At 43.5% G+C, this 270,526-nt stretch overlaps 1 protein-coding gene across 1 annotated transcript; it reads right to left on the bottom strand.

Moving 5' to 3' along the window:
- Positions 1-27,330: 27,330 nt before the first annotated feature.
- Positions 27,331-162,084, bottom strand: vwc2 (von Willebrand factor C domain containing 2). Its single transcript, XM_033049802.1, is given in 5 exon segments — positions 27,331-27,686; positions 108,821-108,950; positions 159,573-159,607; positions 159,610-160,034; positions 161,158-162,084. Coding segments are annotated over 4 exon segments (696 nt in total). The 5' UTR covers positions 159,989-160,034; positions 161,158-162,084; the 3' UTR covers positions 27,331-27,534.
- Between the last annotated feature and the right edge of the window lie 108,442 nt (positions 162,085-270,526).

Here is a 270,526-nt window from a genome sequence, read left to right as displayed (position 1 = left end):
TTTATAAACAAAGTACTTAGAGAATCATAGGAACAGAAAATAGGTTACATAATTTATATAATAAGTAACCACCATTCCTAAATCAAATAGTATCGAATCAAATGAGTTCAAAAGAGATGGACAAAGCTTGAAAATAATCAGAGGAAATTCCCTGAAACACTCAAATACATCAGTACCGGCAGTTGGTTCCCTAACTGTAGAATCTATGCGTTGACAGAGGAAAGTTCTACAAAAGAAAACGAGCTACTTTCTGGGGAATTCCTCCATCTTGGAAGGGCTTTGAAGAGTTTTTCCCACAATTAAACCAGCTTGTGCCAAATTACATTGGTATAACTCGTCAGACGCATTGTGGCAGCTGCGAACCCTCACAGTTTACATAAAGATAATAGCATCGATATTTGCCAAGGCAGCAACTTTGTTTATCTAAATGCCACTTTTAGTCTCCCGTTGATTTAATGAGTATTAGAAAAAAATAGGACAAAATCACAGGTACATATTCTCTAAACGCTGGTGGCAATTCTACCGAAACTTACCAGACGTTGGAAATAAACACTTCATTTAAAAAGACCTCTTGAAGGCTGCAGATTGCTGGTGAGACACTTTTGGAATGCTCTTTTATATATAAACAGCCTGGAAGCTCCGTAGAGATCGTGTGGGCAGAGAACGACCAGCATGTTCATTCCAGATTACTCACCTTCTGTCCCCTCTGTCCAGCTTCCGGGTTCACCGTTCACTGGAGTTCCCACGGTAAATGCAAGAGTTATTACGGATATCGCACTGGCCACTACGTCCATATAATGTTTCAATGTTCAACCACAAGTATACAAGTCACTCTTGGAGAAATTCAAGCTTGCTTGAATTTTCTCCCGAGTCAACAAGTTACACGAGTACCTGCCGTTAACGCCACGGTGGTCCACGGTGGTCCACGAATGCCGTACGGTTATCGTACGAGGTTCCCACGATGTTCAACTCTTGTTAGCTCTTGCGTCAAGTCGCCCCGTGAGAAAGGCCTATAAGGATATTGGCATCTATGAGATCCCAACCCGAAATATTAACCATTCCTTTCCCACCACAGATCCTGCCTAAGTTCCTCTAGCAATTTGTTTCTGCTATATAAATAATAAGATTCATAATAACAAGTTTGCAAAATAAAATAGTTGTGAATTATTATTTGCTATGAATTGAACTTCTTTCTGTATAATATACCTCATAAATAATGGGAATGTACAAGTCATGATTAGTAAGTTTGCAGATGACACTAAAGGGTGTGGTATTGTAGCTAGCTAAGATAGCAATCAAGGATTTCAGCATGATCTTGATAAGTTGGGCAAATGGGCTGAAGAATGGTTAATGGAATTCAATACTGATAAATACGAGGTGTAGCACTTGGGGGAGTCAAACCACGGCAGGACCGTCACGATAAATGGCAAGGCTCTGGGGAGTGTTGTACAACAGTGGGATCTAGGAGATCTACAAAGTTCCTTGAAAGTGGCATTACAGGTAGATAGGATGAACAAGAAGACGTTCAGCACATTGATCTTCATCAGTCAGGGTATTGAGTATAGAAGTTGGGATGTTATGTTAGAGTTGTACAAGCCAAGTTGAGGCCACTTTTAAAGTATTGTGTTCAGTTTTGGTCACTCTGCTATATAATATATGAAGAAGGGTCTCGACCTGAAATGTCACCCATTCCTTGTCTCCAGAGATGCTGCCTGACCTGCTGAGTTCCTCCAGCATTTTGTGTCTACATACAATATATGTTGTTAGGCTGGATAGAATACAAAGGAGATTTACGAGTGTTAACATAGAAACATAGAAAATATGTGCAGGAGGAGGCCATTCGGCCCTTCGAGCCAGCACCGCCATTCATTGTGATTATGGCTGATCGTCCCATATCAATAACCCGTGTCTGCCTTCCCCCCATATCCCTTGACTCCACTAGCCTCTAGAGCTCTATCTAACTCTCTCTTAAATCCATCCAGTGACTAGGCCTCCACTGCCCTCTGTGGCAGGGAATTTCATAAATTCACAACTCTTTGGGTGAAAAAGATTTTTCTCACCTCAGTCTTAAATGACCTCCCCTTTATTCTAAGACTGTGGCCCCTGGTTCTGGACTCGCCCAACATTGGGAACATTTTTCCTGCATCTAGCTTGTCCAGTCCTTTTATAATTTTATATGTTTCTATAAGATCCCACCTCATCCTTCTAAATTCCAGTGAATACAAGCCTAGTCTTTTCAATCTTTCCTCATATGACAGTCCCGCCATCCCAGGGATCAATCTCGTGAACCTACGCTGCACTGCTACAATTACAATGATGTCCTTCCTCAAATTAGGAGACCAAAACTGTACACAATACTCCAGATATGGTCTCACCAGAGCCCTATACAACTGCAGAGGAACCTCTTTACTCCTAAACTGAAATCCTCCTGTTATGAAGGCCAACATTTCATTAGCTTTCTTCACTGCCTGCTGTACCTGTAAGCCAACCTTCAGTGACCGGTGTACAAGGACACCCAGGTCTCGCTGCACCTCTCCCTCACCTAACCTAACCCCATTGAGATAACAATCTGCCCCCATGTTTTTGCCGCCAAAGTGGATAACCTCACATTTATCTATATTATACTGCATCTGCCACGCATCTGCCCACTCACTCAATCTGTCCAGGTCACCCTGCAACCTCCTAACATCCCCTTCACAGTTCACACTGCCACCCAGCTTTGTGTCATCCGCAAACTTGCTAGTGTTGCTCTTAATTCCCTCTTCCAAATCATTAATATATATGGTAAACAATTGCGGCCCCAACAACGAGCCTTGCGGCACTCCACTCGCCACTGCCTGCCATTCTGAAAAGGACCTGTTCACTCCTACTCTTTGCTTCCGGTCTGCCAACCAATTTTCTATCGATGTCAACACCCTACCCCCAATACCATGTGCTCTAATTTTAGTCACCAGTCTCCTGTGCGGGACCTTATCAAAGGCTTTCTGAAAGTCTAGATACACTACATCCACTGGCACCCCTTCATCCATTTTACTTGTCACAAACTCAAAAAATTCCAGAAGGTTAGTCAAGCATGATTTCTATGTTGACTTGGACTAATCTTTTTACTGCTATCCAAATACCCCATTATTACCTCTTTTATAATTGACTCCAGCATCTTTCCCACCACCGAAGTCTGGCTAACTGGTCTGTATTTCCCCGTTTTCTCTTTCGCTCCTTTCTTGAAAAGTGGGATAACATTAGCTATCCTCCAATCGACAGGAACTGATCCTGAATCTATTGAACATTGGAGGACTTGAGGGCCTGAGTTATAGGGAGAGGTTGGACAGGCTAGGACTTTGTTCCTTGGTGCGCAGAAGGATGAGGGATGACGATGCGTGTATATGATCATGAGTTGACTAGATAAAGTAGATGCACAGAGTCTTTTACCCAGAGTAGGAGAATCAACAGCCAGATGACATAGGTTTAAGGTGAGAGGGGAAAGATTTAACAGGAAACTGAGGGGCAACATTTTCCACACAGAGGGGTGGTGGGTATATGGAACAAGCTGCCAGATGAGGTAATTAAGGCAGTTACTATAACAACATTTAAAAGACATTTGGACAGGTACGTGGATAGGAAAGGTTTAGAGGGATATAGGGCTAATCCAAGCAGGTGGTACGAGTGTTCATGGGCCAGCTTGGTCAGCCTAGGCATGTCGGGCCAAAGGGCCTGTTTTCCCACTGTGTGACTCTAATTGTTGTTTTGCTTTCTTCGCCACATGTAGCAAGTTTACGTTAACCAGTTTTTTCAGCACTGCTTCCTGAAATGTGCGTCATTATCTTCTGAAATAGAGTGAGAATAACTTGGAGCATGTTAGCCACATCCTAAATCAATGCTCATCCTGTTCCACAATGACTATCAGCATGAAGTTGTTTATTCAATTAGAAATTAGGCATGGTACTTGAATAGAAAATGTTGCGAGGGATATGCACCACACACGGGCAGGTGGGACTAAATGTTGATTGGACATCTTCAGCCAAGCGGTTGTTTCCGTACTCTATGACTGTAAGTGGCTTAAAGTGTGATAAGGCCAGAAGCACTCCGTGTCCATTGGGTTTTGTCGTACGACTTGCTTGTGCATTTGCTCAGGAGCCTGTGTTACCAGTGATGCTTTTAAGCATTTCAATGAATTTGGTCTGAAGTAATGGCTGATACACATAGCCATCAATCATCTCAAACCATTATTAAATTATAAACTACTTTGTAGCTAAATACTCATATAATAATTGTTCCTGGGTAGACACAAAATGCTGGAGTAACTCAGTGGGACAGACAGCATCTCTGGAGAGAAGGAATGGGTGAAGTTTCTGGTCGAGACCCTTCTTCAGATAGTTCCTGCTACTTTCCACAGCAGAATAATGGTGTCACATTGACTGTCCTCCCAGACATCCATCAACAGAAAATATTTAACAACTACTGTTAGAGCACAAACAATCTCCTCCATTGATTGCTGAAACAGTCTGGGATACATCTAAACAAGCCATGATACCTTTTGATGGTAATTTGTTCTGGAATTTCACCACTTCCACCCTCCCTCTCCCACCTCTGAATTCTCCAGCTATAAAGTCCTGCTCAACAGTGAATTCAGATGAAAGGTATTTATTGAAGACCACAAAAATTGGTGGAGCTGACTTGAATATTGACGGAGTTGTGGATATTGAGGAAGGTTGTCAAAGAATACAACAGGAAACAGATCAGCTGGAAATCTGGGTGGAGAAATGGCAGTTGAAGTTTAGTCCGAACAAGTGTGAGATGTTGTACTTTGGGAGGTCAATTTAATTATTTTTTCCAGAATGGGGGTATAGCTTTAAGATGAGCTGGGCAAAGTGTAAAGGAGATGTGCAGTGCAAGTTTTTTTATGCAGTTGAGTGACTGGAATGCGCTGCTGGGGATTATGATAGAGGCAGATATGACAGTATCATTTAAGAGTTAACAGTTAACTAAGGGATGTTTAAGAAAGAACTGCAGATGCTGGAAAAATCGATGGTAGACAAAAATGCTGGAGAAACTTTAGTATCATGCAGAGATACCATTTCATGCCCCCTCTTCTACCACAATTGTTTAAGTCATCCCGACATGTTATTATCCTCAAATGTGCCGTGGAAACCTAGATAACATCGTATAGCACTTTCTAGAGTCCATATGTCATTTTATTTTCTCAATTAATTTAACATAATTATTTAGATATGCGTTTCTGAATTATGCTGGCTACATTTCAAAGATTATTAATGTATTAATACATTCAAATATTTTAAAAATAGTCACATTATTTTCCATAGAAAATGCATGTGCTTCCAATCCATTAGTTAAAAGGTTCCTTTGATTGTTTGGCATTTCTACAGAAATCTCCACAGTTTCTTTCTGCACTCTGGGATAAATGCCATCTTCCAATGCCAATTTGTGTTCGGTATCTTTAACCTGTGTAGCAAATCCATCTCATTTACATCAAAGCCATTAATTTTACTTTGATTACCTCTGGAGAGGGAATGCTGCATATTTTGTCTCTTGTGAATGTTGAAGGAACTATTTATTCAGAATTTTAACCCAATTCTTATCCCAATCCTCAATTTCAGTTCCATTTTTATCTTTGTGTTCTCCTTTTTTGCTCTTTTACTGCAAAATTCCAATCGAATGTTCAGCTATAATTAGAATCATTTTGAATCAGTTCTTGTAGTTTTAAAGAAGCTGGTTATAATAATAAATGTCCCTTGAGTTTATCAACAATTATAATCACAATGAAGTGCAATATTCATTAACTACAACAAAAGGATTCTCAAAATTCTTTGCATGTTTCACAAACCTCTCCAGGTTATATATTTCTGTATTTGTGCTTCATTTGCTGCTTTTGAATGGAAACAAATTGAACATTAATGGAAAGGAATATTTTAAAATATATTTTTCTTCCAGTTTAAGTGCATGCCCTTAATCAATCATCAAACTGTGAATACTTTAAAAATACATATTGTAGGTATTTGAAATAGTGGTGAGAATAAAATCACATCTTTCTGAACCCTCCTAAACTTTATTTTATTCCATATTTTGAAGCTGATATTTGTACAACCCACTAAATTTTCATTGAGTAATGTATTTTCAATGGTTCTTTGCACTAAAACCATCTGGAATTTGACCTATTTGAAGGACCAAAATAAAAATGCACACATTTTATTCATCTTTAACCATGAAAAAATTGTACTGCAATTGCACCTTGATGGCACAAATATTTCAGAAATTGTTTCATGTGACCAAACAAAATCCGAATCAGTGCCATGCCAAATAATAGCACAAATAATCTAAGTTTGGTCAAATACCAGATTTGATAAGGGAACTCAAGGTAAAGTAACCACTCGGAGGTAGCGACCACAATATAATGTTTTAATCTGTAATTTGAGAGGGAGAACATGCAATCGGTGGTGTCGGTATTGCAGCTGAGCAAATGGGACTATGGAGGTATGAGGGAGGAGCTGACCAAAGTTGACTGGAATGGGACCCGAGCAGGGATGACAGTGGAACAGCAATGGCAGGAATTTCAGGGAATAATTCGGAAGATACAGGACCCTTTCATTCCAAAGAGGAAGTAAGATTCTCGGGGGAGAAAGAGGCAACTGTGGCTGATAAGGGAAGTCAAGGACAGTATAAAACTAAAAGTGAAGTCACATAACATTGCAAAGATTAGCAGGAAGTCAGAGGATTGGGAAGCTTTTAAAGAACAACAGAAGGTAACAAAAAAGGCAATACGGTGAGAAAAGATGAACCACGAAGGTACGTTAGCTAATAATATAAACAAGGCCTGCAAGAGTTTCTTCAGTTATATAAAGAGTAAGAAAGAGACAAGAGTGGACGTAGGACCGCTGGATAATGAAGCAGGAGAAGTGATTTTGGGAATAAAGAAATGGCAGAGGTGTTGAATAATTTTTTTTGCATTAGTCTTCACGGTGGAAGACACCAGGAATGTGGCCGAAATCCAAGAGAGTCAGGGGGTGGAATTTAGTGAAGTAGCGTTTACTAAGGAGAAGGTGCTTTGGAAGTTGAAAGGGCTGAATGTGGATAAGTCACCTGGACCGGATGGACTGCACCCTAGTGTTCTGAAAGAGGTGGCTTTAGAGATTGTGGGAGCATTGATAGTGATACAGTATCTCAAGAATCACTTTAGGCGTTGTTCCATATGATTGGTGAATTGCCAATATTACCCCGCTGCACAAGGAGCAAAGCAGAATAGTGGGAACTATAGGCCGGTTAGTCTGACTTCAATGGTACACAAAATTGCTGGAGAAACTCAGCGGGTGCAGCAGCATCTGTGGAGCGAAGGAAATAGGCAACGTTTTGGGGCGAAACCCTTCTTCAGACTGACTTCAATGGTTGGTAAAATTTTAGAGTCCATTATAAAGGAGGAGATTACAGAGTGCTTAGAAGTTCGCGACGAAATAGGCCAAAGTCAACATGGCTTTGTGAAGGCGAGGTCGTGCCTGACAAATTTGCTGGAATTCTTTGAAGTAGATGTTGTTTACCTAGATTTTCAGAAAGCCTTTGCTAAGGTGTCACAAAGGAGGCTGCTAAGGAAGATGAGAACCATGGTACCAAAGGGCAGGTGCCAGCATGGATAGCAGGTTGGTTGTATGGCAGAAGGCAAAGAGTTGCAATAAAGGAGGGGGCTTTTTCTGGTTGGCTGCCGGAGTTCTGCAGGCTTCGGTGCTGGGGTCGCTGTTCTTCACCTTGTATATTAATGATTTGGATGAGGGGATTGAAGGCTGTGCGGCCATGTTTGCGGATGATACGAAAATAGATGGAGGGGCAGGTGGTGTTGAGAAAGCAGGGACTCTGCAGAATGGACTTGGACAGGTTGGGAGAATGGGCAGAGAAGGTGGAGGATGGAATATAGTGTAGCAAAATGTGGAGTCATGCATTTTGGTAGTAGGAATAAAGGAGTAGATTATTTTCTGAATGGGAAGAGAATCCAGAAATTGGAGGTGCAAAGGGACTTGGGAGTGCTGGTGCAGGATTCCCAAAAAGATAATCTGCAAGTTGAATTGGTAATAAAGAAAGCAAACGCAGTGTTAGCATTTACTGTATTTCGAGAGGACTTGTATACAAAACAGGGATGTGATGCTGAGGCTCTATCTGTCGCTGGTCAGGCCACAGTTGGAATATTGTGAGCAATTTTGGGCACCATATCTGAGGGAAGGATGTGCTGGTTAAGGTGGATGTGGAGAGGATGTTTCCACTAGTGGGAGAGTCTAGGACTAGAGGTCATAGCCTCAGAATTAAAGGCCGTTCTTTTAGGAAGGAGTTGAGGAGGAATTTCTTTAGTCAGAGGGTGGTGAATCTGTGGAAATCTTTGCCGCAGAAGTCAGTGGATATTTTTAAGGCAGAGATAGATAGATTCTTGATTAGTACGGGTGTCAGAGGTTGGAGAGATAATTCAACCGACTTGATGTGCCTAATGGCCTCAGTCTGTTCCTATAACTTATGATCTTATGAAATTGAATGAATGAATTTCCTTTATTGTCCTTCAAACCTAAGTTTGAACAAAATTTTGTACCATGCAGTCACGACAGAAAAAAGCAACAAAACACACAATGAACACAATTTAACACAAACATCCATCACAGGGTGGATCCATGATGGGCTTTAATAAGAGCTTAAAGAAAGAAAGAGAGGTAGAAAGGTTAGGAAATATAAAGGAATATCAGAATCAATATGCTTGGGAGCTGTACTCACAGCTACAGATAATAATAACTATAATAATAACTTTATTTATAAAGCACTTTAAACAACTGCAGTTGCCACAAAGTGCTGTACATGAGAACTCATGGACAAAAAGCTATTACAAACCATTAAAAACCGTAAAACGAAGGACTATAAAAAACACACTAAAAATTAAAAGACATTAAAAGCACTAAGAACAGGAGCAATGCCTCAGCCAATGTCGAAAGCCAAAGAATAAAAATGTGTTTTTAGGGAGGATTTGAAGATGGACAGTGAGGGGGCCTGTCTGATGTGCAGCGGCAGATAACGGAGTAGTTAAATTAGAAAATACTGCATGCATGTTCTAGAAGTGTAGAAATGTAGAAGATAGGAGCAGAAGGAGGCCATTCGACCTACTCAAGCCTGTTCCATTATTATACATGATCGTGGCTGATCATCCACTTCCGTACCCTATCCTGGACTTCTCCGATATCCGTTGATCATTTTACCATTAACAGATATCATCATTTCCTTCTCGATATATTTAATGACTTGAACTCAACCTTTGGTGATACAGAATTTCACAGGTTCGTCACCTTTTGGTTGAAGACATTTTAATGGTAATTTTTGGAAACAAACCGTAAATGCGTGCACTTCTTCCAGGGTAATTTCTCTGAGTGTCAGATGTTTAAAGGAGGCAGAAATGTTAGTGAAGGTGAATCCATGAAAGGGTTTGAGAACAAGGAAGACACATTTAGAGCTGTTTTTTAATGCAACTGGGAACTAAATTAGGTACATGACAACAGGGTCTGAAAGTGAACAGGATTTGGAGCAACTCAAGATATGGACAGCAGAGTTTGACTGGCATCTGGATTGAAGAGGATGAAACAAGGCCAGGTTATACTGGAAATTGACATAAAATGCTGGAGTAATTCAATACAATACAATACAATACAATACAATACAATTTTATTTGTCATTTGAACCTCGTTGAGGTCCAAATGAAATGTTGTTTCTGCAGTCATACATACAAGAAGAAAAAGACCCAAGACACAACACAATTTACACAGACATCCATCACAGCGCATCTCCTCCTCGGTGTGATGGAAGGCAAAAAACTTATCTCTCCCCTGCACTTCCCATTCCCCTCCCGATGTTAGAGTCAAAGCCCCCGGCGGGAGATGGTAATTGTCCCACGGCCATTAAAGCCACGCCGGGTGATGCAAGGCCACTCTCCGGGTCTTGTTGTTGGAGACCCCGGCGGGCGCTAGCAAAGTCCCGCAGCCATTCCAAGCCATGCGGGGCGGTGATGTAAGGCCCCGCTCCAGGTAATCTTCAACCCCGCAACTCGGGCGGGAGAAGTCGCCGTTGCGGAAGCCCTAAAAAGCGGTCTCCCAGCAGGGACCCGCGGGCTCCCGGTGTTCCTGTCTGCCAGACCTGCAGTTGGAGCCTCCGAATCTCCGGGGGTCGGGTCACAGCAGCGCGCCACCACCGCTCCACCCGCTCCGGACGCGGCCAGCTTCGTGATGGTACGTAAGTCCACAGCTCCGCGACTGGAGCCCCAGGTCGTTCCTGCTGGAGGCCGCTCCACATTGCAGCCCCAACGACAACGGAGACCCGACAAAGAAAAGGTCAGGTCTCCCGTGCAGGGGAAAGATTTTTAAGTTTCCCCACACCCCCCCCCTGCCCCCACACACATACCCCGTCAAAACAATAAAATAAAAACTACATTGAAACGAGACAGAAAATAATAAAAAGACAGACGGACTGCAGAGGCCGCTGCGACGTGACGTAACTCAGCGGGACAGGCATCATCTCTGGAGAGAAGGAATGAGTGACGTTTCGGGTGATGGTGCTTCAGACTGAGAGGGGAAGCCTCGAGATAGGGAATGGTAAAGTGTGAAAACAACAAATCATAGTCGAGTCCAGAGGTAATAAGAACATAGATGACAGTTCCAACAGCAGAGAAAGGGATTGGACACTCAATCTGAATGCAGATTTTGGACATGGAACAATCAGAGGGAAATAATCTGAAATTTTATGTATTCAGGAGAAGACACTATATTAAAATTCAAGTGCAGATTAAAAAATAGATTGAACAGTATTTTCAAAAGGAAGGGAATCCTGGAAGAAATAAATGAAGTTGGTGCCCTCTTCAACACATCGGCTCTCATTAACACTTGCCTGGAGTGCATGTACTCATTTGTATTTAAAATTGGAAGTTGTGTGAATCTAAAAAAAGCTTTATTATGCATAAATAATGACGTTATTTAACTGAGCCCTCTAGGGTTTCCAGTAGGATTGTATATGCTGTTAAAAAGACTATGAAAATCTATGTTCAGACAATAACCAAGCATGTGATTTAAAAAAATCCGACAAAATGCAAATTGGTTTGCAAAAATTCTGCAGAACCATAGCTGATGAAAGGCAGCTGTTGCTGCATGAAATCAATACTAGGAACATTGCTGTCTTTATACATACATTAGGCACCTTCACAAGGGAACAGCTTTACTGGATGTTAGGCAAAATTAAAGTGAAAGAATTACTGGGCCTTCAATGTCAGTAGCAGCATTATGCTTAAAGAACAGTTTGGCTATGGACGTACTTGTGCATACGCTAATCTAAAGGACACCATGACCTCACTTTCTGTGTAGGAGTGAGACATCTATCCTTGACTGATTTTTCTCTTTGAAAAATGAATGTCAAAAATCTTTTTTTTAACCTGGTAGATAAAATGCTTCACTTCAAATATAGTCCTTTGGAAATAAACAAGTCACTCTTTAAAATTGTGCTTTTTTTCTATTAAAACGTGCTTTTTGGTTCCTTCAAACAATAAACATGTAATTTCAGGAAAAAGCAGTTCAGAAATAATTTATCAATTCTCTAAGAAAACACTCCCTGAGGTCTAAAACGGTCGCTGTGGGAATAGAGTGCTCAAGGCTGTCAGATTCCCTTTCTTCATAAAAGCACCCATCATCACAGAATGTCAATGATAAACTGCTTTAGTTTCTGCGTTCAAGAATTCATTGTTCTACTTTAAATCAATAGATAAGCTTAACAGCAACATACAGATCAGAGCTGTAATCATCTCCAAGTGAAGAATAAAAGTGTCTGACAAATATATATATATATATTTTTTTTTTTGAGAAAATATCTGAAATTAATTTACTAAAAAGGTCACAACAATCCTAAAGATGTGAGGAATTATTGTTGTTAATGGTAATGCCTGCTGTCTGTCAATGTCTACATGGACCTTAGCAAGGCCTTTCACAAGGATGCCCATGAGATCTGGTCTGGAAGGTTAGATCACATGGGGCACAGGGTGAGCTAGCCAAATGAGTACAAAATTAACGTTGCTCGGAGCCAGAAGGTGGTGGTGTATTTATATTTTAGATTGGAGACTTGTGACCAGCAGTGCAGGAATCAGTCCTGGATCCATGTTTAAGAAAGAACTGCAGATGCTGGAAAAATCGAAGGTGGTTTAGCGGAGTCGAGACGGTTGGTTGATTTCCAAAGGAATTTATTACGAAAGTTAAACGAAAACAACGATGGTTTTAAGACAGCTAAATAACAGTGTCGCTACCACAACGGTGGTGAACAGAATGATGGATTTGCCCAGAAACGCGTGCGAAAACCCCTCCCCACAGTCACGTGTCCGAGGTAGCCGATCGAAGGGTTCGACTACCCCAAGGCACCAGCAGGTGGCACTACAGGACCCTCCCAAAACCCGAGGTACGGAACCGAGCGGGGACCCGGACGCAATGACTAGAACACGTGGTCAGCATAGGCGGGGCGGGCGTAACACTGAGGACCGGCGAAACAAGGCTGGGATCAGGTAACGGGGCGGAAATAACAGGAACTACAGGGTCGGGGGAAACAGGCACACTCGGTGCAGGCGGAATGGCCGGCGGACGACCTCTACGTCGGGGCAAGGGGACCACCACTGGGCTGTCCATTTCCACGTGGGTGGGCTTCGGATGGCCAACGGAGACAAACTCGTCCCAGCCTCCCACGTCCACAGTGAAAGTGCCGACACTGGAACGCAACACCCGGAATGGCCCCTCGTAAACTTGCTCTAAGGGTGAGCGGTGGGCGTCCCTCCTCATCCTTCTAAACTCCAGTGAATACAAGCCTAGTCTTTTCAATCTTTCCTCATATGACAGTCCCGCCATCCCAAGGATCAATCTCGTGAACCTACGCTGCACCGTTTCAATCACAAGGATGTCCTTCCTCAAATTAGGAGACCAAAACTATGCGCAATACTCCAGATGTCTTCTCACCAGAGCCCTATACAACTGCAGAAGAACCTCTCTACCCCTATACTGAAATCCTCTTGTTATGAAGGCCAACATTCCACTAGCTTTCTCCACTGCCTGCTGTACCTGTAAGCCAACTTTCAGTGACCGGTGTACAAGGACGCCCAGGTCTCGCTGCACCTCCCCCTTACCTAACCTAACCTCATTGAGATAATAATCTGCCCTCTTGTTTTTGCCACCAAAGTGGATAACCTCACATTTATCTATATTATATTGCATCTGCCACACATCTGCCCACTCACTCAACCTGTCCAGGTCACCCTGCAGCCTCCTAACATACTCTTCACAGTACACACTGCCACCCGGCTTTGTGTCATCCGCAAACTTGCTATTGTTACTCCTAATTCCCTCTTCCAAATTGCAAGAAGATACTCTGACAAGCATGAATTGAATTATGACAAAAGGAACTGCAAGTATTAGTTTACCCCCAAAAAAACACAAAATGTTGGAGTAACAGCAGTCTGGCAAGGTCTCTAGAGAACATGGATGTTGGATGTCTCGGGTCAGACTGTTTGTAGTAGGGGGAAGAAAGCTGGAATACGGGTGGGGATGGGACAAAGCCTGGCAAATGACAGATGAATACAGGTGAGGAGAGTTTGATTGAACTGAGTTGGGTTGGGTCCATAAATCTCTTACACTGACAATCACCTAAACTAGAGCATTAATGCTGCAGAGCAGGGCAAACCTTCTGTGTAATGTTAATGCTGTCGTGGCATGCCATTGCAGGTTGAGTGTGGTGTTTTCCCAGGCACCTCGGGTGGTTTTGGGTAAAGAATGCTGCCTTTATGCTGTTTATCTGCAAGACACAGTGATCAGTGGTTCAATGTCACGCCATTGCTGGCCAAGTGAACTCCAGCTCATAAAGAGCACCTAAATATTTTCATGATATTTGAAACATGCACTGCACTCTTTGCTCTACCAATTACACTTGGGCTCAGCTTGATTATATTTATGCACAGCATGGTCTAATGTGAATGGATAGCATGCAAAAGCTTTTAGCTGTAACTCAGTCTGCGTAACAATAAACCTAAACCTCTTTGTTAATCTATTGCGCAGACAGAAGCTTACGTTGTTACTTCAATCCTGTAAAGGGGAGGAAACCCAATCTCCCTTGGGACCTCTTTGGACCCAGACCTCATCATCCTAGTGTACAGGTGTGGGGGAAATTAGGAGGCATGTCTTATGTGCCAGACTTGGTAGGAGATGTCTCTGTACAGCGAAGGCAAGCCTGTTTTAGGAGGTGGCAGATTAGATAGTTTAATATATTTTAGAGAAGCAGCGTGGAAACAGACCTTTCAGTTCACTGAGTCCGCGGCGACCAATAATCACCCATCCCATGTTTCTATGTTATCCCACTTTCTCATTCTACACAACAGGGACAACGAAAAAGCCAATTAACCAGTCTGCATGTCTTTGGAATGTGGGAGGAAAGCAAAATACCCAGGGAAAACCCCTGCGGTCACAGGAAGAACATACAAACTTAGAAACATAGAAACATAGAAACATAGAAACATAGAAAATAGGTGCAGGAGTAGGCCATTCGGCCCTTCGAGCCTGCACCGCCATTCAATATGATCATGGCTGATCATCCAACTCAGTATCCTGTACCTGCCTTCTCTCCATACCCCTGATCCCTTTAGCCACAAGGGCTACATCTAACTCGCTCTTAAATATAGCCAATGAACTGGCCTCAACTACCTTCTGTGGCAGAGAATTCCAGAGATTCACCACTCTCTGTGTGAAAAATGTTTTCCTCATAACCATATAACCATATAACAATTACAGCACGGAAACAGGCCATCTCGACCCTTCTAGTCCATGCCGAACACGCATTCTCCCCTAGTCCCATATACCTGCGCTCAGACCATAACCCTCCATTCCTTTCCCGTCCATATAACTATCCAATTTATTTTTAAATGATAAAAACGACCCTGCCTCCACCACCTTCAATGGAAGCTCATTCCACACAGCCACCACTCTCTGAGTAAAGATGTTCCCCCTCATGTTACCCCTAAACTTCAGTCCCTTAATTCTCAAGTCATGTCCCCTTGTTTGAATCTTCCCTACTCTCAGTGGGAAAAGCTTATCCACGTCAACTCTGTCTATCCCTCTCATCATTTTAAAGACCTCTATCAAGTCCCCCCTTAACCTTCTGCGCTCCAAAGAATAAAGCCCTAACTTGTTCAACCTTTCTCTGTAACTTAGTTGCTGAAACCCAGGTAACATTCTAGTAAACCCAGGCAACATTCTCATCTCGGTCCTAAAAGATTTCCCCCTTATCCTTAAACTGTGACCCTTGTTCTGGACTTCCCCAACATCGGGAACAATCTTCCTGCATCTAGCCTGTCCAACCCCTTAAGAATTTTGTAAGTTTCTATAAGATCCCCCCTCAATCTTCTAAATTCTAGCGAGTACAAACCGAGTCTATCCAGTCTTTCTTCATATGAAAGTCCTGACATCCCAGTAATCAGTCTGGTGAACCTTCTCTGTACTCCCTCTATGGCAAGAATGTCCTTCCTCAGATTAGGAGACCAAAACTGTACACAATACTCCAGGTGTGGTCTCAGCAAGACCCTGTACAACTGCAGTAGAACCTCCCTGCTCCTATACTCAAATCCTTTTGCTATGAATGCTAACATACCATTCGCCTTCTTCACTGCCTGCTGCACCTGCATGCCTACTTTTAATGACTGGTGTACCATGACACCCAGGTCTCGTTGCATCTCCCCCTTTCCTAATCGGCCTCCATTCAGATAATAGTCTACTTTCCTGTTTTTGCCACCAAAGTGGACAACTTCACATTTATCCACATTATACTGCATCTGCCATGCAATTGCCCACTCACCCAGCCTATCCAAGTCACCTTGCAGCCTCCTAGCATCATCCACACAGCTAACACTGCCCCCCAGCTTCGTGTCATCCGCAAATTTGGAGATGTTGCATTCAATTCCCTCGTCCAAATCATTAATATATATCGTAAATAGCTGGGGTCCCAGCACTGAGCCTTGCGGTACCCCACTAGTCACTGCCTGCCATTGTAAAAAGGACCCGTTTACTCCTACTCTTTGCTTCCTGTCTGCCAGCCAGTTCTCTATCCACATCAATACTAAACCCCCAATATTGTATTGTATTGTATTGTATTGTATTGTATTCAAATTTATTGTCATTGTCTCAATTAGAGACAACAAAATGAATTTCCCTTTACAGTCAGTATCATAAAAATAAATAAATAATAAATAATAAAACATATTAAAAATAAAATTGAATTAAAAAAAAGAAAAGCACAAACACAGAAAGTCCACGACACAACATAACACAGTGGCACCAAGGTGAGGAAGGCACCATAGTCCAGCCAGCCTCCCCTCCGATCTTCCCAGATGTTCATCCGTGGTCTGGGCCTTCCGAGCACCCGCAGTCGCCGCACCGGGCGGCCCGATGTTCAGGCCCTCACGCCGGGCTGGTGGAACGCACAATACCGTGTGCTTTAAGTTTGTATACTAATCTCTTATGTGGGACCTTGTCGAAAGCCTTCTGAAAGTCCAGATATAACACATCCACTGGTTCTACCTTATCCACTCTACTAGTTACATCCTCGAAAAATTCTATAAGATTCGTCAGACATGATTTACCTTTCATAAATCCATGCTGACTTTGTCCAATGATTTCACCACTTTCCAAATGTGCTGCTATCCCATCTTTAATAACTGATTCTAGCAGTTTCCCCACTACCGACGTTAGACTAACTGGTCTGCAATTCTCCGTTTTCTCTCTCCCTCCCTTTTTAAAAAGTGGGGTTACATTAGCTACCCTCCAATCCTCAGGAGCTAACACAAACTTGTATAGACAGTCACAATAGAACACTGATCTCTGGCGCTGTAAGGCAGTAACTTTATTGCTGCCCCACTATTGCCGCCTATCTCACCATTCCTGGAGGAGATACAGTTAAAAGAGCAGTCAGTGTACGGTCGAACACGTGCGGAAGGTACTAGCATGTATGAAGGTAGACAAATCACCAGGACCTGATCAGATATATCGAAGGACATTGTGAGAAATCAGGGAAAAAATTGCCGGAGCCCTGGTTGAAATTTCCAAGTCGTCTTTAAATACAGGAGAAGTGCCGGAAGACTGGAGGGTGACAAATGCTGTGCCTTTATTCAAGAAGGGAAGTCTAACAACGGCAGGACCTACACAGCGAATGATAGGGCTCTGAGGAATGTTGTGGATCAGAGGGATCTAGGTGTACAGGTGCATGGTTCCTTGAAGGTCAAGTTGCAGGTAGTTGGGATGGTCAAAAAGGCGTTTGGCACATTGGCCTTCATCAGTCACAGTATTGAGTATAAGTTGGGAGTTCATGTTGCAGTTGTATAAGACGTTGGTGAGGCCACATTTAGAATATTGTGTTCAGTTCTGGGCACCATGTTATAGGAAAGATGTTGTCAAGCTGGAAAGGGTACAGAGAAGATTTACAAGGATGTTGCCAGGGCTAGAGGGTCTGAGCTAGAGAGAGCTATTGAGCTTGCCATGCTTTATCCTGCTTTCCCCTCCCCACCCCTCCAGTCTGAAGAAGGGTCACAAGCCGAAATGTAACCTATTCATGTTCTTCAGTGATGCTGCTAAATTACCAGCACTTTGTGATCTTTTTCACCAATTATTGTATTTTTTGCAACCTTACTATCCATCCTCTATACATTGATGTCCAGGTTGTTTTTTCTATCACAAAACAACATAGGTCCCAGCAGAGATCCCTGCAGAACACCATTTGTCATGCACCTCCAGCCATAAAAACACCCTTTCACTACTACCCTCGGTCTTCTCTGCAAACTACCAAGTCACTGTGGATCCCACTGTGCATCTTGATTACTACTTTGTTGTCCATGTAGACACACCCACTTCCATACCCTTATCAATCATCTTATCACCCCCTCAAAAAAACCAACTCATGTTTGTAAGTCGTGACCTGCACTGCACAAAGCCTAGTTGACTGTCCCTATTGACCCAATCTCTTCCAAATGAGATCCTATCCCTAAGAATTCACTCCAATAGCTTCCTAACATTGATGTGAGGTTCATCGGCCTATAATTCCTTGGATTATCCCGATTTCTCTTCTTAAACAAAGAAACAATGTTGGTTACTCTCTGGTCCTCTGGAACTTCACCTGAGGCTGGAGAGAATATAAAGGTCCTTGCCAAAACCCCAGAAATCTCTTATCTTACCTCTCTCAATGATTTGGGATAAATCCCATCAGGCTCTGGGTATTTATTCATCGTAATGCTTTTCAAAAGACCCCATACATCATCAACTTTGATCTCAAAATGCCCCAACATATTAGCGCACCCCAATAACTCACTATTCTCCACGTTCTTTTGCTTGGTGAATACCGATACAAAATATTTGTTTAGTACTTCACCATCATCCTCTGACTCCACTCTCTCCTTTATCTTTCAGTGGTCCCACCGTGAGGTACCGTCCTGTTTTTACTGTTGGTGGAAGGGCCTGTTCCTGTGATGTACTTTTCCATTTTCAATATTCTATGTATGCATAAAATATCTTAGGATTCTGTTTAATCCTACTTACCATGGGCATTTCATGCACCCTTTATTTTATCAGAGTGATTGCATCTTTCTTATTTTTGAGCTCTATCCATAATTGCCTTCATGGATATGTCCGTTGGGAGCCCCTTTGACATGCTCCTTGAGAAGGTTGCTCTGCTATTTAAGAATCAACCACATTGGCAGTCCTAGAGTCACAAATAGGTCAGATTTCCAGATGGGCTTTTATAGAAATCGTCTATTTTGTGGTCGACATCACTATTGATTTTTTATGTGCCTAAGACGTTTAGCAGAATGGGGGCCTGGATTGTTGGGTAATAGCTACAAGGAAAGATTGGACAAATTTGGATCGTTTTTTTCTGGAGCATTAGATGTTGAACGGAGACCAGATGGAAATATATAAAATGATGAGAGGCATAGATAGATAGTCAGAAATATTTTTTCCAGAGTGGAATTGTCAAGGATGAGGAGGCAAAGTTTTAAGGTGAGAGTAGCAACGTTTAAAGGAGGTATACGGTGTAAGATTTTTATGCAGAAATTGGTGAGTGCCTGGAACACGCTGCCGGGCATGGAGGCGTATATTAGTGGCATTTAAGAGGCTTTCAGATGGGCACATGGATATGCATAAAATGGAGGGATATGGAACGTGTGTAGACAGAGGAAATTAATTTAACGACATCATGTTAGACCTGGATATTGTGCAACGAAGTGTGTCTTCCTGTGCTACCTTTTGTTTAATTCCTGACAATGAACTGAATTTAAATTCTAAAGTTGCCTTGCTAATAGTTTAGTTTAGTTTAGTTTAGTTTATTTTAGAGGTACAGCACGGAAACAGGGCCTTCGGCCTTCCGAGTCTGCGCCGACCTGCGATGCCTGCACATTAACACTATCTTACAAACATGAGGGACAATTTACACATACACCAAGCCAATTAACCTACATTCTTGGGAGTGTGGGAGGAAACCGAAGATATCAGAGAAAACCCACGCGATCACAGGGAGAATGTACAAACCCCGTACAGACAGCTAGGCTACAAGCGCTGTAAGGCAGCAACTCTACCGCTGTGCCACCATGCCGCCCTTGAATGAATGATTCTGCATTGTTTGATTACAGATCAGATAATTTAACTGCTTACATCATACCATTTCCTATGCATAGCAATTTCTTTGGAGATTACAACCATTTGTCAGACATTCCAAAACATTATGCGACATATTGTTATTAGAAACTATTCAGCAGGCTGTATATGAATTAGTTGGGTCGCATCTGGAGATTTGTATGTGCAAATGCATAGCTGAAACGCAACTGGAAGTGAGTTTTAATAGGTCCACAATTCATCCGGAAAGGAGCAGATGGAACAATATTTTAAGGTAATTTGGAATGTGACTTTTTCAATATGAACATTTCATGGTTGAAAGTCCACAGGAATTGCCTCAGCAATCATATCCAGGACACTTTTAAAAGAAGTATCCTTGTAAATCTTAAAATAGGTGACTTCACAACTGACGTAAAATTAACACATTAACATGAACGCTGCTTGGCTGTAGGGAATCCTGTATTTTGCAAGAAAAACATGTTCAACTAGAATTGTGGTTTGGAGCTCCCACAGGGGATGAAATTACTTGACCTGAGTGGTTGCATACATGGCAAGTATGTGTTAATGTGTAGTCATTTGGCAATTTAGTATTAGCCTATTATTAACACATTTTTTATGCACGATTCCAAAATTCCTCCAGGGATCAAGCTGAATGAATGTACAGCAATGTGTAGAGTAGGCAGTAATTTTTTTCTTGACTTGTTAAGCATTTGTTAAGCACCAATTAAAGATGAAAATGCAAATGTATTCTTGATTACTTTCAAGCCTACATCAGGATCATGTTCCCCTGTTGCCCTGAAGAGATGCAATTTAATGGTCATGGTATGCTGCATACTACATCATGCGGCTATTGGTAGAAGTGTTTGTTGATTTAGGAAAATTAATAGCCAGGAGCCAGGGCTCAAGCGGAGAGGGACAAGGTGGAGAGTGATGACTTAGCTGGACGTAACTTCGTCTTTCCAAACTTTTATAACAATACTTTTATAACTTCTTTATTTGAAGTCTGCACTTCCTTTACACTGGGCCCAGAATTTCTTGCTGCAATTGGCACATGCTGCATAAAATCGAATGAGCCTACTCTTGGCTTGCAAGCTGGATGGCAATTTTCTTTTGCCATTTTCCCCCTTAAAATTAAAAATATCCACGTTCCTCACATCATGTGACTCTGTGATCTTCCCGATGTGTTTCCTTTCCATTTGTCTACTAAACCACCAGTTGCGACATTCATAATGAATGATGATTATAAAGCAAGTTTTTAACTTATTTCGGTAGAAAGTGCCACTTGCCATTGGTTGCTTTTCTCAATCGGATGTGTGATAGTTTATTTTGTTCTAAAACAAAATGTTTTGGAAATATATTTTATAACTATCGAGGTTATTACTTAGTCATAGAGCCATAGAGTCATACAGCGTGGAAACAGGCCCTTCGGCCCAACTTGCCCACTCTGACCAACATGTCATCCATGCCACGTCCCATGCACGCTAATCCCACCTGACTGCATTTGGCCCATATCCCGCTAAACTGTCCTATTCATGTACCTGTCTAATTGTTTCTTAAATCTTGCAATAGTCCCTCTCCCAACTACCTCCAGGTTGTTTCATACACCCACCACCCTATGTGTGAAAATGTTCTCCTCAGATTCCTACAACATCTTGAAGCCACGGGCTCCAGTAAGTAGGTGGCCGATTTGGGAGCTCCGGGCCACGGGGTGTGCGCGACCTGTCCCGACGTCGGCGTTCCGACCATCCCGACCAGATGGCTTGAATATCGGGCCATCCGTAGCAGCGACTACGGATGTTCAGGCCCCCGACCATGGGTGAACACGGGATGAGGAGGAGGAGGAGGAGGACTGTCTGAACTGTATTGCCTTCCACCACAGAAGAATACTGTGGTGGATGTCTGTGTTGAATTATGTTGTGTATTATGTCCTTTTCTAATTATAACACTGCATGGTAAATTCATTTCACTGCATCTTATGGTGCATGTGACAAATACATTTGAACCTTGAACCTATTGAATCTTTCCCCCTTCACCTTAAACTTATGTCCTTTAGTTCTCGATTCCCCTACTCTGGGAAAGAGACACAGTGTGTCTACCTGACGTATTCCTCTCATGATTTTATACACCTCTATAAGATCACCACTCATCCTCCTGCACTCCAAGGAATACAGTACCAGCCTGCTCACCCTCTTCTTATAGCTCAGATCCTCAAGTCCTAGCAACATCTTCGCAAATCTTGGCGATATCCTTTCTAGCTTGACAACATTTTTCATATAAAAAGATGCCCAGAATTGAACACAATACTTGAAATGCGGCCTCACCAATGTTGTATATAACTGTAACATGACCTCCCAACTTCTTTACTCAATACTCTGAAGGCCAATGTGCCAAAAGCACAGACTGATGAAAGCCAATGTGCCAAAAGCTTTTCATTGTACCTTGGCATACGTGACAATAAACTAAACTGAACTGATCACCCAATCTACCTGAGGTGCCACCTTCAAGGAACTATGTTCCTGCACTCATAGATCCCTCTGCTGTACAACACTTTGCAGAGCCCTATCATTCACTGTGTAGGTCCTGCCCATGTTAGGCTTTTCAAAATGCAACACCTCACATTTCTCTCTATTAAATTCCATTAACCATTCCTCAGCCCACCTGGCCAACCGATCAGGATCCTGCTGCAATTTTTGACATCCATTTTCACTATCTGAATACCACCCACTTTTGTATCATCTGCAAACCTGCTAATCTTGCCATGTGCGTACTCATCCAAATCATTGATGTAGATGACAAACAGTAATCGGCCCAGCACCGAACCTTAAAGTACAAAACTAGTCACAGGCCAGCAGTCTGAGAAGCAACATTCTACCATTACCCTCTGGGTCCTTCCATGAAGCCAATGTTCTATCTATTCAGCTATCTCTTCTTGGATACTTTATTGCATTTTTTGTTTATTATAAATTATCTTTGTGTAAATGTTACAGGCCAGTGATGTTGCTGCAAGAATTTCATTATGCTGTTGTCGGTACATGTGTCTATTAAACACTCTAGACTTGCCAAGACACAAAGTGCTGGAGAACACGGATAGGCAACGCTTCGGCACTTTCTTCAGACTGAAGAATACTCCAAAAACTGAAGAAGGGTCCCAACTCGAAACGTCACTTACCCATGTTCTCCAGAGATGCTGCTTGACCCACTGAGTTTCATTTATTATTTGTAACGTGTACTGAGGTACAGTGAAAAGCTTTTTGTTTTGCATGCTATTTAGTCTGTGAAAAGCCAACAGTGCATTCAGAAAGTATTCAAACCCCTTCACATTTTGTTACGTTACAGCCATATGCTAAAATTGGTTAAAATCATTTTTTTTAAATCATCATCAAAACCCCATAATAAAAAAGCAAAACAGGTGTTTAGAATTTTTTGCAAAGTAATCAAACTCCAGCAAAGGCATGATTGAGGAGTTCTCTGCTGGGAATGTGCTCTTTTGCATGAGGATAAAGGAACCCATGCCTGATGCTGTTTGGAAACATCTACCTCTACCCGTTGCCTCAATAGATGAAGTTGTAGATCATTACAGATGGCTATGAGAGATTGTGAAACATCATCAGAGGACATCATGGAGATTTTAAGGTGGGACACTACTAACCTGCTACCCAATCTCACCATTCAGCACGACCACTTACCCATAGCTAGTCCTTTAATGTCAAGGTCTCCTACTTTTTTTTACATTTGGTAGTCATTTGCACATTTTTAACTGGTCAGAAAGGAATGTTAAGAATTGACTGTCATTTATAGACAATAGACAATAAGTGCAGGAGTAGGCCATTCGGCCCTTTGAGCCAGCACCGCCATTCAATGTGATCATGGCTGATCACCCCTAATTAGTGCCCCATTCCTGCCTTCTTCCCATATCCCATGACTCCGCTATTTTAAAGAGCCCTATCTAGCTCTCTCTTGAAAGCATTTGAGGGAACAGGGTCCATGCATGCCACATGAACCCCGTTCTCTCGGGATTTTCTACCCCATTTCCCAGGAACTGCTTCCTTTAAGGCTGTTAATTTTCAGATAAAACATACATGGATATATCTGGATTCTTGGCATAAATTCTGGCAGTTGACATTAGTCAATATTCTTTCGTCTGTACCTTCCTTTCTGAAAGATATGTTTCACTTTCCTTAAGAGCAGTAACCTAATGAGGTAGAGTATTGCAGCTACTATGCTTACATGACATACAATTTAGAAGAATATTGCATGGTATCCAGTGGATTGACCTGGATGTTTTCCTGCCCCTGTAGCACCAATGCAAGAGGATTGATTCTCTTCCTTATCTACCGTGGCATTGATGGAAGAGTAGAAACAAGGAACTGCAGATGCTGCTTAATACAACAAAGGACACAACGTGCTGGAGTAATGCAACGGGCCAGGAAGCATCTCTGGAGAACATGAATAGATTACATTTCGGGTGGAGAGCCTTCAGCACTTTGTGTCCCATTAGTAGAAGATTTATAGAAACCCTGAAAGAAATGGGTTAGCACTGTTTGAACCATTCCACAAGCTAAGGTATTGTCTGGTTCACTACTCTATTGCAGACATTAGGCTGTGTTACTGGAACTAATGTGCTCCAATGCTGAGAACTATATTTTGCATTCTGTGTCTTTCGCTTGGCTCTATCTATTGTACTTGAGTTTGGGCTTATCATATTTATGTTGTATTTTCTGATATGATTGGATAGGCTGCAAAATAAAGCTTTATTATTGTCAGTACATGTGACAATAATAAACCTAAACCTAAATCTAAAGTTGTGGAAACTCTGGAAGAATGGGGTAACTACTGATTGAACCATTCATTCACAGTTTTGTAATTCTAAGGAGGACAGGTGAGCTTTGTTATACTTAATATTATGAGAAAACTCTCCTACCCACTCCCAATGCAACCAACATCCCAAAAAGAAAGTGTTTTATTATTCGCACTTGCTAGCTGGACACCCATCGATGAGTACACTTTTCTCATTTCTGATTGGATGTGTGAAATTTAAATTATTAATTCAGTTCCTTTAGCTCCTCACATTGTGACAAAGAATAGTCAAGGCTGAAGATGAGCAGGATATGAATTTGACTATTTTCTCCATAACACCAATAACTTTTTTCACACAGAGAGTGGTGAATCTCTGGAACTCTCTGCCACAGAGGGTAGTCGAGGCCAGTTCATTGGCTATATTTAAGAGGGAGTTAGATGTGGCCCTTGTGGCTAAAGGTATCAGGGGGTATGGAGAGAAGGCAGGTACGGGATACTGAGTTGGATGATCAGCCATGATCATATTGAATGGCGGTGCAGGCTCGAAGGGCCGAATGGCCTACTCCTGCACCTAATTTCTATGTTTCTATGTAACCGCTATAAACTGTGGCATCTCAGGAAGCTGAGGAAATGTGAAAGGCCTGGATAGAGTGAATGTGGAGAGGATGGGAGAGTCTAGGAGAGCCATAGCCTCCGAAGCCTCAGAATAAAAGGACGCACCTTTGGAAAGATGAGGAGAAATTTCTTTAGTCAGAGGCGGTTGAATCTGTGGAATTCATTGCCACAGACGGCTGTGGAGGCCAAGTCAATGGATATTTTTAAGGCAGAGATTGATCAGATTCTTGATTGATAAGGGTGTCTGGGGTTATGGGGAGAAGGCAGGAGAATGGGGTTGAGAGGGAAAGATAGATCAGCCATGATTGAACGGCAGAGTAGACGATGGGCAGAATGGCCTAATTCTGCTCCTATAACTTATGAACATGAAATATTGGAGCTGGTTCTTCCCTACCCAGCTGTTCATGTTTCTCGAGAGGCGCCATGGTGACAAACAGTGAGTACTGTAAGAGTGATAAAGGCCGAGGAAAGAACATAATAAATGATATTGAAAAAAACAACAACAAATGGGAAAACACCACATAAAATTGCTATGGGCTTAGTAGAAGCAAAGCTATTTAGATTCCAGATGTAGCCAACCACCACAAAACAATATAAATTCTTCAAAATCCATATAGCAGCTGTTGCTAATAGCCACAAAATATCCCTAAACGCTAATGTCTACACTTTATGTTTGTGTGTACTTTATTCAAATGTAAAATAGTTACAGTTATTGCACAACATTTACCATGTTTTCTTTTCTTTTAATATTTGCTAACCATCCCTGACCAACCTACATGTTAAATTGTATACAGTGCATTCAGAAAGTATTTAGACCTCTTTACTTTCTCCACATTTTGTTACGTTGTAGCCTTATTTTAAAATGGATTAAATTCTTTTTTTTATCATCAATTCACACACAATACCCCAGAATGAAGAAGCGAAAACAAGTGTTTAGACATTTTTGCAAAGTAATTAAAAAGAAATAACTGAAATATCACATTTACATAAGTATTCAGACCCTTTGCTATGACACTCAAAATTGAGCTTAGGTTCATCCTGTTTCCATTAATTATCCTTGAGATGTTTCTACAACTTGATTGGAGTCCACCAGTGGTAAATTAAATTGATTGGACATGATTTGGAAAGGCACACACTTGTCTATATAAGGTCACAAGGTTGACAATGCATGTCAGAGCAAAAACCTTCATTCTGAATGAAGACGAAGGAATTATCCGTAGACCTCCGAGACAGGATTGTGTCGAGACACAGATCTGGGGAAGGGTATAAAACAATTTCTGCAGCATTGCAGGTCCCGAAGAGCAGAGTGGCCTCTGTCATTCTTAAATGGAAAAACTTTGGAACCACCAGGACACTTCATAGAGCTGGCTGCCCGGCCAAACTGAGCAATCGGGGGAGAAGGTCCTTGGTCAGGGAGGTGACCAAGAACCAGTTGGTCATTCTGATAGAGCTGCAGAGTTCCTCTGTGGAGATAGGAGAACTTTCCTGAAGGACAACTATATCTGCAGCACTCCACCAATCAGGCCTTTATGGTAGAGTGGCCAGAGAAGCCACTCCTCAGTAAAAGGCACATGAGAGCCCACTTGCAGTTTGCCAAAAAGCACCTAAAGGATTCTCAGACAATGAGAAACAAGATTCTGTGGTCTGATGAAACCAAGATTGAACTCTTTGGCCTGACTGCCAATCGTCACATCTGGAGGAAACCAGGCACCGCTCATCATCTGGTCAATACCATAGTATTGTGAAGCATAGTGGTGGCAGCATCATGCTGTGGGGATGTTTTTCAGCGGCAGGAACTGGGAGACTAGTCAAGATCGAGGGAAAGATGAACGGAGCAAACTACAGAGATCCTTGATGAAAACCTGCTCTAGAGCGTTCTGGACCTCAGACTGGGGCAAAGGTTCACCTTCCAACAGGACACCAACCCTAAGCACACAGCCAAGACAACGCAGGAGTGGCTTTGTGCAAGTCTGTGAATGTCCTTGAGTGGCCCAGCCAGAGCCCGGACTTGAACCCAATCGAACATCTCTGGAGGGACCTTGAATAGCTGTGCATCGACGCTTCCCATCCAACCTGATAGAGCTTTGAGAGGAAAATGTGGAAAAAGTGAAGGGGTCTGAATACTTTCTGAATGCCTGTATATGAAATTGCTGAGGACAACGTCACTGGAAAAGTACTGACATAGTATTCTAAACCCACATTGTTGAAAATTAAAGAGCCAAATTGTGGATGCTTGAAATATACGAGTCACTTTTATTGCTCGAATTTTGTACAAATAATGTAACTAATTAAAGATACGTACGCTATGCAATACAGTATATACAAAAAACAGCATATGTATGGTATGCAATACAATATATACAAAACAGCATTCTTTCAGTCTCATTTCATATTCAACATAACAAACGTCTTTGTCTTTTACAGTACAATCTCTTGTCTAAGTTTCTTGGCAGTCATTCTTGATACAGGTTGCCTCATGGCCAACTCTCCAGGTGCCATCTTCATAGGAACAGTGGCACGTTGTGCATTCATCGATCTTCACCTCTCGTCCTGCTGGGATAATGGAAACTCCTGCAAAACAGTTGGGTCCTGAAACAAAACAACATTGTGGTTATTACATACGGTCTGTGTATATAGGGGTGCTCAATTTATGGCACATTTGGAAAGTAAATGCTTTTAAAATAAAATCTAAAATACAAATTGACAATCAAGAACTCAGAATAGCCATTGGTGATTAGTTATTTTGAATTCTAAAATGCTGAAATAAATGAACATATTTCCAGTGAGACTTTTAAATGGTCTACCGAGAGAAGAAAATGTGAAAATAAACAAGTATTTATTTACTTGAGTTGATAATTTTAATAATATTCTTAATAATAATAATAATAATAATAATAATAATAATAATAATAATAATAATAATAATAATAATTATAATAATAACATCATGTGAAAGAAAGTCATTTACGTATAATAATAATAATAATAATAATAATAATAACATCATGTGAAAGAAAGTCATTTTCAATTGTGGATTTCTCTAATATAAGCATAATATAAAATGGCGAATAAAGCTCTTTTGATACTTACGTATGTGAAATTATACAAATGTAGTGATATTGGAAAAGGTATAATTGTTTTAGGCAATTAAATTGTAAAGATGGATAATTTAGTTTACAAGGAGCCAAAATAAAAATAAAAATAAGATGGCATTAAATTGTGTTGTTTGCAACTGTATTCAGAATTGCATCAATCTCCTAGAGGCACGAGGCTGCAAATAGTGGAATCTTGAACAAAACACAATGTGCTGGAAGAATTCAATGGGTCAGGCAACATTTGGGGAGGGGGTGGATGGGCATGGTTTTGGGTTGAAGAATGGTCCCCGACCTAAAACATGGCCTGTCCTATCCCTCCCCAGAATTAGACTTTAGAGATGAAGCATGAAAACAGGCCCCTTGTCCCACTGATTCCGTGCTGACCAGCAATCACCACATACACTAGCACGATCCTACACACTCAGGACAGTTTACCTTTTACTGAAGCCAATTAACCTACAAAGCAGTTTGTTGGCGTGTGGGAGAAAACCGGTGCACCCGGGGAAAACCCAAGCGGTCACATGGAGAATGTACAACTTTGTACAGACAGCACTCATTGTCAGGATTAAACCCGGGTCTCTGGTACCGTAAGGCAGCGACTCTCATACTCCACTACTGCGCCAGCCAATAGTCAGATACTGGTTGACTCGCTCAGTTGCTCCAGCACTTTGTGTTTCGTATCAACCTCTTAAATGTTTTTATTAACTGCTTGCATCCTTGAAAAACACTCTTTAAATCTTATGATTAAAATAAACCTCGATATTTTAGAAAATTGTAAAAATGTACAAATGTACATTCATGGAAAATAGGAAAAAAAATCGAAAAACTGTTTCAATATTCTTTCTATTGATTTTCTTGCAGTTAACAGTAAAAAAAAACTGCCCTCACATTGTGCTGATGAACTAAAACAAAATGTGAGGCAATTCTTGGTGGTACTTATTAAAAGGAACAAGCTGTTCTACAGAATGCATATAGAGACATGAAATATTTAGTTTTTACAATCATGATAACATATTTTGTAGTTTATTTATATGGATCTTTATCAGTACTATGTTCAAAATATGCTCGCCTAGGAGACGAGCCAGGTGTATTATTCTTGCAGATTTGTACAGAGGAATTAACAATTCGTATTTTCATCAACCTCTCCTTGAAATATAGTCAAGATGAACAGTGTATTAACATAGTATTAACATATGAGTGTATTAACATAGATGGTGGTCCAGAAACAGTTCATGGTAATTTATTAATGTGATCCAAAATCAGTATTTCCCTTTCTAAACTACAAAGCTGCAGAGAGAGTGCTGTAGAATCTTAAACCCACAATATTAAAGTGATTTTAATTATGACAATTGAAAATAAGAATCCTTACAAAACCTTTGGAGTTTGGAAAAGAAATATTGCATGAGATGGTGTATCTCGGGAATTCTCTATCACTGGATAAATTTAAAGAGAAGATAGATCAAATTTTGAAAGACCAAGGAATTGAGGAGTATGTGAGCTGGCACAGAAGATAAGTTAAAGCCAGGAGCAGATCAGCCATATTGAATAGCGGGGCAGACTGAGTGCGGATTTCATACTCCGACTCTTATGTCCTTGTGTGTTCCTAATCAATTATACCGTTAACTTCTTAACGAAGATGTCTGTCTTTTTTTTTGTTTATTCAATTGAAATAGATTTTAAATGTGTCTGTTTGTGACAGTCAGCTCAGTATCCTAGCCTTGCCTTCCACCTAAAGCAACCAGGGAGGCTCTGGAGGTGAGGCCTCTGCGTTACAATAAACAATAGACAGTGGATGCAGGAGTAGGCCATTCGGCCCTTCGAGCCAGCACCGCCATTCAATGTGATCATGGCCGATCATCCCCAATCAGTACCCCGTTCCTGCCCTCTCCCTATATCCCCTGACTCCGCTATCTTTAAGAGCTCTATCTAGCTCTCTCTTGAAAGTATCCAGAAAACCGCCCTCTGAGGCAGAGAATTCCACACTCACAACTCTCTGAGAAAAAGTGTTTCCTCGTCTCAGTTCTAAAATGGCTTACCCCTTATTCTTAAAATAATCATAATAAGGGTAACACCATCTGCTGCCTAATTATTCATAGAACATTGGTGCCTGACTCGAGAGTGTGACTCTCCAGAGAAATATAAAGCCCCTGTCCCACTTACGTGTCCTTGGCATGCTAATTACGCGACCTCGTGGTCGCGTTGAGGCGCGACGGTCCCGCGAAGGTCGTGTGCGACTTCATGCGCCCGCACAGCCGTCTGGAGCACATGATGTCATTTGAAGATGGACACAAAATGCAGGAGTAACTCAGCGGGACCGGCAGCATCTCTGGAGAGAAGCAATGGGTGATGTTTCAGGTCGAGACCCTTCTTCAGTCTGAAAGAAGGGTCTTGACCCGAAACGTCATCCATTCCTTCTCTCCAGAGATGCTGCCGGTCCCGCTGAGTTACTCCTGCATTTTGTGTCTATCTTCAATTTTCTTGGCCCCGCTCTGGGAGTAGGAGTGGGGGCGGATCCGGACCGCAACGGCCGTGAGCCCCAGGCTGAGTACGACGATCGTTTGCCTGCTTCTGCTGCTGTTGGAGGTGAGACGTTGCGTCGTGCCAGGGTCTTGGGCCTGTCCCACTTTGGCCGTCAGTTACGCGACAGGCTGGTGGTGAGCGAAGATTTCGTTCGCTACAAAATTTCGGAGCGCAGTGCGATACTGCGCACAACTCCAAACCTCTCTGCGCTTCCCAGTGGGACCGGCCCCACGCGGCCACACGATGCCCGTGCGCTTCAATGCGGTGACGAGGTCGCGTAATTTGCGTGCCAAGGACACGTAAGTGGGACAGGGCCTATAGGCTTTCCATGTCTGATTCAGTTAAATGTGGGCATGCAGAGACTGCACCCTGCAGAGTGATCTTGTCCTGTGCAATTTCACCAAGTCAGCTTTTTTTTAATTTGCATCATAAATTCATAAGAGGGGCTGTGTTTCTTTAGTACAGAAAGAAAGTTCCATCTACAAATCCTGATTGCAAGTGCTGACAGCAGTAAAAAACCTGAAATAGCTGGGCTCTTTTAATTCCAATTCCCTAGGAGAAAGTCTCCATAATTGCCTGCAGTTTAGCACCAATTGTAAGTAATTGGGCCATGGATGGATAGTCTGATAAATGGAATTGTCACTCTGCAGGAATGTGGGAAGATTGCCTCCAGATATTGATCTTTAAAAAAAAGTTCTATAGGAAGAAAATAGATCACTTGGTTCTGGAATAAGAGAGATATTTCCATCACTAAATATTGTTATGACTTCATGTACAACGTGAAATTATGTGAACGATTTCATGAATGACCAGTGAAAAAAAGTGTTAAAACGTGCTAATCTTGATGCAATTCTTATTTCTAATTTACTCGTTATATTTTCATGAAGGAAACTTATTTTCTTGAAGTTAAACAATATGAACAATATGAAGAATATTAACTTTCACATTCAATGCGTTCACATTTATTGGTTACTGACAGATTGGTTAGTGAGTTTCACAAATTGGAATCAATGAGATGCAATTTTGATTATTACTTTTGATTAAGCCTTTTTTTAGTGGTGAAGTGGAGCCAGGTATCTGATGCAACACAACTTTGGACATAACTCTTTACGGGAGGCAACACTTGGAATGAATTGACGCAAGTTGAACGTGGGGAGGCATTTTCAAGGATGATAGTCAAGGATGGATTCTGGGGTAGTTGTGATGGCAACTTTCAATTAATTTTCAATTTCCCGAGAAAAGGAAACTATTTACATTATCTCACTATCTGTTAGCATGGAGGCTAGAGAGGCTGAATGTTTGGCATTTTGATAGGATGTAATGAAAATAACACAGTTCATGAATAGGACAATCATGGAGCTGAAAAGTTAGAGAATTGTTTTTAAAGTGTAGACAGAAAGCTGAGGGAATGGTTAAGAAAAGGCCAGACTTGTGACTGACAAAAGATAGACCCAAAATGCAGGAGAAACTCAGTGGGTCAGGCAGCATCTCTGGAGAAAAGGAATAGATGACGTTTTGGGTCGGAACCATTCTTCAGGGAATTACCAAACCTATATAATGCTTCATTTTATTGTGTGAAAGAAATAATTTGCAAGAGTAATCCTAATTCTTCAGCCATTCACTGGGGTGGGAGATTGCAACCTTCACGTGGTCCGCCCTGTTTCAACTAATGCAATCAACCTTGTGCACAATCAAAGAAGAAGAAGAAGAAGAAGAAGAAGAAGAAGAAGAAGAAGAAGAAGAAGAAGAAGAAGAAGAAGAAGAAGAAGAAGAAGAAGAAGAAGAAGAAGAAGGAGGAGGAGAAGAAGGAGAAGAAGAAGAAGAAGAAGAAGAAGAAGAAGAAGAAGAAGAAGCCATTCACTTTGTAGAATAATCAATCTATATGATTAGCGACGAAGACTCTAAGTGCTGGAGTAACTCGATGGGTCAGGCGGCATCTCTGACAGACATCACCCACTCAGCCCAAGTGGGAGGAGAGAAGTGAAAACAGTTTAAGTACAGGTCAAGGACAGGCAGACTTGACTCAGAACTGCTGTAGCTTTGGGAGCAGCAACAACAGCAGCAGCAGGAGGAGATTAGCAAGATATACGACTGATTGGCTCTAGCCCAAGTGGGAGGAGAGAAGTGAAAACAGTTGAAAACTGAGGAATTTGGTTTGTAAATTGGTAAATCAGGCAATTTATCAGTCAATTTAAGTAAGACTGCTCTTAGGGAGCGGCAGTGAGTGAAGTGCCCTGTGAGAAAAGTGTGAGTCTTTGGCTCGAGAGTCTTCGGAGAGGAGGCTGAGGAGAGGAGACTACGCAAAACACTGCAGAGGGAGAGATGAAAGAAGGAGATGTCAGGCAAGCTGATTCAGTGTGATGCTTGCAGTATGTGGGAGGTCAAGGACACCGCTGGTGCCTCTGGCTGCTACAAATGCGAGAGGTGCATCCAGGTAGAGCTCCTGAAGGGCCGTGTTGGGGAACTGGAGAAGCAAATGGATGACCTCCGGTTCGTCCGAGAAACGGAGTCGTTCCTCGACAAGTCCTACAGTACGATTGTTACACCTAAGGTACTGGAAGAGAGAAGGTGGGAGACAGTGAGAAAGGGAGGGAAGCATGGAATGCCAACTTCCCCGGGGGTTGTACCTCTTGTGAACAGGTTCACCCACTTAGAAGCTGTCGGGACAGAAGAGTTGTTTACACTGGGCGGCGGACTGGCTTGTGATGCGAATAGGGCTGTTGAGCCAAAACCAAAAAGGCCTAAGGCAGGCAACGCCATTGTAGTAGGAGACTCCATTGTGAGAGGTACGGACAGGGGTTTCTGCGGCAACAGACGGGATGCGAGGATGGTGTGCTGCCTTCCTGGTGCCAGGATCCAGGATGTCACGGACAGAGTGCACAAAATCCTCAAGGGCGAAGGTGAACATCCGGAAGTGGTAGTGCATGTCGGCACAAACGATGTCGGAAAGAAGGGGATGAACATTCTGCAGCGTGACTTTAGAGAGCTCGGAAAAATGCTGAAAAGCAGGACCTCCAGGGTTGTTATCTCCGGTTTGCTTCCAGTTCCTCGTGCTGGCGAGAGCAGGAACAGGGAGATACGGGACCTGAACGTGTGGCTGAGGAACTGGTGCACGGGGCAGGGATTTAGATTCTTAGATCACTGGGATCTGTTTTGGGGTAAGGGGGAACTGTACAAAAGGGACGGATTGCATCTTAACAGGTGTGGGACCAGCATTCTGGCAGGCAGGTTTGCCACTGCTACACGGGTGGTTTTAAACTGAATAAGGGGGGTGGGGTGTCGAATGGGCTAGTGGAGGATGGAGTTAAAGGGAAAGGGTTTCCTAAATGTGTGAGCGTAGAGACAGAGGGGTGTAAAATGAGGGTAGAAGCAATAGGTAGCAAGGTGAAAAGTAAAAGTGGCAGGCCGGAAAATCCAGGGCAAAAATCAAAAAGGGCCACATTTCAACAAAATTGTATAAGGGGTAAGAGTGTTGTAAAAACAAGCCTGAAGGCTTTGTGTCTCAATGCAAGGAGCATTCGTAATAAGGTGGATGAGTTGAATGTGCAGATAGCTATTAATGACTATGATATAGTTGGGATCACGGAGACATGGCTCCAGGGTGACCAAGGCTGGGAGCTGAACATCCAGGGATATTCAATATTCAGGAGGGATAGAGAGAAAGGAAAAGGAGGTGGGGTAGCGTTGCTGATTAGAGAGGAGATTAACGCAATGGAAAGGAAGGACATTAGTTTGCAGGATGTGGAATCGGTATGGGTACAGCTGCGAAACACTAAGGGGCAGAAAACGCTGGTGGGTGTTGTGTACAGGCCACCTAACAGTAGTAGTGAAGTTGGAGATGGTATCAAACAGGAAATTAGAAATGCGTGCGACAAAGGCAAAACCATTATAATGGGTGACTTCAATCTACATATAGATTGGGTGAATCAAATTGGCAGGGGTGCTGAGGAAGAGGATTTTTTGGAATGTATGCGGGATAGTTATCTAAATCAACATGTAGAGGAACCAACGAGAGAGCAGGCTATTTTAGACTGGGTATTGAGTAATGAGGAAGGGTTAGTTAGCAGTCTTGTTGTACGTGCCCCCTTGGGCAAGAGTGACCATAATATGGTTGAGTTCTTCATTAGGATGGAGAGTGACATTGTTAATTCAGAAACAATGGTTCTGAACTTAAAGAAAGGTAACTTTGAGGGTATGAGACGTGAATTGGCCAAGATTGACTGGCAATTAATTCTAAAAGGGTTGACGGTGGATATGCAATGGAAGACATTTAAAGACTGCATGGATGAACTACAAAAATTGTTCATCCCAGTTTGGCAAAAGAATAAATCAGGGAAGGTAGTGCATCCGTGGATAACAAGGGAAATCAGGGATAGTATCAAAGCGAAGGATGATGCGTACAAATTTGCCAGAAAAAGCAGCATACCGGAGGACTGGGAGAAATTCAGAGACCAGCAGAGGAGGACAAAGGGCTTAATTAGGAAAGGAAAAATAGATTATGAAAGAAAACTGGTAGGGAACATAAAAACTGACTGCAAAAGTTTTTATAGATATGTGAAAAGAAAGAGATTAGTTAAAACAAATGTAGGTCCCTTGCAGTCAGAAACGGGTGAGTTGATCATGGGGAACAAGGATATGGCGGACCAATTGAATAACTACTTTGGTTCCGTCTTCACTAAGGAAGACATAAATAATCTGCCGGAAATAGCAGGGGACCGCGGGTCAAAGGAGTTGGAGGAATTGAGTGAAATCCAGGTTAGCCGGGAAGTGGTGTTGGGTAAATTAAATGGATTAAAGGCCGATAAATCCCCAGGGCCAGATAGGCTGCATCCCAGAGTGCTTAAGGAAGTAGCTCCAGAAATAGTGGATGCATTAGTAATAATCTTTCTAAACTCTTTAGATTCTGGAGTAGTTCCTGAGGATTGGCGGGTAGCAAACGTAACCCCACTTTTTAAGAAGGGAGGGAGAGAGAAAACGGGGAATTACAGACCAGTTAGTCTAACATCGGTAGTGGGGAAACTGCTAGAGTCAGTTATTAAAGATGGGATAGCAGCACATTTGGAAAGTGGTGAAATCATTGGACAAAGTCAGCATGGATTTACAAAAGGTAAATCATGTCTGACGAATCTTATAGAATTTTTCGAGGATGTAACTAGTAGCGTGGATAGGGGAGAACCAGTGAATGTGGTGTATCTGGACTTCCAGAAGGCTTTCGACAAGGTCCCACATAAGAGATTAGTTTACAAACTTAAAGCACACGGCATTGGGGGTTCAGTATTGATGTGGATAGAGAACTGGCTGGCAAACAGGAAGCAAAGAGTAGGAGAAAACGGGTCCTTTTCACAATGGCAGGCAGTGACTAGTGGGGTACCGCAAGGCTCAGTGCTGGGACCCCAGCTATTTACAATATATATTAATGATCTGGATGAGGGAATTGAAGGCAATATCTCCAAGTTTGCGGATGACACTAAGCTGGGGGGCAGTGTTAGCTGTGAGGAGGATGCTAGGAGACTGCAAGGTGACTTGGATAGGCTGGGTGAGTGGGCAAATGTTTGGCAGATGCAGTATAATGTGGATAAATGTGAGGTTATCCATTTTGGTGGCAAAAACAGGAAAGCAGACTATTATCTAAATGGTGGCCGACTAGGAAAAGGGGAGATGCAGCGAGACCTGGGTGTCATGGTACACCAGTCATTGAAAGTGGGCATGCAGGTGCAGCAGGCAGTGAAGAAAGCGAATGGTATGTTAGCTTTCATAGCAAAAGGATTTGAGTATAGGAGCAGGGAGGTTCTACTGCAGTTGTACAGGGTCTTGGTGAGACCACACCTGGAGTATTGCGTACAGTTTTGGTCTCCAAATCTGAGGAAGGACATTATTGCCATAGAGGGAGTGCAGAGAAGGTTCACCAGACTGATTCCTGGGATGTCAGGACTGTCTTATGAAGAAAGACTGGATAGACTTGGTTTATACTCTCTAGAATTTAGGAGATTGAGAGGGGATCTTATAGAAACTTACAAAATTCTTAAGGGGTTGGACAGGCTAGATGCAGGGAGATTGCTCCCGATGTTGGGGAAGTCCAGGACAAGGGGTCACAACTTAAGGATAAGGGGGAAATCCTTTAAAACCGAGATGAGAAGAACATTTTTCACACAGAGAGTGGTGAATCTCTGGAACTCCCTGCCACAGAGGGTAGTCGAGGCCAGTTCATTGGCTATATTTAAGAGGGAGTTAGATGTGGCCCTTGTGGCTAAGGGGATCAGAGGGTATGGAGAGAAGGCAGGTACGGGATACTGAGTTGGATGATCAGCCATGATCATATTGAATGGCGGTGCAGGCTCGAAGGGCCGAATGGCCTACTCCTGCACCTAATTTCTATGTTTCTATGTTTCATGTTCGCCAGAGATGCTGACCGACCCACTGAGTTATTCCAGCACTTTGTATCTTTTCTCGTAACCAACACCTGCTGTTCTTTGTTTCTATATATTTATCATAACTGCTGGTGTATTCAGTAGATTCATATGGACTTATAAGCTTGCATTACTTCTCGATATTTTTGTAAATGTGATCAAATATGATTTTGCAATCTGCAAATGTATTTTCAAAACATGATACAATGCTCTTGAAATATTTAAATTCTACTTCAATGAGCAGCACTTTTGGATTACAATGTTATTTGCAGCAACATGAACTGAACCATTTAATTATCGTAACTCAAAAAACAGATACAGTCACATCTCAAATGCTGGGTTCGATGAAGACAGCTTGTTGCTTTAAATCTGACTATAAAATCAGAATTGTTATTTGTTAAAACATCAGCGTTTTTTCATTTACAAACAAAGCAACTTTAATTTGCTTTACCAGATGGAACAAATGTGTACTGAGGTCACTGACAATCTTATTCCCTTGATACATTCACTGTTGTACAATAAAAATGCGAATATACATAAATTAGTTGTCACTCACAGCCAAATTTTATTGCATGTTCCAATGTGATTGAAATAATGGTGTCAAACTTTAATCACAATGATTATAAAACCTGTTACAGTTCTGGTTTTAATACATAGATTCCTGTAGAACTTGTTTTACTTTTGAAGCACACAACAATGATAAAAAGCATTTGAAAAGGTGTCGTTCACATTGTTTGATGGGAAAACTGAAGAAGTGTAATCTTAAAAAAAAATGTCACAGCACTGATCAAATATGAATACGGAATATAAAGCAAGCAGGAAAGAACTCAAGGAGGAAATTAGAAGGCCCAAATGGGGGCTGCAAAAATGTAATTGGTAAATTGGGTTAAAGAAAATCCCAAGGATTGTGATACATTTATTAAAAAATAAGAGGGTAGCTCGAAATAATGTAGGGCCACTCAAGGATAATGGGGAGTATTGGTGCTTGGTGTCATAGGATATAGGCAAGTGATTGAATTAGTAATTTGCTTCTGTATTCACCAAGGAGAAGGGCATGTAGGATAGTGTGATCGGTGTAGGGTATACCAATATGCTAAGAGCATTTTACATCAGGAAGGAGGTCTGTTGGGTTTCTTGAGAAGCATAAAGGTGGATAAATCAACAGGGCTTGATGGAATCTATCCCAGATTATAGTGAGAGACAAGAGAGGAGATTGCAGAGGCCTTGACAAAAATCTTTGTATCCTCTCTAGCCTCAGGCAAAGTTCCAGGGGACTAGAGTCAGGAAAATATGTTCCTTTTTTTTAAAAGGGAAGTAGAGATAATCCAGGAAATTATAGGCCAGTGAGCATCATTTCACTGGTAGGAAACCTGGTAGGATTCTTAGGGATAGGATTTACTCCCATTTGAAAGAGAATGGGCTAATAGTTAGCAATTGCAGGTCAATGGGGCAGGTCATGTCTTACAAACATAACATTTTTTTTTGAGGATATGACAAAAGTATTTGATTAGGGTAGGGCAGTGAATGATGTCCACATGGATTTTAGTAAGGCATTTGACAAAGTTTCTCAGTAGGCCGATCCAGAATATTAAGATGCATGGGATGTAGATAACGATAGCTTACCCATCGAAGACAGAGGATAGTGGTGGAAAGGTGATATTGTGGCGGGCTTTGGTCTCCAACCGTCGTTTGTCGAACTTGAGCACTCGCGTGGACCTGGCGTGATCTGGGCTGACCAATCAACGCCGACCTGGGTGGTCAGCTGGGGGGGTGCAACGGACGACGGAGCTAGTCTTCACTTCACAGTCAATACATTGACACACACACCATGCCCTTTTGTACTAATTGTACTTTTATTTTTATACTGTCCCTGACACCCCTTGGAATCTTTCTTCCTCTTTGGAATGAACTGATCCTGCACCTTCTGAATTATTCCCAGAAATACCTACCATCATTGCTCCACTGTCATCCATGCTTGGGTATCTTTCCAGTCAACTTTGGCCAGCTCCTCCCTCATGGCTCCCCAGACCCCTTTATTCAACTGTAACACTGACACCTCCGATTTACCCTTCTCCCTCTCAAATTGTAGATTAAAACTTACCATATTATGGTTACTACCTCCCAATGGCTCCTTAACCTCAAGTTCCCTCATCAAATCCAGTTCATTACACAACACTAAATCCAGAATTGCCTTCTCCCTGTTAGGCTCCAACACAAGCTGCTCTAAGAATCCATCACGGAGGCACTTCACAATCTCCCTTTCTTGGGGTCCAGTACCAACCTGATTTTCCCAGTCTACCTGCATGTTGAAATCTCCCATAACAACCGTAGCATTACCTTTACGACTTGCCAATTTTAACTCCTGATTCAACTTGCACCCTATATCCAGGCTACTGTTTGGGGGCCTGTAGATAAGCCCCATTAGGGTATTTTTACCCTTACAATTCCTTAGTTCTATCTATTCTGACTCCACATCTCTTTTTCAATGTTACCCCTTGCAAGGGACTGAATTTCATTCCTCACCAACAGAGCTACCCCACCTCCTCTGCCCACCTGTCTGTTTTTTCGATAGGATGTATACCCTTGAATATTCAGTTCCCAGCCCTGGCCCTCTTGCAGCCATGTCTCTGTAATTCCCACAACATCATACTTGCCAATTTCTAACTGGGCCTCAAGCTCATCCACTTTATTTCTTATACTTCGCGCATTCATTAGAATCACAATCTGAATCAGAATCAGAATCACACCTTATTCGCCAAGTATGTTTTGCAACATACGGGAATTTATATACAACACTTTGACTTCGGTATTCACCTCCCCTCTCACTACGGTCCCTATTGGCCCTGACCTTACTCCGGCTACCCTCACTCCAGTAAAGACGCGATGGGGCAGGAAAGGGCGGACCGTCCCTGGGAGTGACATGGGAAGAGACTAATTCGCGCGGCGACGACTGGCAGAAGAACAGATAGCGCGTTTTAAAAGATTTTTTAACCTCGCTAACTTGCACGACAATCAACCGATTGGAACGAAACTTGGTGCAATCGCAGCGCAGCAGAACGGTGAGTGAACTGGTGAAAAATCGCAGCGCTATCGCGAACTGTTTTTGCGCAAATAGAAAGATCGCCAAACCGGAAAATAACAAGATCAGCGTTTTAGTTATGTATAGATGATACTAGGAAACAATGGTTAAAGTTGTGGGAAGATAGGAATTTAGTGATTTCTCAAAGTTCTGGTCAAAGGAATATATTTGCATTGAATCATTAATCTGACACCATTTCACAAATAAATTGCAGCACATTTTAAAATTTTAAGCATAATTTTGTTTGATATTTGTTTAGGTTAATTGAATAAATGATTAAAAGGAAATCAATACAGATATTTACAAATGTGTACATTGTCAACTATTGAATGTGACAACTATTTTGTCAGTCTCCCTACCTGCTTCCACTACCTGCAACCTCCGGCAACCACCTGCAACCACCTGCAACCTCCGGGAACCGCAGGGAAACCTTGGGTGGGGCGCAAAGTCTCCAGAGGTTTCCGTTCAGGTTTCCTAAGTGGGACAGGGGCATTACAGTAAACAGCTTTTCGTTGGCTCTCTACAGTTGGGAGGAAATCTATGCAGTCTTTTAAACTGCACCCAGGTCAAAATAAGAAGTAACTTTCTGAATGAATTGTAGTAGTACATGACTTGGAAAACAATGGCAGGACTCTCAAATGTCAGTTCTGGCAAAGCAAGAAAGTTAGTCAATAAGTGAAGGACGTGCAATAAAATATTTGGGCAGGTGTCTGACGAATGCTAAGTAAATTTAGGAGCAATGTAAAACCCAGTGTTGGTATCAATTTCCAAACTGCTCAGTTACTATTTCAAATTGAGAACAAAATGAATTCTGTGTTAAATCCATTGCAAATCAATAGTTTGACAAGATTAATGATATCTCTGTTCGGCCAAGTGATACACTAATCTAAATGATGTCCATTTCAAATTAGTTAAATGAGTTCAATGATCCCGTAAACTTCTGAACTATCACTCTGTGCAGGTTGCTCATCTGCTTTGTTAGCCAGCTTGTCAAAGGTTAGCTTTATTTTGGCCATTTTCTTGGTATCACTGAGACATTTTGACTTGCAGTCCCACATCACATTTTCTGCTTCATTTGTGATTGAACTTCCAATCTTCTGCCAGCCAATGGTTTCAAAAGCTGCTTCCTACCACTTCTTTCTGATCATCACAAGATCCAGTCTTTCAGTAACTGTGGGCTTCTGGGATATACAGTATTACAGCTGTCAGCATTACAGGTGGAAGCATAAAACGCTCAGGAGTTTCTTGGGTTCATTAACTCAAGGGAAGGGGGGATGTGGTAAAACAAACACCATTAAACTTAATGAAATAGATCCTCAGATTAGAAACAATGAACTGCAGATGCTGGTTTACAAAAAAAGACACAACGTCCTGGAGTAACTCAGCAGATCAGGCAACATCTCTGGAGAACAGGTGACGTTTTCGGTTGGGACCCTTCTTCAGATTGTGGTAGAGCTGCTGCTTCACTGCGGCACAAAACATCACCTCTCCATATTCTCCAGAGATGCTGCCTGACAAGCAGAGTTACTCCAACATTCTGTGCCTTCTGAAAGAAATATTAGCTCAATTATTTCATGTTCATACTTAAACTGGCCAATATGAAATCTTACTTTATATGATGCTTAACTCTTGAGTTCTTGAGTGTCTTTTGAACATTCTAATCTAACTACACGGCACTGAACTTAATCCTAACATTAACATAGCAAAACATGGTCAAATCAAAATATTAATGTCTTATTAACCATGCATTTTATTGAGCAACTGCTGAAAACGGCAGAACTTAGTTCAATCAGATTTCTTTATCTGTCAGATATTTGCTTGATGAGCTGCATTTGGCTGAATTGCTTCTGAATTGCCCTTCCTATCTACATTTAGACTGATGTCTTTAACTTCCCAACTGTTAGGACACATCCACGAATAGAGTCATCGAGGTAAATAACTGTTCTGTTTGTATATGTGATTGCTGAGAATTCATCTTAAGAAAAAACCACAAAATAGTTTTTCTATTATTTCCAGCAGCAAATTTTGGTAGTGATGATATCACATGATGTTTCTGAAAGTGCTGCTATTAAAAATATAGATAATGAAACTGCTCCTCAGGAATTAAAATCAATCCTTTGCTTGACAGACAGTGGGTGGGCTCTACACAAAAGCAGCTTTGAAAACAATTACATGGTAGTTGCTCAATAATGGGTTTACATCTAAGCAATGCTTAGGATAAAAACATCACAGGAGCAAAAGATCCCTGGACCTGCCTTTTTAAGATCATGCAATTAATCCTCCCCAGTTATCAAATGTTTAATGTCATTGCTAAAATTTGTTTATCAAATAGATGAGATGCAATTATTAAGAGGTCTGATTCTTTTTTCTGTGGGTGTACGATTTCTGTTACAATATTTGTAAAATCGCTTCAAAAGGGATTGCTGAAATGATGGACAGAAAATACTTGGAATACTCACTGGTTTCTGTGGATAGAAAACATGGTTAAATCTTCAGGTTTAGTTTAGAGATATAGCATGGAAACTGGCCCTCTGAGTATGCGCCAACCATCAATCTCCTGTTTACATTAGTTCCATATTATCCCACTTTCCCATCCACTCCCTACACACTGGGGTAATTTCCACAGAGGTCGATTAACCAACAAACCCACATGTGATGTGGAGGGAAACCGGAGCATCAGGAGGAAATCCACGCAGTCGCAGAGGGAAAGCGCAAACTCCTCACAAACAACACCCAAGGTCAGGATTGAACCTGGGTCTCTGGCTCTGTGAGGCTGTAGCTCTCCAAGCTAAATTCACATGCATATCTCTGAGTCTAATATCCAGAAGGCCAGTTGCTAATCCAGTAGCTTTGATGCAGAGTTACAACTGTGTATAAAGATTTGGATAAATGGCAAAGGTGATGGGTTCACGTGGATATTTGAGGGAGTGCAGAGCCAGAATGGTTCCATGTTGCAGGATGAATTGTTTTGGAAGTGAAGTACTAGAGCAACTATAACAAGGCCAGCAGAGGTTATACACGCATCACGAGATGGGGGAATGTGCCACAATGAGTAATAGTCATAAAGTAATACAGTGTGGAAACCAGTCAAGTGCTCACACACCCTGATCTAATGTGGTCATTAAACTACACGCAGTGCTGATCTCAGAAGTAAATCACACATTAGCTCTCCCCTGCAGCATGTTCCAGCCACATCACCCTGTTTGCTGGCTGGCTCCTTACTCCTTCCATCATGGAAAATGGTGCTCAGAAAACCTTAAACTCACGATATGGCAAGTGGTGGGGTGCCACCAAATTGTAGCATAGTCTTAAATAAAAACAGCAAATACTGGAGGCATTTTGCAGGTCAGGCAGCATCTGTAAAAAACAATTATCGTTTCAGCGATCCAAAAGAAAGGAAGCTATTTTTAGTTGCTTCATTGCATCCATTTGACATTTGCTAGAACGGAAAGATCATTTGACCCTTTGAAAGATCCTTTGAAAGATCTTTTTGTTTGCCCATTCCTCCTCCACCTTCTGAAGGTGGAGGATAATGGGTAGACAAAAGGATCTTTGAAAGGATAAGACATAGATGGTGTCTCTGTGGTCCATTTGCCGTTGTGCAGGTAAGCTTGGAACATGTCTTTAAATCGTGCAGTTTAAACCAAATCATGCATGCACTCTTTGCACATAAAACACCAAAAAGTAAGATGTTAATTTGTTGATTGCATTAAAGAGAATCTGCCAAATGCACTGGAGGATATTTTCCTCGTCCTGCCGGCACATTGGGGAGTTCAAATCTATCCAGTATCTTTGATCAATACTGTCACTGCCTTTCATCGTTCCCCTCTCTTTTTTCTTTGTATACTGCATCGAATGAATATTAAGTGCCACAGAAGTCGAATATCACATAGAAAGAGAATGAAAAAGGGAGAGAAATAAACAGAAGGTGACAGGATTAAAAGGGACCAGGAAAAGCACAAGATCAGAATGTAGCAGATATTAAGTTGAGCCAGCCAGAGAAGCTGTAACAAATTACTAACGGTGAGGAAGGGAAAAAATGTACCAAATATAAGCAATCATCACCATGGGATAATTTAATTAGTATTCACTTAATTTAGTTAAATTATTAGTATATTCTAGAATGAAACTAATCAAATTGCTGCTTCTGTTCATTTGTCAGCAAATAACATCGGAGATTTAATTTTGAACTCTTCTAACGTTATTAATTAACTCCTTACCAGAAGAAAGTAAATTATCTAAGGCATTATATTACAATTCACCAGATGATGGATTGTGCTGCTCTATTTGGAAATGTTTTACCTTGAGCAAACTTGAAATGTAACATTACTAAAGCAGATGTAAATTTTCTAAAATGCAACATAATACATAATTTTAGTCTTTAGAAAATACATTGTATATTTCTTACATGAGACAAAAATCTGCGGCAGTTGGCTTATTAATGTGGTTCATGTTGAGTTTATCATGATAGTTCACAACATACTGTTGCTCATTTCTCTTAGGTATTGTTGAAATCCTTGGACAAAGGTCTATTTCATTCCAAAACTATACAGCATTACATTAATAGGTAAACGCTGATTTACACAGTGAACAAAGGAATTCCTTATTTCATATTTCAAAGACTGATTGACTGCCTGAAATGTTGGCATTAGTCAGCTGGGCAAATCAGGGTTGGTTGGTGGGGAGGGTATTTTACTCCTGGGAGTTATTAATCACCATTCTAACCAATTATGTACTTTTTAAATGCTCATTTGATTGCTTTGCATAGATATAGTGTGTTTTAAGAATTATCCATTTTGTCTTTTTTGGAGCAGTTGCTCATACACTTAATTACTATAAGCATATTGTTTCTAGGGAGTGTGATAAATCATTGTAAAAATGTCACTCCCCTATTTAATCTCAGCCTGCAGTTCAACTTGTAATGAGAATAATTAGGCACTTTGAATTATTCCATAAATACGAGAATTATCTAGATATGTACCTTTAACAGTGGTAACATTTGATCATAATTTTTTTTTTAATCGTCACTTGATATGCTAATTTGTTAACATATTAATAGAAATGATAAAAGGAATTAAAATCACACCAGGATATCCCTTGCCTTTTTTTGTATTATCTGCTGAATATTAGGTTTGTTAGAGTAATGCATAAATATATATTTTAATGCTAATATTGTGAATCAGCCAGGTCGGGAGCTTAGTTTGACCAAAACCATGTTTTACATCTGTGTTGTAAATTGTATAACATGTTGACTTTCTATTAGTCGATCTGCTTGTATCATAGTGATATATATTCAAAGCATTCACCACCTTTCAAATTTTTTTAGTTTTTTGTAACTTTGATTCATCAACTAAACTAAACTAGGGGTGAGTCATGCAATAAATTTGTGAATTTGGCAAACACTGTACTTTGATAGTTTGTAGGGAGTATTATTATGATTCTCAGAAAGCATTCATTTTACTTCAGGTTTTGCAATAAAAGCACGGAGGACCTTGTTTAGCTGCTTATCTACCAAATCATTGATGAAGGATTGGGATGATATAAAGCTTTTTCTGAAATGATGTGATATTGGATTAAATCATCTGAGGGGTGGAATTGTGTAATGCAGGAAAACTAGTATTGGAAGTTTAATGCATCGTTAACTTCTGCCAGTTTGACCTGGTCAAACATGAGTTTACATGTTTGCTCCCATATCATCTTTATTATTGTGTAGTCTAACTAATGCCAACAGCAGCGAATAACACCATCAGTGTTAACTAATGCTGTAATAAAGTATGCTTTAATCAATATCTTTACTTTACATCCTACCCGTACATATATAAGCCTAACCAAGACACAATGGGAAATTATGATTTTTATGCAATACAACTAGTTCAAGTTACATCTGTCCCTGACTTTGATTGCTAAATTAATGTTCCCACTACACCATGGATCAAATGTCAAAATATATAATTACAAATCTTAGACCGAGCTCACAATCTTCACTCTTTGGTTGTATTCAACTTGACCAATAATTGATCCAGACATTTTAAAGGTTGCCTTTAAGTGCATTAGGATAAACACACTGGATCCTTTCAAACACAAGTGGAAGGTATGTGGGCATGTGCAAGTTCAAAAGCAAATAGAAGCAGACAATTCCCCACTTTATAGATAATTGCCCTATATACACCTGCACACAATGTACAACAGACATCCACACAAGCATCATTGGAAGCTGGGTAGAATCTTTGAAGTCTCAGAACAAGAGCTTAGATAGTTAGGCCCCTGTCCCACTTACGTGTCCTTGGCACGCTAATTATGCGACCTCGTCGTCACGTTAAGGCTGACGGTCCCGCGAGAGTCGCGCACGACTTCATGCATCCGCACAGCCGTCTGGAGCGCGTGACGTGATTTGAAGATGGACAAAATGCTGGAATAACTCAGCGGGACCAGCAGCATCTGTGGAGAGAAGCAATGGGTGATGTTATGGGTCGAGACTCTTCTTCAGTCTGAAAGAAGGGTCTTGACCCGAAACGTCATCCATTCCTTCTCTCCAGAGATGCTGCCGGTCCCGCTGAGTTACTCCTGCATTTTGTGTCTATCTTCAATTTTCATGGCCCTGCTCTGGGAGTAAAGTGGGGGCGGATCCGGATCCGCAACGGCCGTGAGCCCCAGGCTGAGTTCGCCAATCGTTTGCCTGTTTTTGCTGCTGTTGGAGGTGAGACGTTGCGTCGTGCCAGGGTCTTGGGCCTGTCCCACTTTGGCCGTCAGTTACGCGACAGGCAAGTGATGCGCGAAGATTTAGTTCGGTACAAAATCCCGGAGCTCCGTGCGATACTGCGCACAACTCCATACCCCACCGCGCTTCTCAGTGGGAATGGCCCCGCGCGGCCACACGATGCCCGTGCGCCTCAACACGACGACGAGGTCATGTGATTTGCGTGCAAAGGACACGTAAGTGGGACAGGGCCTTTCGTTTAGTTTATGATTATTCGTTGCGTGCTGACCAGTCAGTGGAATGACAAACATGATTACAATCGGGCCATACACAGTGTACAGATACATGAAAAAGGAAATAGCATTTAGTGCAAGATAAAGTTCAGTAAAGTCCAATTAAAGATAGTCCGAGGGTCTCTGGTGAGGTAGATAGTAGCTGAGGACCACTCCCTAGTTGTTGATAGAATTGAAAACAGCTGGGAAGAGACTGTCCCTGAATCTGGAAGTATGCATTTTCAAACACCTGTTCATCTGATGGGAGAGGGGAGAGGAGATTGTGACTGGGTATAGACTAGTCCTTGATTATACTGGTGCCCTTGCCAAGGCAGCAAGAAGTGTAGATGGAAAGATTGCCACAAAATTATTATTTTCTTGATCTATACCATTTAGATCTCATGTAGAAAGTTGCAGCTGACCCTGGGGTAAAGACGCATAACTGCACAATTGTGAATACTCTCTCCACTGCAGTTTCGCTCTCCTCTATGCTGCTGAATATGGGAAGTGTGTACAATGATTTTGCTCATGCTGGAATTTGTCATAATTCAAACCATTTTTTGAGGTGAAATCTGTGCTAATAGTGCTGCATACTTGATTCTAACCAATTCCACGATCATATTTTAGGGGGCAATGCAGTTTGGTGCTGTCACTACATTTGATGATGCTTTAACCCACCAAAAGAGTGTAATCCAATTTCTAGCCGATGGTCTATTACTCAGAGCACCGCAGCAAAGAGTGTAGAGAGTACATCTAATGAATGGTTCACAAATGCAGCAACATTTCATGATAAAACTTGCACGTTTTCGTCAGCAAAATACTTTGAGTGGTGGACTAATAATTACAAATTCTCTGAGTAAAATCAAACCCAGCAGGTTGGTATCAAAATATGACATAAACAGGTAATGACTTAATCATCTCCATTCTGGTCATAAATAGTGCTGTTGCTACATTCAGGTGTCATTCCCAGGCAATGAAGTTCATTTAGTTCAGACAGGTAGCCACAAGTGTTTGACCGTTGTGCAGAGAGGTAGCATAATGTAATTTCTAGTACATAGTATCAGCAAGACTATCTTACAGAGAACAAATTGTGTCTATAACTTCCACTATATATGATAAATTATACAAGGTAGTTTATGGAATTTATAAAATAGGTTGAGAGATCTAAAATGAGTCAAGAGCTCAGTTGTAGTATTACAATTATTTGGTGCATTAAGGCTAATCCATGCTAGCTTTCTCCATGGGCAGAAGCTTAATAAAATTCAGGTGCAATACAAATTTTAATATGAACCTTCAACAATATCTGTGCTGAGACAAATGCCATAAATATAAGTGCAGCTTTTAGAGCTACTTTTAATCCAATCTTTACACACGTGTCAAACCTCACAGTACGAAAGGGCAGATTCATCTTTCATGTTCCTTACTTTGTTAATTATTAAGTGTAATTTTCTCAGCATAAGCTAATATTCAAATGTGCATCTCACATAGGTGAATATGCATAAACACATTTATTGTAAAATAATGTTACAAACTGAAAACCTGTCTATTTTTTTATTTATTTTCCAAGCTGCAAGATACTTGGGTCCAATTAATGATACTGGCAATGTGACCTTTATCTTATTTTGCTATTGCGTTTTGCTGCTGTTCCATGGATAAAGCATGAATTTTAATAAAGAGAACCATAATTAATATATGACACCACTGCCAGAGTATAAAATGTGTGTTAGTCATAAGGGATATTGGAAAATAAACCCTAAACTTTCATTCTCAGATTGGATTTCTGTGATTTATTTTTGCAAATTCAACTAACATTTATGTTTTCAAAAGTTAAATACAATTATCAAAGTTAGACATAAAATGCTGGAGTAACTCAGCGGGTCAGGGAGCATCTTTGGAGAAAAGGAATAGATATAGAATTTGGGAGGACAGCTTACAGTTGTATAAGACGTTGGTGAGGTCACATTTAGAGTATTGTGTTCAGTTCTGGGCACTGTGTTGTAGGAAAGATAATGTTAAGCAGGAAAGGGTGCCGAGATGATTTACGAGGATGTTGCCAGGATTAGAGGGTTTGAGCTATAGGCAGAGGTTGAGTAGGCTTGGACTCGATTCCTTGGAGCACAGGAGGATGAGGGGTGATCTTATTGAGGTGTATAAAATCATGCGAGGAATAGATCAGGTAGACGCACAAAGTCTCTTGCATAGAGTAGGTGAATCGAGGACCAGAGGACATAGGTTTAACGTGAAGGGGAAAATATTTAATTGGAATCGGAGGAGTAACTTTTTCACACAAAGGTTGGTGGATGTATGGAACAAGCTGCCAGAGGAGGTAGTTGAACCAGGGAGTGTCCCAACATTTAAGAAGCAGTTAGACAGGCACATGGATAGGACAGGTTTGGAGGGATATGGACCAAATGCTGGCAGGTGGACTAGTGTAGCTGGGATATTTTGGCCGGTGTGGGGAAATTGGGCCAAAGGGCCTGTGTCCACACTGTATCATTCTATGACTCTATGATTCTAGGCGACCTCAGTTGTGAAATTCACCATTAACATTAATGCATTCTAATGCCCTTGCAGACAGTAAGTAAAATATCTATTGTCAGCCAGTGACAATATTTACAAGGTGCTGTAGCTCCACAAATTGGTTGAGTCATTGAGAGTTAAACTGTTAGGCCCCCAATACATGGGTGGTGATGAGCAACCTGTGCCATGCCTGCTCAGTAACACTGAGACAAAATATCACCTTCATGCAACCTGTTCATTTACAGCCAGTGGTGTCCGTTTTCAGCCAATGCCAACTGGATGAAACTGTTGTGGCGAAAATTGAATTTGGATGAATTTGCTGTGGCCAAAAATGGCCAGCTAAACAACTTTAGTTTAGTTTAGATACAGCACGGAAACAGGCTCTTCGGTCCACTGGGTCCGCGCCGACCAGCGATCCCTGCACATTAACACTATTCTACACCCACTTGGGACAAGCTTTACATTTACCAGCACAGAAACAAGCCCTTTGGCCCACCGGGTCCGTGCCAACCAGCGATTCCTGCACATTAACACTATCCGACATCCACTAGGGACAATTTTTACATTTACCAAGCCAATTAACCTACAAGCCTGTACGTCTTTGGAGTGTGGGTGGAAACCGAAGATCTCAGAGAAAACCCACGCAGGTCATGGGGAGAATGTACAAATTCCGTACAGACAGCACCCATAGTCGGGATCGAACCCGTGTGCGCGACGCTGCATTCGCTGTAGGGCAGCAACTTCACCACTGCCACCATGACTTGAACTCCATAAAAGGTAATCTGTACTTCTGAAAGGAGAACATGCTTTGTGAGTAAAGGAGTGGTTAGCAGGCATTCTTCAAGTGACCAAGTGAAGTGCAAAATACATCCTTCTCTTTTATTGGACAGGTTGGAGCAAAATTACAGAGAGGAAGTTATCTGAGGGAAGAGGTTGGTTACTGAGTCGTAGGCTGGCAGCAGGGCCTGATAATACTAAAAGTAACATTATCCTAATTTTCTAATGCTGCCTTTCATCTTGCACCTTGGCATATTTTGACTAACAAGTTTTTATTTTTTTTGTTTTAGTTTTAGTTTAGTTTATTGTCACGTGTACCAAGGAATGGTGAAATGCATTTTCTTGCGTGTTAACCAGTCAGCGGAAATACTATACATGATTACATTCGAGTCATCCACTGTGTACAGATCTACAAGCTAGATCTGCTGCATTCACCTCTTGATATGTTAGATAAGGAATCTGTACATGGTGAGAGATAGTGAGAAGGTTTTAAGATTTAAAAGTTCCAAAATGGATTCAGCTGTGGAATTAGAAGCAATAAAGAAATGCCTTCACCTTTCTCCTATTACACTAGCAAGGCTAACAAAGATGTTTGCGCTATTCTTCCATAACACTAGCGAGACTAACAGCACAACTTAATGAATGTTGTCCTTTATGATATAAACATCAGAAGAATGCTCAGACAACGGTTCTTTCCCTCTGCTCTACTGATTGCAACGTACAAACAATAGATCAACAAGGTCAAAAAATCAAATGCTTGTTCTGCAGAAAAATAGCTTCTATAGCATAATGGGCTAATCTTTCCTCTCTTTGAACAACCTGTCAATCTTAACAAGCAATAGGCTGTACAGTGCTCTGTGAGATAAAGTATTGCTGAATCGCTGATTATCAGGGTATAAATATATCTGATTGAAATATATCCCCTTTGTGTGGGGATAGAGCAAACCTATAGTCTGTATATTACATACTGTAAGAGTTTGCTGCCACACCCACCTGGCGAAATAAAGATATTACTACTTGATTACTAATTTTATTGCGTTTTTGTCTGTTTGAAGTGAAACGAATTATAACATTGGCGTAGTCGGCAGGATCTTGCTGGAAACTATCTCTGAAGACTGAGTAAGAGGCTACAGTTTGGCCGGGATCTCGAAGGGAGTAGAAAGTGCACTATCAGACCCCTTGAGTCGGAACTCCTAAGAGTGCCCGGGAACACTATGGTCCTTCATCTGAAGTGATCTGGTTCCCTGGCAAGGTCCTTCAGAACAAGCAATGCAAGGTAAAACAAATTTTGGGATTGTTGACTCAGACTAAGTTGGCTGTCTGAGGTATTAAGCTTATATTATGCCAAGTAATGGGATAGGCTCTGGATAAGAGCAATGTGGGAGCTTCGGTACATGTGGGAGTTTCAGTACAGCATATGTGTTATTTGGATCCATATGTGTTATTTGGATCCAGAAAAACGTAAAGATTACATAATGAATATATTTAAAAAAGAAAATATGGTTGGCCAACAAAATATTAAACAATTGGTATGTAAAAATGAAAACCTAAGCAAAATATCCCTGGGGACCCCTTGTCTGGCATGGCGATCCTGTTTACAGAGAGAGGGGGGATGAGGAACAAATTTGGGGAGAAAAACACATTGGAAATAGTGTAGACGATCTCCCCCTATGCCTGGCCACCAGTTACTAACAGCAGGAGCTACGACACTAAGATCCCGTGAAGGGGAAGGGGCTCCGGTACTCCGATAGGGAAGAGCAACCCCAGAAGAAGGAAGAACTGATAAGGAAGATGAGGAAGAAGAAGGGAGAGGGCTTAGGGCAGAAGAGGAAGAGCAATAATGAATCCAGCAGTGAGAGAGTTAAACAACACAGAGCACCAGAGAAAGAGAAACAGCAGACAAATCAAAGACTGAAAGGGAAAAAGCAGGATGTCGAGCTGGTGGCTTTCGAGGCACTGTATCTTAACTACCCTACAAGAATCGAGGCTGCTCACTTTTGTCCCAAGAACTTTAACATTTTGCAGCCAACAGTCAGTACAGTTTAAAACTCTCGTACCGTTTAAAAGTGTGAGGTGTGGCAAGACCCTGAATGACAGGGAATCGGACCAATCCCATTTCTGGGCTTGGTTAATTTCTACCGGCAGTGGATACATTAAACTACTCATTGCTGGTGTCTCTGCCAAGGCACCTCAGCAATTCTCTCTCTAACTCTCTCACTCCAACAAGAAGAAGACTTTCGCAACATAAAAAACAGCACTTGCTATTGCACCAGCTACTGCACGCCTTAGCCCTCCCAGTCCAACTGGTCATTATTAAGTGCAATGCCCACACAAGTGGCCACAACAAAGTCTCCCAGGGGAATGCCCTAGCTGACATTACTGCCCATAGAGCAGATTACGAATTGTGCACATTGGTCCCCACAGAACCAAAGATGCTAGTAGACAGAACGGCTCTGTCTGACAAGGGAATGTAAAGTTAATTAATGTAAAGTTCTGCCATGTAAAAAGATCTTTGGATATGAGGGGGCTGCGCCATTGACCCTTTGACCGGCCTCTGACTGACCCCTCTCAGGCAAATTTGTGTACCTGATGTTTTTTTCTTTTACACTATATACACTTCCTTACGCATGCTGATAAGGAGGATCTGTAACAGCAGCAACAGAGAGAGAGAGAGAGAGAGAGAGAGAGAGAGAGAGAGAGAGAGAGAGAGAGAGAGAGAGAGAGAGAGAGAGAGAGAGAGAGAGAGAGAGTGAGTTGAGTGAGATAAGAGAAGTGTGTTTTGGGTTGAGACCGTTCTTCAGTATGTGTTGTATTTATGAAGAAATTATGAACATTTTTGGAGAATGTTATGTATAAATGTCTTGGTCGGTAAAGTTAGTGGAGCACTGACCTTGGCTAGTAAAGCAACTTTCTAGCTGTGTTTGAATACATTTTGTAATTACGTGAGGAAATGAAATCCCGCAACTCCAGTGGTATAAACTCAAAGTTATGTAAAAACGGCTGGCTGACAAAATAAAATTTTCCTCTGATGCAGCCTATGTATGGATCTTGTCTGCAGGACAGCTATCTTATTGTTTTTTTTACATTATAGTTAAGAAGTATATGGCTTCTGTTTTATAATTCTCCAAAGGTTGCTTGGTCAAAGTTAACAACACAACAGCACGACATAGTGATTTTGCCTGATAATATCATAAATAGCAAAATTTAAATTTCTCATTTTTGGTTGTATCAGTTTTAAGAGTTTTGCATGATTTGCTTGAGGAGTGTATAACTGAGTTTTACTCTTGAGTGAGAATTGTATTACTTTAACGTTCGTGAATATCTGAGATACAGCATATTGCATGAGGTGTGGAAATTTGTGCGTGAATGTCACAGAAAAGAGGGTGTAGAGTGAGTGAGTTTAAAGACTGTTACTTGTTTGAGGAACCAGTTCTGGGTGAATGTTGAATTAATCATATAATTAAGATGAAATACGATGTCATTGAATAAGCTTGCTCATTTACATGATACATCTTTTTTAGAGTCTCATGAGTTTTAAAAGGTAGTGTCTCTTTAAGAAGTTGCAGCTGTGTGGGCGTTGAGCCGCACTCAGTTATTTTCTTTTCCTTTGCTCTTTGGAAATGCATTGGCTATCTATGTGGAATTTAACTGTTTATTCTCAGTCTCCTCAACTTTTATTAAACAGCGGATGTGGCTCAGTAAAGAGACTGTTCATTTTCTTCGCCACAATACCTGGCATTAGGATTGGTGACCTTGTCGGTATTTTAAGTTTGATTTCTTTCTATTTCTTACCTTTTGAATTGAATTCAAGAGAGATCAGTTTTGGAAACACTGTTGAGTTGAGGTCAGTTGAGGTCAGTTTTGGAAACACTGACTGGAAGGCGTTTGCAGTTCAGGCCACCCTTGACTCCCACACGGACATTGATTCCTATACACCCTCGGTTTTGGACTTTATCAACTCCACCATCAACAGTGTCACCTCCCTCAAACAGATTACCATATTCCCGAATCAGAAGCCATGGATGAACAGCGAGGTCAGGTTACTGCTGAAAGCACGGGACACCGCTTTCAGGTCAGGCGATGCTCGAGCCTACAGTTCATCCAGGGCTAACCTGAAGAGGGGCATCAAGAAGGCCAAGCACTGCTATAGGCTAAGGATTGAAGAGCACTTCAATAATAACTCCGACCCCCGACGCATGTGGCAAGGCATCCAGGCCATCACGGGCTATAGACCCAACAACACCACCCCCACATCCAGCGACGCCTCCTTCCTTGAGGTGCTTAACCACTTTTATGGTCGCTTTGACATGGACAATCTAGAGATGGCCATCAAGGCTGTGCTCCCTGCTGATCACCAGCCCCTCACACTCACCCCCTACGACGTGTACGTGGCACTGAGCAGGATTAATGCACGTAAGGCTGCTGGCGCTGACGACATCCTCAGGGCCTGTGCTGCGCAGCTGACAGACGACTGGACTGACATCTTCAACCTGTCACTTGCCCAAGCAGTTGTCCCCACGTGCCTTAAAACCACCTCCATCGTGCCGGTGCCAAAACACTTCACTGCGACGAGCCTCAACGACTTCTGCCCAGTTGCACTTATTCCCATCATCACCAAGTGCTTCGAGAGGCTGGTCCTGGCACACCTCAAAGGTTGCCTACCTCCCACACTGGACTCCTATCAGTTCGACTACCGCAAGAACAGGAGTACGGAGGATGCCATCTCAACGGCACTTCACTCCGCCCTCTCCCACCTCGACAACAGAGACACCTACGTAAGAATGCTGTTCATTGATCATAGCTCAGCATTCAACACCATTATACCCTCAAAACTGATAACCAAACTCAGCGACTTGGGCATCGACCCCTCCCTCTGCAACTGGATATTGGACTTTCTAACCAACAGACCCCAGTCTGTTAGGTTAGACAAGCACACATCTTCAACCCTCACCCTGAACACCGGCATTCCACAGGACTGTGTGCTGAGCCCCCTCCTCTACTCCCTCTTCACCAACGACTGCACACCTGTACATGGTACTAACGCCATCATCAAGTATGCAGATGATACAATGGTGATTGGCCGCATCAGCAACAACAATGAATCGGCCTATAGGGAGGAGGTCTAGCTCCTAGCAGCATAGTGCGCTGACAACAACCTGGCCCTTAACTCCAAGAAGACCAAGGAGCTCATTGTAGACTTCAGAAGGTCTAGGGGTGGCACGCACACCCCCATCCATATTAACGGGATGGAGGTGGAACATGTTTCCAGCTTCAGGTTTCTGAGGGTCAACATCTCCGATGACCTCTCTTTGTCCCACAATACCTCAACTCTGGTCAACAAGGCTCACCAGCGTCTCTTCTTCCTGAGGAGACTGAAGAAGGTCCATCTGTCTCCTCAGATTCTGGTGAACTTCTACCGCTGCACCAGCAAAAGCATCCTTACCAACTGTATCACAGTATGGTATGGCAACTGCTCTGTCTCCGACCGGAAAGCACTGCAGAGGGTGGTGAAAATTGCCCAATGCATCACCGGTTCCTCACTCCCCTCCATTGAGTCTGTCCAAAGCAAGCGATGTCTGCGAAGGACGCGCAGCATCGTCAAGGACTGCTCTCACCCCAGCCACAGTCTGTTTACCGTCCTCCCATCCGGGAGGCGCTACAGGTCTCTCCGTTGCCGGACCAGCAAGTCCAGGAACAGCTTCTTCCCTGCGGCTGTTACATTACTTAACTCTGTACCTCGGTGATTGCCAGTCACCCCCCCCCCCCCCCCCCCCCCGGACACTCCTTCCCCCAGAAAAATTGCATTACTACGACTGTATGTACGTATATATATTTATTGCTCATATTCTATGTTCGCTCTTCTGGGGAGATGCTAACGGCATTTTGTTGTCTCTGTACTGTACACTGCACAATGACAATAAAGTTTGAATCTGAATCTGAATATGAGATCTGAATTGCGCACTGGCCATGTGGAATTCAGATTAAGGTGTTGATTGAGAATTGGAAATGCCTTTATCTCAGAAAAAAATCTGTTAATTTGAAATTGGGAATTTGGGGAGATAGATTGAAAGAATTGGGAATAATTTTTAAATTGTTTTCTCTTTATAATGACCTATTTTTAAAGAGTCTGCCTTGTAAGTAGTTAAAGAGTTTAAGTGAAGCCTTGACTGAGACTGGACAGGACCTTAGTGATAAATTAATTACATATGCACAGCAATTGACCCGAACATTGTCAGCCTTACAGAAACCACTGAACCAGAGAAATGCAGAACCCACTATCAGCTGACCATAATGGCGAATCCTTACAACCAAGAGATCACTGATAAGAAATTGGGATCGGAGGAAATTGGGTGAACGGTGGAAGGAGCCCTTCCAAGTACTACACTTACAGCAGTGAAGGTCGAAAATAATCCTCGTTGGATACACCTAATCAATTGCGAAAGAATTGGAAACTGGAAAAAGGAAGTATGAACTTGGATGTCCTCCTGCAAGACTGGAGGTAAAAGGAAGCCAGACAGAAAATTTAATTTTTTTAAAAAAAAGGCCAGTATTTACAGTATCTTGTTGAAATCAGCCATGAAGATAAGCGAACGCATTGCACTGAATTATATGCATGCGTCCCTAATTCTGGATATCAGGAACAAGTCTCCCCCTGGTTGAATAAACTTGAACAATTAACAGTGACCCCCTTATTTGTTCTTTGGCGTCCCGGGATTAGGAATAAAAACAAAGGGATTGATTTGAGATGGGTGACACCTCTAAGTCACACTTAATCATAGCTACTAGACCTCCAGCAACAGTGAAAGAAATAAGAAAACTGATAAAATGGCCTAAGGACAAACTGACAATTCATGTTTTAAAGTTGCCAATGACACAGAAGGAAAGATCACACGGGTCAGAAAGAAATGGGACACTATGAAAAGCAACAGCTGCCTACTCAGGATCTGCCTACTGTGGCTCTGGTCCAAGTACCCTTTGAACCATGGGCAAACCATAAAGAATCATGTGGGATGAGTGTATTCAGCCCCTGAACATAAACTGACTATAAAATAGGTTGTTGCCTTGCCATGTTTAAAACAATATTGACTAGCCTCAGAGGCTAAAGAAGTGATAGCTATGATCTTTATGATTGACATGATTGTCTTTATTGCAACGAGCACTATTAGTGAAAATACAAAGTCCTGTTATACTCCTATTCTGCCAATCCCGAATGTGGGAAGACATAATGAATGATGTTTTGTCTAAGACCTGAGAGCTATTAAAAATAGTCCTTTGGTATCTGATACCAATATTATTCTGTCATCTATACCGGCAGAAGCCGATACCTTTACAGTAATTAACCTATGTTCAGCCTTTTTCACCATTCCCCTGCATAAAGACCAGTAGCCCATTATTCCATGGCATTACCCGCAGTAGTAAAATAGCATGCCAGCCTGCTTACACACTGTAACGGCGAAGGCTACAATGATAGAAGTGTTAGTAGTGAATTCGCTGCTGTAAGGTTAATAATCTTCTTTAACAGATTAGGATGTTGGGTTTGTGCCATAACCTCTTACAAGCTCAAGGACAGATTCAAACCAAATTACAATCAGACTTCTAGTTCATGGTATCTTGTAACATTTGAATTTATGGATGTTAATCTCTTAAAGAAGCTAATTTGCAGGTCCCACAGTCATGGATAAATGTCAGTAACCATGAAGGTAACGCCCCTTCCGGCACACGCGGAGAATAAAGCCCTGGGGTTGAGTCTGTGAGCAGCATGCGGGCTGAGAGCAGTGTGAGACGGGAGTTATTAAGTTGAACCGGAAGCCTCTGAGTAGGTATGTTACAATACTTACCTTCAGCGGCACAGCAATTCTGCCACTGGCCGTGTGCGTGATTTTGGCGCCTTTGAGGGGGGGGGGGGCGGGGTTAAAACGCGGTTTTCTCCTACCTTGTCTTGGATTATATTTTGTTGGAGTGCAAGCTTTTGCTGAAGAATTGTTCCGACGGCCGTTCTGTGTATTTTTTTTTTTAATTGCCCGACAATTTCAGCGCTGGAGTAATTTTAAAATCAGCCTCTAAAGCTGTCAACGCCGACAACGGGGATGGATTTCACGTACAGGTAAAGGAAAGCCGTTTATTTTATATATAAAAGTGCTCCTTAAGATGCCTTTAATTCACATTTTACGTTGCGAAACGGTGATTTTGTTCCCCATACGAACCGGCAGTATTTTTCCTGCCGATATGGGGTTTAAATTCACCACAACCGCAATGTTCCAAATGATCGCGTTTCAGAAAAACCCACTTGCAAGCTGATTTAAATGGCCATTAATTTACAGGTATTAAACATTAAATTCCTTCCATTTGGCCTATAAATCCATGACAATGAGATTTAAAAATTATGTTATATTGTGAATGCTTGTGTGAATGTTATTTGGACACTTAGGCTATTTAAAAATGTTAATCTATTCTTAAGAAATTGATAGATGTTTAGATCTAGTAATTGAATTTTTTAATTAGCTACAATTAGGTAACTAACTAATTATATGCTTTAATTTCAAGTCATCTAAGTAAGATTGTTTCATATTTGTTTCAGAATGCTTCAATCTATAATAACTGAAAATTTCTTTCAGTTCTCTTAATTTTTAAGAAAGTTATGGGCTTTTGACTGTCCTCGATCACAACTTTTGTGTTAAGTCAATGGAAAAGCAATAGGGAACAAGATGCTAATTTCCGAGTATGAAAATGGCCATAACTTTTTTTAATACTGAAGATATGAAAGTGAATTAGGTGTCAAATTAAACTTTTTTCATGCTTTATCTGATGGGATAAATTACAGACTTGATTTTTAAAATCTCAAAATTTTGTACTATTGCTACTCTGAGTGAAGTCGGAATGGGACCGGGAGCTACTGTGTGAAGCCGAAAGCTGAAGGTGCGGGATGAGCAAAGTGCGAGCTACATCTGCTGCGACCACCATCCCCTTCCCCCCACACCCCTCCCTTCCCCACCCCCCTTCCCCCACGTCCCTTCCCCCACCCACCTTCTCCCACCCCCTTCCCCACCCCTTTCCCCACCCCCTTCCCCACCCCCCTAACCTCACATCCCCCTAACCTCACATCCCCCCTTACCCCCACACCCCCCTTACCCCCCACACACACCACCCCCCTTCCACCACCCCCTCTTCCACAACCCTCCTTCCCCACATCCCCCTTCCCCCACCCTCCTACCCCACACACCCTCCTATACCCCACACCACCCTCTCCCTCACCCCCCAATGGGTCACACTTAGTCTAGTACCTCTTAAATGTTGCTGTCAAATCTGCTTCTTCCTCCTCCCCTGACAGTGTGCCCCAGATACTGACTCCTCTCTGTGTTAAAAATCTTTTTCACTTTGTTTTTTGTCTGCCCAGGTATAAAACTGATGCTCCAGGAAATTATAGGTCGGTCAGCTTCATGTCAGTGATAAGGAAGCTATTGGAGAGGATTCTTCGGGATAAGATTTACTCCCATTTGGAAGGAAATTGGTTAATTAGGGATAGTCAGCATGGCTTTATTTGCAGCAAGTCGTGTCCTAGTAACGATCAAATTATTTGAGGAGGCAATTAAGGCATTTAATGTGGATATCAGTAAGGCTTTTGATGAAGTTCCCCATGGTAGGCTGATCCAGAAGATTTAGATGCATGGAACTCATGGTGACTTGGTCGTATGGATTCAGAACGGGTTTATTAAGAAAAGATAGAAATAGAAGAAGTTTATGACCAGTAGAGTTCCACAGGGATTCGTGCTGAGACCTCTGCAGTTTGTGATATTTATAAATGACTTGGGTGTAAATGTACAAGGACCAGTTTATACATTTACAGATGATACCAAGATGCAGGAGTTGTGCACAGTGAAGGATGTCAAAGTATACAGAGGGTTATCGTACAACCACATAAATGGGCATAGAAATGGTGGAAGGTATTTAATCTGAGCAAGTGTTAAGTTGTCAGGTTGAATGTAAGAGAATGTTTTCTGGTTGATGGCAAGACCCTTAACAGCATTAATGCACAGAGGGAACGTGGAGTCCAGGTCCATAGCTCCCTGTATCTGACAACACAAGTCGATAGAATTGGTAAAGAAGATGTAGTGCACCTTATTTAGTCAGGGCATTAAAAAAAATCAGAAAGTAATGTTGCATCTCTTTTGTCCGGCTGCATTTGGAAATCGTGTGCAGTTCTGATCACCCCATTATAGGAATGATGTGGAGGATTTGGAGGGCATGCAGAAGCAGTTTATCAGAATACTGCATGGATTAAGGGTATTTGATGTTGAACATCAATCCCTGTTTTTCCATTTGGATGGCTTCATGCATACAAGCTTGCGTACCTGATACATGGCAAGATCAAGGAACTTATGTTAGGTTGCACTCCTGACAGCTGATGCTTTGTGCTAGAAGTACATTTTGTTTTCCTGGTATCAGCATCCACTTTTGAAGTGGGGGTCAAAGAATAAATAAGAACATTAAAGATCTGGCAGCTGACTGTGTAAGTCTGACATTACGGGATAAATTCCGGTCTACCTTGATTCTCCACCTTTTCAGACCCTATCTTGGCACCCACTGCAAGCTCACACATGTTTTATGAAGCTCCATCCTGCTGACCAGGACAAAATCGTCTTGAAAATGAAGTGAAAAACTGATGGACTCCCTTTTCACCTAATTTATATGGATCTATCAAACCTGTACTTAAGCATTCTGTCTTAAATAAGTTATAGATCTAATACAATTAATCTCTCCTTTTCCAGATTTTGATTTCATCAAGGAATAGGCATAGATATTAAATTATTTATTTGTTCTTACGTTGTTCTGTTAACTACAGATTGATAAAGCAGGGATAAATAACATGTATTTCTTAGATTGGAAAAATAATGTATGTTAACAGACTAACAAAGCACAGATGAACAGGATGGAAGAGAACCATAAGAAATATGTTAACATAATATATTAATGAATTGGAGCAGAAGACTGAAAATCATCCCAAATGTGAATTAGATATATTGATAATGAATAAAATCCTGCTGTTAATGCTCATGATATGCAAGTTTGGAGTTTATTGCACAATAAAGCTAAGATTTGTCATATAAAAGAAAGTCATGTGATATATCAAATAAGAATAAAACGTAAATTAGGAAGGTTCAAAAAGCATAGGAAGCATTTTCCAAAAAAAAGGGATAATGTAGGATTTTATTAAAAACAAGAAGATAGTCAAATTCAAACAAAGGTAATCACTCAGTTAAGAACAAGAAATGTGTGAGAGATATATAGCACAAATATTTTTTTTCTCTGTGTTTCCAAAGGAAGGGCTATGGAAGTGTGAATGCAGAATCACAGGCTTTCCCAATGCTAAGGATTTTTGAGGGGAAAACATGCAATTAGCCTTGCATCTATATGTGAATGGCCTCATTAAATCTCCCAACCTGGATTACAATTTAGTTTTTCCTGCAGGGAGCCCACTTGAAAAGTTGGCCTGATTTATTGGTCTATCGTGGTGCTTAAAGAACCTGCAAAAAAACAATTTAAATAAAGATTTGATTGTAGCTGGAAAAAAATTGTTTGGAATCATAGCAAAACAAATGATGCAGCAGTAATCTTAACATGGTGTTTCATGATTTCAGCAGTTTTGTGCTAGTGAATAGGAATCTAATTTCACAATGTTGACTCTCTTATGCTATGCATCCTCAGGGCAGTGGTGACCTGCATATGATGTTAAAATCAAACAAAACCATGCAGATGCTGGAAATCGGAAAAGAAAACAGAATGCTGGAAAAACGCAGTTGGTCAGGCGGCATCTGTGGAAATAGAAACAATTAATGTTTCAGGTAGAAGCCCCTTCATCATAATGATGATTATCCACATATTTATGAGAGGAAGTATTGCAATGTCAGACCGTCAAAAGTATTTTATCGTCATATGTCCTGAAACAGAACAATGAGAATTCTTATTTGCAGCAACACAACAGGTTTATAACCGCAGTACTGAGTAATAAACAACAAGGAGAAGTTCAATAAATTGAAGGGTTCTGCGGGTCCTTGATGATCCTGGCTGCATTTTTGACAGCGCCTTCTCTTGATCCTTTCAATGGTGGGTAGGTAAGTGCTTGTGATGGACTGGGTGGTGGTCACTACCTTTTGTAGTCTCCTTCATTCCTGGGTGTTCGAGTTTCCGAACCATGCCGTGATGCAACCAGTCAATATGCTCTCTACCATACACCTGTAGATGCTCAAGAGACTATTCTTCGACATATTGAATCTTCTTAGGCAGTAGAGGCATTGATGGGCTTTCTTTATGATTGCTTCATTGTGCTGGGCCCAGCATCTCTATGCATCTCTGAGTGCATAGAGATATGCACACCCAGGAACTTGAAGTTGTTGACCCTCTCCACCATCGTCCGGTTTATGAAGACAGGTTTGAGCAAATTCCGTGCAAAATATCTGGCGCTCTCTTTGCAGCAGTTGTAATAACAGCAGTTGCGAGGCTAAGTAAGCCTTTCAAAGTGAGCATGTCCACCACATCCTATTAATAATAAATGGTAAAGTTTTCTTTCCAGACAGTCTAATAGAGCAGAGAGCACACTGTATACAAATTTTATAGATCTTATAGAAACTTGCAAAATTCTTAGGGGATTGGACAGGCTAGATGCAGGAAGATTGTTCCCGATGTTGGGGAAGTCCAGAACAAGGGGTCACAGTTTAAGGATAAGGGGGAAGTCTTTAAGGACCGAGATGAGAAAATCATTTTTTACACAGAGTGGTGAATCTGTAGAATTCTCTGCCACAGAGGGTAGTTGAGGCCAGTTCATTGGCTATATTTAAGAGGGAGTTAGATGTGGCCCTTGTGGCTAAAGGGATCAGGGGGTATGGAGAGAAGGCAGGTACAGGATACTGAGTTGGATGATCAGCCATGATCATATTGAATGGAGGTGCAGGCTCGAAGGGCCGAATGGCCTACTCCTGCACCTATTTTCTATGTTTCTATGTTTAATTAAAACTGTTGTAACATGGGACACACTGGTTTGGGATCACTGATCACAGTCTGCCATGCCTGCACATACCTGGGCAAGATATAAGCTCTATCTCACAGACTCCTCACACTTCAAAGATATCTGGCGCACCACCGAGGCCCAGACACTGTGAGGAAGCCTCATCCAGAAACCTCTCTGCAAGCCATTGACAACTGTCAAAGCTGCAGACAGGACTGGGATTTTCTACAGCTCAGGCAGTATCTGTGGAGAGAGAAACAGAGTTAATGTGTCAGATTGATGATCATTCAGCAGAACTGATGAAAGGTAACCAATCTGAAATGTTAACTCCGTTCATGTGGGTCTAGCCATTGCCCGACCTTCTGAGCGTTTCTATTTTCTGTTCCATTTCAGATTTCCAGCATCAGCATTTTTATTTGGACTTTAGACTTTAGATAACAATGTTACAAAATTTTGAGATTTTTAAAATCAAGTCTGCAATTTATCCCATCAAGCATAAAAATAAGTTTAATTTGACACCTAATTCACTTTCCATATAACCATATAACAATTACAGCACGGAAACAGGCCATCTCGACCCTTCTAGTCCGCGCCGAACACTTACTCTCACCTAGTCCCATCTACCTGCACTCAGACCATAACCCTCCATTCCTTTCCCGTCCATATACCTATCCAATTTATTTTTAAATGATAAAATCGAACCTGCCTCCACCACTTCCACTGGAAGCTCATTCCACACAGCTACCACTCTCTGAGTAAAGAAGTTCCCCCTCATGTTACCCCTAAACTTCTGTCCCTTAATTCTCAAATCATGTCCTTTTGTTTGAATCTTCCCTACTCTCAATGGAAAAAGCTTATCCATGTCAACTCTGTCTATCCCTCTCATCATTTTAAAGACCTCTTAACCTTCTGCACTCTAGAGAATAAAGACCTAACTTGTTCAACCTTTCTCTGTCTTAGGTGCTGAAACCCAGGCAACATTCTAGTATATCTCCTCTGTACTCTCTCTATTTTGTTGACATCCTTCCTATAATTTGGCGACCAAAATTGTACACCATACTCCAGAATAGGCCTCACCAATGCCTTGTACAATTTTAACATTACATCCCAACTTCTGTACTCAATGCTCTGATTTATAAAGGCCAGCACACCCAAAGCTTTCTTTACCACCCTATCTACATGAGATTCCACATTCAGGGAACTATGCAGTTATTCCTAGATCCCTCTGTTCTACTGCATTCCTCAATTCGCTACCATTTACCATGTACGTCCTATTTTGATTTGTCCTGCCAAGATGTAGCACCTCACACTTATCAGCATTAAACTCCATCTGCCATCTTTCAGCCCACTCTTCCAAATGGCCTAAATCTCTCTGTAGACTTTGAAAATCTACTTCATTATCCACAACACCACCTATCTTAGTATCAACTGCACACTTACTAATCCAATTTACCACACCATCATCCAGATCATTGATGTATATAACAAACAACAGTGCACCCAACACAGATCCCTGAGGCACCCCACTAGTCACCGGCCTCCAACCTGACAAACAGCCATCCACCATTCCTCTCTGGCATCTCCCATTCAGCCACTGTTGAATCCATCTTGCTACTCCACCATTAATACCCAACAATTGAACCTTCTTAACCAACCTTCCATGTGGAAACTTGTCAAAGGCATTACTGAAGTCCATATAGACAACATCCACCGCTTTACCCTCATCAATATCCCTAGTAACCTCTTCAAAAAATTCAAGAAGATTATTCAAACAAGACCTTGCAGGCACAAATCCATGTTGACTGTTCCTAATCAGACCCTGTTTATCCAGATGCTTATATATATTATCTCTAAGTATCCTTTCTATTAATTTGCCCACCACTGAAGTCAAACTAACAGGTCTATAATTGCTAGGTTTATTCTTAGAACCCTTTTTAAACAATGGAACAACATGTGCACTACGCCAATCCTCCGGCACCATTCCCGTTTCTAATGACATTTGAAATATTTCTGTCATAGCCCCTGCTATTTCTACACTAACTTACCTCAATGTCTTAGGGAATATCCTGTCAGGACCTGGATCCACTTTTATATTTTTCAAAAGTACTTCCTCTTCTTTGATCCTCATAGTTTCCATAACTACTCTACTTGTTTCCCTTACCTCACATAATTCAATATCCTTCTCCTTGGTGAATACCGAAGAAAATAAATTGTTCAATATCTCCCCCATCTCTTTTGGCTCTGCAGATAGCTGTCCACTCTGACTCTCTAATGGACCAATTTTATCCCTCGTTATCCTTTTGCTATTAATATAGCTGTAGAAACCCTTTGGATTTACGTTCACCTTACTTGCCAAAGCAACCTCATATCTTCTTTTAGCTTTTCTTATTTCTTTCTTAAGATTCTTTTTACATTCTTTATACTCATCACGCACCTCATTTACTCCATGCTGCCTATAATTATTGTATATCTCTCTCTTTTTCCGAACCAAGTGTCCAATTTCCCTTGAAAACCATGGCTCTTTCCAATTATTACTCTTTCCTTTCAACCGAACAGGGACATAAAGATTCTGTACTCTTAAAATGTCACCTTTAAATGTCCTCCATTTCTCTTCTACATCCTTCCCATAAAACAAAATGTCCCAATTCACTCTTTTTAAATCCTTTCGCATCTCCTCAAAGTTAACCTTTCTCCAATCAAAAATCTCAACTCTTGGTCATTTCTGACCTTCTCCATAATTATATTGAAACCAATGGCATTGTGATCACTGGACCCAAAGTGCTCCCCAACACATACCTCCACCACCTGACCTGTCTCATTTCCTAACAGGAGGTCCAGCATTGTCCCCTCTAGTAGGTACCTCTATGTATTGCTGCAAAAAAATATCCTGCACACATTTTACAAACTCCAAACCATCCAGCCCTTTTACAGAATGTATTTCCCAGTCTATGTGTGGAAAATTGAAATCACTACCTTGTGCTTACTACTAATATCTGCTATTTCCTTACATATTTGCTCTTCCAATTCTCCCTCCCCATTAGGCGGTCTATAATACACCCCTATAAGTGTTGCTACACCTTTCCCATTTCTCAGTTCCACCCAAATAGCCTCCCTAAATGAGTCCTCTAATCTGTCCTGCCAAAGCACTGCTGTAATATCTTCCCTGACAAGCAATGCAACACCTCCACCTCTTTCCCCTCCAATTCCATCACGCCTGACGCAACGAAATCCTGGAATATTTAGTTTCCACTCACAGCCATCCTGGAACCATGTTTCACTAATCGCCACAACATCATACTTCCAGGTGTCAATCCAGGCTCTAAACTCATCCACCTTTCTTACAATGCTCCTAGCATTAAAATATACACATTTAAGAAACTCACCACCTCTTATTCTTTCATATCTTCAGTATTAAAAAAGTTATGGCCATTTTCATACTCTGAAATTAGCAACTTGTTCCCTATTGCTTTTCCATTGACTTAACTCAAAAGCTGTGATCGAGGACAGTCAAAAGCCCATAACTTTCTTAAAAATTAAGAGAACTGAATGAAATTTTCAGTTGTTATAGATTGAAACATTCTGAAACAAATATGAAACAACATTACTTGGATGACCTGACATTAAAGCATATAATTAGTTACCTAATTGTAGCTAATTACAGAATTCAATTACTAGATCTAAATATCTATCCATTTCTTAAGAAAAGGTTAACATTTTTTAATAGCCTAAGTGTCCAAATAACATTCACACAAGAATTCACAATATAACATGATTTTTAAATCTCATTGTCATGAATTCGTCCAAATGGAAGGAATTTATTGTTTAATTCCCGTAAATTAATGGCCATTTAAATCATCTTGCGAGTGAGATTTTATGGAACGCGATCGTTTGGAACATTGCAGTGCCAGTGAATTAAAATCCCATATCGGCAGGAAAAACACTGCCGGTTCGTATGGGGCCTTAATCACATTTTCGCCGATGAAATTTTGATTAAAGTAATCCTAAGAAGCAAGTTTATATGTAAAATAAACGACTTGCCTTATGTTTTGTCCCGTACGTGAGATCCGTCCCGTTGTCGGCGTTGACGGCGTTAGAAGTAGATTTTTATTTTCCAACAGTGCTTAAATTGTCCCGCGGTTTTATAAAGAAAATTACGATAATGGCAGTCGGAACGATTTTCCAACATCAGGTAGTAGCCTGAGAAAATATATCTCGGACAGGCAGGAGAAAACGTCATTTTAATCCCGACCCCTACTCAAAGGCGCCAAAGTCACGCACACGGCCAGTGACAGAACTGCAGCGCCGCTGAAGATAAGTTTTGTAACATACCTGCTTTAGAGATATAGTACAGGATAGGCCCTTAGGCCTCTCGAGTCCATGTTGACCAGCACTATCACTGACCATACACTAGCACTATCCTATGCACTAGGAACAAGTTTACCAAAGCCAATTAACCACAAATCTGTAGGTCTTTGGAATGTGCGAGGAAAACGGAGCACCTGGTGAAAACTCACATGGTCACAGGGAGAATGTACAAATTCCATGCAAATAGCACCCCTGGTCAGGATCGAACCCAGGTCTCTGACACTGTAAGGCAGCAACTGTGCCACTGTGCCACCCAAATTATCATTTGACATTACTGACATTATCAGTAGAGTGTGTTTGGGTCGGAACACTTTGGGGTGACAGCACAAGTAAACTTGGCTTATATTATTTAACCTCTTCCACCTGTTCAAAAAATATACATAATCATTGACTTATCAGCTTCAAAATTTAGGGTGTCTAAAATATTTATTTTGGTCAAGGAATGCTTATTCAATGGCTCATGTTATAAAGACATGCCTATGTAAAATCACTATTAGCAGAGAAATGCTTTAGATCAGGGGTTGGCAACCTTGTTCTGAATAGGGGCCAGACCCATGTCTGTGAGCGGATGGCGAGCCACATGTATCGCCATAGTGTGACACTTGGTGTTGGTTTTCGCATTAGTTTTCATGTGTTTTTCAATTAGTATTCTGCAGTTCCCAGGTCCCTCGCCTGCCCCGGGATTGACTGCAGTTCCCAGGTCGGCTGTGTGCCCCAGGACTGGCTGCAGTTCCCAGGTCGGCTGTGTGCCCCGGGACTGGCTACAGCTCCCAGGTCGGCTGTGTGCCCCGGGACTGGCTCCCAGATCAGCTCGCGTCCCTGGGACTGGCTACAGTTCCCAGGTCGCAAAAACAAATGTTAAAAAATACGCCTGGGGGCCGGATGATTTTGGGATACGGGCCGGATTCGGTCCGTGGGCCATGGGTTTAGATTGATCTGAAAGGCTAACTGAAAACTGCTGCATGGCAGATTCAGAATTATTCTTGCTTGATGTTTAATTCCTTGCACACTCAAATTGCACTGGTGGAAACAATTTGCTAAATTAAAGAAACAATCTCACAAACATTAAAAGGGAAGGATTAATGGGATAAATTACTGGACCTGAAAATCTGCAATCCATAATACTGAAAGAAACTAGTGATGTGCAAAGGTAAATGTTAAGTCTAAATAATTAACTTACTGTATCTAGGAAACAAAATTATAAGTATACCATTAGAACCTTTGTTAATAGGTTATAATAGAAAATTATTAAACCAATATTAAGATTCTCAAGCCATTACAAGAGGCAGTCTACAATGACAGCTACCATTGTCATGTGCTGATATTCGGACTGACACTCCCGTGTCTTATCTTGTCGACAGACTCTTGTAACAGCACAGCAGTTGTTCTGACACTTCTGTGAACAGCTCTCTCAGATGACAAATTCTCACTCTAAAGTACTTATCATTGAGAATAGTGGATATTCCCAGAGTACTGATTACATTCCGTCTCTATCCAAGTGATGCCTGCCACCTAGTTAGTCTTAGGTGTCTTTCATGCGCCACAGGTGCAGAATGTCTTTTCTTTGGGAACATCTCACTCAGGTCTGATTTTCTGGCCTTAGATGGGGCAATTTGGTCGGCACTGGGAACCTGATGTTCCCAATCTATCTGAATATAGAAATCCCCCATGGTCACTGTAACATCGCCTTTCTTACATGCCGATTGTATCTCCTGATGTAATTTGTTCCCGACATCCTGTCTACTGTTTAGAGGCCTGTATATAACTCCCATCAGTGTATTTTTATTGTATTGTATTGTATTCAATTTATTGTCATGATCTCATATTAGAGACAACAAAATGAATTTTCTTTACAGTCAAGTATCATAAAAATAAATAATAAATAAATAAATCATATTAAAATTTTAAAAAAAGCACAAACACAGAAGTCCACGACAACATAACCACAACACAACACAGTGGCATCAAAGTTGATGAAGGTACCATAGTCCAGCCAGCCTCCCTGCCGATCTTCCCAGATGTTCACCCGTGGTCGGGGTCTCCCGAGCACCCGCAGTCGCCGCTACGGGCGGCCCGATGCTCAGGCCCTCACGCTGGGATGATGGAACACTGACGCCGAACCCCAATGGAAATCATCCTCAGCGGCCCGGACCTCCAGATCAGCCACCTCCCACCGGAGTCCGCGGATCCCGAGTCCACAGGCCGAGCCGGGCGGAGTCGCAGGACTCCGCGATGTTGGTCAGCGCCGCCCGCGTTGGGAGCTCCGCGAACCACAGATCCGCGATGTCTGTGCAGCAGGCCCAACACTCCGGGGCTCGAAACGGCGATCCCGGTAAAGCATCGCCCGCCCCGCGATGTATCCAACGCTGCGCTGCCGCTGCTGCTGGACCTCTGGTCGGTCCCGGCAGGAAAGGCCGTGCCAATCCAGTAGGTAGGCCGCGGGGGGCTGGGGGGGGGCTAGGAAGCTACTCGAATAATAGTCGCATCCTCTCCAGGACGCGACTGAAGGACGGTATATCCCTTACCGTACCCTCTTCCCCCACATAAAGACATTAGAAAAAACCACAGAAAACGCTTTTCAACATAACAAAAAAAACAAAAAGATACCGGACTGAAGGTGGAGGCAGCTAGCAACAGTGCCACCGGAAATACAATTACACTTGCAGTTTCTTAGCTCTACCCACTAGAATTCTACATCTTCTGATCCTATGTCATCCCATGCTAAGGACTGAATTTCATTCATTACCAGCAACATAACCCCACCCCCTCTGCCCACCTGTCTGGCTTTTCGATAGGATCTTGTGTAACATAGAAACATAGAAATTAGGTGCAGGAGTAGGCCATTCGGCCCTTCGAGCCTGCACCGCCATTCAATATGATCATGGCTGATCATCCAACTCAGTATCCCGTACCTGCCTTCTCTCCATACCCTCTGATCCCCTTAGCCACAAGGGCCACATCTAACTCCCTCTTAAATATAGCCAATGAACTGGCCTCGACTACCCTCTGTGGCCGAGAGTTCCAGAGATTCACCACTCTCTGTGTGAAAAAAGTTCTTCTCATCTCGGTTTTAAAGGATTTCCCCCTTATCCTTAAGCTGTGACCCCTTGTCCTGGACTTCCCCAACATCGGGAGCAATCTTCCTGCATCTAGCCTGTCCAACCCCTTAAGAATTCTGTAAGTTTCTATAAGATGCCCTCTCAATCCCCTAAATTCTAGAGAGTATAAACCAAGTCTATCCAGTCTTTCTTCATAAGACAGTCCTGACATCCCAGGAATCAGTCTGGTGAACCTTCTCTGCACTCCCTCTATGGCAATAATGTCCTTCCTCAGATTTGGAGACCAAAATTGTACGCAATACTCCAGGTGTGGTCTCACCAAGACCCTGTACAACTGCAGTAGAACCTCCCTGCTCCTATACTCAAATCCTTTTGCTATGACCTTTTGCTATGTAACCATGGATATTCTGCTCCCAGCTCCAATCCTCTCTCAGCTAACTCTGTTATGCACTATCTGCCTCAACTACATCCTCTGGCAGCTCGTTCCATATGCCAAGAGGGAACCATTTCAAAGGAAATCTGAGGGAAATCACACAGTGGGAGGTGGGTATATGTAACAAGCTACCAAAGGAGGTTGTAGAGGAGGGTACAACTACAACGTTAAAAAAAATATTTGGACAGATACATGGAAAAGAAAGGTTTAGAGGGATATGGGCCAAATTAGATAAACATGGACTAACCTATCTATATATTACTAAAACTCTCACCTTGCTTGTTTCTATGTGTGTGAGCATGCGTGTGCGACTGTGATCTCTGATTCAGTGATGCCCTCAAATTACACCAAAACGGTACACGGTTGCGCTACAATTTTTGGACCCCCTTACTCACAATTGTCATGTTGTGTTTTGCATCAAGTTTCGTTCAGATTAATGTTATATTTAATGTTATTAACATTTAAAACTTTAAACCATTTTAAACAGTGCCTCCACTTGCCCTTAGCAGTATATGACATCACAATGACATCATTTACATAAACTGCCCGTTCATTTACAGTGTCTGTGGTTAGCGGCAACGCATCACAATAGCATCTCATTTACATTTAAATAACTTGCTGTCCCCGATAAAAGCATGCTGGACACAGACGGGACATCGAGCCACGCTCCTCCCTTCCCCTCCCGTGGCTCAAGATGGCAGCCTCAAAAACTCACTGACTGACTTTCAGTTAATTTAAAATGCCGCGCGTGCAGAGCCGCGGGAGGGGAAGGGGAGGGAGGGGTAACCAGCCACGGGAGGGGGGAGGGAGAGAGAGAGGCAACCAGACGTAGGAGGGGGGAGGGAGAGGGAGAAGCCTCCCAGCGGGCTCGCCCGCACTGGCTCGAACCACAGCCCAGGGCCCTGAGCACGGCTGGACACAGACACAGACATGGACCGCGCCAGGAGCCGCGCTCTTCCCTCCCCCTCTCGCCACTCCAAAGCTCGAACCACAGCCCGGGGCCCTGAGGCCGGCTGGACAAAGACACGGACACAGACTGTGCCCGGAGCCGCACTCCTCCCTCCCACTCCCGCCGCTCCAGACCAATACATTGCATTGGGGAACGAGGCCCAACGGGTTCCACTTGGGGTAGGGAGCGGAAAGGGGTTGTGGACAATCTTAACAAAAACAGGACTCTCAGTCCAATGGGAGATTTGTAACATTGTTGTATGGAGAGGGAGGGAGTGGGGGAGGGGACGAGGAAAGGATTGTTGTTTAATATTATTTAAACAGATAGAGGGAGAGGAGGAGTTAGGGAGAGGAGAGGGGTTATGGAGGGAGGGAGGGAGTGACTGAGGATAGGAGAAAGGAGATGGAGGGAGAGGTGAGAGAGGAAGTAGGGGAGGGGAGGAGAGGGGAAAGAAGAGGGAGGGTGAAGCGGAGGGGGAGGGAGTGCTGGGGATTAGGGGAAATTAGCCTCGCCTGAGCAGTTGGGGGCTATGGGTGAGTGGAGGAATATTGTTAGGGAAACGGGTTGCATTGGGGGAACGGGTGAGTGGTGGAATAGTGCGATGGGTGAACAGGGCACAACGGGTCCCACTTGCTCTCGTATATAGGGAGTGGGGGATGGGAGGAGAGAGGAAAGAAGAGGGAGGGTGGAGGAGGGGAGAGAGTGCTGGGGGATGAAGGGAAATGGAGGTGGATAGGGGTAGGAAGAGGGATGGTGAGGTAATGGAAGGGTGGGGGAAGAGCGAGGAAGGGAGGGGTGGGTGAGGGGAGGAAGCAGAGGAGGGTTGGTGAAGGGTGGGGAGAAGGAGAATAATGGAGGGGAATAGGGGACTGAAGAGGGAGAGTGAGATGCATTCACATTGATCTTGTACTTTACAAGTTATTGCCATTTTGAACTTTAAAAACATTGCAGTCACGCTCCCACTTGCCGGTCGCACCTGTGCAGTTGGGGGAGGGTTGCCATGACTTGCGTCACAACGAGGATCTCTGGCGTCACAACAGGAACCTGTCAGGCCGCACCTGTGCATGGTCTAGTATTAGGTAAAGTTGTAATGAAGGACCTGTTTCAGGCTATATAACACAAGTAAATCAACGAGCTGCTGCTCAAAACATCTGAAAAAAAATTAAGCTGTCTCTTTGATTCGTTTCGGATAGCGCAAGTTATTTATTGGGTTCCTGTCCCAATAGATTGAAGCAAAGGACTACAAAGGCCGCCCAATGTTTTGAATGGAAGTAATAATGATCATGAAGTTGAAAATCACCATTTCTCACCATTCAAATCATAATTTGCCTTCCTGTTTTTGCCACCAAAGTGGATAACTTCACATTTACCCACATTAAACTGCATCTGCTCACTCACCCAACCTGTCCAAGCCACCCTGCATCCTCATAGCATCCTCCTCACAGTTCACACTTCCACCCAGCTTTGTGTCATCTGCAAATTTGCTAATGTTAAGGGGCTGTCCCACTGCGGCGACCTAATCTGCGAGTTTAGAAGAGTTTGCCCTCGACTCAAACTCGCAGCATGGTCGACACGCAGTCCAATGAGGTCACTGGAACTCTCCTTCATGCTCGAAGGAAGTTCCCGCATACTTGTGGTCTTAGCTAGGTCCCGGAAATTTTTTCAGCATGTTGAAAAATTTTCCGCGAGTAATAATTGGTCGACATGGTTCTTTTAAACTCGTAGTGCAATGGAGTGGGGTCGCTATGTAGTTACAGGCAGCCGAGGGCAGACGTAGGCAATCTCCTTCACCGACCGGACATTTTAATTGGCTCATTGGAGTTTTCAGGACCAAGGAAAACCGACCGGTAGGTAAAATGCCGCTAAACTTTACGGTCAATCCAGCTCGAGGTTTTCCAGGCGAGTGCCCTCCAGCTTGAAGGTCGAACACACTCTTCTGAACTCACAGATTAGGTTGCCGCAGTGGGACAGCCCCTTTAATTTTAATCCCTCATCTAAACCATTAATGTATATTGCAAATAGCTGCGGTCCCAGCACAGAGCCTTAAGGGCCTGTCCCACTTAGGCGACTTCTTTTGCGAGTGCAGGTGACTGTCATAGTCTTGTTGAATCGCCGAAAAAATACGCATCCTACGACTGTGTAGAAGGCATCCTACGACTGTGTAGGACAAGCTAGGACTATCTATGGCTTAATCGGCGATGCACTTGTGACAATTAACATTAGTGGGGACTAAAGACGACCACCTTCGACTTACAGACGACTACACCTACGATCACAGAAAGCAAGCTACAACAAGCTACGACTCTATAGTCATGAGCACCTAAAAAATGACATTCAATTTTTCAAACATCTTTTAAATTCAGTGTATTGCTTGTTCGAGATGGATAAAAATAAAATCCTTTTAAATGCAGTGCATTTAAACGGTTTGTGTCTATTTTTTTCATCAAAATAAACGTGAAAAGTCAAACTAGTGTTTCCTTGTGTTTGTGTGTGTTTCAATGATCTAAATATATGAGATATGTGATGACATGAGGGACTACTATGAAAAATAATGATATTCATACCTCAATTTGAGGTTAAAAAGTCAGAGATTTCCTTTATTGGTAATGAAACACATAAACAAACAAATGTTGATATCAAATGTTATGCACCATGGTGCATAATCAAATTTTAAGACCAGATAAAATGTTAAGTTTTCAATAACAATTCTTTTAAAAATCAAAAACTTTTATATAATCAGATTAAATTGAACTTTAACATTTCATCTACCATACCACAATGAGGTTCGTAAAACAGACTTTAAAATGAACTTAAATTTCAAACTGGAATGACAGCGCATCACGTGCTGCTGTTTATATACCTTTTTTTTCTCAGTCAATGAAAATGACCGGTCAGCAAAGGCGATTAACTAAGACTACCTACGACCCCACTACGTCCAAACATACGACCACAAAAGTATCAATTTTCTCCATGGCAACCAATTTTTGGTTGCAGAAAATTTTTCAGCATGTTGAAAAGTTTTTGGCGACCATACTGAGGCCAGGACTAGTTCCCCGAATGCGGGAACTCCTCCCGACCATGAAGGAGACCACCTGCGACCATGTGGCGACCTGCACTCACCAAAGAAGTCGCCTAAGTGGGACAGGCCCTTTACGTTACCCCACGAGTCACTCCCTGCCATTCTGAAAGGGAACCATTATCCCTACTCTGTGTTTCCTGTCTGCCAACCAATTTTCTATCCATGTTAGTACCCTACCCCCAATACCGTGCTCTAATTTTTCCCACTAATCTCCTATGTGGGACCTTATCAAATGTTTTATGAAAGTCCAGGTACATTACATCCACTGGGTCTCCGTTGTTCATTTTCCTAGTTACATCCTCAAAACATTCCAGAAGATTTGTCAAGCATGATTTCCCCTTCGTAAATCCATGCTGACTTGGACCGATCCTGTTACTGCTATCCAAATGTGCCACTATTTCATCTTTTATAATTGACTCCAGCATCTTCCCAATCACCGATATCAGGCTAACTATTCTATAATTCCCTGTTTTCTCTCTCCCGCCTTTCTTAAAAAGTGGAATAACATTAGCTACCCTACAATCCACAGGAACTGGTCCTGAATTTTTAGAACATTGGAAAATTATCACCAATGTGTCCACAATTTCTAGAGCCACATCCTTAAGTACACTGGTATGCAGACCCTGAGGCCCTGGGGATTTATCAGCCTTCAGTCCCATCAGTCTACCCAACACCATTTCCTGCCTAATGTGAATTTCCTTCAGATCCTCTGTCACCCTCTGTCCTCTGGCTACTAGTACATCTGGGAGATTGTTTGGGTCTTCCTTAGGGAAGACAGATCCTGTTCAACTCGGCTGCCATTTCCTTGTTCACCATAATAAATTCACCTGTTTCAGTCTTCAAGGGTCCAACTTTGATCTTAACTAATTTTTTCCTCTTCATATATCCAAAGAAGCTTTTACTATCCTCCTTTATATTCCATCTAGCTTACCTTCGTACTTCATCTTTTCTCCCCGTATTGCCTTTTTAGTTATCTTCTGTTGCTCTTTAAAAGTTTGCCAATCCTCTGGCTTCCCGCTCATCTTTGCTATGTTATACTTCTTCTCTTTTATTTTTACATCACATGAACTCTAAACTCCAGAGTGTACAAGCCCAGCTGCTTCGGTCTCTCAGCAATGACAGTCCCACCATCCCGGGAATTAACCTTGTAAACCTATGCTGCACTCCCTGAATAGCAAGAATGTCCTTCCTCAAATTAGGGGACCAAAACTGCACACAATACTAGTAAGATTAAACGAGAACTTACCAGTTTGAAGTTTGATCGTTATTTTATGAGGAGTAACGTTGAGGGATTACGTGAAGAACCCCGCCAGGACGCATGCATGTCATTCTTCAAAGCAGCGGTGTGAAATCACAGATAACTGTAATGACTAAACATAGTAAGATTAGAGAAGAGATACCAGTTGAGTATATGATCAAGGGTGGGAGCGGAGGGCACGTAATCCCTCAACGTTACTCCTCATAAAATAACGATCAAACTTCAAACTGGTAAGTTCTCGTTTAATCTTACTATTTTACTTCGGAGTCACGTGAGTGACTACGTGAAGATTTTAAAGCTCTGTGATTTCATGCCATGAAAACGAGTCCATGCATCACATCTGCCTTGATTATGGGGAGAATAGTGTTAATATCATTAGACATCAATACGATATTGAAAACCCAACGATAAATATATTAACACCAAATTATAGCCCCTATTTATGGGGTAAATTATATTACAGAACTTAAAATTGTTTCTGCAAATGTTCCAGGTTCAATGACTGGTTTGTTATAAAGTCGTTGGAAAGTTTTCTCCGTTGACCATCCTGCTGTCTTGAGGATTTGGTCCATAGGAACATCCAATTTCATAGCTGCCGATGTAGCTGCAGCCCTGGTGGAGTGAGATTTAAAATGCTAGTGTCTACTCCAGCCGTATTAGGACGTGTTTTAGCCATCTAGAGATGGTCTGGACTGTCACTGTTTTGAGTGGCTGTTTGTAGCTGATTAAAAGTGACATTTCTTTCCCTCTGATGATCTTAGTATACTCCATATATAATAGTAAGTGTGTTACAATACAGAGACGATCATCTGTCGGGTATGCCCTGAATTCTGTTTTTAGGCCTGCTGACCCCTGTCTGTTCTGTTTGACTAATTCATTGATGTGAAAAGTTAAATTTCCAGATGAAATAGTCATGTTGTCCAGCCTTAGTTTCTGTAGTGACTGGACCCTTTGTGCCGTGACCAAGGCCATCAGCATGACTGTTTTCATAGTCAGTTTCTGTAGGGACAGAGCTGTAGCTGGAGACCAGTTTCTTAACATGGTCAGTACAATGCTCACATCCCATATTTGGGAGTACCTGCTTCTTGGGGATTAACATTAAAATGCCCCTCATGAGTTTGGTTACCAGGGTGTGTCCCAACAGAATGCCGCTCTGTTCCTTGCCACAGTTATGTTGACAGAGCACTTCTGGCGCAGTTGATGGCACTATGACTGAGCCTCTTATCGTAATGGAGGCTTGCCAGGAATTCCAGAACAGACGGGATGTTCATAGATCTGTGGGTGATGTTTATTGTTGTGACAGTACTTCCCATTTCTTGATGACACCAAGTACTGTTTTTTGGTGGACTGTCTGTGGGCCGATGCAATCATATCCATTGTTCGGTCCGTCAGTCCCAGGTGTTGTAGAGGTGCTTTCAAACTCTACAAATTAATAGGTTTATATAATTATGACATGGGTGACTTTCCTTTGTTACTGGATGGACCAGTAAATTAGGTCTATGATGGATGGTGATGCATGGTTCTAATACCATGTCTAATATCACCGGGAACCATGGTTGAGTATCAAAATACCAGACGCAGAGTCTTGCTGTATTTTCCTTAATATCCGACTGATGAGGCAGAAAGGAGGGAATGCATAAATAAACAATTTCCCCCAATGCAGCGAAAATGCATCTGTTGCCGCTGCCCCAGGGTCTGGTTCCCATGAAACATAATTTGATAACTGGTGATTGAGCCTGGATGCAAAAAGATCGATATCTGGTGTTCCATACCGTGCTGTGATTTCAGCATACACATTTTTATCCAACATCCATTCAGTGTTTTCATTGAATTTGCGTGACCTGGTGTCTGCCACTAAATTTAGTTTACCTAGTAAGTAGGTAGCTGATATCCAAATATCTCTCTGGATACACCATTGCCAAATTGTGTTGGCCAGATTGTCACATGATGTCGATTTGTTTCCACCCATATGGTTGATATATGCTACCACGGTGGTGTTGTCAATTTGTAGTCTAACATGCTGGTGATTTAACCCAGAACAATATGACTTAAGGCCATGGAATGCACTTAACATTTCCAGGTAGTTTATGCCCAGTGTTTGTAATAATTATGCCTCCTGTGCATTCCATCTCCCTCCACAGCTGGAGATGGAATTGGTAGCACCCCAACCAAGTGCACTGGCATCAGTTTGTAGTACCATAGACGGGTTGCTGATAATTATTGGATTGGAACAATACCTGATGTTATGTTCCCACCATTTTAGTTCCATTATGGCCTCTGTTGGTAGCTTCATTGGTCTGTCAAAATGGCCACCATTAATTTTGAGTGCTCTTATTTTTGCTCTCTGTAAATTTCGATAGTGTAAAGGTCCGAATTATGTGGCTGGAAATGCAGCCACTATCTTCCCAATTATTCTAGCTACCAGTCTAATGGATGGTTTGGTGATGTCAATGATTTCGCTACAAGCCTCTATTAAGGCTGTAACCTTTTCTTTTGGCAAAGTCACTGACATGAGAACTGAGTTAATGGTGAACCCCAGATAATCCATTTTTGTTGAAGGCGTTAATTTAGACTTAACTGGATGGATGATAAACCCCAGTTTTTCAAACAATTGTTTTGTGGCTGTTACCGCTTGTTTAGCCAATTCCAAAGTTTTGCCAACAATAAGTATGTCATCTAGATATGCCATTACCATGTGTTTTTGTTTCCGCAGTAACGCTAGGGCTGGTTTCAAAATTTTTGTGAACAGCCTGGGGGCTGATGTTAGACCATTAGGTAGTGCCCTGTATTGTCAGTGCTGACCCATCCAGTTGAATTTTAAATAACATCTGTGGTCACCTCTTATGGGTACTGTATAGTAAGCATCTTTTAAATCGATGCTTGCCATGTAGTAGCCTTCGGAAATCAATTGCTTAGCAGTAACAAAGGTTTCCATCTTGAAATTAATATATTGTACAAAGGTATTCAAAGTAGTCAAATCGATGATGATGCGGCAACCGCCATCTTTCTTGTTTTTTATAAAGATGTTGGACACGAATTCCTGTGATTCGTGTTGGGTTTTCTCAATTACTCCTTTTTTATATAGCCGCTGTAGTTCAGCATGTGCTTTAGATTTTTCTATGCCTGTGAGCACGAACATTCGGTTTGGTACATGCTGAACTGGAGGGTTATGTTTTTGTATAAATTCTATGGTATAACCCTGGATACTGCTTAGAATATAAGTGTCGGTAGTTAACTTATTCCATGCATCCAAATAATATCGTAATCTCCCACCAACTTCCATGCTCCCTTTAATTCTTAAGGAACCAGACCTACCTACCTCCATGGTTACCAGTGGTAGGTGTGTTACTTTTTCGGCATCCTCCGTGGACGTTGAGGCGCCGTTGTCTGGGTCTGTAATTGGGTTGGTGTTGAGGGCTTGCGCATTTTCCAGGAAGGTCGGTCTGGGCCATGGGCTAAAAAAGACCGATGTTGGGTGTTCCTGGTTTTTGCGCTTTCTCCAGTTTGTCTTGGTGGGTGCGTAGGGGTGATGTTTTTGGCTGTAGTAGCTTTTGGATGCTGCTTTTATGAGCCCCAGGGTTTTCGCCTCTTCGTCAAGTTCTTTGACTTGTTTTGATAAATCCCCTCCAAATGGTAGTATTGATGGTTTGGAGGTTCCAGGTTTGCAGAGGCCTGCGAATTTGGGGTCTAAAGCCGGTTGGATAGCACTTTTCCTAATATTGTTTAACTCGTATTGTGAGTTGCAGAGTAAAGCCAGTGCATCTTGGTGGTCTTGGGTCATGTTTTGCTCATTCAATGTGTGGGCAAAAGCCATAATTCCTGCTGTTAGGACTTTTAGGACTATCTGTATTTTTAAGTCCCTGGTTCTAATTGATGCCCCGACATGTTTCCAGATGCATTGGTTGACACTGGGAACATTTAGCGACTTGCAGTTCCCTGGTGGTAAGTGTCGTGCCGTGGTGTCCGATAATGCCTGTCCCTGTAGTTGGTTAAAAGACATGTAGTCAATGCTTGCCGCTATTTTCGGCTCCAGGTTTTGGCCAGTTTGGTCGGGTTGGATAAAACTGGGACACCATATCCAACATGTTTTCTTTCACCCCAGGCATACTAGGGGTATGTTGATCACTCCCCTCTTCAGGGTCAGCCCAGAATTGACCCTCCGTGCTCCCCTCTGATGAGGGAGAAACGCTGTGCAGCCCCACAAGAGGTACTGCTGTGGGGCTTACTAACTGCCCACTGTGGCTAGCCTCCATCTCCCGGAGCCTGCCACTTTGGAGTATTTCCTCCAGCAGCCGCTCCAACCGGCTCCAATGCTCACGGGCACTGGCCGTCGCGGCTGCTCTTGTTCCCCGCTCTCAGCCGCTCCAACCGGCTCCAATGCGCACGGGCACTGGCTGCTCGCGGCTGCTCCTGAAGCCGCTCCAACCGGCCCCAATGCTCACGGGCACTGGCCGCTCGCGGCTATTCAGAGTCGGACTCATCGGAGTCAACGACTCTGTTAGTTTTTTGCTTCGCTCTACCGCCCGGCCGTGGCCGGTGCGGGAGCGAAGTCGGGCACAGCTGTTCCCATTACGGGAGATTGGCGTGCCATTGGCTGCTGCTGCCGGCTGCCCGCAACTCCGCGGTTCTCCCCCGCCAGCTTTTTCGCAGCCTTCGTGGATCTGGTCCATGTCTCCACCTGTAAGGTAAGTGGAAGGAACGCAGAGTCTCCTTACCTGCTGTTCCCGGCTTTCAAATTCTGCCGCTAAGGGGAACGTCGTTCCCCTTGCTGTGACTCGTTGCAATGCGTGTAGCGATATGGCACGCATGCGTCCTGGCGGGGTTCTTCACGTAGTCACTCACGTAACTCCGAAGTAAAATCCAGGTGTGGTCTCACTAGGGCTCTGTACAACTGCAGAAGGACCACTTTACTCGGCTCCTATACTCGACTCCTCTTGTTATAAAGGCCAACATGCCACTCGCTTTCTTCACTGCCTGCTGCACCTGCAAGCTTACTTTCATAGACTGATGAACAAGGACCCCCAAGATCCCGCTGTACTTCCCCTTTTCCCAACTTGACGCCATTTAGATAGTAATCTGCCTTCCTTTTTTTGCTACCAAAGTGGATCATCTCACATTTCTCCACATTAAACTTCATCTGCCATGCATCCGCCCACTCCCCCAACCTGTCCAAGTGCATTCTCATAGCATCCTCCTCACAGTTCACACTGCCACCCAGCATTGTGTCATCTGCAAATTTGCTAATGTTACTTTTTATCCCTTCATCCAAATCATTGATGTATATTGTAAATAGCTGCGGTCCCAGCACCGAGCCTGGCGGTACCCCACTAGTTACTGCCTGCCATTCTGAAAGGGACCCGTTAATCATCACTCTCTGTTTCCTGTCTGCCAACCAATTTTCTATCCATGTCAGCACTCCACCCCCAATACCATGTGCCCTAATTTTTCCCACTAATCTCCTATGTGGGACCTTATCAAATGTTTTCTGAAAGTCCAGGTACACTACATCCACTGGCTCTCCCTTGTCCATTTTCCTAGTTATATCTTCAAAAAATTCCAGAAAATTAGTCAAGCATGAGTTCCCCTTCGTAAGTCCATGTCACAATGGATCTGGCTGCCTGCCGTCTGCTCACACTGCGAGTGATGTCGCGGCCGGAGCGGCGCTTGGTGTCGGGGTCACGGCCGCTGCCAGGACTGGTTTCAGATTCAGTGTTTCCCGCTCCCGCCTGCCGATGGGAGAACGGTCTCCCAGACCGCCGACAGTAGACCCGCTCCCTGGACGATGCTGCGGAAGGAGGTGATGGGCCGGATGGGCAGACACCGCAGCCCCGGGCCCGGAGAAGCGGGCACTCCTTTTTTTTTCCAAATCATCCCGCGGGCCGGATTGGATTGGATTAGTTTGACACCCCCGATAAAATACAGACTCCCTCTCCCGCAACGCAATATTCCACAGCTCCACTCACCCAAACTAGGCATGGCTCGTCGAGGCAATGTATGATTGCGTGCAGTGAAAATGGTGGTGAGCTGATCCCGCCTGGGCCCACTGCACACACGCAGAGAGACGGCATCATTTTGCGTCGCTACTGCATCACCGGCCTCCCCCAACTGTGCAGGCGCGGACGGTCACAAATATTCTTTTTCCCCAAATCATCCCGCGGGCAGAAACCAGAATTTTGGGTAATTTCCTTCAAAGTGGAAACACTGATTGCGCTCCAATTTTTTTTTTTTTTTTTTTTTTTCTGGGGAAAAAAAGGGGGTGTGACCGTACCCATCACACCGGCCACTTAGAAACATAGAAACATAGAAAATAGGTGCAGGAGTAGGCCATTCGGCCCGTCGAGCCTGCACTGCCATTAAATATGATCATGGTTGATCATCCAACTCAGTATCCTGTACCTGCCTTCCCTCCATACCCCCGGATCCCTTTAGCCACAAGGGTCATCTAACTCCCTCTTAAATATAGCCAATGAACTGGCCTCAACTACCTTCTGTGGCAGAGAATTCCAGAGATTCACCACTTTCTGTGTGAAAAATGTTTTCCTCATCTCGGTCCTAAAAGATTTCCCCCTTATCCTTAAACTGTGACCCCTTGTTCTGGACTTCCCCAACATCGGGAACAATCTTCCTGCATCTAGCCTGTCCAACCCCTTAAGAATTTTGTAAGTTTCTATAAGATCCCCCCTCAATCTTCTAAATTCTAGCGAGTACAAGCCGAGTCTATCCAGTTTTTCTTCATATGAAAGTCCTGACATCCCAGGAATCAGTCTGGTGAACCTTCTCTGTACTCCCTCTATGGCAAGAATGTCCTTCCTCAGATTAGGAGACCAAAACTGTATGCAATACTCCAGGTGTGGTCTCACCAAGACCCTGTTCAGAGGAATATCCCCAGCAACTTAGTGGCATGTTGCAGGGGATATTCAACAGGTGTCTGTAAGGTGGCTGGGAATTATTTTAAAGCACATCTTTTAGAATTGCATTAGCCAGGCCCTTTGTAATCTTTTGCACATTACAGCCATTAACAGCACTCAGGAGTCATCGGTGAGTCATGTACTCAGATGTGTTGCGTGGTGACAGGGCTAGAGCTCTTAAAACAGCTCCACTCAAGTAAAGTTACTGGAAGCCATGGATGACTTGGGGTGAACATTCAGAATCATTTATGGGAACAGACAACACATTTTTAACCAAAGGCAGATATATTGTGAGGGATGAGTTAGACTGCTAAAGAAAACAGTGGCACTCTTCCAACCACCGGCAGTCACTGGAAAAGAGTATGACTGTCCTCTCATGGAGGGCGCCTGTGCGTGACTTTGTTTAACGTGGGGAGACTGGTGCACAGACAGCCACCATAGAAACATAGAAAATAGGTGCAGGAGTAGGCCATTCGGCCCTTCGAGCCAGCACCGCCATTCAATATGATCATGGCTGATCATCCAACTCAGTATCCCGTACCTGCCTTCTCTCCATACCCCCAGATCCCTTTAGCCACAAGGGACAAATCCCTCTCTTAAATATAGCCAATGAACTGGCCTCAACTACATTCTATGGCAGAGAATTCCAGAGGTTCACCACTCTCTGTGCGAAAAACGTTTTTATCATCTCAGCCCTAAAAGATTTCCCCTTTATCCTTAAACTGTGACCCCTTGTTCTGGACTTCCCCCAAGCTTCGGGAACAATCTTCCTGCATCTAGCCTGTCCAACCCCTTAAGAATTTTGTAAGTTTCTATAAGATACCCCCTCAATCTTCTAAATTCTAGCGAGTACAAGCCGAGTCTATCCAGTCTTTCTTCATATGAAAGTCCTGACATCCCAGGAATCAGTCTGGTGAACCTTCTCTGTACTCCCTCTATGGCAAGAATGTCCTTCCTCAGATTAGGAGACCAAAACTGTATGCAATATTCCAGGTGTGGTCTCACCAAGACCCTGTGCAACTGCAGTAGACCCTCCCTGCTCCTATACTCAAATCCTTTTGCTATGAATGCTAACATACCATTCGCTTTCTTCACTGCCTGCTGCACCTGCATGCCTACTTTCAATGAATGGTGTACCATGACACCCAGGTCTCGTTGCATCTCCCCTTTTCCCAATCGGCCACCATTCAGATAATAGTCTACTTTCCTGTTTTTGCCACCAAAGTGGATAACCTCGCATTTATCCACATTATGCTCCATTACCACACGGTCCTTGACAGATCTGGGTCAGAATCCAGTGGCATGGAATCCAAGACGACCGGTAACCCTTTTCTGCTGCAGCCTTCATCCGCCTCCCAGCCGTTGTGACTCTCCACTAAATTCAACCATCATCCTATGCCTGTTCCACCATTGAGGTGTTGGTTGGATTGCTCTTTGTCAGAGACCTCCCCCTCAACCATACCGCCATGGATGACTCTACCAGGAGCATAGCTCCAGGCGGTATCGCTCTCAGGATCTCAAGACCACATAAGTTTCTCCACCACGACAAGGTGACAATCCACAATACATCGTTATATTAGGTCTCAGCCAAACAATAAAAGAGATACGATACAATAGAACTTTATATATATATATCCTAGGAGGGAAATTAAATTGCCAATAGTCATAAAAAACACAAAATACAAGGAACATGATGATGAATAAGATGATGAATAAGTTTACTGGCCAAGTATGTACGCATACAAGGAATTTGCCTTGGTGCTCCGCTTGCAAGTAACAACACGACATACAGTAAACAATTAAGAACAAAACATAAATCATTTAAACATTAAGAATAAAATCAAGAAAATAAAGTGATGAGTGGTAAGGCTTTGGAGGTGTGCAAAGATTGAGGAGGTGGGGGGGGGGGAGGGGGGGTTGGCTCAGTCTCAGTCTATCCCATGACAGAAGGGGAAGAGTTGTAAAGTTTGATAGCCACAGGGAAGAAGGATCTCCTGTGGCATTCCATCCTGCATCTTGGTGGGACCAGTCTGTTGCTGAAGTTTGACCAGATGGATTAATTAAATTGTGAACATGTGAAACATTTAAACTGCAGTGTTCGATTGTCACTGCTACCATGGACACGTTATTACAGAATTCATTTTAACGGCAAATCAATGCTCTTAATATGGAGTATCAGTACTGTAGTTATTTAATAAGCACCATTCACAACTATATGTTGGATTTATCCAGGATTTACTTCTACAGTCGGTCATATACATCACGAATTTGGTCAGGAGATATTTCAGTTGAAATTCTTAAGTGGGAATGATAGAAACAGCGTTTATCAATTGTTTTTTAAAAATCTGTTGCGTTCAAACTGGGTAACTTCATTGCTGTTCACAACACGTACATTTAATCTGAATGTCCGGTAATGTGCCGTTTTGACACCTTTAAACATATTACCAAAAGAACATTTACTGCAGTTATGTCCTTTGGCCATCTCTTGTCAGTTAGTGTAATGTTTAACCAGTCAGATGGGTATAGGCGGTTTTAACAGCTATTATCATAAAGTGCCTTTAGAAATTTTCTTGTAACCTGTATATTTTGTTATGGATAAATTATGTGGGAAGCGGGAGTGTTTCTGTACCAATAGCAATAACGACCCATGTCATGGTAATTTTCGGTCCTTCACAAAAAACATGCTTGCGTCAATCTGTAGTGTGCATGGTTATGCATATATGTTACCATGGTCCAGGATTTATTGACACAGGTTGATCATACGCTGAATAATCCAACCACATTTTTGTTTGGAAGTGAAAGAACTAATAGAAATTGCATTAATTGCAATGTGTAAAACGAGTAGAGATACTGTATTATAATTTTGCTGCATGTCATTGTGGTATATATCATGTCTTGATTGGTGAATATGTTTAGTTTGTGAGTTTATTTGAAGCAGAAATAATATGTGAATGCTTCATTGAGCACAATTCCGACTGGTAACTACGCGCTTCGTCCGAGCACATTATCGCACGCGTCATGCAAACCGTCTTAAATGACCACCTAAACTGTCATTTGGCAACCTAAAAAGCTGCCAAGGTTGCCCGGCTGACAACAGGGAAAAAAAGTTAAGTGAGAGCCCTGCTGTACTAATTAAAAATCTATCTATCTCTGCCTTAAAAAATATCACTGACTTGGCCTCTACAGCCTTCTGTGGCAAAGAACTCCACATTCACCACCCTCTGACTTAAGAAATGTCTCCTCATCTCCTTCCTAAATGAACATCCTTTAATTCTGAGGCTATGACGTCTAGTCCTAGACTCTCCCATTAATGGGAACATCCTCTCCACATCCACTCTATCCAAGCTTTTCACTATTCTGTATGTTTCAATGAGATCCCTCCCCCTCATTCTTCTAAACTCCAGCAATACAGACCCAGTGGCGGCAAACACTCATCGTAGGTTAACCCAGTGGTTCCTGACCGTTTTTAGCTCATGGCCCCCTTGGGATCTTTTAATTTTTCTGTGGCCCCCACTGACATTATTAGCGGAAAAAAAGTACTTCAATATTATAATATCTTCCATAAAAATATCAGTGTCTATTAATTGCACATATATTCTTTTTTATTCTATTCCACAAACATCAAAAATATTTCAACTACATAGATTTACATTTATTATAACTGAAATTTAGGAGGCAACAGGGTGGTAGCTCTGTGGCCCCCTTCATTGAACCTGTGGCCCCCTAAAGTTTTTCTGTGGCCCCCCTGAAATTTGCCATATGGCCCCAGGTTGGGAATCACTGGGTTAACCTATTCATCTCTGAGATCATTATTGTAAACATCCTCTGGACCCTCTCCAGAGCCAGCACATACTTCCTCAGACATGGTGCGCAGAATTGCGCACAATATTCTAAATGCGGCCTTACCAGCACCTGAAAGAGCCTCAGCATTACTTCCCATTTTTGTATACAAGCCCTCTTGAAATAAATGCGAGCATTGAGTTTGCTTTCTCCAGCCCTGCCCTCATCAACCTTTTTGCAGCTCTTCCTAAATAGAGGCACAATGTTAGCCACCCTGATCAGGTCTAGTAAATCTATCTATCTTCATACATTTTAGGATATTCAGCACCTCAACTGTAATACTGATGGTCTTCAAGACACCATCATTAACTTTCCTATGTTTCCTAGTCTTTGTGTCTTTCTCCATGATAAAAATAGAGGAATCTTGTAAACTGATTTCCCCAATCCCAAATAATGATTCCTTTAAAGAATGCAAGAGTAGGTCCATTTTGCTTTGTCACTGCTTTATCACAGAGCATCTATTTATTCCACACAGTATAGCACAATGCAATGTGTTGCATGGCTGAGGCTCGTGTTGCATCGTAATTAGGATCACTGCTGTGGTCCAAGCAGCTTTTGCATGTGTTACTTTGCCAAGATGCAGCTGATAATCCAAAACTGCAATAGGCATCCTGTGACTATCAGGTTACAATTGTGCACAAAATCAAATTTGCTCAGCAATTTGATCCCTACACAGAAATCCAATGGCTTGCATTGTTAGATGATATCTACAAGTGGTAGCATCTCAGTGTAAAAGAATATTCCTGAGAAAGATGAGGAAATGGAGCAGAATATTAGAACCCACAGCTAACAATATCTATGCAATAATAAAATAGTAATATTGGAGACAAGATTCAATGAGCTGAATACATCTACCTTGGAAATTAAACTTGAAGAATAGCACTTTAAAGAAAATGGCTCAGATTTATCCATCTGTAACTTGATGTTATTCCAGTACTTTTTCCTTGCGTTTTCCACCATGGCATGAACTCAGAGCCTGTGCTTGCTTTCTACTGAACACAAACAAAGGCATTAACCAACCATTGTTGGTCCTGCAAATCCAGAGGCAGAGAGCATTTAATCCCAAAGGAATGTTTTATTCAGTGGGGTTGACTGCTGTAGATTTAAAGTTCTATCGATGATGGAGCCATGAAGTTATTTGGAAGTCCAGCACATCGACAAGTTTGTGTGTGGATGCTGGTATCTGGTTTTTATCCTTATATAACTATAAAACTCTGATCTTGGATTTGGATGTGTGTGTGTATTTATTTGTTTGTGTGCGATCACATCTACTTGAAGAAACGACGCGCTAACGGTAAATTTTTTCCTTATTCCGGTAGAGATTTATCCCGTGAAATCAACAATCGCCTTATCTGAAAATTTCATGCATTATTTATCCAGTTATTTATGAAAATGTTCACAAATCTCAAATAACTTAGAAAATAAACAAGATGGTCTCACTGATGACGTCACAATGGATTTGCCTGCCTGCTGCTGCTCGCGCTGCGAGTGATGTTACCCCTGTTATGTTTGCTGTACTTCTTGGCTTCTTTACATTTACTTCTTTAAATTTGTCACTTAGCGATTTTAAAATGCTGCTCAGGTCATGCTGCACGCACTGCTGGGCCCCTTGAAGATCTAGAACGTGGTGGCGGCGGCCGTTCTCGCCGCGCGGGTGCGGGGCAGCATGATGGGAAGGTGACCGTGGCGGCCATTACTCCCTCAGGGAGGGGCCGTCTTTGGAGACCTGCGATTCCTCCGTCGATTTCAGGGACTCGGGGAATCATGACGCCTTTTCCTTGCTGGTGATCCTGATCCCACCTGGCGTTCTCTGGCCGTCATGGGGGATAACCTCCTCTACGTCTCTCCCGCCCGATCATCTGTCACTCAGGTGGGTGGGCCTCGCTCAGGTACACGCCCACCCGCAGGCTGCTGCTCTACGACCTGGGTCGGTGCTGTCTCTACCCTCTCCCTCTATGTCCCCTCCCTTTTGCACCCCCCTCCCTCTCTTCCCCCCTCCATCTCTGCCCCCTCCCTCTCTGCCCCCCCCTCCCTCTCTGCCCCCCCTTCCTCTCCGCCCCCTCCCTCTCTGCCCCCCCCTCCCTCCCTCTCTGCCCCCCTCCCTCCCTCTCTGCCCCCCTTCCTCTCTGCCCCCTCTCTCTCTGCCCCCCCCCCCACTCCCTATGGAGTGGTGAACATTGGGACCTATGGGTGATTGGTGGAGTATTTAGTTCGGGAACCAGCCCTCCCCTGTGACGCTGCGCCCCCACCCCACCCCTTGATCTCTACCCCCCTCCCTCTCCATCTCTACCCCCATCCCACTCCCTCTCCACCCCATGCGCCTCGCTAGCCGCGCCTGCGCAGTTGGGGGTTATGTGTGAGCGGATAGGGCGGGGGATGGGGTAAAAGGAGCAAATTAATAATATTAATATAATATCAAGAGGGGGGTTAGTGTGTGTGTGATGCCGAAGGCCGTAACCCCCCCACAGTGTGTTCACCTTCATTGAAACCCACTTGGTTTAGTATACTTATAAAACTCTCATCTTGTCCTCTTGCGTTGTTTTTAAATTTGGGCGAAAACGATACCTGATAGCGTTATGCTGTATTCGCTGGCTGGCGCGGCCGTGTCCATGGGCGGCAGCGGAGACCACCACGACGAGCTTGAGCCGTTGAGTGCAGCTGGGGCTGGGAGCTGTTGGGAGCTGGGAGTGCGACAGGAGCCGGGGATGGGAGCCGTTGAGTGAGTCCAGAGCCGGGCTGGGAGCCGCTGAGCCCACACCCCCCACTCCCACACCCCTCTCCCCCCCCTACCACACACCCCTACTTCCTCCCACATACACCCCCTCCTCTACCCCCACACCCCCCACCCCCGGGGGTTGGGAGTACAGGTGAGTGGTGAAATATTACATTGGGGAATGGGTTGCGTTGGGGGACCAGGCCTCCCGTGTAACTTGGACGCAATGGGTCCCACTTAATCTAATACTATATATTATACATTCCTGAATCAAGGGAAGGCTAAATCTTTCAATTGAGATTTGTGCAATACGAGCAATCTATACTATTATTAAAACTCTCATCTTGACCACTTCCGGTTTGCTTTTTCTTATTTGTGCAAAAACGATACACTTTATTGCTAGGATTTTAGCGCCACCTTATTCACCGTTCGCCTCTCCAATAAGCACACCAAGTTTTGTTCCGATCGATGGAAGATTTCAAAAGTTATGAAGGTTTAAAAAATCGTGAGATCAGCAGATTGGTATTCTCGCCTGTCAGTCACCATACAGGTAACGCCCCTTCCGGCACCCGCTGGAGAATAAAAAACCCAGAGGCAGGGCTGAGTCCACAAGTGCTGATTGAGTCCGCAAGAGTGGAGTCGGGAAAGCTGCTGTGTGGAGTCGGGAAAGTCGCTGTGTGGTGTCGGGAAAGTCGCTGTGTGGTGCTGCGGCTGGTGGCCGCTGAGTGAGTCCCTCCACCCCCACGCCACACCCTCCTACCCCCCGCCACCCCCCCTCCCCCCCATGCCACCCCCTCCCTCACCCCCACACCACCCCATCCCACCCCCCCATGCCACACCCTCCCTCCCTACCCACGCCCTCCCCCCACCACCCCCTCCCTCCCCCCAACGCCAACCCCTCTCCCTCGCTACCCCCCTCCCCCCCACATGTCACCCCCCTCCCCCCCACATGTCACCCCCTCCCCCCCACGCCACCCCCCCATGCAACCCCCCCACGCCACCACCCCTCACCCACGCCATTCCCCCTTCCAAACACTACCCCCCCTCTCCCACACCACCCCCTCTCCCACACCATGGTGGAATATTGCATTGGGTAATGGGTTGCATTGGGGGACCAGGCCTCCCGATTGACTGGGACCCAATGGGTCCCACTTAGTCAAGAAGAACTTTAAAATCCTCATCCCAATTTGTGCTGTGACTGCTTTGAGTGTCAGAGTGCAAAGTAAGTAACTTAACACTAAACAATGTTGAAACTTTCATGTGCTGTCACAGATGGAAAAAATGACAACCAAATGCATGGAATAATTTGAAGGGCACTGTGTTTTGCAGGCAGATTTAATTCCTAGAAAACCCAAAGCATTTCTCCTGAGTTTCAGAAAAAAACTAATCTTGCTGGAAATTCTCAGTACAATCCTCCACGTGTTAGCAATTTCCAAATTCTTTTCAGCTAAATGTATTATCCATTGTAGAGGGGATGTGAAATTGGACAAGGTGGTGCTGTAAAATAGCCAATCTATTTTACAACCACTGCTAAAATCAATGGGGGGGGGGGGTGCTGCAGATTTATTATTGCCCTATTCAGGTGCCGCTAATGGTCAATTTCACACTCCTACAGTACATTTCCACCTTGGATAGACAGCAGCACAATGTATCATAAATAAAATTACTTAATTGGCAGGAGGCCATGTTATAGCAGCCCAGAACACTCACATAGACAAGGTAGAAGCTATCCTCTCATCATCCTTAGACAACTTGACAAACTACTACAACCAACTGAAGGCAAATCCTGCTAAGACCCAGATTAGTCTGTTCCACCATTGTGATTGTGAAGCTGGGAGGAAGCTGTCCTTAACATGGAATGGTGACCCTTTGAGACACTTTGACTACCCAGACTATCTTGGGGTCACTCTGGACCAAACCCTCTCCTTCAAGCAACCCATCGAAAGGGTGAAGGACGAGGAACAGCCCCCTATGCAAGCTGGCAAACTCGTCGTGGGGTACCAATGCATCCACACTGCGGTTGACTGCTCTTGTGCTGTGCTGCTCTATTGCGGAGTATGCTTGTCCTGTTTGGGAGAGGTCATCACATGTGAAGAAAGCTGATACCGCCCTTAATAACAGTTGCAGATGCATCACTGGCTGCCTAAAACCAACGGTTATGGATAGCTTGCATGTCTTGGCAGTATTGCTCGACCAGGAATCTGCAGATCAGTTGCCAGTAGAACTGAACATAGTAGGCAAGTTGGGGACACCAGCCATTCCTGTCACACCGATCACCCAGCCTCAAAACTGCTGAAGTTGAGGAAGAGGTTCCTCCACACAGTCCAGCCACTGTCACAGTCTCCTCTTGGTTCTTGGTTTCTTGGTCCTCCAAAATATTCCAAATGGAATTTAAAATGGAGGTGGTGGAGGGAGGACTTAAGCCAGAAAGGGTTATTGGGAAGAAAGAGCTACCTTAAATTTAGTTGCATCTGGTTGGGTAACTATAGTAGGGTGGAGATTATTCCATGCTTTAATTGTGCGGGGGAAGAATGAATTGCTGTACACATCTGTCTTTGTAGCTGGAATCACAAATTGGATCGAATGCCCTCGTCTGCTCCTAATTGGTTTGGGTTTGGTGTAGGTCTTGTAGTCTATGTCGAGCTGACCATTTAACATTTTGTAAAAACAGGTCAAACGGTGAGCTTCACGTCTGTCTTGGAGAAGGTTCCACCCCAGAGAATTCAGAAGTTTGGTGACACTCACTTCTCTCTCATAGATGTTAGTAACAAATCGAGCTGCCTGTCTTTGGACACGTTCGATGGAAGAAATGTTTTTATTTGTGTATGGGTCCCATGCTGCAACTGCGTAGTCCAAATGAGGTCTAACGAGGGTGAAGTATAGCTTCTCCTTGACAGAAGTTGAACAATGATGAAAGTTGCGCCTCAGAAAATTTTGGACCTGTTGCTTTCACCGTTGCATGATGAGTCTGACCATTCCAACGCAGATCATTCTGCAATTTGATGCCAAGATACTTGGTTTGTTTGGATTCTTCAAGGGTGGCACCATGTATATTGTAAGATGTTTCGCCTGGATTCCTCTTTCTGGTGACACGCATGGTTTCACATTTGGAAGGGTTGAACTGCATGCCCCATTGTTGTGACCACTCAACCATTGTATCAGATCCTTTTGGAGAGCATCTTCATCATCAGCTGACTTAATTGGACGGTACAGCAAACAATCATCAGCGAAAAGTCTGGTCGTACTTGCGACTTTTTCATGGATGTCATTCACCAAGACTACCTGACTCCAGATCTCTTCATAGCCTTGATCCAGATTTACAGAGGTGAGGAGAGGGTTGCTACCCTTGATATCAAAGCAGCATTTGACTGATAAAAATAAATTAAATAAATATATTCCTGTTTGGCTTGAGAATGTGTTGGTCTTTGCTCCACATAAAAAGATGAGTTTGCTGGATCTTCCCATCCAGAATAAACCAAAGCAGACCTGGAGCACATCATGGGTAAAGTGCAGTTTAAATACCACCTGTAAACTTGAATTGAGTTCACCTATTTGGTGAAGGATACAAATCCTTTAATACATTCAATTTCTTTGACCAGCCTGGGCAGAAGGAAGCATGAGTGCAGGTGAGATGATAGGAAATAGAAGAACTCTGAGATGGAGCCAATGGTGTTATCAGCCAATGCATTTGGGATTAAACTAAGAGTGCGACTAGACCCGACTTGTGAACCAAAGGTTTAGAAGGATTGATGCAAAAATCAGCACAAGAATAGAAAAGAAAAAGCTGGCTTATACTACCACAATAATAATGTAAATTTGTGGGTGATGGTGGAGTCAGCAGGCCAAAGGTCTGTTTCTGTGCTGTGCTGAGTAGCAGAGGTGACATCCTAAAATGTGTTAACCGAGGTCAGCTGATTGTTTTTCCAGACAGTCACTGCCTTGCTGGTACCGGGTGGCCCAGCAATTCTAAGCTTGCACGACAGCATGCAGACACTGGATTGTTTGTGCTTGTGCTGGAAAGCATAGACTGTAAGTTTCATGCAAAGCTGTATACATAGTTGGTCCTTGGCTCTCTCATGCTCCTTGACAATGCATGCTATTGTGCAAGCCTACCATGCAACAAGCAATTCATTCTACATTCCTATCATGCTAATTCTGCAGGATGCTGCATGTCTCATACAATCTTCCACAGTAGTGCCAGAGACTTACTTCACTCTCTGTGTAGCTGTCACCAGAGTTTTCTTTTTCCTTTGCCCTACTACACACTACCAAAGCAATGATCCTGTCCCTCGGGTGAACCTCATACTGCATAATGTGTCAGTATCTGAGTTGGGAGCTGAGAATACAAGATTATGTAATAGGATGCCCTCTACATCCTATTACATTGCTCTGTCTACCCTGATATCCTAGTAAATTGCTCTGGCTACTCTTATATCACTGTGTGACCAAAAGAGAATTCTTAGCTAATTGTAAAAGAGCAGGTCATATGGGTTGTTTAATGAGGAATAGATGTATGAAAGATATGAGATGCATGCTTATTCTATCTGCAGTTTTATAAATTGGACATGATTGTGAGATACGATAAGGAATAAGTTTAAACATACCATCGTCTTCACTTTGCTGTATCACCTCCAGCTACTAATTCTGGCTTTTCCCATAAAGACCAGAGATTGGGCTGTACCTCTCTGAGTAGCAGAGGTGAAATCCTAAAAGGTGTCAACCAAGAACAGTGTCAACCGAGGACAGCTGAAAGGTGTCAACTGGAGACAGCTGAGCTCACCCCCACAACTGCTGTTGTTTATCTCAAATGCAATGGAGTGGAAGGCCGGAGGAGGAATTAAAACATAGGACAGTATAGCGCAGGAACCGGCCCTTCAGCCCACAAAGTTTGTGCTGAACACGATGCCAAGATTAACTAATTGCATCTGCCTGCACATGTTACACATCCCTTCCCTGCATATCCATGTGCCTATCTAAAATATGTAAACACCACCATCACACTGGCAGCATGTTACAGATTAGTATAGGAATCAGGGGTTATGGGACAAAGGCAGGAGAATGGGATTGAGAGGGAAAGATCGATCAGCCATGATTGAATGGCAGAGTAGACTTAATGAGCCGAATGGCCTAATGCTGCTCCTAGAACTTATGAACAGGCACCCATCCTCCTCTGTATAAAAAAAGAACTTTAAAGGGTTTGCAATTCACTCTGGGGAGGTGCCTGTGTGATTTGAATAGCTGTCAGTGTGCAAATGTTGGGAGATGTGGTACTTCTGTATCTCAAGCATTTAAATTATTTTACCACACTTTGTGTTCGGGTCTCTGGGGTATTTGAATATAGATCCAGCTCTGAATGCAGAGATTGTTGGAAAGGGAGGGATGGGAGATTGTTGCATGGAACAACAGAAAATACTTGATTTATTTACCAACATTATTCGCGTGCAAGGTCATTCTCTGGCAATGCTGCTTCGTGACTGATTATAAAAATTAATGAGACTATTTTTCACATCTAACGTTTTTAGAGCACTTTGTTTATTGCATGCTTTATGAAGCATTGCACTCATTCAGGTATACTCTCCCCTCATTTAGCTTTTACATTATTCCACTGGCACCGGACTACATAGATATTTTCAACCCATCCCTGCAAACCTGTACTGTCCCTGCCTGCCTCAAAGTCTCCACTGCTGTCCTTGTACTCTAAAAGACAAGGATTACTGATCGTAATGACGACAGGCCTGTCGCACTGAACTCTGTAGTCATGAAGACCCTTGAAAGACGTGCTGGCCAAGCTGAAAAATATCACAAACCCTCTGCAGTTTGCATACCAGGCCAATAGATCAGTGGATGACGCAGTCAACTAAGGCCTGCACTTCATTCTCCAGCACCTAGACCGCCAGGGGACCTATGCAAAGATTTTGTTTGTTGATTTTAGCTCTGCATGCAACACCATTGTGCCAGAGCTACTACACTCCAAACTCTCCAAGTTGACAGTGCCTGAACCCTTCTGTCAGTGGATCACCAACTTCCTGACAGACAGGAAGCAGTATGTGAGGCTGGGAAAGCACATCTCGGACCCGCAGACCCTCAGCATAGGAGCACCTGCGTACTCTCTCCTCTCCTTTACTCTCTCTACACCAATGACTGCACTTCCACAGACTCCTCTGTTAAGCTTCTCAAGTTTGCGGATGACACAACCCTGATTGGACTGATCCAGGATGGAGAGGAATCTCCCTCCAGGCAGGAAGTGACACAGCTGGCATCCTGGTGCCTTCGTAACAACCTGGAGCTCAATGCTCTTAAGACAGTGGAATTGATTGTAGACTTTAGGAGAGCTCCCCCTCCCCTCATCCCACTCACACAGTCACATCTGTGGACTCTTGGAACCATCATCGTGAAGGACCTGAAATGGGGAGGCCACCATCGACTCCACCGTCAAAAAGGCCCAACAGAGGATGTACTTCTTGCGGCAGCTGAGAAAACACAATCTACCACAGGCAACGATGGCCCAATTCTATACTGCCATTGTAGGGTCTGTCCTCACTTTCTCCATCATGGTCTGGTTTGGCTCAGCGACCAAGCATGACATCCGGAGGCTGCAGTGAATCGTCCGATCAGCTAAGAAGGTTGTTCGCTGCAACCTTCCCCCCATTGACGAACTGTACACTGCAAGGGCCAGGAACCGAGCGGGTAAGATCATCTCTGACCCCTCTCACCTTGGCCACAAACTCTTTGATGCACTTCCCTCTGGAAGGCGACTCCGGACTGTCAAAGCTGTCAGCACGCCCCCTTTGGTTGCTGGAGAGTTTTCTGTTTCATTTCATATTCACACCATTCGTACAATTCTGCAGTCGTCTTACTTATTTTTGCACTCTCAGAAAGCTGTTTAGAGCAATATTACTTGCTCATGTTTGGACAGTTGTGACTCTGGCCTTTCATAATTTCCTCTGCTCCAAGGAAAATAGACCTGGCTACTTCAGTCTCTTCTCATACCTGAAACATTCTATCCCAGCTTTTGGTTCATTGGTCTTCACTAGTCAGGGCATTGAGTATAGAAGTTGGGATATTATGTTAGCATTGTACAAGATGTTGGTGAGGCTGCATTTGGAGTATTATGTTCAGTTTTGGTCACCCTGCTATAGGATGTGGCTAATTTGGAGAAAGTGCAGGGAAGTTTTACGAGGATGTGGCTAGGTGTTGAGGACCTGAACCATAGTGAGAGGTTAAACAAGTTAGGACTTTATTATTTGGAGCGCAGGAAGCTGAGGGGTGATCTTAATGAGGTGTATAAAATCATGACAGGAATAGATAGGGAACAGGAAGTACCTTTAGAAAGGAGAAGTGGAGGAATTTCTTTAGAGGGTAGTGAATCTGTGGAATACATTGCCATAGATCAGGGTGGAGGCCAAGTAATTGGGCATTTTTAAAGTGGAGAATGATAGTAAGGGTGCCAAAGGTTATGGGGAGAAGGCAGGAGAATGGGGTTGAGAGGGAAAGATACATTTTACTTCGGAGTCACGTGAGTGACTACGTGAAGAAGGGCCGTCCGTCTGCGTGCGCGTCATTACGTCTGAACGCAACGCGCGCGACGGACTGGCAGAGGCACTGTGTCCTCCCAGCCCGTCGGGATGGGCAGGTAAGCAAAGTTGAATTACTTACCTGCGTTCTTTCGGGCTTGAAGCTTTTTGTAGTTTCAGGGCCCAGATGTCGAGGAGATGGTCCGCGGGGAAGTCGGCTGCCGAACACCGCAGCATTTCCAGTAGCGGGCGACGGTCTTTTTCCCGACATTAGCGCCGGCAGAACCAACAGGAGACTTCGGGAGGATGAGGAGCTCCGTTGGTGGTCACGGGGGACATAAACCACCCGCACGTCTAACAAACCCGTTGACTCAGATGAGTCCAGGGAAGAGGGATACCCCCCCCCTCAACGGAGAGCGTCTGAGGACGACTCTCCCACATGGGGCAACTTTTGGAGAAGTTGCTCCAACAATGACTTGCTCCAAAGGAGGGAGCCTGCAGCCCGGGGCCTACAGCAGTGCCGGGAGCCTCGCACATTTGGCAGCCCAATGTCTTCCCCATTGGAGGGGGAAGTACATATGGAAGAAACCACTCTGAATCAGAGTTCAAAAGCAGGGGGGGAAACATTCCCAGGGACAAACAGAAGAAAGGAACTAAGTAAGTAAGTTTTACTTATATAGCACTGTTTAAGTTAACTTGCATTGACACCAAAGTGCTTTACATAAAATGAATAATAAGTTTCCATCCAAACAAAAGAAAAGAAGTACTTCTGCAATCATCCAGGTTCCACTGGGTGCTTCCCTGGATGGAGATCTAGCAAATGTCTCCTGCTCTGAGGAGAGGAGCATTTACGGTCAGTTTCAGTCTGACCCAAAGCAAGAATCTCATTTAGGTCCGCTGGAAGAGCCATGTCAGCGCAGGTATCCTCAGGGGCCTGCGGCAGCACCTGTTTTCAGGGCTGCCTACAAATCTCACTCTCAGTGGAGGGGAGTGTGAATGATCAGTAGGTAACTGATCTCGAATTTAAAGTATGAACATACTCAAGCACATGCATATGGCCTCAAGAGCCAGCAGTTGGCAGAATATCCGCACGCTACAAATGCCGGCAAGGGAACAGCGCTATCAGGGTGACTTTGGAGAAACCAGCCGCCGAATCCTCTCTTCAGGTAAGACCAGAAGAAGGAAGCAAAAGCTGTCGGACCAATCAAGGTACCAACGACAAGCAAAACTTCATCAGTAGGCGACAGCACACCCCACACCTCCATAGGGGGTAAGCGGTTCACTGAAGCCGGTGGTAGCTTGAAGGTTGGGCACGGAACTATGATCAGAGTCGTCCTTCAAGGCAGATTCAGAATTATGGCCAGAATTGTCCTACAAGGCAGGCTCACTATGATGAGTTTTTCAGACCAACATGGAATCTACCAGTCCTACTCCCAATCAAGGAGAGAAAAGGAACCCGCATCAGGGGCCTTTGGGCTTACCACAAGACCACCGGTAGCCATGGAGGTAGGTGGGTCTGGGTTTGCTGAAACAAGGGATTGTGGACCAGTTACATGTTGGTAATTCTACTCTTGTGTTTTTGTTCAAAATGACAATAACATGAATTTCAGATCTGTTTTAAAAAACAGATAATAACATGTGATTATGTTTACTGCACAACATACATAGGTTCCAAGCAGACTTGGAACTCGGACCGGAGTTGTCTTCAAGGCAGGCCCAGTATTATGGGCAGGATTGCCTTTCAGGACAGGTGACAGATGGAGGATGTCACTTCATCCAGGTTTAACTCATTTGTGCAGTACAGACTTTCAAAACAGCAAATTTTGTTACGGTCTAACAACTGTTTTATAGGAGCTTCCTATAAAATGGTCACATGGCATGCATCGACCTCAAAGATGCATACTATTCGGTGTCTATTCACTAAGAACAGGAGATATTTAAAGTTTAACTGGATGGCATGGCTCTGCCAAATGGGTTGACATCAGCTCCTAGACTATTGACAAAACTACGGAAACCAATTCTGGGTCTACAAAGGTCTCAGAACCACATGGTAATGGCATATTTGGAGGACATTTTTCATTTTGGAGTCACCAAGAATTGACACCTACAAGGGTAATTGATTACCTAGAATTTAGTATCAAAAACAGTAAATATGTTGGGAACTTTGCTTAGGGGCAATCAACAATATTTAATTAAGCCTGCTATGACCTGATAGTCAAATACTAGCCATCTATCAGGCAAACAGCGAGTGTAATTGGCAAATAGTAGCTGCATTTCCAGCAGTACGTCACGGGCCTTTGCATTACCAGAATTTACAGCGAGCTAAGGAACGAACACTCAGGTTCCATGCAGGCCAAATTGGCAAAACTATGGATTGCCAGCAGAGGCCATTGTTGAATAACTATGGTGGATAACGAACGTGAGACAGCTCAAGGGAAATTTTGCTCGAAAGCCATCGGGGGTTCTTCAGACCTATGCAAGCGGCTAAGGATGGGGAGCCACAAACACAGTCTAGAGCTGTGGGGGCAGATGGAATGAGCAGGAGTCTGTAATTCCCCAACACATGGAATCAATTACACAGAATTGTTGGGGGCACAATATGGACTCAAGGTTTTGGAGCAATATATAACCAGTGCTTGTTCAAATTCAGATTGATAACACCACTGCGGTGGCATATATTCATTAACAAGGGTGGTGGGAAATCTGTATCTTACGTCAGATTGTCGAACCTCATTTGGCACTGGTGTATCGAGAGGAATATTTGGGTAACAGGTAGATATAACACGGTGACAGATGCTGGATCACGAATGTTTAATAACAACACAGAATGGATGTTGAATCAGGCAGTATTTAACGAAATAACTATACAATTTGGCATACCAGATATTGATCTGTTTGCATCTAGACTAAACCATCAGTTACCCAGATATGTGTCCTGCGAGCTGGATCCAGGAGCAAAGGCAGTGGATGCTTCCTCCCTCAATTTGGGAAGAATGTTTATATATGCTTTCCGCCAATTTGTCTCACAAACCGATGCTTGACCAAAATCAAGCAAGACTAAGCCACAGGCATATTGGTAGTGCCAGATTGGCCTACTCAAGCCTGGTTCCCAAAAATTTTTGGGAACTATAGTCTAGCCAGTTAGGGCTGTACCCAAGAGCAGGGACCTCCTAGTGAACCCAGTTACAGGGAGTAATCATCCACTACATGAACGTATTAACTTGTTGGTCTGCAGATTCTGAGGAGGCCATTTCAAGGCATAGGACTGTCCGAACAAATACAACACAGTTCGGATAACGGATGTCTTGGAGTTCCTATCAACTCTGTACTATAACTATAAACAAAGTTATAGTGCAATCTATAGTGCCAGAGGCGCACTCTCCTCCTATCTGATACTGCAAGCAGGGCACGGGTCAATAGGAACACACCCCTTTACAACAAAATTCATGAAGGGAATTTACAATTTAATACCTCCAAGGCCAAGTACACGGACACATGGGATGTGAGCGTGGTACTGACCCTACTTTGACAGTGCGGACCGCCTATAACTAACCCTGAAGGTGGTATGTTGACAAAGAGTCCAGACACTGCAAAAGCTTCGGTTGGACTACATGATCACCAATATGAACAACATAACATTCGTAATCAGGAACCTGATAAAACAGAGCAGGCCAGGAATGCCAGGGATGGAGATCCAGTTCTTGGCATATCCAGAGGACCAACGGTTGTGTGTGTGGTAACATACTAACACCACTATCTGAGAGTTACGGAGAACCTCAGAGGCTCAGAACAATCGGTCCTCATCAGCCATAAAAAACCACACCAGAAGGTGTCAACTCAAACCATCTCCAGATGGTCAAAGGAGGTAATGGCGATAGCAGGTGTGAACATTTATATGGTTAAATCTCACTCCACCAGGGCTGCATCTACGTCGGCAGCAAGAGCTATGGACGTGCCCCTTGACAACATTCTAGTGGCTGCAGGATGGACAAATGAAATAACGGTCCACCGGTCCACTGGGGGTGTTTGCACGTACCATTTTAAGTTCTGTCCCTTAGTTTCCCCCCAAGGTTGGGAGGGGTAACTATTTTTTTTTTAACTTTTCTTTCATTTAAAGCATCAGTGTCTTTACTTAACTACGTAATGTCTGAATGCTTTTAATGATTACACGCATCCATGGTCAATCCATTCAGTGTGTGACGCCTAGATTCGTAACCGGCGTAAAATCACAGAGCTTTGAAATCTTCACGTAGTCACTCACGTGACTCCGAAGTAAAATCGTAAGATTAAACGAGAACTTACCAGTTTGAAGTTTGATCTTGATTTTATGAGGAGTTACGATGAGCGATTACGTGCCCCCCGCTCCCACCCTCATACTATCAAGGTCATATGGAAGTTCTAGTTTCTTCACAATCTTACTATTCTCAGGTCTTCTTTTTATCTGTGATTTAACACCGCTGCTTTGAAGATTGACGCGCACGCAGACGGACGGCCCTTCTTCACGTAATCGCTCATCGTAACTCCTCATAAAATCAAGATCAAACTTCAAACTGGTAAGTTCTCGTTTAATCTTACTATTAGCCAGGATTGAATGGTGGAGTAGACAATAGGCTGAATGGCCTAATTCTGGTCCTATGACTTATGAACTTTCATACGGTGAATGCATTCTTTTACCCAGAGTAGGGGAATCAAGAATCAGAGGACATAGCTTTCAGGTGAGAAGTGAAAGTTTTAACAGGAACCTGGGGGCTAACATTTTCATACAAAGGGTAGTGAGTACATGGGATGTGCTTGGTGAGGAGGTAGTTGATTCAGGTACTGTAACAACATTAAAAAAAAAACATTTGAATAGTTTTATGGATAGGAAAGATTTGGAGGGATATTGACCAAAGGCCGTCAGGTGGGACTAGTGTAAGTGAGGCCTCTTGGTCGGCATGGACCAGTTGGGCCGAATGACTATATGACTATAACTATTTATTTGATGTTGAAAGTGTATGGGGCTCATTGCAGTAGATTGGAAAATTGGGAATTCATCCTTAGCTCATGAGAGGCCTGTACATGTCAGATAACAGTGAAGGAGAAGTTATTCTTGAATCTGGTGGTACATACATCCTTGCAAGCTTTTGTATCTTCTGCCGGATGGGAGGGGACATTCAAGTCAAGAGTCAAGGGAGTTTATTGTCATGTATCCCAAATAGGACAATGCAATTCTTGCTTGCTTGTTTGTGAAGTGGGGCATTTAAAGCTTAGGGAGATTTTCAGTCATGACCACATTCAAGATACCACAACTCATTGCCCTCAGCTGAACACCAGGCCTCAAAGCTGCATGTAATTTTCCTCTCCCTCTCCCATCTTTATCGTCTTGATGAGTCTACCAGACTGGGAGGTACACAAAAATGCTGGAGAAACTCAGTGGGTGCAGCAGCATCTATGGAGTGAAGGAAATAGGCAAAGTTTCGGGCTGAAACCCTTCTTCAGGCTTACGAGGATGTAGTTGGACCAGTTACGAGGATGACTTACGAGACAACGTTTCGGCCCGAAACGTTGCCTATTTCCTTTGCTCCATAGATGCTGCTGCACCTGCTGAGTTTCTCCAGCATTTTTGTGTACGTTCGATTTTCCAGCATCTGCAGTTCCTTCTTAAACTACCAGACTGGGAGTTCCATTGTCATAGCAAAATTGATTCAAAAAGTTGCAAATGGAAATGCCCTCTAAACACCTGCCTATGGAAGGTCTTGCCTTCAATGACAGTCCGATTAATGTATTGTCCTGGGTTCTTCAGATCCTCTATGCCTCTTGCCACTTATGTGTTACAGCAGCAAACCTACTTCAGCTTACACTTCCTCGGGAACATTGATAGATGCCCTCTTGTTAACAGAAATCCTGCTATAAATAATAACTCTGACCCAAGAGACAGGCGATTAGTCACAGCCAAGCCAAAAGAAATGGCAACGGCCACAATTTAAAAAAAGTACAGTTCTGAAAAATAACAAGTCAGTAATCACTTGATTGAATAGGACAGGGCAGTAAGATTTTTAAGAAGTCAATCTTTTACGAACAACCTCTGAAGCTCTGGAGACACACATGAAGGTTTTTTGAAGTTTGCAAACTAAACCTCTCACCACACAGAAGGCTTTTTGAAGTTTGCAAACTAAAGCTCTGCCTGAATATTTGTATGAGGTTGGAAGATAGCTGTCAGGGCAAATAGGAAATGCAATTGAACTTTGTAAAATTGGAAAAATAGGGCATTGAATTGCATTCAAATTACTGAATATGTCATTTACAGCTGCAAATTAACACATTTTATCATATTTGAGCCCACATTTGGCATTTAAGATGAGAGGGGGTCAGTTATAAAGAGAAGATAGGCACAAAAAGCTGGAGTAACTCAGCGGGCCAGGCAGCATCTCTGGAGAGAAGGAATGGGTGCCGTTTTGGGTCAAGACCCTTCTTCAGACAGAGATGTGTGTGGAACCTGCTGCCAGGGCAGGTTGTAAAAATAGATATGAAAGCAATGTTTAAGTGGCATTTAATAGACTTTTGAACAGGCAGGGAAGGGAGGTTTGTGGACCACATGCAGGCCCATGGAATTAATTTAAATTGACATCTGGTCAGAGATTGGCATGGCGGCCAAGAGCACTTTCCTGTGCTGTATTATTCTTTGTTTCAATGTTTCCAAATTCATTACTTAATAATGCTCTGGATGAGCTTTCGATGAGATTAATGCAAAAATAATTTTAATAAATGTGTTATTTGAACCTAATAACTATATACATTTATATTTTTACAGAACTACCTATGAATTATTATTCACAGAATTGATAAAAACATCTAAAACATGGGATTTGCACAATACAAGTAATCTTGTCTATCAGCTACAAGACTGTGGATTCAATGTCACTAGAGACTTGAGCACAAAATCTGTGCTGTCCATTCCCCACCAACCTAAACCCAGACTTAATGAGAAGAAAAGTCTTTTGATCATTCAGGGTTTATCCAATAGCACAGATTGCCTTTGGCCACATGTGCTGTGGGACTTTACAGCTTGTCTTTTTTCACCAGTACATCAGCATGTCTTCACAGGCAAGATTCAATTTCTAGCCAAGTGCTTTTGGCCTGTTGGAGAATGGTTATCTGAAATGAGCAGTAGAGAACTTAACTGTAACCCACGGATATAGGTATAAATCATACCAGACTTATTCAGGATTTTCATCATGGCATCTGCACAAGTTCAGAATACTTCCTATTCGAACTGTATTATTTTCAAAGCACATACTTGAAATAATGTCAGAGTATCCCTTTAATTCTAACAATGTCTCGTAGAATAATGATTTATGTGGTGAGATCATCCTGAAAGGGATATTAACAGCTGATGATTATATTCTTCAATTACTCATAGATTTAATAGGCCAATTAAATATTTAATACCATCCTTCACATAGTTGCTTCCACTTGAGAGTGAGCGATTAAAGACTTACTCTTTGGACATTTGAACGGTAGTAGGGTTTATACTTGTCAATTAAACAATTATAAATCACCAGCTTTAAATCTCGATCATGTGAGCCCGTTAAATCATTAACTTCTCCAGTGGCCATTGCCAAACAGTGCACCAACAATCACTTTCAGTAATGGGCCTATTCCGTAAAAGTTAAGGGCCTGTGCCACTTGGCGATTTTTTCGGCAACTGCCGGCATCTTTGACTGACATATCAGGTCACCGAAAAAGTCGCGGCGTGACGCGGCGGTGACGCGGCGTGATGGCATATTGACGCGCGGTGTTTTTTCAAGTGTCGCAACATTTTTTTTGTCGCTGCTGGATTTTGAAATGTTCACCATTTTTTGGTGACCCTGATATGACGCCGGCAGTCGCCGAAAAAATCGCCAAGTGGGACAGGCCCTTTAATCAGCAGCCAAGATCTAAAAAAACAGCAAATTATGAAACTCCCGACATTTAAATTTTGAAGGTTTGTGGGTTACAAAAATGTCTGAAAATTATAACCAAAGAATTCATGATATAAATGATTTGACATTTCTGAAAGTTAAAGCCTGCATCAAGCTGAATGATGGAAATACAAAATACAATAATTACCCATTTAATGCATTCCTGAAAGACAAAACAGGCAATTCTCTTATCAGCTTGCAACGTATAATCCTAATATTGAACGTCACTTCAACAAAAGAAAAAGAAACATCTTATTATTAGCACTTCAAATACACAGGTATGAAGTAAATTTGGACTTGAGGCTGAAAACCTGCAGTGGCTCTTCAGTGCTGCCAAACTTCAGTGTGAGTGCACCAGAACTGGACCAAAACCAGGCTACCGGAGTCCTAGCCGTGAATCAGGTTACAACCCCATGAATCAGGTGGTAGGTACATCAAACGGAATTTGACGTCTTCTAAAGTAATTATTGATCCAAAATGAAGTATTTAATACAAACTGAAGACAATTTTAGATTTTGATTTATCTTTGTTCCATGCACGTTGTTATTATTGCTGATGAATACATAACAGTCCTGTTCAGAAATCTGATCCATATCACATCAAAATACAGTTGGAAATGTGGAGTTCCTTTGAGTAAAATCAAATGCTTAACATATACAATAGACAATAGACAATAGATGCAGGAGTAGGCCATTCGACCCATCAAGCCAGCACCGCCATCCAATATGATCATGGCTGATCATCCACAATCAGTACACCGTTCCTGCCTTCTCGCCATATCCCCTGACTCTGCTAGCTTTAAGAGCTCTATCTAACTCTCTCTTAAAAGCATCCAGAGAATTGGCCTCCACTGCCTTTTGAGGCAGAGAATTCCACAGATTCATATCTCTCTGGGTGAAAAAGTTTTTCCTCATATGCGTTCTAAATGGCCTACCCCTAATTCTTTAACTGTGGCCCCTGGTTCTGGATTCCCCCAACATCGGGAACGTGTTTCCTGCCTCTAGCGTGTACAAACTCTTAATAATCTCATATGTTTCAATAAGATACCCTCTCATCCTTCTAAATTCCAGAGTATACAAGCCCAGCCGCTCCATTCTATCAACATATGATTCCCGTCTCACCATCCCGGGAATTAAGGGCCACAAAAGGCTCGAAAGGCCGAATAGCCTACTCCTGCACTTATTGTCTATTGTCTATTGCCCCCCAGATCTCGTTGTACTTCCCCTTTCCCAACTTGACACCATTCAGATAATACATTAAAAAAAACACTTTTCATGAATTAACATGACTGTTCCAAATTTTCATATTCTCTACAACTAACGTATTATGGTCCGGATTTAGGAAGAAACAATTGTGAATATAACATTCCTAGATTGTAACATATAAAACACCAGAGTTGTACAGTTCTACAGCATAGAAATAGGCCATTCAGCTTACCATGTCCAAGCCGATCATCATGCCTATCTATACTAATCCCACTTGTCTACATTAATTCAATATCCTTCTATGTCTCTGAAATGTTGTTACAATTCCTGCCCCCACCACCTCCTCAGGCTGCTCATTTCTAAATACCTACTACCCTTGTGTGAAAGACGTATCCCTCAGACACCGTTAAAACCTTTCCTACTCACCTTAAACATATATCCTCCAATTTTAGACATCTCAACTAATGGAAACTGACACTGGCTATCTGTTCTCTCTATCTCGCATAAATATATATACCAGAGTCATGTCACTTCTCAGCCTCCTTTGTTGCAGGGAAAACAGACCTAGCCATCCAATATTTCATTATACTGTAACTCAAGCACTCTAATCCAGGCAACATCCTAGTGATTTTTTTCTAAACCTTCTCTTGTTTAAACACATCCAAAGTATCTCTGTTCAACGACACTCCGCAGGGCCTTGTCATTTATCATGTTTATCCTGCCCTGGTTTATCTTTCCAAAATGCATCTATTTTCATTTGTCTGATTTTATATCCCATTGCCCTTCCCTTGCCTATTTTCGCAGTTGATCTACAGCCTGCTGTAAACTTAGAAAACCTTTTACAACAGTTGACTGCACCACCAATTTTGGTGTCAGCTCCAATTCACTAAAAATGAATTCCTTAGAACTCAAGCCCTCTATTCCAGGCAACATCCTTGTGACGCATTCAGTTGGTCTATTACAGTTATGTCTAGTCAAAGAGTCATCAGCATGGAAACAGGCCCTTTGGCTCAACTTCCACGTTGGCCAACATGTCCCAGTTACACTAGTCCCACCTGTCTGCGTTTGGTCCAAATCCCTCCAAATCTGTCCTATCCTAATTGCTTCTTAAACGTTGGGATAGTCCCAGCCTCAACTATCTCCTCTGGCAGCTTGTTCCATACAACTACCACCCTTTGTGTGAAAAAGTTACCCCTCAGCTTCCTACTAAGTCCTTCCTCTTTCACCTGAAACCTATGTCCTCTGGACTTCGGGAATGCAATGTTGTAACTCTCCTAGTATTCCCCTAACCCACAGAATAATGAGGACAAGCATTCTTTCTCTAACCATCCTGATTTGGAGATACATTGCTATTCTTTCATTTTCACAGTAAAATCCTGGAATACCCAATTCATCAGCACTATGGAAATATTTCCACCACATTGATGGCAGCTGTTCAAAAGATGTATCACAAGCATAGCTTATCAACAACTTTTCAAGAGCAATTACATATGGGCAACAAACATTGGCCTTACCAATATTCAAAGCCTGAACGAATTAAAGAGAATTTGATCTACATTTTTATACTTTGTTGGTGAGAAGAAGACCTGACCTACATAAACGATTCAGATTTAAGATCCTGAAAAGTGATTTTAATGACCTAAGGGGATTTGTTCCCTTCAAAAAATCAATATTCTGGCATTTCAGCCCTGTTCCGCTACATTTATATTTTGCTATTTGCAATAAATTCAACTGATAATTGGCCTGAAATATATTGCCTGACAGGCTAATGTTTCTTTGCATTTCAAAGAGCACGCAGCTTACCTGAAACTTGAAATAAGATGATATAAGTGTCATGGTTACTCCATAACTGACATTAATTTTGTGCATAACATTACATTTTAGATCATGGGAAAACGGGAATTCCCCAAAAGGTTAACTATTGATTGGATTTTGAGTGCCTAAATTATAACAATTAATACTAGCTTGAGACAAGATATGAAGACAAGAAATAATTTCCTTAAAAGTTGTTGATGTAATTTATATTTAACTTACTATTCATGAACATTTTTTAAAAAGGTAAGTTGAATGAGTTATTTTGAGAAAGCACATACCATCTTTGCAGACAGGGCAGCACTGATCTGGTTCGTATACTGGATCCACACATTCAACCTGAGCACACTCTGCTACGGAACAGTGCACTTCCCCATTGGGTTCACAGCGACATTTCTCGCAGGGGGAAACCTAAAATGGAAACACCATTTGAGCAGTGACAGGATAAGGCTCACTTCAATGGAATTACGTTTATGGACACAGAAAATGTCTTATCAATCGAGATCCATTGGTGCATATTTTATATCATTGAGTGCTATTGTGCCACATTGTGACTCGGGTTGTATCAGTGAATGAGAAAGAACTATAGAAAGAACAAGGCAGGTTTAATGTTGTACAATATCCTTTTTTTCAGATTGTTAGTATTATGACAGGAATGGGAGCATAGCAATTCTATTTCATTCCTGTGTTTTGAATGTTTTCAAAGTGAACATTTTCAGAAGTCCCCTTGATGTGGTGAAACCATCTATTGCAAACTTTAAAAATGTATCAACGGTAACATTATCTGTTAGAAACAACACACTGTCCAGATGAAGTGTCAGAAAGTCATAGAGCCATACAGCATGGAAATAGGCCCTTTAGCCCTCTAAACCCTGACCAAATTAGCATATTCAGCTAGTTCCATTTGTGTGCAATTGCTCCATAGCCCTCTAAACCCTGTCCAATTGTCTTTTAAAATCCGTAATTTAATCCGCTTCTATAGTATCCTTTGGCAGCTCATTCCAGTTAGAGATGATGCTCCGAGTGAAAATATTGCCTGAGATCCTAAAATCTCTCCCCTCACACCTTAAGCCTATGTCCTCTGGTTTTCAAAAGCTACCCTGGCATAAAGACTGTGGGCTCACACTTTATCCATGTTCATCATGATCTTGTCCTCTCCAGTAATGTCATTCCTCAGCCTCCTATATTCCAAAGCAAAAAGTCCTGGCCTGTCCTGCCTCTCCCTAAACTCAAGCCTACAAGCCCAGGTAATATCCTGATGAATCTCATTTGCATCCTTTCCAACTTAATGTCATCCTTCCTAGGGCTGGGAGACCAGAACTGTGCAGAGTACTCCAAGTGTGGCCTCACCAATGTCTTGTACAACTGCATAGTGATATCCCAACTTTTGTACTCAATATCGTTTCCAATGAAGCCAATCATGCCAAATGCCTTCTTCTCAGCACTATACATCTTTCTCGACACCTTTAGGAAACCATGCACCTTTTCTCCCTGATCTATCAACTCTGCAACTCTCTCCATGGCTCTACTATTTACTGTCTGAGTCCGTTCCAAAGTACAATATCTCGCACATCAGATTTAAGTCCATTTGCAATTTCTTGGCGCACCTTCCCAACTCAGCCATTGGTCGACACTTAGGCTAGCTTACCAACTGCAACGCTGGGATGTGTTGGAACTGGAGCTTTCAGAGGAGACCCACATAGTCAAGTACAAAGTCCAGACAGACAGTGTCAGGGGCATTGCAGTTGGCTGGCAGCAGATTTAACTGCTGCACCAGTGTGAGACAGGTCGGTTAACAATTCAAGGCCAACATCAAAATCTGTTCTAAAGATTGCAACCTACTCATTCCTTAAATATTAAAGCATGTGAGCTCAACCCGTAAAAAAAATGCTGACACATTCCAAAGACACACAGGTTTAGTTTAATTAAGTTTTGTAAATTGCCCCTAGTGTACATGATGCGAAAGTAGGATAACACAGAACAAGTGTTTGGGTGAGCAATGATCGGTGAGGACTGGGTGGGCCGAAGTGCCTGTATCACGCTGTATCACTATACTAAGGTTGTAATTGGAGGGAGAACATATTGGAGAAATGTGAACAATATACAACAAACAAAATGGATTATTACTGAAGTAAATAAATCACTGCAAGTAATTGGTAACATTAATAATAATAATAAATAATAAGGAAGTACTGTTCTACATTTCCCCAAACAAATTATTGTAAAGGATAGTGATTAAAGTTAAGGAACATACAGTTGTCTGAAGAAGGTTCTTGACCCGAAAGGTCACCCATTCCTTCTCTCCAGAGATGCTGCCTATCCTGTTGAGTTACTCCAGCTTTTTGTGTCTATCTTGGATTTGGGAATCACACTTTTAGAGAAATTAATAACGCTGCATTTTACAATGATCTAGAGATATGTTTCAATCGCCAGTGCCACATTATGTCCATCCCTACTTACAAATCAGTTATTTTAATCTTTTAATCTTTTTTGTTTGCACATTATGTCCTGGGTAGACCACTTCAGAAAATGTGAAGAATCCATTAGTTTTACATGTAGGACAGACCAGATAGATTTGCATGAATGGACTTTTTACATTTTTACATTTGACACAGTTCAATCAAGAGCTAAATCTCCAATATATTTTCAAAGCTATTCGTAGTTTCAGCAATTCCTATATAATTTACAAGGTATGATAGCATCAAACCCCCCAAAATATTAGCATCTGTCTGTGAATTCTGTTTTTGAAATACATCTCCTGTGAAACTGATGATGAGTGTCACCAATCAGGAGATACATTTCTTCCAGTAAGCTATAATATACCTATATTTATTGAATTGCTTCATAACTTATAATCCACAAATTCCAAGAACATGTGTTCCAATGTGTTCCACAAATTCCAGAACATCCCATCACAGCACCAGAAACAATAAAAAGCTTGAAACCAATCTCACCAAGGAAACTCATGTGACACAAAAACAACCTGTCAGTAAAAATGATGGCATTCGTCTGAAGTCGAGTTTCAGTAATAAAGTTCTGAGTAAAGTAAGATTTACAGAGGAACTTGTCCATTTCGGGTATTCTTTGTGAGTTGAACAAGCTGTGTATAGGATTGGTTCGCTATCCCCTATCTTTTTCAAAATCGAGTCCAAATTTACAAAATCAAACTCTTCAGAGTGGGAAGGGGATAGTCAATCTCAGGCCAACTGTGAAATGCTAATCAAAATGCAATGGAAGATCCATTTCTTCAATCACATGAAGGAAACTCAAGTAAAATAAAAATAAACTGTCAGCTAAGGATGCTAGTATTCTTCTGAGGTCAGGTTTCGGTCACACTCTTCGGTGTGAGTAAGGGAAGATTTATACAGGTGCTTGTCACTTCACTTTCATCAGCAGGGTATACTCGATGTGTAAAGGGATCTCCATAAGTGGAAAATGATTTCCCAGTGCTGACATCCTTATCTTGATCTTGCTCCATGGCATGTATAAAACAAATCCACCAAAGTTGTCAAAGCAGATCAGTCTTGAGAATTCAATCTTCCATGAAATATGACACTTTAGACAATTTGACACTCAACAATTTGATGATATACAGTACTTGAAAGAAAACAGTTGGTCAACTTTAGACAATTAAAGTACCAATATTTAGTTCACCAGGTATAAAATCCTTCTAATTCTGGAAATGTTCAGAGGTGTCAATAGAAATAATGATAGTAAACAAATGACAAATCTCACTCACTGATAAGTCACTGCACTGGAACTTAAATAAAAACTTGACAATGACAACTGAAGGTATTGGCAAAGAATTGTTCAACAGGGGGCGAAATAGTAGAAAATGAATGGGGTCTCTCCAATGCTAAGGAAGAATAGGAGATAATTAGTCCTGCATTCCCACCAGTAATTTTAAGCAATAAGTAGATGTGATATTCAGCGGTGACCAAAGCTGGAATGGGGAAAAGGAATTAAAAATTGTTGGCAAGTTGGCAGTTTGCCTTTCTAATATAAAATCTAGCGCATAAATCTTTATGACCTTCTGTGCTTACAACATCACCTTAGAATGATTAAAACAATTATCTTGTGTATATTCGTCTAATGCTGTTTTTTCTCCCCCGTAAGTGACTGAAAAAAAATGATATTAAAACAATGTGCAGGGTAATTAAAGTTACCTACATTAGTTAATAGAACAGTATAGCACAGGCCTTTCAGCTGACAGTGTCTATGCTGAACATGATGCCGAGGCCAACTATCTGCTTTCACATCATCCATTTCCTTCCATTCCCTGCATATCTATGTGCCTATCCAAAAGTCACGTATCTGCCCTCACCACCACACCTCATAGAGCAATCCAGTCACTAACCATCTTCTGACTTAAAACAATTTGGCCACACATCACTTTTAAACTTTGCCACTTTCACCTCAAAGATATTAAAGTATTTGATATTTCCTAGGAAAGAGATTCTGACCATCTACCCTATCTATGGCTTCCATATTTTTTTTATTTCTTTGAGGTTTATCCTCAACTTCGGTATTCCAAAAAAAAACAATCCAAGTCTGTCCAACCTTTCCTTGTAGCTAATACTCTCTAACACATGCATCCTTCTGGCAAATCTATGCATACCCTTTCCAAAGCCTCCATAGCCCTGCATTGGGTTGAACAGAAATGCAAGCAATGATCCAAATATGGCCTAACCAATACCCAATCTTGCTGCATCATGAGTCTTATACATTATCAAGATACTGTATTAACTTTAACAAAATAAGGCAATCTACTCCAGCAGTGCCAATCCAGTCAGTCATTAGTCACGATGGAAGACCAGGCCAGGGAAGGGGAAGAGAAGATATCCCTGCAGAGAAGGAATGGGTACGTTTCGGATCGAGACCCTTCTTCAGACTGATGTCAGGGGAGTGGGCGGGACAGAGATAGAATATAGTCGGAGACAGTAAGACTGGTGGGAGAACTGGGAATGGGGAGGGGATGGAGAGGGGAAAAAAGGGCTATTTGAAGTTAGAGGTGTAAACTACCCAAGCAAAATATGAGGTGCTGTTCATCTAATTTGCACTGGGCCTCACTCTGACAATGGAGGAGGCCCAGGACAGAAAGGTCAGATTGGGAATGGGAGGGGGAGTTAAAGTGCTGAGCAACTGGGAGATCAGGTAGGTTAAGGCAGACTGAGCGGAGGTGTTCAACAAAACGATCGCCGAGCCTGCACTTGGTCTCGCCAATGTACAGAAGTTGACATCTGAAACAGCGGATACAGTAGATGAGGTTGGAGGAGGTGCAAGTGAACCTCTGCTTTACCTGAAAAGACTGTCAGAGTTCTTGGATGGAGTCGAGGGGAGAGATAAAGTGACAGGTGTTGCATCTCCTGCGGTTGCAGGGAAAGTACCTGGGGAGGGGGTGGTTTGGGTGGGAAGGGACGAGTTGACCAGGGAGTTGCGGAGGAAATGATCTCTGCGGAAAGCAGAAAGGGGTGGAGAGGGGAAGATATGGCCAGTAGTGGGATCCCGTTGGAGGTGGCGAAAATGTTGGAATATGCTGTATGCGACGGCTGATGGGATGGAAGGTGAGGACAAGAGGGGCTCTATCCTTGTTGCGAATCGGGGGAGGCGAAGCAAGAGCGGAATTGCAGGATATCCAGGAGACCCCAGTGAGAGCCTCACCTATAATGTAGGAGAAACTCCCATTTCCTAAAGAATGAGGACATCTCCAATTATCTAGTATGGAAAACTACAGGTCTCTCCGTTGCCGAACCAGCAGGTCCAGGAACAGCTTCTTCCCGGCGGCTGTCACTCTACTCAACAACGTACCTCGGTGACTGCCAATCACCCCCCCACCCCGCGGACACTTATTATCACATTATTATTTATTCAAATCATTTGCTATGTCGCTCATCCAGGGAGATGCTAAATGCATTTCGTTGTCTCTGTACTGTACACTGACAATGACAATTAAAATTGAATCTGAATCTGAATCTGAATCTCATCCTGGGTGCAGATGCGGCGTATACAGAGGAATTGTGAGTAGGGGATACAGTTCAAGAATGATAACTTCATTGGCCACTGATGAAGTGCAGAGAATTATTCAATGCCAAAGAACTGTACCAATTGGTGCATGTGACAATAAATGTAACTTGAACTTGAAAATCATCTGCACCACTGATACGGAAGGCAAATGATTGAAACCATTTGAAATGAATGCCTACATTTATTGTTGCACAGCATGCCTGTGTGTGCATTTCTTCCACCATCGTTCCATGATCAACATCTGTGTTAATGTGACATGCCGAGAAAAACAGCAAGAACAAGTCAAAACATAATGAGATTCAAATCTATGCCATAATAAGCAGTTCTTGAGAAATGCGGCAACAATATAGGAAAACAAGCAACTATTTGAGTAGGAAGGAAATGCTGACCGAAGATAGACACAAAATGCTGGATTAACTGAGCGAGCCAGGCTGCATCTCTGGAGAAAAGGGCCAAAACTATTCTTCTGGCTGAAAGATAGAGATGGGAGGGGGGGTGGGAACTGGAGGCGAGAAAATGCCAGAACAAAACAGGGCCATTAGGACGATTAGTGTGGGGGTGGGGCAAGAGGGGAAAAAAGGAATGCATCAGTTACTTGAAATTAGAGAAATCAATATTCATATCATTGGGTTGTAAGCTGTGCAAGTGAAATATGAGGCGCTGTTCCTCCAATTTGCATGTGGCCTCACCCTGACAGTGGAGATGCTCAGGACAGAAAAACCAACATGGGAATGGGAAGGGGAGTTAAAATGTTTGTCAACCAGGAGATTGCGTAGGCCAAGGTGAACTGGTTCAGAGAAATGATCACCAAATGCACTTGGTCTTCCTGATATATAAGAGCCCATACCGGGACCATCAGATGCAGCAGATGAGGTGGGAGAAGATGCAAGTAAAGCTCTGCCTAGCCAGAAAGGACTGTCGGGGTATCTGGATGAAGTTTTGGGACAAGGCATACGGACAGTTGTTGCATCTCCTGCGGTTGCAGAGGAAAGTCTCTGGGGAGGGAATGGTTTGAATGGGAAAGGATGAATGAACGAGGGTGTTGCAGAGAGAACGGTCTCTGCAGAAATGAAAAATGGGTGGAAATGGGGAGATGTGGGTTGGAGCAAAAGGTGAGACTAAAGGGACTCTGACTCTGTTACGATTGAGGGGAGGGAGAACAGACGTGACACGTTTGAGGTAGTCATCTGTATAGATGGGGGGGAACCGCCGGTGCCTAAAGAATGAGAACAGCTCAAATGTCCTACTTAGGAACACCTCGTCTTGAGCAAATGAGCAGATGAGGCGAAGACGGAATAGGGGATAGAGTCCTTGCAAGAGGCAGGGTGGGAATTGGTGTAGTCCAAATATCTGTGGGAGTCAGTAGGTTTGTAGTAAGCATCAGTCGATAGTCTATCTCCTGTGATGGAGATGGTGCAATTGAGAAATGAGAGGGAGGTGTCCAGGAAAGAGCAGGTGAATTTGAGGGCAGGGTTGAAGTTAGTGGCGAAGTTAAAGTCCATGAGTTCTGCATGACTGCAGGAGGTAGTTTGATGCAGTCATTTTCATGCTTCTGCTGATGTAATAACTTAGGTCACACACAGTGATTAAGATCCAAAGACTTTATTAGCGTTACAGCATAGGTTACTTCATCTTAATACGTAACTCAAGACTGAGGGAGAAAGAGCTGAGAAGCTTTCTGTTAACCAAGTGGGCGTAGCTACAAAGTATGTCACTGATCTACATCCTCTCTCTTAAAGAATTAAATGCCAGTACAAAACCATTGTCTAAATAAGGCACGCATAGCAATTGATAAGCTGGAGGAAAGTCAAACATAGCCCGGGTACTTCACGGTGGGCTTGCAAACACGACCAGCACGTGTGCAATAAAAACCATCTCTGTTTTTCCCCACCAGGGACAGAGCTGGTGGCTTCATGGGTGACGGAGATTGAACCAGCATTCTCGGTGATGAAACAAAGGGCTGCAGTGCAGGCGGAGAGGTCGTCGCCACTGGCAAAGCAGCCGGTCACGAAGTGGATTGTTGTGCTGGTGGATCAATGCCGTTGGACATGGACGGCAGTACACTTGTACGGTCTGGATAGGTCGGCTCATTCACAGGCAGGCCATCTGCACAGACCAGGTATGAGCGTGGCTCAGAAGCAGTTCCAGAAATTACACCAACACGGTCATGGCCTTTGTCAGTTTGCAAACGAACCACCTGCCCCTTGGTTAATGGTGCCAGCGGCCTGGTTGTCTTGTCATAGTACTGTTTTTGAATGTCACGCTTTTGTTGTAACCTGGACTGGACGTCCGATAGTGGAACCACCTGTGGGATCAATGCCCGATCCACCACATGCACCGTGGCTCGGATCTGCCTTGACAATAAACGTTGAGCGGGTGAACCCAAAATGGGGTCGCGGGAGATGTTGCGTAGGTTGAGCAGATCCAGGTACATGTCGGAATTAGCTCTGTACGATTGTTCCATGAGCTGTTTGGCACTCTTGACAGCCCGCTCAGCTAGTCCATTCAACTGTGGATATTCAGGGCTGCTGGTGATGTGGCGATAACCCCAGCGTGCAGCAAACTCCTTGAAGTGTTGGCTGGTATCAGATAACAGTATGTACGGAGCTCGGTGGTCTGTAAAATGGCGAGCAAGCTTTGAAACTACCCGAAGAGAAGTGAGGCTGCTAAGAAAATCAATGTCAATGTCAAACCATCCAGAATACAAATCGACAAGTACCAGGTACTGCTTGCCATGCCATTCAAATATGTCTGTTGCCACTGTAGACCACAGGAGAGCAGGGCCTGGATGTGAAAGAAGTGGTTGCTTTTGTTGATGAGGTGCCAGGCTGTTACACATTGCACAGGACGCCACATTCTCGGTGATGTATTCGGCCATGCCAGGCCATTAAAACATGTTTCTTGCCCGTAGGATGGTGGCTTCAGCGCCTGGGTGACCTGCATGGACAGCGTCAAAATATTTGCTGTGCAGCGAAGCAGGGACCACAGCCTTATGTCCTTTTACAATAATGCCATCCTGCAGCACTAGCTCATTGCGGACGGCAAAGAAAGGCCGAACTTGTAGCGGAACGTTGTAGTGTTTGTCTGGCCAGCCGCGCTTAATGACAGAGGCGAGCGACCGTAAGGTACTGTCAGCAGCAGTGTGAGCAACCAAATCCTCCACACAGGACGAGGGAATAAAGGACACAGTCATTACGATAAAGTCATCATCCGGCGAGGACGGACCCGCACAGGTCTTCCAGGGTGCAGGCGAGAGAATGTCAGCCAGGTGCATATCCATACCACTTTGTAGGTCAGAACAATGTCATATTTTTGAAGTTGTAGCAGCATCCGCTGTAAGCACACTGGAGGAGCATGAGTCGGTTTGCTAAAGTTGCTGATCAGAGGTTGGTGGCCGATTTCAATCGTGACCGTATGTCCAAAGATAAAGTCGTTAAATTTCTTGCTGGCGAAAACAACCGCCTACAGCTCTTTCTCAATTTGGGCATAATAATAATAATAATAATAATAATAATAATAATAATAATAATAATAATAATAATAATAATAATAATAATAATAATAATAATAATAATAATATAATAATAATAAACTTTATTACCGACTCGAGGTCCGGACAAGGGGCAACATTACATTCAAAAAAAAAAATGCATTGCATATTAAAAAATATCATAAAGTACATATAAAATCTTAGTATATCACTTATAAAAGCATCATAAATTATATATTTTTAAAAACACAATACATAAGTTAAAAATCCAGATTAAAAGAATGATCTGTGTTGTTCTGTGTCAGTCATAGTGCGCGAAGCATAGGCAACAGGCTTATTGCCACTACCATCATTTTGAAGACATGCTGCGCCTAGTCCGTGTTGTGAAGCATCACAAGTCAGTGTGACCGGTCGTTTAGGATCAAAATAAGCGAGAGTATGAGCACAAGACATCTGCTGCTTAAGTATGTCGAACGCCCTCGTGCCAGGTCCAAGCAGTGTCTTTGTGTGTAAGCTGGCGCAATGGGGCTGATATTTCACTGAAGTCCGGAATAAATTTGCTCAATTAGTTAATCATGCCAAGGAATCTTTGTAGACAGACCACGTCTGTGGGTGCTAGGAGCTCGTTGATGGCACTGATTTTCACCGGATCAGTTTTTAGGCCGTCCTTAGTGAACACATGGCCTATGTATTTCACCTCACTTACCCTGAATTTGCATTTTTGAGGATTTATCTTGAGGTTAATGGCCTTGGCGCAATCCAGGACCTTTGTCAGATTAGCATCGTGTTCTTCGACAGTTCGTCCAGCAACAAGGATGTCATCCACTACAATGGAACATGGGTAACCCGCAAACAACTGCTTCATAGCTTCTTGAAATACTTCACAGGCAGAGCTTATGCCAATAGGCATGCAAAGAAATCTGTATCGCCCGAACGGTGTGCTGAAGGTGGTTAATTTGGAGGAGTTGTGTTCCAGCGAAATCTGCCAGAATGAACTCTTGGCATCTAGTATAGTGAATACAGTCGCCTCAGCAATCTGCGCAGCAATCTCGTCCACAGTGCGCATGGGATAGTGAGGTCATTTAATGGCTGTGTTTAAGTCCTTAGGGTTGATACAATCTGTATTTCATCTTTATTCTTCTTCGTTGCCACAACTATAGTGGAGACCCAATCCGAGGAGGTCAGCGACAGGAGCAATCACACCTAGAGACACAATTCCATTGAGTTCACTTTGCACACAGTCCCGCATAGCATGGGGAATCTTGTGTCCTGGATGGATGACAGGGATTATCTCAGGATTAATGGTAATTGTGTACTTAACAGGCAACCTGCCCAGCTTGTCGTCAAACAAAGTGTTGTATTGTGTCAGGATTTGTTGGGAAAATGACAGGTTGTAGTCAGATGACAAACAGAAGGGCTGAAAGAGACAAGTCCCAGGCCGTGACAAGCGTTGGCACCCAGCAGAGACGGCCCATCCTCACGAACAACATAGAAACTCAGGTTGTGGACACGTGAGTTAAGACAGCAGCGTAACTCGACTTGACCGATAGGGTGCACTGGACCTCCTGCAAATGGGAGAAGGGATGCAGCCGTAGGAGTGACAGTCTCTGTTTCGCGTAACTTTTTCAACACAGCTAGACAGATCACATTACATCTGCCCCCTGTGTCAACTTTCAGATAAATGTTCTTGCCATTAACGAGCAAAGCGACCTTGAGGTCTAGTTGTTTGTGTATTGATTCACACAGAGGAATGAGTGGAGTTGTACATACATGAAAATACAACACATATTTATTAAAGTCCACTTACAGCATTGGTCTGCAGAATGTTACAGTACTTGACAGCTACTCAGACTGAATTATAAAAGCAAGCTCATGGTAATATAAATCGTATATTAGGCGGAACAATTACTAACAGGCACTACAATTGGTTAGTAAGAAATAACCAATCTACATCTTTCCTCGTAGAAACAAAATAAAGCATAGATACATGGAAACATGGTGGCCAAACAATATAGTAGCCGGAACGTTAATAATGCATATTGGGAAGTATAGATAGTTACACAAAATCACCGTATCTTAATGGGTGACCTGCTGATCCGTCCAGCACATGTGCGGTACAAATCAGCATCTCCTCCTTTCACCGGTGAAGTGACTGGAGAGGGAACTGGGGAAATGACCGGGGACCCGCCGGGTGGAGGCGGTAAAATGGGCGAGCTAGGTGCTGAACGCCGTGGGGAGGCCGCGGGGGACACAGTCTCTGATAGTAGAGCAGCCGGTCCAGTAGTGGGAGGGTATACAAAATGCGAAACCTCTGGATGTGGAGTCACAGGATGCAGTTCCTTCACTGGAAGGAGATGTTGACGGTTGCGTCTGTAAATGGCCCCGTCCGCACTTACCAGGTAGGAGTGTGGTTCTTTGGCAGGGCTGTGGATGTGACCCAGACTGCCATAGCCCTTGCTGGTCTGGAGGCGAACAACCTGTCCACCAGAGAGAGGTTTAAGTGACTTACTGGATTTGTCAAAAAAACGTTTTTGTGCATCGTGCTTGAACTGTAGTTGTTGCTGGACCACAGGCGGAGAATGAACCTGTGGCTGCAATAGCTGCTGCGGTACAGGCAGGGAAGCACGGGTTTGGCGAGACATCAGTCGTTGGGCTGGGGAACGCAGTATAGGAATACTGGCAATGTTCCTTGAATTGAGCAGGTCCAGGTAGACGTCAGATATGGCAAGGTACGAACGCTCCATTAGTTGTTTTGCGCTTCGGACGGCTTGTTCGGCGAGTCCGTTGGCCTGCGGAAACTTTTGTCCATCAACTATTGGGCGCTTGAACAATCCTGCGCAATCCTAAACACAGCCCTACCTCAGCAATGAACTGCTATAGACTTTGTATTACTAATGCCCCAGTCCCACTTAGGAACGGAAACCTCTGGAGACTTTGCGCCCCACCCAAGGTTTCCGTGCGGTTCCCGGAGGTTGCAGGTGGTTGCCGGAGGTTGCAGGTAGTGGAAGCAGGTAGGGAGACTGACAAAAATCTCCAGGAACCTCCAGGAACCACACGGAAACCTTGGGTGGGGCGCAAAGTCTTCAGAGGCATAAGATTGCACAACATATTTTGGCTTGCACTATCATGGTCTGATTTACCTAGTTACAGTTTAACAGTTTAACATTTGTATAATTTTTTCATTGTGTTGTTGCATTTAATATTCCTGTAAAGGTGCTGCGAGTATGAATTTCATTGTTCCGGTCCCAGTGCATATGACATTTAAACAGTCTTGACTCTTGAACTATTGTAACGCCGAGGACCATATTTGGCTTTAGATTCAAGTTCTTTACCAAACCCAGTAAGCTAAACCCTGGTTTTTAATGTAACTTTCTGACTTCATAAATATAATAACATTTCATTACATTGCATTCATCATGCAGGCTTTGATTTTCAATATATTTCAATCCCTCACTTATCATGGTTACGTAGCTGCCGGTATTAATACAAATTGCTATTTTAATTGTTTTCCGATGTAATCTACTTAAAAGGATAATTTAACTTTGCATTGTTTAGTAAATTACCATACCTTTCAAAGTTTCATAATTATAATTCCATAATCAAAATAAATAAATAATTAAACATAAAATTCACAGCGTGGCGTATTTAAATGCATCTTGCATCAATTGTGGGAAAAGGGTCATGTAAGTGATGACTTGTTACCCCCTACTCAACTTCCCACAATCACAACCGATGACATCACAGAACACAGAAGGGAATCCTTGCTTTGGAGGCAATAAGACTCATTCAACTGAATGGATTCTTTTCTAACCTAAATTTAATTTGTCCTTTATTTACCCTCATTCTTAAGCCTGAAGACATTATTGAACTATACTGACCAAAGATGCTCGATGCTCTCCAGCATTTTGCAAAACTACCCATTTATTGTGTGTTCCTTCTGGAGCCAGAATCCTATTTTATGATGGCACATATCAAAGATGAAGTCTGTCCTATTTTCATCTGATCTCCAAATGTAAACTTTATAGGAAGATTGTATTACCAGCAATCATCTCTGTCAGCACACTGCAATAAAAGTGTCTTAGCCTTTTGATAAAGGTTGACATAAATGAACTAAGGTTCAGGCATATTCAGTATTATAAATATTTTCTACATCATCAGAGGTAATACAACAAACAAGTGAATATTTTGAAAGATATTTCCATGAAATTACAACATTCGCTTATTAATTATGTTATCTTGCAAAAAGTGAGAGGTTATAGCAATAACCAACTTTACTTTTACAGCCAGTTATTGCAGTTAACATGGTACAATATGACAATGGATATATATTTTTAAATGGTCAGTTTTATAGTGATATTAATGTTTGGTAATCTTCATGATCTTCAAGGTGAAAATTAGGCCCATGATTTGTTGAATTGCGGAATTAAAAGGAAAACTAAGTTTAAGACGTCATGAAAGAATGAATAAATGAATAGGTTTATTGGCCAAGTATTCACATACAAGGAATTTGCCTTGGTGCTCCGCCCGCAAGTGACATGACATACAGTGACAGTTAAGAATGATACATAAAACATTAAAATTAAAAATTAAACTTTATTGATTAAGCATGTGAATTAAATGAAATACCAGAGCAAAAGGAGGCTACAGATTTTTGGTTATTGAGTAGAGCTACTACTCATGGAAAAAAAAGCTGTTTTTATGTCTGCCTGTGGCACCATTGACAGTCCGGAGTCGCCTTCCAGACGGAAATGATTCAAAGAGTTTGTGGCCAGGGTGAGAGGGGTCAGAGATGATCTTACCTGCTCACTTCCTGGCCCTTGCAGTGTACAGTTCATCAATGGAGGGAAGGTTGAGCCAATAACCTTCTCAGCTGATCGGACGATTTGCTGCAGCCTCTGGGTGTCGTGCTTGGTGGCTGAGCCAAACCAGACCATGATGGAGAAGGCGAGGACAGACTCTACGATAGCTTTATAGAATTGGACCATCATTGCCTGTGGTAGATTGTGCTTCCTCAGCTGCTGCAGGAAGTACATCCTCTGTTGTGCCTTTTTGACTGTGGAGTCGATGGTAGCCCCCCACTTAAGGTCCTTGGAGATGATGGTTCCCAGGAACTTAAAAGACTCCACAGATGTGACTGTGATGTTGTTGCTCCAGATTGTTGCGATGGCCGCCAGGATGCCAGCTGTGACACTTCCTGTCTGTAGGCAGATTCCTCTCCATCCTGGATCAGTCCAATCAGGGTTGTGTCATCCGCAAACTTGAGAAGCATGACAGATGAGTCAGTGGAGGTGCAATCATTGGTGTAGAGAGAGGAGAGGAGAGAGTACGCAGCCTTGCGGTGCTCCTATGCTCAGTGTTTGCGTGGCCGAGATGTGCTATCCCAGCCTCACATGCTGCTTCCTGTCTGTCAGGAAGCTGGTGATCCACTGACTGAGGGGTTCAGGCAGTCAACTCGGAAAGTTTGGAGTGTAGTAGCTCTGGCACAATGGTCTTGAATGCAGAGCTAAAATCAACAAACAAAATTCTCGCATAGGTCCCCTGGCGGTCTAGGTGCTGGAGGATGAAATGCAGGCCCAGGTTGACTGCGTCATCCACAGATATATTGGCCCGATATGCAAACTGCAGAGGGTCCAGCAGGGGGTTTGCGATATTTTTCAGCTTGGCCAGCACTTCTTTCAAGGGTCTTCATGACTACAGAGGCCAGTGCGACAGGCCTGTAGTCATTAGGACCAGTATTCCTTGTTTTTTGGGTACTGGGGCAATAGTGGAGACTTTGAAGCAGGCAGGGACAGTACAGGTTTGCAGGGACTGGTTGAAAATGTCTATGAAGCCAGTTGTTCGGCACAGAGCTTGAGAGTAGAGGGGGAAACATCTTCCTGTCCTGGAGATTTCCGGCTTTTCTGTCTTCTGAAAAGCCTCTATTTTTATTGTTGATGATGGAGAAGTGATGGTGTGCAGCATGGAGAGTGTGGGTAAATGGGTGTGAAGTGTTGATTGGAGAGGGGTGGGTGGGTGGGAAAGGGTCCAGTCTTTACAGACGAGTCATGCTTTAAGTATGTGTGAAGTGGTGAATGAGGAGGAGTGGGTGTAGAGTGCCCAGTCTTTGCAGACTGAGGTCAGTCTGTGAGTAGGTGTGAAGTGGTGAATGGGGAAGAGTGGGTGCAGAAGTGAGGTCTGGCTGTGTGGCGAACTGGACTGTGTTCACCTCTCCCTTCAGGTTAAGGCAGTCAGGACCAGCCAAACAACTGTTCGGAGATGCATCCAATCAGAATACTTTCTGTGATGTCACGGCCGGCCGCATGTGCAGCAGTAGTGGCCCGGGGAACCACGCGGGTCCGATCCACCCGCCGAACAACCGCGTCACGCCTCGGTAGGCCCGTCTCGCCCCACAGGCCTCCCAGGGGATTGCTGTGAAGCCGGATGGCAAGGTCTGTCTGGACCGAGGGAGCCTCAGCGGTGGTGGTGATGGGAGACTCGATGGCGGCAGCAGATGCCTCAGCGGGAGCCTTGGCAGCAACATGGGCCGCAGCGGTGGTGGGGCCTCGCGGTCGATGAGCGTGAGGGGGGAGAGGAAGACAATGGGAACCCGGCCTGTGGGGACCGTTGTGAGGGACGGTGGGAGAACAAAGGGGAACCCGGGGTGGGGGGGGGGCACTCTAGTTTAGAATCCTCTGCCCAGGAGATAAGTCTGTGTTTGTTTGTTCCGGTGAAGGCGCTGTGCACACGGCAGCCAGCCAATAGTTGCTTGTCGTTTTCTATTTGTTTTCACTTTTAATTTCAAGTTTTTGTGTACCTTGTGTGTTGTGACTGTCGGCAGGCCAATTTCCCTCTGGGGATGAATAGTATAGTATTGTTTATCGTATCGTACATCTGCGGAAGTTCAAGAGATTCCTCATGAACATGCCCACATGAAACAGACATCCAATAAATTAAACATGCTGTTGTGCTTGAATAAGAAAGGACTGCAGCAGATGCTGGTTTATACCGAATATAGACACAAATTGCTGGAGTAACTCTGCATCTAGCATCTATGGAGAAAAAGGATGGGTGATGTTTCAAGTCAGAACCCTTGTTCAGTCTGAAGAACAGACGTCGCCCATCTGTTTTCTCCAGAGATGCTGCCTGAACTGCTGAATTACTCCAGCATTTCTTGTCTATGGTGTTGTGCTTTCTTGATAACTGCATCCGTGTGAAGGGACCAGATTAAATTGCTGATAATATGGTGCATCGGAACTCGAGGTTGTCGAGCATATCTACATCGGGTCCATAGATGCAGACAGGGTTATGTTCATTCTTTGCTTTGTTAGGTCAACATTCAACTTCCCTGTCTTGCTGATGTTCAGGGCTAGATTTTTCATGTACCATGACATAACGTTCTCAATCTCTTTTCTGTACTTTGTCTTATCATTGCTGTATATCCATCCGATAACAGTATGTACACCATTGTGGGGGAGAGAGAGAGAGAGAAGGGAAGGGGGAGAGGTGGGGGGGGAGGGGGGGGGGGTGGGAAGGGGGGAGGGGGGGGGGGGGGGGGGAAGGGGGGAGGGAGGTGGAGGAAGGGGGTGGGGGAGCGGAAGGGGGGGAGAGAGAGGGGGAGAGAGAGAGCGGAGAGAGAGAGAGAGGGAGGGGGGGTAGAAAGAGAGAGAGGGGGAGAGAGAGAGAGGGGATAGAGGGGAGAGAGAGAGGGGGGAGAGAGAGAGAGAGGGGGGAGAGATAGGAGAGAGAGGGGGAGAGAGAGAGGTGGGAAGAGAGAGAGAGAGGGGGGAAAGAGAGAGAAAGAGAGAGGGGAGAGAGAGAGATGGGGAGAGAGATTGGGCAGAGAGAGAGAGGGGGAGAGACAGAGAGAGTGAAATGCAACCGTGCGTCACGCGTTCAGAATAGGGATAGAATAAAAATAAAAGAAAAGATGTATAACGCAGCAAAGAGTAGCCGCAAGCCAGAGGATTGGGAAACTTTCATAGGACAACAGAAGGAAACAAAACGGGCAATACGGGCTGAAAAGATGACTCTACAAATATGTAAACAATTCCCCCTTTCGGCATCTGGTTTTCGGGGAGATACGTTTCAAAGGCAACCACACACACACACAGTTTTAATAGATACTAGACCAAGTGCAGGCCCGTTGGGTCTGTTCACGCGTGTGGTTGTGGGGGAGGAGGGGGGGGGCGGAAGGGTGAGAGAGATGGGAGGTGAGAGAGAGGGGAGGAGAGAGCGGGGAGAGAGAAGGAGAGGGGGGGAAGGGAAGGGGCAAGAGGTGGAGAAGGGAGGGGGAGAAATGGGGGAAAGAGAGAGGGGGAGAGACAGAGAGAGTGAAATGCAACCGTGCGTAACGCGTTCAAAATGTTCAGGAAATGAAGCGTCCGCGTCTCATGCACGAAAGCTGTCAGCAGCTCTATGGAATTCAGCAGAGGACCCCCCCCCCCCACACACACACACAGCGGGTCTGATCTAAGTTGTCAATGAAGACAGCAAATTTATTTTTTAAATACTGTCTTTGAAATTAAAATTAATGTTAAGAATTAGTGATGTTAAGTGAGAAATAATTAAATTCAATTCAATGAAAAACAATGGAATCAACAACCTGGTAGGCTGGGTGGCCAGGCCGGGCAGGGCCAGGAAGCAGTTGGGCCAGGTGCAAAGGCATTGTGAGGTCAGCGGGCGGGACCTGCAGGCAGGCTGGAGGGGCAGGGCTGGGCGGAGCCAGGAAGCAGTTGGGCCAGGTGCAAAGGCATTGTGAGGTCAGCAACTCGGCAACCTTAATATTTTTTTTAAATGTCAGTTTGGTGATTAATTTTAGTAAATATCTCTGGAAATAATCGACCATTATAGAGGATTGGATTTTTGAAATCATAAGGAAATTTTCTACCAGAAGATGTAAAACTTTCACTGTTATTGTAACATCAGCAGCTGGGCAGCGGTCAGATTTAAAAAAAAGTCAGATTGGTCAACAATTTAAATTAAAAAAGTCATGAAAATAATGTACTAACGGTAGAGGAGTGGATTTCTAAACTCGCAAGGAAAATCTCTACTCAAACATGCAAAATCACACACCCACACTTTTAATAGATACTAGAGGGGAGAAGGAGGGGAGGAGGGGTGAGAGAGATGGGATGAGAGAGAGAGGGGTGGAGAGAGAGGGGTGGAGAGAGAGGGGGAGAGAGGGGGGCTGAGAGGGGGGAAGCGGGGGGGAGAGGGGGGGAAGGGAGGGGGAGAGGTGAGGGAGGGGGAGAGGTGGGGGAAGGGAGGGGGAGAGTGGGGGGGAAGGGAGGGTGGGGAGGGAAGGGGGCAGGGGAGGGGAGGGGAGAGGGCAGGAGGGAGATGGGGTAGGGGAGAGAGGGGGAAGAGTGTGGAGGGAGGGGGAGGGAGAGGGGTGGGGGCAGTCCATCTATTCCCCACTCCATATCACCCCCACTCCTCTCCCTCTATTCCCCCACTCCCCCTCTTCACCTCCCCAGGATCTCGCCTGTCCCCCGGATCTGCAGAACTTGCTCGTTCACAGAGGAACACAGAACAGGGAGGAGTCAGAGAGCCAAATGCCTTGCGACGCCTGCAGCCGTTGATAACTGCCAGCTGACAACAGCCCTTTAAAGCCGCTAAGACAAGACGCATTCGCCCAGGAGCGAGTGTTCACAGTAAAGAAGCACCGGCTTCTGACTCTCTAGAAACCCACAGCTGGAATGAGCATGCAGGGGATGGGAAGGGCGGGCAGACGGGCAGGGCTTCGAGAGCTGCGCCGGCTGTGAGGAGCAATTTCAGCGTTAACGGAACGGTGCTGTAGAACCTATGAGGAGAAATAGCGGAACACAGCTGTAAAATCTTTGTTCTGCAGAACCTTTTCGATATTTCTGCGCCTTTAATCCACAGCGGCGGAGGGGCGGGGCCTGGAGGCAGGTGGGCCTGGATTGGTCGGCATGTGGGCATTGTGACACCAGCAGCTGGTGAGTGCCTTTTATATTTAAAACATTTAGTTTTGTGATTAATTTTATTCAAAATCTGGGGAAATAATTGACCAAGGAATGGATTTCTGAACTCATAAGTTAAATCCCTACCGAAATTGCAAAAATCTCTGCATTTCTGCGCCTGGTTTTCGAGGAGAAATGTTTCACATGCCAAATAACACACGCACATCCACACACACAGTTTTAATAGATATATGATATGATTCTATCCAATTGAGATCTACCAATCAGGAAGTCTGGAATCCATATGCAGATGGAGGACCAGAAGTTTAGGGATGAGCTTAATCAGTATTATGCTTTTGAAGGAACAGCTGTAGTCAATGAATAGCAACCTAATATTAGTGTACTTACTGTCAAGGTGATCCAGAACTAAATGTAGTGCAAGAGAAATGGCATCCTCCGTAGAGCTATTTTATCCTGTACGCAATTTGCAAAGGGTCCAGATAATCTGAAAGATTGACGTAGATGTGGAACATTACCAATCTTCCAAAGCCCTTCATTACGATTAATGTTAGAGCTACTTGGTGGTGGTCATTGACAGTCACTTTTTTTGTGGGCTGGGATAATGGCAGTTTCCTTGGAACATATGGGGAAAGCAGTGTGATAGAGTTATACAGCATGGAAACCGGGCCGTCAGTTCACCCTGTCCATGCCAATCACATTGGCATTCCGGGCTAGTCCCATTTGCCTACATTGAGCTCATAAACTCAACTCTTCTTGCCCGTCCCAATGTCATTTGAAAGTCATAGTTTATATCTGCTTCTGTAGCTTCCTCTGGCAATTTATTTCAGATACAAGACCCTCCGAATGCAAATATTGCCTGACATCCCTCTAAAATCCCACCTTGAGTCCATGTCCTCCAGTTTTAGAAACCTCTATCATGGGGAAGAAAGATTGTGAGCACATTACCTGCATGGGTTTTCTCTGGGATCTCCGATTTCCTCTCACTCCAAATACGTACGGATCAGAAGATGTAGAGTCATTGTGCATTGAGCTGGGAAATTATAAGGGTAAAAATATCCTAATGGGAGTTATTTACAGCCCCCCAAACAGTAGCCAGGATATAGGGTACGTTACATCAGGAGATAAAATTGGCATGTAAAATAGGCAATGGTCATGGGTGATATTGAGGTAGACTTTGAAAATCAGGTTGGTGCTGGAACCCGAGAGAGGGAGTTTGTAGAGTGCCTCCGAGATGGATTTTTAGAGCAGCTTGTAGTGGAGCCTATCAGGGAAAAGGCAATTTTGGATTTAGTGTAATGAACCGAATATGATAAGGGAACTCAAGGTAAAGGAACCATTAGGTGGTAGCGACCACAACATGATAAGTTTTAATCTGCGATTTGAGAGGGAGAAAGTGAAATCGGATGTGTTGGTATTGCAGCTGGGCAAAGGCATGAGGGAGGAGCTGGCCAAAGGACTAGAAAGGGACTCTTGCAGGAATGACGGTGGAACAGTAATGGCAGGAATTTCTGGGAATAATCCGGAAGTTGCAGGATCTTTTCATTCCAAAGGGGAAAAAAGAGGCTACCGTGGCTGACAATGGAAGTCAAGGACAGTATAAAGATAAAAGAGAAGGCGTATAACATAGCAAAGAATAGTGGGAAGCCAGAGGATTGGGAATGTTTTAAAGAACAGAACTAAAAAGAAAATACGGGTTGTAAAGATGAAATACAAAGGTAAGCTAGCCAATAATATAAAAGAGGATAGCAAGAATTTCTTCAGTTATATAAAGAGCAAGAAAGAGGCAAGAGTGGGCTTTGGACTGCTGGAGAACGTTGCAGGAGAAGTGATAATGGGGAATAAAGAAATGGCAGAAGAGTTGAAAAACTATTTTGCATCAGTCTTCACAGTGGAAGACACCAGAAACGTGCCTGAAATTCAAGAGAACCAGGAGTGAAAGATGGAGTGGCTATTACTAGGGAGAAGGCACTTTGGAAGATGAAAGGGTGGATATTACCTGAACTGGACTGCACCCTAGGGTTCTGAATGAGGTGGCTTTAGAGATTGTGGAGGCATTGATAGTGATATTTCAGGAATCATTAGTCAGGAATGGTCCCAGATGATTGGAAAATTGCCAGTATTGCCCCGCTGCACAAAAAGGGAGCTAAGCAGAATAGTGGGAATATTGCCAATATTACCCTGCTGCACAAAAAGGGAAGCAAGGTAGAATAGTGGGAACTATAGGCCAGTTAGTCTGACTTCGGTGGTTGGTAAGGTTTTAGTGTTTATTATTAATGATGAGGTTATGAAGTACTTAGAAGTTCACGATAAAATAGAACAAAGTCAGCATGGCCATGGAGGAGGCCCAGGACAGAAAGGTCAGATTCGGAATGGGAGGGGGAGTTGAAGTTCTGAGCCATCAGGTTGGTTATTGCGAACTGAGCTGAGGTGTTCGGTGAAGCGATCGCCAAGCCTACGCTTGGTCTCACGGATGTAGAGCAACTGACATCTAGACAAGCGGATGCAATAGGTTAGAGGAGATGCAGGTGAAGCTCTGCCGCACCATGACCAGAGTGAGAACCACCGTAAATTGGAGGAGCAGCAAAAATGTAACTGCTCTCAGTTTACAGCAGGAAGCTTAATCAAACAATGTAACATTTATTGACACTTTAATAGACAATAGACAATAGGTGCAGGAGTAGGCCATTTGGCCCTTCGAGCCAGCACCGCCATTCAATGTGATCATGGCTGATCATCCCCAATCAGTACCTCGTTCCTGCCTACTCCCCATATCCCCTGACTCCGCTATTTTTAAGTCCTATCTAGCTCTCTCTTGAAAGCATCCAGAGAACCTGCCTCCACCTGAGGCAGAGAATTCCACAGACAGGCCAGCAAAACTAGCCATTGGATGTGAGACATTTTGATTCTCTTCCATTGTAACTACATGTGTGTGGATCTGCTCTACCAAATACTAACACACATATGTTACACACCACTCGGATCTATATCCAGTCCGGATTTTACCTTACAGTCACCATATATTACTAACGCTTTCAGCCACTAGTCCGTTAGTCGGGATGTAGTCACAGTGGTTAATACTTGTAGTGTAAAGGGGCTGTCCCACTGCGGCGTCCTAATCCGCGAGTTCTGGTGAGTTTGCCCTCGACTCATACTCGCAGCATGGTCGACACGAGGTCCTAGGAGGTCTTTGTAACTCTCCTTCAGGCTTGAAAGTAGTCCCCGCGTACTCGAGGCCTCAGCTAGGTCGCGGCATATTTTTCAACATGTTGAAAAATGCCCGCGAGTAAAAAAAGGTCGCCATGGAAAAAAATCTATACTTTTTTTACTCGTAGGTTTAGTCAAAGTAGGTCGTTGTAGGCCGGCATGTTATTCGTAGGTAATCGAGTGTAGTCGAAGGTAATCAAAGGTAGTCGTAGATAGTCTTCAACATAGTCGAAGAGGGGTCAAAGGGAGGTCGATGATAGATCGAAGGAGGTCGTCTTCACCCTCCACTATTCGGTGTCCAATTTTCTTGAAGCTAGTCGAAGCTATTCTTCAACATAGTCGAAGGAGGTCGAAGGAGGTCTTCTATAGTCGGAGGAGGTCTTCAACATGACATTTTTTCAAACTCTCCTAAACTCTTCTAAACTTGCCAATTAGGTCGCCGCAGTGGGACAGCCCCTTAACTTTACTATATGCTAATAAACTTGTGGGACCGTTACTGGGAGTGTTCTTTATTAGCTCTGCAATATGGAAAGACCATAAATAAATGTTCAGGTTTATGGACCCTCACTGAAATTGCTTCTGCCTGATGGAGAAATTGGTTCAGACAGTTCTCATGAACAGGAACCATTACGTAACCCAAAGACTGCCTACGTGTCCTGTTTGTTACTTGACATTGGCAGAATCTAATATACTGCAATTTGTTTTATTTATTTATTTTGTCCAGCAACAGACTAATTAATTAATTGATTGGCTAAATAAGAGAACAAGTATGTTATATGGAAGGGATGGTAAATATTAGCCAATTCTGTTATTAATAATTTTAATATTTCAATTTTCAGAACTTTTTCTTGAATTGATATTCCATAAAACGATACTTAAGCTATTACGCTTTGCAATGAGATCTAGCTGTGGAACTGGTTATTACTGAATACCTGAAAACTTGCATTCATCTCCCCTTTTATGAGGAATACAAATAACTATCGCAATCCTTAAAGTATGAGCTCATCACAGACATAATTCATTTTATTTGAAATAAACCAGATACCATATTAGAAAACAATATCAATAATACCAATTTTAGAATTCAACGTAGAATAACCGCTCGTGTCATCTTTCATTATGAAAATTATATTTTAGAGTTAAGTATTGTCAATGTGATTATCTATCCTGCACAGAATCATTCTTGTATGAAACTTATCAATTAATAGAGAATTTGAATTTAACATATTTTAACAGAATAATCTGACTACTATAAAGTTGTGCTAGAATGATTTTGAGAGTTAGTATGGATTAGTATTGAAAACACGTCTGAAGAAGGTCCCAACCTCTGCCATTTCCCTCCACAGATGCTGCCCTTATCCTTCCTGTTAGTCATTTCAGTAGTCCATTTTTAACTTAAAAACTTAGGTTGTGTAAGGGATTCATCCGTGCAACCAGATGTTAGAGGTTGCACAGCTATTTAGATGATGTGATTATAATAGAGGCTAATTACCTCTGTGGAAGATTACAGGTGATAAAAAAAATTAAAGGAAAAATTACCTCAATTTTAGTTATTTACAGGACTGCTCAAGTTCTGGATTAGTCATTAGCCAGCAAGAAGGAATTGATCTTTTTATTCAGCTGGCAGATGGATATCCTTTCATTTAACTATATCAGTAAGACATACCTGATCACTGGAATTGTGACACCTGGCATGTGCTCTTGGTAATCGCAAAGAAAAGGAAAAGTGCATTATATGAACCGCCCAAATTGTTTCATAGAAACTCAAGATCCTAAATTAATTTGAAATTACTTTTGAAAAAATCCAGAGCATTATACTCATCCCTCTCTAAAGGAGCAGTTAGAAAGTGCCACATACTGAATTCATTTCTGATGGTTAAAAAGGTGCAAACTGATTTTGTCTTTGCTCATAAAGAAGTCACCACCTGCTTTCATGGATTGATTTGAAGAATGGACATGGCTAACAAACTTCTGTCTGGTAAAGCTTCAAGTAGACTCATCTTCAAATAAACTAACACCTTGAACTTCGCCAGCATTTTACTTTGAATTGGCAGTCCCTGTCATGTCTCTGCAGAGAGTTTATGCAGTTAAGAGCGTCAGATCATTTGTCTTTCATGGTGGTGTGGGTTGAGCAATGGTGAAGATAAGAGATAAGGATAAGGGGATGATTGTGGAGTCTGGGAATCATTTCTACTCATAATGCTACTAATTGTTGAGACCATTGTGGATCAAGTGATCTTCCCAAAATCACCATCATACGACGATTCTACCCACCTAAAGTCCAAGCTCCACATCCTGTGCATTTGAGTTGAGAAGCTATGCAGGGAGTTGCATGACAGCGAGTTCATGAAAAATAAATCTATACCGCACATAAAATAGACATCTTAATTTCCTCCCTGGGTGGAGTAATTACGTAAAATCACTCTCCCTATAACTGGTTTTGTGTTATGCTGCTGAGATGTGTCCAAGTTTACAGCTTTCCAATTTTGTACAAATCCAATTACTACTGCAGTTAGATCAGGATCTGCATTTATTGAAATATCCAAACTTATTCAGAACTTCGAAAGGTGAAGAAACAATACGAAAAAATAATTCAGCATTATTGCTGATGTCATTCCAGACCAGATATAAGCAGTGACCTATATTACTCCAATTATAGGTACACAAAAATGCTGGAGAAACTCAGCGGGTGCAGCAGCATCTATGGAGCGAAGGAAATAGGCAACGTTTCGGGCTGAAACTCTTCTTCAGACTGATGGGGGGGTGGGGGGAGGCGGGGAGAAGAAAGGAAAAAGGAGGTGGAGGAGCCCGAGGGCTGAAAGAGAGGTAGGAAGGGGAGGAGACAGCAAGGGCTAACAGAATTGTGAGAATTCAATGTTCATGCCACCAGGATGCAGACTCCCCAAGCGGAATATGAGGTGCTGTTCCTCCAATTTCCGGTGTTGCTCACTCTGGCCATGGAGGAGGCCCAGGACAGAGAGGTCAGATACAGAATGGGAGGGGTAGTTGAAGTGCTGAGCCACCGGGAGGTCAGGTTGGTTAATGCGGACCGAGCGGAGGTGTTCGGCGAACAGATCGCCCAGCCTACGCTTGGTCTCACCGATATAGATCAGCTGACATCTAGAGCAGCGGCTGCAATAGATGAGGTTGGAGGAGATGCAAGTGAACCTCTGTCGCACCTGGAACGACTGCTTGGGTCCTTAAATGGAGTCGAGGGGGGAGGTAAAGCAACAAGTGTAGCATCACTTGCGGTTGCAAGGGAAAGTGCCAGGGAAAGGGGTGGTGCGGGAGGGAAGGGAAGAATTGACAAGGGAGTTACGGAGGGAGCAGTTTGTGCGGAAGGCAGACAGGGGGGGGAGATGGGAAGATGTGGCGAGTGGTGGGGTCATGTTGGGGGACCAGGGGGACTCTGCCCTTGTTGCGAATGGGGGGGATGGGGAGAGAGAGCAGTATTACGGGGTATCAATCAACCTTTATTGTCATCTTGCAAAGCAACAGTTGTACAGTGCAAAATGAGAAGACGTTTCCCAGGGAATACCGGAGCATCGCACATGAAACATAAAACATTTCACACATAATAACAATAAAAACAATCCAGTCCCTGATGAAACAGTATAAATAGTTAAAAGCAGGTAAAACAGCAACATTAAAATACAGTAAAAACAATAATTAAAATGTCCAGGGCAGCTGATTTGAGTGGCCAGTGCCAGAGTTATTAAAATGTCAGTGCAAAGCCGCAGAATCAGGTGACTGTGAGTACAGAGTGACTGTTTAGCAGCCTCACAGCCTGTGGTAGGAAGCTGTTTAACAGTCTGGTAGTCCGGGCTTTGATGCTACGGTATCTCTTGCCTGATGGCAGGAAATCCGGGTGTGTGTGGAGGGGGTACAGTTTGTCCTTAGCTATTCTCAGAGCTTTTTTCAGGCAGCGGCTCTGGAACAGTTCTTGTACCGTGGGTAGGGAGACGCCAATGATCCTCTCTGATCCCCTCTGTAGAGCCTTCCTGTCTGAGCAGTTGCAGTTGGAGTACCACGTGTTTATGCAGTACGTGAGTACAGACTCCACCGTGCCCCTGTAAAAAGTCCTGAGGATGTTGGTGGTGAGTGAGGCCTGTTTGAGTTTCCTCAGGAAGTGCAGTCGCTGATGGGCCCGTTTGACAATCCCAGTGTTGTTCCTGGGCCAGGTGAGACTGTCTGTAATTTGCACTCCGAGGAACTTTATGCTCTCCACTCTCTCCACTGTGGTGCCACTGATGTTGAGGGGTGTGTGTTTTGGCTGCGCCCTCCTGAAGTCGACAATCATCTCCTTTGTTTTGTCAACATTTAATGCTAGATTGTTGTTGCTGCACCAGTCCACTGGTTGTTTTACTTCCTCCCTGTACATTGATTCGTCATCTCCGCTGATGAGTCCCACCACTGAGGAGGAGACCCCGGTGCGAGCCTCATCTATAGTAGGGGAGAGGAACCCCAGGTCCCTGAAGAATTAGGACATTTGCGATGCCCTGGTGTGGAACACCTCATCCTGGGAGCAGATGTGGTGTAGACGGAGGAAGTGGGAATAGGGGATGGAGTCCTTACAGGAAGCAGGGTGTGAGGAACAGTAGTCAAGATAGCCGTGGGAGTCAGTGGGTTTATAGTGGATTACTCCAATTATACATCACTGTCAGTTCAAATCCTAAGGTCACATGTGAATACGCTTATACTGCTCAAGTTCCCTTGTGAATAAAGATTTTCTCTCCACTATATTGCCATGTTGTAATAAATTAACTAAATGAAGTACCTTGCTGAAATTATTAGAGAGATCCAAGGTAGATAATACATAACAGAAGTTTAGCTATAATTAAACTATAATTAACACAAAAGAGAATACATCTCCAATTACTTAGAAATCAGCTATTAATCTTCCCCTTTAACATTATTTTCCTTACAGTGAAGGCTGAAACTACAGCCATTCATGACAAGAGAACAAAAATATTTTATTCAAATGGGCAATCAGAAGCAACTCTAAACAGTTCATGCCTCTGATTCAAATCTGCATTTGTAGCAATCAATACTTAAACTTATGAACTTTAACCAATGAGCAAAAGTAACTGAGTTGTGATTAATATACAAGGCAATGGCCAAGTTCATTTTCTGTCTAGTGATACCATCAGCTTTGTTTCCACTTCTTACATTTCATTTCAGATAACAATTGGCAGTTTTAGAATATGCAATTACTTTAAAAACTAGTAGCTTAAAAAATTCTTAAAAACTCACTGACTAATTTTCTGAATAATTGTAATTAGTTTATAAGGAAACTAGATTAAATTACAGAGATTATCCATTGGAAACAAATCGGTGGATTTTTAGAGAGTCGTTGTCAAAGGATAATAGCAATGGACACACTGAAATCTCGTTTCCAGTTCACAACATTCAAAAATAATTTGATATTATTAAAATTTGATTATTGAACTAAAAGTGTCAAGTTGAATAAAAGGATTAATAAAATAAATAATATTCCGAGAAGTAAATTAAATGAACATGACATGGAATGGAAAATATCAAAATACCTACAACTGAAGGTTAAAAAAAAATGTCATTAAATATACTAGCTAATGTAGGGAAACAGATAATCTAATTATTAACCAATTAATGCATTTAGTTTGTATGATAAAACAATAGAACATTATGCAGATTGTTATAGAATTTTGATACAGGTAGATTATTTCTGTTTTTAATGGATAATTGCTGGTGCCACATTCAACTCTTCATAATAATTCGGCAGTAAAGAATTCTAGTACATTAGCAAGGTTGGGAAGGGAGACAACAAAATAGATTTTAGAACTATGATTATGGAATTGTAGAGTCCTACAGCGTGGAAACAGGCCCTCTAGCCCAAGTTGTCCACGCTGAACAACATGTCCCATCAACATGTCCCATTCCATCTAAACATACCCTATCCATGTACTTGTCCAAATGTTTCTTAAAAGTTGTGTTAGTATCTGCCTCAACTACCTGCTCCGGAAGCTCGGTCCATACACCCACCACCCTTTGTGTAAAGAAGTTTCTCAACAGGTTCCTATTAAATCTTTCCCCCTCACAAACCTATGTCCTCTGGAAAGTAGTGAATTTACCCGATCTATCCCTCTCATTATTTTGTACACCTCTATAAGATCATCCCTCATCCTCCTATGCTCCAAGGAATAGAGTCCTAGCCTGCTCGACATCTCCGTATGGCTAGCTTACCTTCATATTTCAATAATTTAATGTTCAATTATTTCAGAAATAGAATATTCTGTAATTTTTCTTCATTTGCATTTGGACCTCTTGGAATATTCACATTAAAAGAAACCCTTGGGGGATTAAATAGATAATGTATGGTGCTCAATAATGTATGTTGTAGATGGTCTGTCAAAGGACATGGTTGATGGGTGCACTGACCTTTTCTCTGTGTAGCGTTGTTACAAAACCTACCATCAGCGGCACTCCAGATCTGCCACTGCCTGTGCGTGCGATTCCGGAGGCTGGGGGGGGGCACGGGGGGACGATTCCGGAGGCTGTGGGTGAGGGGGGCCGGCCGATTTTGTGCGGCTTATCATGGCATCGGCCCCATTCCGATCTATCACAATCCACTCTCAAGATAACCAAATTCATTATTTTTTTTGCACAATCATGGCATAAGAACAGCTAACTTATCTTTATTTTGTGTTATTGTCTATTTTTAAAAATTGGCTATTTAAAAGAATATGTTTAGCCTTAAGAATGAAGTTATTGTTGGGTATTTACCATTTGTTTTAACGTTTCAATAATATTAAAGTTCTGATCTTGAAAGTACCACATTTTTGAATTTTCAAGGCAGTCTGGGTGTTTATTACTATTTCCGTCACAACGGTCAATTTTGTAATTTACAAAATCTACAATTAGGTAACTAACTAATTATATGCTTTAATTTCAGGTCATCCAGGTAAGATGTATCATACTTGTTTCAGAATGCTTCAATCTATAATAACTGAAAATGTCATTCAGTTATGGGCTTTTATGTCAATTGACAGTCCTAGATCCCAGCTTTTGTGTTAAGTTAATGGAAAAGCAATAGGGAACAAGATGCTAATTTCCGAGTATGAAAATGACCATAACTTTTTTTATTCTGAAGATATGAAAGTGAATTAAGTATCAAATTAAAGTTCTTTTTATGCTTAAACTGATGGGATAAATTACAGGCTTGATTTTTCAAATCTCAAAATTTTGTAACATTCCTACTCTGTGTTCTGTGTTTTCTGATGTTCCTCTTTTTTGTTTAATTGATTGTATTCTAGTACATTTATTAAAATAATCAATATAAAAATCAATATAGCTCAAGAGGTTTTAAACAACACCTGCTCAATCTTTGGCTTGCTGTCCCCACTATCATTTCTGGAATAATCTCATTATAATGTATACAGACTACTGTCCGGCATGGAAAATACTTGCAGCTGAATATCATAAAGCATTTCACAAACTGTGAATTATTTTTGAAATACCATTGTTATGTTGATAAACAACAATGCAGATACACTTCTCATTGTTTATTTAATATAACTGCTATAGGCCTTGACGATTAGAAAATGAATGTGAATCTCACTAAAGATACTTCAGTTTCATTCTTGCCCCACTTTAATCAGCTATCCTGAAGGTGCTTCCAAATTCCAAACTGGATGTAGTATTGAATGAGTCTAGAACTGATGTGCCAAAACTGCTCTCTACTTTCCATCTGGTTATTTCCAGACCATCATTTAACAAATCCAAGCCGATGTCCAAATAAATGGCAATAAACCTAAATTAAACCACTGTAAACCATGGCCTCATTTTGCAGCAAATAAAAGGAAGTTTTTATAGATCTATGTTCAGGCATTTACAATTCTCATAACACTGATGGAACTTAACACTGTGTGTCAGGGGATGGAGAACATATATATTCACAGATGCAGAACCTTCCATTGCATTCATCAGTCTTCATATCAAACTGCACAATTAATTATATGCAAAATTTCCCTATATTCATTAAGGATACTCTCCCATGTTTATTAGTGTTTTTGTGTTCATTTATATTTTTGTGGTTGACATCTATGTTGTTAATTAACCATTGAACCTAAAAATTATCTAAAGCATATTCTGTCTATAAGTTAGTATATAGTAAGATAAGGCAGAGCAGATCTGATGACTGCATGAGAGGTGTATGTGGAAAGAAAACCGAACCAAACAAGTAATAAAACATCTGCCTCAAATCCTTCCAGCTCATAGTCATTGAGCTGAAGCTGATGCTCTGACACACAAAGGAAATAGAAAACTGTCGACAGTTTTGTCCAGATCTGCATTTGCAGAATCAGGGCCGGCCTTAAGCCGATTGGACCGATTGCTCCCAATTGGGCCCCACGCCTAAGGGGTGCCCCGCACTAATGTTCCGTATTTCGTACGGAAATAAGAAATCGCTTTCTTAAATAAAGATTTTCGCCATCCGGATTTTTTTTTTAAACGAGCATGGATAACATCCGCTGCACGGCCATCAGACAAACGATGTGAACATGGGACACAACTATATACTATAGTCTAGTATATCTATATACTAGACTATAGTATATAGTTGGGTCCCATGTTCACATCGTTTGTCTGATGGCCGTGCAGTGGTTGTTATCCATGTTCGTATCCATATCTATATATATATATTTTTATATTATAATAGAATATAGAGATATATAGATATATAGATATATAGATATATATATCTATATCTATATATCTATATATCTATATATCTATATATATATATCTATATTCTATTATAATATAAAAGTCTGTGGCTGGCGGCTGGCTGCCTGACTTGTGGCTGCCAGTCTTTGATTCGTTGCTACGCCAACACCAGACGCAGAAACGCCCAGATTTTTTCAATTTCGGTAGAGATTTCACTTTTCATTCCAAGTATCCACTCCTGATTAAATGTTGTCGTGTTTATGTACACATTTTTAATAAAATCCTTCTCACCCCCAACCCCCCAAATTAAAAAAAAAAAACTGCATCTCACCCATAGAATGTTGGTGAACGTTCCATCGTGTGATGTCACAATGCCCAATGCTCACAGATGTCCAATCAGAATGGATCAATTTACATATGCCTTTGCAGCAGCCCCAGCCCCAGGTGAACGTTCCATCGTGTGATGTCACAATGCCCAATGCTCACAGATGTCCAATCAGAATGGATCCATTTACATATGCCTTTGCAGCAGCCCCAGCCCCTCCCCCAACCCCCGCAGCCTGTGTCGAAGCGCGTCATCACGTGTGTGGGAATAGAGAAAGAGGATTGGGGGTGAAAGGGAATGGGGAACAGATGGACTGTCCCTACCCCTCCCCCTTACCCTCCCAACTATTTCCCCTCTCTCCCCCCAACCATCTCCCCCTCCCTCCACACTTATACCTCCCTTCCCTACCCCATCCCTCCCCCACACCTCACGCCCCCTCCCCATCCCTCTCTCACCCTCCCCCATCCCTCTATCCCCTTCTCCATCTCCCTCTTCTCACCCCTCTCCCTCTCCTCCTCCCACCCCATCCCTCTCCCCCACCCCCTTCCCTCTCTCCTCCACCCCCCGCCTCCTACCCCCCTTCCCTCCCCCTCTGTCCCGCTTCCACCAATCCCCCTGTCCCTCTTCCACCACTCCCCCTACCCCTCTCCCCCTCCCCACTCTTCCACTTCTCTCCCCCCTCCCCACTATTTCCCCTCTCCCCCTACCCCTCCCCCCTGCCCTCCCCTACCCCATCTCCCTCCTCCCCTCCCTCCCTCACACATCTCTCCCCCTCCCCATCCCTCTCTCCTCCCATCCCCCACCACTCCCTCCTCCCCCTCTCCCTCTCCCCCACCCCACCCCCCTTCCCATTCTTCCCCCTCCATCCACACTCTTCCCCCTCTACCCCTTACCCCATCTCCCTCCTCGCCTCCCTCCCCCTCCCCCACACCTCTCTCCTCCCCCTCTCCATCTCCCTCTCTTCACCCCTCTCCTCCTCCCACCCTATTCCCTCTCTCCCCCACCCTCCTTCCCTCCCTACCCCACCCCTTCCCTCTCTCCCCTTTCCCCCTTCCCTCTTCCACCACTCCCCCTTCCCCTCCCTCACCACTCTTCCACTTATCTCCCCCTTACCCCACCCTCTCTCACCCTCCCTTCCCTCTCTCCCCCGCCCCTTCCCCTCTGTCCCTCTTCTACCACTCTCCCTGTCTTCCACCACTCCCGCTACCCCTCTCCCCCTCCCTCCCCACTCTTCCACTTCTCTCCCCCCTCCCCCTCCCACTCATTCCTCCCCACTCTTTCCCCTCTCTCCCCCCACCCCCTCCCATCCCACTCTTCCCCCGCCCCCTACCACTCTCCCCCTCCCTCCACACTCTTCCCCCTCTCCCTCCTCCTTCCCTTCCCTACTCCCCCTCCTCCCTCCTCTTCCCTCTCTCCCCCACCATGCCCCCTGCCCCACCCCTCTCTCCCCCTCCTGCCCCCACCCCTCTCCATCTCTCCCCCCGCCCCCTACCCCTGTCCCTCTTCCACCACCCCCCTACCCCTCCCTCCCCACTCTTCACCTTCTCTCCCCCTTACCCCACCCCTCTCTCCCCCCTCCCTTCCCCCTCGCTCCCCTCTCTCCCCCACCCCCTCTGTCCCTCTTCCACCACTCCCTCTACCCCTCCCTCTCTCCCACTTCCACCACTCCCCCTCCCTCACCATTCTTCCACTTTTCTCCCCCCACCCCCCACCCATCTCCCTCCCCACCCCTCTCTCTGCCCCCCTCCCTTCCCTCTCCCTCCCCACTCTACCTCCTCTCTCCACTCTCCCCCTCACTCCACACTCTTTCCCCTCTCTCCCCCCCACCCCTCTCCCTCCACACTCTTCCCCCTTTCCCTCCTCCTCTCCATCCTCCCCTCCATCTCTCCCCCTCCCCCACCCTCTTTCCCCCTCCTTATCTCACCCCCTCCCACACCCCTCTCTTCCTCCCTTTCCCCCCTCTCTCCTCTCTCCCTCCTCCCCTCCCACCCCAACCCCTCTCCCCCCCCCACCTCCATCTCTGCCTCTTCCACCGCTCCCCCTACCCCTCTGCCCCTCTTCTGCACTCTTACCCTCCCCTCTCCCTCACTACTATTTCTCCTCTCCCCCTCCCATCCCACTCTTCCCCTGCCCCTACCACTCTCCCCCTACCTCCACACTCTTCCCCCTCTCTCCCCTTCCCCATCTCCCTCCCCTTCCCCCACCCCTCTCCCTCCCCACCCCACTCTCATCCTCCCCTTCCCCTCTCCATTCCCTCTCTCCTCACCCCTCTCCCTCCTCCCTCCTTCCCATCCCCTCTCTCTTCACCTCCATCTCCCCCCCACCCCTTCCCCTCTCTCTTACACCACTCCCCGCTACCCCTCTCCCCCCCTTCCTTCCCCACTCTCCTCCCCATTCACATCCCCCTCTCACTCCCCCTACCCCACTCTGCTCTCCCTCCCAAATCTCTCCCATTTCCTCCTCCCCCTCTCCCCTTCTCACCCTCCCCTCTCCCCACCCCGTCTCCCCCTCCCCGCCGACCTGTGTGTTTGGGGGGTGGTTAGTGTGAGTGTGATGCCGCAGCTCCCCCCCCCCCCCCGTAAACGCGCGTTGGGGAAACAGACCCAACGGGTCTACACTTGGTCTAGTAAATATATGTGTGTGTGTGTGTGTGTGTGTGTGTGTGTGTGTGTGTGTGTGTGTGTGTGTGTGTGTGTGTGTGTGTGTGCGCATATATAAACACTGAGCTTTTTTTTCTCTCTCTCATTTATCATATTGTTACAGTGTAGTATTTTTACATATTCTGTTGTGCTGCAGAAAGTAAGAGTGTCATTGTTCTGGGACATATGACAATAAAACACTCTTGACTCTTGCCTGATGGGAGAGGGAAGAGGGAATGACTGGGGTGAGATTGGTCCTTGATTATGCTAGTGACCTTGCCGAGGCAGCGTGAAGTGTAGATGGAGTCAATGGAAGGGACATTGGTTTGAGTGATGCTCTGGGCTACGTCTACAACTCTCTGCAATTTTGTGTGGTCTTGGATTGTACTGTTCCCAAACCATTCTGATAAAATGTTTGTAGGGGTTGAGGACATGCCGAGCATCCTAAGCCTAAGGAAGTAGAGGCATGGTGTGCTTTCTTGGCCAATACTTGTATGCGGCTAAACAAGGACAAATTGTATCTGTGTCTATAACTTCCTCTGGCAGCTCATTCCAGACATGGATTACCCTCCCAATGAAAAGGTTTCCCCTGAGGTCCTTCTTAAATCTCTCCATTCTCACCTTAACCCTATGTCTTCGAGTTTTAGAATCCGTAACCCTGGAAAATGACCGTGAAATTTCACCTTATCCATGTCCCTCGTGATCTTCTGCATTTCAACAGGGTTATGTCCTAGCCTCCTATACTCTGAAGGAAAAAGTCCCAGGCTATCCAACCTCACCCTGTAACTCAAGCCCACAATCCCAGGTAACATCCTGGTGAATTTCTTCTACATGCTTTCCAACTTAATGACATTATTCCTACACCTGGATGACCAATACTGTGCACAGTACTCCAAATGTGGTCTCACTAACTACTTGTATACTTGTACAGCTGCATTATGGTGACAAAACATTTATACTCAATTTCCTTCCCATTCACCACAATGTCCATGTGACTCTCCATATTGGGGAGCCATGCACTTTTTCTCCCAGAAATCTCTGTCCTGCAACAAAGGGAATTACAGTAATCTTTCTGTTTTAAAAAATATGTATAGACAATATATTCAGCAATGAGTTAATAATAATGAATTGACAATAATTAATCCGATTTATGTAAAGTGATTATTTAACTGCAATAATATTGTTGATCAATTTCAAAATTCTGTTTAAGTGGCAGAACAACCAGTAATGTATTTCAAAGTCAGGGTCATGTGTGACATGGAAGGGAAATTGATCAATGAGCACATGCTGCTAAACCAGCTTATAGAATTAAAGGGCATGAGATCCGTTTGCTAAGATAAAATATTATCAGCTGAGTAATTAGGAACAACATAAAATCAGATAAAAGAACAAAACATTGCAATAAACTGCATAGATCCTTGTTAATAGCATCAATACAATGAACAACAAGGTGTAACATAGTAAAACCTATTGAAGGAAAATACAAACAAATAGGACTATGACATTAATTAAAATCGTTTTTCCAGTGATACCAGGTAAAAACTTTGCTAAGCGTAACATGGTTTGAAAATTATTAAGTGAAATTATTAATTAAAATAAGGAATGTTAAGTAATTACTTTCCATCAATATTTACAAAAGATGATGACAATACCATGCTGGGCATCTCAAATAAACTACTATTGGAACAGGGCTGGGATCTCATCAAAATTAATGTAAGTTCATTTGAAATAATGCCACTGAAGGTCTACAAATCATCTTGGACCAGATTGCTTCCAACCCAGGATTTTAAAGGAAATAGATATAAACATTTTATATGGTAGAAAGACACAAAAAGCTAGAGTAACTCAGCGGGTCACACAGCATCTATGGAGAAAAGGAATAGGTGATGTTTCTCCAGAGATGCTGTCTAACCCGCTGAGTTACATTAGCTTTTTGTGACTATCATCGGTTTAAACCAGCATCTGCAGTTCCTTCCTGCACACATCCTAAACATTAAAATACCCCAACTACATTTTTCCAAAGTTCTCAAAGGTTTTCCAAAAAACTGCCATTTTAATTTGGAAAGTTGCATATCACTGTACTATTCAAGAAAAATCAGCTTAAAATAGAACAATTAACCTGAAATCTGTTGTAAGCAAAGAACCTTTAATTATGGATGGTATGCCCAGACAGATGATCAGAGGGAGCAGACATAGATTTAGAAACAGAACCCCATGCCTGTTGAACATGCATCAGATTAGTTCAGCACTAGGCTTGCAAGGTTGGGACGCAGATGAAGATATTCACAAAATTAATCATTAGACATCTGTGAAATCTTGATCTTGAATCATGTTAGTTAAATATTTGATATCAAGACTGCCTTACAGCCAAGGGATACATGGGACTACTGTGGATAGGGTGGGCAGCTTTAAATACCTGGGAGTCACAGAAGATCTGACATGGACAACACACACTGCCGCCCTGGTGAGAAAGGCAAGGCAGCGCCTTTACCACCTCAGGCAGCTGAGGAAATTCAGAGTCTCTCTGAGGATCCTTCAATCTTTCTACTCTGGTGCAGTAGAAAGTATCCTGACAGGAAACATCTCGATCAGGTTTGGTAACAGCTCTATGCAGGACAGGAAGGCTCTGCAGAGAGTAGTGCGTTCGGCCGAACGCACCATGGGAACTACAATCCACCCCCCCCCCCCCCCCCCCTTGCAGGACCTATACACCAGGAGGTGCATATCCAGAGCTATCAAGATCCTGAAGGACCCCTACCACCCCAGCAACGGACTATTCCAGCTGCTACGGTCTGGCAAGCGCCACCGCTGTCACGCTGCGAAAACAGAGAAGACGAGACAGAGTTTCTTCCTACAGGCCATCAGGACTGTAAACTATGATCTCACCGGGGCATAATTGCTGTTGTGCCTTTTTTTAAATGTAAATACTCTTTCTGTTCTGTTCTATTGTTTTGCACAATCCCACAGGCATTGCCGCTTTCATTTCACTGTACATCTTGTATGTGGATATGACAAATAAAGTTGACTTGACTTGACCTGACTTGCCATTTTTTGTCTACCTTCGATTTTTCCAGCATCTGCAGTTCTTTCTTAAACAATATTTTTTTTAACTCAGTGACCAAAGCAGGAAATAAATTTAAGCTAGAGTTTAGTAAATTCTCATCTAACAATAAAAGTCTTGACAAGGAATCTGCTCCTCCTTCAAAAGCCACACTAAAACTTATGTTTTTAATTTTGCTGCAGCCATCAGCTTTAATCCATCTACCTCAATTTAAGGGCAATTTGTTGTTGAAAAAGGATCAGTGGTAAATCTGTGAAGATATCCTTGAGATGTACAGAGAGCAATATATTGGTGTAATGAGTTGCTGTAGCAGGAATCAATCTAAATTCAAGTCGAAAGGTGAAGTCCTTGCCACATGTACACTAATGAAATAGTTTATTGAGAGGAGGCAGATTGCATTGCATTATTTAGCTATTGGGTCGGTAAGAGGGTAATTTATATTTGGCCCAGTAACCATAGTAGTACACAATTGTCTGGTAAATGGCTTTTACTCTTTTTTTGATGCAGCAAACACATACTGTAAAGAGCAACCAGGTTCACTGTAAAACAAAATTATGAAAATAGCCAAAATGATGTTTTACATCCAGAATTAACAGAACCTGTGTAGGAAGAAACTGCAGATGCTGGTTTAAACCGAAGATAGACACAAAAAGCTGGAGTAAATCAGCGGGACAGGCAACATCTCTGGAGAAAAGGAATGGGTGAGGTTTCGGGTCGAGACCTTTCTTCAGATTAACAGAACTTGCGTGGTTCCTGATGGAACATTGCCCAATTTAGTGGCACTTCAGACACTTTGCAGTAATAGAAGAAAAATGAGAAGAATGTAGGCAATTAGAGGCATAAAATCAATACTTTCCTCTTCTGCACTGCTACCCTCTGCTTTCCTCTTCTGCCTTGTAGTTTGTTGTTTGTCGATCTGCTCATCCAAGTCTGAAGGTGTGTCTTGGATTGCTAAATTGTGCAGCATGCAGCACAGCCTGCAACCATGTTTGGACTACAAATTGATGCTAGAAGCTAGAGAGGTGGAGTGTAGCTCATACTCCCTCTCGGCAGTGCCCCTTGCTGAAAATGGCCAGCAGTTTGGTTACTGAGGATGAGCAGGTCATAAAAATGCCATTCATGAATTATTTCCAAGACCACAATCACCTGAACATTGAGAATATAGAAATATTTACAGTATGTTAGGTAACACTCTGGATGATTAATGGGAGCCCCAATGGGCACCAGTTTCCCGCAATGCTTACAAATCCAATTATTCAAGATGTCACCTGTTCCTCAGTAAAATCAGAGTAATTATGAATGTTTTTCTGTGCCTGGATGACATGGCAGTGTCACATGGAGAGAACAGGTCCAAGCACAAAAGCATGGCTGAACGTTTTACTGCAGCATTTCAGAGTTTAGTGATGAATGCTTTGAGATACCTGATCCAGCAAATATGCAGATGGAGATAAAAGAAACTGCAGGTGCTGGTTCACAAAATTAAAGGCACAAAGTACTGGAGTAACTCAGTGGGTCAGGCAGCATTTCTGGAGAACAAGGATAGGTGACGTTTCAGGTTAGAAGCTTTCTTCAGTCTGAAGAACGATCTCGACCCAAAACGTTGCATAATATTGAGGTATCCACTGAATGGGTTTCTCAGCAGTGTAATGCCGGAGAGAACATCCTGTTAATTTAATGATATTTTGTGGGATTTGGAAGGCATTTAGCAGCTTGCAGCGAATTCTGAAGCTACCAATTCAAGTCTTCTGATATCAGTAGGTTTTCCTTTAAGTAGATATAAATGCCACAAATCAGTGCCATGTTCCTCGTCACCAAGGTTCAAAGATTTTTCCAAAGAGATGCATTATACAGGCATGGAAGGACGTGTGCACTGCATGATTCATGGTCTTATTTGGACCAGGTCAAACAGAAGAAGAGCAGCAGCCTTCTAAAGTGTATTTCACAAGGAAGTGCTGAGTATGGGTGTGATATTGTTAGATAAGAGCATTAGCATGATCTGGCCCAAGTAAAACTGCTTTGATGTGTGATTTGTGGCACAAGAACTGGTTCTAATGATTCGCATTGCTGGCCATTTGTCTTTGCAAGAGGTAGGTTAGTTTGAAGTAGACATCAGTCCATAGTCTCTTGCCTGTAATCAAGTCAGATCTAGAAAGGGGAGTGATGTGTCAGAGATAGTCTAAGTGAATTTGAGGGCAGGGTGGAAGTTAGTGGTAAAGTTAATGAAATCAACGAGTTCTGCGTGGTTGTGGGAGGCAGGCTCAATGCAGTTAACGATATATAACCATATAACAATTACAGCATGGAAACAGGCCATCTCGACCCTTCTAGTCCGTGCCGAACACGTATTCTCCCCTGGTCCCATATACCTGCGCTCAGACCATAACCCTCCATTCCTTTTCCGTCCATATAACTATCCAATTTATTTTTAAATGATAAAAACGAACCTGCCTCCACCACCTTCACTGGAAGCTCATTCCACACAGCCACCACTCTCTGAGTAAATAAGTTCCCCCTCATGTTACCCCTAAACTTCAGTCCCTTAATTCTCAAGTCATGTCCCCTTGTTTGAATCTTCCCTACTCTCAGTGGGAAAAGCTTATCCACGTCAACTCTGTCTATCCCTCTCATCATTTTAAAGACCTCTATCTAGTCCCCCCTTAACCTTCTGCGCTCCAAAGAATAAAGCCCTAACTTGTTCAACCTTTCTCTGTAACTTAGTTGCTGAAACCCAGGCAACATTCTAGTAAATCTCCTCTGTACTCTCTCTATTTTGTTGACATCCTTCCTATAATTAGGCGACCAAAATTGTACACCATACTCCAGAATTGGCCTCACCAATGCCTTGTACAATTTTAACATTACATCCCAACTTCTATACTCAATGCTCTGATTTATAAAGGCCAGCACACCAAAAGCTTTCTTTACCACCCTATCTACATGAGATTCCACTTTCAGGGAACTGTGCACAGTTATTCCCAGATCCCTCTGTTCACCTGCATTCTTCAATTCCCTACCATTTACCATGTACGCCCTATTTTGATTTGTCCTGCCAAGATGTAGCACCTCACACTTATCAGCATTAAACTCCATCTGCCATCTTTCAGCCCACTCTTCCAACTGGCATAAATCTCTCTGTAGACTTTGAAAATCTACTTCATTATCCACAACCCCACCTATCTTAGTATCATCTGCATACTTACTAATCCAATTTACCACACCATCATCCAGATCATTGATGTACATGACAAACAACAGTGGACCCAACACAGATCCCTGTGGCACCCCACTAGTCACTGGCCTCCAACCATCCACCATTCCTCTCTGGCATCTCCCATTCAGCCACTGTTGAATCCATCTTGCTACTCCACCATTAATACCCAACCATTGAACCTTCTTAACCAACCTTCCATGAGGAACCTTGTCAAAGGCCTTACTGAAGTCCATATATACAACATCCACTGCTTTACCCTCATCAATTTCCCGAGTAACCTTTTCAAAAAATTCAAGTAGATTAGTCAAACATGACCTTCCAGGCACAAATCCATGTTGACTGTTCCTAATCAGACCCTGTTTATCCAGATGCTTATATATATTATCTCTAAGTATCCTTTCCATTAATTTGCCCACCACTGACGTCAAACTAACAGGTCTATAATTGCTAGGTTTACTCTTTGACCCCTTTTTAAACAATGGAACAACATGCGCAGTACGCCAATCCTCCGGCACTATTCCCGTTTCTAATGACATTTGAAACATTTCTGTCATAGCCCCTGCTATTTCTACACTAACTTCCCTCAATGTCCTAGGGAATATCCTGTCCGGACCTGGAGACTTATCCACTTTTATATTTCTCAAAAGTGTCAGTACTTTCTCTTCTTTGAATCTCATAGTTTCCATAGCTACTCAACTTGTTTCCCTTACCTCACATAATTCAATATCCTTCTCCTTGGTGAATACCGAAGAAAAGAAATTATTCAATATCTCCCCCATCTCTTTTGGCTCTGCAGATAGCTGTCCACTCTGTCTCTCCAATGGACCAATTTTATCCCTCGTTATCCTTTTGCTATTAATATAGCTGTAGAAACCCTTTGGATTTACTTTCACCTTACTTGCCAAAGCAACCTCATATCTTCTTTTAGCTTTTCTAATTTCTTTCTATTAAGATTCTTTTTACATTCTTTATACTCCTCAAGCACCTCATTTACTCCATGCTGCCTATAATTATTGTAGATCTCCCTCTTTTTCCAAACCAAGTGTCCAATTTCCCTTGAAAACCATGGCTCTTTCCAATTTTTACTATTTCCTTTCAACCGAACAGGGACATAAAGATTCTGTACTCTTAAAATGTCACCTTTAAATGTACTCCATTTCTCTTCCACATCTTTCCCATAAAACAAAATGTCCCAATTTACTCCTTTTAAATCCTTTCGCATCTCCTCAAAGTTAGCCTTTCTCCAATCAAAAATCTCAACCCTAGGTCCAGTTCTGACCCTCTCCATAATTATATTGAAACTAATGGTATTGTGATCACTGGTCCCGAACTGTTCCCCAACGCATACCTCTGCCACCTGACCCGTTTCATTTCCTAACAGGAGGTCCAGCACCGCCCCTTCTCTAGTAGGTACTTCTATGTATTGCTGCAAAAAACTATCCTGCACACATTTTACAAACCCCAACCCATCCAGCCCATTTACAGAATATTTCCCAGTCTATGTGTGGAAAATTGAAATCTCCCACAATCACTGCCTTGTGCTTACTACTAATATCTGCTATCTCCTTACATATTTGCTCTTCCAATTCTCGCTCCCCATTTGGCGGTCTATAATACACCCCTATAAGTGTTGCTACCCCTTTCCCATTTCTCAGTTCCACCCAAATAGCCTCCCTAGACGAGCCCTCTAATCTATCCTGCCAAAGCACTGCTGTAATATCTTCCCTGATAAGCAATGCAACACCTCCACCTCTTGCCCCTCCAATTCTATCACACCTGAAGCAACGAAATCCTGGAATATTTAGTTTCCAATCACAGCCCTCCTGCAACCATGTTTCACTGATCGCCACAACATCATACTTCCAGGTGTCAATCCAGGCTCTAAGTTCATCCACCTTTCTTAGAGCAGATCTTCCAATGTAATGGCTTACGTCCACTTCCTCTAACTGCATCTCATGTTCCCGATGTTGCCTCCTGTACATCGACGAGACCAATTGGTCCACCAAGTCTTACTGTATCACTGGGTTGCTAACCATTCCCAAACTGGTCTTTCTAACCTGTGCCACCTCAATTGCCAGATGAGGCCACACTTAAACTAGATGAATAGCACATGGATAGTTTAGAACTCAATGGGATTAACATTTAATTTTCCAATTTGAAGTCCCAATGAACATCATCCTCACATAGCCCCCTTTCTGGCTGTCAAGGTGAGAGAGAGTGGTGTGCAAAACCTAGGAGACCACATCAACCGTGGATCTGTTTGGACAGTATGCGAACTGCAGTGGATCCATGGTGCGAGGGAGGAAGGCGCAGATGTAGTTCTTGATTAGCCTCTCGAAGCATTTCATGACCACCGAGGTGAGGGCCACCGGTCGGTAATCATTCAAGCAGGCTGGAGAGGTATTCTTAGGCACTGGTACAATAGTGGATCACTTGAAGCAGGCAGGGACCACGGACTTGGCCAGGGAGAGGTTAAATATTGCGGTGAACACTGGAGCTAGCTGATTGCCATAAGACTTTAGTACTCGCCCAGAAAAACCATCTGGGCCTACAGCTTTCCCCGCGTTCACATGTGTCAGAGCCCTCCTCATGTCGTGCTCGGACACCGAGAATGTGTGCACATCCCCAGCGGTGTGCCTCACTCCAGCCTTGCTAGCCAGCGCACTGATGATGTTGTTGTTAGCCGGCGAGCTAGAGGTGTTGTTGCCCGCCTCAAATTGTGCATAAAAAGAAACTCAGCGGTTGAGGCAGCATCTATGGAGAGAAGGAATAGGCGATGTCTCAGGTCGAGACCCTTCTTCAGACTGAAAAAAATATTGATCATTTAATTTGTGTCAATTCTACTCTATTGATAGTGATGCGGTACATGTTTTGTGTACTTTGTGGCATGATTACTCATAGAACTGCAGACATCAACTAATCTAACCAAGTACTCATCTCATCATATACCAGAACCTCACCCATCTCAACTAATTCACCCACTTGATGAAGAGAACAAATAGACAGCGGTATACAATTTTACTTCGGAGTCACGTGAGTGACTTCGTGAAGAACCCCGCCTACGGCGCATGCGTGTCATATCGCATACACGCATTGAACGTGTCGGACCTGGGGAGCACGTCCCCTTGAACGGGAGAGTTAAAAAGCCGGTCGACGGCAGGTAAGTGATTCTGCATTTTCACCGTTTTTTAGGAATGGATAGAGGACGTAGAAAGGCTGTGAAGATGCTGCAGGATGTCGGCGGTAAAGGTGCCGGGGACCAGCAGCAGCAGCCGACGGCACAGGCAGTTTGCGTTGAGCCAGCTGTGCCAGATTCAAACCCCGCGCCGGGAAAAACTAATTCTAGACCGGGCGGGAAGGCGAAACGCAAAACGAACCGCTGGGAAAGTGAGCCCGAAAAATCGCCGGTAAATACTTACTTGTATAGCAGTGATGATGACCAGCTGCAGGGCATAGAGCAGCCGGCAGCGATCGCATCTGCAGAGCTCGGAAAACAGTACGAGTGGCTGCAGCATGTGGGGCCGTCATCTATCTGTTTGGAGGAGTACCGGGACGGCGAAAAACGGCGTTTGCAGCGGCCGGGAGCAACCAGAGCCGGTAGGCATGGCGACGAGTTGCGATTTAAACCGCGTGCGACTAGTGCCCGAGGGCACGAAAGTCGGCAGGAGCGGTGGGCTAAAAAGAAACACCCGCGAGCGACTAGTGCGGGAGAGCACGAAAGTCGGCTGGAGCGGTTGTGGGAGGAACATCTCCATAGTGTCAGGCTCCAGAAAATGGATAAAAGCCGCACACATACAGGTGTAAGTCCCTCAGAGCATGGCCAGAAAAGGCTGCTGGACATATCATCCTCATCTGAAGAGGGTGTTCAAGGGCTGCCTGACTCGGACTCTGAACAAGAGTCAGAGCCACGTTCCCATATGGAGGATGAGGGAACACAGTTGCTGGACATGGTGCACACATATTTCCAGCAAGAAGAAACTGGAAAAGACCTAGAGGCCAGGATGGCGGCCAGCATTGATTATATGACGACCCATCACCTCAAAACTGATACCTTAGCTGAGGTATGGGCAAGACATTTACCTCCGCGAAATTGTGCGGCTCTGAATGTACCCAAGGTGAACCGAAGCATTTGGAGACACGTGGGGCAGGATATTCGGAGTCTGGATATAAAAATACAGAATGCTAGTAAAGGACTCTCGGCGGGTATAACAGCTTTGGCCCGTAGGCTGGAAAATGTGGATATGTCCAATGACATGAAAGACGCTTTAGCACTGTTTTGCAATGTTCAATTTGAACTGAACAACATCAGGAAAGGGGCTATTCAGCCAACGTTAGACCCAAAATTTGCAATCCTGTGCAAACAGAAAGCCATAAAACCTCAAAATTTGTTGTTTGGGGGTGACCTATCAAAACAGGTCAAAGATTTGGAGGAAGAGGCCAAAACGTTGGGCCTAATAAAAGCGACCAAAGGATATGTCGGAAAACGGTATCATCCTTATGGGACGACTAAAAAAGCAAGTACTAGTATGTATAGTACGAAAAATTGGAGAGAGGCCAGAGGAAACCAGCAACAGCGTCCTTTTTTAGGGGTTGGCCCGGGACGCCCACAATGGAAAATGCGGAAGCCTCCACTTCAACATTTACCCCACTTTCAACCTCAAGGCCCTCCGCAACCTCGGTTAAGACCAAGAAAGTAACACCACCGATAACCATGGAGGTAGGTGGGTCTGTGCCTCAAAAATTAATAAGGAGCACAGAACTTGGAGGGAGGTTGCAATTTTCATTTGGAAGCATGGTGTAAGTTAACTGTGGATAGGTATATCCTTAGCAGTATTAAGGGATATCTTATAGAGTTTATACACATACAAGAACCTCCAGTACAACATACACCGGACAGAACTTATATGCTTACCAAATTAGACGGAGCTAAAGCAAAAATTGAAATACAAAGGTTGTTCACGAAAGGAGTAATTGAAAAAACCAAACATGAACAACAGGAATTTGTCTCAAATATATTCATTAGACATAAGAAAGATGGGGGTTGCCGGATAATTATTGATTTATCAACACTTAATAAGTTTGTACAATATGCTCATTTTAAAATGGATACTTTTAGTACTGCTACAGAGCTAGTGTCGGCAGGCTACTTTATGGCAAGTATTGATCTGCAAGATGCTTACTATACGGTACCCATCAGAGAAGAACACAGACGGTTTTTGAAATTTAATTGGATGGGTCAGCTTTGGCAATACAAGGCGCTACCAAACGGGCTAACGTCCGCCCCTAGATTATTCACAAAAATTCTTAAACCAGCTTTGGCATTTCTTAGACAACAAAACTATAGAGTGATGGCATATTTGGATGATATCTTGATTGTGGGGAACACTTATGAATTGGCTAGTAGAGCAGTGGTTGCCACAAGAAAATTGATGGAACAGCTGGGATTCATTATCCATCCAATTAAGTCAAGATTAACACCTGCAACTAATATTGATTACTTGGGGTTCACTATTAACACACTTGATATGTTAGTGACTTTACCTAAAGGGAATAGCCACGTTTCCTGCCATTCAATTTGGACGATTGCATTACCAAAATTTACAGAGAGAAAAAATTAGAGCACTAAAAATTAATAGAGGCCATTTTGATAGGCCTATGGAGCTAACAATTAGAGCTATAAAAGAACTACAATGGTGGGAACAAAATGTTATATATAGCTCCAACCCAATAGTTATTCCAAACCCATCTGTGGTATTACAAACAGATGCCAGTGCACTGGGTTGGGGAGCAACGGATACCATCTCGAGCTCTGGAGGGAGATGGAATATACAGGAAACTAGCCTACTTACCACAAAGGGTATAAATTACTTAGAAATGTTGAGTGCTTTTTATGGTTTAAAATCTTATTGCTCGGGAATGATTAACCAGCATGTTAGATTGCAGATAGACAATACCACGGTGGTGGCATATATAAATCATATGGGTGGAAATATATCAATATCCTGTGATGAATTGGCAAACCATATTTGGGAATGGTGTATCCAAAGGAATATTTGGTTATCGGCTACGTATCTACCAGGGATACTTAATTCAGTGGCAGACGCCAGGTCACGAAAATTTAATGAAAATACGGAATGGATGTTAGACAGAAAGATATTTGCTGATATCACAGCAAAGTACGGAAGGCCGAATATTGATCTTTTTGCATCCAGGTTAAATCATCAGTTACCTAGGTATATATCATGGGAACCAGATCCTGAGGCAGAAGCTACAGATGCATTCTCTTTGCACTGGGGGAAATGGTTCATTTATGCATTTCCTCCTTTCTGCCTCATCAATCGGGTACTACGGAAAATTCAGCTAGACTCGGCATCTGGGATTCTCATAGTACCTGATTGGCCTACCCAACCATGGTTCTCGGTGCTGCAGGATTTGGTGCTTACACCATATATTACTTTAAAACATAGTCCTCAGTTGCTGGTGCATCCGGTGACTGGGGACAGCCATCCTTGCCATAATTATCTAAATTTATTGGTTTGTAGACTCTGAAGGAACCATTTCGGCATATGGGTTTATCTGATAGAACTGTGGACATGATCACAGCAGCACAGAGACTTTCCACTCAAAAACAATATTTATGTCATGTCAAGAAATGGACTAAATACTGCCTGGACAACAATCTAGACCACAGAAAGGTGGATATTCCAGCTGTCCTAGAATTCCTCACAAGCCTGCACTTTGAAGGACTCAGTTACAGCACGGTCAATAGTGCTAGGAGTGCCTTGTCCAGTTATTTATGGGAAGGCACAGAAAGACAGGGTGTCGGCTCACATCCTCTAGTAATAAAACTGCTACGAGGCATCTTTAACACTAACCCACCAAGGGCTAGATATAGCCAAATCTGGGATGTGAGCGTAGTCCTAAAAATGTTACGGAATTGGTCACCGGCTACGGCATTACCGCTAAACTATCTAACTATGAAAATGGTTATGCTTATGGCGCTGGTCACAGCGCAAAGGGTCCAGTCATTACAGAAGTGAAGATTGGATAACTTGACGGAGGCGACAGGAAGGCTGATTTTCGTGATCCAGGGCCTTATTAAGCAAAATAGACCAGGATCAGCGGGTCAGGTGATAGAGTTCATAGCCTATCCACAGGATGAACGTCTCTGTGTAGTAAAACACATCATGTTATATATGGACAGAACGAAGGCTATCAGAGGCAATGAAAAGGCTCTTTTAATTAGCCATAAGAAGCCATACCATAAAGTCTCGACTCAGACCATTTCACGGTGGCTGAGATATTGCTTAGTTCAGGCAGGAGTGGACACTAATGTATTCAAATCTCACTCCACCAGGGCTGCGTCTACATCAGCAGCTAATCGCCTGGAGGTACCGATGGACAATATCCTCAGAACTGCAGGATGGTCATCAGAGAAAACGTTTCGCACATATTACAACAAACCAGTTAGAAAAGCAGAAACGTTTTCGGGCAAAATTTTGAGTTCTATTTAATTTACACCTGAAGCTTATAAGGTTTATAAATTGATTTAATAAATGTTATTTACAATTTTTGCTTAAAAATGTTGGTATCATTGTGTTTTTTTTTTTAAATACCAGTAACAATTTCTCCCAAACTACCAAGGCAGTTGTGAAGATTGGACTCGTTCCACGGCATGAGGTCACAGAGCTTTGAAGTCTTCACGAAGTCACTCACGTGACTCCGAAGTAAAATAGTAAGATTAAACGAGAACTTACCAGTTTGAAGTTTGATCTTTATTTTATGAGGAGGAACGTTGAGGGAATACGTGCCCTCCGCTCCCACCCTTATATGGTCATATCTTAAACTGGTATCTCTTTAATAATCTTACTATCTTAGGTCATTATTTTCTATCTGTGACCTCACACCGCTGCTTTGAAGAATGACACGCATGCGCCGTAGGCGGGGTTCTTCACGTATTCCCTCAACGTTCCTCCTCATAAAATAAAGATCAAACTTCAAACTGGTAAGTTCTCGTTTAATCTTACTATTCTGTGTTGATAAACAACGCAATAAGGGAAAATATATATATTCTAATAATCTGACCTTTTGTTGAGTGCTTCTGCAAATGGAAATTATATTCTAAATATTAGTACACCATCTTGGAAAGTACAATAATAGATACCAAGCCTCATTTCCCTAGTTCAGTCATAACGGTTCACCACACATTAGTTAAGTATATGCTGTGCGAAAGGCACCTGAGAATTACTGAGGTGAGACTCTTTTCTTTCAGATCCTGCTGTGTTGTTGATGGAATGTTAGCTGCTCCTGTCTCAAACTGAAAATCTTAGTTGCAACATTCCGATTAACATACAAAAGGGAAATGATAATAGTTTCTTTGCATATTCAGATAACAAAATAACATTCTAGCTATAAAGATAAAAATGATTCCAACCAGGTATTAATGCAACAAGTGGACTTGAGTAGAGATTTGTGCTCGTTACTAAACAAGTATAATTACATTGACCAATCTATAGCTCTTTGAAACTGACAGCAACATCAGGATTTATGCCCCTGTACATTTTAACACAGAAATGCTTAATTTTGCTGCCTGCGATTCAGTTAAGGTTTTGCTGTTTGCAGCTCTGTATTCAAGAAGAAAGAAACAAGTGAATTTATGTGAATTTAGGAAACACGTCTAACTACAAAATATCCTGCAAATCATACCAAATTACTCTATGTCTCATTGAATTTTAATTGGCATACTAAACCAGAATAAATACTTGACAGACACTCAGCTTCAGAAAATGTTATATCTGTACTATGTTTCCTTCGTATGAATATTACAATTAAGAAATTATAAAAGGACTGGACAAGCTAGATGCAGGAAAAATGTTCCCAATGTTGGGCGAGTCCAGAACCAGGGGCCACAGTCTTAGAATAAAGGGGAGGTCATTTAAGACTGAGGTGAGAAAAAACTTTTTCACCCAGAGAGTTGTGAATTTATGGACTTCCCTGCCCCAGAGGGCAGTGGAGGCCAAGTCACTGGATGGATTTAAGAGAGAGTTTGATAGAGGTCTAGGGACTAGTGGAGTCAAGGGATATGGTGCGAAGGCAGGCACGGGTTATTGATAGGGGACGATCAGCCATGATCACAATGAATGGCGGTGCTGGCTCGAAGGGCCGTATGGCCTCCTCCTTCACCTGTTTCTATGTAAATGTTGCATTTTTAAAAATCAACATGTTTTTTCATCCACCTTAATCAAATGTACATGTTCCCACTTTTACTTAGCGCCATGTACAATGTTTAAAAAAATCTATTGAGTCAAATGCTGCAGATCCTGAAAAATTGAAATAAATAAACTCAGCAAGTCAGGCACATCAGTGGAACAGTGAAAATGAGTTAACGTTTCAGATTCTTTTTTACTTCATGGTATATTGATTACTTCCTAATCAACATATTCTAGGGAATCCACTAATTTGATGATTGGCAACATACATTAGAAAAGGAGTTTATTGCCACAAAGATATTTCTGGAAGTTTTCAAGCTCAGTGAATTATCAACTTTGCATCAACTGAAAGATTTTGGCGACTTGCCTCAATGGAACCGAATCTCAGATGGGATTTCCGGCAGATAACCTTTTTAATAGGTCCACTTTGTAAAACATAGCCTTAATAAATGTAATAAAAAGATTAGAATATGACTATGCTCACACAGACCTAGGCCTATGTTCATTCTACCTAATGTCCTAGATTTTCCATTCAGAGACAATGAAACAATTTAGGTTAATTGACTGTTCTGGCTGCTAGTATAATCTTTATTTAGCCGAACCAACTAAAACAGTTCTCTGGGATTTGCAATTGATAGGACATGCATGTTCGCCAATCAGAACAGAGCTGGTTTAATTGAAGAAGTTTTCATTAATGTGCTCCAGGTAGGAGTGGACTTAGCCGGCAAGTGTGCAGCTCAATTCTCCAGGTAATTCTGGTGATTTCATTTGATCCCATTTGATTTGGTACTTGTACAATCAGCATCAGTTAATTGGCTTGTATGGCGTTACTTGTATTTACCGCTATAGAAAAAACATTTAACAATTTGGCAATGATAAAGATACCGTAAATGGCACTTCTGCTTCTGGAGGATCACACTGTTAATCAAATCACATGACTTTACCAAGAAACTACATGTTGAGATGCTGACTGAAGATGGATTGCACTCGGGTATAATCGATTAGGCTACCAAGTCATGGTCACATGAATAATGGATTCAAGCGCATAGTACCATAGGCTGGCCAGCAGCTAAATCTCAGTTTGAGACAGTACCCACAGGAAAGAAATGGAGAAAACAGATGCAGAAATAAACAATTAAATAATAAATAACATTTTTTTTTAAATGTAGGAACATGGGAAAAGAAAGTTTGAAAATCGAAATTTAAAAACAGACAGCGGATGAAAACAAGTGTTGCTCTCTTACCCGGAATTCCTCCAATTGTTTATATTTCTTTCCCGAAATTCACAGTAATTCTTTATTTCCTTGCACTTCGGGCAACAGCGGGTGGTGTCTACACGAATGCAATGCGGATGTAGTCTAGGACAGTCAGGCTTGACACACAATGGTCCATCATCAGTACAGACACAGGGGCAAGCAGCAGGTCCTGGAGTGAACTCCTCTCCAATTTCATACACAAATCCATTTTCATCCACGCAGCCTTTGCCTCTGTAATCTGGATATGAATATTCTGAGGTGGCTGTAGGACCAGTGACCATGGGCAATGACTCAGGCCCACTTGTAACATCTTCTTGAGACTGAGACATGGAATAGAGGCAGCACAGAGTGACGGAAAGTAGGCAGCAGGTGATGAGTGGTGAGGAGACAATCCCAGGGGCCATGACAGGGATTTCTTAAGGACATTCCTCACAGTCACAGCATCTTCAACTAGGACAAGAAGAGTACAGTCACAGACCTGTCAACTCAGACTTAAAGGAGCATTGATAAAGAGCCTTGGAAAATACTTCCTTTCACAAAGGCATCATGAATCTCATTTCATCCATCCATTTTGATGATACTAAATCAATAAACTTAAATTCATAAATTAAATACAACATCAGCCACAACAGATCTAAAATTGGCTCTGACTTTAAAAAAACTCAAAAGGGAAGGACAGGGAGGAAACTGGGTTTCCTGATTCAGAGAAAGCTTACAAATAGAGTAACCAGTTAGGGTCACAATGCAAGGGTTTTTGTGATGGGGGGGGGGGGGGGGGGGGGGGGGGGACTTTAAATAGAATGTTAAATTGGATTAAAAGCATTGACAGCTCAACAGCTGTTTAATATTTCAACATAAAGTTGAATTTGAAAAAAAAATGCTGAAATGAGAAAGGAAATTGCAATTTCCTTTATTTTCTGTGGTAAAGTGTCAACTCTTGTCACTAAGCACTCACATCGCACCGTAAACTTAAGAAGACAGACAGCTGCAGGTCAGTGCCACACACCACATTACCGATAAATGAAAAATACAACCTGTTCACTGGCTGTGACTAATCCTTTTAAAGCCAATGCGAGCTGAGCGACGCAGCTGAAAAATGTTTCGGGTTACCGTGCACGTCCAAGGTAAATTAGAAAATATAAGGCAATATGCCCTGCCCCAATAACGACAAGGTCCTCGAAGTCCTGGGATACGAATGAGCTGGGAGAATGGGATATTCCAGCGGGAGGAAGGCAGGGGAGGAGACCGCTCGCTCGCTGCTTAGTCAGACGCGGCCGCCAGTAACAGCAGCTGCGGCCAACCCGGCAACTTACCGGCGGCGACGCTGCCCGCCGTATCCATCATAACGTTTTACTGTTACTATTTGACGTGGCTCGGGTTGCAAAGAGCAAGATCGCCGCTATGAAGGCGAGGTGGCTTTGAATTCTGATTTTTTTTTTTGCACACACATCCAGTCAAAACACATAGTAAGCGCAAACTTTAAAGTCTTCCACATATTTATCAATTACGTCTCACAGGCAATCTGCTGATTGTCACCTTTTGGCAAGCAAAAAAAAAAAGTCAATCTAGTTACCTGTCTGATCTTGGTCATGCAGCGGACGTGACCCTACAATTGATGGCAGCCCTAGACCGCCCCGGTACCTGAAGCCGCCTCTATCTGTGGGGACTCTGCGGCCAGAGCGCTGACTCGCCGTCAAGTCGCGCCGCCCGGCCGATCCCGCTCAGGATGTGGCAGTGGCGGGAGCCTCGCGTTAAGAGGACGAACACCACTGACCTGAAATGATGGAACTCCCCGCCACTGCAAACAAGCAAGTGCTCGGTCCCGGTGAGGGAGGGAGGGAAGGCGGAGGAGATCCGGTCCCTCCGTCTACTCCACACGGAGACTACCCACTCCGCCAGCCCAGCCACCGCGCCAAACTACAGCCTTAGCGGGGAAACGCGACTGGGCTGTTCCCGTCGGCCAGCACCACCCCCTCCCCTCCTGCCAAACACCGCCGGGTCTCCAAACAACTCCACAACTAATGTCTAATCCCCGCGGATGGGCAGGGTGATGGAAAAGAACGATGATGGAAGAGATGGTCATTCAACACGGGGATGTGGTCAACACCATCAACATGGTCATTCAACGCCACAGAGCTGTCCCAGCACAAAGCGCAGGTACATCCGACCACTGACATTAAAAAAAACTGAATCTAAAAGGCAGCGAAAGGATAAAAACAAGGAGGAAACAAAAACAAAAAAGGCGGAACAGCGAAGTTGAGCGGAGGTGAGGGGACCGGCGGGATGGTTTAATGTGATCGATGGCCTGTCTGCGGCCAGACTCCGGTTACTGGAGGCTGCACCGTCCCGGAGTTGAAGGGAAGTGAGAAGAGTGCGAAGCTCTTCTCCAGTGGGTCGGGTTTTTTTTTAATCCTCCTGCTACCTGGTTCGGCTGCTCAGAAATTAAACGCGATCAAGGGACGGCAGCAAGATGTGAGCGCCTGAAGGAGCCGCTTCTACATGTGGCCGGGAATCCCCCGCTGCGCTTGCAGCTGGAAGTTGGTCTGAAATTGCCCAAGTCCGCTCAAACCTCTCCCAGAGTTTATTGCATCATGTCTGAATTCATAATATGAAAAATCCATGCTAAACCAGTTGGATTTTTGAAGATGATTAAAACTCAGGATTTGGTTTCAATATGTTTGCATGTTAGGCATGTAATTGGGAAAAGTCGTAATGTTTTTTATTGAGAATTGAGGATCTACCTTGACTATACCTCCTCCTATCCTGCCTCTTTTGAGGCTGCCATTCTTTTACTCCATTTCTCCAGCTCTGGTGCATTGGCTCCCAAGATGAAGATTTCAACTCAAGGGTATCCTCTCCTTTTTCTTCACTAAACATGATCCCCCTGCGCTGCTGTTGTAAGTAAGTAAGTAAGTAAGTTTATTGGCCAAGTATTCACATACAAGGAATTTGCCTTAGTGCTCCGCCCACAAGTAACAACATGACATACAGTGACAGTTACGAATGACTCAGAAAACACTAAACATTAATAATAATAAAACATTAATGATAAAACACCATTGATCAAGCATGTGAACCAACAAAATACCAGATCAAAGGGAGGCTACAGATTTTTGGCTGTTGAGTAGAGCAACTACTCGTGGATAAAATCTGTTTTTATATCTGGTTGTGGCAGCTTTGACAGTCTGGAGTCGCTTTCCAGAGGGAAGTGATTGAAAGAGTTTGTGGCCAGGGTGAGAGGGGTCAGAGATGATCTTGCCCGCTCACTTCCTGGCCCTTGCAGTGTACAGTTCATCAATGGAGGGAAGGTTGCAGCCAATAATCTTCTCTGCTGATCGGACGATTCGCTGCAGCTTCCAGGTGTCGTGCTTTGACTGAGCCAAACCAGACCATGATGGAGAAGGTGAGAACAGACTCTACGATGGCCATGCAGAATTGGACCATCATTGCCTGTGGCAGATTGTGCTTCCTCAACTGCCGCAGGAAGTACATCCTCTGTTGTGCCTTTTTGTCTGTAGTATCGATGTTAGCCCCCCACTTAAGGTCCTTGGAGATGATGGTTCCCAGGAACTTAAAAGACTCCACAGATGTGACTGTGGTGTTGTTGGTGGTGAGTGGGGTGAGGGGAGCGGGAGCTCTCCTAAAGTTGAGGATGGAGTTCTCACCTGTGTCTCCTCTGTGTAGGAAGGAACTCCTCTGTGTTGTGCTCTGGTTCCCCCTCTCCCCTAATGAAACATGAATAGAGTTCACCTAGTCCTTGTCTATCACCCCACTAGAATTCACATCGAACGCATCATTCTCTGGCATATCTGCCACCTTCAAAGCAATCCCACCATGAGTCATAGAGTGATACAGTGTGGAAACAGGCCGTTCCTGTCCTACTGTTTCTTATATGTTGCGATAGTCTCTGGCGCAACGACCTCCTCATGCCGTTTGTCCCATACGTCCACCACCCTTTGTGTGAAAAGGTTACCAATCAGATTCCTATTAAATCTTCTTCTTCACCTTAAACCTGTGTCCTTTGGTCCTCGATTCACCGACTCTGGGCAAGAGACTCTGTGCATCTAACCAATCTATTCCTCTCATGACCTTATACACCTTTATAAGATCACCCTTCATCCTCCTGCGCTCCAAGGAATAGAGTCCCAGCCTCTTCAACCTCTGCCTATAGCTCAGACCCTCTAGTCCTGGCAACATCCTCATAAATCTTCTCTGTACCCTTTTCAGCTTGACTTCAAATTCACTCTCCGACACCTCCCTCCCCTTTCTTAACTCATCCCTTCCCACCCCCTCCCCAGGTACCTTCCCAAGCAACCGCAGGAGATACAACACATGTCCCTATATATCCTACCTCGACTGTCCAGGGACCCCAAAAGTCCTTTCAGGTTAGGCAGAGGTTCATTTGCTTCTCTTCCAACCTCATCTACTGTATCCATTGTTCAAGGTGTAGACTCTTATACATCAGCGAGACCAAACGTAGACTGGGCGATCGTTTCGCTGAACACCTTCACTCAGTCTGCCTGGACCAACCTGATCTCTTGATTGCCAACACTTTAATTCCCCTTCCCATTCCCATTCCCACACTTTCTGTCCAAGGCCTCCTACATTGTTAGTGAAGCCAAATGCAAATTGGAGGAACAGCATCTCATATTTCACTTGGGCAGCTTACAACCCAGTGGTATGAATATAGATTTCTCTAACTTCAAGTAACCCCTGCATTCCCTCTCTCTCCATCCCTCCCCCACCCAAGTCATACCAGTTTCAAAGTCGTCTTGCTGAATCTAATTGTCTGTACTCGTTCTCACCTAACAAACAGCTAACAATGGCCTGTTTCATTTATCATCTTTACTTTTTGCATATCTTTCATTCATTTGTTCTATATATCTCTCGACATCACCGTCTATATCTCTTGTTTCCCTTTCCCCGACTCTCAATCAGAAGAAGGATCTCGACCCGAAATGTCACCTATTCCTTTTCTCCAGAGATGCTGTCTGACTCACTGAGTTACTCCAGCTTTTGATGTCTATCTTCGGTATGACCATTGATTTCTCCAAGTAATACATTCTTGGTCTACCCTCTGTTTCCCCCACTCCCACCTAACATATTTCTCACACCATCCCCCACCACTCTAGTCACGCGGCTCCTTTTCCCTCCTCCATATCCTCTTTTCCCATCTCCTTCCCATATTTCTCTTTTATTCCCCTCTGTTTCCCCCTCTCCTTCCACCTATATCTTACCCTCTGGATATATATTTTACTTCCCTTCTTTACTTTATCTGTTGCCTCCCTGGTGCTAGGGTTCAAGATATCACAAACCGACATCAGAACATCCTCGAGAGGGAAGGTGAACATGTAAATTGCTCGTTCTAAGCTTCCCCCCAGTCTAGTTTCATTCAAAAACCACTGAATCAAGCACTTGATCAACTAATCTTTATTTAAAAAAAACACAATTACAGTTCCCACCACTGTACCTGACCACCGCGGGTTCGATCCTCGTATCTGCCTGTTCAAACCCTCTAGACCTCGCTCAAACAGAGACACTCCAGAAGGTCACGCAGTCCTATGCGCTCTCCCAGAAGATCGACGCGGGACCTCGTGGCAGCGGACTTTTATAGGTCCCCGGATCATGAGGGGCCGAACCACATGGGAGTGGTCTCCTTACAATCCAATTACAGATATCAATTAACCCCATACATAACAGACATTTCCCTCACCCAATAATACAGCAGCTAATACATTGTATTCAAACACGGCTTCTCAGGGAAGCAAACATAGCAATATTTGCCCTGATCTGCAAGAAAACCAGACAACGCTCAATACCTCACCCAATGAACATTAGGCAATGTGAAACTCTGCAACATTATTTACAATCATTTAGAAAGTGTATGCCTGGTTTGCAGTCATCCAATCCATTCTATGCATTTTGCACCTAATTGACAAGGTCTGCAGAAGTTCCCATCCCTTTCCTGTAGCTTAGATCTAGGCTCTAGATAAACTGGCACCACTCTGCAGCTTGTCCCAATTCCACAGAGAGCACTTCCAAATTGACCAAATCTCCCAGCAGCCCTGAAGCTTTTACCTAATTTTAAAGTCCTAAACTCTCCAATCTGGCCAGGATTAACATTCCTTCCTTTTTTATCATATATGATAACCCATCATTTATGATAACCAAATAGTCCAATAATCAGCTAACCAGATATACATAAGTGTATCCATTACATTTCCCATCTATCAGCAACACAAGATGATGTTGTTTCTTCCCAGAATCGTGTCAAGCTTCCCGCGTTTTCGTGGGCGTAGCTTCACAATTTCTGTCTGATGAGTCTTCACCTCCCAAGTTTTCATGGGCGTGAATTCCCTCCATCCGTGTTGTTGCCCATTCTTCCATCCCTTTCCATAGTCAAACCTATAACCTAAAATTTCTGAAAAACTTGGGACAAAGCAAGTTACCATCATGCACCCATGCTTTCCCATACATTCACAACAATTTTGCGATACTATCCCTATTTGAACCTATTATATTCTATTCTATCATTGTATCACTATTCCTATTCTGTTCCCTAATATACTCTTTATTATCCTTGGATCAACACTAATCAGCCCTTTTCATACTCACATAATGTTATAATATGTATATCTGATGATGGGTTCTCATATAAATTTCAGCTGGGTTCAGTCCAAATTTCCCTACAGGCGTGACTCTAATTTAAAGGAAACCATGAGATATGTTCCAATTTAACCAAATTCAGTCTCCGCCTTCAATTTACTGTTTCAAATTTCAGTGTCCATCTCATCCTTCTCATTCCACAGCATTGTGGCCGATAACACAATACAATTCCAATTCCTGTGGAAATCCCAGGTGTTCAAATTTAAACAATCAATTTCCATATATCATTAATTTCATCATAAATCCAATTAAGAATACCGAATCTAGGAACAATTTATTTCCACCGTGATAATAGAAGCTGCTTTACCATCAAGGGTTAAACAATTCAAATCCATCGGTTAAATATGCACCGGCTCTGCTATTCTCAATATCTGTTCAAATTTCTCCCTCTAATTCACTAGTTCTCTCTTCCAGTGCTTCCTCTTATTCATATTTATCTCCTTACTATGTTCACTCTTTACTATGTTGACTCTTTACTATATTGGCTCTGTTCTCAGCCTAGGGGTTCTTGCTTATACTAGTTCTTTTTATCCCTAAGTAACTCTTCTGGATGTTTAGTATTGACTTTCCGAGGGGAACTCATAAATTTTCAGTCTACCTCATCATTTTGTACTACCACCTTATGTTTCCAGGGTATGTCTTAAGTCCTGATATCCGCTAGGGTCTGTCCCTTTCTTGATCGTAACTATCCCATCTTCGACTATCCTCCTATGGGTGAGACAAGAGAATAATGCCAAATCAACAGTCAATTCTCTACCAATTTTAAGGCTGTATCCTTTAAGCCCTCTTTAAATTAATTTAATTATAATTTTGGCACAAAGTGAGTATTTTACCCTGAATCACAGAGGAATGTTTTTTTAGATTCAGTCCTTTAAAGTGTGGCTTGCCCCAAAAGTCATCATAGGTCGTCGGGGTTGTTCCTTTTAGGGAAGATTAGATAGTTTCCTTTACACTCCTTCCTTTTCTTTCTTCAATAGCTAGGTGATATTAAAGTTGGGCACTAGGGTAGGTCTTCTTCTTCTTCTTCTTTTCTGGTGTCAGTTTCAATTTCCAGGGAGCAGGGATACTAAGAAGCTCTGTCTCCATGTGTTGGCCTCCCCAAATTTGTCTTAAAGCAGCAGGACAGTATATTTTCCTCCTGCTAGTTGATTCCTGTTTCTGGGGAGCTACATTACCTTTGCTGTCTTCTACCCGTTCTCAAGGGGTCTGTGCAGTCTTTACCTCACTCCCCAGATAGTATGTCGTCAATATACTGTCCTGCAGGCACAAACTCAGTAACACATTAGTATAGTAATTTCTTTCACCACTCCCGTACCTCCTGCACAGTAAGTTTGTTTGTTCTCTCCCTAGTGCCCTTTACATTCCTTAGTTACCATTCCTTCTCACACCAGCTACTATGTTCCTTTTCTTACTTTATTTATTGCCCCTTGGTTTTTCTTCCATCCTACTATATTCTGTCTTCTCGCTGGACACTCCTTGCTCAAGTGACCTAATTGGGTGCAGTTAAAACAAGCTCCTTGATTTACAATCTTTTTTGCTCCAAGGGGTTTTCTGGGGTAGTCATAAGATGGTTTACAATTTTCTTCTGTGTGATTTTCAGTTTTTACTACAATAGTACATCCAATTCATTAATTCTGGTAAATCACTTGAAGGGGTTCTCGAGTAGGGGTCATGTCTCCATGCCCACAATTCCAGGGCAGGTTGGTAAGTCAGGACTGAGAAATTAGCTTGCGTGAACAGTGTGTGACTTCTTAGTTCCTGACATTCGGGCCATCTCTCTCTCTGGTCTCTTGGGTCCCAGTAGTCTCTTGAATTAAAGGACCTCCATTATTCCTCAGATCTCGGATGTTTCTATATTCCCTAGGATCTCTAAAAGAGACTATGTGGAGAACCCGCCAGCCCGCATGCGCGTCAATCTTCAAAGGAACTGTAAAAAACCACTGACCACTTGCACCAAATTAAACTATAGAAAGATTAATAACGCTTGACTTACCGAATGATCTTTATGAGATTCAGGGTTGGGAGTGGAGGGCACGTAATCTCTCACTCCAACTTCTCATAAAATAAAGATCAAACTTCAAACGGTAAGTTCTCATTTAATCTTTCTATTTTATATCGAAGTCTCGTGAGAGACTGCATGAAGCCTTCGAAGCTCTGTGGTTTCATGCAGTAAACAAATCTGTATGTGAAAACACTAAACAGATAAACCATAAATGGTAGAAAAGATATGGGCCATTACAACATGATGCTAACTTTACATACATGTACATCGCCCTTAATTGGACCACAGTCCCAATTGTCTTTGGGTTAGACAATAGCTCATGCAACACTGTTCAGAATTCTATCTGCAACCGTTCAGATATGTTCAACGAAATGTTATAACTTCTAAAAGTGCACCTATCTGAGCCTCCTGGTGTTGCAAGAAAGTGATCAAAGGGGAAATCCACTCTATTGGCTGCTGACGAGCCAGCCGCCCCGGTAGAGTGAGACTTGAAATGATTTGTATTCACTCCTGCTTTCGGCTGCTTACACTCTATCCATCTTGAAATAGTCTGCACCAACAATCTCTTGTGAAACTATATAATTATGAAGGAACTTTTCTTTCATCTCACAGTTCTTAGTAACCTCAGTGCATCTTTTTACATAATAAACACCCCCCAATCTCCGATCTGGTGGGTATGCTGTCAACTCCAACTTGTACCCAACCGTGCCTGTTTTGCTTTATGAGTTCATTCACATAAAATGCTACCCTCTTGTCAGATATGACTGAGAGATCCAGATGGAGATTGTGTAAAGACTATGCTCTTCGTGCTGAAATCAGTGTCATAAGCATGACTAACTTAAGAGTAACTGCTCCACCGTTTGGGATACAGCTGATGATAATCTGCATAAAAATTTAGACTGATTACACATTCCACACTACTTTGTATCTAGGCTTTAGAGTGTTCATATAAAATACTCCTTCCATAACCTTGGGTGGACAGTGGGTGAGAGACAATCATTTATTGTCCCACTTATAGTACTAGATACAACAACAAAGCAGTACAAGCCGTGTTAATTGCGTTATAACATAGTCGCTTCTCTCAAACCCAAACTGAAAGAAAACCACAAACCTCTGCTACTTCTGTTTAAAGGTAGCTCACATGTGTCTCGTCACAAAACTTTCCATACAACCATGCAGTGATAGATGCACGAGAAATTGGTTGAACTAGCCACCGCTCGTGTCTTCGAGCAAATATAGGAGCTTCTTCCAGTGGACATATACATTGGAAACCATGGTTGAGTAGACTTATTTGGCACTACTATAATTCATGTTGCCTCGTCTCGAATTATCTTAGGAGGCATCTACTGATTGCAGGCCTTGGTTGCTGAAACAGCTAACTTTGTGATACCTGATCTCTTCCCTACAATAAGCATGTTCTTTATAAATTCCATGACAAAATGCCCTTTAGATCTGAGTAGGGCAGCATTGACATTAGAATCTTTGTAAATAGCCTAGGGCTGACGTCAACCCCTTACGTAGAGCCTAACATTTCCACAACTGGCCTTGCCAGATAAACCTCAGATATATCCTGTGACTATCGTGTGTTGATATGGAAAGGTATGCATCTTCGAGATCGATTGAGGCCGTAAAGCAATCCTCTGTACTCAGCTATTTTGCTGAATGAGAATTATCCATCTTAAAATGGTTATTCCAAGCACATGTTCAGACTAGCCAAATCCTAGAATGATTTAGCATCCTCCAATTTTCTTCAACCATGAGAATATATTAGAAATATACCCCTCTTGTTCATGTCCAGACTGCTCATCCTTTTGTGAAATTTCTCTGTTTCAACTTGGATAGCCATAGTTTCCTCTTTAGACCGTATGTACGGGATTCTAGGCCTCGGAGGAAATTGATCAGCCAGAAACTGAATCTATAACCGTTTATGATTTGTAAAATGGAAAGATCAGAGGTTATCTGTCCCCACCTGTTGTTGAACCATCTCAACCTATCCCCGACTTGAATATCGTCAGCACATGTCATGCGACTGATGGAATAAAATTTGCATACCTCAACGATCTCCACCTCATGGTCGCTTTGCTGTCTATGACGAGACAGACGGTGGCTGTAGATATGATCAAGACAGTTTCTAAGAAAGCACTTGCTATAAAAACCACCAAGGCTGCCAATAAAATAATAGGGAAAAGGTGATTATCACCCCCTGCCACCAATATCCAGCAACCCCTGAGACTGACACCACCAAAAATGGCCTTAGGTGGATGATCAATAGAGTCAACTGACCCCAGATTTTGCTCTGTCCCCTTGGCTCAGGCATCGTGGCCAGCTGAGAAGCGATACTGAGTATGTCGAGTGCTCTGCCTCCATGGTAAGTGCTGAAAACCATATAACCATATAACAATTACAGCACGGAAACAGGCCATCTCGGCCCTACAAGTCCGTGCCGAACAATTATTTTCCCTTAGTCCCACCTGCCTGCACTCATACCATAACCCTCCATTCCCTTCTCATCCATATACCTATCCAATTTATTTTTAAATGATACCATCAAACCTGCCTCCACCACTTCCACTGGAAGCTCATTCCACACCGCTACCACTCTCTGAGTAAAGAAGTTCCCCCTCATGTAACCCCTAAACTTCTGTCCCTTAATTCTGAAGTCATGTCCTCTTGTTTGAATCTTCCTTATTCTCAAAGGGAAAAGCTTGTCCACATCAACTCTGTCTATCCCTCTCATCATTTTAAAGACCTCTATCAAGTCCCCCCTTAACCTTCTGCGCTCCAGAGAATAAAGACCTAACTTATTCAACCTTTCTCTGTAACTTAGTTGTTGAAACCCAGGCAACATTCTAGTAAATCTCTGTACTCGCTCTATTTTGTTGACATCCTTCCTATAATTGGGCGACCAAAATTGTACACCATACTCCAGATTTGGTCTCACCAATGCCTTGTACAATTTTAACAATACATCCCAGCTTCTATACTCAATGCTCTGATTTATAAAGGCTAGCATACCAAAAGCTTTCTTTACCACCCTATCTATATGAGATTCCACCTTCAAGGAACTATGCACGGTTATTCCCAGATCCCTCTGTTCAACTGTATTCTTCAATTCCCTACCATTTACCATGTACGTCCTATTTTGATTTGTCCTGCCAAGGTGTAGCACCTCACATTTATCAACATTAAACTCCATCTGCCATCTTTCAGCCCATTCTTCCAAATGGCCTAAATCAGTCTGTAAACTTTGGAAATCCTCTTCATTATCCACAACACCCCCTATCTTGGTATCATCTGCATACTTACTAATCCAATTTACCACACCTTCGTCCAGATCATTGATGTACATGACAAACAACAAAGGACCCAACACAGATCCCTGAGGCACCCCACTAGTCACCATCCTCCAACCCGACAAACAGCCATCCACCATTACCCTCTGGTGTCTCCCATTCAGCCACTGTTGTATCCATCTTGCTACTCCTGCATTTATACCCAACAGTTGAACCTTCTTAACCAACCTTCTATGAGGAACCTTGTCAAAGGCCTTACTAAAGTCCATATAGACAACATCCACTGCTTTACCCTCGTCAATTTCCCTAGTAACCTCTTCAAAAAATTCAAGAAGCTTAGTCAAACATGACGTTCCAGGCACAAATCCATGTTGACTGTTCCTAATCAGACCCTGTTTATCCAGATGCTTATATATATTATCTCTAAGTATCTTTTCCATTAATTTGTCCACCACTGAAGTCAAACTAACAGGTCTATAATTGCTAGGTTTACTCTTAGAACCCTTTTTAAACAATGGAACAACATGCGCAGCACGCCAATCCTCGGGGACTATTCCCATTTCTAATGACATTTGAAATATTTCTGTCATAGCCCTGGCTATTTCTACACTAACTTCCCTCAATGTCCTAGGGAATATCCTGTCAGAACCTGGAGACTTATCCACTTTTATATTTTTCAAAAGTGTCAGTACTTCTTTTACTTTGAAACTCATAGTATCCATAGCTACTCTACTAGTTTCCCTTACCTCACATAATTCAATATCCTTCTCCTTGGTGAATACCGAAGAAAATAAATTGTTAAATATCTCCCCCATCTCTTTTGGCTCTGCAGATAGCTGTCCACTCCGTCTCTCCAATGGACCAATTTTATCCCTCGTTATCCTTTTGCTATTAATATAGCTGTAGAAACCCTTTGGATTTACTTTCACCTTACTTGCTAAAGCAACCTCATATCTTTTAGCTTTTCTAATTTCTTTCTTAAGATTCTTTTTACATTCCTTATACTCCTCAAGCACCTCATTTACTTCATGCTGCCTATAATTATTGTAGATCTCCCTCTTTTTCCGAACAAGATGTCCAATTTCCCTTGAACCAGGGCTCTTTCCAATTTTTACTGTTTCCTTTCAACCGAACAGGAACATAAAGATTCTGTACTCTTAAAATTTCCCCTTTAAATGTCCTCCATTTCTCTTCTACATCCTTCCCATAAAACAAAATGTCCCAGTTCACTCCTTTTAAATCATTTTGCATCTCATCAAAGTTAGCCTTTCTCCAATCAAAAATCTCAGCCCTAGGTCCAGTTCTGACCCTCTCCATAATTATATTGAAACTAATGGTATTGTGATCACTGGACCTGAAGTGCTCCCCAACGCATACCTCCGCCACCTGTCCCATCTCATTTCCTAACAGGAGGTCCAGCACTGCCCCTCCTCTAGTAGGCACCTCTATGAACCTGTGAATAAAAAGCCCTCAGGCTTGGTTTTAATTGTGTAGGCCTGGTGCTCCAACCAGCCCCAGTGTAGTGGTATCTGCCACTAGTTTGGTAGGGATGATATGCGTGCAGGTAAATGGAAGTCTTACCCACAAAGGGTGTCTTTACCACACCCACCGCAGCCTTGAATTCCTCTTGCAAGTCTTAACTTGCACTTACTAACTAGCCTTGAACAAAATTAGCATATACTGGGTTGATCTCAGGTCTATACCATCCTAGCACAATTGAGTTTAAACTGTGTATTACACAAAAGTGCTAAGGCATCTACTGCAATTCAGACAGCTGAGTTCCCTCCACTGACCTTGCAAAGGCTATAATCCTTCTTTGAGAATTCTCTGAACTTGCTGGAGTTTAAAGCCTTTTGACTTTGTTTTACCCTTCAGATAGCCCCAAATGGTAGCATTAACCTACAGACCTCCGGTGTCTGGCAGAAATCAGGACTAGTATACTGTTCAGCTGTGTCCTGCGTGATCTTCTCAATCAACTGATGAGAAGTCAAATAACCAACGCTACTGCCAGTTCTTCCTCTAATGGTTCTCCTTTCCCCGACGGGATGGCAAATTTAGTCACAAGTGCCAGCAGATCCTCATAAGACTTGAGTGATGCATATCATCCACTTGATGTGGGAATTCGAGTTCCGGTCAACTACCTCACAGTCAGAGTCTCCACGAATAATCCTCAAAACACCCCTCCTCAGAGTGGGAGATATCATAATGCAACGCTGAACCAGGGATTGCTGCCGCAGACCTCTGGCTGGAACTACCTGTCCCGGTCGCCAGTGTGCGCAACACATTCCCTTCGACCAGCCTCTCAATCAGTATTTCCAGTATTGAGAGCCTACAGATAACATCCTCAATGGATGTTGAGTCACTACCTTCCTGCCCAATATTGTTCTTTTGGACATTTTGCCATTTTGGCCTTAGCCTACCCTGAACTTGGGTCGCCAAACTGCTCCCTTACGGAGCTTTTGCTTAATTCAACACAAACCTGCAAGACAGGTAAAAATGCAACATGCCAGTTCGACCTTTACTGGTTTGCCTATCCCTGAGAGGATGGCAAATGATGTTCCAGCATGCTGGCAACTCTTATTAGCCGAGCTGAAAGAATTTAGCATGGGTTGAGGGATTCCTCAAACTCCCGGCCTCTAAGCAGGAGATATTCTCAAATATCTGAGTTTAACTGCCTCTATCAATGAAATGCACCTTCCTCACTCTTGTAGGCAGCCTGATAACAATAGACAATAGACAATAGGTGCAGGAGTAGGCCATTTGGCCCTTCGAGCCAGCACCGCCATTCAATGTGATCATGGCTGTGATCCCCAAAGAAAAAACAGCTTACCGGCCGGAGCATTTTCGAATGGCTCCGAATCCCGCGCCATACATCGATGTATTGACGCGCATGCGGGCTGGCGGGTTCTTCACGCAGTCTCTCATGAGAACTCGATATAAAATTAAATCCGCTACTTCAGTGGGGAGACAATTCAATAGGATCGCACAATATTGAGGGGAACTTGCTCCACTCTGATATTCTGAATGATCCATATGTAATTTTGAAAAATGGTCTAGAAATTCATCTGATCCCTCACCCTTCACCGTTAAAACAGCCTCGTCTCTTGCACTGTTATTCATTACTACATTTGACAAGACTTCATAAGTTGGGTGTCAAAGGGCTACTGGAAATTTGGTATTTTTAGCTGGAGTCATTATCTGTTCTATGGTCTCCCACAAATCCCGGGAATCTGCATGATATACACGCATTGTGGTTCTTAAATAATCTATAAAGGGAGCAGGTGACTTATTCCTATCGCAGATTCTGTTTAGACAATAGGTGCAGGAGTAGGTCATTTGGCCCTTCGAGCCAGCACCGCCATTCAATGTGATCATGGCTGATCCTCCTCAATCAGTATCCCGTTCCTGCCTTCTCCCCATATCCCCTGACTCCGCTATTTTTAAGAGCTCTATCTAGCTCTCTCTTGAAAGCATCCAGAGAACCTGCCTTTAGTACTGCCGTTATTTCATGGGGCTTCCACGGAGTATGGACGTTTGTGGCACGGGGATTATTCATACTTACTGCGCTGGCCGAATCCGCTGTACCTATCCCTTACTGGTAACTGCCTATGGGATATTTAATTTGTAAGCTTTCGGTTACGTCAAAATCTATCTCAGTATCTAAAATCACTGTCTCACCCTCAGATGAATCTTCCTGCTCGCTAAGGATTTCCCGATACTGCCCAAATAAATCATTCCTCTTTCTTACTACTCGTGTAATCTGTCTAAGCTGTGGCTCACAGAAATACTTTGGCGGTTGCACTATATCTAACATACCTTTCTTTTCGTTAAACACAGGAGCTAACCTTTTCGTTCTACTCCGGGTGTCATAAGCCACTGAACGATCTGTCAATGATGGCATGGATAGGATCGAAGGATCTGGTACCTCAGTATCTGCTGTTGGTAGATTCTGTTCAGATGTAGAATGCAGATGCAGATCGATTCCGCATACCTAAAGTATTTATTATGGACACAAGTCATACACGGTGCTAGTGAAGCCTGGGAAACGCATGAGGAACATGATGGAAGCTGCAAACTCTTCCAAATACTCCACCACTCTTCCAAATATTCATCTCCTTCCCCCTCGAAGTCAGCACCAACCATCGGATTCCTAGTCTTTAATTCTACAGGAACTAATTTCCTTCCAGGAGACCCACCTTCCCCTTGTTCTGTGTGTTTTCCTTCATCTCCACATTTCCTTCCCACTGTCTGGGGGTCGATCTACTTTACCTTCTTTTAGTTCTATTCCAAGTTTAGCGATCGCTTTTTCCCAACTAGCCATTCTTTTAACGTCCTTATTCACCTTCCATTCCTCGAAAAATTTTCTCCATAACCCTATTAATTCTTTTGCACTCTTGTTATTACTATGCTGCCAAATAATCCGTTCTATGTATTTTATCCCTTTTACTGTTCTTATGCCCCCCGACCCCCATAGCTTATTTCCTAATTTCTTATTTAACGCTCCTGATAAATTTCTTAACCTCTGCTTTGTGAGGGGACTCATTACACATTGTTGTAACGGGCTCTTTTCTTCTTCTGTCACATCCTGATATATATTATTTCCCATGCTCCTGAACACCCAAAACAAAATTCCTAAATCCTTCCTTTTGATCCCTAAATTTATGAAGCTCGCGCTTAACAATGGTTAATGGTTCAAAGCGTTCACAGCCTCGCAACACTTTACTCCTTTGCTCCACGGGTCCACACCCTTCCAACCTTACAACTTTCTCAATCCCCAATCATTCAAGGATCAGAGTACTCCAGGGAACAATCAAACACAATCAAACACATTCTCGCGCTCATTTAATCCTCAATCGAAACACCCGAAAATGATCTTCAGACACGCAAGTAACATGGTACACAAGCAGGATAACACTTTACCTATTACTATAAGGCACAACCACACTCCTAAATAAACCACAAACATTTGTTTATTATAAATCACGCACTCTAAGAGATCCTCCTCGTGGTGCAATCGGTCAGCGGGATGACTCCTCCTCCGACACAGCGATTGAAAGAGTCCAACCCCTGATTGAACCCCCATGATTTAGATTCCTACAGTACAATCCTTTAATCAATTACAAATATTTAACTCAAACACACTTTTACTTCAAGTATCTAAATCTGTAAACACTCACACAAGCAGCAACACAAATAACAGTCCGCGAACTTAACACAATCTAAATTTTAACCTTCTAAATCTTAATATACTAAGTTTATTTACGTACACATAATATTTACACAACTCGGATCCGATAACAATACAAGAAGCTAGATTTTTACAATTTACAAAATGATTTAAAGCACTAGTGCATAGTTCCCAAACACTCGATCCCGACACCGCGTCACGCTGTTATCACTCAGTGAACCTCTCCCTCTGATACCGAAGATTTGCCCCTTCCTAGGTTACTCTTTGCTGAGGGGTACTACTCCTTAAATGACTACTTTTCCTCCCGAATTTTACTATTTCTCTGCTAAGACTGGACTTCTATAGGGGGACCTCTATCCCTCCTCTCTGTTCTACAGAATTAGGGATACCCTTCGCTATTCGGATTACACCAAGTAAACAGGTTCCCATCTCTCAGGTACTCTACGCTATCAGGTACTAGTAAACAATCGCCCAGAGGGTTACTATTCACTCTTGATCAGCCACTATTCGGAATCGATCACGGACATGTGCCAACTCCAAAGTTCTATGTACAGGAATTCGAATTCCACCTTACGGGCAGAACTTCAATGTGAAATTCTGTATTTGGAAATTTGACTCTGCAAATATAGACTTGTTCTCGAACTCCTAATTTTAGTGCGTATCCCTCCTCATACGCGGGCACTTGAATCAAACTAAAATTGCCCAATTAAATTCTCGAATGGTCTAGAGCATTCCAGCCAATCTATACTCTGACCACCGAGCCCAGTACCTTTATGAGGTTCCTCATCCGTCACACGGGACGGGATATCTACACGCAGACACTCCTCTGCTGGGCACTGGGGGTTCAGCGCCTAGCCACTTAGCGCTGGCAGTTATCGATGCCGATTTTCAGAGCACACCTATCCAATTCAGGCTCCCAGCAAAGATCCAATTGATACGTAGGTCAGACCTGTATTTCAATACCCCACCAATTGGATACCAAATCTAACCTTGGGCCACCCCTCGGCCAATGAAGTGCGTCAGGCTCTCGCTAAAGCAGCTGCAGTCTACCAACTACGACCAAGTTTTGGGCCACGCCACACCCGGTTTTATGGGCCCCCAACCCAAAGGAGTACTAACCACCCCCCGTGCTTGCTAGACTCTATTCTAATTATCTCGATTAGACCCTTTCCCAAGCTCGCGAATGATCGATCCGCTCCGACTAACGAAGTGCTGAAAACCAATACAAAAAACACACAGTGGGCCCGTTTTCTGCACTCGCGATTGAAACCGCTCAATACCCTTGATCACAAACTTGTGTTTGGGGGTCTGTTGAGATCTCGGACGAGCCCCCAATGTAAATTGCTCGTTCTAAGCTTCTCCCCAGTCTAGTTTCATTCAAAAACCACTGAATCAAGCACTTGATGAACTAATCTTTATTTTAACAAAACACAATTACAGTTCCCACCACTATACCTAACCACCGCGGGTTCGATCCTCGTATCTGCCTGTTCAAATCCTCTAGGCCTCGCGTGAACAGAGACACTCCAGAATGTCACGCAGTCCAAAGCGCTATCCCAGAAGATCGACACAGGACCTTGTGCAGCAGACTTTTATATTTCCCCAGACCTTCAGGTGCCGAACCACATGGGGGTGGTCGCTTTACAATCCAATTATAGATATCGATTAACCCCATACATAACAGACATTTCCCTAACCCACTTATACAGCAGCTAAAACATTGTATTCAAACAGGGCTTCTCAGGGGAGCAAACATAGCAACATTTGCCCTGATCTGCAAGAAAACCAGACAAGGCTCAATACCTCATCCAATCAACATTAGGCAAAGTGAAACTCTGCAACATTATTTACAATTATTTACAAAGTGTATGTCTGGTTTGCAGTCGTCCAATCCATTCTATGCATTTTGCACCTAATTGACAGGGTCCCATTCCCTTCCTGCAGCTTGGATCGAGGCTCTAGACAAACTGGCACCACCCTGCAGCTTGTCCCAATTCCACAGAGAGCACTTCCAAATTGACCAAATCTCCCAGCAGCCCTGAAGCTTTTACCCAATTTTAAAGTCCTAGCCTCTCCAATCTGGCCAGGATTAACAAACAGCTGGCAGTAGTTGTGCACGTTGGCTCAAACGACATAGGGAAGAAGCGGAAGGAGGTTCTGCAACACAAGTTTAGATAGTTAGGAGGAAGAATGAAAAGCAGGAATTCTCGGGTGGTTATCAAAAGAGATCCAAGATGGCGGCTCGCACAGTCGCAGCGGCTCGAAGCTCTCCCTTTCGGTGCTTTTTTTGTGTGTTTTTGTTTGTATGTATGTTTGACAATGTTACGTTTTGTCGTGCGAATCTCACCTTCAGCCGACAGGATCTTCTGATTATCGGATTACAGTGTAAACAGGCAGTTAAGTGTGTTTTTCTGCATTCACGCAACATACCGGAGGAGATAGCCAGGAAACCGGGCTCTCCGTGGATTGTTGTCGGCCCCAGCAAACGCCGGAGACGGAGGAGGCACAGGAAGCAAAAGCGTGGTCGCCGGTCCGGACTACTCGCTAGGCTAAGGCAACGACCACATAAACCACCGCTACCCAGCATCATTCTCACCAACGCCAGATCTATCACCAACAAAATGGACGAACTAAGACTACAGGTCGCCGCAAACAAATTCATTGCGGACAGTTGCATTCTGCTAATAACAGAGACGTGGCTACACGCACTTGTACCGGACGGAGCCATTGAGCTAGCAGGCCGCACAGCATTTTGCTGGGATAGAAACAAAGACTCCGGTAAGAGCAAAGGAGGGGGGTTATGCATCTACGTTCACAACAGCTGGTGCACAAATACCACAATCATAGACAGACACTGTTCTGCTGATTTGGAGTACCTGATAGTAGATGCAGGCCTTTCTACCTTCCATGTGAGTTTACCGTGGTCATAGTTACAGCTGTGTATATCCCACCAGATGCTAATGCTAGCATAGAAACATAGAAACATAGAAATTAGGTGCAGGAGTAGGCCATTCGGCCCTTCGAGCCTGCACCGCCATTCAATATGATCATGGCTGATCATCCAACTCAGTATCCCGTACCTGCCTTCTCTCCATACCCTCTGATCCCCTTAGCCACAAGGGCCACATCTAACTCCCTCTTAAATATAGCCAATGAACTGGCCTCGACTACCCTCTGTGGCAGAGAGTTCCAGAGATTCACCACTCTCTGTGTGAAAAAAGTTCTTCTCATCTCGGTTTTAAAGGATTTCCCCCTTATCCTTAAGCTGTGACCCCTTGTCCTGGACTTCCCCAACATCGGGAGCAATCTTCCTGCATCTAGCCTGTCCAACCCCTTAAGAATTTTATAAGTTTCTATAAGATCCCCTCTCAATCTCCTAAATTCTAGAGAGTATAAACCAAGTCTATCCAGTCTTTCTTCATAAGACAGTCCTGACATCCCAGGAATCAGTCTGGTGAACCTTCTCTGCACTCCCTCTATGGCAATAATGTCCTTCCTCAGATTTGGAGACCAAAACTGTACGCAATAATCCAGGTGTGGTCTCACCAAGACCATGTACAACTGCAGTAGAACCTCCCTGCTCCTATACTCAAATCCTTTTGCTATGAAAGCTAACATACCATTCGCTTTCTTCACTGCCTGCTGCACCTGCATGCCTACTTTCAATGACTGGTGTACCATGACACCCAGGTCTCGCTGCATCTACCCTTTTCCTAGTCGGCCACCATTTAGATAATAGTCTGCTTTCCTGTTTTTGCCACCAAAATGGATAACCTCACATTTATCTACATTATACTGCATCTGCCAAACATTTGCCCACTCACCCAGCCTATCCAAGTCACCTTGCAGCCTCCTAGCATCCTCCTCACAGCTAACACTGCCCCCCAGCTTAGTGTCATCCGCAAACTTGGAGGTATTGCCTTCAATTCCCTCATCCTGATCATTAATATATATTGTAAATAGCTGGGGTCCCAGCACTGAGCCTTGCGGTACCCCACTAGTCACTGCCTGCCATTGTGAAAAGGACTCGTTTACTCCTACTCTTTGCCCTAGGCTACCTCCATAGCGCTATCAGCAAACAAGAGAACACCTACCCCAAAGCAGCCCATATCATAGCTGGTGGGGATTTATCGCAGTCGCTGCCTCAAAAAGGCTGGCAGTATCATCAAAGACCCACACCACCCTGGCCACACACTCATCTCCCTGCTACCTTCAGGTAGAAGGTACAGGAGCCTGAAGACTGCAACAACCAGGTTCAGGAATAGCTACTTCCCCTCAGCCATCAGGCTATTAAACCTGGCTCGGACAAAACTCTGATTATTAACAACCACTTTCTGTTATTTGCACTTTATTTGCAGTTTATTTATTCATGTGTGTATATATTTATATACAGCTGTACAGCACTGCTAGAGCCAACCTGAAGAAAGGCATCAGGGATGCCAAAGCGGCCCACAAGAGGAAGATAGAGGACCACTTTAACAACAACGTTCCACGGCGGGTGTGGCAGGGCATCCAGCACATCACCAACTACAAGCCCAGCAACAGCACGACGGCCAACGGCGATGCCTCACTGGCAGAGGAGCTGAACTGCTTCTTTGCTCGCTTCGAGGCAGAACCAGAAGAGCTCGTCACCATTCTCCCACCAGCCCCTAACAACAACAACTACACCCTCACTGTGCAGGAGCATGAAGTGAGGCGGGTGCTCAGGGCGGTGAACCCGAGGAAGGCTGCCGGTCCGGATGGCGTGACAGGAAGGGTTCTGAAGGAATGTGCAGACCAGCTCTCCGAGGTCTTCACGAAAATCTTCAACCTGTCCCTGTCCAAATCCATCATCCCACCGTGCCTGAAGTCTGCCACAATCATCCCACTACCAAAAAAGCCTGTTATCAGCGGCCTTAACGACTACCGACCGGTCGCTCTCACACCAGTCATCATGAAGTGTTTCGAGAGGCTGGTCCAGCAGCACATCAAAGCCAGCCTCCCGCCCACCTTCGATCCACACCAGTTTGCCTACAGAGCAAATAAGTCCACTGAGGATGCCATCGCCACTGCTCTTCACACTGCCCTGACCCACCTCGAACACCAGGGGAGCTATGTGAGGATGCTTTTCATTGACTTTAGCTCCGCCTTCAATACCATCATCCCCAGCAGACTGGTCACCAAACTCATGGATTTAGGACTCTCCCAACCCATCTGCCTCTGGATCAAAGACTTTCTGTCTAACCGCCCCCAGACCATCAGACTGGGCCATCACCTCTCCACCCCCATCACACTCAGCACCGGCTCCACACAGGGCTGTGTGTTGAGCCCCCTCCTCTACGCCCTCTACACCCACGATTGTGCCCCCGCCCACTCCACCAACACCATCGTCAAGTTTGCGGACGACACGACTGTGGTTGGACGTATCTCAGGAGGAGATGAGACAGCCTACAGGGAGGAAGTCCAAAGACTGGCAGCGTGGTGTTCAGACAACAACCTCATCCTAAACACCACAAAAACAAAGGAAATTATCATAGACTTCCGTAAGAACAGTGCAGCCCCCAAACCCCTATTCATCAATGGGGACTGTGTGGAAAGGGTCTCAGACTTCAGATTCCTGGGCACACAAATTACGGAGGATCTCTCCTGGACTACAAACACCACCACAGCAGTCAAGAAGGCCCAGCAGCGACTCTACTTTCTGAGGATCCTCAGGAAAAACAACCTGGAGGAGAAGCTGCTGGTGTCCTTCTACCGCTGCTCCATCGAGAGTGTGCTGGCGTACTGTATAACCACATGGTATGCCAGCTGCTCTTCAGCGGACAGGAGAGCCCTTCAAAGGGTCATCAACACCGCACAAAAAATCAACATCCTGAAGGACCCTTCCCACCCTGGACACAACCTGTTCCACCTGCTGCCCTCTGGCAGACGGTGCAGGTCTTTCAATACTCGCACAAACAGACTCAGAGACAGCTTCTACCCCATAGCCATACGTGAACTTAACAATGCAAAATAAGAAATAACACTCACATTCAACTGAATGGTTCTACCTCAGCTGTTATTGTTATTTATCTGTAATTTTTTTTTTTTATATGTATATATTTTTACCTTTTCTTATATATTTAAAATTGCTCTTGTGAATCGCACCGTGGGATTGACTTTTAAATTTTGTTGTACCATGTGCAATGACAATAAAGAGATTCATTCATTCATTCATTATCTCTGGATTGCTTCCAGTACCTCGTGCTAGTGAGAGCAGTAACATGGAAATAGGGGATCTGAATGTATGGCTGGGAGGCAGGTGCAGGGAGAAAGGATTTAGCTTTATAGACCACTGTGATCTCTTCTGGGGTAGGGGTGAAATGTACAAAAGGGACGGGTTACACCTTAACTGGAGGACGACCGACATTCTGGCAGGCAGGTTTGCTAGGGCTACACGTGTGGGTTTGAACTAAATAGTGGGGGGGAGGGATTGACAAATTGGGAGTATAAAGATGAAGTTGAAGGGGAAGTGACTACAGGAAACCAAGAAGCAAGAGTTACTCCTGGGACCGTCGGGGACCGCCCAGAACCTCGGCATCAGCTGGAGCGCTATCGCGGAGCGGGCGATGCCTTGCCCGGGTCGCCGCACTGGACCTCCGGTGAGCTGAGACCGCCGATAAAAACATCGCGGAACTGCGGGTCTGTGGAGCGGCCAGCTGCGGGCGGCGATGCTGACTTTAACATCGGGAGCCTGGGATCTCTCAGCGAGATCACCAGTTGTGGAGCTCCATCCGGCACGGCCTTGTTGGCTTCAGAAACCACGGCCTCCAGTGCGGAAGCGGCCGTTCCAGGGTTCCCAGGCCGCTGTGAGGATTCTCCCGACGCCGGAGCACCATCACCCGGCGAGAATGGCCTGGAACATCGGGCCTCCATGGAGGCAACTGTGGAGGCCTCAATAGGCCCAACAATGGGTGAACTGGGGATGGGGACTGGACATCGTGCCTTCCCTCATGATGGGCACCATTGTGGGGGGGATGGTTTTATGTTTACATTTCTTTATTACTGTTATGTCTGTATTCTTTATGTGCTGCACGGCAAGAAGCATTTCACTACACCTAGGTGTATGTGACTAATAAAATAACCTTTGAACCTTTGAACCTTTTACTCCAGGGAGTTACTCCAGCTCCAGGGAGTGAGTCTGCGTTGGTTTTCAGCTGTCGTGGCGAGGCGGCGACCAGACAGCAATGGCGGCCAGATCTCCCACAATATAAAAGGTGGGAGAATGTGCCTGGCACCGACCAGTTGCCATGGCTGTGCGCATGTGCAGGGCGGCCAATGATGTGTTGGCCGTGGTTGCGTGCATGTGCAGGGGGAAGATGTGCAGGCTGTGGTAGTGCGCATGTTCAAGGTGGCCGGCCGTGCCGGTGGATGAGGAGTGGCCGGAGAGTGGAGTCCTGGCGACCCGGACACGGATGGCGGGCGGAGACGACAGAGAGATAGATAGAGAGGAGGGCCCGCTCAGAGTTGAACGGCAGGTGTCCCGGGTGCTTGCCAAGCTGGGCAAAATGACATGGATTTTAGGTTGCCTGGCGGGACTTTAGGTGGCCATTGGCACCCGGGCAACCATTAATTTCGAGCCCTGCCTTAAGATGCATGGGATTAGCAGTGACTTGGTGGCATTGATTCAAAACTGGTTTATTGTTAGAAGTCAGGGGGTTATGGTGGAAGGACACTATTCAGGCTGGATATCTGATCTGTGGAGTTTCAGGGCTCTGATCTTTGTGATATAAATAAATAACTTGGACATAAATGTAGACGGGTTGGTTAGTGAGCTTGCAGATGACACCAAAATTGCCGGGGTCACGGACTGTGAGGAAGGCTGTCAATGTACACATCATTGTATAGATCAACTACAGAAATGGGCGGAGAAATGGCGGATGGAGGTTAATCTGAGCAAGTGTGAGGAGTTGCACTTTGGGAAGTTTGAAAATAAGAGGAAAATATACAATTACTGGCAACCCTTAACTGCATTGATGCTCAGAGGGATCTTGGGGTCCAAGTCCATAACTCCCTGACAATGGCAACACAAGTAGATAGAGTGGTAAAGAAGGCATATTGTATGCTTGCTTTCAAATGTCAGAGCATTGAGTAGAAATCAAGAAATCATGATGCAGATTTACAGGACTTTGGTTAGGCAGCATTTGGAGTATTGCATACAGATCTGGTCCCCCCCTCACAAGAAATGCAGGTTGGGTGTGCAGGATAAATGTGGCGGCTTTGAAAAGGATGCAGTGGAGGCTTACAAGAATAATGCCTGGATTAGGGGGGTTTAACTACAGGAAGTTGGACAAACATGCATTTGTTTCTCTGGAATGCCAGAGATTGTAGGGAAACCTGATAGAAGTATATGAAGTTCTGTGGGGCATAGATAAGATAGACAGTCAGTACCTTTTTCCCAGGACAGAAAAATCAAATACGAGAAAGCATAGTTTTAAGATGAGAGACTTTTGGATAGGAATATGCAAGGAACGGATGGATATGGATTATTTGCAGGTAGAAACATAGAAACATAGAAATTAGGTGCAGGAGTAGGCCATTCGGCCCTTCGAGCCTGCACCGCCATTCAATATGATCATGGCTGATCATCCAACTCAGTATCCCGTACCTGCCTTCTCTCCATACCCTCTGATCCCCTTAGCCACAAGGGCCACATCTAACTCCCTCTTAAATATAGCCAATGAACTGGCCTCGACTACCCTCTGTGGCAGAGAGTTCCAGAGATTCACCACTCTCTGTGTGAAAAAAGTTCTTCTCATCTCGGTTTTAAAGGATTTCCCCCTTATCCTTAAGCTGTGACTTCCCCAACATCGGGAGCAATCTTCCTGCATCTAGCCTGTCCAACCCCTTAAGAATTTTGTAAGTTTCTATAAGATCCCCTCTCAATCTCCTAAATTCTAGAGAGTATAAACCAAGTCTATCCAGGTAGATATGGTCTTGCCAACATGTGTGGCACAGACATTGTGGGCTGGGCTTGCTCTAGTGCTGTGTTGTTCTCTGTACCGCTGGATACCATTGTGAAATTGTCAAAGAAAATGGTCACTTGTTGGTCACATTTATTTCCCTTCCAAATAAATGATGAAATATTACAGTTATTTTAAGTCAATGCACTTTATCAGACATCAATTAAACTTAAAAGTAAAACCAATGCAGTCTGTTGCAAGTTTCTGTTTGTTTGGGTCATTAACAACTCTACTACAGTTAAGGTGGCAAAAATGTAAATAAACCAATCATTAATCTTTAGAAAATGATTATTTCTGATAGCAACTATGTCAGTGGTATGATGGTGTTCGAGGAATAACTTAAGGAGTCATTTTGGATAATACATTTCTGATAAATTACTCTTTTTCAGTCAATGCATTGGAAAAAATATTATGGTCGCCTCCAATCTTGCATATCGTTCACTCAAAATCTTTGCAGTGCAATGCCTGAATACTTCAGTAAAAATAGATATCTCCAAAAAGTGCATGAGACCTTTTGAGCTAGTAGTGGTAGTTGTAATGATAATATTAATATAATCATAACATTGGAATGCCCACAGAAATATGACAGTCAGCTACCCATGCTCTTTTGTCTGCACTCAGCTTTCAAATAATGGAATTCTACACTATATAGTATGTCATTGCCTACGAGGCCTGATATTTGTCATTACAAATTTAATTACAATTCGCCTTTATATTTATTGAAACTGAACTCTTCGCTACTTTGGGGTTAAGGATGATTTGTTTCTGCTCTAGCGCTCTGGGTTTTGAACTAGTTATGTAAATCATCTTGGGGTCTACAGACTTTGTCACAAGCAGTTACAAAAGTAAATCAACTTTGGATCCACACGTGCTTGACAGAGTGTTTGTATTGCTAGGGTCTGCCCTGGTTTGTCACGTTTTCTGGACTTCCATGGGCTCCTGATCAGGGCCGGCCTTAAGCCAATTGGACCAATTGCTCCTAATTGGGTCCCGCGCCTAAGGAGACCCCGCGCTAGAGTAATCTACTCTTGTCTCGGGTAGATCTACCCTGGGTGGAGAGGGGAGAGAGGGGTGGAGAGAGAGTAGAGGGGTGGAGGGGAAAGAAAGGAGTAGGGGGAGGGGGGTGTGAGGGATGAATGGAGAAGGGGGTGGTGGGTCGTTCCCTCACGGTCCCGAGGCAGCGCTCCTGCCCCTCCAGTCGCCATGCTTCACGCACGCAGCCCCGGCTCCACCCCTCTCTCCCCGGGGAGACGCGGTGAACAATACAGGGAGGGTGGGCCGGGGGTTGGAGCAACGTTTACAAACCTCGGCCTCAGCTCACACCCATCCGCCCGGACCCCGGCATCCGCTCCTGCCGCCAGCCCCCTCCCTCCCTTCTCTCCTTCCCTTCCCTACCTCCCTTCCCTTCTTCCCTCCCTCCCTTCTCTCATTCCCTCCCTCCCTCCTTCCTCTATCTCTTTTCCCTTCTCTCCTTCCCCCTCTCCCTTCTTTCTCTCCTTCCCTCCCTCCCTTCTTTCTCTACTCTCTCTCCCTTCGCTCCTTCCTCCCTTCTCTCCCTCCCTCCCTTCTCTCCCCTCCCACACACACACACACATAATGCACAGACAACTAACACACACACACCAGGCCCGTACAAAGCTTTTCTAAAAGGGGGGTGGCATGACAGGATTACAAAAAACTTAATATGAAATATTGTGCGCGCTGCACACATCACGAGCGCGAAGCGTGAAGTCCCTCGATGCCAGGGTCCAAGGCCCTCTTAAGGGCCCTGGAAGCTCAGGGGTTTTAGATGCTCTCTGATGCATTCTGAGCCTTATTTTGGAGCATTTTTGAACCAAATTTATGACCAATATTTCAGAAATTAACAGGAACCTGATAGGTAGCTTTTTCACACAAAGGGTGCTGGGTGTATGGAACAAGCTGCCAGAGGAGGTAGTTAAGGCTGGGACTATCCTAATGTTTAAGAGACATTTGGACACGTACATGGATAGGACAGATTTAGATGGATATGGGCCAAACGCGTGTGAGCGGGACTAATTTAGATGGGACATGTTGGTCGGTGTGGGCAAGTTGGGCTGAAGGGCCTGTTTCCACACTGCATCATTCTATGACTAAAAAGTGAAGAAGGAAAATGAATGTAGATAAGTAGAGCAGATTTGAAAGAGGAGTGAAATGTAAAGGCAGAGAGAGGTTTATGGGTGGATAGGAACATAGGAAAGGAGGGGGGAGAGTGGGCTTGGGCAGATGGGTGAAGGGAAAATAGTCACAAAGTGCTGGAGTAACTCAGTGGGTCATGCAGCATCTGCGGAGAATATGAATAGGCTCGTTTCACATAGTGCTGGAGTAACTCAGCGAGTCAGGCAGCATCTGTGGAGAACATGGATAGGTGACATGTCACTGAGTGCTGGAGTAACTCAGCGGGTCAGGCAGCATCTGTGGAGAACATGGATAGGTGACATGTCACAGAGTGCTGGAGTAACTCAGTGGGTCAGGCAGCATCTCTGGAGAAAAGGTATAGATTATATTTCGGGTCAAGACCGTTCTTCAGTAATATGATGAATATTCATGATGTGACATGCATGATGTGACATTCCTGAATGTTACCCAAACCATCGTGAGCTACTTTGTTACGGTGCTTGCCCTCTCCTATAACGTCTCTGCTGCCTTGGGTGATGCAGGACACGACACAGTGTGAAGCTGTTGCTGTCTGTCCCAGCCTGGTAAAAACCTGGATGGAGTGGATTTGGAGAGGATGTTTCCACTAGTGGGAGAGTCTAGGACCAGTGGCCACAGCCTCAGAATTAAAAGACATTCCTTTAGGAAGGAGATGAGCAGGAATTTCTTAAGTCAGATGGTGGTGAACTGTGGAATTCATTGGCACAGACAGCCGTGAAGGTCAAGTCAATGGACATTTTTCAGGAGGAGATTGATAGATTCTTGATTGATATGGGTATCAGAGGTAATGGGAAGAAGGCAGGAGAATGGGTTTGAGAGGGAAAGATAGAGTCATAGAGTGATACAGTGTGGAAACAGGCCCTTCGGCCCAGCATGTCCCATCTGAACTAGTCCCAGCTGCCCACATTTGATCCATATCCCTCCGAACCTGTCCTATCCATGTACCTGTCTAACTGATTCTTAAATGTTGCGATAGTCCCTGCTTCAACTACCTCCTCTGGCAGCTTGTTCCATACCCCACAGATTCCTATTAAATCTTTTGCCCTTCACCTTAAACTTATGTCCTCTGCTCCTCGATTCATTTACTCTGGGCAAAAGAGTCTACCATCTCTATTCAAATCATGATTTTATACACCTCTATTAGATCATCCATCATCCTCCTATGCTCCATGAAATAGTCCCAGCCTACTCAACCTCTCCCTATAGCACTGGCTCTCTAGTCCTGGCAACATCCTCATAAATCTTCACTGTACCCTTTCCAGTTTGATGACATATTTCCTATAACATGGTGCAAAGAACTGAACACAATACTCTCAATGCGGCCTCACCAACTTCTTATGCAACTGCAACATGACCTCCCAACTTGGCCTGGCCCGCTGAGTTACTCCAGCACTCTGTGAAACGTCACAGAACAGGGCAAGATTAGCAAGTTTGCTGATGATACAGAAGTGAGTGGTTTTGCAGATAGTGAAGATGGTTGTGAAAGATTGCAGCAGGATCTGGATCAATTAGCCAGGTGGGCAGAGGAATGGTTGATGGTTGCATGGTTCCTTGAAGGTCGTGTCAGTTTTGGTCTCCTAATCTGAGGAAAGACATCTTGCCATAGAGGGAGTACAGAGAAGGTTCACCAGACTGATTCCTGGGATGGCAGGACTTTCATATGAAGAAAAACTGGATAGACTCGGCTTGTACACGCTAGAATTTAGAAGATTGAGGGGGGATCTTATAGAAACTTACAAAATTCTTAAGGGGTTGGACAGGCTAGATGCAGGGAGATTATTCCCGAAGTCCAGAACTAGGGGTCACAGTTTAAGGATAAGAGGGAAGTCTTTTAGGACCGAGTTGAGAAAATCATTTTTTACACAGAGAGTGGTGAATCTGGGAAATTCTCTGCCACAGAAGGTAGTTGAGGCCAGTTCTTTGGCTATATTTAAGAGGGAGTTAGATGTGGCCCTTGTGGCTAAGGGGCTCGGGGGGTGTGAAGAGAAGGCAGGGATGGGATACTGAGTTGGATGATCAACCATGATCATATTGAATGGCGGTGCAGGCTCGAAGGGCCGAATGGCCTACTCTTGCACCTATTTTCTATGTTTCTATGTTTCTACGTGTCGCAGGTATATCAGGTGGTCAAAAAGTATTTTGGCACTTTCAGTCAGAGTATTGAGTATAGAAGTTGGGAGGTCATGTTGCAGTTGTATAAGACTTTGGTGAGACCGCATTTAGAATATTGTGTTCAGTTCTGGGCACTATGTTATAGGAAAGATGACAAACTGAAAAGAGTACAGAGATCCCATCCTGGAACAGTCCAATCAGGGTTGTGTCATCCACAAACTTGAGAAGCTTGACAGAGGTGTCTGTGGAGGTGCAGTCATTGGTGTGGCGAGAGTAGAGGAGAGGGGAGAGTACGCATCTTGCGGTGCTCCTATGCTGAGCATTTGCGGGTCTGAGATATGCTTTCCCGCCTCACATGCTGCTTCCTGTCTTTCAGAAAGCTGGTCCTCCACCGACAGAGGGGTTCAGGCACAGTCAACTCAGAAAGTTTGGAGCGTAGTAGCTCTGGCACAATGGTGTTGAATGCAGAGCTAAAATCAATAAAACAAAATCCTCGCATAGGTTCCCTGGCAGTCTAGGTGCTGGAGGATGAAGTGCAGGCCCAGATTGACTGCATCATCCACAGATCTATTGGCCCAATATGCAAAATGCAGATGGTCCAGCAGAGGGATTGTGATATTTTTCAGCTTGCCCAGCACAAGCCTTTCAATGGTCTTCATGACTACAGAGGTCAGTGCGACAAGCCTGTAGTCATTAAGACCAGTAATCCTTACCATTTTGGGTACAGGGACAATAGTGGAGACTTTGAAGCAGGCAGGGACTGGTCAAAAATGAGTAATTAGGTGTGAAGTGGTGATTGGAGTGGGGTGGGTGTAGAAGGGCCCAGTCTTTGCAGACTGAAGTCAGGCTGTGAGTGGGTGTGAAGTGTTGGTTGGGGTGGGAAAGGGTCCACTCTTTTCATACTGGAGTCTTGCCTTATGTAGGTGTGAAGTGGTGAATGGGAAGGAGAGGGTGCAGGGTCCATTCATTGCAGACTGGGGTCTGGCTGTGTTTGTTGGAGAAGAGGCACCAGGGTTACGTTTCTGATTTTCAAACCTGCAGTAAAATTCATTCAGGTCGTTCGTCAGCTGATGATTGTCCAAAGAGCGGGGGGCTTTCCTCTTATAGCTGGTGATTTCTTGCATGCCCTTCCAAACTGAAGAAGAGTCATTAGCTGAGAACTTGCTCCTCAACTTCTCAGAGTACCTTTCCTTAGCAGCTCTGATTCCTCTTCTCAGCTCTTTATCGATTAGGCTATCTTTTAACTCTTTAACGATTAGGCTATTGGCTTGATGCATATTTCACTAAAGATAATCCCCCTTTCTCTCTCCTCTCCCCCATCTCTCTCTCTCTCCCCTCCCTTCCCCTCTCTCTCTCCCCCTCCCCCCTCTCACATCCCCTCTCTTTCTTGCGGGGGTGTGGGGCGAAGATGAAGGTGGCACGCGCCCAGTGGGCAGGGGGGGATGAAGGTGGCGTGGGCCCAGCAGGGGTGGCGGGGGACCAAAGGGGTCAGCGAGGGTGGTGTGGACCCAACGGGGGTGGCGTGGGCCCAGGGGGGGTCAGCGAGGGTGGCGTGGACCCAGCGGAGGTCAGCGGGGGTGGTGTGGACCCAGCGGGGGTGGCGTGGGCCCAGCGGGGGTCAGCGAGGGTGGCGTGGACCCAGCGGAGGTCAGCGGGGATGGCGTGGGCCCAGTGGGGGTGGCATGGGCCCAGCGGGGGTGGCGTGAGCCCAGCGGGGGTGGCGTGAGCCCAGCGGGGTTGGCATGGGCCCAGCGGGGGTCAGTGGGGTTGGTGTGGACCCAGCGAGGGTCAGCAGGGGTGGTGTGGACCCAGCAAGGGTCAGCGGGGGTGGCGTGGGCCCAGTGGGGGTGGCGTGGACCTATCGGGGGTGGCGTGGGCCCAGCGGGGGTCAGCGAGGGTGGCGTGGAGCCAGCGGAGGTCAGCGGGGGTGGCATGGGCCCAGCGGGGGTAGCTTGGGCCCAGCGGGGGTGGCATGAGCCCAGCGGGGGTGGTGTGGGCCAAGCGGGGGTGGCATGATCCCAGCGGGGGTCAGCGGGGTTGGTGTGGGGGGGAGATGGCTTGGGCTCCGGCGGCGGGGGGAGGCGAGGGGAGCAGGCTCCGACGCAGCGGCGTCTGGTGTTGGGGTTACAGCCGTTGGGTTCAGGAGGCGTGGGCCCAGCGGGGGTGGCGTGGGCCCAGCGGGGGTCAGCGAGGGTGACGTGGACCCAGCGCGGGTGGCGTGGGCCCAGTGGGGGTCAGCGAGGGTGGTGTGGACCCAGCGGGGGTGGCGTGGGCCCAACGGGGGTGGCGTGAGCCCAGCGAGGTTGTCATGGGCCCAGCGGGGGTCAGCAAGGGTGGCGTGGACCCAGCGAGGGTAGTGTGGGCCCAGCGGGAGTCAGCGAGGGTGGGGTGGACCCAGCGGAGGTCAGCAGGGGTGGCGTGGGCCCAGCGGGGTTGGCATAGGCCCAGCAGGTGTCAGCGGGGGTGGTGTGGGGGGAAGATGGCTTGGGCCCCGGCGGCGGGCGGATACGAGGGGAGCGGGCTCTGCCGCAGCGGTGTCTGGTGTTGGGGTTACAGCTGTTTGGTTCAGGTGGCGTGGGCCCAGCGGGGGTGGCGTGGGCCCAGCAGGAGTCAGCGAGGGTGGCGTGGACCCAGCGGGGGTGGAGTGGGCCCAGCGGGGGTCAGCGAGGGTGGTATTGACCCAGCGGGGGTGGCATGGACCCAGTGGGGTTGGCATGGGCCCAGCGGGGGTGGCGTGAGCCCAGCGGGGGTGGCGTGGGCCCAGTGGGGGTCAGCAAGTGTGGCGTGGACCCAGCGAGGGTGGCGTGGGCCCAGCGGGGGTCAGCAAGTGTGGGGTGGACCCAGTGGAGGTCAGCAGGGGTAGCATGGGCCCAGCGGGGGTGGCATGGGCCCAGCAGGGGTCAGCAGGGGTGGTGTGGGGGAAAGATGGCTTGGGCCCCGGCGGCGGGCGGAGACGAGGGGAGCGGGCTCCGCCGCAGCGGCATCTGGTTTTGGGTTTACAGCCGTTGGGTTCAGATTCAGCCACTCTTGCTCGGCGACGGGAGAACAGAGAACTGGCCGTTTTTTTTTTTGGTGATTTTTTCTTAGGGGGGAAAAAAAGGGGGGGTGCGGTCGCACCCAACGCACTCCCCTTTCGGATGGCCATGCACACACACAACTAAATTAGGATGGGGTAGAAGCCCAAAGGGCAGATGGGGCTGAAGCCCAAAATGTGATGCCTGGACTGGTTTTTCACCAATGGTTATTGGTTTTTCAGGAACTAGTTAAATAAATCACTTTTTATTTTCATTTCATAGTCACTAAAACAAGTGGTATTGTAACTATGTACTTTTCAGAGGTGATCTACACATTTTGTTTGTTACTTGTAGGCTTACATGTGTGCAATTTTATATTAAAATGCAGCTTACATCTTTTGGTCCATTAACTCGCATACACTTTTTAAGCGCACATTTTGATGACTACATTCTACCATAGAGATATAAAGTCTATAAATGACTTTATTTATATTTCTATGATTCTACAGACCTTGGCTGGGAACCTGGGACTCGCCAAAATTGTTCCAAATTGGGCCCCACATCTCCTAAGGCCGGCCCAGCCCCTGATGCCTCAAGGTGCAATCCTGTGTATTGTGGATGTGTAATCCTGGATGCTCCTCCATTTTCAGAGGTCGCTAACCAGAGCTTGGGTCAGCCTCTTGGAGCTCAGCCTCTGAGTGTGCACATTTTCAAGCATTATCTGCACACACAGCTCTGTGACTGGGTTTTGGAGTGGGGGCAATGTAGTTAGAAGAATTTCCAATGTATCCAATAGGTTAGCTCCACTGTAGTTGGAAGCTTGCTGGAGATGAGGTACAGCTCTGTGGTGAGACAAGCTGAGAAGAAGTATCAAGAAATATGCTCTGTGGATAAAGAGTTGGTTGACCTCACTCTGCACAAGGATTAAATGTATGTTGGACCCTTTGGTCAGAATCATGGTTGCATGTCCAGATGTAGCAGAAATAGAATGGGGATACATTCCTGAGGACAGTCAAATAATGATTGTTCATGAATTCTTTCAGCCGACAGACTGGAAAAAATGTTTGTGAGATCGAAAATAGCGATGTGTAATGCAGGATCTTGCTCCCTCCATTTTTTATGTTTACTGCACAATTTATTGAATTGAATTCATTGTATCTTTCAATGTACAGAATCCAACTGGGACTCAAGGAGGATCTTTTTGATCATTAAGTAATGATAGAGGTCTGATCCTTGCCATCTTTTTGATCTCAGTTCTCTTCCATACAAACATTAATACTAAAACCCGACAAAAAATATTTTCTTACTCAGCAAACCTGGAACATCTTTGCTGGTTCTTACTTGTGAGTTGATATCAGTCCATTTGAGCAAAGTGAGTAAACACCCATGACAGCGGGAAAGGAAAATGCTGTACAGGCTGGCCACTTAGTCCAGTGCCAGCAGGCTCAGTCAAAAAATGCTTGCAACAATTAAGAACTGGCCATTTTCTTGGTCAGCAGCATTTCTTGATTTTGGAGCAGGTGGGACCAACAAAAGTAGGACAGATTACATCTAAACTGGAAGTGGACTAATATCCTTGCAGGGAGGTTTGCTCACAGTACAGGAGGATTTTAAATGATTAAGCTGATGGCAGCGAAATTGTCATTCCCTATTTTAGCCAGCTAACAATTATTGCATGTGACTGGACTTGTAATAGTTCTACTGATTGTGCAGTTCCACCAATCCATCAGATTCCAGAATTATACTTCCAAATTGCACTCACTCCATGCCAACAGTAAACATAGTAACATAGAAAATAGGTGCAGGAGGAGGCCATTCGGCCCTTCGAGCCAGATCCGCCATTCATTGTGACCTCGTCCCCTATCAATAACCCGTGCCTGCCTTCTTCCCATATCCCTTGACTCCACTAGCCCCTAGAGCTCTATCTAACTCTCTCTTAAATCCATCCAGTGATTTGGCCTCCACTGCCCTCTGTGGCAGGGAATTCCATAAATTCACAAGTCTCTGGGTGAAAAAGTTTTTTCTCACCTCAGTCTTAAATGACCTCCCATTTATTCTAAGACTGTGGCCCCTGGTTCTGGACTCGCCCAACATTGGGAACATTTTTCCTGGATCTAGCTTGTCCAGTCCTTTTATAATTTTATATGTTTCTATAAGACACCCCCTCATCCTTCTAAACTCCAGTGAATACAAGCCTAGTCTTTTCAATTTTTCCTCATATGACGGTCCCGCCATCCCAGGGATCATTCTCGTGAACCTACTCTGCACTGCCTCAATCACAAGGATGTCCTTCCTCAAATTAGGAGACCAAAACTGTACACAATACTCCAGATGTGGTCTCACCAGAGCCCTATACAACTGCAGAAGAACCTCTTTACTCCTATACTGAAATCCTCTTGTTATGAAGGCCAACATTCCATTAGCTTTCTTCATTGCCTGCTGTACCTGCACGCCAACTTTCAGTGACCGGTGTACAAGGACACCCAGGTCTCGCTGTACCTCCCCCTTACCTAACCTAACCCCATTGAGATAATAATCTGCCCCCTTGTTTTTGCCACCAAAGTGGATAACCTCACATTTATCTATATTATACTGCATCTGCCACGCATCTGTTCAGGTCACCCTGCAACCTCCTAACATCCTCTTCAGTAGGAAGGAGACCTTGCGTGGATGTGTCCAGCTTCATTATCTGGTTCTGCTGGTCCCATAATTTTGTAGTACCAGTAACCCTAAGCACTTTAACAATTTTCAAACAGTTTCCATGGTATCTTGATCTGAAGAACTGATATCAAACTTCAATATACAACTGCAAATTTCTGATAGAAATATAGGGTATCAAAAATAAAATAAACTACCAAATATGAAGCAAACCTTTCTTGTTAAGATATAATGCAGACAAAAGTTTTAATTTTTATGCTTTAATTCCCCTTGAAATAGTGCCCTGGAAACCCTTTGGTTCTGTAGCATTTCTCAAAATTACACAGCTACTTAAACTCTCAGTTTGGTAGCAAGAAGGACACTTTCTTTGTGAACTGTGGCTGGTCCAAATAACATATTGGATTAGATTAATTAAAAGCACCCAACTCCTGCACGTGAAGTGAAATGAGCCATTTTGGATAACCCTGAAGACAGCTGCCACTCAGCCAAACATGAGGAGCTGGCGTTCATCAGGCAACTTTCCTGCAGATTCACCAGGAAAATCACCAGCACTGGTCTGCTGCATATGGACAATTGGAGTGTCATCTAGTCTTGGGAAAACTAGACTTATGATGTGGAGTGTACTTTGCTCTTGCTAGGAGAGACCATTTTGCAAGGATGATACAGATTATCTTTGTGCAGCTCAGAATGAGGCCTCTTTCTGTCCTAGACGCCACATAAAAACATAGGTAGGTAGCTTTGTGCTTCTCTTTGAGTGAATCGCCAGCCTATTCTACTTGTAGTATCCAACCTGCACTTCAGCAATGCCTAGACTTTGAAGTTACGATCTTCTGGTCTGTACTGCACAAGCAACAGATTTACCACCAGATACATCAGTAACCCACAAAGCATACTTACCATCCTTACGAAGACGAAAAATCCATGGAAGATGATTAAAATAAAAGTTAAATCATGTAATTTCTTTATATATTTACATGTTGGCTCTCACATTTATTGCACAATTCTAATGATCCTTGAGTAGTTGCTGAAGTTGCCTTCATGAATGACTGCAGTGTCGTGGTGTTCACAAAACGCTGGTAAATGCTGTTTGTGGATGATACAAAGCTAGGTCGGGGGACAGGTGGTGCAGAGACAGCAGGGAGTCTGTGGAAGGACTTGGACAGATTGGGAGAGTGGGCAAAGAAGTGCCAGATGGAAAACAGCGTAGCAAAGTGTGCAGTCATGCACTTTGGTAGTAGGAATAAAGGTGCAGAAACTTTTCTAAATGGTGAGAGGATTCAGAAATCGGTGGTGCAGAGGGATTTGAAAGTACTAGTATAAGATTCCCAAAATGTCAATTTGCAGGTTGAATCTGTGGTAAAGATGGCAAATGCAAGGTTAGCATTCATTTTGAGAATACTAGAATATAAAAGCAGGGATGTGATGTTGAGGCTTTATAGGCGAGGTCAGACTATATTTGGAGCATTGTGAACGGTTTTGGGTCCCATATCTGTGGAGGAATGTGCTGGCATTGGAGAGGGTTCAAAGGAGGTTTATGAGAATGACCCCGGGGATGATTGGCATAACATATGATGTACGTTTGATGGCACAGGGCATATACTTGCTGGAGTTTAGAAGAATGCGGGAGAATCACATTGAAACTTACCAAATAATGAAAGTCCTGGATAGAGTGGATGTGGAGAGGATGTTTCCATTTGTGGGAGAGTCTAGGACCAGAGAGCACAGACTCAACATAAAAGGACATACCTTTAGAAAGGAAATGAGGAAGAATTTATTTAGCCGGAGGGTGGTGAATCTGGAATTCATTGCTCAAGATGATTGTGGAAGCCAAGTCTTTGGGTATTTTTGTAGCGGAAATTGACAGGTTCTTGAGTAAAGGTGTCAAAGGTTATGGGGGCAAGGCAGGAGAATGGGGTGAGAAGGAAGGTTAGATCAGCCATGATTGAATGGCAGAGTAGACCCAATGATTCGAATGGCCTAATTATGCTCCTTTGACATATGAACCTATGAAATGGGAACTGTGGAAAGTTTCTCTTTCCCTGATAATAGTGATAAATGACCAGGCTGCATGACCTGAAGGCAGCTGGAGACGATGATATTGCCTGGTACCTCCACTTGTAGTCTGAGGCTTTAGGGAACTGCTATTGAAGGAGCCTTGTTCCATTGCTACAATGCTTTTTGCAGATGGCATAAACCACTGTCATGTTGGAAGAAATGAAAGCTTAATGTGGATCATGAAGTATTGGTCATATATGGTTAAAAGGTACATTACAGTTATAAGGGAAATATAGTAGATGCAGTTAAGATACAGGATTAAATAACACATTTTAATAAGATTTGAGCTCTCTTTCAATGTATTGTCAGAAACAGCAAACCAAATTGAAAATAGGGACTTTCAGGCAACCCTATAGTCTGGGAGGTAATTAATGTTAGAAGTTGAGGGTAAAGGCCCTGTCCCACTTGGGCGACCTAATTGGCGAGTTTTCCCTCGACTCATACTCGCAGCATGGTCGTCACGAGGTCGTAGGAGGTCTTTGTAACTCTCCTTCATGCTCGAGAGTGGTCTCCGTGTATTCGAGGCCTCAGCTAGGTCGCGGCATTTTTTTCAATATGTTAAAAAAATGCCCGCAAGTAAAAAAAGGTCGCCATGGAAAAAATCGATACTTTGTTACTCGTATGTAGGTCGTGATGCTAGTCGTAGGTAGTCGTAAGTACTCGTAGGTAGTTGAAGGTAACTGGCCTTTGAGAAAAAAAAGGTGAATAGAAAAAAAAGGTCATGTAAACATCAGCACGTGACCTCTGTGACTCCAGGGCATGTTCATTCATAGCTGGAGAGTTTTTTGGAACAGACACTTGTATGGAGATGGCACCTAAAAGACTGTAGCGCACGGGCAGTGCACAACCCTCCAAAAAACCTGCCATGCAGGTTTTGCCCACCCAGGAGGAGGAGTGGCAGGAGGAGATGTCACAGGAGGAGGAAGCCCTGCATGAGAGCTCCCTGGAGCAGGAGACCAGGGAGGTAGGCAATGTCCCCACCACCACCCCTTCTGCTGTGTCTGACACAGAATCAGAGGCAGATGCATCATTGGCGAGGGAGGGCTGGAGGAAGGTAATGCCCTATACCTTCAACAGGCAGCAGGAGGGAGACCTTGTTGATTGGTACCAGCAGAATACCAACCTGTAAGGTAAAGGTACAGAAGAGTACAGGAACGGGGAGAAGAAGTGCAGATTGTTTGACGAAAAGGCGAAGGAGTTTCCTGACTGCACTTGTGAATACATGCTTATATTTGGACTTCAGTAGCTCAACCATTTTCTTTTAGCCAGGATTACAGCTTGGACAGGTTCACAGATGTAAAAGTTCATGATTTTGCCTGTAATAATGAATGTAATTTTCCAGATGGGTTGTATGCAATCAAGTTGTGCTGCTGCTCTTCCATTCTCTTGCAGACAACTTTCACAGGTTATGTGGTTGAAGTTCGAATTCTGTCTCCAAAAGCTCCTCATTAAATATGCGGGAAGGCAAGCAATCAGCACATGGTATACTTGTTTTAAAGGTTATGTGTTTGAAGTTCGAATCCTGTCTCCAAAAGCCCTACATTAAATATGCGGGAAGGCAGGCAATTAGCAGCTCCTACTTTGTTTATCTACTGTACTTCTTCCATTCTCTCCCTTGCAGGCCGGCAATCAACACAGGCCTCGATGGATTTTAAGTGCATGTTTGTTTAACTTTCTGCAGCCTTTTAATCCATTCTTTCAGCTTTCAGAGGTCATTTTAGCACTATTTCTTTAATACAGATGACCAGCTCTTTCAATGGGTCAAAAACCAGAGGACCATCTTTGGAAAACTGACCACAAGGGCAACAAAATCTGGGGCTACTGGTACCAGATTAACGAAAAGGCAGGATTGGATCCAGGAGAAGTGGGGTTTCCTGACATCGCACATTGTACGAGTGAAGAGCAGAAGGAGCAGCAAGAAGGTAATTCTTATAACATAGTAAGTCGTGATGCTGTGGACACATTGTAAAACAGATTTTATTTCTTCCAGTTTCAACAGTTGGATCAACAGTCGAGTGCGCCCCGTAAAGAGGTGGGAGATCCTCTTGAGGGGACTTGGGTGATGCCCCCCTCCACCAGTCATCAGCACTCCAGGAGGAGGATCTCACATGACAGCAACAGTCGAGACTCCTCACCTCAAAATGAGAAAGAGAGGGGCTGAAAAAACAGTTGAGTGTTGTAAGTCCATAGTATAATAATTCTGCACATTTAACTTCTCATTCATCAATGCATCCATCCACCATTGTGCTGTTTTCAGGCTTATTTATCTTTTAGCTCACTGAACTTGTAAAAGAGGCCATAAAAAAGATGGACACTGAACGCAACGGCAACACACTGCAGGAGGATGTGTCCTCAAAATGACAGACTTTGTGGCCTCTATGGTTAACCTTAAACCTTCAGAGGACATGATGTCGTTCACCAGAGTTCTTGTGAATCATGCAATGGACTACTGCGATAAGGTCATTTTGTCAATTCATTTCTCTGTCATTCTGTCATCGTTTGGCTGCAATTTCTGTCCTTCTCAGATGAGATAATCACAATAATTTAATGTGTGTTGTAGTTTACACAGCGGTTGCCACAAGTGGGACGTGAACAGGTGGCACCACATCACATATTTCAACTGACTCATCCTTCCCACTTTTCTGAGCAGGTATTAAATATGAAATGAACATTTTGATGATTGCAGTCCTTTGCCACAGAACTCCTCAGTGAGATTTTTTTAATGCATTTGAGTTCCACATATATGATTCTGCGTTTCAAAAGCAGTCATCAAGGCAACATTCAACGCAGATGCAAATGGGGGCACAGCCACATCTCCAGGCTGGATTGGTATACAATTTAAAAAAGGAAATTGTGAGCTTAGATTTTACTTTAATTATTTTTCATTCACAACCTTATAAGATCATTAAATTCATCCTCTTCCATACGTAATATTTATGTGATCCAAAAATAGTTCATGATTTGACCGAAAAGACATAAGACATTTTCAGCCAGTTTACTTTTAAATCTGAAAATGTGTCAATTGCACCTTTTGAGGGTCTGTATTGCTTTCACATGTAAAACCTTACTTTTTTCAGAAACAGCCAACCACATCAACAATGACTTACACAGACTGCTGGATCAGTCTTAGAAACATAGAAACATAGAAAATAGGTGCAGGAGGAAGCCATTCGGCCCTTCTAGCCAGCACCGCCATTCATTGTGATCATGGCTGATTGTCCCCTATCAAAAACCCGTGCCTGCCTTCTCCCCATATCCCTTGATTCCACTAGCCCCTAGAGCTCTATCTAACTCTCTCTTAAATCCATCCAGTGATTTGGCCTCCACTGCCCTCTGTGGCAGGGAATTCCATAAATTCACAACTCTCTGGGTGAAAAAGTTTTTTCTCACCTCAGTCTTAAATGACCCTTTATTCTGAGACGGTGGCCCCTGGTTCTGGACTCGCCCAACATTGGGAACATTTTTCCTGCATCTAGCTTGTCCAGTCCTTTTACAATTTTATATACGATCCCCCTCATCCTTCTAAACTCCAATGAATACAAGCCTAGTCTTTTCAATCTTTCCTCATATGACAGTCCCGCCATCCCAGGGATCAATCACATGAACCTACGCTGCACTGCCTCAATCATAAGGATGTCCTTCCTCAAATTAGGAGACCAAAACTGTACACAATACTCCAGATGTGATCTCACCAGAGCCCTATACAACTGCAGAAGAACCTCTTTACTCCTATACTGAAATCCTCTTTGTTATGAAGGCCAACATTCCATTAGCTTTCTTCACTGCCTGCTGTATCTGTAAGACAACTTTCAGTGACCGGTGTACAAGGACGCCCAGGTCTTACTGCACCTCCCCCTTACCTAACCTAACCCCATTGAGATAATAATCTGCCCCCTTGTTTTTGCCGCCAAAGTGGATAACCTCACATTTATCTATATTATACTGCATCTGCCACACAACTGCCCACTCACTCAACCTGTCCAGGGCACACTGCAACCTCCTAACATCCTGTTCACAGTTCACATGGCCACCCAGCTTTGTGTCATCCGCAAACTTGCTAGTGTTGCTCCTAATTCACTCTTCCAAATCATTATCTGTTGAAGATTGCTCCCGATGTTGGGGAAGTCCAGGACAAGGGGTCACAGCTTAAGGATCAGGGGGAAATCCTTTAAAACCGAGATGAGAAGAACTTTTTTCACACAGAGAGTGGTGAATCTCTGGAACTCCCTGCCACAGAGGGTAGTCGAGGCCAGTTCATTGGCTATATTTAAGAGGGAGTTAGATGTGGCCCTTGTGGCTAAGGGGATCAGAGGGTATGGAGAGAAGGCAGGTACGGGATACTGAGTTGGATGATCAGCCATGAGCATATTGAATGGCGGTGCAGGCTCGAAGGGCCGAATGGCCTACTCCTGCACCTAATTTCTATGTTTCTATGTTTCTATTAATATATATGGTAAAGAGTTGTGGCCCCAACACCGAGCCTTGCGGCACTCCACTCGCCACTGCCTGCCATTCTGAAAAGGACCTGTTCACTCCTACACTTTGCTTCCGGTCTGCCAACCAATTTTCTATCCATGTCAATATCCCACCCCCAATACCTAATTTTAGTCACTAGTCTCCCATGCGGGACCTTATCAAAGGCTTTCTGAAAGTCGAGATACACTACATCCATTGGCACCCCTTCATCCATTTTACTTGTCACATCCTCAAAAAATTCCAGGGATTTGCAGTCACCAAGGTACACCGAGGTCTCTTGTCAGCCACGGTTGCCTCCTACTCCCCTTAGAAACTTTCTTCATTTTTGGAATGAAATGATCCTGCGTCTTCCGGATTATGCCCAGAAATTCCTGCCATTGCTGTTCCACCGTCATTCCTGCTAGGATCCCTTTCCAGTCTACTTTGGCCAGCTCCCCTCTCATGCCTTCATAGTTCCCTTTGTTCAACTGCATCTTATCTTTATTGGCCTCTGATTATGGTGATTACAGTCATCATCCTGCTGCTTGTTTTATTTTCTGATTTATTGAGAGGTACAATAAATATTCATTTAAAATGCAGAGCATTTGAGGCGCTTGTGACTGTTTTCACTCATTAAAATGATTGTGAGCAATTAAGATGTGAATAGATTGCATTCCTTCCTTGATTTGGTGCGTGTTTCAATTATCTTAATATATGATAAATGAAATATTAGATTTAAGTGATGACACGTTGGACTAATATAAAAATGATGGTTTGCAGACATCAATTGGTGTTTGATAAAAAATAGATTTTCTTTTATTGTGCATTAAAGGCAACAAATTGTGATAATCAAATGAATTCTTTAAAAAGTCTTTAACAATAAATTTTTATCTCAAACTTCAAAGAAAGCCCAAACAAGTACAAACTATTAACTTTAACAAACACAATACACTTGAAGAGAAACATATACATCAAAGAGAACATCAGTTATGCCCCGTGTCCCGGAAAAAAACCCCATCTCGCTGCTGTCTTGACACTGAATGCAAAACAAAGTGTTTATTCATCTCGTGAAATTTAAAATACCATTTTTACACATCTTGATAAATGGAGCAGCACAGCAAGTAACACAGTGATGAGTAATGGGATGTCTCATACATTTCAATGAATTTAAAAATACAAAGAAAACACAAGGACATTTTTTCTGTAAACCTTCATATGAACCTGAGCAATAAAACGCTAGCAAAGATTATATCAATAAAACAAACAATGCAATGCTCTCAAAAGTTTTTTTTATCTACACTAATCAAACAAACAGATGCATGATAAGCACTGCTTTCTGAACAGACATCTGCAAAAATGTAATTTTTACTAAAATAAAAAGAAAAAAATCGCACTTCACCTGGAATCAAACAAAATCTGCAGGATTTCAATTGTCCATAAAAATAACTGATCTTGTCTGTAGTGGGCTTTCCTCATGCAGTGGTGGACCTCAATTTGTGCTATGTGATGTTTGCTGCTGTCCCTCAAATAACTTCGTTCTGCCATGGCACACTGCCCAGTATTGAGTTGTAGTAAGAGCAGAGATGGTCTCTCTGCTCTTTTCCACTCTTGGTCCCGGTGTTACCTGGCAATCGCTGCAGTGACATCAAAGGTGCATCATGTACACCACTCCTCCACGCACCTGGTGTTATGTTCCCTGTACGATTGTCCACCAAGTCACCCTCCTCCATGGCTGTTGCAGATGCTGCTGCTGCACCTCTGATATGGATACGATTGTGGAGAACACATGCTGCGTACACAATAGTCCCCACATTCTTGGGTTCCTGCTCCATAGTTGTAAGCAAGCATCGAAATCTGTTTGAGAGGATGCCAAATGCGTTTTCAACAACCCTCCTTGCCCTGGACAGCCTGTAATTAATTAAAGATCCTCTGGACCCTTGTCAAATGCCTGTGAGGGTATGGCTTCATCATCCAGGGCCTGAGTGCAAAGGCATCATAACCAACCATTGTGTTAAAAATGTCCGGGTTGTCTTCTCCTGGCAGATCTTCGGGATCAGGCATGCCGGCTGTTCCATCTTCCAGTGCCTGCCCAAGGGAGGTCTCACTCCAGATCCTGCCATCTGCGACACTTCCAGGTGTGCCCACATCCACATACAGGAAGTTATAGTTTGAATCCACCACAGCTTACAGTGCAATGGAATGAAACTTCTTGTAATTGAAGTATTTTGACCCTCCCTTGGGTGGACACCGAATCAGGGGCGGAAAATGCGGAGGGGCCAGAGGGGACACGTCCCCTCCCCCCCCCCACCCCCCCCCCATGTTTTGAGAGGTGGGGGACATCCCCCTCAAGTTTTTGTCATCCGGATTTTAAAATCTCCGCTTTCCGCGAAACAGTGGAGGTGGGACTGATGATTGAGGGCGCCGATTGGACGAGAGAGACGTCGGTCAGCAGGCAATGGGGACGGGACATGATGATTCAGCGCGATGATTGGAGCAGGGAGGAGTGGCACAGACCTGCGTCTCATCTGCAGCCAGGATCGATCCCGGCCGGGTCTCCTGCACTGTCCCGTCCCCACCCGAGTGCCCCCCCACCCACGGGTGGCCAGAGAGGTTGGGAGTCAGACGTGAGCTGTACCCCCAGGCCCACAGCCAGCGCAGAGAAGCAGCGCTAAACCTAGCTCAACTCTGCCTATCCCGCCAGGTGAACCTGCCTGGGCTTGCGGGAAATATGGCTAGCGCGGAGAAGCAGCGCTGGTGTCCCATCAGTCCAGACAGGGCTGTAGGTTAACCCGGTGAGACAGGCAGAGTTGAGTTGCATTTAGCGCTGGATTGAGCCTCCGAAGCCTCGCGCGTATGTGTGTGAGTGTGCTTATGCGTGCGCGGCCGACAAAAAATGTCCCCTGGTCCCCTCCATGTTTTGATAGCGAGTTCCATGCTTACCATCCACTGCCCCACGTGTGTGCTTAAAGTTCCATCTTTTGTCAAAGCCCAGCCTCACTCTCTTCCAGTCATCTGGTGTACTGGGACACTCCATCATATTATCTCCATATACCTTTATAATGGCCTCACAGGTCTCTCGGACTATCTTGCTGATGGTGTTGTGGGCAACCAGAAAGTTGTAGGAGAGGCTCTTGTACGAATCCCCTGAAGCCAAGTAGCGGAGGATAATGGCTAGGCGTAGGCCTATTTCCAGTGCCTTTCTCATACACGTGTCCTTTTTTTTTCAGCAGGGGGCCCACGTTTGTCTTCAGCTCATTAAATAGCTCAGGTGGAATTCTTGTGAAGTTTCTGAAAGCAGACAAATCCTCCTCATGCAACACATTTATCAGGTTCTGTGGAATTCTCTGCCTCAGAGGGCGTAGAGACTGGTTCTCTGGATACTTTCAAGAGAGAGCTAGATAGGGTTCTTAAAGATAGCAGAGTCAGGGGATATGGGGAGAAGGCAGGAACGGGGTACTGATTGGGGATGATCAGCCATGATCACATTGAATGGCGGTGCTGGCTCGAAGGGCCGAATGGCCTACTCCTGCACCTATTGTCTATTGTCTATTGTACTCATACTGTCCAAGCCTGAATCTTCTTTGAAAGAGGGGCTTCACCCACTGAGACCTCTTCTTGTGCTTCCTCTTCACCCTTGTTCTTTCCCTTCTGCATTTATGCTGCGGAAGCAAAAGGGCTGCTGCATACAGCACTAGTACTATTTTCACTGCCCTCCTCCTCACTTGTTCCTTCCTTGCACGCATGGTTCAGAATGATTTAAAATATAACTGGGAGGCTTTTTATAGTGAAAAAAAAATGCAAACATGACATAATTTTATCATGTGATCGTTTTCCACTCGAAGCTAGTCGCAGTTGGTCTTCGGTGTGGTCGACTGAGGTCGAGGGGGGTCGTCCTCACTCTCCACTATTCGTGGTCCAATTTGCCAGAGACCATCCTCAAGTAAAACGTACATAGTCGAAGCCTAGTCTTCCAACATAGTCGAAGGTGGTCGAAGGAGGTTGAAGGAGGTCTACTACATAGTCGCAGGAGGTCGTAGACATAGTCGTAGGAGGTCGTAGACATAGTCGAGGAAGGTCATAGGAGGTCTTCTACTTCGGCGAGTCAACATGACCTTGACATTTTTTTCAACTCGCCTTATTTTCTTCTAAACTCGCGGGTTTGGTCACCCAAGTGGGACAGGACAGGCCCTTAAGAAATAGAAAGCAAATAGATTGCTTCCTACCTTAGGGGAGAACTAGTGCAATATATCACTCATGATGGCCATTGTATGTGACGAATAAACTTGACTTAAAACAGACAATGTAGATATATCCAAGAATTCTGTCCTAATTGTTTTCTCTCCTCTGTTGTAACTGCAGTGGCTGTGAGTTTGGAAACACAGCATAAAATGTAAAGGCATACAGTTAAATTCTGCAAATGTTTGGTGGTTCCTCCTAAAAAGCAGAGTCTCTGCAAAATTAATGTACAAGTAGTTCAGGAGCACAGAGAAAACGAGAGTTTCTACTTACATTGCACTTTTCATGACATCCTATAGCCAGTCATGAACGTTTTAAGTGCGGTCATTCCTGCAATATTCAAAGTCACCAAGGAAATAGATGGAAAAGGTCTTTGAAAATGGATAGGCTTTTAAGCGTTTATTGGGCCAATGCCAAAATGTTCTTAAATTCCCAGTATGCTACAGCGCATAGTGCATTTATTTTGTCTTGAAAAGCAGCATTGTCGTTTCAGTATTATATACGTATGGAAAACAACATGTCTTGAACATGGGACCAAGCACTGTAGTTGTCAGTGTTTCCCATATACACACACTAGCCAAAATTATTGACTTTACATTTTCAACAAATGGATTTCCAGGCTTGTATACTTCAGTAGATCACTGTTAAAATTCCATAACACAGCAAAATATTAATGTGTTAATTATAAAATAAATGCCTCACAAATTGTAAGATGACAATATACCCATTAGCAAGTACATTGTCATCTTGTATTTATTTTATAATTAACATGTATAATTAACATGTTAATATTTTTTGCCTGTACTTTAAATGAATCAATCCCTATTAACTATAGTGCTTTAAATATAATTCAAAATAAGTATAAAGATTATTAATTTGTAAATATTAATATTTTAAAATCCAAAATAAAATTATATTTTTAATAAATTATGTCAATACTACTCAACTGCAGTCTGTACAATTAATGTAATAAGCATCTTTGAATATTGAGATATGGAAAGATTGTTAACAAAAAATGAGCAGTGACATAAAGATGATGTATATAAAATGCCACAAAGTGCTGCATTAAGTCAGCAGGTTAAGCACCATCTCTGGAGAACACAGACAGATGACATTTTGAGTCAGGACCTTTCATAAAACTGATTGTGGTGGGGGTGGGGGGGAGGGTGGAAAGGAGGGGCAGGACAAAACCTAACATGTGGTAGGTAGATGCAAGTGAGGAAGGGGGGTGATAACCAATGGTTGGACAAAGGCCAGAGATGAACTGACAAAATGTGTAAGAAAGAACTGCAGATGCAAGTTTAGACCGTAGATAGACACAAAAAGCTGGATGGAGTAACTCAGCGGGACAGGCAGCATCGCTGGAGAGAAGGAATGGGTGACGTTTCGGGTCAAGACCATTCTTTGGATTGAGAGTCAGGGAAAAGGGAAATGGGAGATATAGTCAGTTATGCAGAGAGATATAGAACACATGAATGAAAGATATGCAAAAAAGTAATGATGATAAAGGAAACAGATCATTGTTAGCTGTGTATAGACACAAAAATCTGGAGTAACTCAACTGGACAGGCAGCATCTCTGGAGAGAAGGAATGGGTGAAGTTTCGGGTCAAGACCATTCTTCAGACTGATTAGGGATAAGGGAAATGAGCGATATAGATGGTGATGTGGAGAGATAGAACAATGAATGAAAGATATGCAAAAAAATAACGATGATAAAGGAAACAGGCCATTGTTAGCTGTTTGTTAGGTGAAAATGAGAAGCTAGTGTGACTTAGGTGGGGTTGGATAGAGAGAGGGAATGCCAGGGCTACTTGAAGTCGATAAATCAATATTCTTGCCACTGGGCTGTAAGCTGCCTACGTGAAATATGAGATGCTGTTCTACCAATTTGCATTTAGCCTCACGCTGACAATGGAGGAGACCAAGGACAGAAAGGTCTGTGTAAGAATGGGAAGGAGAATTAAAGTGTCCAGCTACCGGGAGATCAGGTTGGTTCAGGCGGGCTGAGCAAAGGTGTTCCGCGAAACGATCACCCAGTCTGACTTTGCCGATGTATAAGAGCCCACTTCTTCAACAATGGATACAGTAGATGAGATTGGAGGAGGTGCAAGTGAACCTCTGCGTAACCTGAAAGGACTGTTGGGGTCCCTGAACAGAGTCGAGGGAGGAGGTGTAGCAACAAGTGTTGCATCCTGTGGAAGGGGGTGGTTTGGGTTAGAAGGGATGAGTTAACCAGGGAGTTGCGGAGAGAACGGTCTCCGCGGAAGGCGGAAAGGGGTGGAGATGGAAAAATGTGGCTAGTGGTGGGATCCCGTTAGAGGTGGCAGAAATTTTGGAGGATTATGTGTTATATGCGACGGCTGATGGGATGGAAGGGAAGTTGGGGAAGGGGGAGCAAGGGCGGAGCTGTGGGGTACTGAGAAGACACAAGTGAGGGCCTCATCCATGATGGGAGAGGGGAACCACCATTTCCTTAAGAATGAGGACATCTCCGATGATCTAGAATGAAAAACCTCATCCTGGGCATAGATGCGGCGTAGATGGAGGAATTGGGAGTAGGGGATAGTGTCTTTACAGGAAGCAGGGTGGGAAGAAGTGTAATCGAGATAGTTGTGAGAGTCAGTGGGTTTGTAATAGACGTCAGTCAATTGTCTATATCCTGTGATGGAGACTGTGAGATCAAGTGAGAACAGACAATGGGTGTAAATAATGATGGAAGAGTGTGAATAGTGAAGCCAGAGGAAAGAATGCAAGGGAGGAGGACGGAGAGGAGAGAAATAGGTACAGGTCCATATGCAGCACAGGGAAGAGGGGTGGGGGAGGGAGGTGTTTTATTAGGTCCCTGACACACAGGAGGCTTGGTCCCCCAACGCAATATTCCACCACTCACCCATAGCCCCCAACTGCACAGATGCAGCTCATTTCCCCTTATCCCTAGCACTCCCTCCCCCTCCTCTTCACCCTCCCTCTTCTTTCCCTTCTCCTCTTCCCCTCCCCAATCCCTCCCACATCTCTCTCCCTCCCCTTTCCCCTACCCTCAGTCACTCCCACCCTCCATAACTCCTCTCCCCTCCCTACCCTCTCCAATCCCTCTATCCCCCACTACTCACCTCCCCCTATCCTCCCCACCATCCCTCCTCACCTCCCCCGCAACCCTCCTCTCCCTCTATTCCCCACTCCCTACCTCCCCTATTCCTCCCTCCTCTGCTCCCCCTCCCTCTATCCCCTCTCCTCCCCCAATCTCCCTCCCCAGGATCTTGAGCTTGCCGCTCCTCTCCCTTCTTGCGTGCCCCGGAGGAGCATCAGCCATCGGGCGGGTCCTCGGCTCGGCCTGGAAGCACCAGCAGCTACGGCCACACCGGCATGTGGGCGGGGGGCGGGTTGTGGGGGGGGGGGAGAGGGAGCTCGGAGAAAAGACGGGGGAAGAGCCATGGGGGAGTGGGGGGTATCACGGGGGAGGGGGCAGGAGCCAGTGAGGGGGACAGAGGGGAAGGGGCTAGAGCTGCGGGGCATTGCGATGGTGGTGCATTTGGGACTACAGCGGGTGTTGGACGATTTCCTCCACCGGGATCAGATTCACTGCTTTCCATTCGGCGACTTCGCTGCGTCATTTCCAGTCTCTCTGAAAGTTGGAGACCTCGCCGGCCACCCACTGTGTCCCTCAGCTCCAAATATCAGAACTGCACCCTCCATCAACACTGTTAAATCTAGACTTAAAACTTATTTCTACTCTCAAGCCTTTCTTGATGTCCTCTGAGGGAGCGCTGTATGTATGTATGTATTTATGTATGTATTGTTGATCTATGTACCACTGTTTGTAGCACGTTAGTACCTGTACTAATGTAAAGCACTTTGGTCAACGAGAGTTGTTTTTAAATGTGCTATAGAAATAAAATGGACTTGACTTGAGTGAAGACGCGATCACGCAGGAAGGTGCGGACCATCCCGGTTTGTGACAGGAGAAGAGACCATTCTGATTGATGCTGACTGGTAGAAGAGGAGATCGATCTGCGCATGCGCAGTTTATAAGATTTTTTAACCTTGCTAACTTTTACAATATACCACCGATCGGAACAAAACTTGTTGCACTCGCAGCACAGGAGAACGGCGAGTGAGCTGGCAAAAATTTGTAGCGCTATCGCGTACAGTTTTTGCACAAATAGACAACCCGCACAAACCAGAAAAGCACAAGATCAGAGCTTTAGTCATGTATAGATAGATAGAAGACTAAATTTGTAGAATGCAATGTTTATATCATAGGTTTGTAAGCTACCAAGCAGAATATCGCATGCTATTCCTCTGGTTTGCATGTGGCAAAAGAGGAGGACCAGGACAGAAAGGTCAGTATGGGAATGGGAAGAGCAGTTAAAATTATTTGTCATACCTGCCTTATATAACTAGACAGGCAGATTGGCTAATTTCATGCAAGGTAATAGAAATGCCGACAATCATTTTATACTATTATTGAGAAATTAGGAATAAGGGCATGCCTAGACTTCTAAAATAGCAGGTACACAAAAATGCTGGAGAAACTTGTAAGTTATTGGGGCAAATCCTCCAAAATAATGGAAGAACTCGGATAAGGACATGGGCATTTTTAAAACAAACTTGCTGGCTGCAAAGAAAAAAAACCCCAATCTACAAAGGAAGAACCAGTTTAAAACCTGTCTGTGGGCCTGGGCATTACATGACTATGCGAATGGTGTGAACAGGAAAGGCTGAGACGGAGATAACGAGATTATCTTGGAAACACAAAGGAAGGAACCGAGCCTCAGCAGACGGGGGTGAACAGCCCAGCAGCAAGACATATCACCATCGTGAATGGCCCAATCATCGGGACAATGGGAGCCCATCCAGGTGATGGGATAACGATCAGGCTGAGGTATCGTGACATCAGCAAACCCATTATCATCGGAAGCCTATTGTTCATGCCGGATCGAAACTGGGAATCATCGAAAGACCCTTTTGTCCAGAGGACCACCTGGGGGGTTCCAAGGGAAAAACTTGGATATAAAAGGGACAGGCAAGCCATAACTCGTTCTCTTTTCTGCTCTGCTGGACGGCTCCGGACCCTGCATCAATCCAGCTGTAAGTACCCCAGTGACCTGGTGAAGTTCCCGAAATAGGATAGAGGTTGAGAGAAGAAGGGGAAAGGGGGTGTACTTGTAAGTAAAATTGTGTAAAGTAAGTTTTATGACGTGCCCGATAATTTTCTTTCCATAGTCTTAGTTTAAAGCATAAGTTCAGCCACGTATTATGTAGTGTTGGTGAGATTCGATTTCTCATTGTTTAATTATGCCTGTAAATTTTAGACTTGCTTTGAGTCCGTCTTGGTTTCTGTTTTCTCTCATCAGCACTCTCTGGTCAATTCAACCTTTTATCATATCCCACCATAATTCCGAGGTCTAGAACCCAGGGGAATCCCTTTTGTTGTATTCTCTCTCTTGGGAACTGCTCGAGTGGAGTGGTGGCCGATTGACCCACCGACAAGGGAGAGAATAACTCAGGCAGTTGGGCCAGAAGTGGAGCAAAGGGAAACGAAACCCGTACAAACTCAGCGGGTGCAGCAGCATCTATGGAGCGAAGGAAAAAGGCAACGTTTCGGGCTGAAACCCTTGACCCTTCTTCTAAAATAGCATTTTCTAGTTACACACTTATTGTTGGGGTGCTTCACGATGTTATCAATTTGGTGAAAGTGCTGAATACACATACAGTGAACATTCCTCAGGGGACTGCAAAACAAGAAGATCATGGAGTCAATCAGTGAATACTTTAGCCCTGGCTCTACCTTTTAGATCACACTTGCCTCAACTAAGGCCCTCCATTGACCTTGTACAGCTGAACATGCATTCAGCAGCATGAAGGGAATCCCAGCCAAAGGGATGATCCACTACTCTCAGGTTGGTTGCTGAGTGATTTCTTCCGACTGGTACTACAGTTGTAAACTTAGCTTTGTATGGTGCGTTCAGGTGATGGAACTCTCCACGGTGTGGAGAGGAAGATGCTGCATATTTTCCATTGACCAAGGCTGCTGCACAAACCAGATGATTAGATATGTGAATGTTCAGAGACATTCAGATTGTAACACATCCTGGGTAGTGGGAATGCGGAGCTTGACAAGGAAGATGTAGGAATGGCCAGGATGGTGATCATTAAGAGGACATGTCTGCTCAGAGTGTTTGATGAACAGTTCTACCAGCACCGCAGTGAAGAACAATCAACACAACAATTGAGTGTCAGTAAAAAAAGACTTCACTGAAATGTTCTCCCTGCTATGGTTAACAGCTGCAATTTGTGAGCAACACAAGAATTGTTATATCAGAGTGACCATGACAACAAAGACTCTTGCTATCTAGTTCAATACAGCACTGGAATGTATTTGAAATACTGTGTCTCTCATTTTTCCAATCACTTTTAGTTGCTGCAGCTCGAGTTTAAAAAGAAATGTAAAATGTTTTATTCTTCCTTATTGCAGAACAACAAGCAATAACAAGAACTCAGGATTATAGGTTTCTAAATGATGGGAGGTGTAATTGGCTGCAGGTGTGACACATCAGTTTGATCCTGTACTAATCCTCCCAACACTATTTCTCCAGTATATCACCTCCAAAATCTATTTTGTGGAGCCAATGGATGTGGGTGAGGATTCACGCAAGAAGAAGGATGTGAAAGCTCTTGAGCCTGGCAGGGGTATATTCGCAGTCCGGAGCACGTCAATATTAAGAAGGCTGTGGTAGAAACATAGAAAATAAAATAGGTGCAGGAGGAGGCCATTCGGCCCTTCGAGCCAGCACCGCCATTCATTGTGATCATGGTTGATCGTCCCCTATCAATAACCCGTGCCTGCCCTCTCCCCATATCCCTTGACTCCACTAACCCCTATAGAAACATAGAAAATAGGTATTAGATGTCATAAAATACATACAGGTCGATGAATCTCCATTGGAAGCAATGGAGGAGTTGTCTGGCACCACTCCTCAAGGTCAAGCTAGCCAGCATCTCATTGTCAACATAGGTACAAGCACGCCCTGTTTTTAACTTCATCCACTTAGAGAAAATTTTAAAACACACCACAAAGATCAGGTAGGCAGTCAAGACTTTATTTAAGTGCATCAATTGCAGTGATCACTGAGAGCAATCTGGTAGATTCCCCACCAAACAAAGATTAATCTGCTCTTAATATACAGAATCTTCTTTTGATGCGATGTTTACTTTGCAGGCACAAGCATTTTTCCTTCGTCAGAATGGTCTGATCACAATTATAAATCATCTCAATCCTACCCCATTGCAGATAAACAGAGGTTCTTTTACCGTTTCAACCTCATTTTATTGTTTTACAATTTGTTTGTCCTCCACACCACCAAAGCAGAAGATCTTGGTTGTCCTCAATTATAACTCATCTCTCCTGTCCACTACCATAACCTTTGATTTTTTTTTAGAGTTCAAGCCCTATCAGAAAATTAAACTTGATATGACTGATATCTGAAAATGTATCTACTAACTCTGATCACACACGTGAAGCCTTTAAATCATTGGAGCATTATATCCAGAAGTTTGGGTTTTGCCTTGTAGCCTTAATTCCACCACTGTGTGCTCATATTACCTTCTAACAAACGGAACATTTGACAGCACAGGGGATATAATCCCTGGAGTTTAGAATGGTGAGAGGGAACCTCTGTAAAACTTACCGAATAGTGAAAGGCCAGAATGGAGTGGATGTGGAGAGGATGTTTCCACTAGTTGGAGAGTCATGGACTAGAGGGCCCAGCCTCAGAATAAAAGGACATACCATTAAAAAGGAGATGAGGAGGAATTTCTTTAGTCGAGGGGGAGGGGGGGGGGGGGGGGGGGGGGGGGGGGTCTGTGGAATTTATTGCGCCAAGCGATTGTGGAAGCCATCTTTGGGTATTTTTGAGGTGGGGATAAACAGATACTTGATAAGTAAGGGTTTGGGAAGAAGGAAGGAGAATGGAGTTGAGAGAATGATAGATCAGCCATGATTGAATGGTGGAGTAGACTTGATGGGCCGAATGGCCTATTTCTGCTCCTATGACATGAACTTCTATCTTTGTTCAGAAAAGCTCCTGGCCCTCTGTCCATACAGGATTCCTATTTTCGCCTTTTCAAGCAAGACCTAAGGTGAAACATTTTAAAACGGAACTTATTCTTCGCCATGTTGTGCCATTTTCTATGGTTTCCTGCCGAGTTTCACTTCCACACCTCTGACAGAGCTGTATGCAGAATCACTGCATCTCCCTTAATGCAGGCCTGTTGTCTGCATTACAATTAACAGACTCGGATATGTATTGCAGTCCCGGTGTTCATTTATGGGGGCAATCTAATTTCCCATCGCTTTTCTCGCCCCCTCACATACAATTTAAACCTCATTAAATGTTACTCCCTGCATTTAGTGTTTTCTCAGAGGATTGTTTCATATTACTTTAAAAAGTAATGAGTTTCTGATCATATTGATCATGAACAATCTTGGATATAGATATAGTAACATATTATGAATGATATATTACTCTTTCATCAGAGTTAATAACTCTGATCAACTCTGATATAGTAGATGCTCCCTTGTTATCAAAGGTTAAAGATCTTTTATTAATCTTTAAATTTGCACTAATGTCATTACAAGATGTGTACTCTCAATTTGAAAATAATAGCATTAGTTGATTGTTCATATCAATGACAAGTAACTAAAAAGGCAGGAGATTATAATTTGATTTATGAACCTCTAATTCAAACACTAGATTTGGAAATATTTCATGAAAAGTGTAAAACAAATTACCATATTTTTGTTCTGATTATGAAAGCACCTGTTGATTTTACTTAAACGGTACAATACTGAATTGTGTATTGCTCATAGGTATTTATGGTGGAATTGTTTGACTTCAGTTTAGTTTAGGGCAGAAACAGGCCATTTGGCCCACCATGTCCGCGCCGACCAGCGATCCACGTACGCTCGATCCTAGGGACAATTTACAATTAATTTTGTACCAAAGCCAATGAACCTACAAACCTGCATGTCTATGGAGTGGCAGGAAACCAGAACACCAGGGGAAAAACCACGAGGTCAAAGGGAGAACATACAAACTCCATACAGACAGCACCATATTCAGGATCGAACCCGGACCTCTGGCACTGTAAGGCAGCAGCTCTACCACTGTGCCACTGTGCTTCCTCTGTTGCTACCATCATTCAGTTAAATAATAGATGGGTAACTGTCATAACAAAATAACACAAGTCTCTGAAGTAATGATCGAGCCTGTCTGATGTATCATGAGCTTTACGTTGGAATGCATAATGTAAAATCCTATCTTTGATAATTACAACATCAGTCCTCACTGAAGGGCCTTTTGAAAATACACCATTTCATAATATACACAGACTGACATTGTTTTAACATTATGCTTTTGTACTGATTTATTCTTGTGTTAGAAAGATGGCCTGGGGTATTGAGTGATGATTTTAGTTGGAGTAACCTTGAATTCATAAAAGTTAAACTACAAGAATGGTGGAAATATATTGTTTTTGAGGCTAAAGCAATGTTGACAACACAATTAAAACTCCATCTTAGTTTCCTGTTTAGAGAATGAAAAAGTAATAGAGAGGAGTTGTGTTGGATAATATAATTAATTCACTGTATAATATTGATGGAACTAAAGTTGTAAAGCTAAAGCCATGGAAATGAAAGGATTGGTTGTAGTTATAATGGCTGTGACAGATAAACCAAGGCAATGATAGGTAAATTAAGAGACAGTCAGTCTCATGGTGGCAGGTAAGGTTCAAATATAACATGGGATTAAGTATTCCTTAATTAAAAAGCATAGGCATTTATAAAACATTTTTGGGTGGTGGAGTTGGGTATTGTTAGTAAATGCAGGAAAATGGTCCCAGCCATTATCTACTGATTGTGCATACAGTGTATTTAACATTGCAGAGGGTCTCTGATGCTTTACAGGGTGAATAACATGTGCACATTCCCACCAAGAGCATCTATTAGTCGGAAGGTAAGATAGACACCAACTACAGGGAGATTAATATCATGGAGGAACATAGAACTAGTGGGAGAGCCTTGGACCAGAGGTCATAGCCTCAGAATTAAAGGACGCTCCTTTCTGAAGGGGATGAGGAAAAATTCCTTGAGTTGGAGGGTGGTGAATCTGTGAAATTAATTGCCACAGAGGGCTGTGGAGGCCATCGATGGATATTTTTAAGGCAGAGATAGATAGATTCTTGATTTGTACGGGTGTCAGGGGTTATGGAGAGAAGGCAGGAGAATGGGGTTAAGAGGGAGAGATAGATCAGCCAGGTACAGGATACTGAGAGAGATAGATCAGCCAGGTACAGGATACTGAGTTGGCCTACTCCTGCACCTATTTTCTATGTTTCTATGTTTCTATGATTGAATGGGGGAGTAGTCTTGATGGGCTGAATGCCCTAATTCTGCTCCTACCGCTTATGAATTTAAGAACTATATCGCAGACATTTGTAAAGCTGGAGGAGGAGGTTACAAAATATTGAGATGGGTGAGACCAAAGAGTGATTTGAAACAAGAGTGCACATTGTAATAGGGGTAGAGAGCTGGAGAAAGATGTCTCAGTTGATTCAGGGTCATCTGTGGTTTTCCTTTAGATTTAAAAGCCTGCAATTCTAGGTAGATGTAATAACTATTCGACTCATTTCTTACGAGAGACTTGCCCCTTGTATCAAAGGATTATTTCAGAAACAAATAACTCCCCTGATGTACTAGTTTCCAACTGCACTTCTCTCAGATGATTTGAGCTTTATATCTCATGAGCCTGCTATAAAAGTGTTAATTTTATGAGCATTGACTAAAGGCAAGGGTCTATGAACATAGGATGGAGTTAGAGGCCACCCCTGACCAGTCCCACCTTTTCTCATTAGTAGTTAGCATCATGCAGAAGTAATCTTCAGTTCTTAACAGGGAGATAAATTGTACCAACAAACATGCTAGCATGAATTTGGAATTCCTTAATATGATCACCAGGGTGGCTTCCATAACAAAATGATACACATTAGAATTCACCTTGAAGATGATTCAACAATTGCATCCTGCTGCACCTTCAAAGCAGAGAAACAAACCAAGGCACTTCACAGGAAACTATCAATTGAGAATTGACTCCAAGATGGTTCAGGCAATATTGGGCCAGAATGTGCTAATGTTTGGACAGTGGGGCAAGAGAGAACCACTGGTTTGCTGTGGGATGGAGTACAGAGTGTTTTGGACTATTCTGCGGGCACTCTGCAGCAGAGACATTAGGAATGCAATGAGAGGGTAGATGAGTAAGCATCCATCCTCTCATTCAGTCTCAGGCCTCACTGCGAGTCCAGCAGGTTCCAAAAGGTTCCCCACCAAGTCACACACAATTCTATTTCACTCCCCTGTCATTGTTGATGGATCAAAATCTTTGAATTCCGACGTAACAGTATTGTGAAAAGATCGCTGGTGGTTTTGGGGAGACTTGCTAATAAGCCATTCATCCCATAGAGTCCTACAACGTGGATACAGGCCCTTTGGCCCAGACCGATTAACATACCTCATCTACACTAGTCCCACCTACCAGCTTTTGGCCCTCATCCCAGTAAATCTATCCTTTCCATGTTCCTTTCTTAAATGCGGCAATGATACCTGACTCAACTACCTCTTCCAGCAGCTCGTTCCATACACCCACCACTTTTTATATAAAAACTAGACTAAGTGGGACCCATTGGGTCCCAGCATCACACGGGAGGGCTGGTCCCCCAACACAATATTCCACCTCTCCACCAATTCCAATATTGCTGGCCAGTGGGGGGGGGGGGGGGGTTCTGGAGCGCTAGTATGTGTGTTGTGGGTCAAAGGGACTGACTTCCAGAGGGCTAGTATGGACATTGTGGGCTGAATGGATTCTTGGGCTGGCAGCTCAGTCACTCTGGCCGGGCAGCTCAGTCACTCTGGCCGGGCAACTGAGTCACTCTGGCCAGGCAGCTCAGTCACTCAGGCTGTTGTGCACTGAAGGAACTGGTTTCCAGAGGGCTAGTATGGATATTGTGGACTGAATGGATTTTTAGACTTGCAGTTCACCAAGTCATGGGTGGTGGGCTGGCACTTCAGTCACTTACAGCTGGTGGGCTGGCATTTCACTTACTCATGGCTGGTGGGCTGGCAGCCCAGTCACTCACAGCTGGTGGTGGCAGTTCACTCAGTCACCCCTCTTCCCTTCTCCCCCCCACTCTGCTCCATGCCATTCCCCTCCCCCACACGCATTCAGTCCATCTCCCCTCAATCTCCCCCCATGCACTCTTAGTGGCTCTCCACACACACACGCACACACGCATTCACACAGATACTCAGACACTCACGCAGACACACACTCAGACACACATAAAGACACTCATACATACACTCATACACAGAGACACAGTCAAACACTCACACACATACACAGACACTCACACATACACACACTCATACACAGACTCACACACTCATCCACAGACACTTACACAGACACAGCAACTCATACATACGCATGCACAGACAGACGACGTGCACACACACACTTTAGAAGCAATAGAGATACTATCTGCAAGCATTTTAGAACCAATAGACATTTTTCTGCAAGCTTTAGAACCAATAGACATTTTTTGCAAGCTTTAGAACCAATAGCCATTTTTTGCAAGCTTTAGAACCAATAGTCATTTTTTTTGCAAGCTTTAGAACCAATAGACATTTTTTTGCAAGCTTTAGAACCAATAGACATTTTTTTGCAAGCATTTTAGAACCAAAAAAGACAGATTCTGCAAGCATTGTAGAACCAAGAGACACTTTTTGCAAGCATTTTAGAACCAAAAGAGACACTTTTGAAAACATTTTAGAACCAATAGACACTTTGTGCAAGCATTTTAGAACCAATAGACATTTTTTGCAAGCTTTAGAACCAATAGACATTTTTTTGCAAGCTTTAGAACCAATAGCTATTTTTTTGCAAGCATTTTAGAACCAAAAAAGACACATTCTGCAAGCATTGTAGAACCAAAAGAGACACTTTTTGCAAACATTTTAGAACCATTAGACACGTTTTGCAAACATTTTAGAACCAATAGACACTTTTTGCAAGCATTTTAGAACCAATAGACACTTTTTGCAAACATTTTAGAACCAATAGACACTTTTTGCAAGCATTTTAGAACCACTAAGGGCACTCACATTTGAGTAGACATGTGTTATTCACAGCTCAGAGAAACGTGACCCTCTGCCTTCCTCCATCTTGAAGAGACTGTGAGGCACACCACTTCCGGGTTTTATAGTCCCTCCTCCTCCCACCTTTGCAAGCATTTTAGAACCAATAGGGACACTTTTTGCAAGCATTTTAGAACCAATAGACATTTTCTTGCCAGCTTTAGAACCAATAGACATTTTTTGCAAGATTTAGAACCAATAGACATTTTTTGCAAGCTTTAGAACCAATAGTCATTTTTTTTGCAAGCTTTAGAACCAATAGTCATGTTTTTGCAAGCTTTAGAACCAATAGACTTTTTTTTGCAAGCTTCAGAACCAATAGACATTTTTTTGCAAGCTTTAGAACCAATAGACATTTTTTGCAAGCATTGTAGAACCAAAAGAGACACTTTTTGCAAACATTGTAGAACCAAAAAAAGACACATTCTGCAAGCATTGTAGAACCAAAAGAGACACGTTTTGCAAACATTTTAGAACCAATAGACACTTTTTGCAAACATTTTAGAACCAATAGACATTTTTTGCAAGCATTTAGAACCAATAGACATTTTTTGCAAGCTTTAGAACCAATAGACATTTTTTGCAAGCATTTTAGAACCAATAGCCATGATGATCAGCCATGATCATATTGAATGGCGGTGCAGGCTCGAAGGGCCGAATGGCCTACTCCTGCACATAATTTCTATGTTTCTATGTTTCTAATAGACATTTTTTGCAAGCATTTTAGAACCAATAGACATTTTTTGCAAACATTTTAGAACCAATAGACATTTTTTTGCAAGCTTTAGAACCAATAGACATTTTTTGCAAGCATTTTAGAACCAATAGACATTTTTTGCAAGCATTTTAGAACCAATAGACTTTTTTTGCAAATATTTTAGAACCAATAGACACTTTTTGCAAGCATTTTAGAACCACTAAGGGCACTCACATTTGAGTAGACATGAGTTCAGTGTTATTCACAGCTCAGAGAAACGTGACCCTCTGCTTTCCTCCATCTTGAAGAGTGAGTGAGGCACACCACTTCCTGGTTTTATAGTCCCTCCCCCCTGCCGCCAGCGGGGGCAGCAGAGAGAATGGGGAATTTTGTAAAAACATTAATATCTCTGTCATTTTTCATCAACGGGAAAAATCCTCGGCACACATGCGGTGGAGGGGGGCTCTGAGCTAGGTGGCCAAAAATGACGGCCGTAGGTCACGGCATTCTCTCGGAAATCGCAGCACAGACGGCCAAATGCGGTCAAGAACAGAGATTTAGTAATATAGATGTTACCCCTCAGGTTCTCATTAAATCTTTCCCCTTTACCTTAAACCTATATCCTCTGGTTCTCTGAGATAAATGGGCATGATCCTAAATTGGAAATCAAATCCAATATTGGATGAATGTCAGATTGCCTTTTGTTATATGTTGAAGAAAATAAACCGCTACAGATCAATATGACACATAATACACAATACTTCATGACACACTGGTCAACCTGAGGAGCACCTTCAGCAACAGACTGGTTCCACCTAGATGCAGCACAGAACGCCACAGGAAATTATTTTTCCCTGCGGCTATCAAAATGTACAACTCCTCCCCCTTTTGCGGGGTAGACTGACTCCCCTCACCCCACCCCTACACCCCCACCCACCAATCTTTGCACATGCCCAATCCTGAACTTTTCACTCGTCACTTTAATTTCATGTTTCATGTATCTTGTGTTTAATGACAGTTGCAGGACCAATTTTCCTACTGGGCTCACTAAAGTTCTATCGTATCCTATCGTATTGTATCATATGAAAACAGTTAACTGAGGTCAGCTGTAAAATTTAATGGGAGACATGTACCATTATCAGACCTCAGTTAAGCAAAGGTCAGATTGAAGTGGAATCATTTTTGGAAATCTGGAGTGTCCTAACTATAGAAGAGGTTAGATGAACTTTGATTATTTTCTCTGGATCTTCACAGGACAAAGGAAGACTGAATAGAAGTATATAAAACTATGAGACGCATAGATAGGGTAGGAATTTTTTCCCCACAATAAAAGTGTTAAATAATAGAGGAGCCTGGGTGTAAAGTGAATAAGCAAAGTTTAAAGGAGATTTGCAAGTCAAACATTTCACATTAAAGATTGTGCCAAGTTTCTAGAACACAGCCAGGGGAGCTGGTAAAAACAGATATAACAGCAAAGTCTAAGGGACATTTGCGCACACACACATGAACAAGCAGAGAACCTAATTTTAGGTGCCAACTATGTCATACCGTAATCCATTCTATGTACAACCTCTAGTTTTATGTTTTGAAAAGGAAGTAAGCAAGACAAGAAAAAGAAAACAATGGAAAGGGGAAAAAGAGGAAAAATAGATGGTAGAGAATAGAAAAACGTGAAGTGTGTATATAAAAAAAAGAAAAAGTGGAAAGTAGAAATAGGAGAGAAGGCCCCTTAAAAGAGAAATTTTCAAATCTTTATTCGGAGATGTAGATCTATCCACGGCATGAACTTTTGTAAAGTTTGCATGCATTTTGTTCAATGGTGAAATACTTCAAAATCAATTTCACAAAAAATCAGTTGGTTTGCAATCAATCTGCATTATCAAAGATTGTGTTAAAGTATAGGTCAGTGCAGGAAGTCCGGTAACAAGCACTCTTGTTTTTGGAAATTCTGCACAGCATATGGCCATATCTCCAATATGTGCTCCTAATGAGAATGACTATAACGTGTCTTTGAGAATCAATTTTATCAAAAAAAATCTCATGAAAAACAGACACTTATCTATAAAAAATAAATTGAAGATATCCATATTTACAGTGAGAATATTTGGTTAATTATGTAAGCACCCACTTCAATTATTAAAAGCTTTCAATGAAACAATGTTTAATTATTCATTGATAGCCACGAGACAGCTTAAGCAAGCAAAATAAAAGTATTGTTTTCTATGATTATCGAGCAGCAAGAATGTTAGCAAGTTTAGCTACAGTATACCACAGACTAATGAAATGAAAGTTCTTTTTGCTGCATGAAAGGAATTTGGCTCACCTCTGCTTCACATGAATGTACTACACACCAGGGGCTTGTCACTTAACCTGATGGACTGTATTGCATCCTCAGGCTAGGTCACTAGCTTCCTAATTAATTCCTCATGGTGCTCGGACGTGACAGTTCTGGCGAGCTCCCATTCCCTGGACCTGCAATTTCTTATATTGAAGTGTTGTCCTTACTACATGCCATGTGAATTTAATTTGGCCATCCTGTTAGCAGTCTGCATCCCATCCCATGCTGATGTGGAGGTTGCACTTGAGGAACCTCGCACTACTGCCAATTGGAACCAAATATCCTACGGTCTTGTTCATATCTTCAATCTGGCCAATCTCATGTGTGCTATCTAATATAGGTGATGGGGCAGGTAGGGTTGAGGAAGCAGGGAAGCTGCAGAAGGACTTCAACAGATGGGGAGGGTGGGCCATTTCCTCTCGTCTTTCATCTCATCAGTATCAGTGACTGGGATTTCAGCCACCATCTTTTCAGCATATTTCCTCCCTTCATTCTTTGTGATCCTTCTCAAGATATTGTCTTTCACAATGGCATTAGCAAGCTTGTTTTTCAGGTGCTACAAACTCAGTGTCAACAGGGGTTATTGTTTCAATCATGATAGTAATTATATTGTAATGTTTTGTTTTTGTTGCTATTACCATTTGATCAGTACGAAAAGATCTCATCATATTCATACTCATACTTACTTTATTAGCCAAGTATGTTTTGCAACATACGAGGAATTTGATTTGTCATATAGTCATACTAATAAAAAGCAACAGAACACACAAAATACATTTTTACCGTAAACATCCACCACAGTGACTCCTCCACATTCCTCGCTGTGATGGAAGGCGAAAAAAAGTTCAATCTCTTCCCTTCTTTGTTCTCCTGCGGCCGGGGGCCTCGAACCTTCCGTTGATGGGGTGATCAAGCTCCTGCATCGGGGGGCTGTCAGTTCCCCGCGCCGGGCGATCGGACCCCGGGTTGGGGCTTGTCGAACATCATAGGGTTTTGGAGCTTTCGCCTGGGTCTCTCCTGAGGCTGTGAGCCCTTGATGTTAAAGTCTGCAGGCCGCAGTTGGAGCATCGATCCCAAGCATGGAATTGGCTCCGATGGTAAGTCCACGCCCAAAGGTGGGGCTCAAAGTCAGTCCCGAGCAAGGCCTCCAGCTCAACGATGTTAGGCCGCAGAGCGACCGGAGATACGACCAGGAAAACAATCGCATCTCCGACAAGGCAAGAGATTGAGAAAAATGTTTCCCCGGATCCCCTCCCCCACCCCCCACATAAAACAAACCAGAGAACATTAACACAAACTTTAAAAACACACTAAAAATAAGCAACAAAATGACGAAAGGACAAACAGACTGTTGGCGAGGCTGCCATCATGGCGCCACCCTGTGGTTAATGCTTGGTTATTGTGGAATCTTGCTGATGAAAATGATGGAGTCATGAAAGTTTTGATCACTGTCTGTACATGTTCTCATGCACATGATGTTTAAAAATTATATTTCTTACTTTTATATCAATTGGAAAACAATTCAAATGGATAACAATTGATTTAAAAAAATGATGCTTGATGCTAGTGGGAAGTGGAAAGAGAGCCAAATGTTACTCTATCTAAGTAACTGTGAAGATGGAACATAGAACATAGTCCAGTACAGCCGAGGAATAGGGGCTTTGGCCACAATTTTGTACCGAATATGATGCCTAATTAAACTGATCTCATCTGCTGCTGTTGTCCTTCTATCGATGTGCCGTGGAAGGTATCCTCACCTACGGAATCCTGGTGTGGTTTGCCAGCTGTACTGTGGCTGAGAGGAGGGCGCTGCAGGGAATTATAAAAACTGCGCAGCGCATTACAAACGCTAACCTGCCCTCCTTGGATGACATATACAAGGCCCGATGCTTGCGCAGGGCCATAAAAATCAAGAAGGACACATCCCACCCTGCCAACCACCTTTTTACTCTGCTACCCTCGGGGAGGCGACTCAGGTCTATGCAGGCTCGCACCGGTAGACTAAAAAATAGTTTCTACCCATGTGCGGTAAAAGAGCTTAACTCCAATAGTGAACACTGGGAAGCAAGAAGTAACTTTGAGGAATACCGCTAAATTCTTTTAAACTTTTTTAAAAATGTATCTATTATTTTACTATTAACTGTACATATGTGTATTGGTTGTTGTGTTGTATTTCTTTTAACGGAGGAGAAGCAAATGGAATTTCGTTGCTCAGTTTTGTGCAATGACAATAAACATATTCTATTCTATTCTATTTAAATCTGCCTGTACATGATCCATATCCCTCTATTCCTTGCACTTCCACATACCTATCTATGTCTCTTAGATGCCACTGCCATATCTGCCTCCACCATCAGCCCTAAACTGCCTTCTGGGCCTCCACCATTCTCTGTGTAAAAAACGTCCCCCCATCTCATGTCATAGCTATGCCCTCTAGATCTGGATATTTCCACCCTGGGAAAAGGGTTCTGACTGTCTATCTCATCTATTCCTCTCATAATTACATATATTTCTATCAAGTCTCCCCTCAACCTTTAACGCTTCAGAGAAAACAATCAAGTCTTTACAACCTCTCCTTGGAACTGTATTCCAGGCAGCTTTCTGGTAAACCTCCTTTACAACCTTTCCAAAGCTTCCACATCTTTCATGTAATGGGGTGACCAGGATTGCACACAATGCTCCAAATTGGGGGTCAAGCCCATTTTTCAGGCTTAAATTCCTCAAATTGGTTATCACAAGGGAAAAGTCATTCGAGAATACTAGTCCTGACACCTACATTATGGTTCCAACTGGAAAATCTGTGGGTGTAAGTCAGAATCGGCTTTGAGGGCTCCAGGTGTACCTTTTAATGAACTCTTACATGAATAATCACAAATAAACCTACTTAGCCAAAGGCAGCTTTATTCAAAATCCTCGATGGAGGGAAGAAAAGTTTATGGAGCCTAGAAAATGAAATTTTGTTGTCACCATTTGTGTACATGGCTGCCTGAGAGTTTATCCAGTTCATATTCGCTTCTTAGGAGGAAACTTGTAAATAGGATGCTTAAGGCTTGTCATATCCTCTCTTCTGATTGGAAAGTAATTGGTGGTCACTATTTCAACTTTAATTAAAACAGCTTCTGATTGCTTTCTTTGATTCATATGTGCGGCTTTACGAACAGTGAGTTGCAAATCCTTGATCCAGAAAAAGAACATTTGGTGAAATAAAAATAATTAGAATGAATTGTGCGGTGGGTGAATTCCATATGCAGAATGCATGACTTACAGGATGAATGGACTGAAACTTACATTAGTTTTATATAATAAATGTAGCCATTACTCATTTGTATAAGCCACATTGCACATCGTTAATCACTGACTACATTTTAGAAATTATCCAGTGCAAATGCTGTAATTCAACATTTTTAATTGCTCCAAATTTGTTCTTATTGTCATTACAAAAATGTGTTTTCCACCTTTTTCATTGTAATCCAGCATTCTTCGACTGAACAAAGAGATTGTCATTTATATCTCAGTTTTTATTTTAGGTTAACTGTATCTGCCTGGATGTTGATGGAACTCAGATATAATAATGGCATTAAAAATAAAAAGAAAGTGGTTATGCCCTCTCTAGTCAGAAGATATTTTCTACATACTATTCCAATATGGAGTGCGGGCATCAAATCAACAATCCATGCTGAATTTAACCCTTGGGAGCATGTTATTTCCCATGCATGCTTATTGATATGTTGTCAAGTATGATTCATATATGACTGTGTGTAGATGCCATTCTGGATATCTAAGAGACAACAAAAATCCCAATTTGTCAGCCAGAAACTGGTTGAATGAATTAAGCAGGGTTGAATGACTTTTCTCATCTGTGCTGTGATTTTATTTTCTTCAGGTTGCATTCTGAATGCCTGTGGTGATATGTTTTTGATATCTGTCAGAAGTGAGTGGGAGAGAGGGGAGACAGAGTTGACAAAATTAAATAGTGTTGCAGGCATTCACTACTGCCTGGATTATAGCATGTTCATAATTAGGATCTGCAACATTTTTACCTTGACAGGATTACATTTTTCCATTTTCACCCATATGCCATTAAGGTGACAGCAAGTGTTGGTGGATATAGTTCATGATAAGATCTATCAGAGGTTGCTACATTATGGAACGCATCCCATCTTGCACTAGTGCAGGGTACTTACTTCGGTGGGCAGTAATGCAGAGTTTGTGCTATCTCCTGCAAATTACAATTCAAACGATCAATCATTTTTCCATTTGCAAAAAATCGAAGTGCTGGGGATACTCAGCAGGGCAGGTAGCACCTGTGGAGGGAAAAGGACAGACAGCATTTCAGGACAAGATCCTTCTTCAGACTGATAGAGTGGAGGAGAGAAAACTGGGAGTGAGAAACTATCCAGTGAAACTGAGAACTGGCAAGTAATGGGTGGATTCAAATGAGGAGGCATGATTGTCATGTGCTTAACTAAGGCTGGAGGTGAAGTGCAAAATAAACTGGATGTGAAATTTGAAAGAAGAATGATTGGGAGTAAAATGGAGAATATGAAAGGAAGGATAGTGGGTGGAAAGGGGAGTGGGGAGGGGCATGTGTACTTGGAGTAGGGAGAGGCGGGAGATTAATTAATGGAGGAGGGGAAAGGATCTGTGCAGGGAGTGTGAAAGAAAGATGTACGCATGGGGTGAGGGAAGGAACTGGGTAGGTGAGAAGTGGGGGGAGGGGGGGTTACCTGAAAGAAGGAGATTATTGAATAGTGAAATGCCTGTGTAGAGTGAGTGTGGAGAAGTTGTTTCCACCAGTGGGGGAGGCTAGGACCAAGGCCATAGCCTCAGAATAACTGGATGTACCTTTAGAAAGGAGATGAGGAAGAATTAATTTTGTCAACGGGTGGTGAATCTCTGGAATTTATTGCCACAAAAGGCTGTGTTGGCCAAGTCAATGGATACTTTCAAGTTGGAGATTGACAGATTCTTGATTAGTAAAAGTGTCAGGGGTTAGGGGGGAGAAGGCAGGAGAATGGGGTTGAGGAGGCCAAGGACAGAAAGGCTTCTCTCGCCCTCGACTTTCTTCTCTCTATTCCATCAGTCTGCAAAACTGTTCCGACTCAAAAAATTTCCCTCTGCACATGTTGCCTGATCAACTGAGTTCCATCAGCACTTTGATTTTTACTCAAGATTCCAGCATCTTCAGTCTCTTGTGTCTCTTTACCTTTTTCCATGAGCAGGTAAGAAAGCAATGTTGTACACAGATTGATGACTGACACACTTCAATGAATTTGTTTCAGCCCTCTCAATTTGTTGACGAGTTTCCTGGGAAATTCCAGGACATAATGTTAAATTGAAAAGCTTGTGTTAACATTGCTTCAGCTGAGTGCTAAACATCTGTTAATTGGTAACTCACTTCTCCTGAGGCATCCACTCACCCACAGTTTAATGTGCTCCAGTGAAGTAGACCAGTCTGTGGGTTTGAGCTGCTTTCCTGATGCACAGTCAATTTACCCCATTTTAATCCACAATGTAAATACTTCAACATATTAAAATCAAATTTCATACTTTTTTGGGATTTGTAACTGTAGCAAAATAGATAGCCATGACTAATGAAAGGTCCATTATCTACATTTCTCTCCACCGATGATTCTGCCTCGTCTGAGTTTTTGGCGTATTTTATGTTTGTATTTCAGCATCTGCAATATTTAACATTTGAGTCATAATAATACTGCAGAATGGAGACATTTTGTAAATTTGGAGCAGAAATATGAATTAAGAATAGCTGGGTTGCAGAGACTAACTCAGAAGATGTTTAAGATACTAAACTATACAAAATATGTTTCTGTGAAATTTGATTACAACATTTAAAAATGATTTGGGTGGAAACTTGGATAGAAATGGTGTGGAGGATTACAGGTCAGGCAAATGGGATTAGCGTGGATAGGCATCATGAACAAGGTGGGCTGAAAGGGCCCATGTTTCTATGATTCTGTGAATAAATTATTCCTATCTCATGTCCTTTCTGGGTTGCCCTCGTTATTCCTTTTGCCAGTTGAAAACAGTTTTATGAAGCAGTAATTAATGATGATAATACAACATAAATCCCAACATAAAGAACTAAAGCTGCACCTATTTACAATTTGTAGTTGCATACAGGGAGTCATTTCCTGAATGAGAAATTAAAATTTGTATTTTCAAGGCATTTCAATTAAATTCATTGTCATGCCATGTCAGGACTTGCATTTCATTTACCAATGCTCGATTTATTAAACACTGTAATTTAGCAATAGGCACACACCAACGATTGTGCTGACATGAACTTTGTGGGATTTCCTAGCTCCCTCTGTTACACTTTCATTTTTCTTCCTGCTGCACGTCTTTATCTTCTTTTCGGACTTGTCTTTCAATTTATTTTGTTTTCTTTTATTAATAACCATACTTCTCTATGGTTAATCTATGGGGCTTGTTGAGATTACCTGAACGTTCAGTCACATATTGAACCCTCGGCAGTCCAGATATCGATTGACCACTGCTAAACAGTAATTACTTGCCAGTCGTTTTATTAAGAAATAAACGTAAGGATGAGAAAAATATATAACATTCATTTCAATTATTTTTTGAATACCCTTCGTAGTCTGTAATGCATGGTGAAGGACACATTCTGGCTGGTTTCACCACTTCCTTACACAAAAAAGAAGCCTGATGCCTGGCCTTGGGCAGATGGGAGGCCACGTGTGGTGCACAAGTTGGGATCTTATCAATTTTATCGGATTTGAGTTAAAAATATGAGATCCAACAGGGTAGACAATTCAGTGCCCTGACATTGTGGGTGTTATTGAACACCTCAAACCAAATATTGCTTGTTAGAGATCCTCAAAAAGAGCCCATGATATTTTAATCTCCAAACAGGAAGAGTTGTTTTTCGTCTTATGCCAACTGAAATAAACAAACCCACACCCAATGCATGTCACAATGTAAGGTCAACGATCAGGATCACATGTGTGCGTTTTTTGTGTGTGTGCGTGTGTGTCTTGTGTGTAGCCGAGGCAGGCGACAGAGCTTCTAACATGCAAGATGATGAGTATGCACCAAGCTGGTCAGCTCTGCATTGAACAACCTCTGAAGTGGCTCAGCTACCCGCTCTGGTACAGCAGTCTCTGCTAGGCTCATTTCAGATGAAGACTGTGGGCTGTAAATGTAACCTGCCTTTTGGCCTTAGTTTTCTCTGGACCTATTCTTGGCTGATTCAGCTCTCAGCTCCGTCTTGCATCTTCTGTTGTCTTACTGAATGGCCTGCCTCCAGAGAACTAATCATCGGCAATTATCTCCCAGCTCTGTCCTTACAACAGGAATATGGAACTCCAGGAGGTTGTCATTTGATGCTGTAATCAATAGAGCCACTACAAACACTGCTACAGATAGGTCAACGTTGAGCGAGAAATGGAGGTCCAACAGCAACTTGATGGAGAATACCTAATGTGATTCTATCAAATCTTGTGACCTCAATAATGGCCCTGTCTCACGGTGCGAGTCCACCCACGAGTGATCCAGAGTGAAAGAAAAAATCAAACTCGTGGTTGTCTACGAGATTCCAAATTTATGTTCACGAGTTTAAACGAGTTCCCACGTGTATGTCTAAGTTTGCCGTTTACTTCTCATTTCTGCGATGTACCAAGTTCCTCTCCCATTACCAAGTTCCTCTCCCGTTACCAAGTTCCTCTCCCGAGTTACTCTTGAGCCAACAATGACTACCGACGTGTGGAAAAATCATCACAAGGTAAAAAGTATGTTATGTAGTTTTTTTTTCACTATAAAAAGACCCAGCCTGAAGAACGATCTCGATCCGAAACATCACCTATTTCTTTTCTCCAGAGATGCTGCCTGACCAGCTGAGTTAGTCCATCATTTTGTGTCTATCTTTGGTTTAAACTAGCATCTGCAATTCCTTCCTTCAACTTTTAGAGCAATTTGTTTCAAGAAACAATCCTTCCAAAACTGCATTCAAAAGTCCATTTGAACTGCATTTGTTCAAGGTCTGGCATCAATCATTGAAAGGCTGTTTTGTGTCGGAGGAACTGCAGATGCCAGTTTACACCGAAGATAGACACAAAAATGCTGGAGTAACTCAGCATTTCTGGAGAGAAGGAATGGGTGACGTTTCTGGTCGAGTCCTTTCTTCAGACTTAAAAAACGTTTCGACCCTTCTCTCCAGAGATGCTGCCGACTTGGCTGAGTTACTCCAGCTTTTTGTGTCTAGTAAGATTGTTTTATTCCCTTAATTTATCTCTCATCAAAACATTGGTAAACTTCTAACAAAAAGATGAGGTAAATTGAACATTAACATTATTTTTTCCCCCGACAGCAAGGTCCGTAGAACAGAGCGATAGCAGTGTGTGTCTCTCTACTCAGCCAGTATGTCCGTCAGAGCAGCCGTCCCACCGTCGCGACTTAACTGTATAAAAAGCAGCAGCTCAAAATACAATACAATACAATACCGTTTATTTGTCATTTGAACCTCACATGAACAGAGAAGGTTCACCAGACTGATTCCTGGGATGTCAGGACTTTCATATGAAGGAAGACTGGATAGACTTGACTTGTACTCGCTAGAATTTAGAAGATTGAGGGGGGATCTTATAGAAACTTACAAAATTCTTCAGGGGTTGGACAGGCTAGATGCAGGAAGATTGTTCCCGATGTTGGGGAAGTCCAGGACAAGGGGTCACAGTTTAAGGATAAAGGGGAAATCCTTTGGGACCGAAATGAGAAAAACATTTTTCACACAGAGAGCGTTGAATCTCTGGAACTCTCTGCCACTGAAGGTAGTTGAGGCCAGTTCATTGGCCATATTTAAGAGGGAGTTAGATGTGGCCCTTGTGGCTAAAGGGATCAGGGGGTATGAAGAGAAGGCAGGCACAGGATACTGAGTTGTATGATCAGCCATGATCATATTGAATGGCGGTGCAGGCTTAAAGGGCCGAATGGCCTACTCCTGCACCTAGTTTCTATGAAGTTCAAACGAAATTTGGTTTCTGCAGTCATACAACAAGAAAAGAACCAAGTCACACACCAACACAATTTTCATAAACATCCATCACAGTGAATCTCCTCCTCACTGTGATGGAAGGCAAAGTCTTGTCTGTCCCCTGCTCTCCATTCTTCTGCCGATGTTAAAGGCAAAGTCAAAGCCCCCAGCAGGCATTAGCAAGTCCCGTGGCCATTTAAAGCCGCGCCGGGCGATGTAAGGTCCTGCTCCGGGTCTTGATGTTGGAGCCCCCGGCGGGCGCTAGCAAGTCCCGCGGCTGTTTAAACCGCGCAGGGTGATGTAAGGCCCCGCTCCAGGTCACCTTCAACCCCGCAATTCAGCGGGAGAAGTTGCTGTTGCTGGTGCTCCGTAAAGCAGTCTCCCACTGGGGACCCGCGAGCTCCCGGTGTCACCAAAACATTGCTGATTGGGCAAATCTGCCCAGAAATCACCGGAAGTGGCGGCGCTGTGATACAGCTGCGGCTCGCCTGCAGTCTGTCTGTTTTTACTTTTTATGTCGGTTTTTTTGTCTAGTTTAGTAATTTTTTTGGTTATTAGGTGGTGTTATGTGTGTGGGGGGAGGGTGAAACAGAGCTTTCTGTCTCTCCCTTCGGGGGAATGCGACTTTTTGTCGTATCCCCCTTCTCTTCCCCCGTCTGCGCTGAGGCCTAATGGCGGAGCTGGCGGCCTCCAACCTGCGACCGACCTCGAGGGTCCGGAGGTAGAGCCAGCCAGGACTCACCAACGCGAGGCTGGCCGTCTTCGAGCTGTGGCGACGTCCGGGTAGCGGCACGACTCGGCGCTCCGGTGAGGGCGGACGGTGCGGAGCTGAGACACTCCTGTGCGGCCGGCACGGCTACCGGCTGGAAGGTGCTCCCGTGTGAGCAGCCCGGTGCGGGGCTGAGACGCTGCCGTGTGGGCGGACCGGCTCCTGGCTGGAAGGTGCTTCCGTGGGGGCAGCCCGGTGCGGGGCTGAGACGCTGCCTTGTGGGCGGCCCGGTGCGGAGCGGAGACGGTGCTACGGCGGCTGAGGCGGCGGCGACCTGGATCCGGGGCTCGGCCGCGGGCCGGTGGAGGACAATGTCGGGAGCTCGCAGGTCACAGGCTGGTGCCTGTTTTCCGGAGCACCCGTTGCAACAGCTGCGGGCAGCTTCGACCACCCCCCGGGCCGCCATCGCCCGGTGGGGTATCGCCTCGGCGCAGAGGGAGAAGAGGAGGGAAGAGACAGTAACTCTAAGACTTTTGCCTCCATCACAGTGAGGAGGTGTTTGGTGAACTCACTGTGGTGGATGTTAATTTGTGTTTATTGTGTTTTGTTATTATTACATGTATGGCTGCAGGCAACAGCATTTCGTTCAGACCGAAAGGTCTGAATGACAAATAAAGGATTCAATTCAATTCAATGATTTTTTTTCATGTGACCACTCTTTGCTTTGCTGGGTGTAATGAAGATTATAATAAGGACCTGGTGCCCCAATATTCCATTCAAGGCAGACATAAATGGGGAAGATAATTGAACAAGTCATGACAGTCTCAATAAACCTTGGCATCATACTGGCTCATTGACTATTCAATCATGTTTGAATTTTCACAACCATTTACCATTTATCACAAAAAAAACAATTATCCAAAATTAAGATTAAGATTGAGATTAAGTAAGTTTATTGGCCAAGTATTCACATACAAGGAGTTTGTCTTGGTACATAGTTATAATCCTAATGTAAGGATTTATTGTGTTAACAGTGTTTCTTACTGAAAATGTGTACTTTGCTTTTCCCACTGTTTTCCAGGACCGCCATTATAAGAATAGGTTGAATTTGGGATCATCATGAGAGATCGTTCTTTCTCTGCCATCTCTAACACTGTATTCTTTATGCACTTTCCATTTGTTAGCTGTACATGAATTATTCAAACAGAAAGGTAGGTCTATGCTGTACTGGCATGGACTTGTTTTCTAAATGTGCCTTGTTTTTGCATGGTCTTTTTCTTTTTATTGTAATGTGTAACCTCTATGTAATTTACGTTTTTGCATGTTGTCTGAATCTATATGTCTGTATTGCTGCTGCAAGCAAGATTTTTATTATACCTCAACCTCACCGTACTTATGCATATGACAATAAACTCAATTTGACAATAAATTCAAGAGAAATGGACTTTCAATGAGAACTAAAACAAGAATCGCTCTGAAGATTATGCCTGAAGATTATGAAAATGCCTGAAGATTATGAAAACAAAATCACTGAATTTCATAGCTACGTAATTAATGCAAGCAAAGAGACTGACTATGAACTGGGACAAATTGGAAACATGCATGAGGTGTCGTTAACATTTGATCTGGTATCAAATGGGACAGTGGATATCAAAGGTGCTATATCCATAACTATAAAGACATCTGGACACGAGAAAATCCACTACACTGCAGTGCTTTCATGTTGTGCAGATGGGACAAAAATTACCACCACTACTTATTTTTAAGTGGAAAGCCATACCAAAAGACAAAATTCCGATTGTTATCCACGTGCATCCAAAGGGTTGGATGGATGGGGATGGAATGAAGATATGGTTGGATAAGGTCTGATCACGGCGTCCTGGCGGCCTTCTTAAAAAAACATCCCTACTTGTGTGGGACCAGTTTCACGCTCATCTATCTACGGCTACTAAAGAAAGGGTAAAGAGAGTGAAGTTGAAAATTGCAGTAATCACCAGTGGATTAACTTGCAACTTCAGCCTTTGGACATATCCATCAACAAACCCTTTAAATCGTTTATGAAAGAGGAATGGAATCAGTGGATGAGGAGCACAGACCATGATCTAACACCAATAGGTCGTTTAAAAAGGCCAACCATTCCTCAGGTGTGTAAGTGGGTTTTTAAATCGTGGAACCGTGTTAAGACTGAAATTGTCGTCAAAGCTTTTAAAAAACGTGGCATCAGTAACGCATTCTATTTGATGATAGTGATATTTCGAACAGCAGTGATGACCCTGATGAATTATCATGTTTTGAAGATTCGGATGATAGTAGTGAATTTTTCGGATTTGAAGATTAGAATGATTTTCGTTTTTGTAATCTTTGTTTCGTACTCATTAAAAATGTTATTTTATTCTGGACGCTGTACTTTTTTATTACAGGTATATACATTATCTTTGTTTTTTATGAAAACAATACACAATGCAAAACAATACACAATGCAAATGGCCGCCACCACGGCGAATGTTTTTTTTCCAAAATTTAGCAACTCAAAATAGGGGTGCGTCGTGGACGTAGGTGCGTCTTCGTCGCCGGGGAATACGGTGGCTGCTACATGGAAATTAGCATTAGAAAGAATGTGTTGGGGAACTGGAAAAGCAGCTGGATGACATCAGGGCCATCCAGGAAAACGAGAATTTCCTGGACAAAGGCCTACTGTGAGGTCGTCACGCGAAGGATACAGGAAGAGTGAAGGTGGGTGACTGTGAGAAAGGGGAGTAAACGTAGAGTGCAGGAGACCCAGGTGGCTGTGCCTAATGAAAACATGTACATCCTCTTGGGAGCTGTCGGGGCAGACGACACTTCCAGTCCGAGCGGCGAACAGGTCGATGGCTCCAATCCTAGAGATGAGACTCGACCGTCAAGACCGACGCTGGGCAGAGCCATAGTGGTGGGTGACGCAATTGTTCCAGGTGCAACAGGAGATTCTGTGGTGGCAAACGAGACTCTAAGATGGTCTGTTGCCTCCCTGGTGCTAGGGTCCAAGATGTTACGGACCAACTCCAGAACATCCTCAAGAGAGAGAAGGTGAACAACTGGCAGTAGTTGCGCACATTGGCACAAACGGCATCGGGAAAAAGAGGAAGGAGGCTCTGCAACGTGAGTTTAGAGAGTTAGGAAGAAGACTGAAAAGCAGGACTTCTCGGGTGGTTATCTCTGGATTGCTTTCTGCGCCTCGTGCTGGTGAGGGCAGGAACAGGGAGATAGGGGATCTGAATGAGTGGCTGGGGGGCTGATGCAAGGAGCAGGGATATACGAAGATTTATAGACCACTGGGATCATTTCTAGGGTAGGGGTGACCTGTACAAAAGGGTTGGTTACACCTTAACTGGAGGGGGACCGACTTTCTGGCAAGCAGGTTTGCTAGCGCTACACGTGTGGATTTAAACCAAATAGCAGGGGGGAGGGGTTGACAAATTGGGAGTATAAATATGGAGTTAAAGGGGAAGTGAGTACATGAAAAGTTACAAAAGATACCCGAATTAAAGGGAAGGAAAGTTCGAGAAGGGATAGAGGGTAAGGTCAGGGCCAATAGTAACCGTTGGGAGAAGGGTGGTGAATACCAAAGTCAAAGTGTTGTATATGAATGCGCGAAGTATAAGAAATAAAGTGGATGAGCTTGAGGCTCATTTAGAAATTGGCAAGTTTGATGTTGTGGGAATTACAGAGACATGGCTGCAAGAGGACCAGGGCTGGGAACTGAATATTCAGGGGTATATGTCCTATCGAAAACAGATGGGCAGAGGGGGTGATGTAGCCCTGTTGGTGAGAAATGAAATTCAGTCCATTGGGAGGGGTGACATAGAATCAGGAGATGTAGATGTAGATGTAGATGTAGATGTATGGATAGAACTGAGGAATTGTAAGGGTAAAAATACCCGATTGGGAGTTATCTACATGTCCCCAAACAGTAGCCTGGATATAGGGTGTAAGTTGAATCAAGAGTTAAAATTGGCATGTAGCAAAGATAATGCTGTGGTGGTTTTGGGAGATTTCAACATGCAGATAGACTGGGAAAATCAGGTTGGTACTGGATAGGGAGTTTGCGGAGTGCCTCAAGATGGATTCTTAGAACACCTTGTACTGGAGCCTACCGGGGAGAAGGCAATTCTGGATTTAGTGTTGTGTAATGAACCGGGTTTGATAAGGAAAACTCAAGGTAAAGGAGCCATTAGGAGATAGTGACGATAATATGATGCTTTAATCTACAATTTGAGGCCGAGGGCAAAATCGGAAATGTCAGTAATGCAGTTGAACAAAGGCGACTATGGAGGCACGAGGGAGGAGCTTGCCAAAATTGACAGGAAAGAGACCCTAGCAGGGATAACAGTGGAACAACAATGGCAGGTACTTCTAGGAATAATACAGAAGGTGCAGGATCAGTTCATTCCTAGGACGAAGAAAGATTCCAAGGGGTGTAAGTGGCGACCGTGACTGACAAGGGACGTCGGGGACAGTATTAAAATAAAACATAGCAAAAATGAGCGGGAAGCAAGAGGATTGGTTAATGTTTAAAGAGCAACAGAAGATAACTAAAAAGACAATACGGGGAGAAAAGGTGAGGTACGAAGGTAAGCTAGCCAAGAATATAAAGGAGGATAATAAAAGCTTCTTTAGGTATGTACAAGATACATTTATTCATCACATGTACCAATTAGTACAGTGAAAAGTGTGGTCGCCATACAGCCATACGAGTAATAAAGAACACATAATACAAAGTCTTAACACAAACATCCCCACACAGTGGGATCAAAGTTTCCCACTGTGAGGGAAGGCTCCAAAATTCAGTCATTCTCCTCTGTTGTCCTCCTGTGGTCGGGGAGCTCCCGAACCCCCCGCTTTCACCGCTCCGGACGGCCCGATGTTCCGGCCCACCCACCAGGGTGATGGAAGTCCGACATCGGGATTGGAGGACGTCCTCAGCGGCTTGGACATTCGAGTTGGCCACCTCATACCAGAGTCCGCGGCTCCCGAAGTCCAAAGGCTGTTCTGGTCGGAGATTCAACGCTGGTGGCCCACGGTAAAGGGCCCAGGTCTCCACGATGTTAAAGACAGCGCCGTCCACGATGGAAGCTCTTCAAACCACAGCCCTGCAATGTTGGAGCAGCGGCCCAGCATTCCAGAGCTCCAAACTGCGATCCAGGTAGGCATCACCCGCTCCGAGATGTATCCAGCGCTGCGCCGCCGCTGCTGAAGCTCTGGTCCGGTCCCCGGCAGGAATGGCCGCTCCAATCCAGGTGGTAGGCCGTGAGGAAGGGGGCAAGGACGCGACTCGGAGAATAGTCGCATCCTCGCCAAGAAGTGACTTGGAAACAGTTTCCCCCTTACCTAACCCCCTCCCTCCACATAGAAAAAGCTAAAGAAACCAACACAAACTTTAAAACTGACTAAAAATTAAAAAAAGATTGCAAAACAGACAGGCTATAGGCAGAGGCTGCCTTCAAGGCGGTGCCTCCAGTGGCATGTGAAGAGAAAAAAATTAGTTAAGACCAAAGTTGGACCCTTGAAGACCGTAAAAGGTGAATTTATTATGGGTAACAAGGAAATGGCAGATGAGTTGAAAAGGTACTTTGGATCATTCTTCACTAAGGAGGACACAAACAATCTTCCTGATATAGTAGTGGCCAGTGGATCTGGGGTGACGGAGGAACTGAAGGAAATCCACATTAGGCAGGAAATGGGACTGAAGGCTGATAAATCCCCAGGGCCTGATGGTCTGCATCCCAGGGTACTTAAGGAAGTGGCTCTAGAAATTGTGGATGCATTTGTGATAATTTTCCAATGTTCTATAGATTCAGGATCAGTTCCTGTGGATTGGAGGGTTGCTATTGTTATCCCACTTTTTAAGAAAGGCGGGAGAGAGAAAAAAGGGAATTATAGACCAGTTAGCCTGACCGGTGGTGGGGAAGTTGCTGGAGTCAATTATAAAAGATGAAATAGCGGCACATTTGGATAGGATCGGTCCGAGTCAGCATGGATTTACAAAGGGGAAATCATGCTTGACTAATCTTCTGGAATGTTTTGAAGATGTAACTGGGAAAATGGACAAGGGAGAGCCAGTGGATGTAGTGTACCTGGAATTTCAGAAAGCATTTGATAAGGTCCCACATAGGAGATTAGTGGGCAAAATTAGGGCACATGGTATTGGGGGTAGAGTGCTGACATGGATAGAAAATTGGTTGGCAGGCAGGAAACAAAGAGTAGGGATTAACGGGTCCCTTTCAGAATGGCAGGCAGTGACCAGTGGGGTACCGCAAGGTTCGGTGCTGGGACCGCAGCTATTTACAATATACATCCATGATTTGGATGAAGGGATTCAAAGTAACATTAGCAAATTTGCAGATGACATAAAGCTGGGTGGCAGTGTGAACTGTGAGGAGGATGCTATGAGAATGCAGGGTGACTTGGACAGGTTCGGATGAGTGGGCAGATGCATGGCAGATGAAGTTTAATGTGGATAAATGTGAGGTTGTCCACTTTGGTATAAAAAACAGGAAAGCAGATTACTATCTAAATGGCGCCAAGTTGGGAAAAGGGGAAGTACAACGGGATCTGGGGGTCCTTGTTCACCAGTCAATGAAAGTAAGCATGCAGGTACAGCAGGCAGTGAAGAAAGCGAATGGCATGTTGGCCTTTATAACAAGAGGAGTCGAGTATAGGAGCAAAGAGGTCCTTCTGCAGTTGTACAAAGCCGTAGTGAGACCACACCTGGAGTATTGTATGCAGTTTTGGTCCCCTAATTTGAGGAAGGACATTCTTGCTATTGAGGGAGTGCAGCGTAGGTTTACAAGGTTAATTCCCGGGATGGCGGGACTGTCATGCTGAGAAAATGGAGGGGCTAGGCTTGTACAGTCTGGAGTTTCGAAGGATGAGAGGGGATCTTATTGAAACATATAAGATTGTTAAGGGTTTAGACACGCTAGAGGCAGGAAACATGTTCCCGATGTTGGGGTAGTCCAGTACCAGGGGCCACAGTTTAAGAATAAGGAGTAAGCCATTTAGAATGGAGACGAGGAAACACTTTTTCTCACAGAGAGTTGTGAGTCTGTGGAATTCTCTGCCTCAGAAGGCGGTGGAGGCAGGTTCTCTGGATGCTTTCAAGAGTGAGCTAGATTGGGCTCTTAAAGATAGCGGAGTCAGGGGATATGGGGAAAAGGCAGAAACAGGGTACTGATTGGGGATGATCAGCCATGATCACATTTAATGGCGGTGCTGGCGCGAAGGGCCGAATGGCCTACTTCTGCACCTATTCTTTATTGTCTATTGACAATAATTTATCAGCCCATGACAGAAGGCCTGATGGTCTGCATCCCAGGGTAATTAAGGAAGTGACTCTAGAAATCATGGACGCATTGGTGATAATTTTCCAATGTTCTATAGATTCAGGATCAGTTCCTGTGAATTGCTAATGTTGTCCCACTTTTTACAAAATTATAGACCATATAGCCTAACATCGCTAGTGGGGAAGATGCTGGAGTCAATTATAAGAGATGAAATAGCCCCACATTTGGATAGCAGTAACAGGATCGGACCAAGTCAGCATGGATTTACGAAGGGGAAATCATGCTTGACTAGTCTTCTGGAATTTTTTGAGGGTGTAACTAGGAAAATGGACAAGAGAGAGCCAGTGGATGTTGTGTGCCTGGATTTTCAGAAAGCATTTGATAAGGTCCCACATACGAGATTAGTGGGCAAAATTAGAGCACATGGTATTCAGGATAGGGTACTGACATGGATAGAAAATTTGTTGGCAGACAGGAAACAAAGAGTAGGGATTAGCGGGTCCCTTTCAGAATGGCAGGCAGTGACTAGTGGGGTACCGCAAGTCTCGGAGCTGGAACTGCAGCTATTTACAATATACATTAATGATTATGATGAAGGGATTCAAAGTAACATTAGCCAATTTGCAGATGCCACAAAGTTGGCTGGCTGTGTGAACTGAGGAGGATGGTATGTGGATGCAGGGTGACTTGGACATTTTGGGTGAATGGGCAGATGCATGGCAGATGCAGTTTAATGTGGATAAATGTGAGATTTACACTTTGGTGGCAAAAACAGGAAGGCAGATTATCATCTGAATGGTGTCAAGTTGGGAAAAGTAGAAGTACAATGAGATCTGGGGGGTCCGTGTTCATTAGTCACTGACAGTAAGCATGCTGGTACAGCAGGCAGTGAAGAAAGCTAATGGCATTTAGGTCTTCCTAACAAGAGTTGAGTATGGGAGCAAAGAGGTCCTGCAGTTGTACAGGGCCCCAGTGAGACCAAACCTGGATTGTTGCCTGCAGTTTAGGTCTCCAAATTTGAGGAAGGACATTCTTGCTTTTGAGGGAGTGCAGCGTAGGTTCCCAAGGTTAATTCCCAGGATGACAGGACTATCAAACATTGATAGAATGGAGTGGCTGGGCTTGCATAATCTGGAATTTAGAAGGATGAGTGGGCATCTCATTGAGACATATAAGAATATTAAGGGATTGGACACACTAGAGACAGGAAACATGTTCCTGATGTTGTGGGAATCCAGAACTGGGGCCACAGTTTAAGAATTAGGGGTAGGCCATTTAGAACGAAGATGAGGAAAAACGTTTTCACCCAGAGAGTTGTGAATTTGTGGAATTCTCTGCCTCAGAAGGCAGTTGAGACCAATTTTCGGGATGCTTTCAAGAGAGTGTTAGATAGAGCTCTTAAAGATAGCATAGGAAGGGAAAATAATTGTTCGGCACGGACTTGTAGGGCCGAGATGGCCTGTTTCCGTGCTGTAATTGTTATATGGTTATATGGTTATAGCAGTCAGGGGATATGGCAAGGCTGTAACGGGGTACTGATTGTGGATGATCAGCCATGATCATATTGAATGGTGGTGCTGGCTCGAAGGGCCAAATGGCCCTCTGCTGCACATTGCCTATTGTCTAATGACTTAACCGCTACATGGAAATTAGCATCTTCTAATCCATTGTATAGTATTAGGGACTAACATTTCCTTGTTTCAGGTGAGAAGTTTACTTGAACCATACAAATTAAACAATACAATGGAATACATTCAGTACAATAGGCCTTGGAAAGATTAAACAAAGAAGGAGGAAAAGCAATTTATTTTTAGTCCACTTAATGTGTTTCAATGTAGGGCCGCATCAGTAATGTTATTTTGCCATACAAAGGCAGGAAAATATCTAATATTTCTCAAATATTTACAGTTCAACATTTTGAAGACATTGTGCAAATACACAGGATGTGAAATGCCAGCTGTATTAACAACTCAGTGTCTCCTGCTAAAAATTGTGACACATGTTGTCAAATCTACAGTGGCTTACCATAAAGTCAACCACAAGTAGCTCACAAACAAAATATGTGATGTTGTGCTGATGATATGATGCAAATATGAAATACAAACTCCAATGCTCCACTACACATGCTGCCTTAAAATCAACCATATTCCTCATTAGATTTGCGTGACTGATGGATCCATGCACAAGGCCACAGCTGAATCCAGTCAATTAACTAATAAATACAGTGTTTAAGCACAGATGCAAGCCATTAGGACTAAATTCCAGTTTTATTTCACTTCTAAAATCAATATCATGCAGGTATCCTTGGACCAGCATTGGGATAAGTGGAGTACCACAGCAGAGTTGGTGATGGAGGACAGCATGGACAATCTGCTGTGTCAACAGATTCTACTCTCGAAGGTCTGGGACTGTTCTTATCGCCAATGATTTCCCATTGCAAGGAACACATTATGATATCAAACACTGAAATAGTGGCCAAGTGTTAAAGTATGTTGAAACAGTGGTTCTCAGCATGCATCTCCATCTGCACATCTGGTTCAATCCCTGCATTGTTCAGACTGCACATCTGGCCTCATTCACTGCTTCACTTTGCTCACATATCTGGCCTATTTTCTACTTCACTTCCATTGCAGCCTAACTGTGTTGTTGCTGTCTGAAAGAATGATACTTTATTGTCACATGTGACAAGTCACAGTGATAATACCTAAGGTATGCAAAGAGTTGCCACACAAAGGGTGCCGACAAAGTTACAAAGTATCCCACCCCCCCCCACCCCCACCCCACCATTATGGCGGTTCCCCATGCCGGATCCTCCTTTGTTCCAACCACACATCATTCCCCACCTCACTCTGCCCCACACCTGGTCCTGTTCCTCATCTCACTCTGCCCGATACCTGTGGGGAGTGCACCATGTCTCTGCCTACACCTCCATCTACCCAGTCAGCCGCTTCCTTTCCCAGATATGGTAGAGTCTGCAGATCCTACATAGGCTTCATCAATGTTCCATGGAACAGAAGTTGAAACAAATCATCCTCAGTCCTAAAAGCCCTGTCCCACGGTATGATTTTATTCCAAGAGTTCTCCCGAATTTGCCCGGGAGATCTCGGAGATTTACGGTAATGGCCACTCGTCGGTACTCGGGGCTCTCGTGGACATTTTTCATCATGTTGAAAAATCTTCACGAGTCTTCCCGTGCTTACCTGCCATTTGCGAGTCTTCCCGAGTACCTGCCGTTAGCGCTAAGAGACGTCCCCGAGCTCCGACGTACCCGCTACGTTCATTCTCCATGCTTACCACGAGTTCGATTTTTTTAAAACTCGGGAGAGCTCTTGGAATGAACTCGTACTGTGGGACAGGGCTTTAAGGGAGTGCTTGAGAAGATGAAGGAAGCAAACAGAATATACAGGTTAGTTGGGTTACTTTCTGTAACGAATGATAGTTCAAAGCAAATTAAATAACATACAATCTGAAGACTTTAACCAACCAAATCTAAGCTGAACTTTCCATGCAAACTATATGATAGTTAGGATTTGCATTTAAGTGCTGTTTCCTAGCCCAGTCCAATAGATAGGTCTCACTTTAACTTGGATAACATATTGGAAATGTCCTTGGGTGACAGCCATTGTTAAATTTGATATGAACCCAATACTTGGGTTAAATGTGTACTATCAGGAAATTGTGGAATGACAAAAAAACACATTGTTTTGGATATTCAGCTAAGAGCAAATTAAATATTTTTTGAGAACTGCCACTGAGCGAAAGTTGGTGATTGCAGACTAAGTACATAATCATAAAATATTTACGTCCACAGAAGGCACTATAAATAAGGAAAACAAGACCTGGAGGTGAATAGGGGAATAGGTTGGGAAAATATAGGGAAGAGCATGAGTACGCTTAGAATGTGAAAAAGATCAGAGTAAGTAATGGAAATTAGAATTATGCATTTCAATGAAAATGAACATTAAAAATAGGATTATCAAGTAAGATTTGAAAACACAGACTGCTTTGAACAGGTTAAAATTGAAATACATTGTATTGTATAAAAACTACATTGTGGAAAGAGGGTGTTTGGAGCAACCTGTCCATTAGTGATAACAGGACAGATGGCCCGATGCCCCAGGATTACATATTCCACTGGCCCTAGGGATGTTGTTTTGTTCAGGACCCCGGGAGGAGTCTTTCCGTTGGGAGCCTTGCTGATGAGACTTTGCCCCAGGCTTTGCTGGTTGTCAAAGCTGTCACTAACTAAATGAGTCTGAATAACATTTACAAGCATTTCAAGATTATTATGGATATTTTTGTTAATATTAAAAATGAAAGCTGTCCAATTATTTTTACAAGTTAAAATATCAAGAAGCACATGTTGAGACAGACAGACCCCTCTCCCACACACACACATCCTGAAAGCTAATTTTCCCATTGAATAGACTGAGAATGGTGAGAACAAAATGGTCTTCTGTCGTCGATGTTCCAGCTCCAGCATCTTCCACTGTACATTTCCTTCATTGGAAATTCTAGTGCCTGTACTTCTTACTTATGGTTATGGGATGTTGAGAGGGGATCTAGGGTAAAATATCTGGTCAATACCATCTTTCTGAAATTTAGATTAGATTAAACTTTATTAATCCCCTTATTCAGGGGAAATTCTGATGTCCTTGCAGCACACTAATAAAAATACAACATAGCATTCAAAAAGAAGTTCAACGCAAAAACATCCCCCCACAGTGATTCCCACTGTGGGGGAAGGCACAAAGTCCAGTCCCCATCCTCTTGTCCATGCTATCTCATCTTCATTTCCAATATTCTCTCTTGTATTTCTCCTCCTCTTCCTGGTCTATGAAAACAGCACAGGGAATGAAGCATCTGTTGTGTGGAGGTTGGCACTGAGGTTGATGGGTATTAGAATCTCCCTGTAGTCTCCAATTTCAAATGATCATGACTACAACGCTGCATATTTCTTAATATGCTGAAGGCATTATTTTAATGAACATTATGGCGTGTTATTTTCTGATGCAATAGTTACTTGTCAGTACCAGAGGAAGTTAGGAAAAAGCTACCGTGGCCTCATTTAATTCTGCATCCCAGAGATTTATAGCATTGTTGTACAGTGAGATGCAGGGGGGAGGCCAGGCGTTGCTGGTGGGGAGTGGTAGTGATGAGGGGGTGCAATGTGAATCTGATGAAATCACCCAGATACTATTTGCAAGTATGTCAAATAATGGTGAATTAAATTCAATTCAAGTTACCACAATACATTTTTCATAGAAGGATAAAAGATGGGAACCTTATTGACCTATTAATGGTCTCACATTGGACTGAAGAAAGGCTAAAATCGATTAGGGAATGCTGATGTGACAAATGATGACTGTGATCAATTACTGCAGAGCAGCAATCACCAACACGGCACTCTGGGCTATATATTTTTTTATCCAGTGAAATCTGGATAATGAGAATCATGTTTCGCTCCATAACTTCACTCAAACTATATCATAAAGTTCACATGTGTGTATAATTGGATTTTTAATCACACTTGCATCAAAGAAGTGGTACAGAAGATATTCCAAGGGAATTAGGGACCTAACTCTGCCCGAAGCTCAAACATACTGTACCCAGAGGTGCTCATAAATGTGACACTGGTAATGTTACATTCTGTTCTTGTAATAAATCCACAAGAAAGTGTTGCAAAGGGAGGTAACAATTCTGATTCCCTTTATTAAAATGTCCCTTTGCTACCTATCCTGAATTTGGGTGTTATATGGGAATATTTGTATCAAAGGTATCAAAGGTATTTTATTGGTCACATTCACATACACCTAGGTGTAGTGAAGTGAGATGCTTTTTGCCATTTTGCAGCACATAAAGAAGGAATACAGACATAACATTAATAAGAGTTTTAAACATAAAGAACATCCCCCCAGAAGGCACAAAGTCCAGTCCCCAACCCCAGTTCACCCATAGTCGGGCCTATTGAGGCCTCCACAGTTGCCTCTACGGAGGCCCGATGTTCCTGGCCGTTCTCGCCGGGTGATGTTGCTCCGGCGTCGGGAGAGCCCTCTCAGCGGCTTGGGAACCCTGGAACGGCCGCTTCCGTACTGGAGGCCGCGGCTTCCAAAGCCAACAAGGCCGCGCCGGTTGGAGCTCCACAACTGGCGATCTCATCTAGAGATCCCAGGCTCCCGGTGTAAAGTAGGGACGACAGATGGCACAATGGGCTAAGTGTTCGGCTGGCAACCGGAAGGTAGCCGGTTCGAATCCAGCTTGGAGTGCATACTGTCGTTGTGTCCTTGGGCAAGACACTTCACCCACCTTTGCCTGTGTGTGAATGTGTGTGAATGTGTGTGAGTGATTGGTGGTGGTCGGAGGGGCCGTAGGCGCAGATTGGCAGCCACGCTTCCGTCAGTCTGCCCCAGGGCAGCTGTGGCTACAGAAGTAGCTTACCACCACCGAGTGTGACTGAGGAGTGAATGAATAATGCGATGTAAAGCGCCTTGAGTATTAGAAAGGCTCTATATAAATCCCATCCATTATTATTATTATTAAGTTCAGCGCCGCCGCCCGCAGCTGATCGCTCCACAGTCCCGCAGCTCCGTGATGTTTTCCTCAGCGATCTTCAGCTCACCGGAGCTCCAGCGTGGCGACCCGGGCAAGGCATCGCCCGCTCCACTCCGCGATAGCGCTCCAGCGCTGTGCCGCCGCCGAAGCCGAGGTTCTGGGCGGTCCCCGACAGGAAACGCCGCTCCAGGCCCGCTGGTAGGCCGCGAGGACGGGTCGAAGCTGCAGCCCAGAGGAAAGCTGCCTCTCCGACCAGGTATGGACCCTGAAAGGTCTTTTCCCCCTTCCCCCCCCCCCCCCCCACATAAAAAAAGTCTAGTCCTCCAAACAAAACACTTAACTAACTAAAATAAAAAATAAAGAGATGAAGAGACAGACAGCTGCTGGTTGGGCAGCCGTGCACAGGACAGCGCCCCCACTTCTAATTCCTTGCCTCTGTTTCAATTCCCATGGTCAGGCAAGAACTGGTGTTTGCCATCCTTTTTGACCCTCATTCTAAAACTGCATTCCATTAGGAAGGTGCGTTCGGGTAACCATCCATTAATTCCATCTTCTCATCCCAATTACCACTTCTAGAAACATAGAAAATATGTGCAGGAGGAGGCCGTTTGGCCCTTCGAGCCAGCACCACCATTCATTGTGATCATGGCCGATCATCCACAATCAGTAACCCTGCCTTCTCCCCATATCCATTTATTCCGCTAGCCCCTAGAGCTCTATCTAACTCTCTTTTAGAAACATAGAAACATAGAAATTAGGTGCAGGAGTAGGCCATTCGGCCCTTCGAGCCTGCACCGCCATTCAATATGATCATGGCTGATCATCCAACTCAGTATCCCGTAACTGCCTTCTCTCCATACCCTCTGATCCCCTTAGCCACAAGGGCCACATCTAACTCCCTCTTAAATATAGCCAATGAACTGACCTCGACTGCCCTCTGTGGCAGGGATTTCCAGAGATTCACCACTCTCTGTGTGAAAAAAAAAAAAATTCATCCAGTGAATTGGCCTCTACTGCTTTATGTGGCAGTGAATTCCACAAATTCACAACTCTCTGTGAGAAAAAGTTTTTTCTCAACTCAGTTTTAAATGGCCTCCCCTTTATTCTTAGACTGGCCCCTGGTTCTGGACTCTCCCAACACCGGGAATTTTTTCCTGCATCTAGCTTGTCTAGTCCTTTTATAATTTTATATGTTTATATAAGATACCCACTCATCCTTCTAAATTCCAGTGAATACAAGCCCAGTCTTTCCAATCTTTACTCATATGGCAGTCCCGCCATCCCGGGGATTAACCACATGAACCTACGCTGCACAGCCTCAATAGCAAGGATGTCCTTCCTCAAATTAGGAGACCAAAACTGCACACAATACTCCAGATGTGATCTCACCAGGGCTCTGTACAATTGCAGAAGGACCTCTTTACTCCTATACTCAAATCCTCTTGTTAGGAAGGCCATTGGCTTTCTTCACTGCCTGCTGTACCTGCATGCTTACATTCAGTGACTGGTGTACAAGGACACCCAGGTCTCATTGCACTTCCCTTTTTCCTAATCTGACACCATTGAAATAATAATCTGCCTCCTTGTTCTTGCCGCCAAGTATAGCACAAGGTAGCTGCCTTGGCCCGTTACTCTTTTCCTTGTATATGCTGCCACTACGAGGAGTTATCAGACAGCATAATGTAAATTTTCTAAGTTATGCCGATGACATTAAGTTATACCTCTCTGTTGAACCCACTGTTGCAAATGCCTTAAATTCTTTGACCTCCTGCCTATTTTCCATTAAAAAATGGCTGAATGCTAACTTTCTAAAACTCAACGATGACAAGACAGAAATTTTATTACTTGGATCAAAACCCAAGAGAGAGATGTTACTCGGTTAACATGGGAAATTTGACTGCCTATGTCAAACAACAAGTCACAAGCCTACTTGCTATGTTATACACTTTTTCTTTCAGTTTTATTCCATCCCTAATTTCCCTTGTCAGGCACAGTTGCCTCTTACTCCCCTTAGAATGTTTATTCCCCTTTGGAATGAAATGATCCTGCATCTTCTGGATTATGCCCAGAAATTCCTGCCATTGCTGTTCCACCATCATTCCTGCGAAGATCCTATTCCAGTCAACCTTGGCCAGCTCCTCTCTCATGCCTTCATAATACCCTTTGTTCAACGGCAACACTGACACTTCTGATTGAACCTTCTTCCTCTCAAATTGCAGATTAAAACATCATATTATTAACACTTATCATATTAGGTGTTGCTTGGATGGTGACAGTAAAACTGGAAAATAAAATTGAGAGTACAGCATCCTGTTCATTCCACGATGCTCCATATGGACCTTAATGTTTGACAACATTACAACCAAACCATGCCTACTTTGAAGAAGATAGACAGAAAAAGCAGGAGAAACTCAGCGGGTCAGACAGCATCTCTGGAGAAAAGGAATGGGTGACTTTTCAGATCAAGACCCTTCTTCAGACAAAGGGTCCGAAGAAGTGTCTTGACCTGAAACGTCACCTATTCCTTTTTCTTTACTCCAAGAGATGCTGTTTGACCCATTGAGTTAATCCAGCTTGTTGTGTCTATCTTTGGTTTAAACGAGCATCTGGAGTTCCTTCCTACACATACCTACTTTGAAGAAGTTCTTCCTCTCTCTCTGAAGGGAGTTCAGCAACATTCTCTCTCGCTGCTCCCCCTCTGATTCCTCCAGCGACTCTATGACCACGTTTTAACTCAGACTCATTCGCCGTTCATATCGCTTCATTATCATCTCTTCCATAGCAAACAACAGACCATTATGGCCACCTTGACCATCAGTGCTGGCTCTGATTTGTCCTGTACCTTGTATTACCTTTAGTATCCCTCTCCCATGAGTATCAGTCTGAAGAAGGATCCTAGACCCTAAACATCACCTATTTCTTTTCTCCAAAGATGCTGCCTGACCCGTTGAATTGCTCCAGCACTTTGTGTCTATCTTCCATGGAAATCCCATTTTGATTGAACATGACAGCAGAGAGTGGCCCTGCCTTAGATCTTTATGGAACGATGAGCTAGTAGTAGAACCAAAGGAGATCTCTTATTTTGTACTTGGCATTAAACGTGCATTTTCTCAAATGATTCGCTGTCTGGAAATCTGGCTCAAGAACTCAATCTAATTTCTCTTTACTTGCATTAGCTTGCGAACTATATTGCTCTTCATTTAATAGTCATGAATTAAAATAGACTGTAGTTAAGGTGGTCAATTATGATGCAATAGTCCAGCGCATCTGATCTTGGAGCATAGTATTTATGTGGCTGATCAAATTAAGTTTCTTATCAATGGTGACTCCCAAGATACAGTTTCTGAGGGAAATGGTAATGGTAATGCCATTGCATATCCCTTGTTGCAATCCATTGTGACCGCACAATTCTGTGGAGGGTTTTAATTGCCCAAATATAGTCTAATTCTCAATATGCCTGCATGGACTTCTTCTTTTGCTCAGGTATTGTGAGGGAAATTAAACATTGTGCAATCATCACCAATATCATCATTTCAGAATTTATGATGAAATGAAGGTCAATAATGAAGCAGTTGAAGATAGTCGGGCAAAGGAAATAGTACTGGGGAACTCCAGCAGTTATATCCTGTGGCTGGCATTATTGACTTCCGATAACTACACCAACTGTGCAAGGTATAATTATACCAATTGAAATATTTTCCCTTGATGCCCATTAATTTCAGCTTTACTAGGGCTTCTTGATGCCAAGAGCAGTCACTTTGTCAAGAGCAGTCGCTCTCCCCTCACTTCTTTAACTTGATTGGATCAAGGCTATGATGAGGTCTGAAGGTGAATGCAAACATACTTGCTTGAAGCTGAGTGGTGCTGGCGAAAATAAATGTTGCATGTCAGCACTGTGAATAACACCTGTCATCACTGATTGACAGAAGACTGGAAGATAATTAGACAAAATTGAATTTTTGAGAACAAAAATGCTTGGGGAATTTTTCAGTATTGTTGGGCAGATGTTGACGATGTAATTACATTGAAACAGCTTGCCTAGACGTGCTACTAGTCCTGGAGTGCAAGCCTACGATAGGACAGCCAAGATGTTGTCAAGCCCCATAACCTTTTGTGCATCAAATTGCTCTCAACCATTTCTTGACATTACTTGGTGTGAATTGATATTAGCTAAAGCCTGGCTTCTGTTACTGAGGAACCTGAGATGAATCATCCACTTGGCACTTCTGGCTGAGCATAGCTGTGACTGCATTAACCTGGCTTTTAATATGGACAGTGGACACCAGCACCCACAGGATGCTGGCCAAGAAGATTTCAGCAAGCTGAGTCTGTGTAGCCTGTCTTCACCACTTTTTAAACAACACTAGAATTAGCAGGACGATTCAGGCTTTGTAAGCATAAAGGTATATGCTCTGTGAGGCAGTAAATAGATTTGTGCTATTTTCACGTCTGAAGATGGGTCTCGACCCGAAACATCACCTATTCCTTCGCTCCATTGATGTTGCTTCACCCCTTGACTTTCTCTAGCATTTTTGTCTACCTTTGTGCTATTTATTTAGATCCTTTTCACTTTCCTGCCTTATTTATTTTGGGGCCTGCTTGGTACGAGGACCTTGTTTGTGGTTAATGTGATGACAGAAATTGACGAGGATGGATGCAAGATGTTCAACAGCTGATTAACTGGTTACAAGACTGCTTGTCAATAGCATAGGGGGAAGGAGGAGCTGGCGTATTTTCTAGTGAGATAGGTTACTTGTGCCAAAAGACAAAGTGCTGGAGAAACTCAGAGTCAGGAAGCATCTGTGGAGGGAACATTTTGGGTTGTGACCTTTCTTTAGACTGATAGAATAGCTGGGGCGGGGTTGGAGAGAGAAAGCTAGAAAAGCGAGGTTGGGGTAGGGACCACTGAGTTCCTCCAGCACTTTGTTTTTTACTCAAGATTCCACCATCTGCAGTTCCTTGTGTCTACTCAGACAAGTAATAGGAACCATGCATTCATGTGGACATCCTTGGTATCTTAAGAAGAGGTGGGAGCATCAGATTTACGTATATTACTGCTATTAGTCTTCTTCTTCCTTTTCCCCTTCTAAACTAGTAGATGGAAGCTTTTTGCCTGATTCCTCCACTTGCTGTTGACACCAATTTTCAGACATGTCAAGAAGATTCTTTCTCTAGAAAATAAAGAACAGGAAAAACAATAATAGAACCATTCAGGACTTTGCGTTACCATGCTCTACGTATTTTGGGTTTTACACAACAGTGGCCTAGTTAACTTTAGAATAACTGATAATTTATTGTCATTTAATGTACCTGTGAAGGTGTAGCAAGTAAGAACTTCATTGTTCTGGTTCACATCGAGCACATGTGACAAATAAACACCCTTGATTCTTGAAATAGTCAACACATCATGCAGCATCAATGGAGAAAGAAGCAGCATTAATGTTGATGACCTTCTATCTATTATATGGGTTGCATCTCCTGCGGGCTGCATGTCTTTGGTCATTTCCTCCTGGCTGTGCTGTTGAAGACCAGTCTAAAGAAGGGTCCCGTCCCAAAACGTCGGTTTTCCAGGTCTTTCAGAGATGCTGCCTGACACGCTGGGTTACTCCAGCACATTGTGTTTTTTTTTCAAAGCTGCATTTCCTTGTGTCCTTGCAGTCAGAGAGGTATTTATCTTGCAGTGAAACGCAAGACTTCCAAGGAGCATAAAATAAGCATCAAAGTTTCAGCAAACTAGAGAATCACGTCAACTCAATAAAAACTGAAGAATATGTTATAATATGACTCGAATTTGGAAATTCACATGTGCCAGTTGGCAACCATCTTCTCCTGAAGCAGTTTCATGTATGCAGCATTTCACCCTCCAGAGAAATAAGGAAGCCAGGTTTAAGCTATCAATGTGCAAATTATTTCCTAGTATTTAATCTCCTTCCTTCCATCCCTAATGTCCTCGCATGCACGTTCCTGTCTCAACCATCGTGTACATAAGCTGTGACCGCCGACTCCAACATCGCGGAGCTGCGGTCTGTGGAGCTTCCAGCCACGGGCGGCGCTGAGCTTTAAACACCGCGGAGCCTGGGATCTCACGCCGAGGTCGCCAGTGTCGGAGCACCGCGGCTCCCGAAGTCCACGGTCTCCATTGAGGAAGCGGCCGCTCCAGACACTCCGAGCCACTGCGAGTGTTCACCCGACGCTAGAGCTTCATCATCCGGCGAGAGGGCCTGAAGCATCGGACTGCCGTAGCGGCGACTGCGGAGGCTTCAATAGGCCCGACAATGGCTGAACAGGGGACGGGACTGAACTTTTGGTGCCTTCCCCCACAGTGGGAACCATTGTGGGGGATGTTTTTATGTTTATTGTTAAATTCTTTAATGTTGTGTCTTATCTTTATTTGTGTGCTGCAATGGCAAGTCAAATTTCACTACACCAATTGGTGTATGTGATAATAAATGTCCTTTGTATACTGCACCTCATAATAAACCTATGAGTCTCTGATTATGAATATCCACTCTACCACATAACAATCACAAATATTTTGCAATGTGAGCTGGATATGTAATGTAGAATTTTTGTTTTTCACACCCTTCCATTTCTTCCAACGAGACAATTACAGTCACAGTGTCGGAAAGGAGGTGATAGCAGAAATGATTGGCAGGAGACCATTTTCACACAGAGGTGAATAGTAATTAGATTTTTGCTGAAGGCTTAAGACTGCGTTGTGGCAGTGCCGTGATAACCTCAATAAGTTATTAGACTGCAGTTCTGGTTGCTAATTAACCTTCTGCGTCATTAACATGTTTCTGAAAATAAACATTAATGTTTAAAAGGCACAATTTCTATGCCACATCCTTATTAACTTTTGGTGTGTAAAATATATTTTGGAGTCATGTTATTGTGGATACTGACATAAAACTGATCCCATGAATAATGTATAGATTTATTGTGAATGTTGTATGAATTTGGGCACTGGTAAACAGAGACTTATCTGTTTCTTGCATGTTGATAATTCACCATGAAGATCTACTCATGAAATTTAATTAGAGATTGTGTTGTCTTGCAACCCTATTCAATCATTGGAAAATTGCCTGTGGATTAATAAAAGTAAATATTTCTTTCAAATTCACTGTATCAATGAACAGGCAAGCTTACTCATTATTCACAACAATCTTTCAGATCTTAAAATTTAGACAGCTCATACAAGTAATTAAACAAAAAACTAATTACTGCCACTGCATTTAGCTATTATATCATCACTCCAGTAGCTTCTCGAAATCATGACATATACTAGATACTCAATAACAATTGTGATTGAACAAATGGGAAAATGTAGCAGATAATTAGCATTATATTTTTGTGTGCATTTCGCAGCTGCAACACATTGCATTTACTGTTTTCCATCAGTCTTGGGTAATGTTCTGACAATAGTAATAATTTGACATAAACTCCCCCATAAAGTGGTTACATTTTAACCTCATGGATTCTGTTAATATCCTGCCAGAGAGCTTGTGTTGTCCAAAATTTAAATACCCACATATTTAAGGACTGGTTGTTTGAATTTGTGTCCTGATTTTTGGGACTGCATGCTGTCCTGGTGTAGAAATATACCTAGCAAGACAGCACATCGATAAGTTATAAGCACCCCAATGATTTTTGAATCCAGTGTTAGTGCGCAGCAAAGCAAACATCCAATAAATATAAGAATCAGAGTTAAATATTAAGCTATCACTGTTTGAGTCTTTGATATTGATTGTTTACGAGTGGTACTTAACGGCAATTTTGAAACAGCTTTATTCATCTTGAAAGTTATGTATGGAAGAATTAAAGAAACTTGTGAACAGGCAAACAGGTTGGATTACGTTTTGATTGACAGACGTGAAAATCTAACAATTGTTTTTATTCCAAATCTCACAGAGCTAATATCTGAGTATGGAATTTAACAGATGGGACTAAGTTGTAGGGTGCGTGGGATTGTGATGGGGGCATTGGATCTTATTTCACAGAGATATATAGCAAAGATACAAGTATAATTGATATATAGTATCTCTCAATCAAAGGAAACACTCCATTTTCTATAGATTATCAGTAATACCCAGTTCAAATTTACAAAATGACAAATTCTGCATAAACAAAAATTGATACATAAAGTACTCAATGAACATTGAAAAGAGTGCATTGTAAAATAGGAGCTACGGTATGAATCTCTGGAATTCTCTGCCACAGAAGGTAGTTGCGGCCAGTTCATTGGCTATATTTAAGAGGGAGTTAGATGTGGCCCTTGTGGCTAAACGGATCAGGGGGTGTGGAGAGAAGGCAGGTACAGGATACTGAGTTGGATGATCAGCCATGATCATATTGAAAGACGATGCAGGCTCGAAGGGCCGAATGGCCTACTCCTACACCTATTTTCTATGTCTATGTTTCTATGTTAATATATAATTTCTGGTTCAAAGTCACAACATTTTTTTGATCATGTGACATTGAAATGATAGTCTAAGAGCAGATTTTTAATCTTGAGTATTAATTAAGAATGGAGAACATTCAATTGGCAAGAGGTATTGCGCATTATATTGCATGGCATCATACAATATAGTGAGAAATTATTGACTGCAATGACTATCTGTATTTATCCATGTTCTCCTATTATTTCTGCATGTTCTGAGGGTTGCCACCTTGTTGTGTTGGAAAAGCTTGTGCCTAAGATCCTGAGAGCTAAACTCTGCAGGGTCTCCAATTGGGGCCAGTTAAGTTTTTAGTTTAGAGATACAGTGTGGAAACAGGCCCTTCGGCCCAGTGCACATTAACACAATTTATATTTATAGAAAGCCAATTAACCTACAAACCAGGTGTGGGATACTTTGTAACTTTGTCAGAGCCCTCTATGTGGCGACGATTTGCATACCTTGGGTATGCAAGCAAAGAATTTCACTGTGACTTGTTACATGTGACAATAAAGGTTGGTTTAAACTGCACGTATTTTAATGCAAGAGGCCTGATGAGTAAGACTGATGAGCTTAGGGCCTGGATAGGTACGAGCGACTGGGACGTTGTAGTCTGGTTACGAGAGGGGCAGAAATGGCAGCTCAATGTTCCATGTTACAGGTGCTTCAGAAGAGACAGGGGTGAGGATAAAAGGAGAAGGGAGCGGGAATTGCATTGTAGGTTAGGGAGGATGTCACATCAGTGGGCAGAGGTGATATAACGGACAGTTCGTCTAGTGAGGCTGAGGAACAAGAAAGGGATGATCACCTTGTTGGGGGTGCACTAGAGATCCCCAAATAGCAATGGGAATTAGAACAAATATGCCAGGAGATTGCAGACAGCTGCATGTCAAATAAAGTTGTTGTAGTAGGGGATTTTAACTTTCCCATTATTGACTGGGAAAATCATACTGTGAAAGATTTGGATGGGCTGCATTTTCTCAAAGGTGTTCAGGTGAGTTCATGAGAGCCATCAGCAATATTTTATGTAGAGGGCCCACATGCGGGAGGGCAACACTTGATCTAGTCTTGGGAAATTGGGAAGGGCAAGTGAATGAAGTGTTTTTCGAAGAGTCTTTTGGCATGCGACCACTGTTCATTTAGGTTTAAGGTAATTATGGATAGGGACAAAGAGGGCCCATGTGATAAAATGCTAAATTTGGGTAAGGCCAACTTTGAGGGTATGAGAGAAAGTTTTGCACAGGTTGATTGGAGCAGGTTGTTTGAGGGGAAAGGAATATCAGCCAAGTGGGATGTTTTTAAAAGTGTGCTGAGAAAAGCTCAGGATATGCACGTCCCCGTAGGAGTGATGGGCATAGCAGGCAAATGTAAGGAAGATTGGCTGATGAGAGAAATTGAGGCATTTGTCAAAAATAAGAAGGAGGCATGGGACAGGAATAGGCAGCTGGGATCAAGTGTATACCTGGAGGAGTTTCGGGAACTAAGGAGCAAAGTAAAAAAGGAAATTAGAAGGGAAAAGGGGGCCAGGAGATAGCTGTGGCAGGTAGCATTAAGGACAACCCCAAATTGTATAAATACCTATGGGGTAAATGGTAACTAGAGAGAGAGTGGGACCCCTCAGGAATCAAAGCGGTCAACTCCATGTGGAGCCACAGAAGATGGGCAAGGTCCTCAATGAGTATTTCCCCTCTGTATTTACCGAGGAGAAAGACAGGAGGACAGAGGAACTTGGTGCAGTCGATGGAAGTGTCTTGAGAGCAGTCAGTGTTACCGCTGAAGAGGTGCTGAAGGTACTATCGTGTATGAAGGTAAACAAATCTCCAGGGTCTGATGAGATATATCCGAGGACATTGTGGGAAACTATAGAGGAAATCGCGGGAGACCTCGTTGAAATTTAGAAGTCGTCTTTAAATATGGGAGAGGTGCCGGAAGACTGGAGGGTGGCAAATTTTGTGCCTCTATTCAAGAAGGGCTGCAGGAAAATTACTGAGAAATGTGAGATGTTGCATTTTAGGAAGTCTAGCATGGGTAGGTCCGACACAGTGAATGGTAGGGCTCTGGGGGGTGTTGTAGAGCAGAAGGTTCTAGGAGTGCAGGTGCACGGTTCCTTGAAGGTGCAGTTACATGTAGAGTTTTGGTACATTGGCCGTCATCATTCAGATTATTGACTATAGAAGTTGGGAGGTCAGGTTGTAGTTGTATAAGACGTTGGTGAGGCCACATTCAGAGTATTGTGTTCAGTTCTGGGCACCATGTTATATGAAAGATGTTGTCAAGTTAGAAAGTATACAGAGAAGATTTACGAGGATGTTGCCAGGACTAGTGGGTCTGAGCAATAGAACATAGAACATGGAAAATAGGTGCAATAGTAGGCCATTTGAGTCAGCACTGCCATTCAATATGATCATGGCTGATCATCCAAAATCAGTACCCCATTCCTGCTTTCTCCCCATATCCCTTGATTCCGTTAGCCCTAAGCTATATCTAACTCTCTCTTGAAAGCATCCAGTGAATTAGCCTCAGATTCCAGGTGGTGCTTCGATGGCAGCCTCATCTACAGTCTGTCTGTCTTTTCATCTTTTATTTTGTTATTTTTAGTGTGTGTTTAAAAGTTTGCGTTAATGTTCTCTGGTTTGTTTTATGTGGGGGGTGGGGTAGGGGGGAGGGGGGCGGGGGAAACTTTTTTCAATCTCTAACCTTACCTTGCGATTATTTTCCAGATCGTATCTCTGGTCATTCTGTTGTTCAACCTCATGGAGCTGGAGGCCTTGCTCAGGACTAACTTTGAGACTCACTAAGGATAATAATTCAGATAATAATCTGCCTGCTTGTTTTTGCCACCAAAGTGGATAACCTCACATTTATCCACATTATATTGCATCTGCCATGCATCCGCCCACTCATGTAACCATTCCAAGTATCCCTCCAACCTCATAGCATCCTCCTCGTAGCTCACCTTGCCACCCAGCTTTGGGTCAGCCGCAAACTTTGAGATGTTACATTTAATTCCTTTGTCTAAATCGTTAATATATTGTAAATAACTAGGGTTCCAGCACTGAGCCTAGCAGCACCCCACTAGTTACTATAGGGAGAGGTTGAGTAGACTAGGACTATTCCTTGGCACGCAGGAGGATGAGGGGTGATCTTATCGAGATGTATAAAATCATCAGGTAGATAAAATAGATCAGGTAAATGCCCAGAGTAGGTGAATCGATTAATGAGAATCTGAGGGGTACCTTTTTCACACAATGATTGGTGGGTGTATGGAACAAACTGCCAGAGGAGGTAGTTGAGGCAGGGACTATCGCAACATTTAAGAAACAGTTAGACAGATACATGGATAGGACAGGTTTGGAGGAAAACAGGCCAAATGAAGGCAGGTGGGACTAGTTTGTCTACTGGCTGGTGTGGACAAGTTATGCCGATGGGCTTGTTTCCAAACTGTATCACTCTATGACTCTAAATCTCTCAAGTAGTTTAGAAGCCAAACAGCATTTTCGGCTTTTTTGAAAAGAGTTTAGAGTTTAAAAATGGGGAGTTGGTTTATGAACAGGGTGTTGGTGAGGCATACTGGAGTACTGCACACAGGTTTGATCCCCTGACCTAAGAAAGGATATTGCATCGTCAGTCTGAAGAAGGGTCTCGATGGGTCTCGACCGCAGCTATTTACAATATATATATATATATATTAATGATTTAGAAGAAGGGATTACAAGTAACATTAGCAAATTTGCAGATGACACTAAGCTGGGTGGCAGTGCGAACTGTGAGGAGGATGCTTTGAGGTTATCCACTTTGGTAGCAAAAACAGGAAGGAAGATTATTATCTAAATGTTGTCAAGTTGGGAAAAGGGAAGTACAATGGGATCCGGGGGTCCTTGTTCATCAGTCAATGAAAGTAAGCATGCAGGTACAGCGGCCAGTGAAGAAAGCAAATGGCATGTTGGCCTTTATAACAAGAGGAGTTGAGTATAGGAGCAAAGAGGCCCTTCTGCAGTTGTACAGGGCCCTAGTGAGACCACACCTGGAGTATTGTGTGCAGTTTTGATCTCCAAATTTGAGGAAGGACATTCTTGCTATTTACGGAGTGCAGCGTAGGTTCACAAGGTTAATTCCCGGGATGGCGGGACTGTCATATGCTGAGAGAATGGAGTGGCTGGGCTTGTATACTCTGGAATTTAGAAGGATGAGAGGGAATCTTATTGAAACATATAAGATTATTAAGGGTTTGGACACGCTGGAGGCAGGAAACATGTTCCCGATGTTGGGGAGTCCAGAACCAGGGGCCACAGTTTAAGAATAAGGGGTAAGCCATTTAGAACGGAGATGAGGAAACACTTTTTCGCACAAAGAGTTGTGAATCTGTGGAATTGCCTCAGAGGGTGGTGGAGCACGATTCTCTGGATACTTTCAAGAGAGAACTAGATAAGCTCTTAAAGATAGTGGAGTCAGGGGATATGGGGAGAAGGCAGGAACGGGATACTGATTGTGGATGATCAGCCATGATCACATTGAATGGCAATGCTGGCTCGAAGGGCCAAATGGCCTAATCCTGCACCTATTGTCTATTGTCCAGCGATGCTGCCTGTCCCGCTGAATTACTCCAGTTTTTTGTGTCTATCTTCGGTTTAAACCAGCATCTGCAGTTCGTTCATACACAAAGGATATGGCATAATTAGAGGCAAAGGGATGATACCTGAGATGAGAGGGTTGGCATATCAAGAGATGCAAAACAGTTTGGTCTGTATTCTCTGGAGTTTGGAAGAATGAGGGGTGCACATATTGAAACATGTGATCCTGAGGGGGTTGATAGGGTAGATGTTGAAATGGTTTCACTCACTGGTGAGTCTCAAACAAGGGGACATCATTAAGATGTAAGGGGCCAGCCATTTAAAACAGTGTAGTAATAACTTTTGCAGAGCGTGTGAATGTCTGGAGTTCTATACCTGAAAGGACTTTGGAAGCGAGATAATCTGAAATATTTAAGATGAAGGTAACCATTTTTTGAAGGATCAGGCAATAAGGAGTTGAGCCAGAACGGGAGGCCAGCATAGATCAGCCATTATATTGAATGGCGGGGAAGGCTTTATGCCCCTGTCCCACTTAGGAAACCTGAACGGAAACCTCCGGAGACTTTGCGCCCCACCCAAGGTTTCCATGCGGTTCCCGGAGGTTGCAGGTGGTTGCAGGAGGTTCCAGGTAGTGGAAGCAGGTAGAGAGACTGACAAAAACCTCCGGGAACCTCCGGGAACCGCACGGAAACCTTGGGTGGGGCACAAAGTCTCCAGAGGTTTCCATTCAGGTTTCCTAAGTGGGACAGGGGCATAAGGAGCCCGATCATATTTTATTATTGTGTTCTTGTGTTCTGATGGGGATTTCTCCCTCCTCTGTCCTTTTGGAAATGTTTTATAAATTTTCAGCATGATTTCCTTGCTCTTAAATCCAACCAACCAAATCTTAACCAATAAAAGCAAACACCATCTGAATATAAGTGTTTATGTAAACAAGCCAGTTACTTCAATGATTGACTTTTGCAAATATATGAGAGGGCTGTAGACGTGATACAAATGCCACCTGATAAAGCAGCCTCCCTTAATGTTAATGTTATGTCTGTATTCTTTCTTTATGTGCTGCATGGCAAGAAGCATTTCACTACACCTAGGTGTATGTGACCATTAAAATATATTCTATTCTATTCTATTCTCCCCCTCATGTGTCCTTATTCTATGGATGAGAAATATTATCTTTGCTTTGTTCATCATTAATACAATTAAATTAAGGCAAGAACTGATGTACGTGATTTAATTATGGGCTCAACTCTACACAAGATTCCAGAATGCTCATTTTATATGCGTACAATTCTTATATTTATGTCCGCTCCATAAAAAAATTCAGTCAGGGCACATTCTTGTAAATTACAAAATCAATATGAATGTTGCATTTACAATTAATATTGGATGTGTTTAAAATATTTTGCTGCATTCAAATCACATGACAAATCCTGAAAATGAGGGAAAATTAATGTAATTGTGCCTGCAGTTATTAGAATTTCATTAGTATGCTTGTAGTTTTGAGCCTTTTAGAAGCAACAGAAGGAATAAAAATGTATTAGTAAACATAGAACATAATTAATATGAGGACACCTATAAACTATGGTGCTGAACATTTTGTTTGCTGGATATATCAGGCAGCATGATGCCGCAGATGTAGAGTTGCTGCCTTACAGGGTCAGAGACCCGGGTTTGATCCTGACTACAGGTGCAGTCTGTATGGAATTTGTACCTTTTCCCTGTGCGGGGATAGCTGGTCGGCACGTACTCGGAACGCCGAAGGGCCTATTCCTGCACCTTGTCTCTAAACTAAAACAAATTAAATATCATAATCAGAACAAGCAGGAAGCAACGATTTTTATGCTCCTTCTGCAAAATATATCTCACCATTAAATTTTTATAGGTGCCAATGTCACCTGTAGAATAACCTGTCTTCCATGACTGCCTGACTAGATAAGCAGCACTGCACTTCTGTTTAAGCCATTGCCTGTTATCTTGTCCAGTGCTGAAAATCACTTGTTCTGCAGCTCACGCTTACGATGAATGCTCTGTCACTGGCCCAATAAATTTGAAATTTGAAGCATGAAGCAATTTAAAGAGTTCATGGCCAGAGTTATGGAAGCTGAAAGGTCTGAAGGTGGATGTCACCTGGACCAGATGGACTACACCCCAGGGTTCTGAATGTGCAGGCAACTGGGAGGAATTGATGGAAATGTAGGGAGAATAAAATGGAATTAGTGAAGGATTAGTGTGAATGGGTGATTGATGGTAGTCGAGTATAGAAGAGAGATCGAGCAACTGTCCATATGGTGCCAGCACAATAACCTGGCCCTCAACACCAGCAAAACCAAGGAACTGATTGTGGACTTTGCAAGAAGTAAGATGGGGACCTACAGCCCCGTTTATATCAACAGATCAATGGTTGAAAGGGTCAAGAGCTTCAAATTCCTGGGCGTGCACATCTCTGAAGATCTTTCCTGGTCCGAGAACACTAATGAAATTACCAAGAAAGCTCATCAGCGCCTCTACTTCCTGAGAAGACTACGGAGAGTCGGTTTGTCAAGGAGGACTCTCTCTGACTTCTACAGGTGCACAGTGGAGAGCATGCTGACCGGTTGCATCGTGGCTTGGTTCGGCAACTTGAGCACCCTGGAAAGGAAAAGACTACAAAAAGTAGTAAACACTGCCCAGTCCATCATCGACTCTGACCTTCCTTCCATCGAGGGGATTTATCGCAGTCGCTGCCTCAAAAAGGCTGACAGTATCATCAAAGGCCCACAACATCCTGGCCACACACTCATCTCCCTGCTACCTTCATGTAGAAGGTACAGGAGCCTGACGACTGCAACAACCAGGTTCAGGAATAGCTACTTCCCCACAGCCATTAGGCTATTGAACCTGGCTTGGACAAAACTTTGATTATTAATAACTAATTATCTGTTATTTGCACTTGATCATTTTATTTATTCATGTGTGTATATATTTATATTATGGTATATGGACACATTGATCTGTTTTGTAGTAAATGCCTACTATGTTCTGTGTGCTGAAGCAAAGCAAGTATTTCATTGTCCTATCAGGGACACATGACAATAAACTCACTTGAACTTGAACTTGAGGATCCAGTGGCAGAGATGAGTGCTGACTCCAAGTTCCACGAGTTTGCTGAGAAGCTTAGATTGGTTAATGGTGTTAAAAGTAGAGCTGTAGTTTATGAATAGAAGTCTGACATACAATTGGTGTCTCCCTTACCCAGGTGTTCCAGGGATGAGTGTAGGGCAGTAAGCGAACTGCAATGGGTCAAGGCTGCTTGGTAGACTGGATTTAATGCGTTCCATAACTAGCCTCTCAAAGCATTTCATGATGGTGGAAGGCCACTGGACAGTAGTCATTAAGGCACTGGATCTTGCTTTTCTTCGGCACGGGGATGATAGTGGTCTTTGTGAAGCAGGTGGGTATCTCAGAATGGAGTAGAGAGAGAGATTAAAGATGCTCGTGAACACTACCACTAGTTGGTCAACACAGATTTTAAGGACATGGCCAGGGACTCCATCTGGGCCACCCAAGTTGCTTTCCTTGGGTTCACGTGTTTTTCCCAGTATTGAAGGCCTTAGGCTATAGGGCCTGTTTCTGGGCTGTAGAACTAATACTATATAAATTAAATTTAATTGTATTTCTAATCTCCTTTTCATGGGTTTTATCCTTTCTTTAAATAATCTGATCCAGAATTAGGATTTGTATAAGTAAAAATCGATGAATAAATGTTACTGACACCACACGAAACATAATCATTATAATTTTCTCAAAACTTCAGGATATATCAGGATATATAAAATCTCCTTCTGACTATCTGCAAGAGTCTAATTTGTTCCATTTGATCAAAAACCTTGGATATTTAGTCACGGTTGAATATCATTGAGTATAAAGAAGTCTGCATGCATAGAGGAATATATTGGGTGGATGCACAGAGTCTCTTGCCCAGTGTAGAGGAATCGAGAACCAGAGGACATAGGTTTAAGGTGAAGGGGGAAAGATTTAATAAGAATTTGAGGGTTAACCTTGCCACACAAAGGGTGATGGGTGCATGGAATGAGCTGCCAGAGGTACCATGGGCTAGTTGAGGCAGGGACTATCCCAACATTTAAGAAACAGTTGGACAGGTTTTAGTGGGATATGGACCAAACACAGGCAGGTAGGACGTGTATAAGGGATGTGTAGATGGGACATGTTGGTCGGTATGGGCCGAAGGGCTGGTTTTTATGCTGTAGGACTCTATGACTACGACTCTGTAATAGTCCTTGTGATATTTTTCCTTGCTTTTCTAATGCTTTACTGAATAAATTCAGGTTAACAAAATTCTCTGTGAAACTATTCAAGTGAATACAGCTGTCAGCTGTAATCTCCAGGGATGTTCACTTCTACAAGTGAAAGATAGTCGCAGTTATACGCATCGATGACTTGCAGGGCAATTTATTGCCAAATACACTTAAAAGTAAAGAGATTGGCATTGCTCTACATTGATAATTTTTTTTACTGAAAGGTGTGTTCTCCCTGGAAAACTGTGTGCATTAGAGTGGCAGCATAATCCTATCAGAATCTGCAGGGCTGCGAAATGTCCATGACTTAAATGAATTCTTTGTAAATCTTTCATGTGTTTGGAGACCTTGCAACACATATTTTTGGTTGTAGGCAGTTTTAATGGCCAACATTATTACAAAAATAAAAGAGAAGAGCAACACTTTAGCAAGTATAGATTGTTACAGAGCAGGTAGATCTGAGGGTGTGAAAGTTTGCAGTTATAATCCTAAATTTGCACAAAGGCGCAGAAGGCAGTGTTGTAACATAGGTTCTGAGACCTCTGTTCAACCCTGACTTCCAGGTCTGTCTGAGGTGGTAAATACTCCCCTTGACCATGTTTTTACCCAGGGTGCTCCAGTTCCCTGCCGTATCCCAAAAGTATGTTAGCATTTAGGTGGATGATCAGAGAAGCGGGGTGGATTTTACAGGTATGTTAGAGGGAATAGATTACAGGGAAATCAGCGGGGAAATGTGATTGATGGGATTGCTCTGAAAGCTGAGATAGAATCGATGGGCTGAAAGGCTCAAGTTCAAGTTCAAGTGAGTTTGTTGTCATGTGTCCCTGATAGGACAATGAAATTCTTGCTTTGCTTCAGCACACAGAACATAGCAGGCATTTACTACAAAACAGATCAGTGTGTCCATATACCATAATATAATATATACACACATGAATAAATAAACTGATTAAGTGCAAATAACAGATAATGGGTTATTAATAATCAGAGTTTGTCCGAGCCAGGTTTAATAGCCTGATGGCTGTGGGGAAGTAGCTATTCCTGAACCTGGTTGTTGCAGTCTTCAAGCTCCTGTACCTTCTGTCTGAAGGTAGCAGGGAGATGCGTGTGTGGCTAGGATGGTGTGGGTCTTTGATAATACTGCCAGCCTTTTTGAGGCAGCGACTGCGATAAATCCCCTCGATGGAAGGAAGGTCAGAGCCGATGATGGACTGGGCAGTGTTTACTACTTTTTGTAGTCTTTTCCTCTCCAGGGCGCTCAAGTTGCCGAACCAAGCCACGATGCAACCGGTCAGCATGCTCTCTACTGTGCACCTGTAGAGCACCTGCAGGCTTCTTTCTATGTTATAAGCAAATAGCATACCTGACTGAAAGTGGGACTTCAAGCAGCCTCTATAGGCAGCACTGCAACTCTGCTACCTTTGGAAACAAGAGCAGTAAAATAAAGCAATAAGATCGTAATTCCATCTGGGACCATGATGAAGCATACCGACAACCAGAGCTTTTCTGCAACTGTTCATTGAAGAGAAATCTCTGATCCCCTGCATTAAATCACATCTCGCATCTTCACAATTCGTCCACCTTCCAGGGAATTACATCTTCCCCGAAAACCTATTGGCCACACAAAACAATATTTTTCACTCTATTTCGGTTCAGACTACTATGCCAATAACAAACCAATAATAAAATATTTTGTGTTGTTGCCACTCCGTATCTCTGTGGGACACATTCCAGCCCCACACCCGTAAGATATCTTTTAATTCTGTCATCTTGAATATCGTCAAATTTGGTTGACGCACCATCATTGGCTCTGTCTCCAGCTGCTGGGGCGTGGAATTTCCTCTGAAATGTTCTCCATTTCACCGGCGACAAGATGCCTCATTAAAACTAATCTCTTTCACCATGCTTTGGTCATTAGTTTTAATAACTCCAATGCCACGCAGTGTTAATTAATTTTTATTTGTTAACTCTCCTGTGAAGTGCCCTGGAATGCTTTTGCTACATGAAAGGCATGACATGAAGAAATTGTCCCTGTTATGCACTTTCCAAGGTGATGGAAAGCTGATGCGACTCTGTAAGGAGGTCTTGAGACCATCATAGTCAACACGCTTTGTGTACCTGCTGAGACCATGGATAGCAAGGAATTGGCAGCTGGCAGAATAGTTTGACCCAGATGACTTCCAGCCACCTAGATGGCATAGTGGTGGAATTGCCATGGGAATGGGCATGCAGTGTGAAATAGTCAACCCCTTGAGGCTCTATTGTGCCGCTGGCACACCCACAAGGGAGCGCTGTGCAGCACAGCACTCACAGATGTCCCACATCCGTGTTATAATTTCAATCCCTGATGAAATAGTCTTACAAAGTAAAGGATATGATACACCAAGGGCTTGAATGGTACAATTGTGAGATGCCTGAGATGCTTTAATTAATGGCTTGCAAGAAAGATTCAGCTTCTCAACCAGTGAGGTGACTCCATACTTCAAGCCTGCAGAGTGTTGATGTAGTGCTTCATAACTCCTCAAACATTTACAGGACATTCCTCTGGTCTGCTGTATAAGCTCCATGGTTGACAGTCCAATGTGCGTCTAATTCCATCTACATGCTTGCAGGAGACACCATTGTGATGGGACAAATCATGAACAATGCCGAAACAGAGCATAAGAAGGAGATAGATAATTTAGTGACATGGTGTCAGGACAATAACCTCACTCTTAATGTCAGCAAGATGAAGGAGCTAATTATTTACTTTAGAAAGTGGGGTGCAGCAAGGCTCAGTGCTGGGACCCCAGTTATTTACAATATATATTAATTATTTAGTTGAAGGAATTAAATGTAACACCTCAAAGTTCGCAGATGACACAAAGCTAGGTGGCAGTGTGAGCTGCAAGGGGGATGCTATGAGGTCGCAGGGTGACTTGGATAGGTTGGGTGAGTGGGCAGATACATGGCAGATGCAGTATAATGTGCATAAATGTGAGGTTATCCACTTTGGTGGCAAGAACAAGAAGGCAGATTGTTATCTGAATGGTGTCACATTAGGAAAAGGGGAGGTGCAACGAGACCTGGGTGTGCTTGTACATCAGTCACTGAAAGTAAGCATGCAGGCACAGAAGGCAGTGAAGAAAGCTAAAGGCATATTGGCATTCACAGCAAGTGGATTTGAACATAGGAGCAAGGAGGTCCTACTGCAGTTGTACAGGGCCCTGGAGTATTGTATGCAGTTTTAGTCTCCTAATTTGAGGAAGGACATTCTTGCTATTGAGGTGTCAGGTGCGGCAGAGGTTCACCTGCATTTCCTCCAATCTCATCTATTGCATCCGCTGTTCTAGATGTCGGCTGCTCTACATCGGTGAGACCAAGCGTAGGCTTGGCGATCGCTTCACCAAACACCTCCGCTCGGTTCGCAATAACCTGATCTCCTGGTGCCTCAGCACTTCAACTTTCCCTCCCATTCCGAATCCGACCTTTCTGTCCTGGGCCTCCTCTAATGGCTAGAGTGAGGACCACCGTAAATTGGAGGAGCAGCACCTCATATTTCGCTTGGGCAGTTTGGACCCCAGCGGTATGAACATTGACTTCTCTAATTTTAGGTAGCCCTCTCCCTCAGCCCACAGGCTCCACCTCTTCCTTTCTTCTTCCCGACACCCCCCTCTCTCCCCTCCCTCACATATAACCATATAACCATATAACAATTACAGCACGGAAACAGGCCATCTCGGCTCTACAAGTCCGTGCCGAACACTTATTTTCCCCTAGTCCCATCTACCTGCACTCAGACCATAACCTTCCATTCCCTTCCCATCCATATACCTATCCAATTTATTTTTAAATGATAAAATCGAACCTGCCTCCACCACTTCCACTGGAAGCTCATTCCACACAGCTACCACTCTCTGAGTAAAGAAGTTCCCCCTCATGTAACCCCTAAACTTCTGTCCCTTAATTCTGAAGTCATGTCCTCTTGTTTGAATCTTCCCTACTCTCAATGGGAAAAGCTTATCCACGTTAACTCTGTCTATACCTCTCATCATTTTAAAGACCTCTATCAAGTCCCCCCTTAACCTTCTGCGCTCCAAAGAATAAAGACCTAACTTATTCAACCTTTCTCTGTAACTTAGTTGCTGAAACCCAGGCAACATTCTAGTAAATCTCCTCTGTACTCTTTCTATTTTGTTGACATCCTTCCTACAATTGGGCGACCAAAATTGTACACCATACTCCAGAATTGGTCTCACCAATGCCTTGTACAATTTTAACATTACATCCCAACTTCTATACTCAATGCTCTGATTTATAAAGGCTAGCATACCAAAAGCTTTATTTACCACCCTATCTACATGAGATTCCACCTTCAGGGAACTATGCACAGTTATTCCTAGATCCCTCTGTTCAACTGCATTCCTCAATTCGCTACCATTTACCATGTACGTCCTATTTTGATTTGTCCTGCCAAGATGTAGCACCTCACACTTATCAGCATTAAACTCCATCTGCCATCTTTCAGCCCATTCTTCCAAATGGCTTAAATCTCTCTGTAGACTTTGGAAATCTACTTCATTATCCACAACACGACCTATCTTAGTATCATCTGCATACTTACTAATCCAATTTACCACACCATCATCCAGATCATTGATGTACATGACAAACAACAGTGGACCCAACACAGATCCCTGAGGCACCCCACTAGTCACCTGCCTCCAACCTGACAAACAGCCATCCACCATTACTCTCTGGCATCTCCCATTCAGCCACTGTTGAATCCATCTTGCTACTCCTGCATTAATACCCAACAGTTGAACCTTCTTAACCAACCTTCCATGAGGAACCTTGTCAAAGGCCTTACTGAAGTCCATATAGACAACATCCACTGCTTTACCCACATCAATTTCCCTAGTAACCTCTTCAAAAAATTCAAGAAGATTAGTCAAACATGACCTTCCACGCACAAACCCATGTTGACTGTTCCTAATCAGACCCTGTTTATCCAGATGCTTATATATATTATCTCTAAATATCTTTTCCATTAATTTGCCCACCACTGAAGTCAAACTAACAGGTCTATAATTGCTAGGTTTACTCTTAGAACCCTTTTTAAACAATGGAACAACATGCGCAGTACGCCAATCCTCGGGCACTATTCCCATTTCTAATGACATTTGAAATATTTCTGTCATAGCCCCTGCTATTTCTACACTAACTTCCCTCAATGTCCTAGGGAATATCCTGTCAGGACCTGGAGACATATCCACTTTTATATCTTTCAAAAGTGTCAGTACTTCTTTTTCTTTGAATCTCATAGTATCCATAGCTACTCTACTTGTTTCCATTACCTCACATAATTCAATGTCCTTCTCCTTGGTGAATACCAAAGAAAAGAAATGGTTCAATATCTCCCCCATCTCTTTTGGCTCTGCAGATAGCTGTCCACTCTGTCTCTCTAATGGACCAATTTTATCCCTCGTTATCCTTTTGCTATTAATATAGCTGTAGAAACCCTTTGGATTTACGTTCACCTTACTTGCCAAAGCAACCTCATATCTTCTTTTACCTTTTCTAATTTCTTTCTTAAGATTCTTTTTACATTCTTTATACTCCTCAAGCACCTCATTTACTCCATGCTGCCTATAATTATTGTAGATCTCTCTCTTTTTCTGAACCGTGTCCAATTTCCCTTGAAAACCATGGCTCTTTCCAATTTTTACTATTTCCTTTCAACCGAACAGGGACATAAAGATTCTGTACTCTTAAAATTTCCCCTTTAAATGTCCTCCATTTCTCTTCTACATCCTTCCCATAAAACAAAATGTCCCAATTCACTCCTATATAAATCCTTTCGCATCTCATCAAAGTAAACCTTTCTCTAATCAAAAATCTCAACCCTAGGTCCAGTTCTGACCCTCTCCATAATTATATTGAAACTAATGGTATTGTGATCACTGGATCCGAAGTGCTCCCCAACGCATACCTCCGCCACCTGACCTGTCTCATTTCCTAACAGGAGGTCCAGCACTGCCCCTTCTCTAGTAGGTACCTCTATGTATTGCTGCAAAAAACTATCCTGCACACATTTTACAAACTCCAAACCATCCAGCCCATTTACATAATGCGTTTCCCAGTCTATGTGTGGAAAATTGAAATCTCCCACAATCACTACCTTGTGCTTACTACTAATATCTGCTATCTCCTTACATATTTCTTCAGACATTAGTCTGAAGAAGGGTTTCAGCCCGAAACTTTGCCTATTTCCTTCGATCCATAGATGCTGCCTCATCCGCTGAGTTTCTCCAACATTTTTGTCTACTTGCTATTGAGGGATTGCTATTGCTATAATCATCAGATTATTTCCCGGGATGGCGGGTCTGATATTTGATGAAAGAATGGATTGACTGGGCTTATATTCACTGGAAATTAGAAGGCTGAGAGGGGATCTTATAGAAACATATAAAATTCTTAATGGATTGGGGAAAATGTTGGGGAGTCCAGAACCAGGGGCCACAGTTTAAGAATAAGGGGCAGGGCATTTAGGACTGAGATGAGGAACAACTTTTTCACCCAGAGAGTTGTGAATCTGTGGAATTCTCTGCCACAGAAGGCAATGGAAGCCAATTCACTGGATGCATTCAAGAGAGAGTTAGATACAGCTCTCAGGGCTAACTGAATCAAGGGATATGGGAAGAAAGCAGGAACAGGGTACTGATTCTGGATGATCAGCGATGATCATATTGAATGGCAGTGCAGGCTTGAACGGCCAAATGACCTATTCCTGCACCTATTTTCTATGTTTCTATGTTTCTAAAACATGGTGGAGTAAATCATCCTTCAGCATCAATGGTGCTGATGTGGAAATGGTTGAGAAGCTCAAGTTCCTCTTTGTTAATATTACCAATGACCTGTCATAGACCACCCATATTGATGTTA

The sequence above is a fragment of the Amblyraja radiata genome, chromosome 2, assembly GCF_010909765.2.
Source record: "Amblyraja radiata isolate CabotCenter1 chromosome 2, sAmbRad1.1.pri, whole genome shotgun sequence".
NCBI classification, from domain to species: Eukaryota; Metazoa; Chordata; class Chondrichthyes; order Rajiformes; family Rajidae; genus Amblyraja; species Amblyraja radiata.
The sequence above is the reverse complement of the archived record's forward strand: the minus strand, read 5'-3'. Positions and strand labels throughout refer to the sequence as shown.